The sequence below is a fragment of the Podarcis gaigeae genome, assembly GCF_964106915.1.
Source record: "Podarcis gaigeae genome assembly, chromosome: 8".
NCBI classification, from domain to species: domain Eukaryota; kingdom Metazoa; phylum Chordata; class Lepidosauria; order Squamata; family Lacertidae; genus Podarcis; species Podarcis gaigeae.
Window position 1 is genome coordinate 24,661,739 of NC_139684.1, and position 247,855 is coordinate 24,909,593.

The window sequence follows — 247,855 nt, forward strand, 5'->3', positions numbered from 1 at the left end:
GGTTGTCCAATGTCCATTAATTCCAAATTTTTTAATCATAAATTCCCAGGATATATTATCAAAGGCCTTTTCTTCATCCACAAAAACTAATATCACTTGCTTTTCATTCCAGTCAAATATTCAATTATATTCACGACATTCCTTATATTATCTTTCATCTGTTGGCCAGGAAGAAAGCCTGCTTGGTCCTTGTACTGTCAGAACATTCTTCCTAATATTTAGTCAGAATCTCCTTTCTTGTCACTTGATTCCATTGGTTCAGGTCCTAACCTCCAGAGTAGGAGAAAACAATGTTGGTGGCAGTCATTTAGCTAATTGAAGATGGATATTGTATCTACTCTCGGTCTCCTCTTTTCCAGGCTAAACATGCCTCTTATTTGCAACAGGCCCCAGATCTTCTGCTGCTTTCCTTGCTTTTTTTTTTCCTCATCTGCATTTGCAGATTGAATGCAAATTTGGGCCGTGAGCCTGGGCCACTGAGCCCTTGAAGTAACTATCAGTTCCCAGGTGGACAGGGTTATGACAACTTCATTGCCAAAGCAAGGATCAAGGAGTTAGAGTACACCCACCCCACCATCACATGTATGTCCATGGCCAAGTAAGCCCTACTCAGAGTAGACCCACTGGCCCAAAGGGAGGTGCCTCCTAGAGGCACCATTCGCCTGGGGAGCTTGTAGCCAGGGCTGCTGCAACAAACAGCTGTGTAAGCCTTTGGAGGCAGAGACACGAGAGGCCATCAGAGGAGGGAGGGAAGGAAAGAGGGACAGAGGCCAGTGTTGCCCATGGCACCCCTGACCATCATGCAAGGCACCCCAGGGTGCCACGGCACACTGGTTGAGAACCACTGCTTGAGGCAAAGTGTGCCGATGCAGTTAACTTGACTGATCTCAAGGTCTCCCAAGACACAGTCAACCCCCCCCCCCCGGCTCTTAGGTTTATTCAGCAAGCCCTAAACTACCTGGGCCCAATGTACCTTAATTATTTGCTATTCTACATGCTGCACTTTGATCACTGACATCTTCTGGCGGGGCACTTTCATGGGTCATCCCATGGCCCTGAGATTTGGCAGGCCTCCACCAGGAACCAAGCCTTTGGAGTGCCAGACTGCCCCCTGCAGAACATCCCACCAGTAGAAATCCTGCCAGAATCAGTTCTGCTTTCTTTGAGATATCTTTACAAACCTGTACCTGTTCAGATAGGTCCTTTGGGAGGCTTTTGTTGTTGTTACACAAACCATTCTTAACTGATGATTTGGTAGTATTACATCTTTACGTTTTGCGCCGCCTTGGTTTTGCATATTCTTTACTTAAATGAATACAAAAATAATTCTTTAGGCTGGACTCGAACCAGACGACCTTCTTCAAACAGAGAGACGGTCCTCTCTAAAGGCAAAACACAGAGCCACCCTAATGCAAATAAGGTATGCATTCAAGGTGAACGAAAGTCACCGCGTTCCTGCCAATCCTCTTGCTCTCAGTGCAACTTGCAAACAAACCTTTCTGTGCCCTTGGCTTCAGTAGACCTTTATACACCCTTGGCTTTGAAGGTGTGTACATCACCCGGCGCTCTGGCAAGCACATTACGTACACAAAAGAGGTTGGAGATGCACTGAGCCAGCAGGTTTTGCCTTTGCTTTGTAGAAAATGAGGACACAACCTTCTAAGGTAAGACTGCCAGCCACCTGGTGGTGTGTGTGTTTGTGCGTGTGATAGAAATTACCTGGCCTTTACCTTTAAGTGCTGATGGAGCTGCAAAAACCTACAGCTGACGTGTTTCATGGGATGCAGATAAAGCTTGCCGTTTGCTAATATTTGCAGGTCAAGCCACGGTTGAAAAGCACAGAGACTGGCCACCAAGTTCTCTAAGGAAACCTTGCTCTTTTGTTCATTTGCAACTTATTTGCTCTTTTGTTCATTTGCTCTTTTGTTCATTTGCCTTATACCGAATCAGCTCCACCTAGCTCAGTATTTGTCTCCACGGGCTGGCAGAGGTGTCTCCTGGCCCTACCTGGGGATGCCAAGATTGAACATGGGAACTTATGCTTGAAAAGTGGGTGCTGTGTCCTGATTTGCTTGTACAACAGCCATAGCACAGTGCATCCCCTAGCAGGGGTCCTGAACCTCTTACCATGCTGAAGTCTCTGTTTCCTGCTTGGCAGGGGGTTGGATTCGATGGCCCTTGTGGTCTCTTCCAACTCTATGACTCTAGGTACAGTTCCAGTGACAGGTTGGTCTGCCATAGTCAAAACAAAATAAAAATAAAAATTCCTTCCAGTAGCACCTTAGAGACCAACTAAGTTTGTTATTGGTATGAGCTTTCATGTGCATGCACATGAAAAAATGCTTATTCAGATATAGTTCCACTCCTCCAATGGGAAAGAGAGTTGGAGTTTCTTTTTCTTTTTTTGCTCCTTGTACAAAAGTCAAGTCGCAAGATGGTCCGGCCCAGGATGGGAGCAGGGGAGACAGAATAAAGCAGGTGACAACACTGAATATTCCTACTTAAATTATAAATCAACATAAGCGAACTTTGTGCATGCCTGGAAGAAGCGGACCATTTGGATCCCTTCCAGTCGGGATTCAGGCCTCATCATGGGACTGAAACTGCCTTGGTCGCACTGGTTGATGATCTCCGGCGGGCTAGGGACAAAGGTGAGAGCTGTTTCCTAGTTCTGCTGGATCTCTCAGCGGCGTTTGATACCATCGACCATAACATCCTTCTGGACCGTCTTGAGGGGCTGGGAGCTGGGGGCACTGTCCTACAGTGGTTCCGCTCCTTCCTCCTGGGCCGTGTTCAGAAAGTGGTGGTGGGGGATGAGTGTTCAGACCCCTGGGCTCTCACTTGTGGGGTGCCTCAGGGTTCTGTCCTCTCCCCCATGCTTTTCAACATTTACATGCAGCCGCTGGGAGAGATCATCAGGAGGTTTGGGCTGGGTGTTCATCAGTATGCGGATGATACCCAGCTCTACCTCTCTTTTAAATCAGAACCAGTGAGGGCAGTGAAGGTCCTGTGTGAGTGTCTGGAGGCGGTTGGAGGATGGATGGCGGCTAACAGATTGAGGTTGAATCCTGACAAGACAGAAGTACTGTTTCTGGGGGACAGGAGGCGGGCAGGTGTGGAGGATTCCCTGGTCCTGAATGGGGTAACTGTGCCCCTGAAGGACCAGGTGTGCAGCCTGGGAGTCATTTTGGACTCACAGCTGTCCATGGAGGCACAGGTCAAATCTGTGTCCAGGACAGCTATTTACCAGCTCCATCTGGTACGTAGGCTGAGACCCTATCTGCCTGCGGACTGTCTCGCCAGAGTGGTGCATGCTCTGGTTATCTCCCGCTTGGACTACTGCAATGCACTCTACGTGGGGCTACCTTTGAAGGTGACTCGGAAACTACAACTAATCCAGAATGCGGCAGCTAGACTGGTGACTGGGAGCGGCCGCCGAGACCATATAACACCGGTCTTGAAAGACCTACATTGGCTCCCAGTATGTTTCCGAGCACAATTCAAAGTGTTGGTGCTGACCTTTAAAGCCCTAAACGGCCTCGGTCCAGTATACCTGAAGGAGCGTCTCCACCCCCATCATTCTGCCCGGACGCTGAGGTCCAGCGCCGAGGGCCTTCTGGCGGTTCCTTCATTGCAAGAAGCGAAGCTACAGGGAACCAGGCAGAGGGCCTTCTCAGTAGTGGCGCCCACCCTGTGGAACGCCTTTCCAGCAGATGTCAAAGCGATGTTTATCGCTTTGTTTAACTACCTGACATTCAGAAGACATCTTAAGGCAGCCCTGTTCAGGGAAGTTTTTAACGTGTGATATTTTACTGTATTTTTGGTTTTTATGGAAGCCGCCCAGAGTGGCTGGGGAGGCCCAGCCAGATGGGCGGGGTATAAATAATAAATTATTATTATTATTATTATTATTATTATTATTATTATTATTATGCAAATCTCTGGTTCTCTTTGTTGGTGAAGTGTTAGTGTCCACTCTAAACAGAATCCCCAGCCCCAGATGGGCTACTCATAGTCCTGTTAACTTAGGAAAGTCAGGATCTGCCTTATACCAAGTCAGACCATCGCTTATCCAACTCAGTATTTTCTACACTGATTGGCAGCAACCAGCGTGGTGTAGTGGTTAAGAGCAGTAGACTCGTAATCTGGTGAACCGGGTTCGCGTCTCCGCTCCTCCACATGCAGCTGCTGGGTGACCCTGGGCTAGTCACACTTCTCTGAAGTCTCTCAGCCTCACTCACCTTGCAGAGTGTTTGTTGTGGGGGAGGAAGGGAAAGGAGAATGTTAGCCGCTTTGAGACTCCTTCAGGCAGTGATAAAGCGGGATATCAAATCCAACCCTGTATGATTTCAGAGTAGCATCTGTCCAAGCCCTGCCGGGAGATGCTGGGATTGAACCTGGGAGTGCCTGTGTGCAAAGGCAGCTGCTTACATTTCTGAGGACTAAGCGATTAATTAAATAACTGATTTTCCTACTCCCAAAGTGCAGCTTTCCCCAGCACTGACATCGAGTTAACGGGAAGCTGCATCATTTGAACTGTGGCCTGCAACCAGCTGTCAACAGGAAGCACAGCCAGGAGATGGAGCAGCTGTGTCCTTAATGAATCACGGTGTACCTTTTACACTAATTAGCAAGCTTCGTTTTCTGGGATCTGGATACTTCACACAGGCTGGCTCGACAGTTTTTATTTATAGGAGAAGTGTCACCCTAGCCACCTCTCCCAAACAGCATGTCCTATCGTCTCGTTGCTGCAGGCAGCATGATGCTCCACTTAGAACCCAACAAGATGGTGCTTTGATGATGCTCTTTGTTCTATTTCCCCTCACCTGACTCTGTCACAGCTGCTAAGAAGCCCGAGCTGCGTTTCCCACCAAAGCTGTTATCACCTGGAAGGTGTTAAAAAAGAAAGACTAAGATTAAAACAAACACTGAAATAGCTCGCCAGCTACATGGGAAGATGTCTTTTCTTTTTTTAAAAAAAGAGGATTAGACAATTCCATAGAGGGTAGTGCTAGTAGTGGCTACTAGCCACAGAGTGTTATGGACCATCTGGACGACGAGGAATGGTGGGAGACTGCAGCCAGAAAGCCCTTCAGGGAAGTCTCAGAAGAGGAAGAGGAAGAGCCAGGGGAGTGCTGGTGGGATAAGGAAGATAGGTCAGAGGATGAAGTGAGGGCAGAATGGATGGATGCTGAAAAAGCAACAGGCTAGAGTGAGAGAGAGGAAGAAGAGGCAGAGAGCACTGCAGACACAGGACAGGCAGCTGAGGAGGAGGTGGGGACTGAGATTCACAGGAGCCTGCCAGTCCTACTGTATTCAGCTCCCCTCCTCCTTTGTTTCCAAGGGCACAGAGAGCTTTGCAGAGCAAAGAGCACAGGTCCCCCCTCCCCGATGGAGTTCAAGACTGCTGGGGAAGCAGCCGGACATGAAGGAGACTTAGAGGGAAGAGGGAGGCACAGATGATCAGTTCTGGCTGTAGGTTTCTCTGTATTCTGTTTCCTTGAATAAAGAGTCAACTTTTATAGCTCGTCTCTGAGTCGCTATGCTAACCAGCAGCTGAACCAGTCCTGACCCAGACAGGGGCTGTATTCTACCTCCACTTTCTGAGGCAGCACATGCCCCTGAATATCAGCTGGTGGGCATCACAAACAGAGAGAGGAGTGGTCCAGATATTGGGGAGGGGTGCATTATCCCCATTGCCTGTTTTTAAGTGGTGGTTCTTGCTTTTAATCAATCAGCATATACGTTTTGAAGGAGGGAGGATTGTCATGGTCAGACCAATTCCTGGTGAAACTTGGACTTTGGGGAGTCCTGATCCCTGAAGTCATTGTCTTGAACGCCACAGGAGATGCACATTGTGGGCCATTTCTGGCTGAGATCAGACAGGCCCTGTCCCTGTTGAACTTTTGGTGTGTGGTGAAGACTTTATTTATTTCAGCAGGCATTTTAAGAAAGCTTTTCTAACTTTATTGTTAACTTCAACTGAACTATCTCATTCATATATACATACCCTCCAACATTTCTTCAATGAAAATAGGGATGTCCTAAGGGAAAGCAGGATATTCTAGGGTCTAATCAGAAACAGGGATGGCTTCGGTAAATCTAGGACTGTCCCTGGAAAATAGGGAAACTTGGAGGATATCTCTCTATAATCATTGTGTGCCACTTAGAAACTGTAGCGTTAACCAGTATGAAATTTGTTGAAATGATATAACTTAAGGGTTGTGTCCAATGTTAGTCCTACTCAGAGCAGGGCCATTAAAATAATTTCAGGGAGTCTTCTCTAGGTAAGACTTAGTTGGACACAACCCGAGAGAGAGAGAGAGAGAGAGAGAGAGAGAGAGAGATCCTTTTAGAAAAAGAAAGACATGCTTCTTTTTTGTAGATGGATGGGGCAGATGTTAAACAATCCATGCAGGTGCCTGGTCATGTTTGGTTGCATTACAAATCCTGCACTAACCTGATCTAATGTGCAGCTGTTTCTCTGTGTTTGCCCGATTAACCTATTAAGAATGGAATTTAACCACAGGCATCATTTCTGCATAGCTGCTGGTTAATTTATTGACAAATTAAACACACTGTCCTTTCTCTCCAACCAGCCCACAGCAGGGTGTGCGCTCGTGTTACAGCAGCAATCGCCTTGAAATGTAACTCCAGGACTTTCTGCAGAAATGATTCATATATGAGCTCACCACTGAGGTGTCCCTCAGAGTGACATGGGATGGTTGTAACAGAGAAGGTTGTCATGGAGATGCCTTCAAGCCTGTCTTTGAATTCCCCAGCAACTGAAAGCCTGGCCAGTTCTGATACACACTTCAGGCAAGCGGTGAAGAAGCCCCGTGGCCCTCCAGATGTTGTTGGAAGTAACCAATGCATGAACCAGTAATAGCTCAGTCGGTGGACTATCAGTCTCTTAATCTCAAGGTCGTCGGTTCAAGCCCCATGTTGGGCTAAAAGATTCATGCATTGCAGGGGGTTGGACCAGACCACCCTTGTTGCCCCTTCCAACTCTACAATTCTATGATTCTGAAAAACCAATCGCAACTGGTAGAAGGCTTGTCTAGCTACTGAGTCTCCAGTGACATGGCTGGATCCCAAAGCACTCCCAAAGAAGTCAACCTGCTCCTTCATATGACATTTAAATGTATTTTTAATCTTTGTTGGAAGCCGCCCAGAGTGGCTGAGGAAGCTCAGCCAGATGGGTGGGGTACAGATAATAATAATAATAATAATAATAATAATAATAATAATAATAATAATAATAATAATTTATACCCCGCCGTCCCCAGCCAAGGCCAGGCTCAGGGCGGCTAACAAGCAATAATAAAAACAAGTTGAATGAATACAACTTAAAAACAATATTAAAATACAACATTAAAATATTGGAACATTAAAATATTAAAATGCAGCCTCATCAAAGGAGGAGAAAGAAAAAAGAAAAAAGAAAGAGGGGGAGGGAATCAAATTGGCTCCAAGCCAAAGGCCAGGCAGACCAACTCTGTCTTACAGGCCCTGCAGAAAGAAATCAGATCCTGCAGGGCCCTGGTCTCATGAGGCAGAGTGTTCCACCAGGACAGTGTTGAGAAGGCCCTGGCTCTGGTTGAAGCCAATCTAACTTCCTTAGGGCCCGGGACCACTAAGGTGTTGCTATTTATGGACCTTGAGGCTCTAATTAATTATTAATTTATCATCATCATCATCATCCACTGTAGGCAATGGACCAATTTCTTAGACACAGGAACTACTCACCCACAGTGTTTCTATCATTCCAGGATTCAAGCTGAGATTGGTTTTCCTCCATCTCACCACTGCATCCCTGGTTTAGGACTTTAACGGCTAAAGCAGTGTTTCCCAAACTTGGTTCGCCAGCTGCTTTTGGACTACAACTCCCATCATCCCTAGCTAGCAAGACCAGTGGTCAGGGATGATGGGAATTGTAGTCCCAAAACAGCTGGAGACCCGAGTTTGGGAAACACTGGGCTAAAGCCAGCACCTTGAATTGCACCCAGACACAAACAAAATTTTGATAAATTCACCAAGTTAAACTGGAAGGGCAGGGGAGACTGAATCAGAAGAATGTAAGAATCCACCTTAAACAAAAGCGGATTGGCTCAGTACTGACTGCGATGGCTGGCAGTGGCTTTCTGGGGGTTCCCACAGGAGTCTCTCCCAGCACTACCTGGAAATGCCAGAGACAGAACCTTGGAACTTCTGCATGCATGCAAAGCAGAGAGCCAGTGTGGTGTAGTGGTTAGGAGCAGTAGACTCGTAATCTGGTGAACCGGGTTCGCGTCTCCACTCCTCCACATGCAGCTGCTGGGTGACCTTGGGCCAGTCACACTTCTTTGAAGTCTCTCAGCCCCACTCACCTCACAGAGTGTTTTTTTGTGGGGCAGGAAGGTGAAGGAGAATGTTAGCCGCTTTGAGACTCCTTCGGGTAGTGATAAAGCGGGATATCAAATCCAAACTCTTCTTATTCTTATTCTCTGCCACCAAGCTGTGAACAAGGAATTCGGTGGGGGAATTCCAATATCCCTGTGAAGCATTCTGTCTTTTATACAGCAGCCACAGTGACCAAGGGTACTCAGAGGCAGGAAATGCAATCTCTCCTCACTCTGCACATAGGCAGGTTGCCACCCTGAAAGCCTCAACCCTGCTTCCATTTGAAGCTTCTTCATTTATATATATAATACGCATTTGGGAGTCTGATGCAGCAGGGAGAAGAAACAAATTGAATCAGCTCCCTAAAGCTGCTCATCAAGGAGATTACATGGAGCAAAACAATTACTTTCTGCCTTTAATTTTAATCCAAGGATCAGTAGCCTGGGGAGGGAAGTCACTCTCCCCCGCCCCCCTCGCCTGCTCCACAGTCTATTCCATGAGTCACAGAGTTGGACAATCCTTTTGTCTGACCCATCCTCTGCAGAGATTAAGAATATGATCTGGGAGGCTCAAATGCATGGTACCACCCGATATCATCTGCCTCCACTAAGGAGGGAGAGAAATTCAACTCTCCTTTGCATTTAGATGCTCACTCGACTAATTCACTCTTTCCAAAACGATATGCAAACTGAGACTCAACAATTTTTTACTTCTCAGAATTTTGCAGGGCAGTTCTCCAGCATGTACAAAATGGCATATCAAGGGGTGATATGTCCCCCCCCAAAAAAAAAATGCACATACGAATGAAACTAAAGTATGAAAATTATTTGGGGGCAAATTGCTTTGCAAGAATGACTGCTCCCAGCTTAAAAAGGGGGGTGCCCTTTGTGTGGACGCGGTCAGCCCCTGGATCTGGAGCGGCTCCATCAGCATAGGCTTGGCTTTGCCTTCCCTCAGGAGGGATACCTGGAGGTCTCCGCCTACCTCAGTCAGTTGTCCAATCCCACCTGGGGAAAGTGTTGCCAAGGAGACCAGGCCAGGTAGGGGAGGGATTACCTGCCCACACAATAGAGGGAGGATCTTACCTGGGAATCCTCACTTGGCTCCAAAGCTTCTCCCACCCTACCCACCCTCAGTTAATGTCTTATTTTGCAGGCTAACTTTTCTTCACAGGTTTTGTAGGTTAACTTTTCTTCACAGGTATGTGGGCACTGCTACGTTAAGGTCGCTGTTAAAGGGCCGGAAAGGAATTTCCCTGCATTGGCAGGTTTCGCCTTTCCCGCAGCAAAATGTCACAACTTTGGCGGTATCAGGCCTTGGGCGGAATCCTTTAGTCCATCTTCCTCTTTGTGGTGGCGATACCAGGGTTCCCCGTTAAAGGGGTTTCTGAAGGGAGGCTTTGACCGTACGCCGAAAGGTCGTCATTGCTCTCTCCTGCGGCGGCGGCAGCATAACGGGGGCGGCTATCTCTGCTTGAACATATGTTCTCCAGAGCCGGCCCATCCCCCCACACACACACACACTGGATAACCCTGATGCTCCCTAGGTCCCTGGCTGGGGACTGGGGAGGGAGAACGCCCAATGCCTGAGCCAAGGTCTACCCACATTTGAAATTTAATAAAGTTGTGGCCAATTTAATCCCATAGCACATTGTCTTGAGTCGTTATTCCACATGACGGGGGGGACCGCTCGGGATCTGGGGACTCCGCCTGTCCACGCAATGTGTCTATTGGGCAATAATGCATACACAAATTTTGCACTAAAGGGCTGGCGAATTTTCATAACGACTTGGAACACTCTGGTCTGAAGCAAACGGAGCATTCTGGTCGGGAACAAACAAGGCTCAAAGCTGCTTGCATACTGAGATCCATATGGAGACTGGGATAACAAAAGCCTTGGTGACCCTCGTGGACCAAATGAGAAGGCCTGAAGGACCATAGGATAGGCTGGAGGTCTCCACGTCCCCACTCCCCGGATTTAGGAGGTTTGGAGGAACAAGAAGGCACTGTTTGGGCTGGGGGGAACCACAGATGGGTCCTGCTCCAATTTTTAAAATTGAATTTTAATAACAGCTAGCGAGTCACAGAAAGAAAGGAATGAAAGAAAAAATAGCTTTTCAAAAAAGGACAAGTTGTTGCAATTGCTAGTAAAGAAGTATAGGGTACAGCTATGTAATTTACTGAGTCAATAATAAAAATACCAAGAGGAAATAACCATGGACTGTACTGAATCCAGGCACTCACATAGAGCTGTGGCAACTGACACACCTGAGGCATAGTATCTGTGTATAAATTAGACAAAATGGCAAAGAAGCAATCCCCCCCCCCCGACACTTTTAGCTTAGGTGAGGTTTTTAATTTTAAAAAAACAGAGATTTGCCAGTCTTGGACTGCCAAGTCACAGGTGTTTGAGGGAGAAAGCGTTTGTACCCATATGTGCTCTCAATGACATCATCAGGAGCATAGCATAATCTGAAAAATCTGAGCTATTCTCTGATTTAAAAATAAAATAAAAATTAAGGAAAATGCAATGGAGGAAACAATTCTCATTCCTTGAGAAAGCCCTACACAACAGCTGCTGAATTCTTTCACACATAGCTGATACCAGCACTCAGCAAAGCCAGGCCACTTCCTGCTGTTTAGAGATGGATGCAAGGCTCTATGAAAGGAAGAAAGGTCAATGAAAAAATACAGCAGATCAGGCTCCTAAGAGATCAGGGAGCATTGCAGACTCGACCACTGAGTTTCCCCTCTCTGTGTGCTGGAATCAGTGCTGATTTCCTGAACAAATCTCAGCACGAGAACCCCTTTCTAGTCTAGTTCTGATATGTGGAGGTCGAAGGAGTTATTCAAGGAGACGGAGACATAGCCCTGGGCCTTTTCACAGCTATATTCTAGCTCTGCACTCACAAAACTGTATCTAGGTCATGCTCATTGTTTTGTGCCCCCCCCCCCCTTGCAGCAGGTACAACATTTGCTTGTTTCAGGGAGACAGTGTGAGAGAAGTGAAAACGCTTGCTCAGTACCCCAAAGAATTTGCAGGGACGCGGGTGGCGCTGTGGGTTAAACCACAGAGCCTAGGACTTGCCAATCAGAAGGTCGGCAGTTCAAATCCCCGCAACGGGGTGAGCTCCCGTTGCTTGGTCCCTGCTCCTGCCAACATAGCAATTCGAAAGCACGTCAAAGTGCAAGTAGATAAATAGGTACCACTCTGGCAGAAAGGAAAACAGCATTTCTGTGCACTGCTCTGGTTCGCCAGAAGTGGCTTAGTCATGCTGGCCACATGACCCAGAAGCTGTACGCCGGCTCCCTCAGCCAATAAAGCCAGATGAGCACCGCAACCCCAGAGTCGGCCACGATTGGACCTAATGGTCAGGGGTCCCTTTACCTTTACATTGGCCTTACTTTTCTCAGATTCATTGGGAGATGTCTGGACGTGTGCTTGGGGATGCGTCTGTGAAGAGCTATCTTAAGCATAGGCGGCACCGGGGTGCAAAGATCCACCCGGCGCCCCCCCTCCCCAGATTGCCCAGTCCCAGGCACACAGAAGGGCAGAGCCTGCCAACTGCCTCAGTGTCTCACTGGCTGGCTCGCCCCCAAACTCATGGTACAGAGCCACCCGCAGCAGAAAAGCCTGCCGTGGTGCTCTGACTGACGGGCGGGCTCTTCCACGGACTCAACTCTCGGGCCCCGGACTCTCGGCCTGGCACCCATGAGAGCCTGGCGCCCGGGTGTCCCTCTCCCCTAGCACCTATGGGTAAGACAGCCCTGGGTCTGTGGCTCACCGGTAAAGCACCTGCTTTGCATGCAGAAGGTCTCTGGTCTGATCATTGTTTGGTCTGGGAGGTCGAGCATAGGGTTGCTGCCACCAGATGGAGAGAGAGTGGTTGTTGAAGCTTTTCTCCCTCCCCGATAATTCGGGAACTCAGTTATGTTTCCTATTTAGAAACTGCATGCCATTGAATATCAGGTGATGAGGAGCAGGAGCAATGAATGGTTGTTGCTTCCATATCTTGGTTTAGAGCTTCCCAGATGTAGCCGGTTGTCACACAGGATCCTGGACTAGATAGATCTGTTGTCTGATCCAGCAGGGCTCTTCTTTAGGATTAGAGCTAGGATCAGATAAAACTGAGATGGTGTTTAGTAACTAGTGTGCTGCCAAAAATTTCTGTGGTTGTTACTGGGCAGGAGAGGTTAGTGTATCTGTGTGTTGTAAGTAGCTTAGGGACCTCGGGGTATCAAGCAGCTGTCAAATCTAATAAATAATAAGAATGTTGAAACTTGCAATTTGCACACATGGCATAGTCTTAATAATAATAATAATAATAATAATAATAATAATAATGTGTATTAAAGCTGCTTTTACTTACCTTCCACCTGTTACCTGTAGGGCAGTTAATCCTGGAGATCTGGCAACCTTAGGTGGGAAAGCCTCAAAATCTTTTTTAGCGGGTGAAGTACTTAAGGAATTTGGGTTGATCACAAACAAAAGCGGTTCCCCCTCCCCACAAGGTATAAATTATTATTATTATTATTATTATTATTATTATTATTATTATTAGTGATGTTACTGAGCCTATTTGGGGAAGAGGGCAAAGATTTGCTACATAAAAAATGGGTCATTCGCTCCCCCCCCCCTGAAGATTTCCAAATGAATGACCTTGAATAGCAGTATCACAAGGTGTGGTTCATTACCTCATTAGAGAAACGTATGAACAGAAAGTGAACATTTCCAGGGGACAAAGGACACAGGAAAAGTTTGCAGCTGTGTGACATTGCTTTATTTTTTTATTAACAACTTTTTATTGGGTTTTATAAATAAGGATCATAGGAATAATAAATCATACAAATAAATAGACCGAGTCTTCTCATGTCACAAAAATAGCATAATAAATTTGTAGTAATATCTACAATATATGGTGCATTATTAGTAGTCAGTGTATAGGTTCTTGGTTTGTGAATTAGTTTAATGAAAAACAAAGGAGCAACAGAATAGAACAGAATTATCAGATAACATTCAACATCGCATAGCTAAACGCCCAGTCAAGAGCCCTTGTGGTTGTGCTTGGATTAAGTATCAGTAATATTCATTTTTCCTCCTATGCTACCAATGAAACAGTATAAAATGTTGGTATATTGATGAACAAGGGAGGAAGGGATTCAAAGTGAAGGCAATATTTATGTTTAAATTTAGATTTAGATCAACGAGATTTAACCAAATGCTGATGGGAGGGATTGTTCATTTTCTGGCTTTCTTGTGTACGTTATGAAATTAAACCAGGCTGGGATAAGACTGTCTTTCTTGATCTGTCCTCTTATCAACTGCAGTTTATTTGCTAATCTCTCAAGGAGGGCTGCTTCCCAAACTGTTTTGTACCAATTGTCTATCTCTGTGCCATAAAGGTATTTCCAGTGTTCTTTGGTTATTTTGTGTCTCACCACTTGTAATAAAATGTAAATCCAGATTGTTGTCTTGAAATATATCTAATAATAAAGGGAATTTTAGATCGGCTTCCAAGTGTTATTTAATTGTTTCATTCATTCCTTGGAATATCGAATTCCAAGAAGGCTGGATTTTTGCACATTCCCATGACATGTGGCAATATGTACCCTGTGTAGGGCAGCCCCTTCAGCAACATAGTGAGGTGCCAGGATGGAGCATTTCCAGCTTCATAGGGGTTAGGTGGGGACGCAGGTGGTGCTGTGGGTTAAACCACAGAGCCTAGGACTTGTCAATCAGAAGGTAGGCAGTTCGAATCCCTGCGACGGGGTGAACTCCCGTTGCTCAGTCCCTGCTCCTGCCAACCTAGCAGTTCGAAAGCACGTAAATGTGCAAGTAGATAAATAGGTACCACTCTGGTGGGAAAGTAAACGGCATTTCTGTACGCTGCTCTGGTTCGCCAGAAGTGGCTTAGTCATGCTGGCCACATGACCCGGAAGCTGTATGCCGGCTCCCTCGGCCAATAAAGTGAGATGAGCGCCGCAACCCCAGAGTCACGACTGGACCTAATGGTCAGGGGTCCCTTTATCTTTGCTATTAGGGGTTATGTATTACCTACATATGAGTTTAAAGGTTAATTCTCTATTGCTCAGTGAAAATAAAAACTTAAAAGCCCCCCCCCCCCAAATCTATTCCATTTCCCCTGTGTCAAGTTCATAGCTGAAATAGCCTTCCCATTGATGTTTAATAGGGTCAAGTGAACTCACCAATGCGCTAAGTAGAATTTTATAGATTGTGGATGTTATACATAGGCCTAATCTGGCACCTGCAAGGAATACGCTTCTTAATTCTTAACGCTCAACCATCTATATTATCTGCTCGGTTCTTCCAGTCGATTACATCAACAGTAGATCATTCATTTGTAACCATCCTTGACCCCAAAATTTGTTTTGCACCGAGTGAGATGGTTTGCTTTCATTTACTCCCACCCCACCTGCAGAATTAATAAAAGTTATTATTGTATTTATTTATTTTTTAAAAAACTAAAGAACAACATGGCTTGGGAAAGCTCTGGGAGAGATGAGACCTTCAAAGCTGTCAGAGCCCTTGACTGAGATTTGTACTGATGTCCCTACAAGGCACGCACAGAGAGCATATCATCTGGTTCAAGAGAGCCGTGAATGAATCAACAGCTCCCAGTCCCTAGTCCAGGGGTTTCTGACCCCCAGTTTAAAGGACTGATCTATCCCACCCCACCCCCCATGAAATAAAAAACAACCCACCCCTCCAAGACCCCACTGGTTTGGGTGGCTGCAAAATAAATGAATCAGAAGGAACGTTGCAGTGCTGGAGAAGGCTGAGCCCAGTGACCTGTTGGGGATGTAAATCAACCCTACCCGGCCATCTGATCAATCACTAGGTGAACAGAGAGTGGGTGACAAACCCCCTCTTCAGCTGATGTGCATGGAATAGCTGAGAAGAGCGGACTGTCCGTCTGTGTGTCCTGGGTCCAACTGTCCATGCAAATGTCCATGCAAGAATGTAGGGTGGATGCCTTCTCTCTTGGTCATGGTCATCATTGGCATGTGAGCAATGGAGAGTTGGCCAAGGATGAATGAAGATATATGGCCTAGTCCCACCCACCAACTTATCACATCGCGCTGGCTTAATGACAGAACAATTATATTACACTCATGCATGCATATTCATGCGCACCTAGACCATGCGTGGAGGTGCCCGCCAACATTTCTCAGGTGAAAATAGGGACATCCTTAGGAGAGGGTGGTGGTGGTACGGGAGCAAGCGTATTCTGCAATGTCCTTTCAAAATATGCAGAAACAAGGACCTGGTCCTTTCCTGCATCGTGCAAAACTCACAGAGGATGTATATGTTTTGTACTTGGTTGCCTAGTACTGCATATGCAATATAAAATGTAGTCTGCTCCAGCACCCCCAGACATTTTGGCAATTTCAAAAAATCCGCCCGGACAGATATTTTACCCCTGAAAAAGAGGACATGTCCTGGAAAAAGAGGATGTATGGCAATCCTATAATTCAACAATAATAACAACTTTATTATTTATACCCCGTCCATCTGACTGGGTTGTCCCGGCCACTCTGTGCAGTTTCCAACATATATAAAACCATAACAAAACATTAAATATTTTAAAACTTCTCTATACCAGGCTGCCTGCAGATGTCTTCTAAAGGTTGTATAGTTACCTATCTCCTCAGTTCAGGGGTTGCATAACTCCATACCCACCAACATTTCTCCGATGTAAATAGGGATGTTCTAAGGAAAAGTGGGACATTCCGGGATCGAATCAGAAACTGGGATGGCTTCTGTAAATCTGGGACTGCCCCTGGAAAATAGGGACACTTGGAGGGTCTGCCTGGATAATGAGAACACCCTAAAACAGGGGTGAGGAGCTTTTCTTAGCTCAAGGGCCAGATGAACATCTGGGCAACCTTCTGGGAGCCAAGTGGGAGTTAAGGGTCAAGGCCAGAGGCTAAGGTGAGCAGAGCATCAAATGTTAATTCCACCTTTGTACAGTTAGGCTAGTTTCTACCCTCACTCATATGCCCCTCTCCAACCAGACAAGCAAGAGGCATTTATCAAGGATACATTCCCACCAGGCAAAAACACTCAAGGATTGGTGAGGCTGCAGTATATAGAGGATCCTAAGAGCCAGTTGAAGAAGCTTGAGGGCCACATTAGGCCTATTCTCTCCACTGCTCTATAATGATAACAGTTTTTCTGGGTGATGGTGGTGTGGAGAATGGACTTAACAATAAATGCACACTGGGAGGTTAGTTGCACAATCCTTTGCAGGTTTACTCATAAGTAAGCCCTGCAAAGTTCAATGGGGCAAATTCCTAGGTCAGTGTGCAAGGGGCTGCTGGCCAATTTGCTCCATCCAGGTTTGCATTTTCGGTGCCAGTCCTCTTGTCTGCAATACGAGAACAAATAACACTGAAGACAGTAGAACTGAGCATATAGAAAGTGCTCATCATAGTTTGGAAGGCAAGGCTTCCAGTCGACATGAAGTGGCTTCCATTTCCAAAGACGCCTTCAGCCCCCAAACAAAATTAAACGTAAAGAAATAAGAGATGTATCATGTTGATAACAGATGGCCAAATTTATCATGATCACAATCATAACACACCAGAGAGTCCGTAAATAAAGGAAAAATAGTAAAGCAAAAATTAAAAAGAGAGAGATTTGGCTTTCCAACTCTTCTCTGATTGCCCACCCACCCCCTGTTTTGCAATATATTCTTTTAAGCTACAGATATATAGCATTTTCTAAATTACTAAAAGAATTTCTCCTTTAAAAAAGTGTCCTTGCTGCAGTATTTTTTTTTAAAAAAAACACAAGCAAACAATTACAACTTAATGAAACATAACTTGTAATAAAATCTGTTTCAAAGTATTTCTTCTGTGAACAGAGACATAGATCTCCTGCATGGATGACACACAGTCGAAATTTGTCTCTCTGTATGTGTACCGAGTTTTACTTTATTTTCTGTCGTCATCATCATAGTTTCATTTCTACCTCACTTTTCTTCCAAAGAGCTCAAGGTGACATACACAATTTTCCTCCCTCCGGTGTGATCCTCAGAACAACCCTTTGCAATTAGACTGAGAGGCAGTGAAACCGCCCAGTGGGCTTCATGGTCAAATAAGGATTTGAACCCTGGTCTCCCTGGTCTTGGGGCAACAATCTAACCACTGCATCTTGAGACCTGCTCTCTTTTGTTGGGTGGTTAGTTTGAGATGCTGGACGGCTTCCGCATTTCCTGACAGTGTGACTACTTCACAATGCCTTCTCAGCCAAGAAAACTCACTGGGTTAAGCTCAGGCCAGTTCCTATCCCTCAGCCTAAGCTATCTCTCAGGGTTGTTGTGATGATAAAGTGGGTCAGGGGAGAATGATGCGCCCCTTCTTGAGCTCCTGGGAGGAAAGGTGGGGGCATGAATGCAATCAATCAACAACGTTACAGCAAAGAGCAGGATGGAAACGTTCTAAATAAATATAATAAATTTTCATTTTGAACTGTTGGAGTATCTCATGGAGTTAAGGATTCCATGGCTTGCTCTGCCCTCCTTTCCTCCCCTCCTGAACTCGCATTTAGCTAGAAGAATTCCCTGTTTATGAAACTGAACCATGCACAGTTCTCTTCAGCTTTATACATTACTTATTCACAATGCTATCCAGGGTTGTAAAGACTGCAGAGAGAATAATTGGGTGCACTCTTCCCACCTTAGATCAAATCTATGCTGCCAGGTGCCATAAGAAAGCGGCAGAGATAGCGCAGGATAATACGCACCCCGGAAATGATCTCTTTCAGCTTCTGCCTTCTGGAAGAAGGTATAGAGTTATAAAGGCCAGGACTAGCCGCCTGAGAAACTGTTTCTACGTTAATGCAATTCTGGTTCTAAACGCAGCATAAGGGGTCTCTATAGCAGTGTTTCCCAACCTTGTGCCTCCAGATGTTTTTGGCCTACAACTCCCATCATCCCTGACCACTGGTCTTGCTAGCTAGGGATGATGGGAGTTGTAGGCCAAAAACATCTGGAGGCACAAGGTTGGGAAACACTGCTCTATAGTATAGTGTATTTTTAAAATGGGGTTTCAGAGTTTTTAGGAGTTTTTGAATTTTTTATGTAGTTTTTCAATTTCATTGTTCTGCATGGGACAATGACAAATAAAGATATCATATTGTGTCGTATTGTGTTCATTGACCATATTTTTTTTTAAAAAAATACTAGTCCCTCCCCCCACAAGAAACTATGTTGATGTGACCGTGACCCTTCTCGTGTGGCATTTTACTGAGGCAGACATGCAAACAGATCTCATTGGTGCTGAATGTATAATCATATCAGGGATGCTTTTTCTTTGCTGTGTGTTATCATTAATGATACGCAGGGTATGAAGGATCAGAATACTACGGCAAATGGCACCTGCACAGTGCTATGACTATGATTCAGAAAGAGGAGTTTTTTAAAAAAGCAGAGCAACAGAGGCTCTCGGTGTATTCAGGCCACATTCATGTTAAGCTATCATAGCTCCCTCCAAAGAATTCTGGGAGCTGTAGTTCATTAACTGTGCTGAGGATCATTAGGAAAAGCCTGTTCTCCTCCCAGAGCTGCAATTTCCAGAGTTCCCTGTAAAGAGGGATTGATTTAGTGGGCTTATTCCACACTTCCTCTTCCTCTTGTCCCACTGCATCCCCCTGGGGGGAACAACTCTTTAGTGCTCAATCGGAGCAAACAGCAATTCAGGTTTTCTCTGGATTGACATTTGCTCTGATTGAGCAGTAAAGAGCAGGCTTTCCCTTGGAAAGGAATGGGGCGAGAGGAAAACCACTCAGACCCATGCCCAGAAAGTGTGGTTCAAGCAGAAAAGTACTCGGACCCATGCTTTCTAGGTACAGGACAAGCAGAAGCGTGGACGAGCCCCAAGCCCAGCAATACTTTCTGTTGTTTGTCCAAATGCATCCCAAATGTGATCATGTTGCAAACTAGAGGTCGGGTGCCCCAAAGCCAAGAAAACAGGCTTTTCTTTTCTGTGATTCTGCAGGGTCAGCAGAGCTTAATGTTTCTTCAGACACCAAGGGAAGAAACACTTTGATACACATGTAAACTTTGAAACAGGTGGACAAAATAAACTTCATGAGAACATTGATGCAGGTATCCATAAGAAGGCTTCCTTCCATACCAGGAACACACTGTGATTTACAGTGCAGCTGGGCTAATAATGTTTTACTTCTCTTCCTTGCTGCTCATCTGTTAATCAAAATAACTCTGCTATCTGAAATTGCATCTCACATAATCATAGAATGATAGAAACTCAGAGCTAGAGGATCCTTTCAAGGTCATCAGGGCTAACTGTTTGATGCAGGAAATCCAGAACTGGAACATCTCCAACAGATGGCTGTCTTTATTCCTTTAAAAACATTGTGAAAAAATTCTAAAATAAAGACTATTAAAAAAATAATAGAGAGAGAAAGAGAGAGAGACAGAGAGAGAGAGAGGCCAGAACGAAATCCCAGCCTTCTCCAATATTGGCGATCTCTGATCTTCTTTATTTTCTTCCCTCCTAGTGAATCTATTTTAAGATTAATTTTAAACTCTGGATTGGATCAAGAGACCTAACCAGGAAAGGTTCCATAAAACTTAAAGCATTTCCCAGGGATATATAAATGGGGAAATACCATTGAGACTTTGATAGGAGTACTGAGCCCTTAGACATTTGTTTAGTTGTGATGCACTTTTAAACGGTTGTTGTCTCTTCCTACCCTGGTCTTTGGACTTATTCCGTGACATGCCAAGAGAAGGGGGTTCAGTCATCATCATCTTCATCTTCATCATCATCCTTACTGGGTGCACATCTTTGGAAGCAGTTCACAATCAGCGCCAAAACGAAGCTTGACACGATAGCAGCGATGGAGACGGCGACGCCAGAGAAGATTATGATTATAAGGTCTGTGAGTGACAAACTAAATTTGCAGTCCCTGAAACTGGCCTCTGATAATTCACTGAGAAAGACGGTGATGTCTTCCACAGGGACAGTACACTGGATTTCATCGAGACCTGCACAGAGAGAGAGAGAGAGGGAAGAAGGAGAATTTTTCCCCCAAAAAAGTAGCAATATTATTATTTATCCAGTTATAAATGTGACTCTTCCATACAAAATGAAGCACAGCAGCTCACTCAAGGAAGGCAAAGATTTTTGATGGTAAGATGAAATCCTCCATATAGCAATACAGATATATAACTTTTGTAAGCATACCCAATCCATTTAGCATGTTTGTAAATTGGGTTTTATTTTATTTTGGTTTTTTGGTTTGGGGTTTTTTCAGTCCTGTGTGAAGGCCAAATAATGAGGCAAATCAAGTTGATCTAGGAGACTTCCATACCCCCACCCCCTGAGTTGAAGTGCCGTGACAATACCCCCACAACTGGATCAGTCCCCACCCAAGCCTCCTAGAATCATAGAGTTGGAAGGGACCTTGACGGTCATCTAGTCCAGCCCCATGCAATGCAGGAATAGGCAGCTTTCCCATACAGGGATAGAACCTGCAACCTCGGCATAATGGGTACATCGCTCTAGCCAACTGAGCTATGCAACCTCTAAACCTCCTGCCACTCTTCCACTCTCATTTCCTCCCCTGTAAAGAACAACTCTATAATTTCCTCTCTCTATATATATATATGTTTCTCTAGGACAGTTGTGTCCAAACTTTTTTCAAAGAGGGCCAGATATGATGAAGTGATGGGTCGTGGGGGCCAACCAAAGTTGTTGAGCTTCTTTTAGGATTGAAGTTGAAGTTTTTAAAGGATTTTACCCCAGGAAATAAACTGCCACAGAGGCTGGATTAGACCAACCAACAGGCTGGATTAGGCCCCCGAAACGGACTTTGTGTATGCCTGCTTTAGGAGGTCATACACACTTCTGCTTCTCCCACTACTTTCCCCTGAGAAGACCTGTTGTTTACCACTGAATTGAAACAAACGCCAATCTCTTTTTTAGTTTCCAGGCACTGAAGTGGAAGTGTGGATGATCGCTTAATCCATGGGCTTTGCAAGAAGTGAGAATGTCCAAAGTGTTGCCTGTGGAGCACTGAACAACTCTGGATTATTTTATTTTTAAGGAACAGCAGAAGAGGATTGTGTTGTTGTGGTTAAAGCCTTCAGCGCCCATAGAATATGTTGAATCTCGGATCTTCTTCCCTGCCACCACAAGCTACATATGTCCCAAGGTTTTATTTCTTTTAAGAAGAAGCTGTGTGCTTTAAATACACTTTCAATTTATGGTTTTGGAAGTGACATTAGGGCTCATCTAGACTTCCACATGTCCTGCCCCTTTCTCCAAGGAAAACCTGATCTTTGCTACTGAATCGGAGCAAAAGTCAATAGAGTTTTACACGGATTGGTGCCTATAAAGTGTGTGACAAGCAGAAAACTGCTCAGATTCATGCTTTCTAGGCACAGGAGAAATGGGAGAGTGGGTGAGCCCAAGTAAGTGTGTCTAGGATCACAGACTAAAGCAACCCTTGTATTTAAAAAGACTAGGAGGCACACACACACACACACACACACAGAGAGAGAGAGAGAGAGAGAGAGAGAGAGAGAGAGAGAGAGATGAGCATTTAATTAGAGATTTAACCAGAAGTGAATCATTGCAGCATATTGCAGATTAAAATGAACAGGAAGACCGGAGTTACAGCAGAGAGGAGACGGATCACTCTGAGATTAATCGTAGAACAGGAGACAGGAGGCTTGGAAAAAATCCAGTTCCCTGCAGAGAGGGCAGAAATTCACCCAGATCAGGGAGTGGCAAGCAATCCCCAGGGTCAATGCTCAATCCATGTGCAAGCCTCTCCCCTTGTCAGTGAAGAGACAGATTGGGGGCAAGAGCTACTTTGCAATATGAAATTGCCCAGCTGGTGATGCTCAGCCTTATTCTAAACCCAGTGCTATCCTTCCCCTCTCTGGGTTCTTCTTTAGCATCCATTGCAGCCAAAACCAGAGAAGGACTCCTTGAACCCATCCTGCCCACTTTTCTGGCAGAGGTAGGGTGGTCGTGTGTCATTCTACTATATATTTTGGGAAATGGTTTGTATGTTCTCTCTATGTTTGTCTGCCTCTAGAGATATCGCCACCCAACTTGGCATGAGGATTCCCAAGGTGGGGCAGTGGTCTTTGTTGGTGTTTGGACTCTGGGCACTATTTTCAATGAAGACAGTTGGTACTGGGTCTGTCTGCCATATTCAATGCCCATAATGGGCAGCGAATCACAACAGAATAGCAGTTAGACTCCCAAATTGCAGTTGTGCTCCCCTGACAATGAAGGAGAAAAAACACTTGATAAGAACACTTTGCTTAGGGACCATTCAAACCCTGATGATGATTATAATTACTACTATTATTATGGAGAGCCAGTGTGGTACAGAGGTTAGAGTGTTTCGCTAGGATCTTGGAGACCAGAAGTCCAACTCTCCTCTCAGCCATGAAGCTTGGGGTCAAGTCACTGCCTCTCAGCCTAACCAATCTCACAGATGGGGAGAACCATGGGTACAACCTTGAGCAAATTGGTGGGGAAGTTGGATAGAACGAAATGCATAAAATAGTTATTCCACTTGATGACTAAATAGGATGGTGAGCAATTTAGAAAGTATAAAATATCAGTTACTCAAACATTAAAATATAAGCACTCACAACTGAAAGAAAATGAAAACAACACAGAGGTGTAAACAAGAGAGCCAGGATGGATCCTAATCATAGAATTGTAAGAATTGTAAAGTTGGAAGGGACCCTGGGGGTCATTTAGTCGAACCCCCTGCATTGCAGGAATCATGACTGACAGAAGACCATCCAACCTCTCTCTGCTTGAAAACCTCCAATGAAGGAGAGTCTACCACCTTCTGAGGGAGTCCGCTCCACTGTTGAATAGCTCTCACTGTTGTAAAGTTCTTCCTAATGTTTGGTCCTTTCTTGTGTGAGATCGAGGGGATGCCTCTGTAAACAGGTGTGTCTTCAGAAGCTGGTAGAATTCCAATACCAAGGGGCCTCTTGTTGGGAAACGGTGTACATGCAGCTGTGCACACAGAGTCAATTAAGGTTTGGCAGCCAGCCAGAAGGCAATCTGAAGGAGTAAGCCTGTCTGGTGATAACAGAGACATGGAGACCGCTCCCTGATTGGTCAAGCTCTCTCAAGGGAGGGATAATTAATGGCCTACTAACTGTTAGTTCAGGAGTTCCGTGGATTCTGCGTGTACTCTGCTAGGTCTCGCTAAGTTCCTGCAACCAGTCAGAAAGTTGTGAAACACCAAATAGGTTTTGCCAATACCTCTTATATCTGAGAAGGAAGTGCACCCCATTGCATTGGTGCTACCAGGGGAAAAGCCTGTCTCTGTGTAACCACAAGCTGATGATTATCATTTCATGACAAGACCAACCAGGTTCCCTTTGTCAATCCCAGAGTCCTATCCAAGCAACAGAGGGGAGATCTGCCTTTGTTTAAGGCTTCGAATGTAAGTAACAAGACCTTGATACAGGCTCAGTGTCTTATCAGTCAACCAGTGCAAGTCTCTCAATGTTGCTGTGATATGTGACTGGTACAGACCCTCCAAGGGACAGTCCCAGATTTGCAGAAGCCATCCCAGTTTCTGATTTGATCCCAGAATGTCCCTCTTTTTCTTAGGACATCCCTATTTTCATTGGAGAAATGCTGGAGGGTATGAAGTTATCCAACCCCTAAGCCATCAGAGACATCACCTTACCAACAAAGGTCCGTATAGTTAAAGTTATGGTTTTCCCAGTAGTGATGTATGGAAGTGAGAGTTGGACCATAAAGAAGGCTGATAGCCGAAGAATTGATGCTTTGGAATTATGGTGCTGGAGGAGACTCTTGAGAGTCTCATGGACTGCAAGAAGATCAAACCTATCCATTCTGAAGAAAATCAGTCCTGAGTGCTCACTGGAAGGACAGATCGTGAAGCTGAGGCTCCAATACTTTGGCCACCTCATGAGAAGAGAAGACTCCCTGGAAAAGACCCTGAAGTTGAGAAAGATTGGGGGCACAAGGAGAAGGGGACGACAGAGGACGAGATGGTTGGACAGTGTTCTCGAAGCTACCAGCATGAGTTTGACCAAACTGCGGGAGGCAGTGGAAGACAGGAGTGCCTGGCGTGCTCTGGTCCATGGGGTCATGAAGACATGACCAAATGACTAAACAACAACAAAGCCATCTGAAGGCAGCCTTGTATAGCGAAGTTTTTAAATATTTAATGTTTTTATATATGTTGGAAGCTGCCCAGAGTGGCGAGGGTGACCTAGTCAGATGGGTAGGGTATAAATAATAAAATTGTTGTTGCTGTTGTTGAAGAATAGGACATCCCTATTTTCATCAGAGAAATGTTGGAGTAATATTAGCTGGTAATATTAGCTAGAAAAACCAAGGATTGAATGAGGGATCTTTTGCCTATAGAGCATCTCCTCTGCCACTGATCGCCTTTCCTGGTTGCGCAGAGCATCCTTTGGTAGCAGGAGTGGTGTCAGACCTCATGCTCTTGCCCGATCCCAAGGACAACCAGAGGGATCAGAGGAACATAAGGCAGATGCTGCCTCAGCTTAGCCGCCTGCTTTGCTGACAGATGCTGCTGGAGTTTATTGGGGTTTCAGCTTCGCTCTTCCTATCTGCAGAAATAATCAAATTGGCACATTGCCTCCGGAGGCCCATTGCCCCTGCCATTGACGGGAAGCTAGGGAAAGAGCTTCCTATTGGGTGCATTCCCAGCAGAGGAGCTGACTTGCCCCCTTTATTGAGGGGGCCCAAGTCGTGTGACTTGCTGACGTGGCGCACATGACATTACCACTCAATATGCTCTCCTTACAATGGGGGTGGGGCAAATAGGGGGTGGGGCAAATAGTCTCAGCCCCCCTGGCCCTAGCTGGCATGCCTACTTCCTGACAAACCTTGGGAGTAACAGAATGTGAAGTAATCTGGCATCCATCACCATCAGTGATGATGGTGGGAGATTTGGTTCAGCTTGCACTTGAAGCCAAACTTAGCTAATTCACACTTTCTGATCCAATACGAGAACCACAGCCATCCTTTGAAATTCACACTTCTCCAAATTTTGTAATGCAGTTCTCCAGTCAAGTAATGAATACACTAGGGCAGAGGCGGAGCTAGGTGCTCTGTGAACCCAGGGGCGGGGCGAGCATCCCAGGGGGCGGGAAAAGCATCCCAGGGGGGTGCCACCCGTGGTGAGCATCCCAGGGGGTGAGACGCCCATGGGGGGTGGAGCCAGCAGCTCATGGCAGGCTGTTTCCTGGGTGGAGTGGGGTGAGCCACACTGCTTAGCCAGCAGCCTTCCTCCCTTCCCTCTTCCTTTTGACAGCTTTGGGGAGGCTTCCTCCCCCCACAGGAAGCAGCCCGGAAGCAGGGGGCAATGGCGTGCTGCCCACCTGCGACTCCCAAGACTACCCCGAGCTGTCAAAATGAAGGGGGAAGGGGGGAAGGCCGCCGGCCAGGCAGCGCAGCTCCGCCCCTTCCCCCAGCAGATCAGGGTAGGCTTGGGAGTCGCGGGCGGGCAGTGCGCCAAATGTCACCCCCCTCAGTGAGGGCACCTGGGGCAGACCGCCCCCACCATCGTCCCCCCCTTCCTCCGCTCCTGCACTAGGGTAAAGCATGCATATAAATGCACATGTTTGTGAAAATATAGAAGTCCTCTCCCCCCCCAACAAAAAAAAACCCTATGGCTTTAGAGTGGCCCTGATGCAACCCATATCTAGGCCCCAAATCAATTCGGGGGCCTTGCACAGTGTTTAATTAGTGCTTAATACCCATTTAAAGGTATTAAAGGTATTTTAAGTCCCTTCAACATACATTTAAAGCACATGATTTATTCCAATGAGTGCTGGGATCAGTAGCTTTCCCCCTCACAGAATTACAATTCCCAGCACCCTTAACAGACTACAGATTACAGGATTCTATGGGGTAAGTCATGTGCTTTAAATATGCATCAAATGGGCTTTAATTGCATTGTGCGGATCTTCCCTCTCTAGTTAAACATGTGGTTTGGAAGGGGCCTGTCTCTCTCTCTCTCCCCTTGCCCTCTTGCCTTGCCATCAGACTCATGGGTGTGTGGGTGTGTGTAAAATGAATACTTTTTCAGTGCATTGGTTCAGCTTAAGAAAGAAGCCCAGTTACTCCAAAATCCAGGGGGAGATTCAGCCGAGCATTTCAGAACCATTCCTGGTGGTGGAGGTCACATACTTCTTTCAATTTTTTTTCCAATTAGCTGCATGCATTTGGGTGTCCTACCTTCCGGAATTTTGGCATCACCCCCAGTCCCAGCCTCAAATTTCAAACAGTTGCAGTTTGTATTGCAACTCTAGCAAAGGTCCTGAAAATCTAATTACAAGGAATTTTGGTGCTGGCTAAGTAAAGCATCTGGGACATGACGTTTCAGCCACTGCAGAGACACTGGGATTTGGGAGACCCTTTGAAGTGAAGCCACACTATCCTGGAGTTAATAATGTCATTTCCTGGCCGGACAGATTCGTGAAACATTACATGGGACAGAATGTCTCCCGCTTTCCAAATTGATGGGGGACGGTTCTCCAAGGGCAGAAGCAAAGACTTCCTCTTTCCTTTAGAGCCAACACAAGGGCATAAAGCTAAGGATGGAAACCGCAGGAGGGGAAAGTTTGCCAGGCATCTGCTTGGCCACTGTGAGAACAGGATGCTGGTCCAGATGGGCCTGATCCGGCAGGCTCGTCTTACATTCTTAAGGATGCTTCATTTTCCTCCTCCAAACTGCTATCAGGATTTTAGAGTTGCAAATGCACCAGGATGGTTTCTGAAGTGATTACATTGTTCTGCTTTTCTTTTCTTTTTATTTATTTCTCCAGAGACCCCCAAAATACATTATGAAAACCTGTATTCCCCATAGATGCACCACAAGTTAGTATAAAACTTTGAAACAGGTCTTAAGAATTTGTAAACGAAACGAAGTGCCTGCAGAAACAAAGTCCAGTCTGGAGAGATTCAAAAATCAATCCCAGTGGTACCTTGGGTTACATACGCTTCAGGTTACAGACTCCGCTAACCCAGAAATAGTGCCTCAGGTTAGAACCTAAGTCCTACTCAAAGTAAACTCATTGAATTAACAAACCATATGTGAGGGCTTCTTTAGCTGTGATTCCTGTATAGCAGGGGATTTGATGAACTGCATAATTCTATGATTCTGTCTTTGTGCTTTGTGGGAGAAAGAGGAGGCACAGAGCTGCCCTCTTTCCTCACTCCCTGACCACATGCTCAGCCATGCTTAAACCCAGATTAAACATATGGTACTGGGGTGGGCAGGTCTCACCTCTTTCTCCCTTTCCCCAACAACATGAGCGTGCAAACAATCAGTTATGCTGTTTCCTGCTGCTCTGGGGGTGGGGGGGACCCGAACAAATGGATTCAAATTACGAGAAAGAAGATTGCGAATAATTTTCTGATAGTTAAGAGCTATTGGATAGTGGAACAGACTACAGTGGTACCCTTGGTTCTCAAACTTAATCCATTCCGGAAGTCTGTTCCAAAACCAAAGTGTAGCAAAACCAAGGTGTGCTTTCCCATAGGAAGTTATGCAAAACAGATTAATCTGTTCCAGACTTTCACCGAAACAGCAATTTAACATGAATTTTACTCTCTAACGATACCATTAATCCATAAAATGAAAGCAATAATCAATGTACTGTACCATAAAATAAATAAGACAGTATTGTAGATGATAATTTTTTTTTTTAATTCTTATTTGCACTGATGATAGTCATTGTTTGGATGGGGGGGGGGGGGCTTTTATCCATTTCCACAGTCACACAATCAATCAATCAGTAGCTGAACTGGGTTCCACACAGACACAAAAACAAATTAACCGAAAAAGCCTCAAAAACAAAAACGCAAAATAAATAGCAAAACCAAAAGCGTCAAATACAGTGGTACCTTGGTTCTCAAACTTAATCCGTTCCAGAAGTCTGTTTGACTTCCAAAATGTTTGGAAACCAAGGCGCAGCTTCTGATTTCTAGGCACCCTAGAAACAATAGCCGACAGCCGCATCGGACGTCCGGCTTCCGAAAAACGTTCGAAAACCGGAACACCTACTTCCAGGTTTTCAGTGTTTGAGAACCAAGGTACCACTGTAGCTCAGAAGGTGATGGACTCCCTATCAATGGTTTTCAAACAACAGATGGATTGCCACCTGCCAGGGATTCTCTAGCTGCGATTCTTGCATTGCATGGGGTTGGTCTAGACGACCGTTGGCAGCCCCTTCCAACTCTACAATTCCGTGATTCTATCAATTCAGTGCTCTTATCTAGGTCAGCCCCAGAGTTTGAGGGCCACTCTAGATTGGGGGTACCCATGAAAAGTCCTACCAATGGCCCCAACTGCAGGGAGCCCTGGGGGCCCGGCCCCCACAATCTTTGGTCGCTCCAATTTGCCACTGCTGCCATGTATTCCCACCACCCCTGCCACACGCCATCCCACTGCTACCCTGCTGCTGATAACCCCCCCCCCCTCGCTTTCCACCTCACCATGAAATAGCATCTGCCTTGGGGCCTCTGAGGCCCTGCGGTGGAAGCACAGGTCCCAGAAGCGCAGGCCCAGACCAGTTTTTTTAAAAATGGCACTTGCACTCCCACACACAGCGCAATGTCATGGCATCATGTCACCCACAGTCAAGAATCCAAGTTGGTGCCCCTGAGTCCTTCAGCAACCCCTTGTTTTGCCTCAGGCACACCTTTACCTGGCCCATCCTAAATGGCTCCACGAGCCAAATGGAGAGGCCTAGTGGATCTCATTAGGTCTCCTGTGCCACTAAACACTTTGCAAACAAAATAAATACTGGGGGTGGGGATTTTTGTTTTTTGACTATGTTATATAACTTTGTGTTTTAGTATTGTGAACGGCCCTGTGGTTCTTGGATGAAGAGCGGTATAGAAATTTAATTTTAAAATACGTGCACAAATAAAAATAAACAGCTTGCAGGTCTGTCAGCTTGCTTGCACCCACAAACTCCGCATCACAGATTGTGCACATTGGTGAAAAAAAAGGTCTGTCAGCTTGCTTGCACCCACAAACTCCGCATCACAGATTGTGCACATTGGTGAAAAAAAAGCGCAGGAAAAGCAACCTTCATTTATTTCTCTCTCTTTTTTAAAAAAATGTGAGGGATATATAATCCGCTTTTTGAGGAAGCCCTCTACAAAGAGGCTTTGCGACACATGTTACAAATCCCAGTCCAGCTCACTTAGAAATGCAGCTAACGGTAATGATAAAATCCAAAGCATACAAGAGCGATCGTATTTCACTGCAATAAGCCTCACAAGCAGGGAAACTTTCTTTAGCTCAAGGGCCACATTCCTTTTTGGAAACACCTCCAAGAGCCACATGCCAGTGGTGGGGTTAGGCCAAAGGCCAAAGTGCGTGGAGTGATGCCAACTCGCAGCCTCTTCTCTACCCTCTGTTCAGGCAAGGAAGAGGCCTGTTGAGAGTTCAAGGATGCATTCCACCTATGTAGAAATACTCAACAAGGACGTAAAGCAGGGCCAGTGAGGAGGCAGAGCCTGGGAAGAGAGGGCAGGGCTCCAGAGAGGGTGCTGCCTGGGGACAGTCCCAGTGGCCAGAGAGTGAGGCCTGGAGAACAGCATTTGACACTGGAAAGTACTAGAATCTCCTTCATTGGAGGTCTTTAAACAGAAGTTGCATCACCTCCAACATTTCTCTGGTGAAAATAGGGACATCCTATTACTATCCCCCCTTCCATGAAAGTAGGGACGTCCTACTCTACCCCCTCCAACATTTCTCAGGTGAAAAATAGGGAGGTCCTATTACCATCCCCTCCATTTCTCAGGTGAAAATTGTTGTTGTTGTTTAGTCGTTTAGTCGTGTCCGACTCTTCGTGACCCCATGGACCAGAGCATGCCAGGCACTCCTGTCTTCCGCTGCCTCCCGCAGTTTGGTCAGACTCATGTTTGTAGCTTCGAGAACAGTGTCCAACCATCTCGTCCTCTGTCGTCCCCTTCTCCTTGTGCCCTCAATCCCCTCCAATGAAAATAGGGACACCTTATTCTATCCCCTCCAACATTTCTCCAGCAAAAAGGAGGATGTCCTATTTCATACCCTCCAACATTTCTTCAGTAGAAATAGGGGCATCCAAAAGCAGGAGCTTCCAGAATCAAATCAGAAACCAAGATGGCTTCTGTGATTCTGGGACTGTCCCTAGGAATCAGAACACTTGGGGGGGGGGGTCTGAAGTTGGATGGCCATCTGTCAGGGATTCTTCAGCTGTGATTCCTGCATCCAACTCTACAGTTCTATGATTCTATGATATGAGGAGAATGCACAAATAACACTTCTAAATAGGGCTGGAACAGCTGACTATATGGACCATGATAGCAGGGTCATGTGTGGCCTCACAGAGATGGAAACAATTGACCGCCATCTTGTCCCAGGGCCTCACCAAAGCTTCTACTAGCTCTGCAAGCCATAGAACCACAGCCTTCCAAAAGGTAGTTTTGGAAGCTACACATAGCCCTGCCAACATTGGGTGGGCGACACAGTGTTCAGTGTCCTTCAAACAAGGCCACAAAACAAAAGTGAGGGGAGGAGATTTGCACAGCACAAGCATGTGACTGTGCTCTCTGGGCTGAAATAATTAGATAATGTGCAACCCAGGACCAAAATAACAGAAGTGACCTATCTGTAATGCTCTCACCACTTGTGTGTTCGTTTACAGGAGGGTTTTCTGCACCAAAAAGGCAGCGCCTCAGAAAACCTGGAGGGCACCGACTCAGCTTGAACTTTAATTGGCAACAGCTAAGATTGGAAGTGCAAATTCCTGTCCTATAAAGAACAGGGTTTCTTTAGAAGAAGGAAAAGGGAGAAGGGGCATGGGCAAAGTGCACTTTTTTCACATTCCTGAATTGCCTTTCTAGTGAAACTGAAATTTGTGAGGAATGGAAAGCAGAACAAAGCAAGTGAAAGGAAAGATAAGCATGGAACTGGTGGTGGTGGGAAAGACCATTCATCTCTACTTCTGTGTAAGGGGCAGGAATTGTGTGTGATCTGCTCGCTGAATCTGGCTGAGCCTTCCACAAACTGCTGCCTCCATGAAAACCCCCCATTGACACCTCCTTTCTGCTAAAGACGTTGGAGCCCAGGGAACTGAGAAACATGGGGATTCAGAAGTAGCCTTATACTGAGTCAGACCTTTAATCCATCTTGCTGGCAGCAGCTTTCTGGGGTTTCAAAAAGGGGGCTCTCTCAGCCCTACTTGGAGATGTCAAGGATGGAACCTGGGACCTTCTGAATTCAAATCGGATGCTCTACTCAGAGCAATGATGTTTCCCCTTAAAAATAAAGCAAGGTTTCACTCTTCATTGTTCTAACTGAGGAGCTTTTTAAAAAGAAGCTGAAGAACACGCCTTTTACTGAGTCACCATGCTAGTCTATCCATCTCAGTAATGAACTGAAGATCTCCAGGATCTTCAGGCTAAGGTCCCTTACCTAGCTTGTAGCCAACCCTCTCCTTCATGAAACTTGCCTAATCCTCTTTCAAGCCATCTGCGTTGACGGCCATTGCTGCCTCCTGTGGAAGAGAGTTCTGTAGATTTATATGCTGCATGTTTTAGTATTTTAACTTCTGCATGTTTTAAAGTACAGTGGTACCTCAGCTTAAGTACTTAATTCGTTCTGGAGGTCCGTTCTTAACCTGAAACTGTTCTTAACCTGAAGCACCACTTTAGCTAATGGGGCCTCCTGCTGCCGCTGCACCGCCGGAGCACAATTTCTGTTCTCATCCTGAAGCAAAGTTCTTAACCCGAGGTATTATTTATGGGTTAGCGGAGTATGTAACCTGAAGCGTATATAACCTGAAGCGTATGTAACCCGAGGTACCACTGTACTGTTGTAAAAAATAATAATCTTGGTTTTCTCATTTTATCTTTTTGAAAAACCACTTTGAGGTGTTTTATTTTTTAATCAAGTGGTGTGTTTTCTTTATGAAATAAAGAACAAATTAACCACTATCCTGACTCTTCCAACATTCAGCTTCCTTGGATGAGAGAGAGATAGTTCAGTCGGTTCTGCATGCATCTCTTCATCTCAGGGCTGTGAGTTCAAGCCCCACGCTGGGCAAAAGATTCCTGCATTGCAGGGAGTTGAGGTAGATGACCCTTGTGGTCCCTTCCAACTCTACAATTCTATGATACTATGATTCTATTCTAGGATATCCATGAGCTCTAGTGCTATGAGAAAGGGAGAAGAATATTTCTCTAGCCCCTCTCTCCTTGCATGCATAATTTTATAAACTTCTATCATGTTGCCTCTTAAGGGCTTGTCCACACTATTGCATGTCCCATGTCTGAGCCAGTTCCCCCTTGCACCTCTCCTTTCTCAAAAAAAAACCTGCTCTTGAGTGATAAATCGAGCAAATGCCTATTTGGAAAAATCCCAAATTGCCATCTGTCCTGATTGAGTCCATGAGGAAGTGTGGACAAGCCCTTACTCACGCTCACTAAAAAATCCCAAATGCTTCAACCTTTCTTTCTTCAACCTTGCTCCATCCATTTGATCTGTAGCCATTTCTGGACAAACCCAGGCACCCCTGCTAGCAGTTTACAAATGAAATGCATCTTGCTTAGTGCTTTCATGGCTGTAGTTTTGCCTGCAGTGACTATCTCCTTCCTCCAGCCCCACCATCTGGGATATATTTGGCTATGTAGCAATAAAGACCTGAATTCTTGAGCGGGAGATGAAGCGGCTCTCAAATCCTGCCTGCAGCGACCTGAACAAGGAAACATGGAAAGCACACATCAAAACTAAGTGCCTAACAGAAGACAACCCAGGAACCTGTGCTTTGACAGCTAAATGGAGTAGATGAATGTCTTGGGGAGGGATGACTGTGGTTTTCTCGTCTTTAGTGGGAGTGTTTGAGGTTTGTGCATTTTCAGAATGCAGCTTGAGAGAGTGTGTGTTTATTGAAGGCTGGATTTGGGGGGCTCCCAAATGCCTGAAGGGTTGTCAAGATGGCACCTTCTGGGACCAAGATGGCACCTCCTGGGACCAGTGTGACCACCAGCACTTCCTATGGCGCCTGGGAAAGGTCTTGGTATATATGTCCACTCAAAAACCCACAAAGTTCAAACCTCTGATCATATTCCTCCTGCTCACAGTCCATCCAGCTATAACTGAGGACTGGAAGGATTCCTCGACCTTTACACTGACCGTGTGGTATAAAAAGACTCTGTATATTGTTTCCTTGGAGAAGCTAACTAATGAGCTGAAAGTCACCAAGGGCTTTGCTGCACCGCAAGATTAAGTGGCCATATTTGGCGCGGTGGGGTGGAGATCTTTATTTACGTACAGGAGGTACTCTGAAAGACCACTTTACCATTTTTCCACCTGTTTTCTGCAAGTCGTGTCCTCCATCATGTTGCTGTGAGATCACCGTAAACTGCCTCCCTGTTGTGGGGCGGGACTGCTTGGATGGCCACGAGTCCCCATTGGTTGCCCCTGTGTTGCTGGGGCAGAAATTTGGCTCGTTGGGATGGCTATTGGCTGCTGAGGGGCTATTTAAGCTGCTGCACGTCTCTGGAGAGTTTCTCTTTCTTGCGACATGCAGTGGATCACCTGCCCTCTTCTCCCTTTATTTAGGCTTGTTCTTTTGGCCTTGCTATGCCTGTCTAGGGGTCATCCGTTTTGGAACAAGGGTCCGGTAGGAATTTTGCCATTTGGCTAATTGGCTGGTGCCACTTGGTTTTTGCCTAAAGGTAGAGTAAAGGGACCCCTGACCATTAGGTCCAGTCGTGGCTGACTCTGGGGTTGCGGCGCTCATCTCACTTTATTGGCCGAGGGAGCCGGCGTACAGCTTCCGGGTCATGTGGCTAGCATGACTAAGCCGCTTCTGGCGAACCAGAGCAGCACATGGAAACACTGTTTACCTTCCCACTGGTATGGTACCTATTTATCTTCTTGCACTTTGACGTGTTTTCGAACTGCTAGGTTGGCAGGAGCAGGGACCCAGCAACGGGAGCTCACCCCGTCGCGGGGTTTCGAACTGCCTACCTTCTGACCGGCAAGTTCTAGGCTCTGTGGTTTAACCCAGGCCTACCGTGTAGCAAATTGTCACAACTTTGTAAGGATGGTGGTTAGGCATTTGGTTCAATGTTTTGAGGAGGGGACGTGGTTGGCTGTGCCTGCCCCTCCATTGCTGCTGCTAGGGAATTCTGCTAAAGAATCCAGGGGCTCACCTTGCTTTTGTCTGAACCCTGTCAAGGGGCTAGGGCCACGCCAGAGCCCCTGGGAGCATCTGGGGTGAGCTGTGAGATTAAAGTCAGCTTCTTGCTCCCCCAAGATGCTTTCCCTTACTGACATATGGTGGTGCCCAGTGTCAGTCCTGTTCCTACCACTGTGCAGGTTCAGGTAGTCTGGAACCAATGCCTAAGCAACCACGCACATGCTGTCATCAATAAAGTTGTGGCCAAAATTAATGCCAAAAACCTTAAACTAAAGTCTGTGTCTATTGTGTCTTTACAGTGGTACCTCGGGTTACAGACGCTTCAGGTTACAGATGCTTCAGGTTACAAACTCCACTAACCCAGAAATAGAACCTTGGGTTAAGAACTTTGCTTCAGGATGAGAACAGAAATTGTGTGGCGGCAGGGGGGAGGCCCCATTAGCTAAAGTGGTGCTTCAGGTTAAGAACAGCTTCAGGTTAAGAACGGACCTCTGGAACGAATTAAGTTCCTAACCTGAGGTACCACTGCATTTTGGGGGTGGTTTGGGGGCGTCTTCACATGCAATTGCAATTTCACAGAATTCGAATTTTAATACAATTTGTATTGCAATTTGAAGTTACGATATTGCAATTAAAGTCAAAATGGATACTCAGCGAGACAGGTGCCCCAGCCTCGCATCTTCAGCCACAGACACACAGGCATGTCAGGTCTGTTCTTGTACCCAAGAAATTGCTTTGGCGAGATGCAGATAAATTACCGAGGGCAAGCCCAGCACTTCAGCCCAGCCATATTTATTTAAGTGGTTTGTAGAGGTGACCATTTAAAGCCTTTTATGGGAATGTCTTGAGTCGTCGCAAGAGTGACCTTGTTTACTAATGGCTGATGCATTTTTAACATTACTTTTAATTAGAGTTTAAGTAGTCCTCGAAGTGTGACAGCGGTGTCTCCTTTCCCTCATCCTTGACCTTCTTTCGCTTATCTCTCCCCACCCCCACCACCATCACACCATCCCTGCTGCCTTACAGTACCTTGGGAGACATTTTCTTTCCAGGTAAGGCAAAAAGAGAGAGAGAGCCTCTCTCGTAGCACCACAGTTGAGTCCATCAAATGAAGGCTCTCCTCAGACACTTCGCCAGTGAAGGCCTTGTTTGGATACCATGCTAATGGTTCCTCTGAACCAAAGCCCTTGCTCCACAACACACGAAACACACACAGTGGAGACTAAGGATGGGCAAATCTGTACAGTCTGATTTCACACAGTTCCTCATTTCCCCCATAATCTTGTTCAGTTCCCCGTGTTCACACAACAGTTAGTTTGCGAATTATTATTATCCTTGTGAAAATTCATCAGAATTTCTCCCACTATACATTCTTGTATACGGTGCATATTTGTCTAATATACACAGTTGTGCAAAGCAATTGCCTGTAATATAATGCAATTGTGTATGTTGTTTTCCTGAGTACAGTCGTACCTTGGTTTTCGAACAACTTAGTTCTCGAATGTTCTGACTCCCAAACACCGCAAACCCAGAAGTGACTGTTTCGGTTTGTGAACTATTTTTGGAAGCCGAACATCCAACAGGGCTTCCAACTGGCTGCAGGAGCTTCCTTCAGCCAATCAGAAGCCGCACTTTGGCTTTCCTAACGTTTTAGAAGTCTTCCAAGGTACAACTGTATCTGCATTTTGGAGGGCACATTTACCCTAGTAAATAAATGCAGCTCGTAGGGGATAATGGGTGTATCTACATTCAAACTTTAAACGTTCTTTTTACATTTAAAAGAGCCTAGGGCACCATCACCAAAAGGAAACATCAAAGGAAACATTATTTTGAGTGGGGGCTAATCTTAATAATAAAAATAAAAATAAAAATAATAAAAATAAAATTTATTATTTATACCCCGCCATTCTGGCTGAGTTTTCCTAGCCACTCTGGGTGGCTCCCAATTGGGTATTGAAAACAATACAGCATTAAATATTAAAAACTTCCCTAAACAGGGCTGCCTTCAGATGTCTTTTAAATATAAGATAGTTGCTTATTTCTTTGACATCTGATGGGAGGGCATGTGTGTGTGTGTGTGTGTGTGTGTGTGTGTGTGTGTGTGTGTGTGAGAGAGAGAGAGAGAGAGAGAGAGAGAGAGAGATCCATTATTTTTATAACACTGCCAATGGTCTGGAAAAGCATTTGGGTTGAAATCTTATTCATTATCATTATCCTCTGAAACAGTAAACACATATTTATGGTTCTGAATCTGGCTGGATAAATCCCACTCACAGCTGAATCCTAGTTGGGAGTTCGGACTAGACAAAAAATAATTCCCTGGTTCTATGTTGAGCTGGGGAGTCAATGCATCCCTGCAGGGGGCGGGGAGCCCCCTAGTGTGAACTTCTGTGCAAGAATCACAGCATTTTCCTCTACAGAGCATTGCTTCCCAGCAAACACACAGTTACAACTCCCTGGTTCCGTATGAAGGCTATTGGAAGGCACCCCAGCTCCTGGGCTTGGGGGGGGGGCAGGAAATCCCGTATTAAAACACAATCGAACTAGACCAGATTGCTGGCATTTTTAGTTCTGCCAGACATCCTGCTCTCAGCGGCTGTTCTTCTTTGGGGAACTGAGCACACAGAGGAGCAAATGGTTTCACACTGGAATGGATCTGCATCCCCCTTCAAAACATATTCCAAGAAGTCCTTTTTTTAATAAATAAATAAAAAGGTGTTAGCATCCAGCCAAGGAACCATAATAATCTTATCCCCAAGTGGAATTAAGCTTAGGTATATGTAACTACATTTGCTGTGTCCTTTAAATACCCTCAAATTCGTCCTTTTGTATTCTCAACTACTGTTAAAATTCAAATTGGGAGATCCTCACAGCGGAGTATCAAGGGAATACTGATTCCAGAGAGATTACGGAATCTGATGTTCTTTCTGAGAGGAGAAAGGGCATTGGGGTTCCTGTTTCTGGTGGCATAAGAAAAGACCTGCTGCAGGATCAGGCCAGACGCCTATCTAGTCCAACATCCTGTTCTCTCAGTGGCCAAACTAGATGCCCCAATGGGAATCCCACAGGTCACCACACAAACTTCCTAAGAGCTATTTCCTTAATAAAGAGGAGCTGTGAACATTTAGAAAATGGAAAAACACCTCTGTGTGTTGGTGTGTGTCTGCCGTTTTCAAATATGAGAAGGAACCAAACGTAACCGGGATGTGAATGGTTCTGGGAGTTGTTGTTGTGGTGGTGGTTGTTCTGTCTGTCAAGGGTAAGAATGAGAGGAGACAGACTGATATCTAAGGAGGAAAAATCTAGAACTCGGGGATCAAATACCGTGCTCCAAAATATAATATTCGTTGGGCAACAGGGGTCATTACCAATTGAGACTGCGTCATTACCAGTTGAGACAGTGTTGCTGGAATCATTTAAGCTTGGTCAGATAAACATCATAAGGTTAGATAGATGGTTTAGGTGTCGCAGGCCTGGATAAAGGGGAAAGAGACGGAGTCCAACAGCACCAGATCTCATCTGGCTTGTTCTGTGGACCAAACATGCAGATTCCCAGTGGCTGGTTTTTAGGTGCATAATTCCTCTTGACAATGGAAGGCAGAGCATAGCCATCCTGGCTAGTAGCCATTGATAGCCCTGTGATCTATGATTTTATCTGCCCTGAGCCTTCCAAGCTTAGAAAGTTGAACTGCTGCATTCAGAAGTGTCCATGTGTCTTTCTAAAAATCATTTTTGAAATGTAGACATGGGTGATGGTGCTTATGTAGCCAAACTGGTGGGTGTGATCAGAGGGGAAAAGTGGACAGAGCAGTGGCCGTAACTTAGATTTTTTAGGGTAGGCTATACATTTCAACCATACGAAAGTTGGGGGATTCCACACTCATATACCTCTCTTTATCCTCCATTGATAAAGAGACATTATTCCAGTTCTGGGAGAGAATTCAGGCAGGCAGAAGCACTTGAGAAGGGTGTGGATGAGAGAAGTGACCTGGGATATAAATTTCACCATCATATTTTCCTTCCTTTAAAAGGCCCCATACAGATGTCAGTCCCAGGAGATCCAGTAACTTTCTAATTTGCAAGAAGCAATGAGACACTAGTGAATGTGGAAAGGCATTTCCATCACTTTCCCAGTTTCACTGAAGTCTGGAGAAAGTGTGTCACCAAAAATATAATGATGAGAGATTGCATCTGCTGCATCAGTGGCTGCATCAGTTTTTCACTTTTCCAATTTCAAGTTCATTTCTCCACATTTCCACATCGGTTTGTAATTATTATTATTTTAAAAAAAGAAGTTCTCATGAAAATTCACCAGCATTTCTGCGCAGATTTCTCCCAATATAAATCTTTTTTGCATGCCATTTTGTACACATTTTTGCAAAACAATTTTCCTCCGTATAATTCATTTTTGTATGTTATTTCCACTAATATATGCATTTTATACATAGACACTTTTTAATGTGTTTGTCTTGGAGAGGAGAACTGCATTTCAAAATTCGGAGAAGTGCAAATTCCAAAAGGCAGCTGTGTTGTGGCTTGAATCTTGCTTTAGGAAGTGTGGTAAGTTCACCTTTAAATGTGAACTGAATTGAATTTTTCCTTGATCCCTAACCAGAACCCTCTCACAAGCCACTGTCATTCAACATCTGGGGCAGGCAGGTGACAGTGGGCCTTCCGTCACATCAGCCTGGGTGGATCTACTGCAGGGAGTACCAAACATTTTGGACCAGTGGGCAAAATTAGATTTTTGAGAAAGTGTTGCAGGTGGCAGTAGTAGTAACATTACCCAAAATCGCTACCATTTGGGGGTGGTATGTGACATAGAACAAATTGATTGCCACTTCTAAACAGGCAGAAAAGGAGACAGAGACACAAAATAGTGTGGGCATGGCCATCAGTCGGTGAGGAAAAGGCATCTATATCAGCTGCACCCAGGCACACTCCTAGAGAGAAGCTCTTTGGAGCTTTCATAGGGTTGGTGTCATATCCTCGTATCCAACAAAAAGTGGACATGGAACCCATGCACGTCCAATGTAGGAGAGGCCAAGTCAATCGGAACAGGAACGGGGCAAGAAGAGCAAACAATCGCTTGTGCGTTGTAGATTTTTGAGAACTTTTGAGGAGACCTTTTGCAGGCACCATAGGAGGTGCAGATGGCCACAATGGGCACCATGTCGGTGACCCAGATCTGGTGACATTTAGGCTGCAATCTTATACTCACTGCCATGGAAGTTAACCCCTTCCTTGTGCCTTGTGGTCCTGATCCTGATGATCACCCGACAATGGATGCAATTTAAATTTTAAAAATGAAGCCCATTTCTTGCATTCACATAATTAATTCCCTGTTTAGGGAAGTTTTTAATGACTGGTGCTTTAATGTATTTTTAAACTTCTGTTGGGAGCTGCCCAGAGTGGCTGGGGAAACCCAGCCAGATAGCCAGGGTAGAAATAATAAATTATTATTATTATTATTATTATTATTATTATTATTATTATTATTAGGATTTACTTCTCAGTAGGCCAGCATAGGATTGTACTGCTAAACAGGAGAAGTGTGATCTGCGAGCTTTGGTGATTAGCACAAATTTAATAGGATAGAGGTCCCTGAGTGATTATTATACTGTTAGAAAATCTGTGGAATGCTCTCCCCAGGGAAGTTCACCTGGCGCCTTCACTATACACCTTTAGGCACCAGGCAAAAATGTTCCTTTTCAACCAGGCCTTTGCCTGACTTGATCCATGTCCTATACCCTGTTTAAAAATGCTGGCTCTTTGGGGTTGGGTTTTTTTTTAACTGGGTTGCTGGTTTTGTTTTGATTTTATGCATTTTATATTTTACTATTTTACCCTGAGACCTTCGGGTATAGGGCAGTATAGTAGTAGTAGTAGTAGTAGTAGTAGTAGTAGTAATAATAATAATAATAATAATAATAATAATAATAATAATAGAAGAAGAAGAAGAAAATGAACATGGAAGTCACAACCTGCATCATCTTCCCCAACCTGGTGCCCTCCAGATAACTCTTCTGAATTATGTTGATTGGAGTCATACCCCAACATGTCTGGAAGGCACAAGGTTCAGAAAGGCTGGTCTACAATTAGCCATTGTGTGAGAGAGACAGTGTGTGTGTGTGTGTGCGCGCGCGCGCACGCAATAAGGGCTGCACCCCTGCTTGTTCCACTCACCAACCCCTTGCCATCCCCCACCCTTTACTCTCAGGAGCTTCCCCTCCACACCCCCTGGAATTACTAAGCTTTCCTTGGCCTCTTGAGTTTATAAATCCAGCAAGGCGCTACAAATCCTCCAATGGGGCTGTGATGACAGACTTAACAATTTTCAATGTGTGCAAAAATATATGCAAAGAGGGTCATTGTTTTTTCAGGGCTGAATTTTAAAAGACATCCATGAAATCCTCCCCTAAGGAAAAATGGGGACATGGGATTCTCCTAGGGAGAAGTAGCAGGAATCAGAAACTATCCCTGCTAGAAAAAAGAATATCCCGTAGAATACTATAGAAATACTATAGTATACTATAGAAACAATTGGAGCTTATCACTTTGGGGAATTCTACCTAAAATGGAAACAGAAGCAGAAATTGCCAGTTTTCATTTAATTGTCCCTTGGAAACCAATAATGAACCCAACACCTAGTCACTTTTGTTGCTTCAAGTGTGCAGGTCATATACTATTATGTTCCCCCAATACCATTGTATTTGCATTGCATTTCCTTTGCACTGAAATGTATGGGATGGAATAACATGATGGTATAATTTACATAAGTAATTATGTAAATTACATCACAGCCGATGTTGAAATGAATGGTGCTTTTTGCGGCAAACGAACTGCAGCAGAATGGAAACAGTGCTGCATGGATGAATGCAGGGAAGAATGGAAAATGTTGCCTCCTTACATCTCTAAGGGAACCCAGCACCCATGGAACATTACAGGAGGAATGGGAGTCCATGGCCTAATTGCAGCTCTTAACATACTGAAGCAAGGCGAGTGTCTATATAGGAGCAGGTGCTTCAGAAAGGGGGGGGGGGAGAGATGCAATGCTAGATGCTCTGGCAGTGCTTTGTTAAAAGCTCTCTGATGGCCTCGAGGAGAGGCTGGCTTGCTGTGTCACAAGGCTTTGTCCTCCATCAGCTGATCCAAAGTGGCTGAAAGATCTGGTGTAGTTCTAGAGATGTGGAAACTGCTGAACTACACACACACACGCACACCAATTCTTACAGTTCTTTCACTGGAGCAGCAAAACTGCCTCTGATATCACTTCAGGCAAAAATGCAGTGACAAATCAAGTTATGTGTTTGTTTTTTTCAAACTATCCACACCACTCCAATCCACTTGGAACTTCAGGTTGTCAGGAAATTGTGGTACTTGACCCAGCCTAGCAATTCAGTGGTGCACCCCCTGTTTCTATCAACTCATGGAACCCATCCCCCCACTTACACTTGACTTGGAGAATTAATGTGCCCTTCCCTGACAAACGGGATGCACAATTTCATATTATTATTATTATTATTATTATTATTATTATTATTATTATTATTTATTCAAAATGGATAAATACACAGCAACTATTGAAGTGCCTCTAGACAACTTCACACGATTTGCAAAATCCATGTTATCTACAAAAGCTGGAGTTTGGGGAAGGGGGGTCACAACGAATATGTCGCTTTTTAAATAAATAACCTAAAAGAATCTCCCCTGCTGTTCCATGTGTGAACTGAAGTAGCACAAATAAAGTAGATATTCCCAGCACATTGTCACAAACCATTCAGTATTCAGAGGGCTTATTGCATGTGGCGGCGGCAGTGCTCCTTGTTTATGTATACAACCTCCAAGAGTCTCTATTCTGCGTTATCCTATTTCACAAGGCCCCCTGTCTCCCTATGTAGTTAAAGAGTGTAAGAAGCTCTCATTATTAGGAGTTCTTAATTGCATGCAGGAGGAGTCCCCCGCTCCCTCCTGCCAGTGAAGAAACTCACCATCAACCTGCCTTAGACGGCATAGATTTTGCTCTCACGGAATCAACAGACCCAAGAAAGAGACCATCTGTCCGCGAAGAACAGCCTGTACACAGACAGGAAGACAGACAAAACAAGACAAAGCTGGGTGGCAGGCAGCATGCCCTGGGAAGCTTTGGAAAAGATTTACCTTTCTGGAGCTTGGGTGCATTAGCCTCCAGCCAGCTGAAGAGGCTGGCAAAGTCACAATCGCAAAGCCAAGGGTTGCCCTCCAAGCGGATGGTCCGGAGGTTGGGCAACGCATCAAAGGTGGCCACATTCAACGTCTGCAAGTTGTTGTCGTTCAGCTCCAGAACCTGCAGCTGCTTCAGGCTCTCAAAAGCGGCCTCGTCCACCTCAGCCAGGTTATTGTTCCCCAGGCTCAGCTTGATCAACTTCTCCGCCGACTTGAAGATGCCAGCATCCAGCTGCGTCAAGTTGTTGTAGCTCAGATCCAAGTAGACCAGCTTGCTGGAGCTGCTGAAGGTGCCGTCCTGCAGGGTGGCAATGGAGTTGTTCCTGAAGTCCAGGTAGACCAGGTCACTGTAGAAGATGAAGAAGTCTCCCGGGATCTCCTGGATGTTGTTGTCGGCGATGAGAAGTTTCCGCACGTCCAGCGGGAACGGGCTGGGGACTCGGGGAAGCCCTTGGTCCCGGCAGTCGATGGTGTGGTAGTCCATGCAGCTACAGACAGAGGGGCAGAGGTGCCCCAAGGGTAAGAAGAGCAGGCAGAGAAAGAGCAAAGGAGGTAGGCAGCAGAGCGAAGGACATGGCCACATCGTCAGGCACAAGCCAAGTGGGGGTAAGCTCCTGCTGCTAGGAGAACGGCATTTTTCGTCGCCGCCGCTGTTCAGTAGCAGTACCCGTGTGTTGAAGAGATGGAGCGTGCGTGCGTGGCTTGGAAGTGTGTTGTTTTATCCGAGAGATCACATATCGTAGATCAGATAGCAGCAGGCTAAAGAGGAGGCGGGGAAGAGAGAGAGAGAGGGAGACTAGTGGAGAGGGGGGAGGAGATGAACGAGAGGATTTGTGCAGGCAGGGGAATGAGAGTACCATCGAACGGAGGGGGGAATAAAAGGCGGCAGAGCAAAAGGATGAGCCTCTTAAGGGTTCAGCGCTAAAGGAAATGAGGGTTTTGCTGCCAAAAAAAGGCCTTGTCAGCAGCAACAGGGTTTCCAATAAGGGAGCGGATAATAAAAACGAGGCTGGTTGTGTCTGTCATTGAATGTATTTTTGAACACATTGGCTGACACTGCAAAGGCAGAAGGAGGCAGAGGGCAGGGCCGGACGTGGCGTTATTGCTCCTCAGTGCCTCTTTCTCCCTCTCTGTGTGTTCCACATTGAATGTGGGCTCTTGCAGGGGAGTTTTGTTAAGAGCTCACCTTTGGAAAGGGAAAGCTGCCTCTCCCCACAAAAGCTGATCTGCCCCCCCCCATCAAGAAGGAGATGATGTAGAGCTTAACTTGTGCCTCCATAAATGGCATGCTAGTTCACAGCAAGGCTGCTTTTATGGGGCTGTCCTTGGAGACTCTTCAGAAACCAGTGCGGGAAGTTGTGGCGATGCACCCAGTGAGAGAAGGTCACTGGGAACCACAGTGTCTGCCTATGAGTTGCTGGCAATCACAGATGAGGAGAGCTGCTATCACTCCCACGTCCTCTTTGTGGGCTCTGCCTTGAGACATCAAACTGACCTATGCTCATTCATTCTTTCCCTCTTGAGGTCAGCCAAGCTCCCACTTCCATTCAGTTTTGACAGCAGATGGGGGGGGGGGAATGTTTGTTTTACTGGCCCCAGGGGAGGTGGAAGGCTATCAAAGTGAATGGAGCAGTTGATAAAATAATGTGCCGTCAGCTGGTTTCTACCCACACTGACACACCCCTCTTCGCCCGCCATCTTGTGAAGAAAGAGGCATTATCAGAGTTCAAGGACACATTCCACCCAGGCTAAAATACCCAAGGAGCATATGAAGGAAGAGTAGTGAGGGACATTGCCTGGGGTGAGTCCCAGGGGCCTGATCGGGGGGTGGTGTGTCCTGTTTCACTGCTCGAAGCAAAGCGGGAAGTGCTGCCTCCTGCCACCACGCCACCTCCATGTCTCATCTCGCAAGATCTTGCCAGAAATCAGTGCCGATGCCAGTGGCGGAGCCAGTGGGCTGGATGGGGTGCCCATAGGGGCATAGCCTCAGGACCTTTTGCTGTTTGAGGAAACTGCTTCACCCTGCCTCATGGGTGAGCCGGCCCTTGGCCAGATAGAGAGGCCTAGAAGGCCACATTTAGCCCTGGGTCTGAGGTTCTCTACTCTTACCTTGAAGACCCATTCAGTTTCAGCGGCATACTGAAACATGCATGTTTCACTAGGCCTACGTGGGTGATGGGAGAATATCCTTCCTATTTTATTCTCAGGTGCGAGAAGTCATTTTGTACTGGGTTTTTTATCCACTAGGTTGTGTACTTGGTATTCTCTGTTGTAGAGTATATTGTGCTGAAACTCACCCTGCAAACTTTGGGTGAAGGGCAGGATATAAATACTGCAGACAAACCCAGAGGACATTTGCAAGGCATGCGTTGACTCTCAACTCCTCTCTCGCTATTTACATACAGTATTGTTATCTGCGTTTCCAAATTGCTCCTCATCTGAATTTTGCAGTGGATTTTGGAGTTCTGAATCACCTGGGGAAGGCCAGTGTTAGAAAATCTGCTTTGCATGCAAAAGGTTCCCAGTTTCAATCCCTGGCATCCCCAGGTAGGGTTGGGAGAGAACCCCACCTGGAACCCTGGCAAGCCACTGAATAGAAGTGTGGACAGTGCTGAACTGGATGGATCCATGGTCTAACTCAGCATAATGCAGCTTCCTACATTTCTGTGTTAACAGTTGCTCTCCCACTGTTCCCCATGGGAGACAAAGGTCACTCACTCTGGGCCAGCTCAGGACTTCATGGCTGCCCTGTTGATGACCATGGAGCTCCCACAACATATCATCAACCTAACACATGTGGCATGCCATTCTCTGGGTCTGGTTATCTCAACCAGGCCAGAAGAGGGTGATCTGAGAGTGGGGGGATATTAACATCAGCTACTTTTTTTCATGGTCAGATCACCTCTTGATGAGATTTAGACTTCCAGTGGCTTTTCCCTTCTGCAGAGTTTGGGAAACCTATTAGGATGGTCCACCTATGGTGGCTAATGGGTCCAGGTGGTTTGCTGGGATTTTCCAGCTAATATGAGTCATGCTCCTGTTGAAGCTCTGAAGAATACTTGGATGGACTGGGCTGTTGATACAATGGCCTCTGAGCACCCTCTCCCAATTGATAGGGACTGGCTGGCTCCTTGGTGTGCACCAGAGCTAAGGGTGATGAAAGAAGCTTGGAGATGGCTTGAAAGCAAATAGATGAACACTCCAGGTCCCCCATTCCTGATGCATAGAATCATAGAATCATAGAGTTGGAAGAGACCACAAGGGCCATCGAGTCCAACCCCCTGCCAAGCAGGAAACACCATCAGAGCACTCCTGACATATGGTTGTCAAGCCTCTGCTTAAAGACCTCCAAAGAAGGAGATTCCACCACACTCCTTGGCAGCAAATTCCACTGTCGAACAGCTCTTACTGTCAGGAAGTTCTTCCTAATGTTTAGGTGGAATCTTCTTTCTTGTAGTTTGGATCCACTGCTCCGTGTCTGCTTCTCTGGAGCAGCAGAAAACAACCTTTCTCCCTCCTCTATGTGACATCCTTTTATATATTTGAACATGGCTATCATATCACCCCTTAACCTCCTCTTCTCCAGGCTAAACATGCCCGGCTCCCTTAGCCGTTCCTCATAATGCATCGTTTCCAGGCCTTTGACCATTTTGGTTGCCCTCCTCTGGACACGTTCCAGTTTGTCAGTGTCCTTCTTGAACTGTGGTGCCCAGAACTGGACACAGTACTCCAGGTGAGGTCTGACCAGAGCAGAATACAGTGGCACTATTACTTCCCTTGATCTAGATGCTATACTCCTATTGATGCAGCCCAGAATTGCATTGGCTTTTTTAGCTGCCGCGTCACACTGTTGGCTCATGTCAAGTTTGTGGTCAACCAAGACTCCTAGATCCTCTTCACATGTACTGCTCTCAAGCCAGGTGTCACCCATCTTGTATTTGTGCCTCTCATTTTTTTTGCCCAAGTGCAATACTTTACATTTCTCCCTGTTAAAATTCATCTTGTTTGTTTTGGCTCAGTTCTCTAATCTGTCAAGGTCGTTTTGAAGTGTGATCCTGTCCTCTGGGGTGTTAGCCACCCCTCCCAGTTTGGTGTAATCTGCAAATTTGATCAGGATGCCCTTGAGTCCATCATCCAAGTCGTTGATAAAGATGTTGAATAAGACCGGGCCCAAGACAGAACCCTGTGACACCCCACTAGTCACTCTTCTCCAGGATGAAGAGGAACCATTGATGAGCACCCTTTGGGTTCGGTCAGTCAGCCAGTTACAAATCCACTGCAACAACCTTGCAGAGTGTAAAAGATAAAAGGAAGCTTGTTTTCCATCGTACGTGCACCAAAGGTGCCCATTCTACTTTCCCACCTCGCAAAGGTGTTGGATACAAAAAGATGAGATGTAATTAGTTTCCTGTTGGCTGTTGACATATGGTAGCAGGTAACTTCAGATGCTGGCTAAGTGCAGAGCTAAAGTTTCAAAGGGAATTAAGGTAATGGATAGTCATGGAGGGGGTGCAGCCTGGTTACTCCACGGAAAAGTAAAACCCAGGATCCACTGACTGCAATACTTTTGCCAGGACAGTAGGTAGCACTTCACCATTCCCTCCTGAGCAATTTTCTAGGGACCATGTGCCACTGGTGAGCGAGACCAGAGGGAAAGATGGGTGGAGCAAGGACTGAATGTAAATTTCACCTTTACAGATGCTCTGCCACTAAGTTAGCACTGAGATTCAAGTCCTAGACCAGCAAATTAGGACGGCCTGCTGTAAAAAGCAGGCATAATCAATTTTGCCTCCCCCCTAGTGAAGAATTACAAATGTGACAATGAATTGACTGACTACTCCACCTGTAGTTCCAGCTACTCTTTCAGAAATAATCGTTTCAGAGTGCCGTTTCCCTCCAGAGCAATTACCTTTTTTCAGGTAGTCTGCAATATTACTTTGGCCCATTATTTGAATTGTCGTTGAGTTTCAGACTCAAAATGTTCAGGCCATTAATAAATTGCTTCAAGTATGCTTTTGAGGTCTACACTTGCCTTGGTTCTGAAAAACAGCTGAGATGAACTTCAAAATGTGGACAGCTGCTCATGAGAACAGATTCCTTGAAAGATGCATTTTACTCACACGTTTTTTGAATGCTAAGATTCAGGGCAGCAGTCATCCTTATTTTTCTCACCTGCCACTCTGAATGTAAAGATGGGGGAGAACTTTGATTTGGGTCACATTTCAGTGCAAACTTACATATTTCACAACTTCCTGAAATGATGTACCAACAGAAACATAGCTATCCTTTGAAATTCTCAACTCTCCAGTCCAGAAAAGTGTAAAGAAATAATGTATATCAGGGGTAAACGTGCATAGAAATACACAAACTAATGAACATGATGTACAAATATATATATATATTATTGGGGAAGTTTCTTGCAAAAATGTGCACATTGCAGGAAATGGGCCATAAAATGATGGCAAATATTCGTGAGGACTTTTTTTTTTAAGGCAAAGTGTTGTGGAAATGTGGAGAACTGAACTAGTTTGGTTTTTTGATATTCTGCTGCACACTTCACTTGAGGTCCTGTTAGTTTGAGAATCAAGGTCAGGAGGAAGAAAAGGTAGAGTATATAAAAGGATCCCACTGTGCTCAAAGGAAGCTGCTGGGTACCAAAGCTCACTTTCAAACCTCACATTTTAAAGAATGGTATCTGGACAATTCAAGCTCCCCAGATGTCAATAACTTAGTGCACCGGGTTTTAGTTTTAACAGGAAGGAGACGAACAGACACTTGAATTTACAAGTTCTCTCGGCTCTCCTTCAGGATTCCTTGTTAATGGATGGCAAGACTTATTCTATATGCTTGATTATCTTTAATGAAGCTTTCCACCAATTACCCAGAGTGGATGTGAAGCTCACTGGCCTGTAATATTCTGGATTCTCTCGCCCCCACCACCTCCATTCCCATATAACTTTAAAAAATTCATGTTATGTTAGCCACGTCAGAAACGAGTAGCATGTTTTTGCTTTGAGAGCATGCAGTCCTAACAACATAAGAAGAGCCAAAGGCCAGGGCCAGCCCAATACATTTTGTCACCTGAGGCAAACCATAAAATGGTGTCTCTTTCTCCCCACCAGGAAAGAAGGTGTGAGTGAAGATCTATATCAGGAGCAAGGGGGAAATAAAACAAGGAGCAAGACGGATCTCTTGGCCCCGTGGAACTTGCCAGCTGAGGCAGTCCCCTCACCTTGCTTCATGGATGGGCAAGCCTTGCCGAAGGCCCATCTGGTCCAGCATCCTGTTTTCACAGTGGCCAATCAAATGAAGGCATAGGAAGATTCACAGAGGACCAGGCTATCAACAGCTACTAGACACTGCAGCTTTGTTCTACCTCCACTGCCAGAGTCATTATGCCTCTGAATACCAGTTGCTGGAAACTGAAGATGGACAATGTGCTGTTGTGATTCAGTCCAACTTGTTGGCTTACTAGAGGCATCTGGTTAGCCACAGTGAGAACAGGATTGTGGACCTGATGGGCTAGTGGCCTGATCCAGCAGGCTCACCTTACCTTCTTAGGCTTGTAGCCAACTAAGTCCAACTCAGAGTAGACCCACTGAATTTAATGGACCTATGTTAAGCACGTTCAATGGGTCTATTCTGAGTAGGACTAGCATGCGACACAACCATATATAAATCAAAGGTGTCCACATGCAGCCCCTAGGAGGGGTTTTTAAGGCCCCTGATGGAAAGAGAAGGTCAAATCATCTTAGGAATGCCATCTTGAATCCAGGAACATAGAAACCCTGGAATGCAAGGTCCAGGAGTGACCAGAGCTTGGCTGGGGGATATGCTGGGCACATCTAGTAGGGATTCTGTATACGGCTTGGAAGGGAATCAGCCAGAACATGCAATAAAGGTGAAGAGTGCATTAACATAACTAGAATCTAGAAATTGTAGCCGACTTAGACCTACTCAAAGTAGACCCATTTAAATTAAGGGACCTAAGTTAGTTAGGCCCGTTAACATCAATGGATCTACTGCAAATAGGACTGGCATGGGATAAAACCCCAGCTGTTCACCAAGTGAACCATTGAATCATAGGATTTTAGGGTTGGAAGGGACAAAATGGATCATCTAGTCTAACCTCCTGCAATGCAGAAATAAAGATGCCAGCTGTCTTGAAAATATGTAAGTCCTAGCTAGACCAGAAGCAGAAGAATGCCTGCCTGCCTGGTGGGGGCAGGAGCTATTTGCTGGAACCTGGGATAATAATAGAGCTGCTTCAACCTTATTTCTGCAGCCTTGGCCTGTCTTCTTCAACAAAGCTCCAGAGCACCTGGTCCTAGCCCTCGTGAAGCCAATTCCTATCAGAAGTTCTTTTCCTAAATGTAAACCGTGACATTCATTTGTCCATAGGATGCCAGCTAAAGAGGAAACTGCTGGAAGGACTGATTTTGTGGAAGCTCAAAGGGCATTTTTGATGCTCTCCGACAAGCTGCTAACTTTGCAAGAAAGACGACTGTCAGATCATATGAATCTGCACACAGCATCTCAAAAGGGCACCAGAGGCTTCAAGTCCAGGAAGTGGGTCTAACAGGTAGATCAGGGCAGGCACAGTATCTGCTGCTCTGACAGATATATTGTCTTTTCCAGATTGCCAACCCATAGCGCTGTGATGCTCCTATGAGCGTTCTGGGCTTTTCAGCTTAGGGAAATGACAGGTAAGAGGTGACATGAGAGAAGCTTATAAAATTATGCTTGGCAGGGAGAGAGTGGATAGAGAAAGGTTTTTCTCCCTCACTCATATCCCTAGAATTTGTGGGCATCCAAGGAAGCTGAATATTGGAAGTTTCAGAAGGGAGAAAAATAATAGACGTAGTTAAACTATGAAACTTGCTCCTACAGGAAGCAGTGATAGCCACCAACTTAAAGGGAAAGGTACCCCTGACCATTAGTTCCAGTTGCGGATGACTCTGGGGTTGCGGAGCTCATCTCACTTTACTGGGTGAGGGAGCCGGCGTTTGTCCACAGACAGCTTCCGGGTCATGTGGCCAGCATGACTAAGCCGCTTCTGGAGAACCAGAGCAGCGCATGGAAAAGCAGTTTACCTTCCCGCTGGAGCAGTACCTATTTATCTACTTGCACTTTGATATGCTTTCGAACTGCTAGGTGGGCAGGGGCTGGGACCGAACAAGGGGAGCTCACCCCATTGCGGGGATTCGAACCACCAACCTTCTGATTGGCAAGCCCAAGGCTCTGTGGTTTAGACCACAGCGCCACCCGTGCGCCTGGCCACCAACTTAGATGCCTTTAAAAGAGGATTGGACAAATTCGAGGAGAGGGCTGCCAGCGGCTGTTAGACATGACGGCCGGGCTCTGACTCCACAATCAGAGGCAGTGATGCTCCTGAATGCCAGTTTCTAGAAACTACAGCTCTTGCACTCGGGTCCTGCTTGTCGGTTTCCCACAGACCTCTGGTTTGCCACTGTGAGAACAGAATGCTAGGGTAGATGGGCCATTGACCTCATCAAGCAGAGGGCTCTTCTGGTGTCCTTATAACTGCCAGGATCCCCCTACATTCCAACCCACCACCATGACTTAGATCCAGATTGCCATGTTGCTCTCTTACCTGGCTGTTGGGTCGCTGATACTTCCCAGGAAGGAAGGGAAGGTGACAGAGAGGCAAATGCACCAGGAGGAACATTGGGCGGGTTCTGCCACCACACTTGCACCACACCACCCTCGCTGCTAATGTGCCCCTCCCAATAAGCGACAATGACTCATCTTGCTGGGAAGCTCCCAAAAGACTCCCTTCCACCCAGTGAGTCGCTTCTGCTCGGATCTGTGGGTGGAAATTTGTGGATGGTGCCCAGGGCCAGATTTAGGTTTGATGAGGCCCTAAGCTACTGAAGGTAATGGGGCCCAGCTGTCCTTTGTCAACAACAAATTGTCACTGTTTTTTGTGTTGACTATATGCTATATGGTCATTTATGGACCTAATAGGTATCTACAGGATGCAGGTGACGCTGTGGTCTAAACCACAGAGCCTAGGACTTGCTGATCAGAAGGTCGGCGGTTTGAATCCCTGCGACAGGATGAGCTCCCGTTGCTCAGTCCCAGCTCCTGCCAACTTAGCAGTTCAAAAGCACCTCAAAGTGCAAGTGGATAAATAGGTACCGGTCCGGCGGGAAGGCAAACTGTGTTTCTGAGCACTGCTCTGGTTTCACCAGAAGTGGATTAGTCATGCTGGCCATATGACCCAGAAAAACTGTCTGCGGACAAACATCGGCTCCCTCGGCCAGTAAAGCGAGATGAGCACCGCAACCCCAGAGTCGTCTGCAACTGGACATAACTGTCAGGGGTCCTTTACCTTTTAATAGGTATCTAAGGCCATTTGTAAATGACAAAATATGTATTTTATCAAAGTAATTGTTGAACCTGTATTTTGGAAATGTACATCCAGGTTTTTTTTCTTTAATTTTTTTGGAGGGCCCTAAGCTATAGCTTGATTAGCTTATACGTAAATCCAGCACTGATGGTGCCACAGGCCCCTGCATTAAAAGCATGTTGCCACTTGAGCACATTCCTTTAGTGGTATTCCATCAGCTCTCTTGAATTCGCTTTTGTTAAGAGGTGAGGTGAGCCCCAGCGTTGTTCCATTTTCCACATTCGTTGAAGCCTTTCCTTTTCTTCCAAGCGTTTCTAAACTGGGCTGCAATCCAAAACTCACTTACCTGGGAGTAAGGGTGGGAGAAGAAATTGTTTGCATTTTAAGGAGAAGCTACCTAATTTGCACTTCTCAAAGCAATACATGGGCTGAAACATAGCCATCCTACAACATTCACACTCCTCCAAACTTTGCAGTGCAGTTCTCCGACCAAAACAATGTGCACAAAAAATACATATATTAAGAGAAAGTGTGCATAATGATGAATTAATCAGTGAAAAAACATTAGAAGATGCACTATATTAAGGGGAAATATTTGCAAAAATGTAAGTATTAGTCAATAATTCATGCACAAATGGTTTTATTGGGAGAAATTTGCACTAAATGTTGATGAGCTTTCATGAGGATTAAAAAACAAATAAATGGAAAATAGCTGCAGAAATGTAGAGAACGGAAGTTTAGGCTGTCAAACTGAGAAAAACAAAAATTGACAGATGTGTCCATCCCTACCTGAGATTAAGGCCTATTGAATTCAAAGCGACTTACTTCCAAGAGTATGGGTTGTATTGCAGCTTTAGTCCGTTTTATTTTTGCAGATTTCAATTCCTGATGGATTTTTAATGTTTTAATACTGTTCTGAGGATAAGTATTAGAGCGGTTTATAAATCCTTATGTAAAAATAAGCAAATTTGTGACATAACACTGCATCAAACCACCAAAAAAGGGTAGCCGGGCACTCTGGATTGGATTAAATTATCAGCACTGGAATCTCTGAATAGTCTGTCTGAACTGGTGTGATGACCCATTTACTCTCCCAGCTCCATTGTAAAACAGAGCTCTGTCGTAAACAGAGATAGATGCAAAGGGAGAGAACGCTTGAAGCTGAGAGTCGTGTTGCCTAATTAGGTGAATGGTGCACTAATTGTTGGGGTTGCAAGTTGTTGTTGGGTGTGGGTGAGCACACACATTCTGCCCAGGTGATTACACTTCAGCTAAAACCCAGGGGAAGATGTGATGAGGTATCGTAACTCCTCCGAAGGAGCTTCTGTCGGCAGAGTAGCAGAATTGCAGCTAAGAAGCCCTATCATGTGCAATACTGCCCCTTTCCTTGAAATTAAAACAATGCCCAAACACTTGTTAAAAAATTCCAAAGCTTGCAGAACATATAGCTAATGAAAAATATATGCAGAGTATTTGCATTTGCATGCTTCTCCAAGCATGGCCTTGGTTTTTCTTAGTTGAAGATTACAGCTTCTTCCTTAAACATTCAAACAAGCTGCATCTTTCTCTCTTTCCGGTACTTGCATCCAGCCTTCTCCACATGCACCCAGGCCATGAGGTTCCTTCTTGAAGGTTTCCACTTGTTCCTTCCAACAGACTACTGCTTATTGCCTCTTTGAGAGAACATCAACTTCTGTGCCTCTTTCTGTCACATACACTCACACAGAAACATTAGAACTACTCTCCTCTATTGCATTGAGAGAGAGAGAGTTATCTAACACTGTCTCTTCTTCAGTGTTCATGGAGATGCAGCCATTACAAGTCCCTCACACACAAAACAAAATGGAGGGTGCAATAAAATGCCTCCTATGTGACCAGAGTTAACCTATCACACAAGAGTTCCTGGGGAACATTCCAGAATTGAACACACTGCAATACATTCAAGCACCCCCAATTTCAGTAAATTAAATTATGCCTTCTTCCCACCCTTCAAAGTTCAGGAAGTACAGGCAACTGAAGAGGCTGCACAGAGTCAGAGGAGTATTTAACAAAAAAAAAAGAGAAAATGACAGCGTGCCAAACCTAGCATCATTCTAGAGAAATTCTAAAGCACCCTGAAAAGGAGGTTTTTTAAAAAAATAAATTTGGACATTTCTTTTGCAGGAAAAGGAAACCTATGGGAAATGGGAGGACAGATTTCAGCACTGCACAAGTCCTTATCCAATCAACACTAGATGTCAAATTGATGTTTCTTTGTGGAAATGTACCACTTCCTTCCGCCCTCCCCTCTCCCTTCTGCTGTCCCTGAAGGAATTATTTGAGGGTTAGTTTGCTTGTTTTTGACAGAGAAGCCCATACAAATCGATTCATTAATTCAGTTACAGCTCTCTGGGTTAGCCTGAAATTGATACACTGCCCCGGACTTAGCATGCTGTGCTAATCGATCAAGCAAGTTCAACATGAGGCAACTGTTACTGCTCAGAATGGGTTTCTCTGGCGTGTCAATGTGTAGCATCCTATCCCCACCCCAAATACCCCCCAGGACAAGAATGCAGCCCATTTATGACTTGATGTTTTTTGACATTTCACTTGCCTTGCTAATAAGATGGGTGAGATGTCAGGACGGATTAAATCAGTGTGCACAGCAAATCCCCAAAGGCCAATACTGGGAGAATTGAATGTGGTTTATCTCTCTCTCTCTCTCTCTCTCTCTCTCTCTCTCTCTCTCTGTGTGTGTGTGTGTTTTAAAATAAAACAGAATTCACTACCCAAATCTAACAGCTTGCAATCACAGCGTTTTGAAAGGCTTGGAGAAATCATGCCATTTGGAAAGAAGCTCTGCTTTTGTACAAAACAAAAACCCCGTGTCTCAGTAGAAATGCATTTGGATCTTTGCTTCGGAGAAAGAAAAGTCACTCGGGTGCCAGAGGAAAGAGAGGGAGTGGCCAGTCCTCAGCCTCCTCGAGCTCCTGACGTGATCCAAAAGCTGTAGCTCAGTGGCAGAGGACCTGCTCTTTGTGCCAAAGGTCCACAGGTTCGATCCCCACCATCTCCAGATAGGGAGGGGAAAGTCTCCTATGTGGAAACCCCTGAGAGCTACTGCCAACCTGTGCAGATGACAGGTGGGGAATCTCAGGCCTAGGGTCTGAATGTGGCCTTCATGTTTCTATGCCTGGCCCTTGGGCCACATACACACTGGCTTTGCTTCGCACCACCTTGAGGTGTGTTGGCTGCAATGTGTCCTTCAACATTAGGCCAATATTCTGTCATTATTGTCCAACTCTGCCTAGATCAGGGGTCTGCAACCTGCGGCTCCGGAGCCGCATGTGGCTCTTTTACACCTTTGCTGCGGCTCCGGGGCGGATACTAGCGAGGGGAGGAGGCGCATTGTGCGCCCCAACACTCCCCACTGTGGTGGGCGCTGTACTGGCTGTGACATCGCATGGGGGCCCTGCGTGCGTTAGTCACACACCGTCCCGACGTCACCTGCCCGCCCGCCCGCCCGCTACATTGTAAGCTGGTCACTGCATTGAAAGGGGGCATGTACGCTGGTCACTGTTTTGAAGGGGAGTGAAGAACACACACACAAAAAAAGGTAACTTGTTAATTTAACGTTTATTTCTATGAGGAGGAGTAATTCTGAGGGGTCAAACAAAGAAATAATAATAAAAAGTGACAAAAAAGTTATTTTTATAATGACGAGTTTTGCGGCTCCCAGGTTTTTTTTCCTTCGGAAATGGGTCCAAGTGGCTCTTTTTGTCTTAAAGGTTGCAGACCCCTGGCCTAGATGTACTAAGTATATGAGCTCCTTCTTCCACTCTTAAGTAACTTTTACACTGTTGCCAAGACTGCATTTTCTTGCATTTTCACTTCCTATTCTGTGAAGAAGAAGAAGAAGAGTTTGGATTTGATATCCCGCTTTATCACTACCCGAAGGAGTCTCAAAGTGGCTAATATTCTCCTTTCCTTCCTCCCTCACAACAAACACTCTGTGAGGTGAGTGGGGCTGAGAGACTTCAAAGAAGTGTGACTGGCCCAAGGTCACCCAGCAGCTGCATGTGGAGGAGCGGAGACGTGAACCTGGTTGCCCAGATTATGAGACTACCGCTCTTAACCACTACACCACACTGGCTCTCAGTGAGTGCTCACTGAAAGGACAGATTCTGAAGCTGAGGCTCCAATACTTTGGCCACCACATGAGAAGAGAAGACTCCCTGGAAAAGACCCTGATGTTGGGAAAAGAATGAGGGCACAAGGAAAAGGGGATGACAGAGGATGAGATGGTTGGACAGTATTCTCAAAGCTACCAACATGAGTTTGACCAAACTGCGGGAGGCAGTGGAAGACAGGAGTGCCTCTAGTCTCATTTTGCTGATGGAAATTGTAATCCAACAACATTTTGATGCCACCCGGCTGTGGAAGTGTGGCCTTGTGTTACATAAACTTGCTGTAACAGCAGTTTGTTAACTCTACTTTTGCAGGTCCTTTATGTTTATGAATTGGTTAATAATGGAAATAAGTCACAAGCTAGATCTAAGTGTACTTATTATTACATTTAATAATCACCTTCTAAACCACCATCTCAAGGCAATTTACACATAAGATCATTAAAACAGTTAAAACCACAAAAACAACAAACACCTGTGAAACAAGGCTAAAAGCCTAAAAACATTCCTTCTTTGCAACCAAAACCATTTTGCTTTGTTATGGAGCCACCATAAATGGACAAAGTTTCCAGTCACTGTTCCACATTTTCCAGCCCCGACTTGGTCAAAATCCCAGGAGCAGAGGAGGGATAAAAAGACATTGACTCATCACCACCATTTTTGCTGTACCAAACCCCTCAGAGTCTGTAGCAGCTGCTCCTTGTTTCTTTAGCCTCAGACTGCAATTTGTCTTTTTGACAGACCAGACCTCAGCACAGTGGGAAGAAGATAAACCCCACCCCACCATGTCCTTTAACCCATCTTATGGTGCTCCAAGTTTTGCTAGACCACATCTGCCAACATCTTTGACCTCTGGCCATGTTGGCTGGGTCTGATGGGAATAGAAATCCAACAGAAGGGGGATGGGCACCTTATCCTTGTTTTGGACTTCCTTCAAGAAGCATCCTTAGGTCTCTCCTCTCTCTCTTCCCTGGGATTCCCTTCAAGGCTTATTATAAGCCTTGAGGAGGTGTCTAGAGTAAGGTTACCAGACGTCCCCATTTCCCAGGGACATTCCCCAGATTTACAAATCAGTCCCCTGACAAAATCCACCTACAGTGGTACCTCAGGTTACAGACGCTTCAAGTTACAGACTCCGCTAACCCAGAAATAGTACCTCGGGTTAAGAACTTTGCTTCAGGATGAGAACAGAAATTGTGTGGCAGCGGTGCGGCGGCAGCGGAAGGTCCCATTAGCTAAAGTAGTGCTTCAGGTTAAGAACAGTTTCAGGTTAAGAACGGACCTCCAGAACAAATTAAGTTCTTAACTCGAAGTACCATGGTATTTAGTAGGAAGTTGAAAAGTGTTCCCGGATTCATTGAAAAAAATCTAATAACTTTAGTCTAGAGGCCTGAAACCAACCTTCAGTCCCACTCATACCCACCTGAGCTAATCACTACTCAGGCGACTCATGAGCAGCGGCAGAGCACGTCAATTGGGTGCCTGGGGTGGTGTGCGTGCCCTGCGCCCAGGGGCAGAGCCAGCTGCCCATGGGAGTGGGGCCAGCCACCCGTGGGGTGGGGCAAGCCGGGGCAGGATGCTCCAAGGAGTCTGCCCTCCTCCTCCCACTCAGGCCGCCCTACAGCTGAGGGGGAGGCAGCGGGCAGACCATTTGGTGCAACGCGGAGCCTGCAGTCCCACGGTGAGTGCCGCCCAACATTTTGTCACCCCCCTCAGTGGTGACACCCGGGGCGGACCACCCCACCACACCCCCCCTTCCTCTGCCCCTGCTCATAAGCAATCAGGTAGCCTAGCAGATTCTTCCCCACATTTATTCCCCATCAAAGAAGATCTTGACAGATTTCTGTTCAACTGATCAGGAACTTTATTAAACGAATAGAGCCTCGGCCGTGCCGAAGAAAAAAGGACTTAATCTATTTCTGTTAATCTAAGGTTACCAGACATCCCTGTTTCCCAGGGACGGTCCCCGGATTTACAAATCAGTCCCCATACAAAATCCATTGAAGTTGAAAAGTGTCCTCAGATTCATTGAAAAAAATCTGGTAATCTGGAATCAATTTGGGGGAAATCAAGTAGCAGTGTATGTAAGTCATTACATACTCTCCAACATTTCTCTGATGAAAATAGGGACATCTAACTTCAATTATTATTGTTTCGTTATTGTTATTTTACTATTTATACCCCGCCCATCTGACTGGGTTGCCCCAGCCACTCTGGTCAGTTTCCAACATATATGAAAAAATAAACAGACATTAAACATTTTTAAAAAACCTTTCCTATACAGAGCTGCCTTCAGATGGTGCAGTGATCGGATAATTCCATACCATCCAACATTGATTAAATGAAAATAGGGACCTCCTAAGGAAAAGTGGGACATTCCGGGATCAAATCAGAAACTGGGATGGCTTCTGTAAATCTGGGACTGTCCCTGGAAAATAGGGACACCTGGAGAGTCTGTCTTTATTATTGTTGTTGTTTGTTTGTTAACTGTGTGGATTTTGAATTAAGCTGTGTGATTTGCAAAATCGTGGCTCCCTCTAGTGTCAATTTTGGAAGCTTACTTTCAAGCTCACTTCAACCTTTTCAGGTGCCTAGAAAACTAGATGTGTTTATAATTGCTGCATTTGGCAATGGAAAATAGTTGCTTTTCAAAGGACCTTTGCTTTGAATCTGCATTGCACCGATGTCAAGGATTTAATATATGAGGAGTGCACAAGAGTTACTGCATCTGTTTTTCCTAGAAGAAAGTCTCCAAGGAAATTACTAAAATTCTTAAGGAAAAGATCTGTTTCTAAAGTCTCTTTGAAGGGTACAACTGAATTACAAAATATAGAGAACTGTTCGTTTCTTACCATCTGCACAATTATATACCCAATTCAAGTTGTGTCCCACTGCTTCAAATTGGGCTGCACCTGCTAGCCCTGAATCAAATAGTTGCTGGACCTGAGTTGCCCTGCCCTTGCATGAAGTCTTGGGTTTACAATTTTGGGAGAGGGGAGACTGCGGCACTGGGGAGCAGGCAGCCTGGCAAGGCCCCCTAGATTTAGAGGCCCAAGTTATCCTGTCCTCACATGAAGTCTTGGGTTTGCAATTTGGGGAGAGGGAAGACTGCCCACTGGGGAGCGGGGGGGCTGGCGAGGCCCCCTACATTTAGAGGCCCTAGGCTTCAGCCTACGTAGCCTATACATAAATCCTGCACTGCCCTTTGAAATTCCTACCCTGCATCAGCTGGTTCCCAGACAGCTTACGACAATCTAAAATTCAGCATTGAAAACAGTCAGAACAAATCATAGCCACAGGGTAGTCAAAAACATGCATCTCACATGTCAAAGACTAGGGCAAAGAGATTCACATAGCAAAGCCATGAGATGAACCTCTGTGGAGAAGGGATTCCACATCCTAAGAGCTACCATGAAAATGTCCTCTCCCAAGCTACCACCATCCCAGATGTCTGAGGGTGGTAGAACTACCTTGGTGAACAGCAGCACCAGAGAGGGTCTATAGGGAAGTAGGCAGTCTTTCAGATACTTGGGGCCTACGACATTTAGGGCTTTGAACGCTAACCTTGAATTTGGCCTGGAAGCAAACTGGCAACCAATGCAGCTGTTTTAAAGCAGCTGTTCATTTGAGTTCTAAAGGCAACCCCTGCCAGCAATCTGGTGGGTGCATTTTGGAGCAGTTTCTGAGCTGTCTTCAAGCGTAGCTCCATGTAGAGTTCATTGCAAGAATCCATTCTGGAAGTTACTAGAACACAGAGTACTGTTTCCCTACATATATTTCCCCTAATTTGATTCCCCTAATATGACTCATTTGATATTCCCCCTAATATGATTCATTTTCACATGTTATTCAGTTGTGCAGTTTTATGTCTACATTACCCTAGTTTGTGTAATTCTGCACACACTTCTTGGCTGAAGAACCACACTGAAAAATTCGGAGAAGCTTGGATTTCGAAGGAGGCCGATTTTCAGTTTGAGTCCTCCCCCACAAAAGTGCAAATTAGGAAGGTCCATCTTTAAATGGAAACCAAATCCAGTTACTCCCTCTATCCCTAGTTCCATTACATAAAATTTGTCCCATTGGCTATAAGGGTCTCTTACCAATTACTCAACTGTACCTCCACCCATTGAAATCTTCAGCCTTGATTAATATTGTCATTACAGTAGTCCGGTCAGTAGTTTAGCAGAGGATGCTCTCCGTGGATCAGCTGCAGCTGGAAACGGAGGCTCAAAAGGCAATTGCCGCTGTCCGCTGTACGTGGCGGCAGACATGCACATCACCCATTGAGCCCACGGCAATTCAGCCAAACCCAAATCCACAGCTGTCAGAGGCTGAAAGGAAACGTTTGTGTCTACAGCTGACCCTGAGTTGGTACCGTGCTGTCTTTCAAATTGGCCTCTGTGGAAGGCCAGCAACTAGAAATAAGGAAAACTGAATGAAGAAATGAATGGTTTATCGCCCTTTCGCCAACCAGGCCTATTGCATACACATACAAATGCACACATCACAAGGCAAAGGTAAGCATCAAAATAAGCATATGTCAAAAAAGTGCCTTTAAATACCTCCTAAAGACCCATCTCTTCAGTCATTCCCAGGTTCAAAAGTTCATCGTACTGTTGAGTTTTATTATTCATTTCTATTTAATGGAATGGCTTCTCTGATTTTACAGGTTTATTCCTTTGATTTTTTTCATTTAAATGTTGCATATACATTCTTCTTTCTCTTTGCACAAAACACAGTAAGATAATTTTTAAAAAACTGCTTAGGGAGTTGGCATTTCAGCTGACTTCCTCTAAGTGCCAGTTGAGTCTTTCCTTGCCGTGAAACTGCAGCTTCCAAGAGGCACTTTTGCGGGGATTGTGCAGTGCAGCCTAGTGGATAGAGTGTCATGCTAGGACCTGGGAGAGGAGGGTTCAAGTCTCCATTCAGCCCTGAAGCTCACTGGGTGATCTTGGGACAGTCCCCACCTGCCAGCTTTACCTACCTCACCGGCTTGTTGTGAGCATAAAATGGAGAAGGGAAGAACCACGTACGCCCCTTGGAGCTCCAGCAGAGGAAATGTGGGCTATAAATTAAATAAATACTCTTTGCTCTGTTTTTAGTGGTGCACATATGTCATTCTGCACATAGGCAAAAAACACTGCAAGAAAAGTCATCATGGCGTGAGAGTATGATCAGTTATATTAGGGTGGGGTTTGCATCTGGTAGCACATCAGAAAAACCACTATTCCTCGCTTTATAAGAAATCTTGATGAATTTGCACATGGAATTGATTGAAGTGCAGGTTGTTGTTGTTGTTAGGCAATGTTTGCTGAATACATGCAAGAGCATCATTAACGTATTAAGGGGCAGGAGGAGCTGCAAAGGAAATGAAGAAAAGGAAAGAAAATCCTGCAAACTGCACACACACAGAGAGATTCCATAATCATAGAAATGTAAAACTGGAAGGGACCCCAAACGTCATCTAGTCTAACCGCCTGCAACGCAGGAATTTTATAAATCAATTTTATAAATTCTACTAGTGAAAACCAGAGTTCTGTTTTTGGTCTATAGCCTCAATCCCCAACCCCATGGGGATGATAGGAAGATTGGGAGGAAACAATACCTGGGAAGACATCACCCTCCCTTTTCAGGATCTTCCAGGGTTCACCTAAATTCTTACATGGGTTCATGTAAATCCTCACTATGCCAATGCAGTCACCACCACTCCTGAAATGTAGGAGACTTAGTCTGCCGGATCAGGCAATGGCCTTTTAAGAAAGATGGCTGCTCAGAGAGGGCAAGGTTGACAGAGAGGGTCCAGGTCAACCAACCTTCAGAAGGCCTGACCCTCCTTCTGAGACAACCAGCCAGCACCTGTCACAGAGATCTGTCCAGGGTGCTGACGATGCTTTGCCTTGCCTGATTGTCATCCTGTCCTACTGGGTTTTACTTTGCCTTTCTTGAGAATGGACCTCCAGCAAGGCTCAGGCTGACCACTGAAAGAAGAGTAGAGCGTTGATGTCATTTCAGGGGCACCAAGTGGGGAAGGGGAGGGGCTGCCCCCTCCCCAAAAAATCAGCAATTTCCATGTGCTGATGTCACACAGCCCAGGGCCACTCAATCAGAGGGGAAATGCGGTGTGCATGAGTGACACTGATTGATTGATTGATTGATTGATTGATTGATTATTTTAAATCTGTATACTGCCATTCATCCACAGGGGGCAGTTCACAACACAAAAATACAAAATGAGACCGCAAAATACACAATAAAACAAAAACAAACCAATAACCGCCCTCTCTCACAAACACATCTAAAAGGCCATAGAAAGTTAAGCAGCCAATCGTGGTTGGTTGAGAGTGGTTATAGAGAAATGTTTTGGCCTTGCACCTAAAGATATGCAATGAAGATATAAATATGTGCAGGAGCGGCAGTCGTGTCTTAGTTGTAAGCTTCACCTTCCCTGTAATGTGTTTCTTCAGTTAAACCCACTCCAGAACACCTCCACTCCCATGAGGTGAAGGAAACTGTGGTTGGACTGGGTCTCCTGCAATGGAGACTCCTGAGTTGGAGGGTGGCAGAGTGACATGTTCTGGCTGAAGGGGCTCTGGCACAACAACCTTGTGGGCTTGCTTCTGGGGCGGGTCCTGCATGCAGTCTCCTTTCTGATTCAAAGATGCTGACGTCATCCCCTGAACAGAGGGGATGTGGCCTGGATAGAGATGACTCTGCACATCTCGATGGGACCCTGCCCTTCCGGTAAGTGTGATTGCTGCAACCCAGTCTGCCCTTGAATCTTAAGTCAAGGGAGAGAAGGGCAAATCCGGAAGGACGCAGCAGGGTGAAGCAACAGAGCAATAAAGAAGCGGAAAGGAGGGAGTCCTCCCATCCCTTGACAACACTAGCAACTGCCAAGTGTGAAGGCAAAAGTCTGTTTCCCTGGCATGGCTCTTCTTCACGAGGTCTGTGTGTAATTATTTTAAGGGAGGAGGTGGAAAAGGTCATTGAGTACAAGCCACTCGTTTGTTTTACTTTCATAATCTGTTTTCTCCTCTGAAATGAATTGCCAAGTCTTTCAGCCTCCTAAGAGGCTGGGCAAACTGTGTATTGTGAGAGCAAGTTATTTGTTTGTGTGTGTGTGTGTGTGTGTGTGTGTGTGTGTGAGAGAGAGAGAGAGAGAGAGAGAGAGAGAGAGAGAGAGCGCTCTGATACTTATAAAACATGTAGCCAAACACATCTCAGAGACCAGACATTTTAGGGTGTGGTGAGTTTGAATGTTATTATTGGAAAGCACTGGTTTATAGTATGACTGAGCATCAGCATTCAGACCTCCGTGAATGTAATAAAAGATACCCAAGTTCTTTAACTATCACGCAAACAGTTCTAATAATTTGTTTGCTTGTTTAAAGATCCCACAAGTACATCTCTCGAGAGGATCCTGCATGAAGAAAGCCTTGGAATTTAAATCCAAGAAGAACTTCACAAGTACAAGCCAAACAAGAACTGAAATAACAACAACAACAACAATTCATAGATCTAAAGATCCCACGACAGAAAAATACAAATATACAAACTACATAAAAGCAGAAAAACAGAGAAGAACAAAAATACAAATACATAAAAAGCCATAGTTTCTAGGGAAGGGGAAGAAATTCATCTGGTTGGCAGAGTTGCACTTCCCAAACCAATACATACACCAAAACGCAGGTATCTTTTGAAATTTGCACTTTTCAGAATTTTGCAATGTAAGCTTTCCAATTAAAATGATGTGCACAATAAATACATATATGGGGGGGGGGACAATTTGCACAAAAGTACTTTAAAAAGGAGCAGGATGGTACAAAAATGCATTGTGCTGCAGAAAACTCATAGAATCACAGAATTGCACACACAAATGAATATGTTAGCCAAAATCAAAGGCAAAAGTGCACGCCTTGGGAGCAGGATACATGGAGATGCACACAAATTTGCACACCCAATCTCCATCTGATGTGCATAAATAGTGTGAACTGAATTGAAGATTGGTGTGGGGGGAGATGAAATATCTGAAACAGGCAGCTTCATCCATCAGTACATTAGTTGGGGTTTGGTATCTATATGGACGTGTGCTTAGAGACAGGTTGTCTCCACCCCCATCCCAGTGCGTAGAAAGGATTATGTTAGACCAGTTGTTACTTTTAGTGCAGCTAAGATTCTTCCAAGATTCTCCCCATCCACTTTCTCTCTGATGATTTCAGTTTCCCAAACTCTCTGGTGCAAATCATGCTTTGGGAATTCTCCCACCCCCTTTTTGATTTTTCAATTCCCAACCAACCCATTAACCCTAGAGAATTGTACAGTAGTTTTGTACAAGGCCAATGAATTACCAAGACAAAAAATCAGGTTTTTGGTTTTTTTACATATAACCAATATTCTCCTGTCATCATCACTCTCGCCACTCCACCCCTCTACCCTCCTATCCAATTAAACAACAGCAAAATAATTCTTTTTAAAAATGTGTTAGCAATAATGGAAAATACAGCATGCCCTTGTATGCTCCTCGAACGTAAAGGAGGGTGTTCTGTCTTCACCTCTCTCTCTTTAATCTTTCTTGTGCACATCACTATATATAACTGTCTCTGTAACTTTAAACCTGAGATCTTCTTTTTTTTATGAGTGACCAAACAGATTGCAGAGGGAGGGCCTTCCTTTCAGGACCACTTTGAATGCCTGCTCAGCCTTCCGTTAAAGTAAAAAACACTGATTCTTTTCTCAGTTACTTTCCCGTCGCTCTTGTCAATGCTTCAGAGAAAGCAAAACTTTCAACTTCTTTGGCAGGCGGAGGAGAACTTGAAAACCCAAGCAAACTTTTTTTGCAAAACAAGAAGGCGCTTGATATAACTGGATTGCTCAAGACCAGACTTTTGTTTTAAAGAGTTTATCGAAGATGTTTATCAAGATGCAGCTCCTTCTTTTCCTGATAGGGAGCTTATCATTCCATGTTCTTGCTGAGGAAGGTAAGGAAAGTTTTCTTAGATATGCAGATGTCCAGAAAGGGATATATTCATACTTTCCTTTTTCTCTTTTTGGTGGCTGGCTGTGTTGTGTGTTATCAGTGCAAAGTTTTGCTTAGGCTGCGATCTTAACCCCACTTCTCTGGGAGTAAGCCTCATTGAAGTCCATAGGTTTTACTTCTTAGTAACCATTTTTAGGATTGCACTTAGTTCCCATCCTATCTTGAGATTCTATTGCTGCAGAATTCAGTATGACCGAGGCTGGTAAATTAAAGGTTTTTGGCTTTCGACTTGTTTTCAAAAGTGCACTAAAGAAATTCCTCCTACCTATAAAGTGGTACCTCGGGTTAAGTACTTAATTCGTTCCAGAGGTCCGTTCTTAACCTGAAACTGTTCTTAACTTGAAACACCATTTTAGCTAATGGGGCCTCCCGCTGCCGCTGCGCCGCTGCTGCACGATTTCTGTTCTCTTCCTGAAGCAAAGTTCTTAACGTGAGGTACTATTTCTGGGTTAGCCGAGTCTGTAACCTGAAGCGTATGTAACCCGAGGTACCACTATACAGTGTAGCAGAGAGCAAAAGAAAAATAATGAATTAGTTTGCAGTAAATATATACATCATGGACCGTGGATTCTTTCAGGAAACGAAAATATAGCAGTGCAACCATCCCTGCCTTTTTTCAGGCATTTCTTTAAAAAACTATGCTTTTTATACCATATGAATTTTATTTTTTAACCAACCGGTATCTATTGATGTTTTGTTGATGCTTTGGATTATACTTTTTTTAGGAAGTAATTTAATTATTGTTTGATTTTATACCAATATTATATATTTGATGTTAGCTGCCCTGAGCCCAGTTTTGGCCGGGGAGAGTGGGATACAAATATTATTATTATTATTATTATTATTATTATTATTATTATTATTATTATTATTATTTGCAGATACTGATTGATTTTGTTGTATTTTATGTTGTAAGCCTCCTTGATGTTTTATTAAAGTGCAGGTCATAAATAAAGATAATACATGCCTACTCCAAAGTAAACCTCACAATTTCATTGGGAATGTATCTCCCCCAAGGTAAGGTAGCATAGGACTGCAGCCAAAATCTCCTCTATTTAGTAATAACATTTTACTATTGGGCAATATTTCATATGGGAAACTTTCCAGCCGGACTGCAAATGATGGGGGGGGGGTTATTGGCCCCTGGTTTTCCTAGGTTGCAGACTCAATTCCCGGAATAGCTAGTTCAAGAAGCAGCAGAGATCCAGAAGAGCAGTTGGCAGTGGAGTTGGACTCAGTAGAAGACAGATTTCATGTATATGAGGAACACCACCACCCATAGCTCAGTTGTGGACAACATGCTTGGATGCCAAAGGTCCCATCTCTTGCCAAAGGATGTCAGATTTCAAGCATAGGAAAGATCCCTCTCTTCTCAAGAGCCATGGGAGATTTCTTCAGCCAGAGCAAATAGTATTGGTCTACCTGGTGAAGAAGCCATGCTGATACTTCCTCCTCCTCCTTTTAATTTATTCTTTTTAAAACAAACACACACAAACCCTTAACAACAACAAAAACCCCAAAGCATACAGTGAAAGTCAGTGTTGGAACACACTGCAATCTAAAGCAGTGTTTCCCAACCTTGTGCCTCCAGCTGTTTTTGAACTACAACTCCCATCATCCCTGACTAGCAAGACCAGTGGCAAGGGATGATGGGAATTGTAGTCCAAAAACAGCTGGAGGCACAAGGTTGGGAAACACTGATCTAAAGCATAGAATATTATTTAAATCAGAGTAATCAAAAAAGACTGGATGTCTGCAAAAGTTCAGGGTTCTTCTTCTTCATTAAAAGAATAATTCAGTACCGGTCAGTTGTAAATGAGTCTTTGTGTCTCTGTCCTTTAGCTAGTCATATATATACTTTTAGTCAATTTGGGCCAATGGCCAAACTCTGTTAAGCCAATTCAGTAAGGATGTCCCTTGCAAGTCTTTCCAAAAACGGGTTATATAACAAGTCTAGTGGCTAATAACAGATAATCAGCAATTCTTCCTTCTGTATGGGCTCCCACCCCTTTCTGTTTGGTCTGGTCTAAAACATGAAATAGCACATGCTACAATTGTCCCAATTTGCTAAGAATAGTTCCAGGTTTTTGGTCTTGTCCCTGGTAGGACATAGTTTCTAGTTTTGCCTTTTGATGGTTCCATTTTTAAAATATTGTTGCTTATCAGGATAAAGCTATCAATGGCCACAAGTCATGATGGCTATGTATTTCCTCATCGGAAGCAATATACCTCCGTATCCTAGGCACTGACAATTATGTGTGCTGAAAGTGCTGTTCCGTTCCTGTCCTGCTTATAGGCTTCCGATCGGGCCATCTGGGTGGCAACTGTGAAAACAAGATGGTGGACTACATGGTCCTTTGGCAAAACTCTAGCAAAACTCATTTTATATTCTGATGTTCAGGGATCAGCTCTCCTTGCAGGGTCTCTAAGCCAAGAGTGGGGAACCTGCAACACCCCAATTGTTGATAGACTTCAATGGCCACCATCCCAATAGGCACTGGAGTCCAGCAACACCCCGAGAGCCACATGTTAGCCACCTCTGCTCTGTACAGTAGGCTGTACCCAAGAGCAGACCCATTGAAATAAATGGACATGTCCATTCATGGAGGATCAAGCTATTGGTGGCTACTCATGCTGATGGCTGTGTTCTTTCCTCCACTGTCGGAGGCAGTAGGCTTCTGAATACCAGATGCTGGAAATCACAAGGGGAGAGATCCATTATTTTAATTGGTCTACTCTTTGGAGGCCTTAGTTGGATGCAACCCAGTGACTCTTGGAATGAGAAAGCACATTGGCCATAGCACACAGGCAATGTAAAGACAGCAGAGGAGGCAAATGAGAAACCCATAACAGGAAGGCATACTATTCATTTCAAATGGCTGGTGGACTAAACTCATTCTTGCAAACGTAAAGTAATTGGGGGGGGGGGGGTTTGGTTTGCAAAAGCAAGCCATAGACTGGTGGTTGTTTTTCGCTTGTCATCCTGTAGGCTTCGTGCCAGCTGCATGTTGGCATAGCACAGGCCCCAGAGGGTGCCAGGCCCAGGTGTCAAGAGGCTCAACACCCACAAAGAGGATAGACAACATGTTGCTGAGTCTGTTGGCATTGAGCAGGCTGAATCAGTGTTGCCCAGAATCAAGGCGTTCTCAGCTGGCTGCCTCACAGATTCCTCCTGTTTCCATTTCTTGGCAAGGGGAAAGGAGGAGGAGGCAGAGACAAGGAAGCCAAAATGGAAGGATGCAGATCAATACTGAGGATTGTTGTTTATTTCCAGGATGAGTCCTGGGATGTCTAGCCAAAGATGTCCGTCTCATGACGGACCTGCAGAAATACTTTGTGGAAAGCCTGGTAGACCGGGCCAATGGCCCATCTAGTCCAGCATCCTGTTCTTGCAGTGAACAACTAGATGTACCCACAGTCAGGATTGGTTCAGTGGCAGAGCATCTGCTTTGCATGCAGAAGGTACCAAGTTCAATCCCTGGCACCCCCAGGTTGGGCTTGTAAAGACGACTGCCTGAAACCCTGGAAAGTGGCTGCCATTCCATGTATAAATCCACTTCCTAGGTTTTCTTTCCCGCACACTGTATCAAAAGGAATGTATCTTGCTATGGATGAATTCTTCTCTTCAGAGGTATTTGTGGGTGTAACCTACAACCCACCTGAAAGAAAACATCCAAGATCAAAATTCAGAGTTGCATTCCAGAGAGACTGGAATTCCTTGGTGCGTTCTTAGAGCTTGCAAATTCATCTTCCCGGAACAATCTCACATACTTGGGTCTGAGGCAGCCTCCCGCAACCCGGTGCTCTCCAACTATTTGGGACCATTATTCTTTACCGCTGGCCATGCTGACTGGGGCTGATGAGAGATGTGAACCAAAATATCAGAAGGGAGCCAAGATACAGAAACATTTGCTTAAAAGTGAAGCAACATGCACTCCAACTGCCCCTAATTACTGATGGTAGCTCCCATTTTCTTGTCATACCCCTAGTAAGACATTGTCTCTAGCGCAGCCTTTCTCAACCTGTGGGTCCCCAGATGTTGTTGAACCACACCTCCCATCACCCCTAGCTAGCAAGGCCAGAGCTCAGGGATGATGGGAGTTGTAGTCCAACAATATCTGGGGACCCACAGGTTGAGAAAGGCTGCTCTAGAGCAGTGTTTCCCAACCTTGTGCCTCCAGCTGTTTTTGGACTACAATTCCCATCATCCCTTGCCACTGGTCTTGCTAGTCAGGGATGATGGGAGTTGTAGTTCAAAAACAGCTGGAGGCACAAGGTTGGGAAACACTGCTCTAGAGTATAAGAAGAGGCTGCTGGATCAGGCAGAGTCCAACATCCTGTGCTCAAAGTAGCTGACAGGACGCTTGTGAGAAACCAGCAAGCAGGATTCAAGCACAAGAGCACTCTCACTGTCGGCCAACAGGATGCTGGACTAGATGGGCCATTGACCTAATCCAGTAGGCTCATCTTAAGTTCTTCAGTTATATGTTGATTGGATCACAGATAACAGTCAGATTAAAAGGTAAAGTTAAAGGGACCCCTGACCATTAGGTCCAGTCGTGGCCGACTCTGGGGTTGCGGCGCTCATCTCGCTTTATTGGTCGAGGGAGCCGGTGTACAGCTTCCGGGTCATGTGGCCAGCATGACTAAGCCGCTTCTGGCGAACCAGAGCAGTGCACGGAAACACCACTTACCTTCCTGCCGGAGTGGTACCTATTTATCTACTTGCACTTTGACATGCTTTCGAACTGCTAGGTTGGCAGGAGCAGGGACCGAGCAACAGGAGCTCACCCCGTCGCGGGGATTCGAACCACTGACATTCTGATCAGCAAGTCCTAGGCTTTGTGGTTTAACCCACAGTGCCACCCGCGTCCCACAATCAGTCAGATTGCTCGTCTCCAAATATTGTGATGTAGTTCCAGTTGTTGTTGTTGTTGTTGTTGTTGTTGTTGTTGTTGTTTTAAAGTGCATAGAAGTGAACATTTTGTTGGGTTGTTGTTGACATTCGCCTTTTTTGAGAGTCAGTGGAGTACACCTCTCTGGGTGAAGTTAAACAGCAGCACTGAAATGACTTGGGCAAGCCTGGGCAAGTATGGAGGCCCTGGGCTGCCCAGATGACAAGACCCCCCCTCTCGGTTTCACTGATGTGGTCCAAAGGAAAACAGAGCAATACATTTGGCATCAGCTTGGCTGCAGGAATTGCTAGGAGGCGTACAAGGCACCACCCAACTGCCTTAGGGACTCCACTGCAGATTTGTGTAGGGTTTACTCCTTAGTTTTTTCTTCTCCCAAAGAGTTCCCACAAGGCAGCAGAGATTTAGGACCAGAGTTTTCCTTCTCCTAGATGGGCTACCTTCCCAGGTTGATGAGCCCCATCGTCCCCTAACTTCCCTCTACAGCACGTGCAGAAATAGATTTCTTGACCGTTGGACTCACTAATAGTCTGGAGTCTGTCTTTGCATGCAGGTGAAGTCCCTAACTCACTGAGGGTTTGAGACCCATCAGCTACCCTCACCTGGCTTAGCCGGCCAATCTAAGCCATTCCCAGGATTGTGGCTGCTGTCACATGGTGACAGCTTCTAAGAGCCGCAGGTGAGAGCTGAGTGCAGGGTGGGGACCAAAGGTGGACAAAATGCCCCAGAAGGAGCATGACATGTCCCTCACCAGAGGTACTATTCTACAAGAAAAGAAATTGAAAAGCAATATGTATTTTAGGAAGTGAACAGAGTGCAGAAAATGTCATTTACATGCTTTTGGAGGGGTATGTGTTTCTTAATCTTCAAATTCAAAGAAAATTCAAACTCAAAGAAAAAGGTGGTGGAGGAATGGATCTATGATTGAGCAAGTGGGGGGTCTGACACATAACAGAAATAGAATGATCCCTTCCTCTATGAGACGTCAGAAACATCAGAGACGCAGAACTGGAATGTGCTATATCAGATTTTTGGCACAGCGAAGTGCATTGAGTAATTCACATCTGCACAAGCCTGCATCTGGAAAAACAAGAGAAATTTGGGAAGTGAGCTCATCACAAAGCCCTCAAGAGAAGAACACTGACAGTGAGATGTCTGTATCCGCTGCTAATCCTACTCAGAGTTGACCCATTTAAATCAATGGATACGACTGATTAGGCCCATTCATTTCAGTGGTTCTGCTCTGACTAGGATTTAACTGGATGTAACCCAATGTTACCTCAAGTCTATTTGGACAGTATAGAAGTACCAGCCTCTATAAATTAAAAAGGGGCAGAATCTTTTTTAAAAAAATAAATTATTTGGTTTTTCAGATTACAATTCTGCAATCACATATCCAACATACAACATAAAAGCAAGATTCCAAAACTTTCCTCCTTCCCTTTGTGGGTCCTATTGTTAATCATTCCCTCCTGCATCTTTCATGATAATCCAAATCTTTTACCTCTCCATTGTGTCCAAAATTCACCATTAAACTACAAGTGTTATTCCAATCCTACTAACGATTTTAACTGTTTACAATGGTTTTTAAGATTAATTACAAATTTTCCGCATTCCGTATGAAAATGGTGGTCTTCCTGATTTCTGATTCTTCCGGTCATTTTTGCCATTTCGGCATAATCCATCAACTTGATCTGCCATTCTTCTCTGGTAGGGACTTTATCTTGTTTCCATCTCTGGGCCAATAACTTCTGTGGAGCCGTGGTTGCATACAGAAACAGAATCTAAGTTCAAGTCAGTGTAGTCTAAATTAGCAGTGACCATTTATTGCAATGGGTCTACTCTGAGTACGGCCAACAATTTCCAGGCAGAAGATCCTACGTTCATAAGAACAGAACATGGGCTTGTTAGATCAGGTCAATGGCCCATCTAGTCCACCATCCGGCTCTCACTGTGGTTGACCTGATGTGGGAAGCCTGCAAGTCAGACATGAGAACAGCAGCACTTTGTCCACCTGCAGTTCCCAACAACTGGTACTCAGAGGCATTGCTGCCTCAGATGATGGAGGCAGAACATGGCCATTGTGACTAGCAGCCATTGAGAGCTTTCTCCTCCATGAATTTATTATTATTATTATTATTATTATTATTATTATTATTATTATTATTTTATTTATACCCCGCCCTCTCCAGCCAAGACCGGGCTCAGGGCGGCTAACACCAAGTATAAAAACAATTGATTAAAATACAACATAAAAACAAGATTAAAGTACAACATTAAAATGCAACCTCATTTCAGTAGAAACTCAAATCAAAAACTTTTGGGGGATGAAAGCGTCAAATCTTCACCAAGGCCAACTATCCAGACTGGTCCTAGGTGGGCCAGAAAGAAGCCAGGGAAGTCCCCAAATAGGAGTTCCATCACAGAAGGAGAAAGGAAAAAGGAATGAAGGGGAGGGAATCAAGTTGATTCCAAGCCAAAGGCCAGGTGGAACAACTCTGTCTTACAGGCCCTGAGGAAAGAAATCAGATCCTGCAGGGCCCTGGTCTCATGAGACAGAGCATTCCACCAGGCCGGAGTCAGTGTTGAAAAGGCCCTGGCTCTGGTTGAGGCTAATCTGACTTCCTTAGGGCCTGGGACCTCTAGGGTGTTGCTATTTATGGACCTTAAGGTCCTCCGTGGGGCATTATGTAATCTTTTAAAGCCATCCAAGTTGGCAGCCATCACTGCCTCCTGTAGGAGAGAAGTTCTATGGTTTAATTATGTGCCGCGTCAAGAAATAATCAATCCCTGACATCTCTAGCTAGGGCTAGGAATGTCCCCTGCCTTAAAATCGGTAATGATACATTGGGCTAAAGATATTGGCTATAATATACAGTTAGACGAATGGGAGAGGTTATGAAACTATTAATTTCACTGCTTGCAGTTCGCTTAAAGAAAATGTAATGAAAATTATGTATAGGTGCTATTCAACACCAGTGAAATTGGCTAAAATGTACAGAACAAAAAATGAATGTTGGAAATGTAAGGAAAAAGCGGGTGCTTTTTACCATATGCGGTGGACATGTAAAGAGTTAAAAGCTTTCTGGGAAATGATATATAATGAGTTAAAGAAAATGTTTAAAATGCTTTTGTTAAAAAACCCGAAGCTTTCTTATTGGGTATAGTGGGTAAAGAGATACCAAGACAAGATAAAAAGAAATGTTCTTGTACGCAACAACTGAGGCAAGAATTTTGCTAGCCCCAAAATGAAAACAACATGAAATACTAACAAAAGAACAGTGGTAGATGATGGTCTTTGCAGAACTGGCGAAACTGATTGGAAGAATCCAGAACCAGCAAGACCAAGCATTCCAAAAAGACTGGAATAAATTTATACTATACAGTGGTACCTCAGGTTACATACGCTTCAGGTTACATACGCTTCAGGTTACAGACTCCACTAATCCAGAAATAGTGCTTCAGGTTAAGAACTTTGCTTCAGGATGAGAACAGAAATCGTGCACTGGCGGCGCGGCAGCAGCAGGAGGCCCCATTAGCTAAAGTGGTGCTTCAGGTTAAGAACAGTTTCAGGTTAAGAACAGACCTCCGGAACAAATTAAGTACTTAACCCGAGGTACCACTGTATTTGAAAGACAGCTGTAAGCAACTAACATCACTAGCAGGGTTAGCTGAAGATTTGTAAGATGAAATTGCTACCTATTCAGGTTGAGTAATGGAACTTTTTAGGTAATTACATAATAAAAATAGGAAAGGAAGTGAAATTTAAAGAAGCAAAACCTAAGTTTGTAAACCATTAGGCAGAAGGGATGGAAGTCGTTAGGCTCAGTTGAGCCAAAAAGGTTAAGTAAGAAGATATGATGTTACGTAATGTGATTATATGTAAGACTAATTTAAAAAAAATATAAAATGTCCCCTGCCTGACACCTTCAAAGGCCATTGATAATTCCACACTGAAAATACTGGGCTAGGTAGACCAACGGTCTGATCTGGCAGGTAGCAACTTCCTAGGTTTCTATGTTCCCACATCCTCTCATCAAATAACAAGGAACCAGCAATAAAAGCTGTTGGCCACGGAGACAAGAGTTTTTAATGCATTTCCCTGCTTCAGTATCTAGATTTCCTGTTCAGTGAGTGGATTCCCCCCCCCCCCCGCCTTTAAATATTTGATGCTCAATGCTCAAGGCAAGACTTTTATTAAATATTTGATGTTGAAGTACCACTGCAGGGAGAAGCTGGACTGTACATCATTAGATGTTTTTTCTCCTTCCTTAAAACTTTTGCCAAAATAACTTTTTTTAATGGATTTAAGAGAGAGAGAGAGAACATAATATTCAAACCTCTTAAAAGCCCTTTGGATCTTTGGATGTAGAAACACATGTTAGTGTGCTTTTGCTTTACTGCAAAGAGAAGCCCAGTATAAAAGATGCAAGCAGTCTGGATCTTAATTTATATTTTTGTGCTAGGGACGCTGGTGGAATTTGATTGCATTCTGCCCTGAAATGAGCAGACTGATAGCTCCCCAAGTAATGTCCAGGTTGGAACAAAGGCACTAGTATTTGCCAAGTCCCGTTAGGGTTTACTTTTGAGTAAACACGCACAGATTGGCAGCTAGTTAGCTGGTGGTTGAGTGCTTCCCACATGTTCCAGCCCATTTCTCTGCTCAAAAAGAGAGCAAAATGTGTTTAAAATTGTGTATTTTGCATAGTGTGTAGGAAACTGTCTTATACTAAGTCAGATCGTTGTTCCATCTAGCTCAGTACTGTCTGCACTGGCTGGCAATCGTTCTCCAGAGTTGCAGAAAGAGAGTCTTTCCCCCGTACCTGGAGATGTCAGGGATTGAACCTGAGCCTTTCTGCATGCAAGGCAAATGCTCTAACCACTGAGCTTTGGCACTTATATTTTGATTTTTAAAAACACACTTAGAAATTTGTATTTTTAATATTTAAGTGCATATTCAAAAGCGCATTTAGATGCTTGTTTAAACAGGCATTTAAATATGTGGGGAGGAAGTGAGAGCTGGACCATAAAGAAGGCTGATCGCCGAAGAATTGATGCTTTTGAATTATGGTGCTGGAGGAGACTCTTGAGAGTCCCATGGACTGCAAGAAGATCAAACCTATCCATTCTGAAGGAAATCAGCCCTGAGTGCTCACTGGAAGGACAGATCCTGAAGCTGAGGCTCCAATACTTTTGCCACTTCATGAGAAGAGAAGACTCCCTGGAAAATACCCTGATGTTGGGAAAGATGGAGGGCACAAGGAGAAGGGGACGACAGAGGACGAGATGGTTGGATAGTGTTCTCGAAGCTACCAGCATGAGTTTGACCAAACTGCGAGAGGCAGTGGAAGACAGGAGTGCCTGGCGTGCTCTGGTCCATGGGGTCACGAAGAGTCGGACATGACTAAACGACTAAACAACAACAAAATATGTGAGTAAGGGTGGCAGCTCAGTGGTAGAGCCTCTGCTTTGCATGTAGAAGGTCTCAGGTTCAGTCCTCGGCACCACTATGTAGGCCTAGGAATGTCCTTTATCCAGAACTCTGGAGAGCTGTTGCCAGTCATTGTAGGCAATATTCAAAACTATATTGCAGTCCAAAGACCCACAAAACAATTTTAAAACTAGACCAGACAGACAGATGGAAGAAACCAAGGCAGTCATTTTGTTCTATCTAGGGCATAACGATCTTTGTTTCTTATAACCTCCGAAAGAAACTTTGCCATGGCCAGTGTAACATCATTTGACCTGTCTTTCAGAAGATATTTAATATGGGAGGCTTCGGATTTTCCCGGCTATGCTTCATGTAATCGACGTCCTGATAACATAAACAAAGCCTATTCTGATAGGGGATGCCTCTCAGTCTGCCATTTAGAACTTCCAAGGGAAATACATTTAGTCTGGCTTTGGTAAATAAACACCGATAGGTAGGTACAGATAAATTCCTACGGTATGAAGATATCTGAAAGTCGTACCCGTATTGGATTCCAGCTGCGACCGGGCTACAAATTACATAAGATTGGGATCGCAGGTCGCTATGTGAGATGTCCCAAAGCCTTTGCCTCAGGGATTCAAGGGCAGTGTCATAACCCAGATGATATAAGAGGGATGATGGCAGTGTGTAGGCAATATTGAGGTAGATGGGCCAATGGTCTGACTGAGTATATGACAGAGCCCAATGTTCCTATAGTTCATATATTCAAATACAAAATGTCTGTTTATGAATCACTTCCCATGAACTGTCCCAAAGCCATGTAACAAGTGAAACAAGAAAAAATGTGAAATATATAGACGGTAACCATTTCAAGTTCAATACAGGAAAAGATTGCGATGAAAACAACAGCATCAAAAGGCTTGTTGAAAAGGAAGATCCTTAGCAGGTGCCCAAAAGGAGCACCTTTCTGATACGTAATGAGAGAGCGTTCCAAAGAGAAGGCAACACCATACACCATACAGTGACCTGATTCCTACCCTGAAAGAACCAGGCCTCCTTTCCTGCAGAGCACAATGGTGGGATGAGCATATAAGGGGAGAGCTGATCTTCTGAGTGTCCTAGAAGCAAAGGGCAAGAAAGTCAATTCATTTTGTGCTTAAAGAAGAACGAGGTTAACTCTCACTTTCCAAAACCACGTGTGAATCAAATCCTGCGGAATTTGCACTTCTCTAAATTTCGCAATGCTGTTCTCCAGCCAAGTAACACACAAAAAGAATGCATTCACTGGTGCTAAATGTGCATATATTACAATGTGCAAAAAATGCAAGTCTTTGCGAAAGTGGTATACGTAAATGGATTATAGTAAGGAGAATCGCTTGCAATGATATTATCAGGCAAAATGGTGTGAAGAACCTGTATGTGTTAGGAGAAATTCACACTTAAAATGTGGACTGACAACTTTTTATGAGGGCTGTTTGCAGGTTCCATTTGAGTCCAAACCACCACTACAAGTGGACAATGAAAGGGGCTTCACACAATTACCGATCAGTTGATTGGTGCCGATAACAGGCCCCTTTGAACTTAGATGGGTTGTGGGGTACCACAACTGGGGAGGGTGCACGTGCACTCAGGTCCAGCTTGGAGACTTCCCATCAGGGCATCTGGTTGGCCACTGAGAACAGGATGCTGGACCAGATGAGTCATTGACCTCATCCATCAGGGCTCTTCCTACGTTCTTAGAAGAGTGCTATTTTTGACTGCAGCTCTGTGATGAGTGCAATGCATACTTACACGCCTAGCTCCACACCACATGGGCCTTAAATCTGAGGTATGACTCTCCTCTCTCATCGCACCCTCTTTTATGTGGGAGAACTTCTAATAGTCTGGGAATTCTATTTGCAGCCAGTTATCTGTTGACATATAATAGGAGCTTAGCATCATTTCCTCCTCGGCTTTTCTCTTGTATTTTTGAACCAAAGGTTAACAGACAGAAGTGTCCCATTGCACACCTTTCCTGTCCTGATGGGATGCACAGGGTGATGAGTGATGCATGAATAGTGCTGCATGGTACACTCTTTAAGCCAGGAAACCCAACCGTTCATCGCTCACCATTTACGACAGAGCAAGCACATCCCAACAGCCCATTGCATTGCATTATTTAAAGGGAAGAAACGACTTAAGAGGAGGATGGTTTTAATATTAAACAGCAAATCTGCCCAAGTTAAACCTTGTTTTTTAATGGGTTGACAAAACCTCACTAATTTATTACATGCGGATGCTATGTTCCTGAGGTATGCATGGTGGACCACAATGAGTTGGAGTGGAAGAAGAAGAAGAAGAAGAAGAAGAAGAGTTTGGATTTGATATCCCGCCTTTCACTCCCCTTCAGGAGTCTCAAAGCGGCTAACAACCTCCTTTCCCTTCCTCCCCCACAACAAACACTCTGTGAGGTGAGTGGGGCTGAGAGACTTCACAGAAGTGTGACTGGCCCAAGGTCACCCAGCAGCTGCATGTGGAGGAGCGGAGACACGAACCCGGTTCCCAAGATTATGTGACTGCCGCTCTTAACCACTACACCACACTGGCAATCCTCTTGTCTTCTCAGAAAGTTTGATCGTTTTGCTCTGTTTGTAATTTAGGTCCTTGAATTTCACTGGGTCAACTCCCGGTTGGATACAACCCAACTAAGTTGGCCAACAGAATCTTGATCGTAGCTCAGTGGCAATATGTAGCCAGTAATCTCAAATCTCAGCCGCTTCTCATCTGTTTCATTTAGCAAGTACAGTCTCACTGGAAGATGAAGCACCAACTACTGACAGCAGAGACAGTGACGTTTCTGAATTTCCAACGGTGAGTATCTTTTGTAGGGGGATGTTTCATTCCTGAAGGTTATTGTATGTATGTATGTATGTATGTATGTATGTATGTATGTATGTATGAAAATTGCATATCGCCCTTCATACAAAGATCACATAACAGTTTACAACATAAAAATACAAAATGAGAACACAAAATACGTAATAAAACAAAAACAAATCAATAACCCCCCCTCCCATATATTTTTATTATGATGATCTCAGGCTGTCCACCCAGTTCTAAAGGCCTTCATTTATTATGGCAGACCATGAAGACCAGACCAAAAAGTATCTAGGTTCATTTCAGTGAGGAGTCCAGTGGCCTCATATTGATAAGCTGAAACATGTGCAGAGGTGGGAAACCAAGGTGACCAAGGGTCTGGGAAGCCTTATGAGGAACGGTTGAGGTTGATGGGTGCATTTACCTTGAAGAATAGAGGACTGAGAGGTGACATGCATCTTCAAATAGCTGAAGGGCTGTCACGTGGAAGATGGAGCAAGCTCGTTTTCTGCTGCTGCTCCGGAGAGTAAGAGCTGAACCAACAGTTTCAAGTGAAGAGAGACTCCACCTAAACATCAGGAAGAACTTTCTGGTGGTAAGAGCTGTTCAATAGTGGAACAGACTCCCTTGGAAGATGCTGGACTCTCCTTCATTGGAGGCTTTTAAGCAGAGGTTGGATGGCCATTTCTCATGGATTCTCTACCTGTGATTACAGTGGGGTTTGGCAAATTGCCCCATTAGGGCCCTTCCAACTCTACAATTCTATAATTCTAACATCTTTGTGTTATAGAGTCCACTTCATCAGACAAAGCTGGGTTTCGCTAAGGATTTTTTTTTGCTGGGGATGGGGGGGGGGAAGACTTCAGGGATGGGGGCTGAATGGGCGTTAAGTATTCCCCAGGCCACACCTTCTTCACACACCCTGCTTGAGTGCTTTAGCCTGTCTGAAATGTATCCTTTTGAATTGTGATGATGCCAACAATTTGCCTGCTGGATGAAGGACCAAGTGTGAGTATGCAGAAATCTCCGGCTTTTGCAATTGCCAGAATGAAACTGACTGTGCAAAGGTGAGAGCCCCATCCAGTGTGCCACACATTTTGGCCATTTGCTTACTTAGAAGGTAAAACAGCAGCAAAGTACATACAAAATGCACTAAAATATGCAACACTAAAATATGATTGGACTAGGAGCTGTGCCTTCTCAAGGACTCTGCTCACCAACATGGCTCAGCTGGTTGGAACAGTGGTGCTGATAACACCACGGTTGCAGGTTTTATCCCCATAAGGGACAGCTGCATATTCCTGCTTTGCAGGGGGCTGGACTAGATGACCCTCGGGGTCCCTTCCAGCTCTATGGTTTATTCTATTAAACCAACTGTCATTCCTCTCACATTACTGTTATTGTGATTAATTAAATTTCTAGACTGCTCTTCATCTGAGGATCACGGGGCAATTTCGAATATAGAAACACAAAAATACAGCGGTACCTCGGGTTAAGTACTTAATTCGTTCTAGAGGACCATTCCTGAAACTGTTCTTAACCTGAGGTACCACTTTAGCTAATGGGGCCTCCCGCTGCCGCCGCGTGATTACTGTTCTCATCCTGAAGCAAACTTCTTAACCCGAGGTACTATTTCTGGGTTAACGGAGTCTGTAACCTGAAGCGTATGTAACCTGAAGTACCACTGTACAGTTTGGAAAGGAGGGGCAGGTGTTATGCAGCTGGCTCCCACATCTTTTCTCCAGAGGAGGCTGACAGCACCAAAAGTTTAATGAGTTCTTAACCTGAGGTACTATTTCTGGGTTAGAGGAGTCTGTAACCTGAAGCATCTGTAACCCGTGGTACCACTGTACACAACAAGGTAGCAAACAAAAGTAATACCCTTCACCAACACACACAGTTTAAAAAGCCATAGGTTGTTTAATTAGCCAAAGGCTTGGCAAAAGAGGAGTGTGTTCACCTGGTGCCCAAAGATATGTTATGAAGGTGCCAGGCAAGCCTCCCCGGGGAGCGTATTCCACAAATAGGGAGCCACCGCCGAAAAGGCCCTTCCTTGTGTTGCCACCCTCTGGACCTCTCGCAGAGGAGGCACACGAAGAAGGGTTTCGTATGATGGCTGCAGGGTCCAGGTCAGTTTAGGGCTTCCTCTTCACAACCCAGTCGGCTACTAAGCTTCATTTTCCCTGATCCCAGCTTGCTTTATTTATATATTACATTTATATACTGCTTTGATTTTCCAAGGATTTCAAGGTGATGCACATTTTATCCTCATTTTATCCTCACAACAACGCTGTGAGGTAGGGTAGGCTAAGAAATAGTGAGTGGCCCAAGATACCTAGTAAGCTTCATGGCTGAGTGGGAATTCGAACTCTGCTCTCCCAGGTCCTAGTCCAACACCCTAACCATTACTCCATGCTGGCTCTCAATGTCCTATTCTCTCTTAGGCTGTAATCCTACACAAGCATACCTGGAAGCAAGTCCCATTGAAATCAGCAGAACTTCCTTCTGCAAAGACTTCCATAGGATTATTTTGTTACTGTTTCAAAATAAACAAATAAATACTGGCATTTGTAGCAGAGCTGTATCAAGGTGGATCAGCATTATGCATGTTTTAAGAAGAGAGACATAGAAATGAATGATGCTTGCCTTTGTTTTCCTCTCTTTAAAACACATATATCCCTAAAACTAACAAACATAGTTCCCGGTGACAACAGAAAGCTCTTCCTTGGATGATGTGGTGACCACAGACAGTCCCCTCTCAACCAGTGATGATGCTGAAAACTCAACTGACCCAAGCTTACCAGAATCAGATGGTATGTGGTGTGCATGTTTCTAAAATGTTTCCTATGCAACTTAGGGTCATTTGCAATGGAAGATTTTCTAATGCCCTGGAGAGCTACCTAAATTTAGTGCTTAATAAACAAAACCAAAAACTTTGAAACTCTCAAGCCTGCCTAAGATTGCATTTGCAAATGGTATCTAGTCCTCTCTTTTTGTTAACTTGTTTGCTAATGCACTTAGGAAATGGATTTTTTTCCATGTAAACAAAGTACTGGGGGAAGTCGGAAAAATTTAAAAATGTCCACCTCTTTCTCTCTCACACACATATATGTGAAAGATTATGATTCTTATTATTTATTCAATTAATAAGACACATGCTGCTTGCAAATTTTAAAAGCAATAAAGCATAACGTAAGATCAGAAAAAGAACAGTGTGCTACAGCAATAGCTATTCAATACCAGCAAAACACAAGGAAAATATGTTGCAGAATAGTTTTTTATTTGGCTAGATGGAAGACAGGCAAGGCTATCAAATGCAAACTGGATCCTTAGAGCCATCAACCATTACTGGTTACGACAAAAGTGGACAGGAAAGGTTTTCCTGATACTCACTGCAGTGAAATATGTCACTATACTCACTATACTCACTACAGAGAAGCTATACTGTACTCACAACCCACATAGTTTTCTGCTCCCAGATACATTAAACACTTGAGTGTATTTTTCTTCTCAATGTAATAGGTCTTAATGAAAGGGCGGTGCTTGTTCTAGCAAAACATACCATCCATAGGCAGCAAAAATCAGCACCAAAATCATAGAATTGTACAGTTGGAATGGCCCAAAGGGTTTATCTAGCCCTGCAATGCATCATAGAGACAGAGGTTCTGCAGATGACACCCAGTTTGCATGGGGGTTCCCTCCCCATGCACATTGGCAGAGCGTGCCCTGCAGCATGGCGAATAGACAGGCATGTTGGGAGTTGTTGTATGTGGTGCGATGGCCAGGACTCCCTATTCTCTATACAGACACTATCATTTTGGCTTCTTCTTTTTTAACAAATTACAAAGCGGTTTAAAATAATTTTTAAAAATAAATACATCCCTGCCAGTTTCCACAAAACAAGCTAGTTAGTCTAGCCAGCCATTGGAAGAGTGCTCCACAGGCTGAGATTTCGGTTTCAAGCCAAAGGTGAATTAATAGTTACATAACGATGTATTGGGTAGCATCCCAAATTAGCTATCTGGTCCAAAAGTGTACTGTCATCTCCTTGGCCCATGCCTGGTTCCAGTCCAGGCAGACGACTGAAGCCAAACTTAATCCAAAGAACAGCACTGAGTGATTAGGTTCCTTTCTTAAATTACCTTAATCCGTCTTTGAACCTACAGGCATGCTAATGAGCCTCAGCCCTCTCATGTAATGAATCCGGCAACAGGCCCTCTTTCCTGATGAAGTAGAAACCCTTTTCATGTTCACTGGAAGGCAGCCAGATTCTGATTATTCCAGAGAAATCATTGCTGGCTACTTAGCACCATTGTGACACCTCAATCCCTTGTGCACTGTGGACTGCAGCACAGGAAGGAAGCCTCGAGGACATTAAAACATGAGCATAAAGATTTGCCAATCTGCTTGCACAAAGCTTATGTAGAGGTTCAATTATATTGGTTATTCATTCTGATTTGTTTGATGGGAGATTATATGACAATCGGCATTCACCCTAACCAGCATGCACTTTTCAATGCATTTCCCATCACTGCAAAAATGTCAGTTCCTTTTTTCTAAAGGGAATCTGATGATTCTATGATTCTAAGTGAATTCTACTGCAGGGGGCTGGACTAGAGGACCCTTGGTAATCCCTTCCATTTCCACAGCTTTATGATTCCATAGTTGAACCATGTGCTGTGTGTCCACGAATTCCATGTGCTATGAGAGAGGGAGAGTAGGGTTGCCATATTTCAAACAGCGAAAAATCCAGACAGCTTTTTTCTTTTTGGCCAAAAATGTTGAGCTTTTATTTAGTTTTGCCCAAAGTTGAGTTATTTTGGCAAAATTGCAAAAATGGCACTACACATTTCCGCCGGGACACTGCTGCTGAATGAAGTATTCGGTATATGTCCAGGAAATTCCTGCAACCCTAGGAGAGGAACTTTTCTTTAATCACTATTAATCATCCAGTTATTTTTTGTTCTTGTTTTAATTTACCGTATATGCTGCTCACAGTATACCGTATTTTTTGCTCTATAAGACGCACCAGACCACAAGACCTAGTTTTTGGAGGAGGAAAACAAGGGGGGGGGGGGGATCTGAATCTCAGAGGCCAGAACAGCAAGAGGAATCGCTGCGCAGTGAAAGCAGCAATCCCTCTTGCTGTTCAGGCTTCTGGGATAGCTGTGCAGCTGCATTCGCTCCATAAGACGCACACACATTTCCCCTTACTTTTTAGGAGGGAAAAAGTGAGTCTTATAGAGCACAAAATACGGTATATTGTACCTGGCTCTAACCAAGCACCTTTGCATCTCCTACCAGCTTTAGATGTGAAAAGAGATTTCAGAAGGAAATACTGTAGGGGGCAAACAGCTTCACACTGCCCTCTGTCCCTGGTCCAGACCCCCCCCCCCACTCCCTGGTAGCTAAAAACAGACATCAGGCAATCTGACCATGGATCTCACCAGCCTAGTTTAGCTTAGAAGGCTCTCCTTCCCCACCTCTGCCACAGGCAAGCACTAATAACAAATGTAGTGTGAAATGTTTGCATCAAATTTCCAAATTAGATGCTGTGCCCTGGTTTCACATTCCATCACAAGGTCTGACTTCAGAAGGCTGCACAACTCACGTTGACACTTTATTTCAAAGTCAGCCCCCGAAAAGCTGACGGCTGCGTCTGCGTTGACGCGTGGAGATGTCCTCCTGTGGGTTTTGCACAAAATTTGGAGCGACTCCTGTGTTTTCTTTCGAAGGTCTGGGTTTGTTTATCAGCTGGATACAGAACTGCATGTTCTTAATCCTCCATGTGGCACATGCTTCCACCAGCCACATTCCTCCCACATTCCTCAGGAATGACCTGACCTCGATAAGGTAACAACGCATCAACCAGGAAAGGACTGATCACATCCCGGGCACATACCTATAGAATGACATTTCCAACCTAGCGGTTTCATTTTGCTTTTTGTAACTGTGAATCGTTCCCTCACTTCTCCTACAAAATAAAAAAATAAAAATCTGAGAAATGGCTATAAAAAGGGATCAATGTGCACCTTGAGGCTGAAATCAAGGTTGAGTTGTATGTAAGCTACTCCCCAAATATAAACAAGCTTCTGAGACCTGTCCCCAGGGTGAGTGTGAGACGAGAAAACCTTACAGTAAAACCCAAGCTGGAGAATAATCCATAGGCTGCCATCCTTGACAAAATGCAACACTGGAGAGGCTGAGTTAGTGACCCATATCCTCCTGTTTTGCTCCCGTTACCAAGATCTGAACAGAATCTTCATTAAACACCTCTCACCAAATCTGCCAGGATGATCAGACACATTTTATGCCTTTCTACTCCTCTCAGATCAACGTGCATCTACTACTCTCAGGGTTGCCAAGCAAAATCCACCAGGAACTGACCCCAGGGATGTAGCAATTTTCCTCTTTGGAGTTCGTGGCATGACTGTAACTTTCAAGGTGTCGATGCTGATTTGATGTTGAACTTGGCCATTTGAATTCCCCTCTCTGCAGATGGCCTGGAAACGGCTACACTGGTTGGCATCATCTTTGGAGTCATTGCTGCTATCGCAGTCGCCACAGGGATTATCCTTTTCATTGTGAAGAAAATGGGGAGGTACTCGTAAGTATCGCACAAAGCAGACACTGTGGCAGGGCTTTCCAAACTTTTCACGATGGTGACACACTTTTTAGACATGCATCATTTTGTGACACAGTAATTCAGTTTTGGGACGCGGATGGTACTGTGGGTTAAACCACAGAGCCTAGGACTTGCCGATCAGAAGGCCGGCGGTTCAAATCCCTGAGACGGGATGAGCTCCCATTGCTCGGTCCCTGCTTCTGCCAACCTAGCAGTTCGAAAGCACAGCAAAGTGCAAGTAGATAAATGGGAGGGAAGGTAAACGGTGTTTCCGTGTGCTGCTCTGGTTCACCAGAAGCGGTTTAGTCATGCTGGCCACATGACCCGGAAGCTGTATGCCGTCTCCCTCGGCCAATAAAGTGAGATGAGTGCCGCAAACCCAGTCGGCCACGACTAGACCTAATGGCCAGGGTCCCTTTATATTTACCTAACTCAGTTTTACTAGCAAACCGGGGGTTAAACTAACCCCTTTCTGGCCCCTGGAGGAGCGCAGGGAATGTTCACATGAAAAAACCTATACACTTCAGCCGAAACACTAATCACGACCCAGTTTTGAAAGCTCTGTACTATGGTGCAGAGATGAGGAGAGACTCAGTTCACTTAGACTTCTAATATAAGGTAAAGGTAAAGGTACCCCTGCCCGTACGGGCCAGTCTTGCCAGACTCTGGGGTTGTGCGCCCATCTCACTTAAGAGGCCAGGGGCCAGCGCTGTCCGGAGACACTTCCGGGTCACGTGGCCAGCGTGACAAAGCTGCATCTGGCGAGCCAGAGGCGCACACGGAAACGCCGTTTACCTTCCCGCTGGTAAGCGGTCCCTATTTATCTACTTGCACCCGGAGGTGCTTTCGAACTGCTAGGTTGGCAGGCGCTGGGACCGAGCAGCGGGAGCGCACCCCGCCGCAGGGATTCGAACCACCGACCTTTCAATCGGCAAGTCCTAGGCGCTGAGGCTTTAACCCACAGCGCCACCTGCGTCCCTAGACTTCTAATATAAACCTACCTAATTCACACTTCCCAGAGCACACTTTGTACAATGACATTTTGCCTAATGCTGCTAAGGCAAGCATAGAAACTATATTCTGGCAAAATAACTGCCCTCTCCATCCTTGCTTTTCTTCTTCTTTTTAACAGTCGCTGAAACTCACTGAAGAGAGAAAGAGGAAATACATCAGAAGATTTCTTCCTTTTTTGAGTGAGTCTCCTCCCATGCTAACCATGGAAGATGATCACGGACAAATAGCAATTTGAGGACTTATAAGCCCACGGAGGAGATCTCACGCAATTTCCTGGAGCAAGCTTTTTAAAATACAAATATGCCTTAAAAATTGAGCATTTCTTCACCTAAAATAGATACAAGAGGGGTGAGGTGGGGAAGATTTTGTAGGGAAGATTTTGAAAAGAACAATGCACAAGGCTGTCTCCTAACAGTGCTGTTTACAGGCAATATATAAAAAAGTATGTTGCTAGTAGGAATTCCTGGAAAAAAAATGGTTTCTGCACTTTGTTTTCTATAGGGATGGCAAAATGGTAGGGTTGCCATATTTCAAAAAGTAAAAACCAAGACACCTCAAAAGTTGTAGAGCTTTTTAAATAAAAACCCCAAAATTGTATTTTTAGAAAAAACCATCAGCCCTAAAAATGGTGACCTGAGGGCCCTCCAGATGTGTTTGGACTCCAAATCCCATCAGTCCCAGCAAACATGGTCAATGATGATTGGGAGTTGTAGTCTAGCAATGTCTGGCGGGCCAGAGGCTTGCCAGTCCTGCTATAGGGATAACTTTGGGCTGCAGCCCTAAACCCAAAGAGTAAACTTCATTAAATTAAGTGAGTCATACTTCTGAGCAGTGATTTATCAGGCTGCACTGTTTGCTGTTTTTGGTTTGTTTATCAAGAGACAGATCTCTTTCAAAGTCATTTTTAAATAATAATAATAATTTATTATTATTCTGCTCTCTTTGGGGAGGGAGAGTAAAATAGGGTTGTGATAGATTCTGCACTGGGAAATTTTGAACTTTGGAAACTCGGATTTTACAAACTGCACTGGGAGATTCTGAATGTTTACAATCAGAATAAATTGTGCCAGAAAATGCTTGTTTTATCCTGCTTTCGAGTTTAAAGTCTCCCCAACTGCCTTCAAATAAATTGGAAGGGTCTAGATTAGCTTCCAAGGGACGCAGGTGGCGCTGTGGGTAAAACCTCAGTGCCTAGGACTTGCTAATCGTATGGTCGGCGGTTCGAATCCCCGCGGCAGGGTGAGCTTCCGTCGTTTGGTCCCAGCTCCTGCCCACCTAGCAGTTTGAAAGCACGTCAAAGTGCAAGTAGATAAATAGGTACCGCTTTATAGCGGGAAGGTAAACGCCGTTTCCGTGTGCTGCGCTGGTGCTGGCTCGCCAGCTGCAGCTTCGTCACGCTGGCCACGTGACCCGGAAGTGTTTCTTTGGACAGCGCCGGCTCACAGCCTCTAGAGCGAGATGAGCACGCAACCCTAGAGTCGGACACGACTGGCCCGTACGGGCAGGGGTACCTTTACCTTTAGCTTTAGATTGGCTTCCATGACTGCCTTCTTCCAGTGCTGGATTTAGGGCCATGTGGACATTTCCCCCTGCAGAAGGCACCAAGCTGAGGGGGCGCAAATTGAGAAGATCCATTTGGGGGCACAAAATATTGGCCATGCACAGGGCGCACCATATTACAAAATACTGCTGAAGTCTGCACCTGCCCCTTCTGACCCAGGTGAATTTATTTTATTTTTACTGAATCAAACTTATTTACCACTTGATTGTTGTAAGACCTCTAAGCAGTTTCAAGAAATATTAGAAATTAAAAAACAGTTAAAAACAATTAAGAACATTTAAAATTAACAGCAAAAGACTTTTTTAAAACACACACACACACAAACTGATGTGGAAATGTGGAGAACAAAATTGAAGACTAGAAAAATGAGAGATGCAAATTGAGAGATTTCCCCATCGCAGACTGTGAGTGCCACCAATTTCAGAACTAATTTTAGGCTTTGAGCAGGAGTAGAAGAGAGGGCAGAGCAAAGCCAATCGAGAAATGATACGGGGGAAGCCTCTTTCATTTCTGGATGAGTGGCTCTTTGCAAAGTCGTTGCCTTGCATCATGGCAGCGGGTGGGATGAGCTGATCTCCTGGGTGCAATCCAGCTCTGACATTTGCCACAGCCTACAATATGTCAAGCGCATGGCTTGCTTCCTCTTCCTCTCCTGAGCAACTTCAAGAGAGGAAGGGCAAGTGGGGGTGGTAGCCTCTGTGGAATTTCAACAACAGAGGGCAAGTGCCCGCTATCCCGTTTGTCATGGGCTAAGCCAGACATGACCCAAAATTAGCCATGGAGTTGGCAAGGTTGCACCAATGGAATATTTTATTTTCCAATGCAAAGAGCAATCACAGAGACTTGACTCACAGTGGGAGGGGAAAGGTTAAATCCTTGCTACACACATAAGCACACACAAGGGTCCCAATTGGGATCCTACACACACATATCTGCTTATTTACTTTTAAGTGCATGAATCAGTGGAAGGTGATTTTTCCCAGCCCGGGGGCCACATTCCTTTCAGAAAAGCCTTCCAGGGGCTGTATGCAATGGATGCAACTCTTACCTTTGCTCAGTAGCCTACAGTTCCAGCCACACAATTCCAGCTACACACAAACACTCCATTTTGACATTATCACATTTCAAGGGCACAATCCACCCAGGCAAAAGCCTTCACAGCAGGACCAATAAGAGGTGTGGTTTGGAGAGAGGGGTGTGGCCTGGAAGAGTCCTGAGAGTCCCATAATGAGACCTAGAGCCCCCCAAGCCCAGGGGCACTGGCTCTATGGGACCAAGCTGTCCCCCCCACCGCCTATTTATTGGGAATGTGCTGAGCCCCCTCAATGTTGAGGGGACAGAAGCAGACGAGCATGGAGCCCAGCACAGCGCAACTTCAGTGGCCAGAAGAGGAGCTGCTGGCCATTGCAGACATGCTGGGCTGCGCTGGGCTCTGCACTCTGCATCCTCCCAGCAATGCGTGCCACACACGTCATGTGCATGTTGTTACATGCACAAGCTGTGCATCAGGCCCCTGGTGCCTCTGCCTGAACCAGAGTTTTCCTGCCCCTGGCACAGATGGTGTCTCATTTGGACCTCAAAATGATTGTCTTTATCTCAGATTGTCCCCTGAGGCATCGCACGCCTCTTCAGTCATGCACAGCTGGAGTTTATGAGCCAACTTCAAACTGCACCAATTTGACTCACATGGGCTTTGACCAGCATGTTCAGCAAAGCCAGGGCCGGATTTAGGTTTGATGAGACCCTAAGCTACTGAAGGTAATGGGGCCCTTTATATGTCCAGCTGCCCTTTGTCAACAACAAGTTGTCACTGTTTTTTGTGTTGAATATATGCCATGCACCCAGTCCGTGCAGAATGTAGGCACCCTATATATAGAAATGAGCAAACCAATGATATTTTAGGGAGCAGGCTAGCAGGCGGGGCCCATTACTTACATCATAGGAGCCTAAACAACACAAAACACTGTTGCTGTTTGTAGGTTTTATTTTATTTGTTTTTTTAATCTTATATTTTGGAAATGTACATCCAGTTGTTTTTTTTCCTTTAGTTTTTTTTTGGGGGGGGCAAGAGAGTGGGGCCCTAAGCTATAGCTTGTTTAGCTCATACGTAAATCCGGCACTGAGAAAAGCTCAAGGAAGTTTCCGAAGTTTGTTCTCCAAACATGCAAGCCAAAGATAACTCATCCTTTCCAACATTTTGCTTGGGACACTCCTATTTTTATACAGAGCATCACTGCCCTTTCCCATACCTTACACCTTGGTGAAGGCTCTTTTTATTCCTGCTGTACATCATATTCACTGACTCCCATAATAGTCTGCTCTCTTCTGATTCCCAAGCTGAAGGGCTGTTTGTTCTTTGGGTTAGGGTTAAACGGGGTTGCGGAATCCCCAGTCCTGGGGCCCAAATTCAGCCCACCAGCCCACCGAGCAAAATCTTCTTTTAAAACCATCCAGGTTGGTGGCTATTGCCACCTTCTGTGGGAGTGAGTTCCCCAGTTTAAATCTGCACTGTGTGAAGCTGTGCTTTCTTTCATCTACCCTGAATCGTCCAACATCCAGCTTCCTTGGATATGTTCTAGTAGTGGTGTGTGGTGAATTTGTTTGTATTAATATAACAGATAATGATGTGCTGTCAAGGAAACCTGAAATTTGGGGATTCCTGCATATGCACGATTGTGTTGGGAAATTGTCCTGCACACACACACCCCTGAAGAAGCACAAGATCAGATTGTGCTCACATATTTTGGCAGGCAGCATAGATCAAATGAGGGCAACTCCATGGGTGGAAATTGATGCCCTGTGTTGATGCTGTGGCAGGCTACCTTGGAGCTACAGCCCTGCTTCTGAGGTAATTTTAGGACAAGGCTAAGCTTCTCTTCGACCTGCAGGCACAGCGGTGTGAACCAGAATAAATATTTGATTGGGCCCAAACAGACCAAAATAGCACTGGTTCAGCCAACAACTTAAACTGTGTTTGCTTGTTTTTTAAAAGAGTAAATACAACTGTCTGAATATTTAGGATCTGTTTGCCCAGGGATAATCCTGAAGAAAATGAGGGGAAAATGATGGCATTTAAGGTGAGCTGTTATGAATCAGGACAAAAGTCCATGTAGTCAACATGGTGCTGTTACAGTGGCCAACCAGATGCCCCAGAGAAGGGGTGTCCAATATGTGGCCCTCAATGCCTTTTTTGGCACACCCACACCCACCCCACCATGCTCTTGCTGCCTTCCTAAAGCTGGGTAAGCAAGGCACCATCAACCCCAGGTAGCAGGTTCAGGGATCTTGGGAATTGTAGTCTAACATCATATGGATGGCTTGCCCTGACAGTTCATCACTCATCAGGATACAGTGGTGTGACATGTTCCAACTTCTGGTTTGGACATTATAAGAACATGATGAGTCCTTCTGGATCAGGCCCATCTAATCCAGCATCCTGCTCTTGCAGTGGCCAACCAGATACCCCAGTGGGAAGCCTGAAAGCTGGACTTTTCCCCCCATTGAATTAAAAAATGCTGTAAAATGGCTACATACAAATTCAATAAAACAGAGAATACAGCACAAAGCAATACACAGTATAACAGTAGTTCCAAAGCAGCTCAAAAAGCCAGCCACAATGTGTTGATTAAAACCTGAGAAAATAAAAGTTTTTTTAAACCACCTGCCCATATTGGTTCTCCCTTCTTTTCATGTGTAAGGGAATAAGAAAGTAAAGCTCTCCACCCAGCCTCACAAACCTGTCTGTAGGAGAAACTATATGGACTGCAAGCAGAACTTGAATGCAACAGCTCTCTACCCACCTGTGACTTACCAGCAACTGATATTCAGAGGCATACTGCCTCCCACAGTGGAGGGAGGACATAACCATCGCTAACACAGTTGGAGTTGTCCCTGAAGTGGGGAGGTATCTATTCCTCCAGAATTCCTGATTATTGGCAACAATAATCTGGGCCTCAGGACTACTGCAGAGCAGGAGATCTATGGAGATGCCAAACCAGGACGTTGAAATGGTCTTCTTGAGGAGCAGAGGGAGATGAAGCCACTAGGCTGAAAAAAGTTAGCTGCCCTAGGATTACAGCAAACCAGTGATGGGGAACTTGTGGTTCTCCAGATGTTGGCCTCCAAAGCTCATCAGCCCCAAGCACCAGGGCCAAATGGTCAGGGATGATGATGATGATGGGAGATGGAGTTCCACAAAGTGTGGAGAGCTACAGGATCCCTAAGCCCGCAGGAAACCCACACCAGTGTCACAGCAGCCAAGAGAGGCCAGCTGGATGCTGTCTGATGCGGGCCAGAAGAGAGCAGAAGTGCAGGGCAGTGAAAGGTCAAGTTGCATAAGCAGCCGCCAATTATCCAAAGTGATGGAGGAAGGCAGGGTGTAATCGAAGGCAAGCAGGAGGTAAGTTCCCAAAGTAGCAGCTGACATTCAAGAAGGTCAAGTAGAGGCGGCCAAGGAGGGGCAAGGAGCAAGCACTCAGTTGCTCAGCCAGGCAACGTCCCTTCCAGCGAGACAAGAAGTTAGCATAAGAGCATAAGAAGTGCCTGCTGGATCAAGCCAAAAGCCCATCGAGTCCACACTCTGTTCTCGCAGTGGCCAGTCAGATGTCCTTGGGAAGCTAGTGAGCAGGACCTGAGCGCAACAGAACTACTTGTAAGCATATATAGTAAAAGCAGCATGAGAAATGTGCATGTGCACATGGTATTCCATGGCCTGATAGACTGGACTACTGCAATGCACTCTACATTGGGCTGCCCTTGAAGGTAAGAACCTAAGAGCCCAATGGAACAGGTCAAAGGTCCATCTGTTCCTGAAGTATAACTCCTACCATCCCAGACCACTGGCCATGCTGGCTGGGTGGTGACAGGTGTTAAGAACATAAAAACATATGAGCCTGTTGGATCAGGCTAAAGAGCACCAAGAGCCTTCTGAACGTTTCCTCACTATGAGAAGTGAGGTTACGGGGAACCAGGCAGAGGACCTTCTCAGTAGTCGCACCCACCCTCTGGAATGCCCTCCCATCAGATGTCTATGAAATAAATATTTGACTTGTAGAAGACATCTGAAGGCAGCCCTGTTTAGGGAAGTTTTTAATGTCTGATGTTTTATCGTGTTTTTAGTATTCTGTTGGGAGTCACCCAGAGTGTTTGGGGCAACCCAGTCAGATGAGTGGCATACAAATAATAATAACTGTTATTATTAAATTATTATAAAGGCACATTAAGTCCATCATCCTGCTCTCACAGTGGCCAACCAGAGGCCTGTGGGAAACCTCCAAGCAGGACCTGAGCAAAGGAACACTCTCCCTTCCCGTGGTTTCCAGCAATTGGTACAGTCATACCTCATGTTGCGTTCTGCTCATTACGGACTTTCAGCTTATGAACGCGGCAAACCCAGAAGTGTTTACTTCTGGGTTTGCCACCTGCGCATGCACAGAAGCGATCTGCATGCTTCACGCCCATGCAGAAGCGCTCAATCGCGCCACGCACATGTGCAGAAGAGGTGCTTTAGTTGCAGACTTTTCAGGGTGCAAACGGCACCCCAAAACAGATTAGGTCCGCAACTAGAGGTACCACTGTATTCAGAAGCATTGCTGCCTCTAACTGTCAAGTCAGCGCAAAGCCATCTCCTCCATGAATCTGTCTAATCCTAAGCCATCTAAATTGGTGGCCATCTCTGCCTTGTGTGGTAAGGAGTTGTGGTTGAACAATATCCGGAGAGCATCAGGTTGCACAAGGTTGTCCTTGAAGCACATGGAACTAACCAGGTTAAGTCACTGAAACCTATGCTGGTGAAGCAAACTGGTGATGTCAGAAGCAACGGAACCTTCCCTGATTTAAACTCCAGAGCCCTGCAGAATACCATATGCCAAAGCATCCCCACATTTCCCATATTTGATTACAGGAAGCCATTTCCTCCAACGTGTGATTTATCTGTGTGTCTGCAGTTTGTGTTCCTCTGCAGTGGAGAAAGGGATTGGGGGGAGAGGGCAGGCTGAAGCAATCTGCTCCGTAAGCAACCCTTTTGCAATGCACCTGTTCTTTTGCACCTGCGGCTTGAGTTCCGCAGCTTGGCTGCAAGGCAGGATAGTGGTGCAGGGATAAGATGTGCCACTCGCTAACATGCAGAACCCAAAAATAAGCACAGATGGATTAGACAGCTGTCAATGGAAACATTTCAACAGGAGGGGAGCAAGGACCGCACCAGAGCTCAGCAACACCGATCCTGTTCTGGATTAGGGCTCCAAGGACTGAAAAGCCTCCTTGCCTCTTTTGGAATAGTGACATCATCCCCTTTCTCGACCACTAACAGGGAAGAGTCATGCTTTCCAAATAGCAGAGGCAATGAATATTAGCATCATGCTTCTCTGAACTTTGCATTGTGATTGAGGAAACACTAGAATGGAAAACTTTTAGCTGTCTGGGCAGCTACCCTCATGTGGTGAGCTAGTAGAACTACAACTTAGGACATCAAGCAGGCAAATAAAGCTTTCTCAGATTCTGGGCTGCCGTTCCCTCCAGAATGACATTTGGGCTTTACAGGACATGAAAGAGCTTCCTGTTTCACTTAAACTGAAGAGGACAGGTCTTTTTGCCTTCGGTGCAGTCACTGCCACTTACTTAAAGCTCAGCCCTGACATACAGACCTGTACAAAGGAGGCTGCGGAAGAGACTTATCACAATTGCCCTGTCATTAAACTTTTGGTGCTGTCAGCCTCCTCTGGAAAAAAGATGTGGGAGCCAGCTGCATAACACCTGCCCCTCCTCTCCAAACTGTACAGTGGTACTTCGGGTTACATATGCTTCAGATTACAGACTCTGCTAACCCAGAAATAGTACCTCGGGTTAAGAACTTTGCTTCAGGATGAGAACAGAAATCATGCGGCGGCGATGCGGCAGCAGCAAGAAGCCCCATTAGCTAAAGTGGTGCTTCAGGTTAAGAACAGTTTCAGGTTAAGAATGGACCTCTGGAATGAATTAAGTACTTAACCTGAGGTACCACTGTATTTAAGCCAGGCTCCTTGGAGTGCAGCGAGCAAGACCAGTATCAGAAACTTTATTGTCGGTTAACTCTGGTTTTGCTTTGAATTTATGTACTTCAGTCTAGAATAGATTTTTGTTTTGCGATATTGAATTGATTCTGTGTTTTCTAAACTGCTGTTTTTTGTCATTTTTTAATTTACTGGCACGCTCTGTATTTTGTATATTTGTATTTCCAATGCCCTGCGTTTTGAATGTTTCCTGTAAGCTGCCTGGGGCAGAGCTTAGTGTAGAAGTAAACTCAATCAACCAAACTCAATTATTTGCTATCTGGGGAAATGGCCATGGAAGGGTGAGAGCAGGGCGCTGGTGTCTTGTGGATGCACCTACAAGCATGTACATAAGGCTCAGTTTGCACCAGACCAAACTTTTGAAGATCTCAGGCTGAAAAGGTTCACAGTGTGCATGTGCACACTCTAGCAGAATGTTTCTAAAGGCACCTCCAGGAAGGGCAAATAAACAGTGGCAATGGGTAGCATCCAACTACTCAGAGTAGACCCACTGAAATGAAATTGAAATTAACAGACATAAGTTAAGGGGCAGGCTGTAGCTTGGTGGCAAAGCATCTGCTTTGCATCCAGAAGATACCTGCTTCGATCCACAGAATATCCTAGGACTAGAACAGACCCTTGTCTAAAACTCTAAGAGTAGGGGCAGTGCAGACAATACTGAGAGAGATGGGCCAGTGAGTCATGCCCATTAATTTCAGTAGGTTTACTTGGAGTAAGACCAACATTGGATACAACTCAGTACTTTGAACAGGTGTCAGAAAGCAGGAGTAGCTGAAACAATTGCAAATATGAGAACACGAAACAGCCTCTTCTGTCTTGTCCCTGAAGGGCTTCATGCTTCACTCAGATTAGGAAAACAGGGCTGTTTCCTGTTATCTTCCAGCACGTTCCTCCAGCAGCATTGGGGCTTTTGAAATGCTTGGCATGTTCTTCACATTCCAACCAACAAAGCATTCTTCGGCAATGTCAGAAAGAGGGAAGGCTGCAGTCACATCGGGTTCCACCCATGGAATGGAGCTGTCAGCGATTGTGGTGAGAGAATTTCTCCAGTTCCGTTCCCGTTCCTTTTGTTTGCTCCCCATCTGATGCCCCGCTCTTCCTGGATTCCAGTTTGACTAGAGCAGTTTCTAAAATGGATTCTCAAATTCAAGCATGCCCCCTTTGCTGCAGTTTCATCATTCCCTTTCATCTGCATCTGTCTTGAGTCCAGAGCAGACATCCTGGAGGGGCTGGTTGGGAGTTGCAAGTGCTCAGGTCCAACCCTCCAATTCTAGTTTGCTTGCCCAGTCCGCTCCTATATAATGGGACACAAGGGGGCATGTCACTTGCTGGATCAATGTCTTAGCTTGCTTAGCCATGCACAGTACTGATTTGAGCATTAAAGATTTTGGAAGAAAATGAGTTTGAATTCCTTATCCTCCAGGGAGAGCTAAGACAGCACCATTGCAACCTTCCTGATTTTTCTGTGTACATGTGCACATCAGTAAACACATGAGAACTGATAAAACACTGTTTTATTGAAAAATCTTGCTGCGATTGTATGATGACCGCAACATTATTTGTGTGTGTGTGTTACTGGTCCACAAATATGGTCCTGTGTGTTGGCTGAAAAATATCTCCCCCTGAAAAACTTGATACAATATGTGTGAAGCTTCACCCCAATGTTGCTTAATCAATATGAAAAAAGGACAGGGGGAGTCCCAAATTTGAACAAATAAATAAAAGAAATATCAACAATATAATCCTAGGCAATTATCCTAGGCACCCCTAGAAGTGGGGAATGGGGGTGTTTCTAACTAACGTTTTTCAGGGTGGCAGGACAGAGGGCAGCTAATAACAATGGATGACATATTCCAGGAGTGAGGACCTGAGGGCTGCATTCAAATCTGGGCAAATGTCTGGGGGGCCACATGACAGTGGTGGGCAGGGCCAGATGCAGAAATGGGTGGACCAATGTACAATATTTTCCCGTGTATAAGACTAGGTTTTTCCCCCTAAAAGATAATGTCAAAAATTAAGGGGTGTCTTATACAAAGATACATCTCCCCCCATTTTCTTAAATCTAAGACCCCAAAATAGGGGGCATCTTATACATGGGGCATCTTATAGACGGAAAAATATGGTAACTTTGTTCAGTAGGCTAGTTTCCACACATGCTCATCCTGCTCCCTGTCTGCCCTCCATACAGTCAAGCAAGGCATGTTCAAAGTTCATGGACACATTCCAGCCAGGCAAAAGCTCTCAAGGAGGGTGCAAAATTGTTGAGTCTTCGGGACCAGAGAGACTCCTAGCTAGCACATTTGCAAAGATAAGCAGGGTCTGGTATGGTTTCAAATTGGATAGAGGATTGTTGAGATTCCTGCATTGCATGGGGTTGGATCAGATAAACCTTGGGATAGCCTCCAACTCTACAATTCTATGACTCCTGGAGGGCTGCATTCAGTTCCTGTGCCTGAGGTTCCCCTACCGCAGGCATATTTGGAAAACTCCCTGCTCCATGAGACATCACAGAACAAGTGAGCAACAGGAATTCCTTGGCAGGGCCTCACTATCTCTACCTTCTGCATGATAAGATTTTCTTTATAGAGCAGGATGCTTTATAAATGGCTTTCTAGCACCAGCTAGTGGCAACATTAAGTGAAGACCAGTAAAATAATGATAATATTAATGAAGCAGCAGCAGCATCCTGGCTCCCGCTCAACGAAGAATTCAAACTCAGGTTGCAGCTTCTACCCAACAAAAACAAAACAGAGGAACCAAAATTAGAACCATTTAAAACATTTTAGCCAGTTGCCCCAACCCAAGAGTGCATGCATGAGAAAGTAATGTGGGGGATTTCTAGATCTGAATAACGAATGACCTGAAGAATGACTTCTTCCTAAGGTTTAGTTGTTATCTCCTTTCCTAGTTTGAACCCACTGGTTTGGGTCCTACCCTCTGGAGCAGCAGAAAACAAGTTTGTTCCGTCTTCCATGTGGCAGCCCTTTGGAAACTTGATTTTGGCTCTCATATCACCTTCTCAGTCTTCTCTTCTCTCTGTGATGTGATCCGCACTGCAAAGCCCTTGGGTGCAGGGTCAGTTTGGTGCCACTGCCAGTGGAGGAATGGCTGCAGCTTAGGGTGCATTGCCTAGGGCAGGAGCAGTCAACCAGTGGCTCTGCATATGTTCCTGGACGCCAGATCCCATCATCCCTGATGACTGGCCACACCGGCTGGCACTAACAGGAGCTTTTCCTTTTTCAAAGTTACATTGCTATCTTGCCTTTCTTCTGAAGAGATTAAAGTGCTGTCCATGGTTCTTTCCCCATCCCATTTAGCCTCACAACAACCCTGTGAGGTAGGTTAGGTTGAGAGGCAGTGGCTGGCCAAAGGTCACCCAGCAAGCTAATAGTGCCACTGTATTCTGCTCTGGTCAGACCTCACCTGGAGTACTGTGTCCAGTTCTGGGCACCACAGTTCAAGAAAGACACTGACAAACTGGAACGTGTCCAGAGGAGGGCAACCAAAATGGTCAAAGGCCTGGAAACGATGCCTTATGAGGAACGGCTAAGGGAGCTGGGCATGTTTAGTCTGGAGAAGAGGAGGTTAAGGGGTGATATGATAGCCATGTTCAAATATATAAAAGGATGTCACATAGAGGAGGGAGAAAGGTTGTTTTCTGCTGCTCCAGAGAAGCGGACACGGAGCAATGGATCCAAACTACAAGAAAGAAGATTCCACCTAAACATTAGGAAGAACTTCCTGACAGTAAGAGCTGTTCGACAGTGGAATTTGCTGCCAAGGGGTGTGGTGGAGTCTCCTTCTTTGGAGGTCTTTAAGCAGAGGCTTGACAACCATATGTCAGGAGTGCTCTGATGGTGTTTCCTGCTTGGCAGGGGGTTGGACTCGATGGCCCTTGTGGTCTCTTCCAACTCTATGATTCTATGATTCTAAGCTTCATGGATGAGTGGAGGATTTGAACCCTGGCCTCCCAGTGTAAGCAGTATTGTAAGCACCACAGCAACAACCTGAGGACTTCTCTCATCCTCAGTGAGGGTGAGCTTCTTCCGCAGTCACCAGAACCCCACGTAGCCTCTAGTCTTCATTGAGGACTGGCTGCTTGCTCCCCACATCCCTGGAAGTCGCATAGCGGGTGCTGTGCTCCACATAGTCTCTAGTCCTCATTGAGAACTGGCTGCTTGTTTCCCACATCCCCGCCAAGTTGTCAATAAGGGGGAGATCTGCCTATCCACTCACTTAGGGCCGGATTTAGGTTTGATGAGCCCTAAGCTACTGAAAGTAATGGGGCCCCTTTATAGGTCCAGCTGTCTTTTGTCAACAACAAATTGTCACTGTTTTTTGTGTTGAATATATGCTATTTGGTAATTTATGGACCTAACAGGTATCTAAAGCCATTTGCACATAACGAAATATGTATTTTATCAAAGTAATTGTTGAACTGAAATACAATTAAGAAGTATATTACTAGTGAAATTTTGGAGGGGGTCCCAAGAGAGCTATAGCTTGTTTAGCTTATACGTAAATCCGGCACTGCGTGACTCACTGAAGACTAAGAGCCCCGCATGGAGCGGATTCTGCTGTGTTTTGTCCCTATAGTCCCACAGGACCGGTAGTCCTCCATGACGGCAACCTTCTTGCCTCCCACACAACCCTCTAGTCCTCAGCGAGGGCAGCCTTCTTGCCCGTTCAGCATGCGCTACAACCCCACGGGGCCGCTAGTCCTCAGTGAGGACGGGCTGCTTGCCGGAGCCCCCTCGGAGCGAGAGCGCCTGAGCCCCACACTTCGCTCTAGCCGCCGGGCTGCCTGCTGCGCTCCCACCCTAGAAGCCACCCCCCTCCAATCACCATCCCTCTAGACCTCAGTGAGGACGAGCTTCTCACCCGAGAGCCAGGAAGGCCGTTCCCCGCGCGAGCTCTTATTCCCTCGGGCGCCGCCGGCCGTTGAGTGGTCGCCTCGCGCGCCCTCCTCCCTCCCTCCCTCCCTCCCTCGCACGAGGCCCCCTCCCCTCCCTCTCCCCCTCCCCTCCCGGCCTCTCCGCCGCCGCCGTCACTTCCGAGGCCGGAGACAAAATGGCGTCCGGAGGGGGCCGAGGGGCCCTGTGGGGCCTTTCGGGCTGAGCCGGGGGTCGGCTCTCGAGGAAGGAGGAGGAGGCCGCGGCCACGGCGGCGGGCAGCGCAGGTAAAGGCCGGCTCGGGCGAGGGGGGCGAGGGCAGGGTCAAGGCGGCAGCCACTTGCCCGCCGCTTCTTCCCCTCTCAGCGAAGGGGGCTCGGCGGAGTGGGGAAGGGGATTTCGCCCCAAGGGTGGTTGTGGGGGGGGGGTTGTGGGGGACGATACACACACACACACACACACACCCTCCTCGCCAGCGGCACCCTCTTCCCCCCAAAGAAGCGGAGTGGACATAGGATGGGCATGGGGTGGGATGCGGTGTAGGGGTGAGAGGTGTGAATTGGGGTGAGGTTATCCTAATTGGGGGAGCCACCCCCGCGCATGACCCAAAGTGGACTGGGGGGAGGGAGACGTGGATTGGGGGGGGGGCTGGAGGTGAGGCGTGTATTGATGGGGAGGGGTGTGGTAGAGTGGGGGGGAGTCTCGTTGCAGGGGTTGCCCCATTGGGAGTAAAACTGGGAGGGGGACACACAAACACACCGCTTCCGGGAAACCTCCCACCCCCACCCCGCTTTAGCAAAAATAGAGGGGTGCAAGGGATTTGGGGTGGGGGTAGAGTAAGGATAAGGTGTTGATTCAGGGGTGTTGTTTTTTCATATTGCAGGGTTTTTTTGAGGGGGGGACCCCCCCAAGCCCCCAAAGGGATGGGGCTTTTTCTTGAACAGTGTTAGGCCTGCTTTGATGGGTTGGTGTTTGTGTGTGTGTGTGTTGTATTTTATCTCAGTTGAGGAAGTAGGTCTGTAAAGGGGACCCCAGACCCCACCCCACACGTGTTGTAGTGTATAAGTAGAGTTCCATGTTCATGTGCATGTGTTGTGTTTCACATAGCAGATAGGCGTGGGCCAGGAAAGGGGTCTTCTCCCTCCCTGCTTCCATGTCCGAATTGTGGTGGAATGATGGGATACGTACATGAATGAGTGTGTTGGTGAATATTTTGCTCCCAGTTAGAGGATGGGTGGGAGGACGCCTCCAGAAAGGATTCCTGCCCCCCTGCTAAAAGTGGAGGTGCATAAATGGATAGTAAAGTTCTAATGGGAAGGAGCAGGGTTCTGGAAGTGGGACTCTGTCCCATGCTCACAACTAAGTTTGAAATATGGAGTTGAGTGGTTCTGAAAAGGACCCCCCAACACACACACCCAAAGTTTGGTTGTAGGAGGTTGCATAAAAGTGTGTGCATCTAATTGCCCCTTAGACAGGAGTTTGACTGAAGGAGGGATCCCCCGTCCTCACAGAAGTTAGGTTCTGGATTGGGGGTGCGATTTTAGCATGAATGGGAGTTGTGCTGAAAGCTAGGATGAAAAGATGTATCAATCCTTCCCATTGCATCCCAAAGTCAAAGTGAGTGCCTGGAAATAAAGCCACAAGTAATCTAGAGGTCCTGCTGTTGTACTCTGAATTTTGAGTCACTTGTATAGTGTCCGTAGAAGGAGAAGAGCCAGGAAATGTAATTGTAACAGTAATGAAGAAAAGCATACAATGAAAAAGGATGAAAATGAATATCTTTGAGGCATATATTTGCCTTCAGGCAGAGTTTCCTTATTCTTCCTTATCTCCACCCTGCTTCCACCCCCCACCCCCAAAGCTTGCTGCTCCCACTCACACAACATGCTACCTCCATAGATCTAAAGGGAAATGTGTCTGAATGCTGTTGGCTTCCAAAATTTGAAGCCAATGCCCCTTAATTGGAACTAAGGGAAAGGACTAACTGGGGAAGTTGTTGTGGTTTTATGTTAGAAGAGGAGGGTCTGTGGTGAGTGATGGGGTAGCTGGAGTACAGGGCATGTTTAGCCAGAATATTTGCATTTTTTACACATGATGCTGATGGTGCTTGTAAAGTGCTCTTTCACTTAATTTTAGAGCATCAGTGAATCAAATGTGCATTTTAGCCAATGAGAGCGTTGAAACTGATACATTATCCCCCCCCCTCAAATGAGATTTGCAAATACACTAAACAAAGCAACAGACTAAAATAGATAGTAAAAACAGTCATAAAGGCAAGGAGAATAAAAATACAAGATAAAAAAGCTAAAAAAAAAAAGAATGAATAGCAGTGCCTAATAACACAACTCCACTTCTTAACACAAGAGAAGTGCATTCAGGGATATGTGTGTGTTGTAATAGCCTTTTCATTTCAGCGCTCCCATCCTCTGAAACAAAGCAGAGGTTGGCCTGCTGTTATCACTTTATCTGCTTTGTGTACACACCCAAAGTTAGCTAATGTGAGATAGTCCTTTCAGCCACTCTCTGGTATTCAGAATCAAGATGCATAAAAATCCATCCAACCTGTTTGGTGCATCTCTGATACTCCTTGAGTTTCTGAAGTCAAGGGGCGGTAATTATTACTTAACACAGAATATAGGAGTAAGATCTTGTTTTATTGTATCAGTATTATACTGCAAATGCTAGGCCATACTATGCACTAGCCTCCTGTGGGGCATTAGTCTCTTGCGGGGAAACCACTTCCCGTCAATAGCACATTGTGGTACTGGACAACCATAGTGGTTGATGGGAAAGAATGTGGCATTCTTGAGATGTCACCCCTAAAGATGGTACCTGCAGGATAAAGGACTAAACATGCAGAAGACAGAATCAGGATTCAGTGTAGCCTTATCAGATTTGATAACTGGGTCACAACTAATAAAATGAATTTCAGTAGGGACAAATGTCAGGTTTTGCACTTAGACAGGAAGAACCAGATGCACAGATATAAGATGGAGTACACTTGCATTGCCAGTAGTACATAGGAAAAGGAACATGGGGTCTTAGTAGACCACAAGCTTGCAACAGTGGAATGCTGCAGCGGTGGGGAAAAGCCATTGCTATTCTAGGCTGCATCAGCAGAACTATAGTATCCAGGTCAAGGGAAGTCATAGTCCCGCTCTATTCTGCGTAGGTCAGACCACACCCTTAGTACTGTGTCCAGTTCTGGGCACCACAATTTAAGAAGGATATCGACAAACTGGAACAAGGCGACCAAGATGATCAAGGGTCTGGAACCCAAGCCTTAGGAGGAATGGTTGAGGGAGTTGTGTGTGTTTAGTCTGGAAAAGAGGAAACTGAGAGGAGATAGGATAGCTATCTTCAGTTCTCTCAAGGGCTGTCACATGGTGACCAGAAAGAAGATTCCAACTAAACATCATGAAGAGCTTTCTGACAGTGAAAGCTGTTTGGCAGTGGAACAGACTCTCTTGGGAGGTTGTGGACTCTCCTTCCTTAGAGGTTTTTAACAGAGGATGCTTTAGTGCTTTAGTTGAGATTCCTGCACTGTAGGGGGTTGGACTAGATAATCATTGGGGTCCCTTCCAACTGTACCATTCTATGATTCTATACCATGCAGGTGGTTGGCACCTACAGAGAGAAGTCTTGTTATACGTCTGGTAGAAGTTGTAGGGCGGCTGCATACTTTATTATTGGGATTTGTGTGTTAAGACAGGAAACTGAGATACATGGTACTGTTTGTGTAGTGTTCCATTTTTCTTTTCCCTATGAATGTCAGTCTTTTCTTCCCTGCCTGCTCAGTATAGCTAGCAGATTGGAATGTTTTCAGATGTGGGCTTCTTTCACTCGAAAGTACACAGGGAAATGTGTGAAATGCTCAACTCTGACATTCAAAACAGAGCAATCTAGAGTAGGGATGGGGAACCTATAGCTGTGCAGACATTGTTGGACTTTATCAGCCCCAGACAGTGAGGCCAGTGATTAGGGCTGCAGTTTCCCAATCTCTTATCTTGTGGTATTGCAATTAATGTAAATCAGACAATGCTAATTTTGCATTGTTCAGTTGTTTCGTACTACACCCACCATATAGCTGTACTGGCTGGGAATGATGGGAATTGTAGTCCAAAATATCTGGAGAACACTAGGTTGGGGAAGGATGAGTTGCTGCCTTGCATTTCAAAGTGTATTTTAAGTGTAATGAAGCATCCTTGGTCGTTTTACAACAGTTCATCACATTGTTGAGGTGATTTGTATGTTCAGTCAGTTTCTGTTTGTTCCCACATATTACTTTCTCTACAGGGCATATGCAAAATTCAACTATATCTGATTACAGCAGGGAGGTGATTGGGGATGTTAGCACTGAAATGCTGGCTTAATGCGGCTTATTTCTTTCTGTGCACATTTAAAAACTATTACCTCAATGTCAGCGAGACCACTTGTACTCTTTGTACATCTATAAGAGTTAGAACATCTTGTTCAAATGTGAGTGATTAAAAGTTAAGCCACGCCTTCAAATTCTTGACAGCATTCGGGAGAAACTAGCATCTTATTTCAATTTTTAATGGCTTGAGTATTTTATGGAGCTACAAAATCAAGAGTGAATGGGTCCTTAATGTATCAAACTGTAATGTACACTGTGTGTCAAGGTCAGAATATTTGTCCATCTAGGCTACTTAGTAAGGTCGACTGGCAGCAGCTCTTTAGTCTCAGACAGAGGAGAGGCTTTCAGGCCACTTGCTCCCCGATTCTTTTAGCTATAGAGATGCTGGAGGTTGAACCTGACCTTCTCTTTCTTTTTTTGTTAAATGCACAGTATGGTAAGGCACCACTTGTTAAATTCTTATCTGTATTCATTCTGCCTTAATTTCTCAGAATGTGAGCCTGCTTTCAACTATGAACTGTTCTGTCCCCCGCCTCAGCCCCCTGGCCGCCCCACCAAATCACAGGATGCATGAGTTTCAGTAGAATACCTGTGCTCTAGGAGCAATAATTTCTGTGACTATTTTGCAGCAATATAGCAATGTGACGTGGGTGGCGCTGTGGGTTAAACCACAGAGCCTAGGACTTGCCGATCAGAAGGTTGGCGGTTCGAATCCCCGCGACAGAGTGAGCTCCCATTGTTTGGTCCCTGCTCCTGCCAACCTAGCAGTTCGAAAGCACGTCAAAGTGCAAGTAGATAAATAGGTACCGCTCCGGCGGGAAGGTAAACGGCATTTCCGTGTGCTTCTCTGGTTTGCCAGAAGCGGCTTAGTCATGCTGGCCACATGACCCGGAAGCTCTACGCCGGCTCCCTCGGCCAATAAAGCGAGATGAGCGCCGCAACCCCAGAGTCGGTCACGACTGGACCTAACGGTCAGGGGTCCTCTTTACCCTTTTACCCCTTTGCAGCAATAATGAAACACGCTTTCTAGAGTACAGGTGCACCATGTTCTGCAAGTTCTAGGGTGGTATCCACACTTCCCCATAAGCTGAATAGGAGTAGCTGACATCATTTTCAAATACTGTAATGTCATTTAAATAGGGTGGACACCCCATGTTAAAGATGGTGAGTTGTCTCTAATGTTCTTACTTTTTTTAAAAAAAAAATATTTATTGAGGTTTTGAAAGATTACAAAAATAAAGAAAAAAAAGAACAAAAAAACAGAAGAATAAAAACAATTAAAAAAAGACAAATCAATCCTTCCATAACTTATCTTTCATTTGTTTGTTTCCTTGACCTCCTCACACCTCCCTTTTTTGTATTCTAGTTCAATTAACTATTTCAGCAAATCCTTTCCATCTTTGTTTTTATCCTAGTAATTTATCTTAATATAATGTGACTTTACATTCTCACCAATTAACAATCTATTTTTACTTAATCCTTTATAACATTTCTGCTAAAACCCCGTAACTTCATTCCAACATCCTTCTAACATTCCTTAATTTTACAATGTTTCTGTAAATAAACTTTAAATTTCTTCCAATCTTCTTCCACCGACTCTTCTCCCTGGTCTCGGATTCTGCCAGTCATTTCTGCCACTAATGTTCTTACTTTGAATTCATTGCCTTCAAATATGAGAAGGCAAGACTCCTTGAGGGACTTGCAATGTAGCTTTTACATACATCAATATTTAAATATAATAATATGAAAATTCCTTTAAAATATCAGCTTGATTTTCTTATTTCTTATAGAGCAGGGCTGAAGAATTTCTGGCCCTCCAGATGTTCCTAGACTATAATTCCCATCACCCCTGACCTTGCTGGCTCGGGATGATGGGAAGTGGAGCCCAATAACATTTGGCGAGCCACAGGCTTCCATCTCTACTGTAGGTTCTCCTTAGGTGAAGTAGTGAATCCACCAAATCTCAGCTTCAGTTTCCCATGCCCCTCCCCAGTCTGCAGACCAACTTTATCAGGTTGTTGTGATGCAAGGATGCAAGTAAAGTGCTTAGAGCACTTGAAAGTGCTACATAAATGCTAATTATTACTATAACACACTGAAACATAGCTAGGAAGTTATGCAGCTTAGGTGCCTTTACAGTTATTTATATCTTTTAAAAAAAATGTTGGGTGAAAAATTGTAGTTTTCTAGATTGCTGCTATCCTCCTAACTTGAAGAGGATCAGCTTCAAATCAGTTATAAACCTGAAGGTAGGCACATATGACAACTGTCTGTTTTTCTTTTTAGGGTTCATGTAATCACAGGAGTTACTTTGTTGTATGTATCTTTTCAGAAGGCAACAGGATTTCAGAATGAATCAGGTGAGTTTAAATGCAAGACTTTCTCAAAAATATAATTGCTCAGATGTTAGCATACATATCTACACTTACTTTCTTCTGGTAAAAGTAGTAACCCCAACCGAAATCCAAAATGTAAATCTTCATTATTGCAATGCTAAACATCCTGCTCTCTCCTGCTCTCTCCCTCTTTCTGGTTGGGAAGTTGTGAAGTTCCATTATGTGAAAATTGATTTGTGTTCAGTTAACTAGATTGTAGAATAATTTCACTGGCCCCTTCTTCAAGAGCACTCTTCTCTAAGAAAGCTTTAGTTATTTTGCATGAATAATAATTATATTTAAGCCATTTTTAAAAATCAGAAACTTGAGTTCACTCTTTGTCCCTCCTCCCTTCAATCTTAGCTCCATAATTAATATAATTTACCCCCCAAAAGAGAGAGATATTAAGCAAATATCTTTGCATGCCTTCAACATGAAACCCTGGAACTGATTAAATGGTCCTCTAGCTACGTATTTTTGCATGTTTGAGAGTGTGGTCTTTTATGCTAGCCTTCTTCAGTTTGGTGCTCTCTTGTGTTGTTGGATTCACAGGAAGACCCACACCTAAATATCTAAAACGCCCACTTTCTTTTGAGATGAGCTTATTAGTAAAAAGAGAGGGTGTCCTCGTATCACAACCAGTCCCTTTTACCCAGCCCCCAGGTCATTGGTCATTCATAGTCTGGCCCATCTCCCCTCCAGGTTGCACTTTGGAGAAAGGGAAAATTCCAGTTGTGTCTGCACCCAAACTACAATCTTAATACCTATAGAGAATTTGGTGGCACTTTCCCTTAGAGAGAGTTTTTGTCGCTGTTTCTATTTGCGTTGTATTTGTCATGTTGAATCTTTGTGATGTTCCTATCCTTCTCACTCTGCCAATGGCATTTTGTGAACTTACTGGAAGGAATTTTTTTTGTTTTGACTATGGCAGACCAACACGGCTACCTATCTGTAACTTAAATTAATAAGAGCATCGTTAGCATCAGCATCATTATTAAATAAAATCATTGGAAGCTATATGTTGCACCCTTTTCCTCCTGTTCCAGAGCATGCATCTACTTTAAAAGCAAAGCCAGGGTGACGTGGGATCTGAAAAGCTATTACTTTCCCACTTCCTCTCCCATTCCGTTACAGACAGATGCTGCTGCTGTATTGTTGTTGAAAAGGAACAAGCCTGGGTGATAGGGCACAGCTAAAATGTTGTCGCAGGATACTCAGTGTGGTAGGATTGCCACACAGGAATCCTCCTAGTAGCCATTCTGCTGTGATTTGGACTCTTTCTTCTCATAAGTTGTCCCAACCCCACACCAGCTATGTACTCCACTAGTGGTGGTACTGGTGCAACAAAAGTTGGCAGAAGGACATTGGCAGACTTCACATGTGGATATTGACATTGGCCTACAGTCGGTGCAGTCTTTTTATACCTGTGTGACCTTGATTAAACATGTTTCCTTCTCCCCCTTTGAATTGAAATGGGGGGTTGACTATGATAGTGGACAGATGATGTGGATCTATTTATTTATGTGGATATTACTGGTGTATGTTTATAACCTTTCTCTCCTGCCCTTCCTCCAAGGAGAAAACAGCAATCCCCTGCATGTTTTATCTTCATAGCAACTCTGCTTTGGAGCCAGTACTGGCAGCTCCCACAAGGCAGAACTGATTTACAGGGAAGGCCATAGCTTTGCAGGTGAAAGGTCCCTGGTTCAATTCCCAGCATCTCCTAAGTAGGCATGAAAAGAACCTCTGCCTGAGGTGGGGAACTGCTGCCAGTCAGTGTAGTGATAAAGGGGACCGCTGATTTTGTCAACCTGGTGCCCTCCAGATGTTTTGGACTACAACAAGTTCCAGCCGGCATGGCTGCTGATCTGGTCCAAAACAATGATATCCAACAGTAGTCATGGCAAAGGCTCTATTGGATTTGAAATTGTTTTTATATGTGTAATTGTTTTAACTGTTTTTATAATGTCAGTTGTTACTGTATTTTGAAATTGCTTTGAGATGCTTCATAGGAAGAGATTCATAAATGAAATCATCACCATCATCTGGGGTGCCCTGAATTTTTGATGACAATAATGAGCTAAACTGACCAATGGTGAGACTTCCAATGAAACTTTTTTTTAAGAAAAAGGGAGGTTACATCCGCCAGTAAGAGCACAAGCTGTAGGGGAGAACGATCAATAGAATTTTGGGGCCATAATTACCAACGTGAAGAGACACGGGTGGCACTGTGGTCTAAACCACTGAGCCTAGGGCTTGCCCATCGGAAGGTTGGCAGTTCGAATCCCCGTGACGGTGTGAGCTCCCATTGCTCGGTCCCAGCTCCTGCCCACCTAGCAGTTTGAAAGCATGTCAAAGTGCAAGTAGATAAATAGGTACCACTCTAGTGGGAAGGTAAATGGCGTTTCTGTGTGCTGCTCTGGTTTCGCCAGAAGCGGCTTAGTCATGCTGGCCACATGACCCAGAAAAACTGTCTGTGGACAAACGTCAGCTTCCTTGGCCAGTACAGCAAGATGAGTGCCACAACCCCAGAGTCGTTTGCGACTGGACTTAACTGTCAGGGGTCCTTTACCTTTTTTAAAAATTATCAACATGATGCATAAGTTGACATCTCTGCTTGAAGGTAAAATGTCAGCTGATTACTGGGGAAAGCATGTTAAGATGACATCTAATGACCTCACCATGTTAAAGTTTATTCCCCATGTAGGGTGGTTCTTTTTAGTTGAAAAAGTCTCCTTCGTGGTCACTAGTTGCTATATTGAAAGCTAAGAGTTTGAATTTGAAGTTAATATGTTGTAAAGCAGTTGGAAGGGTGCAATGCCTCTCGAATGACTGGCCATAAATCTCACCTGAAAGGTCCTAGTCTGGTTATTTCAAATAAGCATGCAGCTCCTCACCCATGCAACTGTTGTATTTGTGTATAATACATACATACAACAACCCTTCTGTCAGCAAGCAAAAATCAAGGGGAGAGTTTTAAAAGTTGCAAAATACCAAACAATAAAAGCACTCACAAATTTCTCAAAATAAAAACCAACTAGGTCATGGCCTTACCTAAGGTGGGTCACAAGAGCAACGCTACATCATAGAAACATGTTAACAATTGATAAATGTGTCCTGGAATGTTTGTTTGGGTTAAAGGTGGGTCTGAAAAAGAAGACTGCTGAGCTCAGTGATTGTGCTGAAGTCCCCCAAGGTTGTTGTCTGGCTGTCAAAATAACATCAGGTTTGATGCCAGGCAAACTTTCCTGGGGAGGGTGTTCTACTTGCATCAACAACTGAGAAGACTGTTTTTGAATTCAGAAGTTGGGGTGTACTGAACAAAGGTCTTTGAATAACACATGTACCAATAGGGCAGGCTCATATGGCGGCAGTAGGATTTCAAAGGTTAGAACTAGCACTTAAAATTGGGTTCAGGGCCAGCAGCCCACATACTTGTTGAAGAAATGCCAAGATAGCTGAACTCTGCTAGTATAGAACACAGCTGCTAGGCTGATAACTAGTTTTCCTGAGCAGTCTTCAAAGGCAGGCCCACCTACTACATGTTTAATCTCCACAATCTGGAGGTTTACCATGGCCAGGCTATCTTTGTCCAGGAGGTGTCACTGTTGGTGTGCCGTTCTTAGCTGGAGGAAGCCTCTTTGTGCCTCAGTGTAGTTAATGGTCAGGGGTGATGGGGGTTGCAGTTCATTGATACCTGGAGAGCCAATGGTTACCATTCTGTGCTCTAAGTAAATAAATACCTGCTTGCTGCAAACTTGACTAGCGGGTCTTTATGCACAGATTTATGTAAATATACCGTCTTGTAGTGAAGGGCATCTTGTTTCATACCCCTAGTATTCAGAGGATAGTTGTGTGTTTCATATGCTCCTCTCTCCTGCATGCCAGCATTACATAGATCCTTTCCAGGTGAGATAAATATTTAGAAAGAACTGTTGAAATTAAATAGGTCGGGTCTTGAGCACTGCTTGGGTGAGTGATCACTTGGAGTCATAATTCAGCTTCTCTGAACTCGAGCAAAAGCCACAAGTGTAACATGCATTTCCACTTAGCTGTTCTTTCTGTCAGTAAAACCTTTAGTTCTCTTCTAAGAAGGAATCAACATTTTAAAATAGTTACATTTTGTGCAGATTTTTTATTTGTGACTTGTGAACTCCATTAAAATTACCTGCTTTTGAGTGCATCTCTGTGTGAACGATAAGGAATGTGTTTGCCAGCCAGATGTTCTTAGACTCTGACCTCCATGAGCAGGGTTCGAAATTAGCAGGGCGCCAGGTGCATTTTGCGCTTAAAGATTCTCCATTTGCAAGCTCCTCAACAAGTCTGGGTGCCATTTTTTGCACCTGGCTGACACTCAAGGATTACTGAAACGTATGTGCTTTGAAGCCTCAAAGTATATGTTAAGGATAGACAATATATTAAGGAGTTTAACAATTAAGAGTAGAGTGTTTTGAAAACTGATGTTTGGTACCAATATTTTGATTGTAAACACAAAATTAAACATGCATCAACAATTTCTGCTAAAAATGTGCTATTAACAATGTGCCACTTATGTGGATTGCATATTTATTCATGCTTATCAAAATAATAAAAAGTGTTGCTGACCCCCCCCCCCCCGCCCAAGTGGCAACTAGGCATTCTGTTTAGGTGCCCACAACCCAGGTCCCAGAAGCCATTTGGCTCCTAGCTTTTCTACCCCAGTTTCTAATACTGCCCATGAGCCATAGCTAGCATAACTGATGGCCAGGGATGATGAAAGTTTTAGTCCAGGCACATCAGGAGAGCCCCAGGTTGCCTACCTCTGCTCTTTGGCTCCACTGAACGCACATTTTGTAAACTGAATGTAGGCTGTTGCTGAGAATGATTCTTACAGAATTTTTTAATTTTTTTTTAATCTTCATGCTTATCCAAATGAGCAGGGTCCCACAAATACTGGATTACAACCAGCCTATCTTTGTGCTTTGTGGAGGAAACATTTCAAGGTGTGATGAAAAAGATCCAAACTTTGCTGCTTAGAACAGTCTTAAGATGGAGAGCAGGAGGGGTCAATGCACACTTATAGTGCAATCCTTGCATATTTACTCAGATGGGTTCCTCTGTGTACCAGAAGGGCTTATACCTTGATGAACGTACAAAGGATTGAAATCCAGTCATGTTAAACTGAGCTAGGTGCAAGCACATTTCAAGCAGTACTATGGGTTACTAGGACAGAGAAAGATGGATGTCCTTGCCTTGAAAATTAAACACCAGTGCTAATTTGGATCTGCCTCTACCACTGCTCAGAACACATGGGGCTCTTTGTAGGGTAGAGGGTGGGATGAGGAACAATTATATTGCTTTACTTTGCTTCATAAGCAAAATTCCAGAATGAAGAATGTTGATGAGTTGAAGGCATTGACACACTGATAGAATTGCTGGAGGCCTGGCACGACTCCCAATGACCCCTTCCAGTAACAGTTGCATCGTTCTGTTCTATACAGTCATACCTTGGGTTACAGACGCTTCAGGTTGCACGTTTTTGGGTTACAGAGGCGCCGAAACCCGGAAGTACCAGAATGGGTTACTTCCAGGTTTCAGCACTCGTGCATGTGCAGAAACACCGAATCGCGGCCCGGTCGTGCGGAGACACGGCGCTGCGGGTTGCGAACACTGCGGGTTGCGAACGTGCCTCCCACGCGGATCATGTTCACAACCCGAGCGTCCACTGTATTAGCTACTGCCACAGAATAGTCATCAGGGCCTCTTGTAGGCATAACAGTAGTGTTGCCACAATGCCAAGAGCTGTCATTCTCCTCTTGGAGAGGGAGAATACCTTTGTGGCAAAGTATTTGTTTTGCATGCAGAAGGTCCCACGTTCAATGTCTGTCATCAGTCTAAAGGATCAGGTAGCAGGTGGTGGGGAAGACTTTCTACCTGAGACCCTGGGGAGATACAGCCAGTCACAGTTGACAGCACTGCACTGGTATAAGGCAGCTTTCCATGTTCTGTTGCCCACAGGGGGAAGCTGTTTAGTATCTGAAGTATTAGTTGTTAAACTTATGGCATACTTGGTCTTTCTTTCTATCTATCTATCTATCTATCTATCTATCTATCTATCTCTGTATTTTATAGCTATTTCTTGCTTACTGAAGTGAATTTCACCACTTGCTTCTACATAGGATGCAAATGCACCTCCCCCACCCTCAAGTGTAGTCCTTGTGGGATTTCTGATATACACCATGCTTGGAAGTGGTATTAAGAGACAAACTGATATTTACAGCTTAATCCTGGCCAAGCAACACTGAAGCAAATGGGTTTTGCATATATGGTCTTCCACAGTAACGTTTGATCTGTTATTTATAAGTATTAATGTGATTTTATTAACCACAGTGAAGCTTGTTTTACTTAAACTATGAAGCCCCGGGTTCATGCATTCCACACACCCCTTCTCCATCACTTCTCTGAGTTAGATAATTTCACTTCTGGACTAGATGAACCACAGCTGCTTATGTGCAAGCCCAAGAAACTGCTTAATCTTAAATGTGGTTTGTCTGAAACAAGCCTGCTTCAAACAGTTTTATTTAATCAAGCCATAGTTAGTATTAAGTGCAGTTTAGGGTTCAGATGTTATGCTCTTCTGTGTTTAAATGGAATGAATTCTCATTTCTCACAACCGTATTGGAAGACTTTGAGGAGAGTACATAACCATTGGGCTTACTGAAGTCAGCTTTCATCACACTAAACTATTGTTTAGTGCAGGGTTCACCAGGCTTTTGGGGCCAGTGGGCACATCAGGAATATTGAGAATGTTGTGGGCATCAGTCACAAAATGGCTGTCAAGGGGGCATGGCCTATCACAAAGTAGCTGCCATGGGGACATGTCTTAACACAAAATAGATATTTTCTGAGATATTTTATGGATGCACATACCGTGATGTTCACACACAGCCTATATCTTTGCTTTATTTTACTATACCTTGGTTTGTTGCTTCTGTAATAACTAGAGTAGAAGCTGAGTGAAGCATATATCTTTGACTGAAAGGAAGGTAGCTATATTTGCTATTAAAATAAGTGCTCTGAAAGTAATTTCCTTCACATACCTGTGCCTAGCCTTGTAATCCCTTTTGAATAGCAGTGCTTCAGAGGAATAAGAAAAAGAATTATTCATTGGCAGTGACGCTGATCTTTAGATATACATGCTGGGTGCACAGATAATATCTGCTTAATTTGGTGGGGCATATCAGTACACAGTTGGCTCCCAAAGTCAAGAGCCATCCCACAATACTTGGGGGCAAAGGGGAAGAATATATTCAAATACAGGTAGAGATGCTTAGGCCAGCTGTCTGTAGTAGGTGAGGAACATGGTTTTTAGGGAAAGTTGTGATCCATCACCTAGAATAAAGCCCAGATGTAGACCATCGTAATCTGCTTTGCAGACTCCTTATAAGAAATGGTATTAAGAACCATACAACAAGCAGAACCATATTGGAGACATCCCACCTTCCTTGTTTGTTCTTGCATATTGTGTGTCTGAAAATGAAAGCTGCATTTCTGTTTAGTATGTCTAGTAGCTAGTGATAGCCCTACCCCCTCTAAGTTTAAAAAGTCACATATCCTGCTGGCCGTCACAGCATCTGGTGGATCACTTAGTAGATTATGCATTGCATGAAGGATTTGCAGTTTCTCTTAATATCATCATTTTCAAATGTGCTTGGTAAACTAGTGTTTATGTGAAGTTGAAATGCCAGCAATTGCAACACAGCTTTGTTTATAGATTCTTGTGTTGTGCTGCCAGTTGTAACGCAGGTGGGTTGTCAGATTCTGCCATGTGTTTACCGTTGGGCTGTCCCCTTCCTATTTTTGTTTTGTTTTGTTTTCTTCATAGAACTCAACGGAGCCTTCAGTATCAGTTGAGACTTTGGCCGACGTACCTGAGCACGTGCTTAAAGGACTTCCTGAGGAAGTGAGACTTCTCCCATCTGCTGTTGACAAGACACGGCTTGGTAAATAAATCTAGAAACAAGCTGCGGGCAGACAGGCTGCTTGAACTGAAGACTGTTTAACCTGAGGAGTGTGGGGTGGAATCCTTCTCAGGATTTGCTACGACAGCCCATGGTTTGAAATGTGGTATCCAGTTTAGTGTCATAGGTTGTCTCCTGCACTCTAAAGTCAACAGCACTACCTGGTTTGAGGTGAACTTAGATCAGTAGCACTACTGGCAAATGGCAGCCCAAAGCTGAATGTTTTGTTTTGAGGTTTGGACAAAGGCTTTCCAAGTTATTAAGCCCAGTTGGTGTACGGACATTACTCACACCTCTAAAACCCTGATACTTATCCTTGGCAACCAAACAGTTTGCAGTCCTTGGGGTGGCAAGTTGAAGTGTAGAAGAGGCGTCCCTGAATGAGTAGACTTTACACATATTGCTATCATTGAAATTGCCCCCATGGATACAATAGCAAGCTGCCCACAAAGAGATACATCTGGGTCCCATGAGAGCAGGTTTTGTCTCTTAAGGTCATCCAGGAAACGTGGGTGTATTCAGGATTGTTTCCCAGGGATGGTGGAGATGTAAAGTAGAACACCGAAAGGTGGGACAGGCTGGTTTCTCCCCCCCCCCCACCTCCCACCCCCAAAAAGTGTGCCTGTCTATTTTGCCTTATATCTCAGGTTCTACCAACCTTTCATTTAAAATTGAACACTGGAGATTACCCCTTCAGAGCCTTGATCCAGGTCCCCTCTCCCAGCAGATTGTATCCATTTTTACTGCCCACCTCCCAGTTCCCAGCCCCAGATTATGTAGTAATCAGCATCCTGGCATTTTACTGCTTTTTCTGTTTCGTGTGTTTTGCTATTAGTTGCATTAGTTTGTGATATGCTTGTTCCCCCTCCCCTCTTTTTGGATTCTCTGCCCCCTCCTTTATTTAGCCAGGCAAAGTTACAGTGTATTTATGGAATCGCTTTGTTGTTGTTGTTAAGCAGTGTTGCATGGTTTTGAAGTATGCAATACTGCCAAAGAGTATGATTGTGGTTCCTCATTTGATCTTCAGGTGTCTGGGCAACAAAGCCAATTTTCAGAGGCAGAAAGTTTGGTCCGTTTGCTGGTGACAAGAAGAAACGATCTCAGGTTAAAAGCAATGTGTACATGTGGGAGGTAAGCAGTGACTGATAAGCAATTCCTTTTTTATATAAAATGATTTGAAAGTTCTATAATCCTTTTTAAAAAGTAGCTCATGGTGGCTAACGACATCTCTATCAAACAATAAAGCATGTAAAATAAACTGTAGATAGTTTTTCTCCTGGTTGTAAGGATCACCAAAAGCAAAACAGAAATGTAATTAGATTTTAAATTTAGATGAACTCTCTTGCTATGGTAGCTGTCATTTTTAGACCAAGCCATGGTTTGTCTGCTTTTTAGTTTCTGAGAAGTAGGGGTAAGAGACTATTAAGAGGGACACGATAAATACTTATAAAATCATGACTGATGTATAGAGCGAGTCCTGCCTGGGGACCAGGTGTAACCCTTTGGGTTTCCCTGTTTTCCCCCAGAAGACTCCTTTGGCCATTCCTTGCTGGTCCTGCTCCACATCCTCAAGTGCTGAAATGTGCCAGGAAGGCAAGGATTCTCTTGTAAATTCTCAATAAATACTGTGCAGGACAGTGTCTGCAAAAGTTGCCCTTATTGCTTATCCTGCTTCACTATGCATCCAGCCTTAATCTAATGCAGATGCAGTAGTTAAGACAGATTCCAACGTGAATGATCTTGTTGCTGCACATCCCTTTCTTTGCCACCACCACCAGTGAGTAGTAAAAAATAGGCCTAAAGCCCAAACTTCCCACTCCAGAGAGCAACTTCCTGTCAGCACAGCCATGTGAGTAGGTGGTCTTCAGTCTCCCAGGGATCATCCAGTGGTGCTCCATATGGACCCAGTCATATAAAACGCCCACATTTTGAAACTGAGACGATGGGTGCATGCTCTCGTGATTAATGAGTACTTTTGTTTCTTTCCTCCTCTCTGTCTCCATGCACACATACGTTCAACCTCACAAGGTCTATTACCCAAACTTGGGATGGATGTGTGTTGATGCCACAGATCCAGAGAAGGGGAACTGGCTGCGCTATGTGAACTGGGCTCGCTCAGGAAAGGAGCAGAACCTATTCCCTTTGGAGATCAACAGAACCATCTACTACAAAACTTTAAAGGTAGCAGTGCCTCTGCTTATATCAGTTGCCTTGGTACAAATTTCAATACCCTGTCTTCCCATTGCTGCTGTGCAAAAGTGCAACCTGCTACTACAGGAGATGCAACATAGCTTCGTGGCGGAGTACCCGATTGGCAGCCAGAAGCTCTCAAGTTCAATTCGTGGCATCTTCCACTTTAAAAGTTCTCTGGTAAAAAGCATAGCCTTAGATCTTTGGGGGTGGGGAGCTGTGCTAGGCTAGATGGGCCAGAAGTATGACTTTTTAAAAAGCTGTTCAGCTCTTTCTCAGTGACTTTGGGGGTCTCCCATACATCTCTTTGCAAGATACTGTCGTTCAGTGGTAAGATTGCTTGTTTTGCATATATGGTTTTTTAAAGTTGTGGTCCATCCTTATTGTTTCAAATGCATTTGAAAGGGTGGGGTATAGGTTTTCCAAATAAACTGAATAAGGGCCACGTTAGAAATAGATTGGTGACCACAGTTAAATGTTCCATTTGAGGGATATGTGCAATTGCAGTACATTGCGTCTGATGTTTTATGACATAGGGTTGTATCCAGTGGTTAGTCCTACTCAGATTAAACCCATTAAAATTAATGGGCACGAGTAACTTAGGTCTATTGGTTTCAGTGGGTCTGTTCTTAGAGGGATACAGCCCATAAATCCCTAGTTGGCTGCTTGACCCATCGTTTTGCTTCGTGACATGCAGTCCTTGACCCTTCTGGAGGGAACCCTAACATTGATGTCAAACAGTCCTTTCTACTGCCAGGATCTCGACTCTTCTGTATGTAATGGGGGGAAAGACCCTGTGGCCTTTTCTGACACAGCTCTGACATGCTAGCCATCTTGAAGGCATGCTTTTCCCCCTTTAATGAAGTGTTGCTCCAGTTAAATAGCTGTGTATTCTTGTTTCCTCTTCCACTCCTCTTTCCTTTAGGTGCCCTATCTTTTCTTCTGGTTTGTAAGTCGTTAGCCAAGAATTGTCTCTTTAAAAAAAAAAAAATGGTAAAAGGACCCCGACAGTTAAGTCCAGTGGGGTTTCTGGGGTTTCGGCGCTCATCTCACTTTATTGGCTGAGGGAGCTAATGTTTGTTCGCAGACAGTTTTTCCGGGTCATGTGGCCAGCATGACTAAGCCGCTTCTGGCAAAACCAGAGCAGCGCACAGAAACACCGTTTACCTTCCCGTCGGAGTGGTACCTATTTATCTACTTGCACGTTGACATGCTTTTGAACTGCTAGGTTGGCAGGAGCTGGGACCGAATAACGGGAGCTCTTTCCATCGCGGGATTGGAACCACCGACCTTCCAATCAGAAGCCCTAGGCTCAGTGATTTAGACCACAGCGCCACCCGCATCCCTTAAAAAAAAATATGGTATAGTTCCTAGTAAAAAGTAAAGGACATCTGGACGGTTAAATCCAGTCAAACTTGACTATGGGGTGTGGCTCCCACTTCAGGCCAAGGGATCTGGCATTTGTCCACAGACAGTTTTCCGGGTCATGCAGCCAGCATGACCAAACCTCTTCTGGCTCAACAGGACACCCTGACAAGTGCCTTGGTTATGTTCTGTTGGTCACAGGTCATTTGCCAGAAAACCTTTTCTCCATTGTTTCCAATAAACATTACTGTTTGTTTGACGCTTGGCCATTAAACATTTGCTCTTTATGTATATTGCTGTTGATGCGGGTAGGGGTGGAATTGGTGCATGCTTTTCGAGACAACACTTATCCAAGTTACAGATAAATTCTTGAGGTTGCAAAACTGTTACATTGATAACTTTTTAAGGTGCATTAACAAGAAAACATTTTTACAAGAAAACTACCAGTGGCATCCTTGGTTATTTTTGTAATCACATTCAGAAACAAACAGTTTAATGTTAATAATATTAGCCAAAACACCAGATATTATGAGAAGAAGGTTACAAATGTTGCATTGGTGACTACAGAATTACCTGATACTGTTTCTTCTTCTGTGTTGTTTTATTTGGCTCATTTTGCTGTTGATATTTTGTGATGGTGGTGTTTAATGTTGCTGTTTATCATAGTTGACTTTTAAAAATATTATAAGGTACCTTGGATATTTTTAATTCTATGTCACTGCGCACTTGTGTAGATAATAGCATTACTTGTAGAGTGTGTTTTCCTTTCTCAGTCAGTTCTAAATTTATACTAACCTTCTGCTATAGTCAGAATCTGAACAAAACTTACCTATGTGTGTCAAATTGTAGACTTCAGTGATCTAATCAAATTGTTAATCAATGATAATTGGCCAAACCCATTTTAATGCTAATATGTTTTCCCCAGTAGAGTTATGTATCTTCAGCCTTTTATGTTTTGCTATCTTTCCTATGTAATTAGAATGAGGTTTTTATTAATCCTTGACTATGTCATCTCATCACAATTTCAGAACACCTAGATCCAGGAATTATTAGGAAGGTGTAACAAAATTACTGTATTTTTCACTCTATAAGACACACTTTTTCCCTCCTAAAAAGTAAGGGGGAATGTGTGTGCATCTTATGGAGTGAATGCAGGCTGCGCAGCTATCCCAGAAGCCAGAACAGCAAGAGGGATCGCTGCTTTTGCTGCGCAGAGATCCCTCTTGCTGTTCTGGCTTCTAGGATTCAGAATATTTTTTTCTCTTTTTTCCTCCTCCAAAAACTAGGTGCATCTTATGGTCTGGTGTGTCTTATAGAGTGAAAAATACAGTAAATTATTTCCACTACCTGTTTATTCTTGGAAGGGAGGAGACTTATGGCACTCAGGCTTTTGAGTGTCAGCTGTCAGTTTTTTCAACAGACATGTGATTTGAGATCCTTTATATAGGTGGAAAGCCACCACTAACTTTCCAAGGAAGCAGTGCCAGGAATAACCTGCTGAATACCATTGAGAGCCCCTGGTAGCATGGCTCTGTTAATTGTGCTAAAAATCTGATTTTTAAAAATTATTTTTTTGGTGAACCTCTTTGAGAATCATAACGGTTGAAAAGTGTTCTGAAAATATGGTAAAATTGTGGGGTTTTTTTAGAATTGTGTTTTGATTCAATAAAAGGATTAGTTTTGATCCAATATAAGATGAGTCCTGCTGGATTAGACCAAAGATCTGTGTAGTCCAGCCTCCTGTTCTCACAGTGGCCCACCAGATGCCTGTGGGAAACCCATAAGCAGGACACAAGCACAAGAGTTTTCTCCCCTCCTGTGATTTCCAGCAACTGGTATCCTTCTCCCTCTTTTTCTCCCTGCATATCCTTGAATTCCCCCTGGATCGCTCTTACAAAACTGGTGTTAGATTGGCTACATTCCAGTCCACAGGTATGGATATTGTTCTAAGGGACAAGTTGAATATTTTTCCAGAAGTTCAGCAACTTTACATTTGAGTGTTTTGAAAAAAAACTCTAGTGGATGCTGCCTTGGGCCCAGTGATTCATCTTGCACTTAGGCTGAAATCCTATGTGTGCGTTCCCAGGATTAAGACCCGTTGAAGGCAATGTGATTTACCTCCTAGTAAACATGCTTAGCATTGCACTGTTTAAAGTATTTTAGCTACCTTTTTACAGCTATATTGTTGCAAAACGACATACAGACAAAGGTACAGTATAGTGGAAAAAATAATTGCATCAGAACAATTGTGTGCAAATTCATATGAGAAGCTCCTCTGGACTAGCTGTTCATGCTATTGGTTAAAAGCAGCCTTGACTTCTATTACAGTATCTATGGATGATGGGGAGCATCAGAATATGTCAGCATGACCCAGAATGTTTGTGTACGTGCCTGGTCATGAAATTACTCAGGAGACTTTGGGCAATGTTGTTAACTTTCAGTAAAGAACTGTATGATAGTGAATGTAAAACAGTTGATACTCTTATCAGGTCAGAGTGTTTGCTATTCTGCAGTTCTCTTACATAAGGTAAAACAGGTGGGGAGAGTATTGTTTCATTCTTGTCCTGCTTGCGGTTTTCTGATGGGCATCTTGTTGGTCACTGAGAACAGGAAGCTGGAGTAAATGGGCACCCTTCAGTCTGAACCAGCAGAACTCTTACTATGTTTGTAAAAGTATGTATTCCTTGTTGCATAGTCTCCTGCACCAGGTTTCAGAGTGGGGGCTGCAGAAATCAAAGTTCAGTGCTCAAGTTTTTTATATATATTTTAAAAGTCACAGAGCTTTCAGCTTTTATATATGATCGGTTGTGCCAACTAGGTTTTCCTCAGAGTAGATACATTGAAACCAGTGGCCAGCACCATTCATTTCAGTGAATCTATTCTGAGTAGTACTAGTATCCAATACAACCCAATATATACAATTTCCATACAGTGGTACCTCGGGTTACAGATGCTTCAGGTTACAGATTCCGCTAACCCAGAAATAGTACCTCGGGTTAAGAACTTTGCTTCAGGATGAGAACAGAAATTGCGGGGCGGCAGTGGAAGGCCCCATTAGCTAAAGTGGTACCTCAGGTTAAGAACAGTTTCAGGTTAAGAACGGACCTCCAGAACGAATTAAGTTCTTAACCTGAGGTACCACTGTACAGGGTAAGGAATCAGAGGTAAATGTACTTGGGTATTACATCACATCATTACTGGCTGGAAAAGGTTATTGTATCTGTAGGAGGGAAATTACAACATGTGTTCACTTATATGTTAAGAGGCACTTTAGTAAGAGCTTTTCTACACTTTCATGAGATTGGGCTGAGTGATCTTTTGTGGTCCCTTGCATTCTTTGATTCTGCAATCTACTTTTATATCCCCACCTGAATGTTTATTAATGTTTATTATGTTTATTAATGTTTATTAAAAGGCTAGCGGATATGAATAAAATGCATGTTATTATCAGTGTATAATGATATTATCAGTACAGTCAGTTAACTGGTCTCAAAAGCAAAGACAGTCAAGGTGGGCAGTAAAACTGATACGGCAATCTTCATTTGCTTTAGTGCAGGGAACTGTAGTCTCAAATTCTTGGAGGGCACCAAGTTGTTAAAGGCTGATTTAGGTCTGGTAAGCTAGATACACAAATGTTCTGACAGCTACCTCCAATTGCAGGCGGGGTGGAGGGGGGGCGGGAAATCTTGGGCTTCAAGGCCTACTTGCTGGGTGACCTTGGACCTGTTACTATGTCTCAGCCTAATTTACTGCAAATAATTGTTGTGAGGCTAATCCAAGCAGGGGGAAGAAGCCAAATAAAGGCCTTGCAAAATAGTTTTTATACCCCTCTGTAAAAGCTGGTCTTTGAGATCTGTGAGTGGGTGTGTGTCTATTTTCTGCCCTGCCAGTAGCATGAGAGAGAAAGCCTCATTCCTTTGCGTTCTTTGGCGTTTGGCCTGCTGGGTTGATCAATTTTACTGAACTGACCCTGTGTTTAATTGGGTACTTTTATCTGCTGGGCTTTTTCCTGCACTGTGGATGGGAGGGTGCTGTTGTAGAAGGGAAATAAATATCTCTAATACATGAATGAAGTCTTAAGAGGTTGGGGGAGTAGAATTGATGTGTAAAGAGTTGCCAAGGTCATAGATAATTGTTGGGACTCTTGTTTATGAATCCACCTGAAATTTAAGATCAAAGTGAGAGGGAGGGATGAACTGGAGGGAGGGACATTTTAGTGGTGGTGTCCCATTAGAGGAATGTCCTTTCCCCAATAGATGAGGGGGCTTATTCTGTTTCTTAAGAGAAGACCATTCTGTTGCCGAAGTTTTTAGAATCGTCATCATATTTGTTTTAAATCCCTTCTATGTATGTTGATCATTACGCTTGAGCTGCTTGCTTGTAACAGTAGAAAATATGGGAGGTCAGACGCGAACATCCTAGAGATGTTTAAAATAAAATGTGAAAGATTCTGTTTCCTTTCAAATGCATTGTTCATTTTTCCTCCTCGCCTTTTTGAGAAAAACCTGTTGAAATGAGCCGATGCCATTTGGAGAGGTGTGGGTTTTCTTGCGCCTTTTTTTTTTTTTGCTTGCTTGCTTGCTTCTCTCCCAGTCTGCCATAAAGCAAGCTGGAGTTTCAGTGCAATGTGCAAGTCATGCTAATGTGCTGGATAAATGCAATCCTCCTTCCAGCAGAGGGGTGTGGTGCAACTGGCTCGCTCTTTCTTTCTCTCTCTCTCTCTCTCTCTCTCTCTCTCTCTCTCTCTCTCCTCTCTTCTGTTCCTTCCCTTGTGACGCTGCGCTTGCACAAGCCACCAAGGGTTAAAGAGTCCTTCCTGTTTGGCCAGGCAGGCAGTTAGGAAATCTGTTCTTAGTGCAGAGTACAGCTGTTTGTGATCCGCACAGCAAGCTCCACGCCCTCTGGCCCTGAGCCTGCTTCTCTCTCTGTCTCTCTCTCTCTCTCTCTCCCTCCCCCCCCTCTTTTTTTTTTATTAACAACCTTCCTCTTGATTGGTGTCCTGCTTGTCTCTTCTTATTCCTCCAGCCAATTGAGCCAGGCGAGGAGCTCCTGGTGTGGTACAATGGGGAAGACAACCCAGAGATAGCAGCTGCTATCGAAGAGGAGAGAGCCAGCAATCGCAGCAAGAGGAACTCTCCGAAAACCAAGAAAGGTAAGAAGTTTCGCCTCCCTCTCTCTCCCGTTCTCTCTCCGTGAAGGAAAAATCCAAGGTGGGGTGCGTGGCATGGAGTGGCATGAAAAAAGGCAAACTTTTTTTCTTCTTCTCTTCCTTCCTTACCCCCCCTCCCCCAGTTCCTGCTTGTAGGATTAAGAAACGCTCCTAATACTTTCTCACTGAAGGGAGTGTCATACCAGCAAGTATGTCTGTGTGACCTTTTTCCCCACCAAGCTCTGGTGCTTGCCTCCTCAATTTAAACAGCTTCCAGTTAAAGTTGTGTGTGTGTGTGTGTGTGTGTGTGTGTGTGTGTATATACTCTGCCCTCTACCCCCCTTTCATTCGATCAAAGAGTAGAACGGTCACATCAATTTCCTTGGGGGGGGGGGGATTTGACAGTTCTTTCTCCGCTGTGTCGGTCCTTTTCAAACCAGAAGTTAGTTAAAAATTGAAGGAGAAAAATAACCTGCTGGCAAGCTGAGTTTTTAAGGTTTTCATGTTTTTGCTTTATCAGACGTGTTGGGAAAACGATATGGTTCTCTTTTTTTAACACCATGGAAGTATTTTTAGTTGCCTTTGTTGTTTATTGCACTTTGTGCCAGCAGATGGATTCCGCAAATGATTTCAAAAGATTTAAAAAGCACTGCATTTTTTATTTTATTTTTGGAAGTCTGCAAACATTTTATATTGCCTCCCGATAGTGTTAACTGTCATGAGTTTAGGTAGCAAATGACATTTTGGTGCATGGAGAATTTCAAGTATTGAATTCAGACAGGTTGCATTTAGGGTTTTATTTCAGAGTGGTGTTGAAATTTGGGCGATGACTCATCAAGACACGGCATTTGCATTTATTCCTTCATTATGCCTTTAGTGTTTGCAGCACTGCACTAAAGAAAACTAGGCCTGTAGTTTGTGTTTTTTAATTTTAAATTTCTTATTGCGGGTGGGGCTGCTTTTGAAATTAATGGGAAGGAAAAGATCAGTCTATATTCAGAGAGGGAAACGAAAAACAAGGCCTCCATGTGTGCATATTAAGGACATGTTTCAATTTGTAATGAATCAAACAAGTTATTCTGATAGAAACTATAACAAGACAGGTGAGAAGGAAGGAACTCATTTGGTTTTGGGATTGTAAGCAAATAAAATACTTCAGCATCATTGTGAATGAAAAATACATTGTTGTTGTTGTTTTTAATTTAAATGTGGTTTTAGATAGTGGCTAAAATATAGGTTTTCCTATTGTACCGCCAAACTTCTGTGATAAGATGTAGGTGCCTTTGAGTTATAACTTCTGCACATTTCTGACGGAAGAAACAGAATATTTCTTAATACACTGTCCAGAGTAATTGAGGTTGTATTAAATTAAGTTTTATTTAGAGTAGACCTATTGAAATTAATGAACCTAAGATAGTCATGTCCATTAGCTTAAGAGGGTATGACTCTTGAGAAGGACTAACATAATGTTTATTTATTTTTTTACTCCAGAAAATGTGCTTCTAGGCTTTATATATGTATCCAGTCCTAACAAGAAAGCTGCTGCTACTTTTAATATTAGTAGTAATTAGTATTAGTAGTGGATCCACATTCCAGGAGCGATAATGTTACAGAGTGAGTTGGTGCCTTTATCTACTTCACACTAGTTTGGGGGGAAGGGCAGGGTGAAGCCAGCCCACTTGGCCACTGATTCATAGAAGGATCAAGGATCAGATGTTCATAGAAGGATCAAGGAGTCCAGATGTTCTGGACTCCAGCTCCCATCGTCCCTTGTCATTAGCCATGTTGTCCAAGTCTGATAGGAGTTGGCGTCTACAATATCCTCAGTCTAAGAACAAAAACGGAGGATGTCATCTTATGTTCACTAACTTTGAAACAATCCCATTGATCAGGTGAGCAAATCCCATGTTGGGAATGGCACCAGCCTTATTAGTTGTGAAGTTGCTGGAGCTAATCCAAAGGAAACATAAGAAAAGCCCTGCTTGGATCAGGCAAGAGGTCCAGCATCCTGTTTTCCCAGTGGCCAGTCAGGTGCCTAAATGGGAAACCCACAAGCAGGTCCTGAGTGCAACAGCCCGTTCTACACTTGATAGTCACAACAGCCGGTATTGAGAGGCATAATGCCTCCAACAGGGAAGGTAGAATATAGTCATCGTGGCTAGTAGCCATTGATAGCCTCGTCCTCCAAAGCTTACATAAGACTGTTCCAGGAGGTGGGAAGTGCCAAATCGTCAGGTTCTCTCAACTAATAAAGGAGGGCCTTGCTGTTTGCACTTTGCCTCTGCCCATGCAAACCAGTGGAAGGGGTCATTTTCTGGGGAAGGAGGCACCAAATGGCAGTTAGTCCCAGCTGAGTTGATTCAGCCAGCTTGAATGTCAAAAACTTGAGGGCTGCAATGCTTGGGATCAAAAGTTCAAAACAGTCCCCACTGAGTCCCCTGCCACTGCAGTACTACAGCGTATGCTTCCAGTACTAGTCCTACTTAGAGTAGACCCATTGAAATAAGTAGATGTGACTTACTGCCTCCAACTATGGAGGCAGAGCGTAGCCGTCATGACTGACAGCCATCTATAGCCTTCCTCTCCATGAATTAGTCTAATCTTTCAAAGCCATCATAAGTTGATAGCCATCACAAGTTCCATAGTTTGCTATGCATGAAGAATTGCTTCTTTTCTGCCCCAAATCTTCCAATGTTCAGCTTCAATGGATGTCCATAGGTTATGAGAGCAGGAGCAAAACGTTTTGCTATGCACTTTGTTATGGGATGCATAATTTTATAATCATCGGTTATGTCACCTCTTACTCTCATTTTCTCTAAATTAAAAAGTCCCAGACACTGCAAACTTTCTTAGAAGTGTGTGTTGGGGGAAGAATCTGGGAATAATTATTCATTATGGGGGGGTCCCTTTTGCCACCCCCAACCTTTGCAGACACATCAACCAATATTGGGCTTATAGGACAATAAGTCGGGTGACTTCCCTCTCTACTTTTATTTTGTCTTTACAAAACTGCCGTGTTTTGTCATTTGTTGTTCTGGTTTTTTTTAAAAAAAGAATGCTTTTGAAAACTAGGAATGGCTGCATGTGCAGAATCAATTTGGTTGCTGTTTTGAAGCCTGGGTCTCCAACTGGAATTCAGCTGGAGTTGGGAGCAAAGGAATGACCATATCTGAGTGAATCCACTTAACCTTGGAAAATACATCGGCAGTTTGTTTCCCTGTTCTTTCCCAGAGTAACTAAATTAGAAGCAACTCCCTCAGAAGCTGCTCTGTGTCTCTCTGTCCTGTGTATAATTTCTGTTGCTGATGCAGCTATTAGGAAGTTGGGAAGCTGCCTTGTGCAGAGTCAGACCATTGGTTCAGCATTATCTTCACCGACCTGCAGCGGCTCTTTGGGATTTCACACAGCAGCTCTTTGAGATTTCTTTCCCAGCTCTATCTAGAGATGCCTGGGATTTGACCTGGGACCTCCTGACTGGAAATTAGATGCTCTACCACACAGCTATGGTTCTTCTCCTAAAAACAAAGCAAGACTGGTATTGTCCACACTGACTGGCAGCAGCTCTCCAGGGTTTCAAGCAGGGCATGTAACCTGGGAGCATCAGCATGCAAAGCAAGAGGAATGGTCCTTTCCCAAATTTGCAAGCTGTTTCTCTTTTTAAATTCAAGGTTGGCACTTAAGCGTACCTGGGCTCCTTTGGGAGGAAGGGCAGGATATGAAATAAAATAAAATAAAATCCCCATGAGAAGAGCCCTGCTGGATCAGGCATCCTGTTTTCACACTTTCTAACCAGTTGGCCATGGGAAGCCTGTAAGTAGGTCCTAAATGCAGCAGCGGTCCCTCCATTTGTGATTCCCAGCAACTGGTATTTAGAGGCATAGCACTTCCAACAGAGGAGGGAGAAAATAGTCATAGCCTAATGAGACAGATAAAGTTGACATGTATTTTAATCTGTAATTTTAGTTTATAACGTATATTTGTAACTGTTGGTTTTATTCATTTATTAATTTTTTAAACTTGTTTTTAACTTGTATATTGATTATATAATCTTCTGTAAACATTAAAACGTCTATTTACAACTACAAATTGGCCTAGTAGCCATTCTACTTCTACAGAGGCAGTGATGGCCACCAACTGGGATGGATTTAAAAGAGGACTGGATGAATTTATGGAGGAGTTACCAGTAGCTACTAGACATGATGGCTGTGCTCTGCCTTCCCAGTTGGAAGAAGTATCGCTTCTGAATACCAGTTATTGAAACGCCAGGAGTGGGAGGGTTGCTCTTGTGCTTGAGTTGTGCTTGCAGGCTTCCCATAGGCCTCTGGTTCGCCACTGTGAGAATAGGTTGTCAGCTTGGCTGGGCCATTGGCCTGATCCAGCAGGCCTGTCTTACATTCTTAGTATTGAGAGGCATACTGCCTCACAGTGAAGGTAATACAGAGCACAGCAGCACCTTCTGATGAAAATTTCCATGCCCTTGAATGTATACGTAGCAATAAACCTCTGCCCATTACTACAGATAATAATAATACATGTGCATAAAAATCCCAAGTAGTTGCGGTGCAAGTGTTATCTCAGGCATCCAATACACACACAGCAGCAGATGCTTGTTTTTAAATACAGTGAGCATGTATACTGTTTATTATATAAAGGTGATGGTGATGATGATGTATTATTTATACCCCGCCCATCTGGCTGTGTTTCCCTAGCCCAGGGGTAGGCAACCTAAGGTTCGCTGGCCAAATGTGGCCCAATCACCTTCTAAATCCGGCCCGCAGACAGTCCCGGAATCAGCGTGTTTTTACATGAGTAGAATGTGTCCTTTTATTTAAAATGCATCTCTGGTTTATTTGTGGGGCCTGCCTTGTGTTTTTACATGGGTAGAATATGTGCTTTTATTGAAAATGGATCTCTGGGTTATTTGTGGGGCATAGGAATTCGTTCATTTCCCCCCAAAAAATATAGTCCAGCCCACTACATGGTCTGAGGGACAGTGGACTGGACAGTGGACTGGCCCACGGCTGAAAAAGATTGCTGACCCCTGCCCTAGCCACTCTGGGCTGCTCCCAACAGAATATTAAAAACACAATAAAACATCAAACGTTAAAATCTTCCCTAAACAGGGCTGCCTTCAGATGTCTTCTAAAAGTCAGATAGTTGTTTATTTCCTTGACATCTGATGGGAGGGCGCCACTACCAAGAAGGCCCTCTGCAATTGTATGCAATGGCCTTGTGTGTTAATGTTAGAAACCTTTTGGCCATACACACTTTCCCAAGTTCACATAGAGCAGGCATGCCTAGCTGGAGGTTAAAAAGAAAAGTTTTCAGAAATGAATTAGGTAGGTTTCTAACATTTCACCACTTCACACAACACACAGTAAGATATGCAGAATTTGTGATAACAGCCTCTAGTTCAGCTAGCTTTAAAATGGGATTAGACTAGTTCAGTGATGTGAAGAGGTCTATCAACAAGCTGTTGGTTCATGATGGCTGTTGTAGATCCTCCACATTCCTGGGCAGTGTACCATTGAATCACACGTGAGAGGGCTTTTGCCTTCGGGCTCGGCTGCTGGGAATCCAGGAAGCATCTGGTTGGCTAATGCAGCAAACAGGATGCTGGACTAGATGGGCCTTTGGTTTTTCTGCAGCCCAGACACAGTAAGACAAGAAGGCAGCATGCTGCCTCTGAGCACCAGTTCACACGCAGCACAGATATGGAGAGGCTGTTGCATGAGCTCCTGCTTCTGGGTTTCCCATGGGCATCTATCTGGCTGGCCACTGTGAAAACAGGAAGCTGGGGCAGATAGACCTTTGCATGATCCAGCAGCATTCTTTTTATGTTCTTAGTCTTATGTTTGTCTTACATTCCTAGTCAAGAATGAAACTTGGGTAAGAGAGCTTACCTCTCTTCTGGCCTGTTGTGGTGTGGGGAGATCAATATCGGGACCATAACTTGAATGATAAAGAACATGCAATTTCTTTTGAGGCATTTCCACCAGAATCCTAACATAAATCTTCCAGTTTCTGCTTAGATTCTCCCAGAACAGCTTGCCATGGTTCTGCATGGGGTATTTTCATGGGTCAAGACAGACTCTTAACAAAGTGATCTACAAGTCTGGGGGTAGTTTGATAACAAGCTATCCAAGCATACCGACCGTTCTTCCCCGCTGGAACAACTGCTCCATTGTATTCTGGGGTTTTTGAGGAGGGGGGCATGACTTCGAGGAGAGCCTGGAAAATGACAATTATTCTGCTTTTTTGCTAATAGACATACTAACAGGTGCTGAGGTAAATGTGTCAGGCTCTGAATATACTGTAGCTGGGCTCAAAAGATGTTGAAGGGCTTATGTAATCCTCCTGGAATAGTTCCATAAACTTCCCTCCGGGGCCTTGAAAACTTCGAAGGCTATTCATACCAGCTTCCACAGTTCACTTTACAAAGTGTGACCAGGATCTGAAAAGCTGGTTAGTTTCCTGTGCCAAAGTGGGTTGAGGACTTGTTTCACGTCTGTATAAAAAAATGTGGTTTTTTCCTCTCCAACTAAAGGCGATTTAAAAGTAGTTTGTGATGTGGGGAAGGGTCTGGAATTGCTCTCTAGCTAGGAACAAATGAGACGGTCTTATTCCAAGGCAGTGTAAGAGTCGATCTAGCACAATATTTTATACTCAGTAGATTCTACAGTGACTCCAGGGTTTCAGACAAGTGCTCTTTCCCAGTCATAGCTGGAGAGGTTGGCAGGATTGAATCTGAGTCCTCCTACATGCAGAACAGCTGCTCTGCCATGGATCTGCAGCCTATATTGAACTCAGTATCTTCCAGAACTGAATTTGTTCCTGAAAGTTAACTGGTTTTGGAGGATTCTGTAACCTAATATGATCTACTAGTGTCATACATTTAGTTGAACGCATAATAAATTTTTAGCACTATGAAATGAGTTTACTTTAATTTTTATTTATAAAAGTATGCATGAACTGACAAGTCATGTAAAATATTGAGGTGGTGTGCAAGATATTCAGTAAAATGCAAGATCATTAAAGTGTGGCTAGTCGAGAAAGCTTATTACAGTGGTACCTCAGGTTACAAACGCTTCAGGTTACAGAAGTAGTACCTCAGGTTAAGAACTTTACTTCAGGTTGAGAACAGAAATCGCGCGGCGGCAGCGGGAGGCCCCATTAGCTAAAGTGGTACCTCAGGTTAAGAACAGTTTCAGGTTAAGAACGGACCTCCGGAACGAATTAAGTTCTTAACCAGAGGTACCACTTTATTAAGATTTGAATCAATGTGTGTGCTAAAGGAACTGCCAAGACCGCTGCCAATTTCCAAGTTTTCACAGGGAAAGAGAAGGGAGAGCTGCTGTATTAGATGTATACCCTGCCCTTGTGTTGCAGTAAACCACAAATTGAAAACAATCACGCAAAATGAATACAATATTGTATTAATAATTTTGAGAAACCTTTAGAAAGAGAAAGGAACCGCATGAACTTTACAAACACCACTAGACTTGCATGACTTAAAACCAGCTTCTCCGCTTCTGCCACCTTGGTTCCTTTATGTAGGAACATGTGTGTTTGTGCATTTCGAAACATTTTCTATTTCAATTGATGTGGATGAAGAAGGACTCTAAGGCACACGAGAAGCAAAAGAAGCCTGAGGTTGTGCTGTTCAGGTGCCCTCAGCAGTATATTGTGGGAGCAGTGTGCCCAACAGGCTCCTAAACTACACCAGATGCCTGAGGATATTCTGTATCAACGGTGTTGATCATTGAATAATCCAGTCAAACACACTAGGAATGCTCTCATTACCACCTTTGCATTTTGGCTGTACAAGATTTGCCGAAGCGTGAATTGACTGTAGCAGTATGGTTGAATGTTTCATAAGAGGTTTCCCCCCACAATCCATTTTTACCATTTCAAGCTGTGAGTCCTCATTTTCCTTCCTATTCTCCCCCACCCCATCCCCAATCATTCATCTTGCCTTAATGCTTTCCCACCAAATACCCCAATCTGATGGGCCATCAAAATGTGTGGCAACAATTCAACTCCAAGAATAGGAGTTATAGTGTAGCAACTTCATTCCCCCCCCTTTTTTTGGGAAAAGTAGCAATAATATCTCTCTTATTTTATTGTCCGTTAAAAAACAAAACACATAGGATTAGTTTCAGTCATGCCTTTTTTAAAAATCTTTTGACGGTTCTTTCATTTGTCAGCATCTTTTTTTCCCCATTTGCAGTGTCCACAAATTAATATGGTGGTCCAGGTGGGTTTGCATTAGTTATGTCCCTGAGTCAGGGATGGACTAGATAGCTTACGCTATGGGTGTCATAGCGCTCCCCAACCCAAATGCAGTGATCTCTTGTAGATGCCCCTGTGCCTTGGCTTCCCACTGCTGTAATACTTAATTTGTTTACTTTGCTAAATTTGCCTACACCTTTTCACCTCTTTAAACAAATGGAGTGGGGTTCAAAGCAGCTTGCAGCCAAATAAGAACAAAACAATGCTATCCTTTAAAAGCAACCCAACGCCCCCTGCCCCCCTCCTTGCAGTGAAACATAAGAACCTGAAGCATGCCCAAACAAAACTGTCCTATCCTGCTTCTAGAAATGCCAGCAGGGACAGAACTGAACAGGCAGCCTGTTGGAGAATGTGTCACAGCTCTTGTGCAGCAACTGAGCAGGTTCCTGCTTCTCAAAAGCCAGCCTGGCCTCTGAATGCAGTGTAACTTGAAACAAAGTCTCTTAAACTGGGCAGAAAGTCCTTGCAGGGAGGTTGTGAGAAATGCAGGGAGTGCTCAGATTGAGTGCTTTGGCTCCTTCGCTTAACCTGTTGCATCTGAAGGCAGCCGTAGAAAACAACTTCTGGAGGAAGGCTAGGAAAGAGCCCCTTCTCCTTGACATCTTGTTTCCCCTCTTGTAAGAGCATTTTTTAAATATTTCATGCAGTTCCCACTTGCCGTCTATTGTCTAAGACAGTGTTTCCCAACCTTGTGCCTCCAGCTGTTTTTGGACTACAATTCCCATCATCCCTTGTCACTGGTCTTGCTAGTCAGGGATGATGGGAGTTGTAGTTCAAAAACAGCTGGAGGCACAAGGTTGGGAAACACTGGTCTAAGAGTCCAGGAGCGGTTTTGCCACCTCCCAGGTTGTTATTGTGACTGCATTAAAACCCAATCTGCAACTTCCAAAATTCCACAGAGGTGCATTTGACTGTAACCTCATTCTGACATCCCTGCTCTGGCTGAGTTGTGTCAGCTGCTTACATCTCAGTCACATGCAGTCATCATGGTTGTAGGATGCTGCAAGTAGGACCAAATGAAGTATGTTCCACCTCTTCACTTACTTTTAAATACCCATCTGCTGCTTTCCCACTTAAAATAATAATAATAAGGTGCACTCCAAAAGTTTCTTGCATAAACAGCCCACAAACTAAAGCAAGATAAAACTTATACTACTTTTTTTATTTAAAAAAATGGCAACATGTAGCACACACAGTCGATAAAACAAATGGATAAACAGCAATCAGTAAAACAAACAAATCAATGAGGGTAGAGTTAAGTTAAATGCCATTGAAGTTGCTTTTTGCCACCTATCTAATATTTTGACACAGGGTCACCTGGAGAATAACTGGGGGTGGGATAGTATTAGAGACCACTCATTGTGTGCAAACTGCTGTTTCTACATCATTAAGCCTTTCAGCAGAAGTAAGGTAAAGGGACCACTGACCATTAGGTCCAGTCATGACCGACTCTCATCTCGCTTTACTGGCCGAGGAAGCCAGCGTACATGTGGCCAGCATGACTAAGCCGCTTCTGGTGAACCAGAGCAATGCATGGAAACGCGGTTTACCTTCCCGCTGGAGCAGTACCTATTTATCTACTTGCACTTTGACGTGCTTTCCAACTGCTAGGTTGGCAGGAGCAGGGACCGAGCAACGGGAGCTCACCCCGTCGCGGGGATTTGAACCGCCGACCTTCTGATCGGCAAGTCCTAGGCTCTGTGGTTTAACCCACAGCGCCACCCATGTCCCCTCAGCAGAAGTAGACCACTAGTAATCCCATTTCACAGAGGAGGCAGTTGAAACCATGGGAGCATGCCTTGCTCCAGATTCCACCCAGAGAGACCTGGCTAAGTTTCTATTTCATCCTAGGTCCAGTGGGCTGCACCAACTCCAGACAACATAGGAAGTCGCCTTATACTTGGTCACAACACTGGTCCATCTAACTTAGCCTTGTTGACACTGTATGGTGGCAACTCTCCAAACTCTCTTTCAGGCAGGGTTCCCCCCCCCCGCCTTACCTGGAGATTGAACCTGGTATGCTCTACATCAGGCTTCCTCAGCCTTGGTCCTCCAGATGTTTTTGGCCTACAACTCCCATGATCCCTAGCTAGCAGGACCAGTGGTCAGAGATGATGGGAATTGTAGTCTCAAAACATCTGGAGGGCCAAGGTTGAGGAAGCCTGCTCTACATGGAAAGCTACATCCTATCCCCATCCATGTATCCACAGGCTATATTTAAAAAGAAAGAAAGAGTGAGGGCTGTGCACCAGGTCCAGCCAAATCACAGATCACAGACAGCTTTGGGATGACCTGGGATTCGACCGGATTGGGTTGAGGCAGCTGTGGGTTGGCTCAGGTCCACCCAGAGGGATCTGGGGCTGTTAAAAGAGGGGGTGGTCTGGCAGCAAGGTGGGTTGGGGAGCGCAAGAGCCTGTCTGCATCTCCATCTCCCCCCGCTTTGCTGTTTAATTAGGATTTTTATTTAGGGGCTACTCCGAAGCATGGGCCCCAAAATGGATCTGCGCAGCTTTAGAGAAAACCCTCCACCTTTCCTTGTCTCATCCTTTTAACCTCTTGGCTATTTTCTCTTCCTTTCATGTGGTCTTGTTCTTCTCTGTTTCGACAGAGCATAAACCTGTTTGGTTCTACTTTTTTCTGTTTTCATTTTTTTTTCTTTCTTTCACTGTTCTCATTCCACTTCCCCTGTGGTTTCATTCCTATATCTTTCTTGTTTAGACCAACTGGAGGATCCAGCCGGCGGTAGCGCGGGCATGTAGGACCCTTCGGTAAACCTGATGGTAAGTGCACTCACTCGTGTGCTTCTATCAGGCTCCTAACAGACTTTGGGGCGTAGCAGCCACAAAACATCTGGCAAGTGGGAATTGCTATTCCGTGCACAGGAGGCAACAGCATTGCCTTCTGCAGCTACAACACAGAAGTTTTCAGCCGTGTCGTAGTAACTGGTATAGAATGCCAAGGACCCAAAGTTTCATTAGTCATGAGTTCCCTCTTCAAAGAGGGAGGGAAACTGAAAAACTTGAGTGACTTGTTTTGTCATAACTTGCTTGTGACTCTCCGTGTTAAGCTGAAAAAATATTGCCTCTTTCTAGCTCCTCTGGTAAATACGCAAAGGGGGTTCTCCTCTCCAACTTTCCTATCTGGTGTCAAGATTGCCAAACTAAGGATGTTGATTTGTCTGCCTGTTGTGTCATTTAAATCTTCATTCCCCACCTTTGCCGTCCTCGCCTGTGACATGTGAGAGACAATTTGGTGCGGTTGTTAGAATGTCTGAATGAAACTGGATAGACCAAGGTACAAATAAATCCTCACTCAGCCCTGAAGCTCACTGGGCGAGCTTGGGCCAGTCACACTTTCAGCCTAATCTACTTTGCAGGGCACTTGCGAGGATAAAATTGGGAGTGGGGGAAGCCATGCCTGCCACCTCGAGCTCCTTGGAGGAAAAGTGGGGTATAAAAGTAGTAATAAATGAAAACAACACTTGGAAGTTTGCTGATAGTCAAGAGTTAAAATGAAATGCCAATAAGTAATTAAAATAAATGCTGCACAGCAAGTAAAAATGGCAGCCACGTAGATATGAATACTACCTGCTCCTAAAACATGCTGGAATAGCAGTTTTTACCTGGTGTTCTGAATGCCACCAGAGAGGGGGCAGACACATTTCCAATATAAAGGGAGATTGCCTGGTTGAGAAGACTGTCTTTTTCTTCTTGTTGTTTTACTCAGCTGTAGTTATAACGGGTAGGAAATAAAGTAGGGCCTCTATTGAAAATCTGGCGGGAAACCAGGTAATATTGCCCAGGATGAGATAGTCCTTTAGAGTTTTACTGATTTATTTGTCAGTATTTATACCACCTGTCGATGAATTCCTCTGGTTGGTTTACAGACTCATAACGAATAGAAAATACAATAAGTAGTGTAAACTCAGTAACCCAACTTCATAAACCAGCGCGCGCACACACACACACACACACACACACACACACAAACCAAGCTAGGCCAGCATAAATGCAAGCTGCATTAAAATCAGTACAAAACCAGTGTCAAACCAACAAGTGAGCTGGGGGAGTGCAAGAATTTTACAAAGAACCGAGATAATATAACTAGTATGAACTAAAAGGTCCGGGAGAATAAAGATAACATAGTTTTTGCCAAAGAGGAGGGTGATAAACGTGTAGAAAATACTGCATGGTTTGGAGAAAGGGTTTCTTCCTCATAATCCTAGGAACCTGAGGTCATCCGATGAAGCAGCTCTTCTGCATGCTGTGATTTTATTAATTACTAGGAGAGGTCTAAATGCAGCTGCTGGGAGCCTGCAGTTAAGAGACTCACAGCATAGCTCACGGTCCATTTTCCACAGTTCTTGGCCCTGTCACACTTTTCCAGTAGTTTTGTAAACTCCAGCCGCCTTCCTCCAGACTCTCTAAAGGTTGAAGTAGAAATAATCCAAATTCTGTTAAGTGTAAGTTGCCAAAGCAGAGTACAAAATGTTCTGACTTTTGCAACTTATTTATTTTCTTTAAAAAAATACAATATTTATATATTTCAAAAAAAATACAACACTTTCCAAATTAAAATCAAATAACTTTGGACTCCCTCCCCAGTGGTTTCCTCAATTTTCCAATTAATGCTGCATAGTGTAATTATTCTATGCCTTATTTTCTCCACACTGTTTTCAGATATAAATTTTATTGCTGTTCTTATTCTAAAGCTACTTACCTTTTAACATGTTCACATTTTTTTTAACAATCTGCAAAAAATTTCCAATCCTCCTTAAAAAATTTCCCTCGTCTTGATCTCCTAATTTTGCTAGTTAAACTTGCCATTTCGGCAAATTTCATCAGTCTGACTTGTGCAGTTTCAACGTTTTTATAGTATTGTTGCTTTCAGATCAGATACTTTGGAGAACCTTTTGAGTGCAGTATTTCAGGCTATGAGGGTCCAAAGGGGCACAATCCTAGAGAAATCTGGATATTTTTGGCTGGGAGAAAAAGATTTGGCAGGTCTCACATTACTTCTCTGCGAAACACTGAAAAAGCTTGTGCAAACCAGTTTGAAAAGTGATGGAAGTTGCTGAAGCAGTGGACACTGAAAAGCTTTGGACGTTTCCGTTTGCTCCTAGGACTCTGATCCAGTGGATCTAAAATTACATTTGCTCTCAAGTTGTCATCCTGGCTGTTTTTAGTAAGCGGGAGCAGCTGCACGCTGAATCGCCTCTTCCAGGGTAATTCCGTGTTAAGGTCATTCAGGTCTAATTCCAGAGTGAGTGTTTGCAGCTAGGAGTCTCATTAGGAGACTTTTAGGTGAGCCACTTATCTCTGGTATTGTTTCATTTCCAAGCCTATTTATTACTAGAATTTTTACCCAACTGCTCCTCAAAGGAACTCACAAGTTGCATGTGCCATTTCCCTTCCCACCCTATTATAGCCTTACAACTGTCCTACGAGGTAGGTCTAGCCCAGGGGATGTGGAGAACCAGACGTCGTTGGACTCCAGTTCCCATCAGCCTCAGCCAATATGGCCAGTGGGCAGTGTTGGTGGGTCCAATAACATGAACTCAGCTCCACTCCCAGTCTTCACATTAGATTTCACTACAGTGATTTGTTTGTGAGGCTATTACAGGCAAATCAAATATAGAAAGTTGGGAACACAGACCGGCAGCAAAGTACGGAGTGCAGAATGAACAGTGATGAAGGAAAGTGATCAGTACTATAAAGCAACTTAAGTGATCAGTACTATAAAGCAACTTAAGCCTATGAGAGAGCATCTCGGATGAAGTTCAAGATGGGTTTGTGAGAGTCGCTGAGAAGAGAATCAGACTTCCCATCAGTAAACAGGTAACAGAGTAGCAATTACATGGTGTTAGTTGCATGCCCAGTATTAGCCCACATTTGACCTATGAGAAGTATACAGTCAGAAGGGACAGAGATTATCAAACCTCCTTTTGGTGGCCGAGTCTCAAATTTGTTTTTTGTTGGTCATGGGTAGCTAAATAAAATTGTGCAGTGGACCACCAACCCTGCTCTTTCCAGACATGGGGAAAAGGTGATCTAAGTTCCTCATTTTTCACCGGACCTGAGCTTCCCCATGCCTCCAAAACTCACCACAGTATCTAGGACACAGCCCCCTATCTTCAGGCCCTGAAGAAGGGCAGAGGCTCACCTGCATGTGACACTGGGCATACACACACACAAACACAAAACACAAAGTATTCCATAAATGGGATGCGGGTAGCGCTGTGGGTTAAACCACAGAGCCTAGGACTTGCCGGCCATAAGGTCGGCGGTTCTAATCCCCACGACTGGGTGAGCTCCCGTTGCTTGGTCCCTGCTTCTGCCAACCTAGCAGTTCGAAAGCACATCAAAGTGCAAGTAGATAAATAGGTACCGCTCTGACAGGAAGGTAAACGGCGTTTCCGTGCACTGCTCTGGTTCACCAGAAGTGGCTTAGTCATGCTGGCCACATGACCCGGAAGCTGTACGCCGGCTCCCTCGGCCAATAAAGCAAGATGAGCACCACAACCCCAGAATCGGCCACGACTGGACCTAATAAAAGCAAAAACTGGGGAGATGATTTACCAAGGAAAGGGACCAAAAATAAGTGACGGTCCCTTGTAAACAGAAAGTGTGTGTGTGTGAAATTTACATCGAGTTCATGCCATTAGCTGTGTTGCATCCTAAATTAGTCTTGAAAAATATGGAGTCATTATTATTATTATTTTTAAAAAGATAGGTCAGAATTATAAACAGGCTTATGTCTGCTGCTGATCTTGTTTCAGTTGAACGTGGAAAGATCTATAATAGGAAGGAGCTGAAATTGTAAGGGAAAAACCCCAATAATTTGCATTTCACCTGCGCACAAAATTGTAAATCCTTAAAATAGTTCTGCAAGGTGGGTGATGGTTATTTTCCCAGGTTAGACACTACAAATGTCTGTTCATGCTGAGATCCATGAGTAGTCTGCTGTTGTGCTCCACTTACACTATGCTTTTACAGTGTGTCTTTTCTTTTACACAGTGTCTTATTGTTATGTGTTTGTGTGTGTTAAGCAATATCTCCAGAAATTTGGAAACCAATTTGGTCATCCTAAACATATAATTTATATGAGGTACTTAGCACCATATCTCCTTAAACAAAATTTATAGTAGTAATAGCGCTAGGTGATGGAGGTGCAACCATCATGGCTGACTTTTTAAACAAGTATTGAGGGTGCCCACAGACCAAAGATTTTGGGGGACATTTGTTAAGTTAATCTATTAACAATTTGATCTCATGCTGTGCCCTTGTTATTTTGTTAAGTGATAATAATAGAGAAAGATAAGCCAAGTGGTAGCAAAACAGTGTGCAGCTCATTAACTGTACTGTAGTTGCAATTGGGTGTGAAGAATGTGTGGGTCTTCAGAGCTCCGAGTAAAATACAGTAAGAGGTGTCAAAATTTTGGAAAATGGCAGAAAAGTCAAGGAGGTACAGTGTTACCTCAGGTTACATATGCTTCAGCTTACATACGCTTCAGCTTACAGACTCCACTAACCCAGAAATAGTACCTCGGCTTAAGAACTTTGCTTCAGAATAAGAACAGAAATCGTGCTCCGGCATCGTGGCAGCAGCAGGAGGCCCCATTAGCTAAAGTGGTGCTTCAGGTTAAGAACAGTTTTAGGTTAAGAACGGACCTCCGGAACGAATTAAGTACTTAACCTGAGGTACCACTGTATATGTGTTTAAGAGACATATATAAACTCACTGGCTTTCTTTTATATTTGTGAAGGAAAGATTTAATCTAGAGAGATTTGGGAAGGCTTCTGTGCTAAGAAGAAGTGCGTTATTGGAATAAGATAGTATTCTTAAATGTGGTACTAGTGGAACAATTTCTCTTGCTGCAGCAGAAACAACAAATAATCTTTTGGCACCTTAAATAATAACAAATCTATTAAAAACAGAGCTTTTTGTGATGGTACTCATTGGTACAGAGTAACAACACCTCTTTCTTATGCCCATTAGCAGCCATTTTGTGCTGGCACAGTCAGTGCTTTTATTGAGATGAGTATCAGCACCACATTTTTGCCAAAAAAAAGAAGAACCCCAAACTGAATGCAGCATAATAAATTTTGTGGACAACAGGCCACTTCATCAGGTGCATGATCAAGCATCTGCTGACATGTGTTACACAAAAGCTTATGCCATAATAGATGTGTTAGTCTTGAAGGCTCCCTCTTGTGATTCTGGTAGAATTACTTTCTTGTTCATTTCTGTATGCATGGATACAATATTTCTAACGTACTTGATATTAGTTTCAGAATTAAAAGTAACCAATACTGAAATTAAAAGAATGTTTAAAAAGAGAGGAACATGCAATTGTCCGAAGACCGCAATGCTTTTGCTACATTTGAATGTACTTTCTGTAAACACCAACTTCATTGAGATACCTGTTTGAATGGCATACATAACCAAGATGGATGTATTTATTGTATTTTAAGTTTTAAATGCTTTACAGTATTGTTCATTTTCCATATATCTACAACACATAATTTTCTTCATTTCAATCAGTCCAATAAGAATGTCCATGTTCACAAAAAATGCATACAAGTTCAATTATTTGTTTTCTACACAAACCTATGACTTCCCATCCTCTCCATATTTCTTTTATAATAAGCATCTTACTTTAATTTATCATTATTATTTTGTAAAAATTCTCTTTTCTATTTCGATTTCATTTTATTTCATATACATTATTTACAGAAATAATTCAAAGGCAACTACTGTGCTTAGATTACAACTACTTTTCAAATAAATTATTCTATTCTAAAATGAACTCTTATCCAGGCTTGTCTCTGATTTTTATTTTTATTTTTTGAAAGAGAGGCTAATTCCACGTATTCTGTCAGTCTGAGTAACCATTCAGCTCTAGAAGGAAGTTTGTCATTTTTCCAATATGGAAAGATGGATGTATTTATTGTATTGTGAATTTGAGCTGATGGTTTTGGTTTTGTGCTGTGGTGATTTTGGTCCCGTCCCCCCCCCCCCTTTTTCTTCTCCTGTGCTTTTGTTTTTCTTTATGAAATGTGCAGTGAAAAGAGAGAGAGAGAGATAAACACTGCCTCTCAATTGTTTTTGGAGATGTTGCCTTTAAAAGAAGTCAAAGCAATGAAAACAAATTGTCACATCTTTTTTCTTTTCTTCTCCACCCTCTTTTTTTTTTTAAAGGGAAGAAAAAATCCCAAGAGGCTAAAAACAAAGGAAAGAAAGCAGCCGATAAAAAGCAGAAAACTGTTCTGGATTTAACTTCCGCCGACATGAAGGAACCTAAGGAAGGTAAGAGTGCATCTGTATGTGTGCACATAAAAATGAGAGGTGCTTCCAGATTATCTGTTTATTGAGCATTCATTCCAATTTGCTTGTAGGGAGGTTAGATAACTGTTGCATCAAAGCCACGTATTATTCCACGCTTTCCAGGTCATTTTTCCTCAAAAAGTCCAACCTTTAGGGGAAGTGGGGTTTGTTGCACAAGAGTTCCAAAGCAACTTTAAGGATGCAGCCTGAATTTGCTGGTATTGAATCACACTGAAAAATACCAAAAGCCTGGAAGTGCCCAGAGTTAATTTCAGTCCCTCCTTCTAATAGTAATCCTCTTGTGATTGCCCCTAAGATTGTAGCCAAGTGGGGCCATTTAGAATCAGTAAAGGTAAAGGACCCCTGGACAGTTAAGTCCAGTCAAAGGCGATTATGGGGTTGTGGCGCTCATCTCGCTTTCAGGCCAAGGGAGCCAGTGTTTGTCCATAGACAGCTTTTCAGTTCTTGTGGTCAGCATGACTAAACCGCTTCTGGTGCAACGGAACACACTGATGGAAACCAGAGCGCATGGAAGAGCTGTGTATCTTCCCGCCACAGCGGTACCTATTTACTTGCACTGGTGTGCTTTCGAACTGCTAGGTTGGCAGGAGCTGAAACAGAGCAACAGGAGCTCACCCCATCACACGGATTCGAACTGCCAACCTTCTGATCAGCAAGCCCAAGCCCCACAGAAAACAAAAATCTCTGAAATTCTAAAGGGGCAGGAACAAAACAGCTCAATAAAGACTGAGACTACTCAGTAAACAAATCATGGCTGATAAAATCTAGCAGTAGCGGATTGGCTGGATTGATCCAGGGAGTCATTAGTGCCTTGTTACAGGAGGGAGTTATGCCTGTTTCCTTGAAAGAGATGGTGGTAAGCCCCTCCCCCAAGGACACATTAAACAGAAAGAACCTAAAGGAGCAACTCCCCCAGTATCAACCATCTTTGGCCCTACAATCAGCAGGGGAGGCCCTTTTGATTGTTCCACCTCTGGCTGCTGCCCATGGCAGGGCCTTCTCATTGGGGTTCCCCATTGGTGGAATGCCCTCCCTGTTGAGGTGTGTCTTTCTCCCTTGTTACTGACTTTCAGGGGAAATCTGAAAACACATTGGGTTTATAATTCTTTTTAAAAAAATATTATTGCTGTTGCTATTATTATTATTATTTGCTGCACTCAGCTCCATTGGGAGAAGGGGACGTGATAGAAATTTGATAAATAATAGTAATAGATAATAATAGAAGTGAGTGTGGCAATTGGGCTGAAAAAAAAATTCCCTGCCCATTTTATAGGATGGAACCTATTTTAAAGCCGGACTTGAAAGTCAAAGGAGAAAATAAATTGAAAATGCATTTGGAAAGGTTCTATACATTTTAATTCCTCCTCCCCAATTTTTTTCTTTTATAGGCCATAAACAGGAGGATGAAACTCCCTCTGTTTCAGCAGTGCTATCCCTGGAGCAGACAGCTGTGATCCAGGAGATGGTAAATCAAGACACACTTCCAAACTTGGTTATCCCCAGTCCAGTCAGTGGGCCCCTTCCGGTGCCTGAAGACAAACCGGAAGCAGTAACATGTGGCTCAAATGTTTTAGAGGAGGAGCCAGAAGAGGATGGGGAGGACCCTGAGGAGGATACAGGGGAGGAAGAAGAGGAAGAGGAGGAGGACGACGAAGAGGATGAACCTGAGGAGGAAGAGGAAGATGTCAGCTTCCCTAAAGGAAGTCCTGACATGGAACCCATGCCCATATGTGAAGACAAGCTGGAATCTGTGGAAGAGCAGAGCAGCATATCTGAAGACTCGCCAGAAAGCTCACCCAAGAAAAAGGCTGTGGCGAAATTCCCCAAAGCGAGAGATGAATCTAATGGGAATCACCACGGTACGTTCATGTTTCCATGTCAGCATTGTGAACGGAAATTTACCACAAAGCAGGGTCTCGAACGCCATATGCATATCCACATCTCGGCAATCAGTCACGCTTTCAAATGCCGCTATTGCGGCAAAGCTTTTGGCACCCAGATTAACCGGCGGAGGCACGAGCGGCGCCATGAGGCCGGACCGAAAAGGAAGCCCTTCCCAGTGCTGGCTTCGGCCCAGCTGTCGGAAGGCAGCGCCAAGAACCAAACAATTCCTGAAGATGGTATTAAAGATGAAACGAAGAGCAGGCAGGACTTAGTAGCTGTGGAGACTGAGAAAGTTTCTCTCGAAATGCCAAATCCTGTTCTCTTTGAAGAGAGCAAGGGACCCAAAGAACTGCACCCGTGCAAATATTGCAGGAAGGTTTTTGGCACCCACACCAATATGCGAAGGCACCAGCGAAGGGTCCATGAGCGCCATCTCATCCCTAAAGGTGTCAGGAGAAAACCTGAGGAGCCCCAGTTTCCAGCAGAGAAAACCCAGCAGTCCTCAAATGTGTACGTAGCAAGCACAGACCTCGAAGAGGAGGGAGAAGCAGATGATGTGTACATTATGGATGTTTCCAGCAATATATCTGAAAATCTAAATTACTACATTGATGGGAAGATTCAGTCCAACAGTAGCACAAGCAATTGCGAAGTGATAGAGGTGGAATCCAGCTCGACAGAACTGTATGGAATAAACTGTTTACTTAGTCCAGTGACGGTGGAAATATCCCCAAGTGTAAAGGCTACATCAGTGCACCTAACTGATGTACCGAAAGAGTCACCAGTCAGTGGAAGCACCGAACCCAAAAAGAGGAGGACCGCAAGTCCTCCTCTTCTGCCTAAGATAAAAACCGAAATGGATCCAGAACCAATCACATCATTGTGTTCCTTGACTATTCCTCTTACTATATCAGCAGCCGATAACTTGCCTTTCCCCAAAGAGAAAAATATTTATTTATCATCAAAGCTGAAACAGCTTCTCCAGACACAGGATGGGAGTAAGGTAGCACCGTCTCCCCCATCATCATCATCATCGTCTTCAACCGAAATCCCCAAACTGGGACTCACAGCTACATCTTCGCCTCTTCTGCCCGCCGCCTCCAGCAGGTTCAAACGAAGGACCAGTTCCCCTCCCAGTTCACCGCAACACAGCCCAGCTCTACGAGACTTTGGCAAAGCAGGTGAGGCGAAACCTGTTTGGAATGACGCGACTCTGGGCTCAAAGATTGCCAAGCTAGAGAGTCATAGCAATTCTCCTGTATGGAGTTTGTCTGGGAGAGAAGAAAAAGAGACAATGAGCCCTCTTTGTTTGGAAGAGTATAAAGTATCAAAGGACTGGACGCCAAGTCCTCCATTTGGCAATGTGTGCAACCAGCAGCCTTTGGACTTATCCAGTAGCATGAAGCAAAGGTCCAACTGCAAGAACAGGACTCAGGCTCCCTGGGAATCGGTGTTAGATCTCAGTGTCCATAAAAAGGCATGCAGTGACACTGAAGCCAAGGAGAGTAACTCGGCGCCACCAGCATGTAGTGGTGTCAAGAAGAAGCCAACCACATCCATGCTGCAGAAAGTGCTTATGAATGAATATAACGGGACTGATTCGTCGTCTGAAAACCCTGCAGCTGAAACGAACCCAAGCCTGGGTGCCTGCAAAACAGAAGAGCATCCAGAGCCAGAGTCCAGGGCTAGCCTCCCTGTTCCAGTGGTCGAGTCAAGTTCCCTGTGCCCTTCTCCTGAGACACCTTTACTGCCATCATCTACTGCATCTTCAAGTCAGGTGCCGCCTCTCCTGACTCCAACAAACTCTCCTTCCCCTCCACCTTGCCCTCCTATGTTAAAGGTTCCCACTCCACCACCACCTCTCCTGCCTACTGTTCCGTCTCCGCTCCCAGAGGAGCCCACAAGCATCACTCCAAGTTCATGTCCTTCTCCCTTATCAAATACCACTGCTCAGTCCCCTCTTCCAATCCTTTCCCCTACGGTCTCAACGTCTCCTGTTCCTTCAGTAGGACCTCTTAGTTGTCCTTCCCCTGGACCTCCCAACCTCTCTTCCTCTTCCTCGTCCTTTTCTTCCTCCTCTTCTTCGCCACTGTCATCCTCATCTCCTTCTCCACCTCCACTCTCAGTGGTCTCTTCTGTCCTTTCCCCTGGCGATAACCTAGAAAACTCAGTCCCTATTATCTCTTTTAAGCAAGAAGAGGTGGAGAGTGAGTGTCAAAAGCCAAGGGAAGACCCACACAGTTCCAGCGAAGCTAATACCATCCAGGAGACGTTTAATAAGAGCTTTGTGTGCAATGTTTGTGAGTCCCCTTTTCTTTCCATTAAAGATCTCACCAAACATTCATCTGTTCATGCTGAAGAATGGCCCTTCAAATGTGAGTTCTGTGTCCAACTCTTCCGAGAGAAAACGGATTTGTCAGAACACCGCTTCTTGCTCCATGGCGTTGAGAACATCTTTGTGTGCTCCGTCTGCAAGAAAGAATTTGCTTTTCTATGCAATTTGCAGCAGCACCAGCGGGACCTCCACCCGGACAAAGAGTGCACACACCACGAGTTTGAAAGCGGGACTCTCCGGCCGCAGAACTTCACAGATCCAAATAAGGCTAAGACTGAACACATGCAGCTCCTGCCTGAAGACTCCTCCGAACCTTCTAAGGAGGAGGAAGAAGAGGAAGAGCTGAATGACTCCTCTGAAGAGCTTTATACAACTATCAAAATAATGGCTTCTGGAGTCAAGTCAAAAGATCCAGATGTCCGCATGGGCCTCAATCAGCACTACCCAAGTTTTAAGCCCCCTCCATTCCAGTATCACCACCGCAATCCTAACGGGATTGGAGCCACTGCCACAAATTTCACAACCCACAATATCCCACAGACCTTCACCACTGCCATTCGCTGCACAAAGTGTGGGAAGAGTGTAGACAACATGCCTGAATTGCACAAGCACATCTTGGCTTGCGCTTCCGCCAGTGACAAAAAACGGTATACACCGAAGAAGAACCCCGTGCCGTTAAAACAGACCGTTCGCCCTAAAAATGGTGTCATCCTCCCCAGCCCCACGAGCAACACGTTCAGGCGCGTGGGCCAGCCTAAGAGGCTGAACTTTAGCGTCGAGGTGGGCCGGATGTCCTCTAACAAGCTCAAAATCAGCGCATTAAAGAAGAAAAACCAGCTTGTCCAGAAAGCCATTTTGCAAAAGAAGAAATCTCAGCAGAAGGCAGAGTTGAGGAACAGCACAGCGGAGCCCAGCACTCACATCTGCCCTTATTGCAACCGGGAATTCACCTACATTGGGAGTCTGAACAAGCATGCTTCCTACAGCTGTCCCAAAAAGCCTATTTCCCCTTCCTCTAAGAAGAACTCTAAAAAGAAAAGTGGGGCATCCTCTTCCAGTGGTGATAAAGCTAGCAATCGGCGGCGGACAGCAGACGCCGAGATTAAAATGCAAAGCACTCAGGCTCACCTCGGCAAGACCCGAGCCCGGAGCTCTGGACCCCTGCCACTGCAGCTGCCATCTGCGTCCTTCAAACTGAAACAAAACATCAAATTTGTGCCACCCGTTAAATCCAAAAAGCCGAGCAGCTTGTCAGCAGCAAGGAACGCCAGCCCCGTAAGGATTTCCAAGATGATTCCAGGAGAGGGCAAGAAAGTGAAAGGGGTGGCCAAGAGCAGCTCCCCTGGGCTCTCGAGCAAAGCGTCCCGCAAGTTGCATGTCAGGATACAGAGGAGCAAAGTGGCCTTGGCTAGCAAGTCAGCTGTGGCAAACAAGAAAAAGGCGGACAGATTCAGCATGAAGTCGAGAGAGAGGGTTGGCGGCCCTGTCACCCGGAGTGTGCAGCAGGCAAGCAGCTCCGAAGCCCCAGACAGCAACAAGAGGGAAGAAACCAGCACACGGCAAGAGCTGAAAGATTTCAGGTGAGTTTCTCTGCTGTGGCGGATCTTGCTGTTGTCAAGCACACTTGAGATGGCGTAAACCCCGCTGAATCCAGTGGCGCTTTAAGAAATGCTCTAGATTGCACTATGAAGCAGTCCCTTCGGGCTTTAAAACAGTGTTGGAGACCTCTAGCCCTCTGGCTGTTGTTGGGTTCCAGTTCCCATCAGCTCCAGCCAGTGGGGCCAGGGATTATGGGAGTTGTAGTCTCTAGCAACAGATGAGCTTGGTAGTACTGCAACGTGCTTCACATGGAGCTGGTGCTTTGAAATGCTTTGGGGAAAACTGGCTTGTTATGGGACATAGAATCATAGAATTGTAGAGTTGGAAAGGGACCCTTAGGATCATCTAGTTTAACCCCCTGCAAACTATGCTGCTGTCCCAAACAAGGATCAAACTTGTAGCCTTGGTGTTATCAGCACCACCAGCTGGTTAGAGTGTGGTGTTCTAACTAACACTAACCCCAAACTCTGCCCCTACCACAGAATTCAGCCAAGAGATTACCGAAGATCTTTATCTAGCAAATTGAGAAATAAGAATACACTTTCAACAAGCTAACCACACAAATTTGCTTTCCTACATGACTTTTTAAAGTAGTTTCCAGTGATCCTATTTCTCTCCTTCCATCACCACCACCTGTGTGGGTTTTCTTAACTCTGTCACATTTCAGATCTAGCTAGTTAATATATATATATATATATATATATCCTTCCTCTCCTGTTCCATTTTGTTAATCTTCCTTTCTCCCCACTGTTTCTTGCCACATAGGAACCTCCTGTGACACAACAAAACAGACAACCACAAAGAATCTCTGAATTGTAAATGAAATTTCCTTACCGAAGAGCTTGAGCGGTTGCATGCTCATCTTAAGAGAGGGACGACTGTGGAGGCCCCAATTCTCCAAGCTTGAAAGGTCCAACCTGAGACAACTTTGACCCCCACTGGGTAGACGATTGGCTTGCCAGCGTGCTCACACCGGGGTTGAGAATCGGTATGCACCAACCAGGCTCAAGGAATTATCAGCTGCGAGGAAAGCAGTAGGGTGCATGGTTCTTCCTTGTCTCCCCAGCTTCGGTTTCATTTCAAAAAGGACATGGATCGAACTGAACTGGAGTCAGTCCTGCCACAGAGTCCATAGCTCATGCTTCTACTTCGCTTTTTATCCGATGGAAAAGCATGGAAAAATAAAGGTCGATAATAAGAGGTGGTGCCGCCAAAACTTATGCAAAGCCAGATCCTCACCAGAAGCTCCCCATATATTCAGGGATGACAAAACGTTAACTGCACTCGAAATCCTTTTTGCTTGCACGTCGAGTATCTCAAAGCCTTTGTTTTATATCAGCCAGGATGAAAAAACTTAACGGGGAGAAGGGAGACGCCTTTCCCCTCCTTCTTGGCACCTGCACTCACTTCCCAAGACTTTTCTTTTGTTTCTGAACGGGTGGGCACAGGTTTAGACGTTGATGTTGCTTTCACCAGTCTTCTTTATACATGGGAAGAGGAAAGGAGAGGTATCTCTAGAAGGGGCAAAAGGAAGGCTTTGCCTGTCAAGCCCTACTGGCATCCATACCTGAAATCTCATCCAACGTGGAAGTCACCCAGTTTTATCGTGAATGACTTGTTCGCCATACAAAACTGTATAGCACAACTAAATACACAATTGGCTGACTTATCTGTATCTAATAACAAGAGCTACAAATTTTTCCTAGATGTAAATCAAGATTATTATTATTATTAATTTCCTGGAAATATAGTTTTGTTTTGTTTTTTGTTTTTTTTTCACAACTGGGGGGGGAGGGGAGCAGTTAGCTTTGTTTGTGCACCCCGTTTGTGTTTTTTTTAAAAAAAATCTTATTTGTTCTTGACTTCAAAAGTAATCTACCTCTTAAAATTTGTAGTTTTAATATTGTTTGGTGAAGTTGTGCCACTTTAACGCTTTCTCTTTCACTATCATTCCCTTTTTTGTTGCTACATTTTTTTTCCATTTTATGGGGACTTCTGCATCAAACTATTGTATAAAGAATTTGTAGCAAGTTTGGAAAAAATAAAATATTTAAAATTATTTAAATTCTTTTTTGAACACTTCAGCTGTATTATATGTGATTTATATTTTACATTCATTTTGTTGCAGAGGGAGGAAAGGGTGTTGTTAATCTGGAGACTGTTCCTGTATTAAAGTTTGTTGTTCTGTAGGTTTTTTTTCACTTTTTTTTTTTTTGAAGAGAGATATAAAGGCTATTCTAATGAAAACATTAAAATTTCCAATTTGCCATACAAGAAAAGGGAGGTTGTCATTGCTTTTAAACATGGCATCTTTGGATACATTTAAAATACTTATATTTAAAAGAGAGAACTTTCCAAATGAAATTGAAATCTGTTGCTGTAGCTATTCCATATGTTGTTGGAGTATGCTTTCTTACTAACCCTTCACCATAAGGTCCCGGGATGAATCAAATCAAATCAATGATATAATTTGTATTAATTTGCAAACTCCTGAACAGTTTAATTCCAGCGTACCTTAGGGACTGCCTCAACCCTTCTATCCCGAGTTGATGAGTGAGATCATCTGCAGAGGTGCTTCTGCCTGCTCCCCGAGTTGGTGAGGCTCATTTGACAACAAGAAACCAAGCTTTTAGTATCATTGGCCCAGTATTGTGGAATACTTTGCTGTGGCGGCAGAGATTAATCGAACGCTTTCTATTTCAACTTTCAGTCGTCTGCTGAAAACTCATCTATCTCATTAGGCTCATATGCAGGCAATTAAGAATACACATCTTTCCACAACGGTTAGCTGATTTTAACTTTTTCATGTGGTTTATACTTTTTGGTTTTATTGTTGTAAAATGCTCTACTCTGATTTTTTTTTTTTATGAATAACAGCATATAAATATTTTTTTACAAATAAAAGAAATGGAAATAACCGTGTAGTAATAATAAAAAAAATGAATGAAATGGTGACAATTCTAAAAACAAATGAGACCATTATGAATAATGGAGGTCGCCGAAAGAGGTTGGTCCCGCAAAGCAAAATATCTTCAGCATTGAAAGCCCGGATGAAGGGGTGTACTTTCAGCATACAGCAGAAGACACACAACAAAAAGCTCTCAATGTGGGGAAGGCTCCATAGGGAAGGAGCAGCCACAGAAAAAGCCCTCTTCCAAACCAAAGGTCCCAGCCATGGCCGTTTGGGAACTGTTGGCATCCGTCTGTTTCAAAAGAGAATGGAATACAACTTGGGGGGGGGGTCAAACTGCTGAGTTAGCAGCACCAAAGTGACCTCCCCAGGGTGCAAGTATTGGAGGTCACCGCTCACACACTTCGGCTGCGCTTTTCTGCTTGTGTGGTGGCACCTCGGTAAAACCGCTTCTAAATGTTTGTAGCAGAGTTTTCCCCAGAAGCAGAGGACAAGAACAGGAGTCATACTCAAATTCACAGTCAAGAGCTTCTTTATTGCTTGATCGGTTGCACAAGCATTTCTGTTACTATTATATACAAGCTGTTTACGTTCCTGCTTTATCTCTCCGGCACAGTATAATCTCAGTCCAGTAGTTCTCAAACCTGACACAGCAAAACTCACAGTATCAGCAGCACACATTGTCTTACTTCCAACCTTGTCAGCGTGCGTGCTGACAGCGTGTGCGTGTGCTTTCCTCGTGTGGAAATTACAATCTGCAACTTCCTTTATTTGCACCTCCAGTTGACCCCAATCAAGCCTAGAGTGCCACTAAAGAAAATTCTGGAACCCTCTTTAAAGCTTCCAGGAACTTTTATCTCTTTCTTAAAGAATGTTTTCCTAACAGCAAGCCTGGGCAGTGCGTGTGGAGATCCTGGGCTGCCCAGATGAGAAGACTTCCTTCTCGGCCACCCTAATGTGGTCCAAAGAAAGCAGAGCAATACATTTGGCACCAGCTTAGCTGCAGGAGTTGACGGAAGGAGGCATACAAGACGCCATCTAACTGCCTTAGAGACTCCACTCTGACTTTGTGGTTTGCTCCTTAGCCCTCTCCAGGAAGACACCCCGCAAGGCAGCAGATGTTTCAGATCAGAGGTGTCCTCTTTGATGGGCTACCTTCTCAGGTTGGCAAGCCCCATCTGCCCCTCACTTATGGAGGGCACCGTCTTGACTCCTCCTGCGTGTGCATTTTGTTAGAATCCTTTTTGCAATCATTTGATTACATGCCAGGGATCCCTCAACGATACCTGAATCCTCTAGCATTCTGCAGGAGGTTGTGTGCAAGGCTAGACAGCCACCCAATGCTCCATGAGCCGCAGGTAAGACTAGCTTAGAGGGAGAGCAGGAAGATGATGGGAAGGCATTGCTCTGTTAGAAACAAAGATGCAGGCAGCTCCCTTCTGCCAAGTCATCATTGGTTCATCTTGCCCAGTATTGGCTGGCAGCAGCTCTCCAGGGCTTCAAGGAGCGTTCCTACCCATGCCTATCAGAAGATGCCAAGAATTGACCATCAGATCTGCTTACAAAGCAGATTTTCTATCATGGGGCTCCAGGCCTTCGTCCAATACCGCTTCCTTCGCAAGCATACCACTTCCAAGGGCAGCCAGCCCCAGAGTTTTCCAGTAGCCTGGGGAGGAGGGAGGACTATGAGCAATGTGAGCACGTTCCCCTCTTGTGGTTGATGACAGAAAGGGGAGTACGCCATGGGAATGCCAAGTTACCTACTCTCCAAATGACCTAGCTTTGCAACTGCAGAAAGCATTTTCTCTTCCCGTCTTTTGCAGCAATATTTCCTTAAGCCATAAAAAAACCCACAACTCATTTTCTGCCCAAAAGAAAATTCAGATCTCTGCATGCGGTTCAATAATTAAGGGAGCATCTGGCTTCAGCTTGGAAGACAAATGGATAAAAACCCTCCAAGGTTTTACAGTCTCACTTTCCACCATGCTAGATTTATAAGATAGCTGTTTTCATACATGCAGCAGGCTTATGTTTATTATTTGCAATGTAGATTTAAAGAAATCAAGTGGTTTTCTTGGTAAACTAGATGGATCCTTGCTACTTCCTCTGATCCAGCAGGGCAGCTGGGATGGCTGTGACTGCCTCTCAGCTGAGAGGAGCCATGCAACAGCACCACCTTGTGGGAAATGTATCACACTCCCTTTTTTGTAGCAAACAAAACTCAATTGATGAGAAAACATGTACGTGCATGGTGAATTTTTAGAACTGAAATGGGGGAAGGCACACCTATTTCCACCCCAGAGTTAGACTGACAAGAGGTGTGTAGTCCTGTAATGGAAATGACCTTGCTGAGAGGGGGTGGGAATAATAATCTGCAGGTGCCATTGTCTAAATGGAAAATTTCAAAACTGAAAACTCAGTGCAGACCTCTGGCCAGCAGGGCTGTCCTAAGACCAAGCCCTTTTCAAGGCAAAACTCTCTTCTTCTATGCTCTGCACCTTGGTTGGGTACTTTTGCCTGGCTGGAATGTGCCCTTGAACTGGGGAAATGCTTCTTGTTTGCCTGGAGGGAGAGAGATTGTTTGTGTGTGGTTGGAAAGGTAAGAGTTCCGCCCATTGCTTTGCCCACTATTGCTTGCTGCCTGCATGTAGCTCCTGGAAAGTATCCCTCAAGGGAATGCTCCCCTCTGGCTGAAAAGCACACACAGAGATGCACATGGTCTAAGCTGATCCATGCGCGTGGACACAAAGTGCGTAGGGGGAGAGAGTGCGCCACCCCCAAATGTTTTTTGAAACTTCAAATACCTAGGCTCCCAGGCCTGTGGGCCTAACGTCTGTTCGGGGTAATACAGTGGTACCTTGGGTTAAGCACTTAATTTGTTCCGGAGGTCCATTCTTAACCTGAAGCACCACTTTAGCTGATGGGGCCTCCCACTGCCGCCGCACTGATGCTGCACGATTTCTGTTCTCATCCTGAAGCAAAGTTCTTAACCCGAGGTACTATTTATGGGTTAGCGGAGTCTGTAACCTGAAGCGTCTGTAACCTGAAGCGTATGTAACCCGAGGTACCACTGTACTGATGCAGGCCAACCCTGCGTGTGTCCCGGCCCCTGACTTTTGTGTATAAAACAAAAGCCTTCCTGATCAATGTGATGTGGGAGAATGGGAAAACCTATACGGCATGGAATTTTAATGTATAAGATGTTTCACCATAAGAAAACTTGGGAAGTAAGTTCTATCATTAGCAGAAGTGTGCGCAGGAGCATAGGAAACTTGCCTTATACTGAGTCAGAGCATGGAGGTATTTAAGCAAAGGTTGGATGGCCATCTGTCATCTATGATCTAGTTGAGATTCACACATTTCTGGGGGTTGGACTAGATGACCCTTGGGGTCCCTTTCAACTCTACCATTGTACGATTCCATGATTTGTCCCATCTAGTGCAGTACTGTCAATGCTGAGGCACAGTGCCTCTCTGGAATGTTATTATACTGTAGGAAAAGGCCATAGCTCAGGGGTAGAAAACTCACTTCTGACACAGCATTCTACACATTAATTTTGGATTGCATGAAGAGCTGCTTCTATTGTACAATGGTCTCTGCCTGCATGGAGCTTACGCTTTAAAAATCAGCACAGAGGGAGGGAGATGGCCAGGGTCTAGAATATGCAGTAACATCCATTGGGTGCATAATTTTGTCTGGTTTGTAGAGGCTGGAGATTCCAGCATTGCAGTGGGTTGAACTAGATGACCCTCAGAGGCCCCGTCCAATTCTACAATTCTGTGATCCCCCAATTCTTTAAAAAGCAGGGCTCTATCATTGCCTTGAGGGTTATATTCTAGGGGAGACACATCCTCTGATCCTCTTCATCATCATTTCATCCTTGATGAACACAGAGGTGGGGGGAGGCAGGCGCTTGAAATGGGTCCCTTTCTCTTGAGCCTGCTATTTCCATCTTTTTCCAGGAGAGCTTTCTCTTTTTTTCATTGCCGAGTTGGAGTGGGATGTAAGTGGTGGGGGGGGGTGGAGGAGGAGAAAAGACTGCAGCAGATGCAAAGGCAACACTCAGAAGCTCCTCCTGCTTCTCTGTTTCTGATTGGGAGGGAGGGAGAGGAGATTGAGGCACGAACCACAAACCGATGCCAGGCGGCAGACTGGACTGTGCCGTCAGTGGACACTTGCGTGCTGTCAAGTGGCACAACTGCAGCCGAGGAGGGGGGTGGCAGAGAAGAAGATGAGCTGGTGGGAGCAAAGAGGCAAGCAGCGGTAGTAGCAGTGGCAGTCAGAGAGGTGTGTGTCCAGCAGCTTTGGATCAGGGCCTGCCTCAAATCGCTGGCCACCTTACCGAAATATTTTTGCCTCGTCGACAATTCCCAGAGCATTGGGAGCCTGACAGAGTGATAGATGATCCTGGTTCCTTGCGAGAGCTGGGAAGAGCGTCACCCTCTTCAGAAACCAAAAACCAGAGACTTTAAACAACGGGGGAAAGAGTTGAGATTTGCAAGCTTAGAAGGCTTGGTGCCTCAATGTTTGCTAACATCTTCCTGAGCACATGTATGAAGGGGTGTGCGTGTGTGCGATGGTGCATTTTGGGAAACGTTTGGAATCCTCTGCAAGGAAGCACTTGATTTGACAGGCTTCAAAAGAAGACTTTCTGGAACGGGCTGCGCCAGAGAAGAGAGCGCTTTACCAATTGCAGAAAGTGTCTTTTGAAAAGGAGCCTAGCTCCCTTGGAGTAGCCTCAGAGCCAGATCTTCAGTGCTCAGCCTGCTCCCATCTCACTGCGTCCTTCACTTAACGGGGTGTGATAAAGGAGGAGACAGACTTCCAAGGTTGAAGTGTCTTCCTGCATATGACTAATCCAGGAGACCCTGTCAAAGTTATGGAGACTTCAGCTATGACCTCTGGCCCTGTGGTTTGCCCAGTCACCTTTTCACAAGTCTTTGGGCATCAGTGCCAACTTCTGGAGGCAGGTAAGAGGAGGGCCAAAGCATCTGAAATGGTCGTTTTGGGGTGTGGCAATGTTTTCAGAGCACTGGTGACGTCACTGAGAAATAGCATCCCTTGCGGGACACATCGAGTTAGGTGGCCGCTTGGAGAGGTGGATTGAAGGGGGTGGTTTGAAATCCTGGTGAAGAATGTGAAACCTAATTTTCCCTTCTACTTCTTCTTCTTCTTCTTCTTCTTCTTCTTCTTCTTCATGTTGTAGAACGTTGTAGACACCTGTCAGGGATATGATAGGAAATGCTTCTTTTGCTCATGGCAAAGAGCAAAAAGGTGCCACGACTATATCAAGGCACCTGTAACACTCCAGATATTGCTGGAGTTCTGCATCTGCTTTGCATGCAGAAGGTCCCAGGTCCAATCCCTGCTTTCTCCAGGTAGGGTTGTATAGCCCCATGCCTTAAACATTGGAAAGGCTGGGGCAGCCAATACTGAGCTAAAAACGGACCAAGGGTTTGAATCAGTGCAAGGCAACTTCCTGTCCAGTATGCACAATGATCAGTGACTGTGAGAGTTGTCCTCCAACAATGTATGGAGGCCTCACCCCGAACTACACGGATGTTATCTCATTGCTCTAATATGAGACAACATTAAACAGACATGCTGGTCTCTATTAGGGTGGTTGGGTGGGAATGTCAGTCTGGTTTGGGCTGAGTTGTGCTCCAAAACAAGGAAAAGGCTAACATGTAAGGACTGAGGGACTTGTTTCAGAGAAGAGTGGGATGTGGGGTGGTAGGTCTGCTGACAAAGGCTTCAGAAATGTCAGTGAGGATGGGAAGTTTGGGGAGGGAATATTTAGGCTCTGTGGCGGCTTACCAACTCATTAAGGGATATTAGTAGGTCTGAGGCAGATGATGAAGCACTTTTTGCAAAGCAAAATAAATTTAAGCTGCAGGAGCAAAGAGGGGAAAAGCTCATAGATGCTGCTCTGCCCTAGCTGTGATAAGGACAAATGCCAGAAGACAGCTTATAGTGTGGGTGATAGTGGCTGCAGCAGCCTTCATTTCAGGACCATGGATAGCTCCAATGGTATCTTACTCAACAGAGGCCTTTTCTCCCTTTTGTGTCAGGCCGCCCTTGGCAGGCTCCGCCCCATCCTGAAGAGTGGTGAGGCTTAAAGAGGCAGTCCCCTAGCCTGGCTCCTTCTCTCATTGATCACCCCTTCCCTCCCATTTCCCATTGTTTGTGCTACACTATTCATGCAGAGACTGGGGGAGTGTGAGGCCCTTGGCATAAAGTGGAATAATTCCTTGGGGAGGGGAGGATCTGGCTTGGAGGATGCTCAGCAGGGTCACCCTGGGTGTTATCAGTGCCTAAGCCCAGAACCTCTGGGCCTTGTCTTGCTGGTTTCCCTGACCCAACCAACTCCTGGCTGCTGCCTGGTACACTCCCCTTGGGCAGTGGGGTTGCTATCACCAGGATCATCACCAAAGGAAGTCAACTCTTTGACCTCTCCAGATATGGCTGGGAGATCCCTAGAGAGCTGCTGACAGTCCGTACAGAGATAGATGGACCCCATGGTGTGATTGCATAAGGTTGCTTCAGATGTTCCTTATGCTGTAATGCAGGAGTAGGTAACCTCAGGCTCTTCCCAAACACAGACCCTCCTAGACCAGGCCCCTTTCCCACAAGTAGTCCTCTGGCTTGCTTGGGGAGATCTGTGAAATTTCTGCTTTGGGTGGAATCCCCGCAATATATGAAATGCTATGGTAAGAGACACATACATTGCTCTACCCACTTCTGCCTCTGATCCCACCCACCCCAAGTTTAGTTTCCCATGAGGCAATGCAGCCCTCAGGCTGAATCATTTCCCCACCCCATTGCAATGTGATTCCTAAGGCAAGTCCCCTCCCCCCGGCACCATTGAAGCCTCATTCTGTCCCAATCAGCGTTTCTGTGCATTGCTCAAAAGCATAATGCATTGTGATGATCCAGCCTAGAAGTAACCAAGGCATGTAATTATTATTATTATTATTATTATTATTATTATTATTATTAGTTTATACCCTTCCCATCTGGCTGTGTTTCCTCAGCCACTCTGGGCAGCTCCCAACAGAATATTAATTATAGTAATAATAAAGTGATCAAACATTAAAAATTCCCCTAAACAGGGCTACCTTCAGATGTCTTCAAAAACTCTAATAGTTGTTTATTTCCTTGATGTCTGATGGGAGGGCGTTCCACGGGGTGGGCGCCACTACCGAGAAGGCCCTCTGCCTGCTTCCCTGTAGCTTCACTTCTCACAGTGAGGGAACCACCAGAAGGCCCTCAGAGCTGGACGCTCCGTAGGTATACAGGGCCGAGGCTGTTTAGAAGCTCTGGCCAGCTCAGGAACAGATGCAGTTGGCATACTAGCTTCTCCTGGGAAAGGTTTTCCTGGTTACCACTGCCACCTGTGCACCCTGATATCCTCAAGCTATGAATTTCATTCTTCAGTGGTGCTACTGGGCCATCCAAAAGAGGTTGAATTTCTATCCCAGAGCCTGTTCTCCCTCTTGGACTCCAACATTTCTGAATTAAATCTATTAGTTCTCATGCAACCCTTTCCTGCCTCCAAACGCCAGTTGAGAATCTCAACAACTTATCTAATGGTAGATTATTAGTTTTACCCTCCTCCAAATGTCTGTATTCATCTATTCAGCTGTAGGCTATGCAGAAGCCTGAACCAGGAAGTCTATAAGGATGAGACTAACACCCAGAATGGGGTCTAATTAAACGCACTTCAGGACATAATATGGAATATTGAGAACATGAGGCTTTAATTTTCAAAGCAGTGTGTTTCTAGTCATCAGGATTTAAGAGGAAAGGAAATGCAAATGGGTTTTACAGAATTTAGAAAACTGATAGGATCTGGTGCATATAGTTTGAATGCTGGCTTTTTATGCATCCCCCCACCCAAGAAATCCACACACAAGGAGAAGGGTACAGACCTATGATTGAGTACCAGCAAGACTCAAGTGGGACTAAATTATATGTTCAGCCCATCCCTAGGACAGAGCATGTAGACTTCATGGCTATTTGTTCATTTATATCATTGTTATATCACCTTATATACGGTAATATTAAATCTCTAAATGTTTTACATTAAAAATAAAAGTACAAACAATAGCATTCAATCAAGTTTCCAAAAAACTATGTAGATGCAGGACAAAACAAAATATCTCAGGTAAAACCCAGAGCTCTCTGTGAAGAGGGATTGATGGTTAAACCCCTCTTGGAATTATAGCTCTTTGATGAGAATTTGTTGTTGTTTAGTCGTTTAGTCAGGTCCGACTCTTCATGACCCCATGGACCAGACCACGCCAGGCACTCTTGTCTTCCACTGCCTCCCACAGTTTGGTCAAACTCATGCTGGTAGCTTCAAGAACACTATCCAACCATCTCGTCCTCTGTCGTCCCCTTCTCCTTGTGCCCTCAGTCTTTCCCAACATCAGGGTCTTTTCCAGGGAGTCTTCTCTTCTCATGAGGTGGCCAAAGTATTGAAGCCTCAGCTTCAGGATCTGTCCTTCCAGTGAGTACTCAGGGCTGATTTCCTTCAAAATGGAGAGGTTTGATCTCCTTGCAGTCCATGGGACTCTCAAGAGTCTCCTCCAGCACCATAATTCAAAAGCATCAATTCTCCGGCGATCAGCCTTCTTTATGGTCCAGCTCTCACTTCTATACATCACTACTGGGAAAACCATAGCTTTAACTATACAGACCTTTGTTGGCGAGGTGATGTCTCTGCTGCTTTTTTTTTTTTTTTAAGGAGAATAGGAGACTCCTAACAACTTTCATCACCCTTAACAAACTACAGCTCCCAGGGTTCTTTGGCGGGAAGCCATGACTGCTTAAAGTTAAATGCATCTTGTGAATATGGCCTCTGTCTGGCAGCCATACATTGCTTCCCCCATTCCCTGCCTGCCTTCAAAGTACCAACCCAAACAAATTTGCTTTGCAATGACCAGCCAGTCACTCAGCGCAGCATGATCTGAATGGACGTAATGAAGTGCAGAGTATTTTGGGCTTTCAGAGAGACAGAAAAATCCCCTTGCCTGTGGCAAAGGGTGCTTTGTCTCCTGTCAGCAGTAAGCAGAAAAGAGGTAGCTAACATGCAGAGGCTCCGAAAAGACAAGAGAGCTCTCCAGTAGGCAGTATTAACGTTTCTGAAACCTCTCGTTCCAACTTATCCTGGGATCTCTCTCTCTTTTAAAGTTATTGCAATTATAAGAAAATCAAAAGGGGGGGAAGCAGGACTCAGCTCTCATTAACAGTAAGTATAGTCCATCCACCCAAAGAGATTAAAATAGACTGTCAAAACTAGTTTAAACATATACAGTACATTTCCAAGCTCAATTCAAAGTGTTGGTGCTGACCTTTAAAGCCCTAAACGGCCTTGGTCCTGTATACCTGAAGGAGCATCTCCACCCCCATCTTTCATCCCAGACATGGAGGTCCCGCGCCAAGGGCCTTCTGGTGGTTCCCTCACTACAAGAAGTGAGTTTACAGGGAACCAGACAGAGGGTCTTCTCGGTAGTGGCACCCACCCTGCAGAACGCCCTCTCATCAGATGTCAAGGCAATAAACAACTATTTTACTTTTAAAAGACAACTGAAGGCGGCCCTGTTTAGGGAAGCTTTTAATGTCTGATGCTGTATTGTTTGTAATATTCGGTTGGAAGCCGCCCAGAGTGGCTGGGGAAACCCAGCCAGATGGGTGGGGTATAAATGTAATGGATGTAATGGTGAAAGGACTGACATAACCCGAGACCAGGAAGAAGGGACGTTTGGATAAAAATTAGAGAGGGGGGGGGAAAGTTTATAACAAGAAAAATTTCTTTTTATTTTTGGAATTAGTGTAACACTAATGAAATATCAGGGAATATGCTGGAAAGGAACTAATCAGCTTTAGTAGAAAAGATTTAAGGAGTTATGTATGAATATGGTTTAAATTTTGAAATTTTAAGGTTTTTAAGGTAAGATTAAAGAAATTAAGGTAAATTGAATAACAGAATATAGTAAAAGATGGAAAGGATATGCTGAATTAATAAATAAGGTAGATTGTTAAGATAAATTATTTAAACTAAAATTGAGAAATATGGGAAGAATTTGCTGGAATAATGAATTAAATTAGAATACAAAAAGGGAGGTGCGAGGAGGTCCAAGAAACAAGCAAATGAAAAGATGCAATTTGAGATTTGTATTTTTCTTCTTTTCTGTTTTTTTCTTTTTCTTTTATTTTTTGTTGTATTTTTCTGTTTTTTCTTTTTTCATGTTTGTGTAAACTTTGAATAAATATCATTTAAAATAAAATAAAATAAATAATAAATTATTATTATTATTATTATTATTATTATTATTATTATTATACATTCATATAGAGTAGGACCCGAACTATGGTACATGGACATAAGTGGTCCATCAACTTCATCCAGGTTGTCCAGGGAAGGCAGGTATTGCAGGTATGTGAACAGAGGTTGCTTGGCCGTCTGTCAGAGATTCTTGAGCTGTGGTTCCTGCATTGCAGAGGGTTGGATTATTCGACTCTTAGGGTCCCTTCCAACTCTATGCTTCTGTGATTCTATGTGTTGTGTCTGTGAAGAGTGGCGGAGCCAGCAGCTGCTCCGCCATTTTTAGAACCTGATACTGGAAGTGACTGGGGGAGGCAGTTGCAGAGAGGATTAGCAATGTGAAAGACATTGGAAGAGAGGAAGAAGAGGCAACTTGAAAGGAGTGGAGAGGATTAGCAGTCAGAAACAGAGGAAGGGAGAGGAAGAGGAAAGAGAAGGGGGCGGGGAGAGAGAAAAGATGGGAACAAAGGTGAGAGCGATGGACTTGAAGTGGCCTGAAAAGGCACTTGAATGTTCATATTTAATTGTATTTTTATTGCTTCTTAGTATTTTATGGCATGACAGTTTGAATTGAGGGTGGGGAATGATTTAAAATCATACAACGCCTAGCACAGAGTGTTACTATTGCTAAATCAGGCAGACAAAAACCCCACTAAGTGGACTTCAAAGACCTTCAGCAATTTTCAAGTGGTCTGTGGAGAACAAAGTTTGGGAACTTTGTTGATTATTATGATGTGGAAAGGGCTGTGAGTTCTTCAGACCATTGAGTCTGAGTCTGACTAGTGTTTATCCTTCCAACCTTGAAGCATAAAACTCTTTGCAACCATCAGATTTCACCAGCGCTATTTTTCTAGAAAAAGAGGTGCCCAAACTCACCATGAACGTTGTTCTCTTATAATAGCAATGGTGTCCACCGGAGAGGTGCTTGAACTAAGTTCTGGAGAGTTCTGACTCAAAATAAAAATAAAAAATTGTCAATTTCAGTTCTATTTCTCAATTTTTAAAACTTTTAACTTCAGTTATCTAGCTTTCCATAAGAATTTCAGATTTTTTTTTAACCCTCATGAAAATTAATCAGCATTTTAGTGCAAATTTCTCCCAATAAAAACATTTGTATGCAGTTTTGACTAATACCCATTTTTGCAAGCAGTTTCCCCAATATAATGCATTTTTGTGTCTTATTTTCACTGACATTAGCGTTTTTATGCATATTTTCCCCAGGCATGTATATTTCTGTACACATTGGCTGGTTGGAGAATGGCACTGCAAAATGTGAAGGTGTGGATATTGAAAGATAGCTGTGTTTCAGTTTGCAGATTGGCTCAAGAAGTGCAGATTAAGTGCTATTCCATTAAAATGCAAACAAAAGCAAATTCCTCCCTCATCTCTGGTGCTGTGTTGCTGTTTTCCTCCAATGTTCTCCACCAATTTATAGGAAAAGAAACTGCCCTTGAACATTATCTAAGGAGAGGCAACATTTGGGTTAAATTCTCATGTATAGGATTGCATTTTGTTTCATGTGCTTTCAAGGGTGCTTTCATGTGCTTTCAAGGGAGTTGGTGTGCTGTGGGTGTAAAGGTAAAGGTAAAGGGACCCCTGACCATTAGGTCCAGTCGTGACCAACTCTGGGGTTGCGGCGCTCATCTCGCTTTATTGGCCGAGGGAGCCGGCGTACAGCTTCCGGGTCATGTGGCCAGCATGACTAAGCCATTTCTGGCGAGCCAGAGCAGCGCATGGAAACACCGTTTACCTTCCCGCCGGAGTGGTACCTATTTATCTATTTGCACTTGCCGTTTACCTTCCTGCCGGAGTGGTACCTATTTATCTATTTGCACTTTGACGTCCTTTCAAACAGCTAGATTGGCAGGAACAGGGACTGAGCAACGGGAGCTCACCCCGTCACAGGGATTCGAACTGCCGACCTGCTGATCGGCAAGCCCTAGGCCCTACACCCACCTCCCTTGTTGTGGGTGTAGAATCCATCATTGGCGGCATGCTCAGACCCCACCCCAAAAGACTGGCTCAGCCCTTGCCTAAAGTCAAAGACATTACCCACCACATCTCAAACTGCTTTTCCTAAGTGCCCAAATCACACTGATCATCCCTGCAATTCTTATAACATCATCTACCATGTATATTACAAAACAGGTCTGTTGAAAGCAAACAGAAACATTTAATAAGATAATAAGCCTAGTGGTGGCACTAGTCCCTATGAATATGAATAAACCCAGTGAGGCAGGATGGAAGCCTTCATTTTGCCATGAAAAAGGCTGGGCAAAGAACCCTAGAATTGTAGACTGGAAGTTACCCCAAGGTATCATCTAGTCCATGGGTAGGCAAACTAAGGCCTGCAGGCCGGATTTGGCCCAATCGCCTTCTCGATCTGGCCCACAGACAGTCCAGGAATCAATGTGTTTTTACATGAGTAGAATGTGTCCTTTTATTTAAAATGTCTCTCTGGGTTATTTGTAGGGCCTGCCTGGTGTTTTTACATGAGTAGAATGTGTGTTTTTACTTAAAATGCCTCTCTGGATTATTTGTGGGGCATAGGAATTCATTTATTATTATTATTTTTCCAAAATATAGTCCGGCCCCCCACAAGGTCTGAGGGACAGTGGGCCGACCCCCTGCTGAAAAAGTTGACCCCTGATCTAGTCAAACCCCCTGCAACGCAGGAGAGAGCACAGACAAATTATTTAAGGGGGGGTAAGGAGAAGGGAAGAAAATGTTGGCAGAACAGAAGGTTCCTTGTGGTTTGTTTCTTCTCTCTTTTTTATTTTTCTTTTTAAAATCCGCAAATCAATATTTGTTTACACATCCCAGTTATATTTCCACACAGTTATATTTCCTTGCATGGGATAAACCATTGATTATAAGAGGACTGGCTGTGAGCTGGTGTTATTTATATTCCTTGTGATCTAAATAAGAAAGGTCTTTTGAAGAGAAATTGAACATGTTTTGAACAGAGGTTGGGTGGCCACTGGTCAGGGATTCTTTAGCTGCGATTCCTGCATTTCGGGGGGCTAGAGCAGATGACCCTCTTGGGGTCTCTTCCAGCTCTACTATTCTATGATTCCATTTACATTCCATTGAGATCTTTTGTCAGCATCATAAGAAGGTGCCAGGATGGTGATCTCTGGTATATAACCTGCATACAAGGTAAAGGTAAAGGGACCCTGACCTTTAGGTCCAGTCAAGGACGACTCTGGGGTTGTGGTGCTCATCTCACTTTACTGGCCAAGGGAGCCAGTGCACAGCTTCTGGGTCATGTGGCCAGCATGACTAAGCCACTTCTGGCGAACCAGAGCAGTGCACGGAAACACCGTTTACCTTCCCACCGGAGTGGTACCTATTTATCTATTTGCACTTGACATGCTTTCAAACTGCTAGGTTGGCAGCAGCAGGGACCAGGCAAAGGGAGCTCACCCCATTGCGGGGATTTGAACCACCAACCCTCTCTTCTGCAAGCGCTAGGCTCAGTGGTTTAACCCACAGCACCACCTGCGTCCCATACATACAATTTAAATGCACATTTGGAGAGGGGCATGTCCTTTAAAAAAAAATTAGAATGGACCTGGGCATAACATGGAACATGAATAGGTTGATCTCTAGCATATTTGGATATGAATAAAAAACCCTCCTACCCCAAAGGCAAAACTGGGTCACATTTAGGCATCGATTTTCCAGAGGCAAGTTCCATAACTGGGAAACCTGAGCAGGTAGACCACTTGCTCCTGTTTCCACATTTCCTCTGCTGCAGAAAAAGAAGAAATGAATTAAAACTGAGCTTGCAGGAATCTGTCGAAACAAACCTTTAGTGACAGCTCCCCTTCCCAAATACCCACAGTGACGGAAAGTCATATAAATGGCGGTGTCAGTCTCGATGTGACCCTAGTTGCCCATGCCTGGAAGCTCAATCCTTATTCCTGAGTGTATGAAAGTTTCTCAAGTACATTTGCTCCAATTGTGAATCTTTCGTGATAACAAGTCAGAGAACTGTTGGAGGGTATGGAGTTATCCACCCCCGAGCCAAGGAGATAAGTTACTATACAACCTTTAGATGACATCTGAAGGCAGCCCTGTTTAGGGATTTTTTTAAAAAAATAATTTTTAAATGTTTTATTATGTTTTTATATGCGTCAGAAGCTGCCCAGAGTGTGATGGTGATGGACTAAAGGTAAAGGTAAAGGGTCCCCTGACCATTAGGTCCAGTCGTGACTGACTCTGGGGTTGCGGCCCTCATTTCGCTTTATTGGCCGAGGGAGCCGGCGTACAGCTTCCGGGTCATGTGGCCAGCATGACTAAGCCACTTCTGGCAAACCAGAGCAGCGCACAGAAATGCCATTTACCTTCCAGCCGGAGTGGTACCTATTTATCTACTTGCACTTTGACGTGCTTTCGAACTGCTAGGTTGGCAGGAGCAGGGACCAGGAAACGGGAGTTCACTCCATCGCGGGGATTTGAACTGCTGACCTTCTGATCAGCAAGCCCTAGGCTCTGTGGTTTAACCCACAACGCCACCCGCGTCCCTGGTGATTGACTAGGACATCCCTATTTTCATTAGAGAAATGCTGGAGGATATGCATGTTGATGAGACATTGCCCCGCATAGCAGCTTAGCCAGGTTTCCTCAACCTAGGCCCTCCAGATGTTTTGAGACTACAATTCCCATCATCCCTGACCACTGGTCCTGCTAGCTAGGGATCATGGGAGTTGTAGGCCAGAAACATCTAGAGGGCCGAGGTTGAGGAAACCTGAACTTAGCTGATGCATTTTGTACTAGTTGCAACTTCCACAGCAACCTTAAGGGTAGCTCCCCAAACAACAGGTTGTAGCAATCCAGTCTTGAGGATACCAAAGAAACATCTGCTTGACCACCATAGTAAACAGACTAATGGACCAGATAAGCCTTTGGTCTGATTCAGCAGGGCTCTTTACATTCTCAATACAAATGCCATCTTTCGAACTGTGTGGGATGCATCGCTAGCTACAGTAATGGGGGCCATTTATCTTCCTTTCTGACGGAAGGATTTAATTTGGGCAATTAATGTTCCTGAGTGGTCATCGTCGTTCCTGGAAATTGAAAGCAGGCATTTGATGTTTATGATGCTGCAGAGACAAGCCAAGCATGTGAGGCTGATTAGATTAGTCAAGGACAAGCATGGATCCAATATCCACGCTTAGAAACAGTGGAAGGAATTGCAGCCTGGCCATCTTGCCTCCAATAAATGCACAAAAGCCAACCCCAGAGTACAGGGTCCTCTGAGCAGACTGCCAATTCAGGTGGGGATCACTTGTTAATGAATGACACTTTAATTAGTTTTAGGAACCGAGGAACAGATTCAAGGCCTGATTCTTTGTGGCCAATCAGATGCTCATTTGAAAGCCACTGGGGCTACTAGCCATTGACAACCTTCCCCTCCATGAATCTGTCTAATCTGCTTTAAAAGTCGTCCACATTGGAGGTCATCACCACAGCCCATGGTAGCACATCCTAGAGTTTAACTATGGGCTGAGTGGTTATGGTACCTTCTGTTGCCTATCCTAAATCTTCCAACAGCTTCATTGGTTGACCACAGGCCCTAATAAGCATTTCGTCAAGATGTTGACTCTTATGAGAATAAGCATCTCTATGACTAATCCAGAATGTGGCAACAAGAGTGGTGGCTGGAAGCAGCCACTGGGACCATATTACACCAGTCCATAAAGACCTATATTGGCTCCCAGTACATTTTGAAGCACAATTCAAGTGCTGGTGCTGACCTTTAATGCCCTAAACTGCCTTGGCCCTATATAACTGAAGGAGCATCTCTACTCCCACCATCAACCACTGAGGTCCAGCGCTGAAGGCCTTCTGTATGCGATGACAGCCGCACGGATGCTACTAGCCCAGAGATGGAAAGAAGAAAAGTCCCTACCAGGGAAGAATGGCAAATCTAAGTGTACTATACCGAAATGGCAAAACTGATGGGAAAGCTCAGGAACCAAGAAGACCAAAACTTTAACAAAGAATGGGGGAATTTTTTATAATTTAGCACTGTAAGCAGATGAAAACATTAGCAGGATTGCAATCACTGGTAATGTAGATAATATAGATAATGGATTTATATAAAATATGGATTATTGAAAAAGATGCAGTAGAAACGGTTTAATAATAGGACCCACAGAGGGGAAGGTGGGAAGTCCAGAGATTTGGAGGAATCTTCAAATGTGGATGTGTATAGTTCTACAGTGGTACCTCTGTTTACGAACGCTTCTGGTTATGAACTCTTCAGGTTATGAGCTCCGCTAACCCGGAAGTAGCTGCTCCTGGTTGCGAACTTTGCCCCAGGATACAAACGGAAGTTGTGTGCCAGAGGCGCATGTGCACAGCAGGAGGCCCCAATAGCAAAAGCGCGCCTCAGGATAAGAATGGTTTCAGCTTAAGAACGGACCTCCAGAACGAATTAAGTTCGTAACCAGAGGTACCACTGTATTGTTATAATTTTATACTTTTAAAATCAAATACAGTGGTACCTCGGGTTACAGATGCTTCAGGTTACGCGATTTCGGGTTGCGTACTGCGCTGAACCTGGAAGTACCGAAACGGGTTACTTCTGGGTTTCAGCGCTTGTGCAGAAGTGCTAAATCACACTTTGCACATGCACAGACCCACCGAATTGCGACCCGCACGTGCGCAGACGCGGCACTGGAGGTTGCAAATGGTGCGGGCGGGTTGTGAATGTGCCTCCTGCATGGATCACATACATAACCCGAGGTTCCACTGTAAAAATTATTTCAAAAAGAAGACAAAAGAAACTGATATGGGAGAGACGTATTCTCCTGCAGCTGGGGCCGATGAAGGCATCAGGTTTTGCTAGATGGTGTTTCTTCTCTTTGCACTCCTCCCAGTGGTCATTTCCCCTCTGGTCATGGCTGTGGATATGCAGCCTGACTGTCTCCAGGCACCTGCAAGGGATTCCCACACAGCAGGCTTCCAACATTCATGTCACCTCTGCCGACATCTTTATAAGCGCGGAGATGGTCTGCCAACTGGTTTCTGCAGCCAGCTCATCCTTGGGCAGAAAAGCAAGTAGTGCTGAATAAATTTGACTTGTGCCTATTGAGCAGTTGTCGGGACGTAATCGCTTTCCACTGTGAGACTTCAGAGCGAGGCTTTAAATAATGCCCCAAGACTCTCCGGGATGTTTCCCAAGCAAGTGGCTTCTGTTTGCAGAAGTGACAGCCCGTCTCCAGCAAGAACCTCTTTGCCCGAGTCAATACCAACAGATCGCATTAAGTCATATGCAAGAACAGTGTCAGGAATGGCATTTTTCATGGCTGTTTGCAAATGACGCTTGTCATACGAGGATGACTGTGAACTCATTGAAGCAGCCAGTTTCTCACAGTTGGTTGGTTGCACTTACCTCCACCCTGTGCAGTCTTAGGGCTGGACAACTTCCCCGTGGAATCCCTATTCAGTCTCCTTAAAAGCGACTACTTAATCCTGGGGTTGTGTTACTACTACTACTACTACTACTACTACTACTACTACTATTACTAGGACGCGGGTGGCGCTGTGGGTTAAACCACAGAGCCTAGGACTTGCCAATCAGAAGGTCGGCGGTTTGAATCCTCATGATGGGGTGAGCTCCCATTGTTCAGTCCCTGCTCCTGTCAACCTAGCAGTTCAAAAGCACGTCCAAGTGTAAGTAGATAAATAGGTACCACTCTGGCGGGAAGGTAAACGGCGTTTCCGTGCGCTGCTCTGGTTCGCCAGAAGCGGCTTAGTCATGCTGACCACATGACTCGGAAGCTGTATGCCGGCTCCCTCGGCCAATAACGCAAGATGAGTGCCACAACCCCAGAGTCGGTCACGACAGGACCTAATGGTCAGGGGTCCCTTTACCTTTACCTTTTAATCCTTGGGCTGTATTATTATTATTACTACTACTACTATTACTAATTATTAGTCACTTGACACAACATAGGTCTCTAAGCGCTGCACAAATTTTAGAAGCTTCAAGGATTACTTAAAATCGGAGGGCAGAGGACAATGCATAAAAATGAAAATGATTACAATAATCTTTTTCCCCTTTCAAAAACAAGCAGCAAAACCAACCAATGTTTCTCATTTTTTCAGCTTTAATTTCAGTTCTTTTCATTTCCCCATCAGCTTTCAGCTAAAAAGAAAATGTTGCGAGAAAACCCACATTGTTGGATGCCTGTCTCCTAACATGGGCAGATTTTGTACATGATATATATGGATTTCTGCAAGCAATGGCCCCTAATAATGCATTATTATTTGTACATTATTTTGACTATAGGGAGCATTTTGTGCACATTTCCCCTTAATGTAGACTTTTCTGTGCAGTTTTCCTTTCGGTTGGAGAACTACACTGCAAAATTCAAATGTATGAATTTAAGAAAGAGAGCTGTCATTTGGTTTGTGTATTGGTCCAAGGCAGGCAAAGTAAGTGTGTTGTTGATATTGAAATGTGACTGGACTGAATTTCTCCCTAGCAGAGATTCCCTTAAGCTTCAGTTCCCTGAGCCTACATTCATTAGATGTGTTTCCACATGGTACAGTGGTACCTTGGGTTACATACACTTCAGGTTACATACGCTTCAGGTTACAGACTCCGCGAACCCAGAAATAGTGTTTCAGGTTAAGAACTTTGCTTCAGAATGAGAACAGAAATCGTGCTCCGGTGGCGCGGCAGCAGCAGGAGGCCCCATTAGCTAAAGTGGTGCTTCAGGTTAAGAACAGTTTCAGGTTAAGAACGGACCTCTGGAATGAATTATGTACTGAACCCAAGGTACCACTGTACTTTTAAAAGAGTGGCCTACAGATTTGGAAAAATAACTAAAGCCCTCCTTGTCAGAATTAATTTCTCCCTGGATTTTGGTGTTCAGAATTACCTAGTTTTGGTTTCCAAAACGGAAGCAGTTATGAGTCCCCTGGTGTTCTGCTTACGAATTTTTGTTTAGGTGAGTGATTTACCAACTCTTTCAGGTCCTTCTGTTCACTTCTATCTAATTATGTCCTGGGTCCTTATGGGAGAGGGGAAATGTCATCACAAAGCACTATCATGTTTTGGGGAAGGGTTGTGGCTTAGTAGCACAGCTTCTGCTTTGAGTGCAGAAGGTCTTAGGTTCAATACCCAGCATCTCCAAGTAAGGTAGGGAATTTCCCCCGTCTGAAACCCCATAGAGCTGCTGCCAGTTTGTGTAGACAGTACTGACCTAGATAGACCAATGGTCTGATTCCCTATAAGACAGCAGGAAAACATGCAGCTATACAAAGCCTTAGCTTGGTTGTAAATTTATTTTTTTATTTTTTTATTTTTGTCTCATGCAAACTTATGAGGTACAGTGGTACCTCGGGTTAAGTATTTAATTCGTTCCAGAGGTCCGTACTTAACCTGAAACTGTACTTAACCTGAAGCACCACCTGAAGCAAATACCGGGGGGCACAGGAAACTGGGGTGATGGTAGAGGAACCTGCTGATAGGCAGGAAAAACCAACAAGGAAGCAGCTGGAGCAAATGACTTGTGGTTTCAGTTGTCTCTACAGTGGTACCTCGAGTTAAGTACTTAATTCATTCTGGAGGTCCGTTCTTAACTTGAAACTGTTCTTAACCACTTTAGCTAATGGGGCCTCCCACTGCCACTGTGCCGCCGGAGCACGATTTCTGTTCTCATCCTGAAGCAAAGTTCTTAACTTGAAACACTATTTCTGGGTTAGCAGAGTCTGTAACCTGAAGCGTATGTAACCTGAAGCATATGTAACCCAATGTACCACTGTACTTATACTTTTTGATAATGATAATAAGCACAAAGTTTTCACACTGAGCATTTTTGCATAGCAAATGTGATAGTGACCTCCAGTGGCTGAAACAGATTCATGTGATTTAAAAAAAAAAAGTAGAAGGAAACAAAATACAGTGGTATCTCGGGTTAAGAACTTAATTCATTCTGGAGGTCCATTCTTAACCTGAAACTGTTCTTAACCTGAGGTACCACTTTAGCTAATGGGGCCTCCCGCTGCCTCCACGCGATTTCTGTTCTCATCCTGAAGCAAAGTTCTTAACCTGAGGTACTATTTCTGGGTTAGCAGAGTCTGTAACCTGAAGCGTCTGTAACCCGAGGTACCACTGTAACCATGCAGGAAGAAACAGAAACCAGAAAATATATACAAAAGGGACAAATCTATTCACAGAAGTTCTGGCTGATAAGATTTATCAAAGGGCACAGGACCCCTTCTTCAGGAACCATCTTGAACGTTCATATATTCCATACCGGAACAGAAGCACCTCAGGCGAATGCAGCATGAAGCCAAAATAAACCTCCACAGCTCGTCTCTTTGAGAAGATTCTCCTCCTTGCATTCTTCTGAGAAGAAAAGAGACCTTGGAAGGTTTTGAACCTCAATGTCAGGGAACTGCCATCGGAGCCAGAGGCGGAGGGAAGGCTCCAGAGGGATGCCAGAGAGGGTCCCAGTAGGGAGAGAGGCAGCCCATCTGCTGGGGAAGGAAATCAGCGTAGCACCAGTGGAGAAGGGGGGCAGAAGGGGGAATCGGTGAGGGGGCTCCAGGACTCCTCGCCGGAGACCAGCGGGGAGAGCACGGGTCCTCCACTGCCCACACCCTCCCTGCGCAGAAGACCTCCGCGCAGGGAGAGTAGGAGGTGACTAGGCGTCAAAGAACTTCTTTGCTGGAAGAAGTTCAAGAAACGCCCACTAACGGATTCTGCCAACGATTGAGACAGCCACGGGTGAGAGGCTGTCCAGACAGAAAGGGTTCACCCAGGTAACCTAGCCAGGAGTGGCGACAACTTACGCACGAGCAACCCCTAGAACCATTACACTCAATGAAGTGAATCATTTTGGAAGGCCACCTAATCCCCGTGTCTAGAAAAGCAGTGTTAACATGGCACCCCAATATCTGAGTGGTGAGAGAATCCAAGGTGCTTACTCATGCTCACTTTCCTTGGAATGAAGGCCAGAAGAAGCTCCTGTTCCTTTCATTGCTGCTTCCTCACTTTCCAAGAGACCCCAAACATCACGTCTGGCCCTCAGCACAAAAAGAGTAACTGCTTTGTCAGTCACCCCTTACCTTTCTTCTGTTCTCCAAGATGGCACAGAGAAACCGGTTTGACCTGTATTTTTGACCCTGCTAAATTCTGCACCTGGCACCTTCTCTTCATCATCCAGGTATTTGTTAAATTCTAACATTTGCTGAATCTAAGAATTATGAGGAGGATCTGGCACCCAGGAGTTTTAATAATGATTAATAATAATAATAATAATAATAATAATAATAATTTTTATTTATACCCCGCCCTCCCCAGCCAAGGCCGGGCTCAGGGTGGCTAACAAGCAATAATAAAAACAAGTTGAATGAGTACAACTTAAAAACAAGATTAAAATACAACATTAAAACATTAAAACATTAAAATGCAGCCTCATCACAGGAGGAGAAAGGAAAAAAGAAAGAAGGGGAGGGAATCAAATTGACTCCAAGCCAAAGGCCAGACGGAACAACTCTGTCTTACAGGCCCTGCGGAAAGAAATCAGATCCTGCAGGGCCCTGGTCTCATGAGGCAGAGCGTTCCACAAGGCCGGAGCCAGTGTTGAAAAGCCCTGGCTCTGGTTGAAGCCAATCTAACTTCCTTAGGGCCCGGGACCACTAGGGTGTTGCTATTTATGGACCTTAAGGTCCTCCGTGGGGCATACCCGGAAAGGCGGTCCCATAGGTCCAGTGATAATGTTGACATTGACTGACAGCTGCTTTCCAGATTTTTGGACAAGGGAGATGCCAAGCCCTACCTGAAGATGCTGGGGATTGACTCTGGGAACTTCTTAATGCAAAACGGATGCTCTGCAGTCAGCCACTCTGGCTGTTCCCCAAGCTATGGCACGGATGAATTATCCCCCTCCCTCCAAACTGCCTTTATCTTTAACCACCATGTAGAGAAACAGTTATATCCCCATTCCTGAATGTCAAACTGCGGTCCTGAGTTAGGAGCTTTGACTCTTCCCGCACCCCCATTTCTTTCTGCTCAGGAACATTTTCTATTAAGAAAAGCAGCAGATGAATTCTTTAACATTTTGAAAACCAATTCATGCATATGCATTTCCAAGAAACCCCACTGAAATGGAATGTTTCATTTTTCATTATACTCTCTGTTCCTGAACTATAGAATTTAATGTCACAAGTGGCCGAACAGGGAAGGAGACCTAGGCTGCATTTGTGTGGAAGTGTATTCCGTTTCCCTGACATTTGCCTGATGTTTCCCTTACTGTTAATTTCCACATTACAGCTGAGCTTTCAGGTGACGTAAAAGCCCCTTCTGGAAACCTGGTGGAATCTACTACAAGTTTAGCACTCTATTTCCGTGTTATTTCATTCCAGGAGGGGGCGGGGAACCTGCTTGCAGCTGCCACAAGATATAAAATCACAGACTGTCCCAAACCATTGGCTTTACCTGGTAGCAAGTCAGTAATGCCTAGTCTAATAGTCGGTCCAAAGTCCAGGAAATGTGGTCCAGGGTCAATCCAAATAGCCAAGTTCTGAAGTCCAAACGCCAAAGCACAATCCCATGGAGGTCCAGGAGCATCCAAATCATGGTCCATCAACAGGGACAGTTGAGCAGACAGAGCCCCTCATAGAATCATAGAGTTGGAAGAGACTACAAGGGCCATCGAGTCCAACCCCCTGCCAAGCAGGAAACACCATCAGAGCACTCCTGACATATGGTTGTCAAGCCTCTGCTTAAAGACCTCCAAAGAAGGAGACTCCACCACACTCCTTGGCAGCAAATTCCACTGTCGAACAGCTCTTACTGTCAGGAAGTTCTTCCTAATGTTTAGGTGGAATCTTCTTTCTTGTAGTTTGGATCCATTGCTCCGTGTCCGCTTCTCTGGAGCAGCAGAAAACAACCTTTCTCCCTCCTCTATGTGACATCCTTTTATATATTTGAACATGGCTATCATATCACCCCTTAACCTCCTCTTCTCCAGGCTAAACATGCCCAGCTCCCTTAGCCGTTCCTCATAAGGCATCGTTTCCAGGCCTTTGACCATTTTGGTTGCCCTCCTCTGGACATGTTCCAGTTTGTCAGTGTCCTTCTTGAACTGTGGTGCCCAGAACTGGACACAGTATTCCAGGTGTGGTCTGACCAGAGCAGAATACAGTGGCACTATTACTTCCCTTGATCTAGATGCTATACTCCTATTGATGCAGCCCAGAATTGCATTGGCTTTTTTAGCTGCCGCATCACACTGTTGGCTCATGTCAAGTTTGTGGTCAACCAAGACTCCTAGATCCTTTTCACATGTACTGCTCTCAAGCCAGGTGTCACCCATCTTGTATTTGTGCTTCTCATTTTTTTTTGCCCAAGTGCAATACTTTACATTTCTCCCTGTTAAAATTCATCTTGTTTGTTTTGGCCCAGTTCTCTAATCATCTCTGCTTCCCTTGTGATTGCAGCACCTGGGCTTGATGAGACAGATGACCCTCACCTGTTCCAATCTACTCCAGCTGAGGAATCACACCCCTCCTCCCAGAGCTAGTGAGCCCCACCTGGCCAGCTAGGGAGCTGGGCCCTGGGCCCTTTCCTGCCTTAGCCTCCTAGAGCTTCCCTTCTGCTGTCTTTGTGGAGACAGGGACCCCTCTGGCTCTGGTGATGGGTCCTGCTGCTCTGGTTCCTGTGCATGGCCTTGCCATCCTCCATCACCCTGTGAGTACTTACTTCTCCATCCCCTGCTTGCTCTGGTATTTCCTAGTCCCCGGCTACCCCCCTCATGAGATCCTCTTCCCCGTTGTCCTGCCAGTTCATGGCACGGATGTAAAGTGACAAAATTTAGAGTAGGACAAGGGAATCTCATGCCCTTTTTCATGGGGGAACAGAAAAGTGGGATGGGAGTAATGTTGTCCTATTTATTTATTTCGTAAAATTTATACACTGCTTGACTGTTAAAAAAAAAACCCAAACCAAGAAAAAAAATTAAAGTCATACTTTAAAATATACAAAAGCTGAAATACTAAAACAGATTACAATTGCCTAAGGCAGCGGTTCTCAACTTGTGGGTCCCCAGATGTCGTTGGACTACAACTCCCATCATCCCTGAGCTAGTTAGGGGTGATGGGAGTTGTAGTTCAACACCATCTGGGGACCCACAGGTTGAGAAAGGCTGGCCTAAGGGCTTCTAAATATCTTGGTAAAGGGACCCCTGACCATTAGGTCCAGTTGTGGCCGACTCTGGGGTTGCGGCGCTCATCTCGCTTTATTGGCCAGGTCATGTGGCCAGCATGACTAAGCCACTTCTGGCACACCAGAGCAGCGCACGGAAATGCCATTTACCTTCCTGCCGGAGCGGTACCTATTTATCTACTTGCACTTTGACGTGCTTTTGAACTGCTAGGTTGGCAGGAGCTGGGACCGAGCAACGGGAGCTCACCCTGTCACAGGGATTTGAACCGCTGACCTCGGCGAGTCCTAGGCTCTGTGATTTAACCCACAACGCCACCCACATCCCTTTAAACATCTTGGTAGACTTGTCTAAACAAGAAAGTTTTTAGCAGGGGCCAAAAGGCGTATATATATATATATATATATATATATATATATATATATATATATATATATAAAGATATTTATTGAAGTTTCAAAAATTATACAAAAAATAATAATAAAAACAAAACACAAACACAAAAAATAACAAAATACAAAACTAAAAACTATTTAAAAACAAGTAAAGTTTCATTCCCTTATTTTCTTATAACTTACTTCCTCGACCTCCTCATACCGCCCCTCTTTGTATTCCAATTTCTAATTATTAATTCAACAAATCCTCTCCCTTAATTTTCATTTAATTTTCAACCTTTCTTTTCTTTTTACTTAATCATTACAGCTGAAAACCTCTTAATTTCTAAACCAACCTCATTCTAACATTCATTAACAAAAGGCGTATATTAAGGCACCTGCTTGACAACTGTTGTTGTGTCACACCATGCCGACTGCTGTGGATGCTATTTAGTACGACATGCTGGTCAAAAAGCCATAGTTCCTGCAATGTAAAAGGAACATTAGAAAACAGAACAGCCTGGGGTTTCAGGCAAGAATCTTTCCTCTGCCTAATCTGGACCTCCCAGGTTAAAAACATATGTTCGTGCACTGAGCCAACCCTGCCGCTGTGGTCTAAACCACTGAGCCTCTTGGGCTTGCTGATCAGAAGGTCGGCAGTTCAAATCCCTGCAATGGGGTGAGCTCCTGTTGCTCTGTTCCAGCTCCTGCCAACCTAGCAGTTCAAAAGCACACCCCTGCAAGTAGATAAATAGGTACCACTGAGGCAGGAATGTAAATGGCATTTCCGTACACTCTGGCTTCCATCACAGTGTCCCGTTGTGCCAAAAGCGGTTTAGTCATGCTGGCCACATGACCCGGAAAGCTGCCTGTGGACAAATGCTGGCTCCCTCGGCCTGAAACCAAGATGAGTGCCACGACCCCATAGTCGCCTGTGACTGGACTTAACCGTCCAGGGGTCCTTACCTTTTTACTTTTACCCTGTTATACACCTTGATCACGTTCCATCCTTACTTGCCCTAAGCTGGAAAAGTCCCAATGTTGCAACGTTTCCCTATAAGGGACTGCTTGGTTTTGGATGTCCTTTTCTTCACTTTTTCCAATTCTACAATTTTCCCCTCCTTTAATTTCTGACTTCTCCTCTGACCCAGCAGGGACCCTTGACCCCCTGACCTTTCCCCATCACCATTCCATTTTTATGGTCGAACAAATCCTCATAAAAGATAATTGTGGGGGAGAAGATGATCTGGAACTTTCCATGCAGCCAACGATTCCCCCCACTCAGAATAACAGCCACTCAATCGAACACTCTCTAATTCCTCCCGTGGGACTTTTCATGTCTTGCTCTTCCGAGGGAGTAAATGAGGAATTGACTAATAAAAATCACAATCCTTGCCTTGTTAATAACTCATATTGCCCTTTGCTGTCAGAAGAGGCAGAGAGCCTGCCGCTCTGTTCAAAAGCTCATCAGAACGGGATGACCTTGGTGTCGAGAAAAATGGCTCCATATGGTAATGTAATCACAAAGGAGAAACATTATTCTCCTATAGATTATCCCCTCTAGAAATCTTAATAAGAGAATCATCATGTTGTAAAAAAGAAAAAGGATGGGGGGGGGGAGAGAAAGAGTTGCAATTCCAGGTCATAAATCTGACTTCCTCTTAACCCCTTTCTTTCAAAGGTGGAGCATGCCTCTCTAGTGATTATGCTTGCAGCTACAGTCCTTTTTAAAAGTTCGCTTGGTAAACAGCATGTTTAAATTGCTCTACTTACATCCACATAGACATACTAGGGGCTGTGCTCCTCTCTCACCTCAACAACCCCTTGCCATTTCCTCATGCCAGTGCCCTAGAGCAGGTATAGGCAAACCTGGCCCTCCAGTTGTTTTGGGAATACAACTCCCATCATACCTGACCACGGGTCCTGTTAGCTATGGATGATGGGAGTTGTAGTCCCAAAACATCTGGAGGGCCGAGTTTGCCTATGCCTGGCCTAGAGCTTCACCTTCATGCCTCCTCCTGTTACCCACCCCTTTTCTGTACCCTCTTGTACACAGATCAGCCCCATGGTGACCACCTGCATCTTCTTCCTCCCAAACAGAAACACACGTGTGCAGAAAGGTTGGGGGAGGAGCGATGTCACCCAGTTTATAAAATGTATGGAAAAAATATTTAAAGTGGATTACAAAGAAAATAAAACAATAGAATTTTCAGTAAAAACATTCTAAAGTCAAAATTGGCAATAAACTAAAAAATATATGAAAACATACACTAATGTTCTACATGTCTGAGAAGGCTTCTGTAAGCAAATACTGCTGTTGCTGTTGCTGTTGTTATTTTTATATGTCGCACTTGTAAATGGGTTGCCCCAGCCACTCTGGGCGGCTCCCAACAAAACATTAAAAACACAATAGGACACCAGCCATTCAAACCTTTCCCAAACAAGGCTGCCTTCAAATGTCTTCTAACAGTCAAATAGTTGTTTGACATCTGATGGGAGGGCACTGGAAAGCGTACCGGGGCGGGGGGCACTTGCCTGAAGTCAACAGGCAGGGAGTTCCAAAGTATAGGTGCTGCCACGCTGAAAGATTGATTTCTTACAAAAGCAGAGTAGGTATCATGTGGCACCTTTAACTGTGCAAATTCCATGGATTGAAACAGTCAATATATGGGCATATATGGGGTAAGTCAGAGATAAAACCCTCCCCCAAGCTATTAAGAGCTTTGATTACAATAGTAACAGCTTGAGTCTGGTCTGGTAGCAAATCAGCAAGCAGTGAAGATCTCTGAGCACAGCTGTTACGTGCTGACACGTTCCTCCTTGTGTCACGCCCCGTACACTGCTACAAATTAAAATTTGCCAACATGTCAGTATATCGGCCATAAAGCTGCAGTTCCAGAATGCAACAGGTAGCTCAGTGTGAAAGGAACATTAAGAGTACAATGCTAGCCCTTCTAACACATTATTGCTCATGTACCTAAATCCATCCCTTTCCTTTGCCTCTTGTCATTTCCAACAGGAGCAAAAGCATTAAAGGAGGAGGAGGACTGAAGATGAACCAAAATGCAAAGTCCTTCCTTCTCCATCCTCTCCTCTGCCCTGGTAGCTTGAACCTGGCTGGGCCTTGGATATGGTGGTTGGACTGCCATTACTATCCACCATCTCCAGTTCCTTCACATGGCAGCCGAAATTGCTTCCCATTCTCTTGTGCCTTCCACTCCTGCCCCAGTATTTTAAATATCTCAGATCCATGTCTCATTAATGCTGCAATTCTGAGTAAGAAGAAAGGGATGTGTGGATCTACTACTTCTTAGGTTTTCTACCAAACAGGTTGCTATGGTAACTCACACTCACATATACCCCTAGCTGTTGATGCTGATGAGCCTGCGATCTAAATGCTAGGCTTGTTTCCTTGCCATAAATTAATCACATTTTAAATTAACACATGGCGCTGTGTCATGTTCATTAATTTGTGCATGGAACTAGATATGCTGGCTTTCCTTCGTTTCTTTCCGCTTTCCTTCCATCCCCCACATTGATATTGTAAAGAACTGGATGCCAGTCACTGCTGGAAATAGATATATTTTTACTCCCGTGTTGGAGATCATCCGTGTCCAAACTAATTGCTTCCCCAAAGCCCCTCTTGTCCCTGGATGTTTAAGGCCTAATGAAATAGTGTCTGACTTCTCAAGAATGTGGCCGGCTGAGATTGTACTTGGATGGGTACAGTTCAGATGCCTCTGTCTTTAGCTCATCTTCCACTCAATTGCTATTACACCCTCCTGACTCATAGGTTGTCCTTGGTTAACAAGATGAATGGGAGTAATGCAAGAAGGCATCATTTTCAGTTCCACCCTGAATTTGCCACATGACGTGCTGTTTCCCTTCCTCTGCAATTCGCCTTCTGCCAAAAACAACTGTCCACTGAGGCAAAATTCCAAAAGGTGCCATTGCATTATTCCAACCCATTTACTTCAGTGCAAAAGAAACGCAATGCAAAGGGGCAGGGATGGGAATGCAATAAATTGCGTATCGTTTACAGATTGAAAGTAACAACAGCAGTGAGTGCCGACCCTACATTCCAGACATGGGACAAATAAGCAAACGTTAGGAATTTCCACTTCTGGATCCTGCCTTCGTCTGAATTCCTCTCAAGCAGCGAGAAAACACTTGTGAGGAGCAAAGTCCTTAAGCAGCGCTGGGGAACTTAATGGAAATATGAAAGGACATTGGACTTGTCTTGAATATGAAGAAGATGGAAAGCCAGGTTGTGGACCACAGCAAGCTTTGGAGACTGAGTGATGCACCAGGAAGAGGAAACAAATAGGAAAGGGCAGCTAACAAAGACCTTCAACCATAGGAGTTAAGTCCTGGGTTCTCTGAACCAGAGGACTGGGGTGAACATCTATTTTATGCTTTCTGTTCACTGTTCTGCACCAATTGTGCACCATTTCCTTCCTTATGCACTGAAGTCCTTATGAAAATGGCCTGTACCCAGACCTAAAAGAGGTGGAGAAGGGCTGTAGTGCAGTGATCTGGCATGTGCCTGACATGAAGAAGGTCCCAGTTTTCAAGTCTCTGGGATTTGGAGAACTGAGTCAAAGCTAATGAAATGAATTTCAAAAGGGACAAATGTAAGGTTCTAGAATTAAGAAGGAAGAAACAGCTGCACAAATATAAGATGGGGGGGGGGGGACCTGGGATTGCCTGTAGTACATGTGAAAATGACTGAGAGGTCTTAGTAGACCACAAGATTAACATGAGTCAACAGAGTGATGCAAAAATCCCCACAAATGCTATTGCTATTCTATGCTGCAGGTCCCCCCCATCTTATATTTGTGCAGCTGTTTCTTCCTTCTTAATTCTAGAACCTTACATTTGTCCCTTTTGAAATTAGTGCCCTGATCAAAGGAAGTAATGGTTGCTGCTCCAGCCTTGGTCAGACCACACTTGGCCTACTGTGTTCTGGTTCTACCAGTTCTTGGCACCACAATTTAAAGCTATTGACATGCTGGGATGTGTGCAAAGGAGGGTAACCTAGATGATGATTACCAGACCTCCCCATTTCCCAGGGACAGTCCCCGGATTTACAAATCTGTCCCTGGACAAAATCCGTCCCCAAATGTCCCCAGATTTCATTTAATGTCCTCAGATTTATATTTTAAGTGTTGTAGATTTATTAGTAGGGAATGATTGTTGTGTGATTGGTTCAACAGCACAAGACACATCATTTGGGGAGTTTCAGCGAGGCAAAATGGCGGGCGCCACGGCAGTGAGCAGCTCCTGAAGCCAGCCAGAGCCAACCGCGCTACCAGGCTGGCTCTGGACTGCTGAGACTGCTGCTGCTGCTGCCGAGGGGGAATTGGGGACGCACGGCACATCAACTGGGGGAACCACTGACCCCCCCTCCCACAACCCATATCAAGCTGGGAGCAAGAGTGCCTGGCCACCTGGCCAACTGCCCAGCGGCACTCCAGGGCCAGTAAAAATCCCGGAGCTGACCCAGTGAGGAGGAGAGGAGAATGAGAAGGAAGAGAGAGAAAGAGGAAGGAGAAAAAAGAGGGGAGCCCTGACCTTGCCATGCCACTGCCACTGAGGAGGAGAGGTAGGAGAGCACAGGAGGGCAAGGACACGTGGCCGAGCCCAGGACCGACCCGAGCCTACTCCATGGCAGATAGCGCTCCAAGAGAGCAGGCTGAGGCCCAGAGGAAGGCCGTGCGACAGAGGAGACCACAAAAGAGAAGATATTACTTACTTACTTACTTACTTACTTATTTATTTATTTAAAAAAAAAATTGGAATATTTCCCCCCTCTTTTCAAAAAAAGAAAAAAAGTGTTCCCAGATTCTTTGAAAAAAAAATCTGGTAACCTTAACCTAGATGATAAAGGTTCTGGAAACCAAGTCTCATAAGGAATGGGAGAGGGAGTTTGATATGTTTAGCCTGGAGAAGAGAAGACCGAGAGGTGATATGATAAGTCATCTTCAACTACCTAAAGGGCTGCCACAAGGTGAATGGAGGAGCAAGCTTGTGTTCTCGGGGGGGCGGGGGACTAGGATCCAAACCAATGGATTCAAGTGATGGAAAAAGAGATTATGACTAACCATTAGGAAGAAACAAAAAAATTCCTTCCAGTAGCACCTTAAAGACCAACTTAAAGACCAACTAAGTTAGTTCTTGGTATGAGCTTTCGTGTGCATGCACACTTCTTCAGATACAGTGTATCTGAAGAAGTGTGTATCTGAAGAAGTGTGCATGCACACAAAAGCTCATACCAAGAACTAACTTAGTTAGTCTTTAAGTTGGTCTTTAAGGTGCTACTGGAAGGAATTTTTTTGTTTTGACTATGGCAGACCAACACGGCTACCTATCTGCATCAGGAAGAACTTTCTGAAAGTCAGAGCTGTTCAACAGTGGACCGGACTCCCATGAGAGATGGTGGACTGGAAGTTTCTTAAGCAGACATTGGATGGTCATCTGTCATGTATACTTCAGTTGAGATTCCTGCATTTCAAGGGATTGATCTATCTGACCCTTAGGTTCCCTTCAAACTCTACAATTCTGTGGTTCTGTTATTCTGTTTCTGGAAACAGCTGGGCATTTCTCCTGTCTGAAACTTGGAGAGATAATATTAGTCAGCATAGACAATTATGCACTAGAGGGACAAATGATACACTTCAGTATAAAGCAGCTTCCTAGGTTTCTAGCTATGTAGTTAAAGCACTGTCAAATTTGGTTCCTGGAATTCAAGGGCAGATTTCCCCTGAAACAGCTGAGGGCAAATGTATAATGAAAGCAACATACCATTATGCCCAGATCATAAACCATTTTCCTCTTCTTTTGGAAAATGAGGTGGGGGGGGGGGTGCTGCTCCAATGACAGGAAGATTACAAGGGCAGAAATATTACCTCAGCTCTGAATTTGATTATAGAAGCTTTTTTAAAAAAAAAAAATATCGAGCCTCTGTGTAAGTTTGCCTATTCATAATATTGCATAAATTTGATTAGGATCATAATTATATGTTTGCCTTTCCATATAAACTTGAGGACTCGTCTCCCAGAGGAAGAACTGGCAAAACAACAAGAGCTTCTTATCACCACTGAGAATTCACAGTGAGAGACTGTTAAACACCTGAAATGGCAATCATGCACAAACAGTGGGGATCTGAAATGAAATAGTGACTCCAGTCACCAAGGAAGGGCCACTGTGTGAGAGTTACGCTGCAGTTCACAAAAGGAGAGGGATAGCTGAATCAGAGGGTTCTGCCTCACTAACTTGTACTCTGAATAGCTGTAAGGGAAATGGGTAGCAGAGGAGTACAGTTATTCAAATTCCCACAGGTATTCAAATTCTGGATGATGGTTTGTCAAGAAATGACCAAAATATTCCTCCCCAATTTCACCACAGCTTTGTTTGTTAAATCTGTGGGATGACCAGCTGAAGGGTTCCAGCTCTCAGAGACTCTAGATATGGTTGCCAGAATATCAATTGCCCCAAAGTGAAACACCTTACAGGATTTGTGACTTTTGCTTTGGAATGAAAATATGTGGAGTTTAGCAGGGGTGGGGGTGGGGTTACATGTTGCCAAAGACTTGGAGGAACCTGAAAAATTCTATGGTGTTTGGTGGGATTTTATATACAACAAATACAGACATACAGGACTCCTTCTCTGTGGTACAGTGTGAAATACGACTTTCCCAATTGTCTTTTAAGTACCCTACTTATTTCTATTATTCTTATTGTATTGATTCGTCTGATTTTGCTGCTTCAATAAAATACTATTTTAAGACAGGGCTGTCATACGTCTGGCTTTTTCCAGACGTTACTGAGATTTCAATGGCGGAATTGAAGTCTGGGGAAGAATTTCCAAAAGGCGGCACTTTGTCCTGGATCTTCGGCAATCTTTTGTCCTGGATTTTACTTTTTGAAATATTTCCACCCTATTTAAGGGGGGAAAGGAAGGGAATTGGTGGTCAGGTATGATGGAAGGGCAGTTGGCAAAGGGGGAGGTGGGGTTGAGGAATGGAGAGAACAGAGGTAGCAGCCCTGTGTGTGTGTGTGTGTGTGTGTGAGAGAGAGAGAGAGAGAGAGAGAGAGAGAGAGAGAGAGAGAGATCCAGCAAGCAAATTCCATTGAAGAGAAGCCTCAGCTTGAGGTGCAACCACCCAAAATTTCCTTGATATTGAGAAGTCTTTCGTTCCTGCTTCAATGGCTTTTGTGTTCAGTACAGCACAGGCTTGCTGAAGCACAACCAAGGGCAATGCAGAGTGTCAGAGACATAAAGACAGCATCCTGCTAGGTCACGGTGGCGGCGGCAGCAGTGGCAAAGCAGGGCCTGAAACCAAGTAGAGCATTACCGAGAGGAATAACAGCTATTTCTTGAGGTATAAGTCAAGCTCTGTCCTCTGAAAATGCAAGACTGATCTAAGATCCTTTGCCTTTTAAACTTATTGAAAGGGCAGCTAAAGCAGAGATGGAGGGATTTTCATTTGTTTCATTCTGTTACTTTTTTCTGGCTCATGTAGAAAGGCCAGAGAAATTCAATTTAACTTGTGCGTTTGAGGTTCAGCCTTCCCCATTCACACTTTCTGAATAAGTAAGCAACCCCAAATGCAGCCATCCTTCAAACACCCCGCTTCTCTGAATTTTGCCATGCAGTTCTCCAGGCACGCAATGGGTACAAGAATGTACGTACCTGGTTAAAGCCTGTGCAAAAATTGCAAATGTAAGTATGCAGAAAAGCATTATATTGGGCAAGATTGCATTAAAAAATGTGTATGTGATTTTGTACTAAAATGCTGCTGAATTTTCACAAGGACTGTTTAATAAATAATGCACAAACTGATGTAGTAATGAGGAATGGTGAACCTAAGATTGGAAATATGGGAACCAATGTCTAAAATCATTAAATAACCTGTTCAGATTTAGCCACAACTGTCTTTTCTGAGTATGTGGATGGACAATTTAGAAGCCAGCTGCTCTAATGAGCTTTTGATACGGATGTCAGCTGCAGCTAGGATTCCAATAGCCCAGCAATGGAAAACCTTGAAAACTCTGCATTTCTCCTTGTGATATAGAACATATGGACTCTGACTATTGCAGGAAAAAAATACACGTGAACTACATGTTTCTAAGGGGATGGAGAATCCAGAACATTTATTGCTTCAGACTTAGAGGCACAACATTCACCATAAACACCAGAACATTCACCATAAACACCCATTCCCTGCCATGGGTGCCTTCCTATAATTTCTGTTGCTTTTAATTGCTTATAATTCAAGTTAAGAGAATAGGGCAGGGGGAGGGAGGGAGGGAGAGCTGCCCCATTCTCTTGACTGTCATTTTAAAAAGGCAATAATATTCCAATCGCCACATAAGCTTTGTGCAAGCAAATTAGGACAAATGCTGCATAAAGAAATCTGGGAGACCTGTTGAAGAGAGCCCCAGACACCCCACTGAGTGAGAAGGAAGGACGCAGCAACACTGACAGATTCTCCACGTCCTCCCTCCCAGTAAATTAATTTTGCTGCCCAAGTGGCAGGGAGATAGGAAAAGCTGCTCCAAGTTCATTGCACAAAAGGCCAGATCAACTTTTGCAGAAGGAGAATCTGACAGACTGTGACCTCTGAAGCAGCTTCAATCTATCACCAGCTGAGACATTTTCCTCTCTGGAAGTACAGAGGAAAGCCATATAAATAACTTAAAACGATGGGGGGGGGGAGCAGTGGGGGCAGCAGAGAGAGAGCACTGAAAATCAGCTTGCTTTTCCTCATTTTATTGGGCAGAGTACCTGACTTTATGATTGCTGTTTCTGAAATATCTGACAGCTCTCTGACAGGTGTAGAGGTGTGTGTGTGTGTGTGTGTGTGTGTGTTTTAAGGCAGGCATAGGAAACTTCGGCCCTCCAGATGTTTGGGACTACAATTCCCATCGTCTCCCACCACTGGTCCTATTAGCTAGGGATGATGGGAACTGTAGTCCCAAACATCTGGAGGGCCAGGGTTTGCCTATGCCTGGTTTTAAAGCATCAGTGCTGGATCTCAGAGTGGTCCAATATTAATTTCAAATATATATATTCACAGGGCATCCAATATGTACAGAAAATTTTGCTATGCATTCTTTAACATTCCTGAGTTCTTTCATTAATATTATAGAATCTGTAGCAAAATGGTTATTTATTTATTTATTTATTTATTTATTTATTTATTTATTTGCTTATTTCAAAATATACACTCTGCTTTTTGAGGAGCTACTTTGGCAAAGTGGCTTGCCCTCTCCAATAAAAGCCAACTGTCACTGAAAAGAAAATACAGAAATGCAACATGCAGGACAACTAAATGATAGACCAGAATTAAAAGTGGAATATCTATCTATCATCTATCTATCTATCTATCTATCTATCTATCTATCTATCTATCATCTATCTATCTATATCTATCTATCTATCTATCTATCTATCTATCTATCTATCTATCATCTATCTATACACACACACACACACACACACACACACAATGTAATACAGAGTCAATATATATAATACCTTCCGACTGGGATAGCTCAGTTGGTAGAGCATAAAACTCTTGATCTCAGGGTTGTGGGTTTGAGCCCCATGTTGGGGCTAGATGACCCTCGTGGAGTTAGGGACTGGACTAGATGACCCTTGTGGTTCCTTCCAACTTTATGACTCTATGAGATTGTCAAAACACTTGTAAGACATCAAAAGCGACTGGGATTTCAGACTGCAGAAATAAACCACAGAGCCTAGGGCGGTTCGAATCCTCACGACGGGGTGAGCTCCCATTGTTCAGTCCCAGCTCCTGCCCACCTAGCAGTTTGAAAGCACATCAAAGTGCAAGTAGATAAATAGGTACCACTCTGGCAGGAAGGTAAATGGTGTTTCCGTGTGCTGCTCTGGTTCACCAGAAGCGGCTTAGTCATGCTGGCCACATGACCCAGAAGCTGTCTGTGGACAAAAGCCATTTCCCTCGGGCAGTAAAGCGAGATGAGCACCACAACCCCCAGAGTTGTCCGCGACTGGACCTAACGGTCAGGGGTACCTTTACCTTTGCAGGGTGGAAAGGACAACTTTTCAGCCAATGCAGAAAAACAACAGTGTTGGGACTTGCTTCCCTTCTAAGGAAGGGAAGAGAATTCAATGGGACTAAAAGTAGGAACTGGAAAGGTTGCAACCTAAGAGTCCTCCGGTCTAGAGTTCCAGTGGAGGCAGATGTACCTTAATCCTGGATACTCCATTCCCTCTCCCACCTGCTTTTCCCTCTCTTCTTCCTCCTCCACTACCCCAAGAGTCAATCAGCGTTCAGAGGTTGCTGAGCAACCTCGGTCCTCAATGGGCTGTTTAGGGGAGGGGATCCCCCCCTTTAGTATTCCCCTAACCCCAAATAAGCTTTTACTTCTAAACATCTTGTGGCTTCTCTGACACTGCTAGTACCCCGCTCTAGTGTCGTGTGTTAATGCATATCCTCCAACAACCCACAGAATTGGAACACTCATTTTTGGAACACCCAAAATTGGAACACTCATTTTTTTGTTCCTGAGCTCTCACGAGAGTGAGAGCCCAAAAGACAGGGCATTCTGGGATCCCAGAATGACTTCTGTAATTCTGGGATGTCCTGCTCAAATTGGGATGGTTGATAGGTGTGTGAATGGTGCTGTTTTGGTGACATGAGCAGCAACACTTACCCCTGAACATTGGAAACAGGTGGATTATTTATTATGATTTATTGCTATTTATGAAATTTCTATCCCACCCCTACCTAAGAACATGAAATGAATCTGTTGGATGAGGCCAATGGTTCTTCTGGTCCATCTTCCTGTTCTCGCAGGGGCCAACCAACTGCCCTTGAGAAGCCTGCAAGCTGGACACGAGCACAACATTTCTCTCCCAGTGTGGTATAGTGGTTAAGAGCGGTGGACTCGTAATCTAGTGAACCGGGTTCGCTTCCTTGCTGCTCCACATGCAGCTGCTGGGTGACCTTGGACTAGTCACACTTCTCTGAAGTCTCTCAGCCCCACTCACCTCACAGAGTGTTTGTTGTGGGGGAAGAAGGGAAAGGAGATTGTTAGCCGCTTTGAGACTCCTTAGGGTAGTGATAAAGTGGGATATCAAATCCAAACTCCTCCTCTTCTTTTACTTCTTCTCCTTCTTCTGAGGTCCAGCGCCAAGGGCCTTCTGGTGGTTCCCTCACTGCGAGAAGTCAAGTTATAGGGAACCAGGCAGAGGGCCTTCTTGGTAGTGGCACCCTCCTTGTGGAACACCCTCCCACCAGATGTCAAAGAGAACAACAACTACCAGACTTTTAGAAGACATCTGAAGGCAGCCCTGTTTAGGGAAGCTTTTAATGTTTGATGCATTACGGTATTTTAATATTTTGTTGGAAGCCTCCCAGAGTGGCTGGGGAAGCCCAGCCAGATGGGTGGGGTATAAATAATAAATTATTATTATTATTATTATTATTATTATTATTATTATTATTCTTCCTCTTCTTCTTCTCCCCCACCCGAGGTTCCAAGAAACTTGCAGTGGATGTGGAGCAGTAGTTATTGTGGCTGGTAGCCATGGATAGCCACACCCTTCATGTGTCTAATTCACTTTTAAAGCCATCTAAATTGGTCTCCTTCCTGAGAAGCCCAGAGCGGCAAACACACAAACAGAAAAACAATTCCAGTACCCTTGGCATTTGACACCTGAGATGCAGATTTTTCAGGGCCCACCCTATTCCTGCGACTGTAATCAGTTTTAATTCTGCTTTTAATTCTGAATTCTAAATTGTTGTAACCTGGGACCCGCTGGTAAAAGCTCTCTACAAAAAAGATTGAAACTTGGAGCAGGAGAGAAAGCAAATATAAGTTTGCATTTTCATCTCCCTCAATGCTTATATTTGTGTACAAGAAAAGCTCTTTAAAGTGGGGAGGGAGGGGAAGATAAGCCTCCCACAGCAGCCGTCTTAGGTTGCTTAATCCCTTATTATTTATACATCACAGAGTTTTGTTTTGGTGGTGGAAACTGATGGATATTAGTTGGCAAGCAAAAAAGCTTCTATAAGGAGCAGATGGATTGCCTATGCTTGTCTCTTATCAATGGAGAGTGAGAGTTGACTTGTGGAAAAGCCACATTAACCCCATAATTAATTCTTTCTTTTTTTAAAAAAAAACCTTCCACTTGGGTCCCAAATTAGCAATTCTCACAGAAAATTATGCAAGCCAACAATGTGCAATATTACCGCTGCTAACGACCCTAATGGGCAATTGTTAAAAGCTTCGTTTCTCCAAGAGGGACAGGAGTAATTTTAAGCTGATGCTCCATTAGCAAACTATCGACCGCTGGCTACCCTCTCCTTCCATAGCACAGGCTTTGAGATGAAAGGTGTATAATTCATTTTGAAAGGGAAATGAGTGATAACGTTGTGAAAGCCCAAAGCTTCATATTTTAAATGCATATTTTTCTTTATTATCTGAATGCGGGAAGCACAGTTCCAGCAGGGGTGTTACGCAATGGTAGAGCATCTGCTTTGCATGCAGAAGGTCCCAATCCTTGGCATGTCCAGGTATGGCTGGGAGAGACACCTCCCCGAAGCCCTGGAAATCCACTGCCAGGCAGGGTAGACTGCAGGGAGAAAATATGTGCAAAAATTATGCAAAATGGGGCCAAATATTTTCCTATTCTAATTGTGGGTAGAAAGTATTGCCCTCATTCTAATTTAGCTGTCAGGTGTGGTCACATCAATTCTTGAGGAAATCAGCCCTGAGTGCTCACTGGAAGGACAGATTCTGAAGCTGAGACTCCAATACTTTGGCCACCTCATGAGAAGAGAAGACTCCCTGGAAAAGATCCTGATGTTGGGAAAGATGGAGGGCACAAGGAGAAGGGGATGACAGAGGACGAGATGGTTGGACAGTGTTCTCGAAGCTACCAGCATGAGTTTGACCAAACTGTGGGAGGCCGTGGAAGACAGAAGTGCCTGGCATGCTCTGGTCCATGGGGTCACGAAGAGTCAGAAACGACTAAATGACTAAACAACAACAACAACGTGGTCACGTGTAGCAGAAGATCCTTGTCATCAGCAAACTGCGGTATCATCCCACTGACTATATGAGCTGCTGGGTTGTACTGGCCAAAAGAGAAAAAAAACATTCTTTTTAAACAAAGAAAGGATGAAATTGCATCAAGCCTCCTTTTCCAGAGGGTCAGCAAACAGAAGCAAAATGGAGCAAAGTGTTGCTAGAAGAACCAAGGCAGGGATGTAGGTGTGCTTCAAGCAGCTCCCTGGTACTTCCACGGATGCAGGTGGCGCTGTGGTCTAAACCACTGAGCCACTTGGGCTTGCCAAATCGGAAGGTCAGTGGTTCAAATCCTCTTGATGGTGGTGAGCTCCTGTTGCTCTGTCCCAGCTTCTGCCAACCTAGCAGTTCAAAAGCACACCAGTGCAAGTAGATAAATAGGTACTGCTGTGGCAGGAAGGTAAATGGTGTTTCTGTGAGCTCTGGTTTATGTCACGGTGTCCTGTTGTGCCAGAAGTGGTTTTAGTCATGCTGGCCACATGACCTGGAAAGGTGTCTGTGGGCAAACGCTGGCTCCTTTGGCCTGAAAGCGAGATGAGCGCTTTCATAGTCACCTTTGACTGGAGGTCCTTTACCTTTGTTTAACCTTTACTTCCATGTTGCATGTCCAGAACTCTACCCAACCCACCTCGTTGGGGTCCCATTGACATCATTTTCATCTCCAATGCCAGTCTGGGATGGATTCTGTTATGTATTCAGTGGTCTGTGTTTGCCTGAGCTTGAGTCTGGACTAAGGATTCTGAGCTCCAAATTCCCAGTGGAGGTTTAAAACAGGCACCAACAAATCTGTCCGCTTTGCTTTATCACAATTTCTCACCTTTCTGATCTTGATTTCAGTTCTCTGTGTTTCCGCATAAGTTTCCAGATTGCCATAAAAAATTACCCAGCATTTTAGGACAAATGCACACATTTCTGAATGCAATTTTGCTCAATGTGCATGTTTGGCAATCCATTTTCCCCCTAATACGATGCATTTATATTTAGATTGCATTTATATGCTATGCACACCTTCCCAGAATATGCACATTTGTTTAGAGCACTGTGAAAAGTGTGAATTTCGAAGGATGGCTGCGTTTCAGTCTGAGCTTTGTTTTGGGAAGTGTGAAACCTGAAAGGAGTCAGATTTCTCCCCCATCTCTACATAGAAATGTATATTTAAATATCTGAGCAGAATGCACTTATGACTTGTGAAAATGAGATGAGCTATACATAGACCGATTTGTCCATTCTAAATTCCATGGGGAGTTGACATCATAATTAGACATTGGAAAACAGTATGTGAGAGCCCCTGAGTGCTAGGATATTTGTGGAACATTATTTCCTTGTCCAGATGAGGGCAGGATTCCCTCACATCTTGAGGATATCTCTCAAGTCAGATTTAACATAAAGGGGTTGGCGGGTGCAGGGAGTGTTGATGAAGCAATGCACATAGCATTCATTGGAGGCAGATCTCACTTTTTTTGCATCAGGACCAGATTCCTGCTTGTCAAGGTGCTTTTAGCAGGAAAGTCTTTCTCTCTCAATTTCTCTGTTATCTTCTTGCTGTTGTCCCTCTCTCATCCTGGAGTTCGAGCCACGGGGATGATTGCTGTGACAAATTGTGTTTTTTTAAAAAATGTTTTTTGCCACATTTCCTGTAGCTCTTCACCCTCAGTAAAAGCTGGTGGAATTAATAAGATTGCATAATTGTGCTAAGAGGGGAGGAGAGGGGAAGGGAAGGGAAGGGAGGGAGGGAGGAAGGAAGGAAGGAAAAAAGAAAAAGAGAGAGGCTTTCTCTCTCTCTCTCTCTCTCTCTCTCTCTCCCTTCCTTCCTTCCTTCCTTCCTTCCTTCCTTCCTTCCTTCTTGTCATGCTGAGACATGTATTTCTTATTGGTCAGCAATAGATGCTGCATGTCTTGTAATGTTTTTGTAAAACCTGGATTTGAACTACTCTAGGCTCCAGTGAACTAGGACACACAAAACACTGGCTGTTTCCCCTTAACATTGCAGTGATTGCTATCTGTTTGTGCTAGGGCCACTTATTTTGGGGGTGGGGGAGCTGTTCTTAGCATTTTGGTAAAAGAATAGCAGTGATAGTGTCCAGTGCTAGCACTACTCAGGGTAGCCCCATTGCACCATGCTCATTCATTTCAATGGGTCTACTCTGAGTAGGACTAGCAAGAGACACAACTCAGCAAGTTTATATTTCAGGCTGAAGTTATTGTTGTGGAATCATTAAATACAAACAGAGATTCCTCATGGGGGAGGCAGATGCACTCTGTGCATGCTCAGACGGTATATTTCTCAGGCTCATAATTCCAAATCATGTCTCCCCCTGCTCTATTTAAACCTCTTAGGATGTTTCACTCTTTGATTCAGTAGTATATTACAGAACATTTTCCTTCTTAGTAAGCCAATTGTGTAAATTTTATGAATATTGCCTTAAAATCTTTGAATTTTAATTCCTTTTATTCTTTTAAAGTTCAGTTTCAGATGGACAGAAGTGTTTTCCTTTTTACCACTATAGATACATATATCAATGATGAGAAACAAAAACAAAACAAAAAAATGCTGCTTAGTGATATGATGCCCTCCACAAGTCTGTCTGTTTATTTGTTTTATTCCACTTATGAATCACTTCCCATACAATATCTCAAAGTGATTTCACAGCAAAGCATCAACAATGAAAAACAATTCCATATGGGGGGGGGAGCAGTTCCGTATGTGCAAAAACAATAATAAAAGAAAACAATAATTGGGGGGGAGAGAGAAAATCCATATATTAAAAACAATGAAAAATGTCATATGCAAAAAAATATGCAAATCCAATATGAATGCAGGCTAAGATGAAGCTTGTCAAAAAAAAGGAAGGACTTCAGTAGATATTGAATGGCATTCCTGATAGTAAGTGCCACCATGCTAAAGACCCAATCCCAATATTGCAGGTGTGGGGAGCCTTTGGTCCTCCAGATGTTGCTGAACTCCAACTCCCATCATCCCTTGCTCTTGGCCATATTTGCTGGGGCTGATGGGAGTTGCTGTTCATCGGCATCTGGAGGACCAAAGGTTCCCAACCGCTGCTAAACCATACCAAATGGACCTCTGGATAAGACAACATCTACAGGAGTCCACACACCCATTCTTTTAGTAGGCACTCTCCCAAACAAGAAAAACAACAGAATAGTAGGACAGGGGGGTCACGGAGAGGATACTGGGGTGCAGAGGAAACTGGGGTGGTGGTAGAGGAACCTGCTGATAGGCAGCAAAAACCAACAAGGAACCAGCTGGAGGGAATGAGCTGTGGTTTCAGTTGTCTCTATATCCTAATGAACTGCATCCAATGAAATGTAATCTCAGAGCCGCTGTCTATAATCTTTGAGGGTTCTTGGAGAACAGATGAGGATCCTGTCGACTGGAGGTGGGCAGTCCCCTTCTTCAAAAAAGGCGGGTTGGGGAGACAACCTGGGCCACTACCAACATGTCCAGATGAGGCCCTGGAACAGATAATTAAACAGTTGATCCACCTCCCAACCCATCAATAAAGTAATATTTTCCAGTCTCGTGGTTCTGAACAAAAGGATGGTTTAAATAGATAGCTGCCTATCTATTAGTTAGGCCATCTCACCATCTAACTCAGTATTATTCACAGCAGTGCCTTTCAACCTCAGATAGTTTAGCTACTTTTTGAGTTCATTGTCCCTGATCAGCCACCCCTAGTCTCAAGAGCTCCCCTCTTGTCCTTTCTCCTTAGCTGTGCAGTCGCTACACACCTTGAACGACCAGATCTCAGACTTCATCATGAACAAGGCCAAAGCGCTCAGTGAAGATGACAACACTTTCCTGCCCAACGAGAAAGACACACTGAAGAACTCCATGGCGCTCATGAGACGCCTCTTAATGGACGCGCAGGTACGAAAGCAGTGTGTTGTCCTGCCAATTATTGTTATTGATTTTCCGATATAAACCCAATTACACAAATTAGGTCCAAATTAATACAATTTTGTTAAGAGGCTTCCCACGCACCATTCTTGATGGACCTTTATGATCTAATATTACTGTGTTTCATATTCTTATTTATTTCTATTGCATTCCTTTTTTTCAAAATTATCACATGCACTCTTAATGATTTCTATTCACGTTATATTATTTAACTCCCCCCCCCAAAAAAGGCTTCAAGTGAAGAACCATTGCTTTTTCCTTTTCATCCTGCATCCAAAAGTCAGTTGTTCGCCTTACATGTTTCTCTGATGCTTTCCTTTTTCTTGCCGCATTTGGAGCTATCTCTCAACGTGTTGGGACAGTAGTAGCCTTGCATGCATCATAGATGTAGGGAATGCATTACCTTTTAATGGGCAGTGTCGCTTCCAAGATTGTCACTATTTGCAGGTGGGATTCAATCACAATTCAGGAACCAGACATTTGAGAAACCTCCATATCACCCAGTAGATCAACACCCTGTAGTTCATGGCAGTTTGCAGGAGAGTTTCTCCTGTAAGTTCCAGAGATCTCAGAAGCCCACTCCATAACAACTCAGAACAGAGTTTTTCACGTGGCTGCCCCATTCTGTGGAATAGCATTCCTATTGAGATATGACATTTCTGCTCTGTGGGCTTTCATAACCTGATAAATTGGTGTTTACCATGAGCCTCTACTCAACAAATCTTTATTATGGTCATAGACCAGCATTTGAAATCTAAAAAGCGCTTTAGAAAGCTAAAAGGTATTAAAACACTAGGTGAATATAAAAGTCTGTAAGAATTTAAAAGAAGCTAAAAGAATTCAAAAGGAGGGTTGGGAACATTGGGCTGGTGTGGAAGAGCACAAAAGGTTGATATATAAAGGTTATAACTATCATTTACAGAGCACTCTGATATGTTCATTAAAACTGATTTGTGGCACAAGTCATCCTCCTACGATTCTCGAGTGCTGCTGTGCAGAACCTAGCAACGCTATACGTTGTGGCAGGATCAGTCTCTGAGAGCAGCAGGGAGATGTAAAATTGTCCTGTGCACCCTGGGTACTTTAGAAGCAGTAGAGAAATCAGGCTAGTATGAATGTCTCTGTAATACAGGCATTAGAGAAGGACATGATCTGCTGTTTCTATTTGTCCCGGGTCACATGGGCATTGTCTATCCAGGTAGTCAATCTTCCTGTATCGGCTGAGGTGATGACATGACATTGAGCCAGGGTAAAAGCCCTTTGGTGTTCAGGGACTTCGATGAGTCTCTACTTTCTTTTAGTCTTGCTTTAAATCATGTATGTATTTATTTTTAACTGTTTCTAATTATCTTGTGTTTTAATTGCCTATGGATCAAATTGTAACTGACAAGCCTATAGGCACCGTATCTCTATAGCTGCTAAAACGGATGGTTTTCATTGCATTCTTTCCATTGCATTCTCACTAGCCATCCAAAGAGAGTTGTTGCTAACAACCCATCTCTAAAATTGCCCATGCTGGGGGTATTCATAAAAAGATAAATTTGCCAATCATTTTTCCATGCTAACGAACGCACCCTATGATAAAAGCGGATGTGTGGGAAATTAAAACCACCACCAGATATCAGCAAGTACATTATGTTCAGAGAGAAATGTGTTAAATATGTAGAGACCTCTGGGCACCAACAAAATCACCAATTAGTGTGCAAAGCAGGTGATCTAAAATTGGCCGCTAGTACTATTTCAGATTTTGACAAATTTAACTGCATGCACTGAAATACTACAATTTTTTTTTATTATTAATTCTGGTATAGATGTTTCAAATCTACTAATAAATAATAATAAATCATCAGCATATGAGGCTATTTTAAATCTTACTTGCACATGAACAAAACCATGAATTCCCCCAAGATTCAGGAACCTTTCCAGGAGTTCCAAAAATAAATCAAAGATCAATGGAGGCAGAGGGCTGCCTCCTAGTGTATCAAATACATCCAAACCAAAGACATCCAAAAGAATTCCATTTCTCCCTTTTTTGTTATTTAGAGGAAGAGGCATAAAATTCTTATGAACTTTATAAATTCTTGAAGAAGTTGAAACTTGTCCAAAGTAACAACAGAAATTGCCAATATACTTCATCAAATACCTTCAGCATCCTAAGATTTAAGTGCAGCTGGAGCTATTCTATGTTATTTATGGCCATGGAATTGGATACCAGTCTTAGATGATCCACTCCCTGTCCATGCTGCATAAAATCCACTTGATTTAAAATGTACTACAGTTGATAACGAGTGTCTGAAATCTATTAGTCGAAATGGCTGTTAGCATTTTAACACGGACGTAAATTAAATATATTGCTCTATAGTTTACATAACTAGTATGGCCTTTGCCAGGCCTGGATATAGGAGAAATATAGGCTCCCTAGGTTGACATTGGCAGGCCTATTCCCCACTTTTTCCCGTTTTCCTTAAATAATATGCTTAGGCAGTTAGGGGCAAAAAAAAAATCAAAATATGTCTTATACCAATCTGTAAGAAAACCATCTGGTCTAGTTCTTCATGGACTTCATTTTATGAATAACACTCCTAATTTTTCCAATTTATTATTCTAATTCAGTCAATAGGGTTGGTGTTCTTCCTATATAATTTTAAATAATTCTTAAATTCTAAATTTATTTCTGGAAAGCTCAGAGTGCCAGGCTGGTGGTTGCTGGTGTAAGGTAATGGTAAAGGGACCCCTGACCATTAGGTCCAGTTGTGGCCGACTCTGGGGTTGCGGCGCTCATCTCACTTTATTGGCCGAGGGAGCCGGCATACAGCTTCCTGGTCATGTGGCCAGCATGATTAAGCCGCTTCTGGCGAACCAGAGCAGCACACGGAAACGCCGTTTACCTTCCCACCAGAGTGGTACCTATTTATCTACTTGCACTTTGACGTTATTTTGAACTGCTAGGTTGGCAGGAGCAGGGACCGAGCAACGGGAGCTCACCCCGTCACGGGGATTCGAATCACCGACCTTCTGATCAGCAAGTCCTAGGCTCTGTGGTTTAACGCACAGTGTCACCCACGTCCCTGGTTGCTGGTGTACTAGATGCCAAACATCAGCCAAATTTGAACAGATATATTTTTACCATTAACCTCACCGAAGTCCCAATTTTACAAGGAGGAGCTCTGCTATCTAAAATCAGATAAAGAACCCACCAATGTCCTCTACAATGTCCTGTAGAGTGTAGGTAGGCCACTGTTATTCTCACTCAAAGGGAACACATTGAAATTAATGAACACAGCTATCCTAGGCCTTTTTGATGGACCAAGTGCATAGGACCACTATTGGGAACAAATCATTGATCTGATCTGGTATATAAGGCAACGTTCTGCAATCCCACCTCTGCCTGGCTCCAACATTCGCTGTTCTGTTTACTTTCCAGTCACCAGCTCATCTTCAACTATTTACCACTGCAGGGTGGGCGAGATTGAAAATAGTAACACATACGCCAGCTGTGTGGGCAAGAAACAAGTGGAAATATAGCTGAGTGCTGCTGATGTGCTTTCTTTTCTGAGTTGCAGTAATGAGTGTTCACATTCTGCAGTAGCCAAGCGGACCTCCTCTTAGCCATGGAGACAGTGGCTGTTCTGTAAAGCGAGGCTTTTTAACCTATTCAAAGTCTTCCTCTGTTTGGCAGCCTTGATAGCTACTCCAGCATAGTTCTTGTTTCTACAGCGACAGTTAAATAGCCTGTGAGATGGCCTTGCCACCCAAACCCACTCCGCCCCAGTCTCCAGATATCATTCCCACCATGGACTAACCCAGAGAAATGTATAAAGGCAACCATTCTTGTCTCTCTCTCACTCTCTCTCACTCTGTCTCTCCCCGCACCCAGCTTCTGGGTGATCAAACGAGTTGTTGTCAAAAGGAACGAAATGTTGTGTGACCTTTTGCTGTGTGTTTGTTCTGCAGTGGTGACAAGGACGCCTTTCATGCCCTGGAATGACTCTGGGTGGGAGGCAGAGTTGGAATCGGGGTGGGCAGGAGCAGCTGGTGAGATGACCCAACTTGTTCAGAGGTGGCATTTAGGCCGAGCAATTAAAGTAAAAAGTGATCAAGCCGTGCAATCGTGCAGTTGCTTCCCTTTTCGGCAACGGAAGGGAACGCACGCACAAACGCCCGTCTAAGGATTCCTGCACTCAAAAGAACCGCACAATTATTAAGCAAACTGAATTAATGGCATGTGTTCCATATGGGAGCAAGGGCCATCTCACTTCCCTGGTCCCATTCTAGCCCAATTCATTACATCACATGATTACTGAGAATTTGGGGCCATGTTCCTGGCCTGACCCCTGGTACTGGGCATGCAGAGGTTGCAGCTCGGTGGTACAGTACATATTTGGCATGCTTGCAGGTCCTGGATTCAACCCCATGGAAGACCCAGGAAGAGTCCCTTCCATTGAGTAATGGCAATCCTGAGCTAGACGGATCAATTAGCTGGAAGACCCTTTGGATCCCTTCCAACGCTACAGTTCTGTGTTTCTATGGATAGTATCATCTTGCTCGGCTCATAAATAGCATCCACAGCTCAGTGACCAAACCCCAGTTTTGCATGCAGAAAGTACCAGGTTCAATCCCAGGCATCTCCAGGTGTAACTGGGAACAACTCCTAGATGCAACACCTTGGAGGGATCACATCCAATCGGGATATGCAATGCTGAGCTAGATGGACCAACACAGCTTTCCATGGCATATATACCTATACCAACCTCCACTCAGAGAAGCCCAGGCATGAGCATGTGTAGGCTGCCTTCCTAGGTGCTTTAGGGAAGTCCCCGAGTTCAGTCTCTGACATCTCCAAGAAGAGAACCTTGCCTGCAATCCTGGAGCTCCACTGCCAGTCGATGTACTGAGCTAGATGGAACAATGGTCTAAGGCTGCTTTCTATATGCTAAGTGTTGCTCAGCGATAGGATTCTGTTTGATAAGGGTGCCTGTTTGCACCAGTGTCTTAATTATATGCAGTTGTATCTTCACTAAGCCGGGCTGAAATAAGACACCATGAAATTAGCCGAGCTGAGTTAGCCATGTCCGTTCCTTTTTGTGTGTCTACTCTGAATAGGACTGACATTTGCTGCAACCCAGGGAAGTCTGGGCATCTCTTTAATGAAAAGCTGGACTGCAATTATTATAATTATCATTATATCATTATCATTATAATTATCATCACCATCATCATCATCAAACCCCACCAATCTGGCTGCATTGCCCCAACCACTCTGGACAGCTTCCAACACAAACATAATTAAACATCAAGCACTGAAAACTTCCTGATACAGGGCTGTCTTCAGATGTCTTCAAAAAGTCTGATAGTTGTTTATTTCCTTGACATTTGATGGGAGGGTGTTCCACAGGGTGGGTGCCACTGCCAAGAAGGCCCTCTGCCTGCTTCCCTGTAACCACTTTTCTCAGTGGGGGAATTGCCAGAAGGCCCTCTGTGCTGGATCTCAGTATCTGGGCTGAGGGGCAGGGGTGGAGATGCTCCTTTAGGTATACAGGGCCAAGGCTGGCCTTCAAAGGTTAGCACCAACACTTTCAATTGTGCTCGAAAATGTTAGGAGCCAGCGTAGATCTTTCAGGACTGGTGTTATACGATCCCAGCAGCTGCTCCCAGTCACCAGTCTAGCTGCCGCATTTGGCATGAGTTGTCATTTCTTAGTCACCTTCAAAGGTAGTCCCACATAGAGTGCCTTGCAGTAGTCCAAGCGGGAGATAACCAGAGCATGTACCATTCTAGCAAGACAGTCCACAAACAGGTAGGGTCTCAGCCTGCGTACCAGATGAAGCTGGCAGACAGCTGCCCTGAACACAGAATTGACCTGTGCCTCCATGGACAGCTTTAGTAAATAAATACTCATTGCAAAATATTCTTCTGTCAGTGGGGCGGGGGGAGTGGTGTGCCATTGCTTTAAAATACCCTGTCCTCCCCACAAATAGGATGTCTCTGTGCCTCACGGTGGTTTTAGGTTGCAAGTCTGGCTTGAATACAGTAATCTGTCACATTGCTGAGCAAAACCCACTCTTTTTTGGCATCAGGCAAACGTACAGCCAGTGACATGGATGGGCTAAATAGGTGAAACTGTCAATTTTGATTTCTTTCTCTTTCTCATTTTCCCAGTCATATGTGTAGTTATCCATATTTCCATGTCAGTTTGTGATTAAAAATTAAAAGTCCTCATGAAAATTAATCAGCATTTGGGGCAAATTTTCCCCATTATTATATTTTTGCATGCAATTTCTCCTAACGGAAACATTTTTGAAAAGCATTAGGAAAAGTGCATTTTGAGGATTGTTTTTTTTCTATTCTTTTAGCAATAAAAGTATTCTGTGCCAAAGTGGGGGGGGGATCCCCCTTCCCTAGTGAGGCACATGAGGCACACTCTAAATCTGCCTAGGAACAAGCTGTTAGTTGCCCTCACAGCTCCTTACGGATTCTGCTCCACCCGGAAAGAAGCTTGCCGGAAATTAAAAGCTCCGGAAAGCGTTCCTTGATTCTCTCCAAATGTGGTTTGCTTGAAGAGACGTCTCCATAAAAATCCAGAGATAAGAGTGGGGAGCTAGAGAGAGATAACACATTGTGGCTCTTATCTCTTTCAACCGGGAGCCACAAACTTACTTCCATGTAGCAAGAGTGATAGCGGACTCTGTAGAAATATTTTTTCCTGATTTTTTTAAAGGTGATATATCGGGCTTAGCCTTAGTAGGTGCTAAGTGGGGACCCAGCTACTCTATTGTTATTCTTTTTTAAATAGTGAGAGGGCACATTACTGCTCCTTCCTTCCTTCCTTCCTTCCTTCCTTCCTTCCTTCTTTTCTTATGCAGGAAGCTGGTGTTAAACAGGGCAAACTACCCCATATCTAAACTCCATTCTGGAGCAGTCAGTTCTCCTGACTGAGCCAGCCTAACCAACCCTTTTAGCTGGCTTCATTTACCAGGTCATGTGATAGGTTGCCTGGTCATGTGACTGAGGTGGACAGGCTTAGGGTCCGCCAAAGTCCTCCCTCTCTAGTTCTGCCCCACTCACCCCAAAGGCCCCTTTTCTAGGGCTTACGGTGGTTTAACATATGCTAGTCTTGGCTCAGCTCAACTGGCTGGGTCCATTGGCTTAAGAGAAGATGGGGAGTTAAAGCAGAATAGCCCAGCTGGGTCTGGAACCTCCCACCTCAACTGGAGATCCACTGGATCCCCTTCTCATCGTGATGCATCTTGCTCTAGGATTGCTGTTGTATCAGGACAGTAGTAAAACTTACATAGTAAACTGAGTTGAATAAGTTGTTGTTGTTTTCCACTGTTACTCCCAAAGAAGCCCATGGATGTAAACAACAAAGCAAAATATATTTTACAAACACAACTGAAAATATATTTAAAAAATGAATTATTAGGCACACTGACCTGATTCACACTTCCTGAACTAATTCACCTACAGCACTTCTCTGAATCTGCATTGGTTTTCAGTGCCAAAATGCATATTTTAGCATAAATTGCACACACGGATGCTATTTTGCAGTACATTCAAAAATTCATACTTCTTCAAGATGTGTTTTTTTAAAAAAGAGGTACAATTTTGAATTAGTTTTTTAAAAAAATAAAATAAAAATGCAGAGTGACTGGGAAGTTGGACTTACAAATGTGAACCTGACATAGACTGAGCCCCATCCATTCCTAGTCATGAGAATCCATGAATCAGGTCAATAGTTAAGGGTGATAGGAGTTGTAGTCCAAAACATTCAGACAGCACCTAGGCAGAGAATTTGCTTGGCATGCCAAGGCTGCAGTTTCATCCTCCAACAATTCCAGGTAGGATGCAAATGGACTCCTGCCAAAAAGTCTGGAGAGAGACTTCTGTTCAGCTCACACAAGCCTTCCCCAACCTGATGCTCTCCAAAGGTGACTGGACTCCACCTCCCATCATCCACAGCCAGCATGGGGTGAGGGAGTTGCAGTCTGTAAGAACATAAGAAGAGTTTGCTGGATCTAGACCAGCATCCTGTTCTCACAGTGGCCACCCAGATGCCTGAGGGAAACCCGCAAGCACAAAAGCCTTCTCTCCTCCTGTGCATAGCTGTCAACTCTTACCTTTTCTTGCAAGGAATCCTATTTGGAATAAGGGAATTTCCCTTTAAAAAGGGGGAAAGTTGACAGCTATGCTCCTGTGGCTCCTGTGGTATGTTAGCGCCTGGAGGGCAGAACAATGGCTAATCCAGCTCTAGCTATTCTTATGGCGAGGGATGTTGAATGAACCCTGTTTTTGTTTAATTTCTATATAAACAGCATTGCAGTTGCGCCGAGCAGAGATGCTTCGTTTCCCTTTGCAGGAAAGGCTCCTGCTGTAATCCATGCAGCTGGCCCGGGTTTTTCATCACATACCCAAATCAGACTTTGCAGGATACTGGCTAGGCATGCCTACAGCTGTCGGGATTTGGCAGAGCCGCCAGCCTGGAATTGCATAGCCTGAGCTGCCGCCACAAACTGCCTGTGGGTCACCACCTCTTCTGCTGGAAATGCAAACAGTGTTCCAGCCAGGGAAATTTGGAAGCAGGTTCAGGAACACTCATCCTAGCAATTTCTTGGATAAGGATCTGCCTGTTACTCTTATTCGGATATAATATGATTGAAGGGAACTCAACCAGTTAGCCAGTTCTGTGACTAATATCACAGAGGATGCATCACTCCCCGAAAAGGACTTGCCAAATACAGAGGGCCCAGGGCTGGCTCTCCCATGAAGCAGACTGAGGCAGCCACCTCAGGAGGCATAACCAAAGAGGGTGGGTGCCACCATGGGTGCCCTGCCTGCCAATGACAACAGAGAAGGAAGGAGAAGCGGCTTCGGAGGCAGCTTTTAGCAAGACCTCGCAAGAACCCCCATGAGAACTCTTGGAGTCCTCGCAAGGGAATATTCCTTGCTGGAAGTCTCCACTGCTTCTCCTTGCTTCTCTGCCACCACCATGGGTGTCCTGCCCGCTCCCTGCCACCAGAAAAATGAGGAGAAGTGACTGTGGCTTACCAGGTTCTGGCGATATCTCTCCAGAGATGCTGTCCACCCACTATGCCAACACAACAACTGTTTTGTGACTTTCTCCAAGTTCCAGATGTGTGCACTGGCTTATAAAGTTGGCAACCATTGATTTAATAGATACCATGCATCATTATGAGGGACGTGGGTGGCACTGTGGGTTAAACCACAAAGCTTAGGACTTGCTGATCAGAAGGTTGGCGGTTCGAATCCCTGCAACGAGGTGAGCTCCCATTGCTCAGTCCCTGCTCCTGCCCACCTAGCGGTCTGAAAGCACGTCAAAGTGCAAGTAGATAAATAGGTACCGCTCTGGCGGGAAGGTAAACGGCATTTCTGTGCGCTGCTCTGGTTTGCCAGAAGCGACTTAGTCATGCTGGCCACATGACCCGGAAGCTGTACGCCGGCTCCCTTGGCCAATAAAGCGAGATGAGTGCCGCAACCCCAGAGTCGGCCACGACTGGACCTAATGGTCAGGGGTCCCTTTACCCTTTACCTTCATGCATCATTATAACAATGCGGGGAGGCCCCTGTTTGGTGATGAGAATGGAGAACAGCCACTACTTTCATGTTATGAGAGAGAGAGAGTTTATTCTGTCCTGGTGAATCTTTGCTTTTATTGTCCCTGTCTTGTTAGACATAAACCACTTTGCAGCCTCACACATCACTGCGGACCTCTATGCACAAGAACAAGGGAGTTGGGCATAAGGTCGCTGCTTTAAAAGGTTCTGACATTTATGTGAAACGACAGTGACTTACATTAAAGTTGCCCTTGTCAATTACTTCGCTCTCAGTTGTTCTTTCTATCAGATCCAGATCTTGGCTTCCTTGCCGTTAAAAATAAATCAACCAATCCAGCTTTGTGGGGCAGGCCCCCATCTCTGCAAATGGTCCATAGCCCTACTTTTGGTGGCAAACTCATTAGCCCTCTGATTGAAGATATGCCTTTGAAGAGAGATCAAAAAGTTTAGGCATGGGCTGAAACAGAGATGGTGTCCCAACACACGAATTCCAGTTTTAAGAATCTGTTGGCTTGTAGAGCCACCCTTTAATGCAAGTGATGTGGGTTCTTCTCAGGCTTAGATTTTAACTGGAGCTGGGGCAGGGACCCCATCTTTCCTTCCCCCTTGCTGGTGTATTCCTCTCTTCCACCCTATATATTTTTTTTTTTTAAATATTTTTATTGCTTTTTAGAAATACAGAAAAAAGAATAAAGAGTGGTTATAAGAAGATAGGGTATAGGTAACAAGTTTCCATATTCTTTTTCCTTCTATTCTATAGGACTTCCCCTCATCCTCCGAACCCTGCGTTCTCTGTCTTATAAAGCATCAGCAATTTGTTAACTTACTCTCTTCCACCCTATAGACCTCCTCTTCTCATATATCACATGGGAATTGTAGTTTCCCCTTCTTTTGCACACATTCCTACGAGGTAGGGATAGCCAACTGGGAGCTGTCCAAATATTGCCAGTTGGAACCAGCACAGCCAATGGTCAGGGATGATGGGGTGACATCATTAACATCCCTCCATTGCTTACACACTGCACTCTATTTTCATATCTCCTTGTTTTCCTTGGAGGGCATCATGTTGGCTACCTTTATACTAGGACAAGTGAGGACAAGAGGAAAGGAGGGGAAGGGTTTAAGGAGAGATGTCTGAGGCCGACATTCCTCCTATATAGTTGATGGAGCAGTTGCCAGAGAAGCGCAGGAGGAAAGAAAGGTGGGGAAGAGAGAGCATATGGAAATAAGGAGAGCTGCTGTGTCAGACCAAAGGTGTATCTAGTGGTCATCGAGATGCCAATGGTAAGCCCACAAGTTGAACATAAGGAGATCCCTGATGGATCAAGTCAATGGCCCTTCTAGTCCAGCATCCTAACCTTACAATGGCCACACAGATGCTGTGAGAAACCCGCCAGAGCACTCTCCCCTCACCGCTGTGGTTTCCCATAACTGGTACCCAGAAGCTAATCGCCGCTGATAGCATAGTCCAACTGTGCACTATTGTGCTGGTCCTGGGGGGCTAACCGAGAGGCGAGGTGCGAGTCCAGTCCGAGGTCAATGCTGCGGTGTGGAGGCTGTCCATCAAAGCGGTAGCTGGGTCCAAGGCGGGGAGTCAGGTGGGACCAGGAACTCTGGCAGAAGAGCAGGACAGGGTCAGGTAGGAACAGGCTAGCAGCAACCTGGGACTGGGGCTGACTGGCTTTTATCTGCCCCGAGGCATAGGGCGGCTCTGGTCGCCCTATGCCTCGGGGCAGATAAAAGACTCGCGTCTCCTGGCCTGGAGGCAAGCACTCCTCCTGCAAGAACTTAGTTCCCTCCGCCTTTCTGCCCTGAGCCTCTGCAGCTCAGGAGAGGCTGGAGGGTTACCGGACCCAGAGGCAACCTCCTCCTCCTGACAGGGCTGAGAGTGGAGCACCTGCAGGCAATGGGTCCTCCATCCCCTCAGGGGCCAGAGCAGATTCAGCTGGTGCCTGCATCTGAGGATCCAGCACAGGTGAGGACCCTTCAGGCTCAGGCCCCAGCCCCAGCTCAGCTGGTTCTGGAGGAGGGGACTCCTGTGCAGGCTGGGATTCCTCAGGTTCAGCCTCTGAGTCCAAATCCCAGGCCATCACAACTATGTGAAGAAGTGCTTTCTTTTGTCTCTCCTATTGCAAAATTAAAAGAATCCATTCCAGAATGCCAAGCAATGTGTAAATTAAAACCCAGATCCCCAAAGAACTGGTGACTCCAGCAAGTGTCTCCTGCTACCATCAATAGCCACGCAGACTCCAAGTATAAGTAGGGCCATGTTTGCATTCTGATCACAGTTGCAGTATTTCCACCCATGGATTCCTTCTCACCAGCTTCACAGCCTCTTTCCTCTGCATTTTAGCTCTCCTTCAGGCATCAGTGACCAGGCACTTTCAGCCAAGATGGTGCAATGTAGCTTCTCAATTTCCATTGTCATGCTCAGAGCAACCCCCCACACCCGTTTGTACAGAAATCATGAAAGTCTTGCAAAAGTGTTCAGCCACACGTTGGTGAATGGTTTCTGATGTCATTGATAGCTTGCTCCCTTGGTTTCACATTACTCTCACCATGCCTGACTACTGGCTGGTTGGCTAGTGATGATGGGAGTTGTAGTCCTACGGCACATGAAGGGCAATGAGTTCTCCACAGTTACCCTAAAATAGCCAGATATTGTAAGGCCTTGCCTCTTTTTTGCTTCCAAATTGCACTTTCTTTCTTTTTTAAGGAAAGCATTCCATGATCCTTCCTAAGTCCATTTGAAAAAATTGTGGGAGGTTCTTCTTTTTTAAAAAACAAAAAACCCCAACAATGTGGCAAACTCTGCTGAGAAATTAAACAAGGCAATCACTCTTCAAGTGCTGCGATTTGTTCCAGTGACCTTAATTAAATCCCGGTGGCCAACTGTGAAAATTAGGGCGTATAATTTGCAAGTTACAGTAACTTGCTAGTGTTTATTAACCTTGCAGCTTCAAATGTAAGGTTTCAAGCTGTTGGGCACCTTCTCATAAGACTCTTGTAATAGAAGCTATTAGAATGGCATTTCAAAATGGATATATTCCCCCTCAGTAGAAAGTTGCTGCGAGTGGCTGATTAACCTGTCCAAGTAGGCAGATTTGTGGGGTTTGAGGGTGTGTCTCTTTCCATTTCCCCCAGCCCTTCTCTTGGGTGGTCAAATAAGGACATTGAGCATACCTGGTTTTGTTTCCACTAGTTTGTGGCGAGTTTCTGGGCTCAGTTCATGTTGGGTTGGGTCTTAGCGCATCTAACATTAACACTTTGATAACTGCATTATACAACTGCTCTGGCCGCAGGATCAAAACTGGCAAAGCGCAGTTTGGAGATTGCAGTAATAAGAGAACTATAAATAACAATGATCTTCCTGCATTCAAATCATGGGGTTGTGGCAGTGTGGGGAGAGGGAGGAGAAAGGAGTTGGTCTATATGCCATGTGTAGGCAAACTAAGGCCCGGGGGCCGGATCCGGCCCAATTGCCTTCTAAATCTGGCCCACAGACTGTCCAGGAATCAGCGTGTTTTTACATGAGTAGAATGTGCCCTTTTATTTAAAATGCATCTCTGGATTATTTGTGGGACCTGCCTGGTGTTTTTACATGAGTAGAATATGTGCTTTTATTTTAAATGCATCTTTGGGTTATTTGTGAGGCATAGGAATTCATTCATTATTATTTTTTTTCAAAATATAGTATGGCCCCCCACAAGGTCTGAGGGACAGTGGACCAGCCCCCTGCTGAAAAACTTTGCTGACGCCTGGTCTATGCTCACTGAGAGCTCTAGCTTTGAACCCAGTGATGGTGGTAATGGATTATAGTCGCTGCTATTGCTATTGCTGTTGTTGTTGTTAAAATTTGTATACCACTCTTCATCCAAAAAAACACAGGATGGTTCACAACATAAATTACAAAATAAGAACATAAAATACATATCAAATAAACAAGAGCTACTGGTGAGTAAGCTGGTGCCCACAGGCCTGGCATCAGCAACTGCTACATTAAATTTTTAATTTATATAACATAGTTGATGTTGGCCTTATAGATCATGGGTAGGCAACCAATGAGGAGCCCTGAAAATACTGCCAGTGACCAACCCTCACCAGCCCCAGCCAGCAAGATCAATGATCAGAGACGATGGGAGTTAGAATTTTGGAGCACTAGAGGTTTCTCCATCCCTGAGCTAAAGGAAAAGTCCATGAAACAGCATGCATCATGACATATCCGTGCACCAAGATGCAAATATATGCAAATTTCATTATTGTCCATGATTTATGCTGGGCGCAATTTCCTCGGCACAGAGCAAACATCTCCAGTCCAAGAAAACTGAATTGATTTTCAAAATTGCCAAAGTATGTGGCTTCCCAGTGAGTGAAAAATAAAGACAGATGGCTGTGGATTCATGAGAATGTGTTTTGTTTTAATACAGAGGAATCATTACTGATGTCTCCATTGCACTGGCTTTAATTAGTTTCCAACACTTCAGTCTCCTATAACTTGCTCTTGTGTCATTTAGAGGAAAAACTGCAACCATGGCATTAAAATAGACTTGAACATCAGGAATGACACCCATATTCTTGGAATGAGTTTCTACAATCCTCTGTTCTGCTAATGTGAACCAGTTTGAATCTGATGTTACTTCCTCCAATGGAGCATGACAATTTCAAGTTCTTTTTTGTGGGGTGGGGTGGGGAGGCTGCTGTTAAAATTGGGACAGAGGGGTCCCGGTAACATATCAGGTGTCAGTCAACCAGAATCACTGACAGCTGGTTTTTATTGCAAGCAATGTTCTTCTATTTCACAGATGCCAATATAATATTGATGGGTTTAAACTATAAGCTTCTAGCCCAGATAGCATATTTAGAAGTATCTCCTCATGTTAGAAAGTCATTTCCAAAGCAATTATCCCATCCAAGGAGACCAATGCTTGCAGAATTCTTCATTAAAACAACCCCATGATTTGCTCCGTTAAATGTTGAAACATACTTGGTCCTCCTGAAATCATTTGAACCCAAGGTATGGCTGTACTCCCTTTCCCAGTTTGGCTTCCTCACAACCACAGCAAGTGCTGCCTAAGGGCTGTCGGGTTCCACCACTGGAGGAGGAGGAAGCGGAAGAGGAAGAGGAAGAGGAAGAGGAAGAAGAAGAAGAAGAAGAAGAAGAAGAAGAAGAAGAAGAAGAAGTTTGGATTTGATATCCCGCTTTATCACTACCCTAAGGAGTCTCAAAGCGACTCACAACCTCCTTTCCCTTCCTCCCCCACAACAAGCCCTCTGTGAGGTGAGAGAGGCTGAGAGACTTCAGAGAAGTGTGACTGGCCCAAGGTCACCCAGCAGCTGCATGTGGAGGAGCGGGGAATCAAACCCAGTTCACCAGGTTACGAGTCCACCGCTCTTAACCACTACACCAGTGACCAATGTCATGTGTATTTGTGCACCGCATTATGTAATGTCGTGAATAATTAGTGCCTGGAGTTGCTTGATTTCCTCTTCCCTCCTTAACACTTCAGTCTTGTCTATTTGAGGGGTGTGGTTTTGGGAAAGAGGGTATGGCAAGGAAGGGGGTGCAGCCTAGCAGAAGTCCTTGAGGGACTGCATTTGTCCCCCAGGCCCGAGGTTCCCCCAGCCCTGTTCAAATTAATGCTCTTGCATTTTGAACCAACTGGAACTTCTGGGCCCTCTTCAGAGACCAATACACAAGGAGCATGTGGTTGCAGAAGCATAAGGATAACTTTGAGGGCTGGTCCCCTCCAGAGAATGGAGTAGATTGTGCCCCCAGCAGCATATGCTGTGTGTGTGTGTGTGTTGCTTTTCCCCCCACACACCTTTTTTTCATTCAGTGTTTTACATGAGCAATAAGTGAGTGCAAAACTATATCTGCCAATGTGACAGATAAGAAATAATGCAATTTTTATTATTTTATTTTACAATCGTGCTCTGAATGAAGGCATGCCTTTACTTTTTCCCCCAGACTAAAAAAAGAATATTGCTTAGAAGCCCCAAACTGGAAGACCTACAGCCCAGAACAAATCCACGTTGTGTTGTCATAACAACAAACAATGAATGGAAATGCAAATTCTGCTGCTCCCCCCCCCCTTCATTTTCTGTGATGGGAAGGCTGCAGAAAATGGAGAAATATGCTCTACAGAGATTGGGCTGGTTAGACTAGTGTGGCGATAATAGGCATTGGTGGAATGCCTGGCGGGATAAAGAGGGTGATTTATGGGGCACCTAAAGCAAGAATTACATATGTTTAGAGGAAAAACTACCCAGCTACTACAGTGCACTGGGTGAGCAGCAAGCTGGCTTGCTTTGAAACAGAATTAAGAATGTTTAGGCAAGGTTTCTGTCGCCTGAATTTTTATTTTACTTTTTTTAGTTTAAGCTTCATAGTTTAGTTCAAGCTTCTTTTCCAGGCATTTTTCTATAGTGTCACAAAATCCAGGGCCAGCACAACATATTTTGATGCCCTCACTCCCAAAACACACACAAACAAACAAATAAACATTCCACATATAGTTGATCACATACAGGAGCAGCCAAATCTGACACCACTGAAAACAGATCAGCATTTTCCACCTTGATTGTGTTGGTTTTAGTAATTTGGTTAAAGAATAAAAGGAGAAATCCCTGAGTGCCCAGATCCAGGTTTGTGATAAGTAATCTTTGGTGAGAAAACCCTATCGGGGATTTAAAAATCACAAAACTGCAGCAAAGGAAAGTGTGGAATTGCAGGCTGTTAGACCTTTAAAATACCCCCTTATAAGTTTCTGCCAAAGCTTCCCACTTCTCCTAGTGTAGGAAAAGGCCACAAGTTTTGTAAGCTAAAAATCATTTCTTCACAAGAGATCAGAGTCATGTGATTTCCCACACAATCTAAAGCAAACTGACTTGGTTCCCTGTCCTGGACACAAAACTCCGCCATTAACCAGACTGCACACTTCACGTTTTGCAACTCAGTTTCAGGTATTTTTTTGCATATAATTTACATGCATTTAGTTAAAGCGCAAAACATAAATCTGCAAAGCAAACTAGCGATTGAGCACGTGGCAAACTGACATGGAATGGATACAGATGGCTTTGTCAATCCTTAAGACTGGTTAGTGCCATAGAAACCACAAGTTGCAAAACCTGTCAGAAAAGCCTATTACTGCTGATATACTGAATGCTTTGCTTCCAAGTCTCCCACTTGATCTCGTTTTTTTCTGACTGCAGCTAAGGGCAGGAAGCTATGCAATTTTTTTTTAATGTGCAGTCCCCAGTATACCTTCGGCACTAGCATTAAAATGCTTTCCAATTATGATGACGTGGCAAAGCCTTGATATCTAGGGCAAAAGCTTCATGCTCCTTTTATAATGGTGCCACGTGGTATATTAAATGGGGTGGGGTGGGGAATAGCTATTAGGATGTGAGATATGTTATCACAAGATTGCGTTGATGCACCAGCAGATCATTTTTGTCGGCAATATAAACTTTATAAACATCACTTGCTTAAGTGCTGCCCTCTAATACCACCGTAATGTAATTTGTCGAGGCGGATGTTTGTGGCAAAGCTGGGTTTTGCTGTGATGGCGCTGCCTTTGATATCAAAATCCTGTTGAATGTCGCTGGAGAGCTATGCCTTGATATGGCATCAAATAAAAGTCCAAGGTCCCCCAATAAGGATTTAACAACGAAGTTGAAAACGCGTCTAGTGCTGCTTCAACTTGAAGGATTATACATTTCCTCTCTCTCTCCTTTTTTCTCTCTGTTTTTTCCCCCCCTGGATGCATGTGCATGTATAATTGTGGGGCATCTGAGTCTGTACCGTGGGGCATCCCTGAACCACTCACTGCCTTTTTGGTTGCTTCCTTGCATGGTTTACTCCAACCTTTTTGAGTCCACAGCTCCCTTGACCAACTACCGTGGTACCTCGAGTTACAGCAACTTCAGGTTCCAGACTCAGGTTACACTTGTAGAACATTACATGGCTTGTAACCAATGCTAGCCCTGCTCAGAGCAGACTTGCTGAAGTTAATGGCCAGGACTAACCGGTTTATTAATTTCAGTTGGTCTACTCTGAGTAAATTCTTTTTAGATGCACCACCATCTTAACACACTTGGTTTATGTTAGGATCCAGCACAATGGCAAATTGCATTTCTCTCCCATTCCTGCTTGGAAGTTGGTTCCCATATACTGTAACTCAATTATTTCTGATGGGACCTATACAGTGGTACCTTGGGTTACCGCGTCAGATTACAGACTCTGCTAACCCAGAAATAGTACCTCAGGTTAAGAACTTTGCTTCAGGATGAGAACAGAAATCGTGCAGCGGTGGTGCAGTGGCAGCGGGAGGCCCCATTAGCTAAAGTGGTGTTTCAGGTTAAGAACAGTTTCAGGTTAAGAACGGACCTCCACAACAAATTAAGTTCTTAACCCGAGGTACCACTGTACATTCTTTCTGCGGCACCCCTGTTGGGCTCGGGAGCCCCGTCATGTCACCCCTTGCCTTACCCCTTTTTGAACATCCTCCCTTGTGGTGTTTTCCCTTCACACACCCTCCAACATTTCTCCCATGAATTCATCCCTCATCCCTATGCTAGGTGCACCTCTATGAACCACCCTTGGCTAGCCACACCAACGGTTCGTTATCATTACTCACATATGTGAAGCATTGCTACCGAGAAATCCTCAAGCGTTGTCAGAGCTTCAGAGCTGCAGGTGCATGTTTATTTATTTATTTATATTTTAAAAAATAACAGTTTGGTAAAGCAGTGGCTGAAGGCTTCATCCCTAATCCTTTGTTTGCCCTTGTTCTGTATCAATCACCGCAGCGAGTGGGAAAGCCATTGGTTTGATTAATGTGGAGGCATTCCTGTGAACAAGGTAAAACAATGCAGATGCCTGCCAGATTCTCCAATTGTCACTCCAATTTGATTAATCTGGAAGGGCAGAGGGAGCAAAAGATAAGCTGAGAGCCTGATACTGTACAACAGGGTGAAATGGGGATAGAATCATACAGTTATAGAGTTGAAAGGGACACCAAGAGTCATCTAATTCAACCCCCTGCAATGCAGGAATCTCAAGGAAAGCATCTCAATTTTGCATGCAGTTTAAATATGAGAGCTGCCCACCATCACCTCTCCATACTCCAAAGCATGGCAAAATTAGCTGCAGGCAATGCAAAAGTCATGCAACAAGCTTCTGTTCCAAACATGGGTAGACCAACCTGGTGATATTATTTGGCAGCAGAAGTGATTTCCATTTAAAAAAATAAATCCACTCCTTCCTGCAAGGCACTTCCAGATTGTACTCCAAAACCAAATGAAATTATGGTAGACTAACCATCAAATCCTATATTGGTCCCACCAGAAATAATTGAGTTACAGTATGTGGGAACCAACTTCCAAGCAGGAATGGGAGAGAAGTGCAATTTGCCATTGTGCTGGATCATAGCATAAACCAAGTGTGTTAAGATGGTGGTGCATCTAAAAAGAATTTACTCAGAGTAGACCTACTGAAATTAATAAACCAGTTAGTCCTGTGCATTAACTTCAGCGAGTCTGTTCTGAGTAGGGCTAGCATTGGTTACAAGCCATATAATGTTCTACAAGTGTACACTCTCTGAGTCACTGGGGTGTACAAGCCAACAAATGTACACTCTTTTGCATAAACATTTGTATTTGTGTTCAGTTTAAGGTGTGAACAAGCTTGTTCTTAGGTCTGTTGGAAGACACCCTGAATAACAGTGGAATGGACTATTTCAGAAGGTGGCAGACTCTCCTTCATTGGATGTTTTTCAACAGAGGTTAGATAGCCATCTGTCAGGAATTCTTTAGCTGTGATTCCTGCATTAGATTACCCTTTGGGTCCTTTCCAACTCTAGTTCTATTTTTCTTTCATTGAAAGAAAGGGTCTATATCATGTGTGTTTGCGTGTATCTTGCAGAACTTCAGTATGTGCAATTAAAGAAGCACATCAAAACATCGAAAGATGTAAAGTAAGGGCCCCCTTATGATAAAGGCAGCCTGCATCCTTTCTAAACTGATACCATCCAGGACACCATCTGTACGCCGTCTGGTGCTGCATGCTGTAAACCTGCCTGGTGTCCATGTAATACACCGTCCTGAGAAAAGAAAATGTTGAAACTAGCAGTGTTGTGTTACCACAAGAGAACAGCTGAAACTGGAGATTACAGCCACGTCCAAGAGACATGTTGTTGTTGTCATCCATCTGTCCCAAGAGACAATGGAGTGTGCCACTGGGGTGCAGTCAAGCTGCAGCACTGAAGTGACCTGCCTGGGGCGCAGGAGTGCCAGCTTGGCTCCGCAACTGTGGGTGCACTGCCCGGGGCCGTGAGTGCTACGTAGCTTGCATGGCTGTGGCGCCGAAAATTTTATGTGCTCAGCCCCTTCATGGGGGGTTTTGTGGGCTTGGGGGAGCTGACACCTAAGCTGGGGCACAAGCCTGGGATGTGTGAATGGAAGTCCTGGCATGCCCAAATGACAAGACCTCTCTCTTGGCCTTGCTGGTGTGGTCCAAAGGAAAGCAGAGCAATACGTTTGGCATAAGCTTGGCTGCAGGAGTTGCTGGAAGGGGTATAAAGATGGGTGGGGTATAAATAATAAATTTGTTGTTGTTGTTATCCAACCATCTTAGCAACTCTACTCCAGATTTGTATGGGGTTTGCTCAGCCTTTTCTTCTGCTGAAGATAGCCCACTGAGAGCCAGTGTGGTTTAGTGGTTAAGAGCGGTGGACTCATAATCTGGTGAACCAGGTTCGCTTCCCCGCTCCTCCACATGCAGCTGCTGGGCGACCTTGGGCTAGTCACACTTCTCTGAAGTCTCTCAGCCCCACTCTCCTCACAGAGTGTTTGTTGTGGGGGAGGAAGGGAAAGGAGAATGTCAGCCGCTTTAAGACTCCTTAGGGTAGTGATAAAGTGGGATATCAAATCCAAACTCCTCCTCCTCCACTGGCCAGCAAGGCAGTGGAAGTTTAGGACCAGAGTTGTCCTTCTCCTGGATAAGCTACCTTCCCAGGTTGACAAGCCCCATCTGCCCCTCACTTCCCTCTACATGTACAGAAACCACCTTTTTGACTGTTAGACCCTGTTGGAGCTTGTCTTCACATGCAGAGGCAGCCCCTAGTTCTCTGAGGATTTAAGACCCATCAGCTACCCTCACCAGGTTCAGCTGGCCAGTCAAACCCATTCCTGGTGTGTGGCTGATGCTGCATGCTGACAGTTCCTAGGAGCCACAGGTGAGAACTGAGTGCAGGGTGGAGATCAAAAGTGGACAAATTACCCCCGAAGGAACAAAGGTACTACTCTGCCCCTAACGCCCCATGCTCCCATACGCCAAGGGACATGCTAAAAAGAAAAGACGAAGAAGAAGCGTTTGGATTTGATATCCTGCTTTATCACTACCTGAAGGAGTCTCAAAGCGGCTAACTTTCTCCTTTCCCTTCTTCCCCCACAACAAACACCCTGTGAGGTGAGTGAGGCTGAGAGACTTCAGAGAAGTGGGACTAGCCCAAGGTCACCCAGCAGCTGCATGTGGAGGAGCGGAGACGCGAACCCGGTTCACCAGATTACGAGTCCACCGCTCTTAACCACTACACCACACTGGGGGGAATGAATCCAAAAGTGGAATCTGAAGCAAGGTGTTGCAGTGTGCAGTGCTTCCGATAGCAGCGAAATCTTACACTGAGACAGACAATTTGTCCTTCTAGGTAAGTATTCTACACCGACTGGCAAAGGTCCTCTGGAGTCTCAGTGAGAGAAGCATTGAAACCAGACTGGCCCAGTTGATAAATAACGGCAGGAGGAAGCTGTGCAGAGCTGTTTGAGGCTCAACCTGGGCTTGCTCAGGTGATGGAGTGAGACTCATAACGTAGGTGCTTCCAGGCAGCCTGCCCATGAGGTGTGGTGAGGTGGTTGTCTCGAGATAGCAGGCTTCAGACAGCTCAGAGAGGCGGTATCGTTGTGCACCACTGTAACCATGCACCCTTGTGCCTACCACTGCCCACTTTTCTTTGGGCTCCTTTCACTCCTCAGGCTGCCTCCAGGCAGCAGTGGCGGAGGATGATATGGTGCAGGGAAGCATTTTCAGTTCTGCATTGAGTGGCAAGACAACACGAGCAGGCCCTGGATCAGGAGTCAGCAAACTTTTTCAGCAGGGGGCCAGTCCACCGTCCCTGAGCCAGTGTGGTGTAGTGATTAAGAGTGGTGGACTTGTAATCTGGTGAACCTGGTTTGCGTCCCCGCTCCTCCACATGCAGCTGCTGGGTGACCTTGGGCCTGTCACACTTCTCTGAAGTCTCTCAGCCTCACTTACCTCACAGAGTGTTTGTTGTGGGGGAAGCAGGGAAAAGAGATTGTTAGCCGCTTTGAGACAACTTAGGGCAGTGATAAAGTGGGATATCAAATCCAAACTCTTCTTGTTCTCTTCTTCCCTCAGACTTTGTGGGGGGCCAGACTATATTTTTTTGGGAAGATGAACAAATTCCTATGCCCCACAAATAACCCAGAGATGCATTTTAAATAAAAGTACACATTCTACTCATGTAAAAACAGCTGATTCCCGGACCGTCCATGAGCCAGATTTAGAAGGTGATTGGGCTGGATCCAGCCCTCAGGCCTTAGTTTGCCTACCCATGCCCTGGGTGCTACTTGGAGCTGTCCAAGGTACTGCCTCCCTTGAATGGTTGGGTTTGGGGACCTTGACCTCTGTTCGTTTGACCATATCTGGACCTTCCCTCTCCTTTGTATTAGCTTGACCTGCCCAACCATGTCCTCTGTTTGGACTTAATTTTGCTTCCTTAGACCCTGAATTGGGATGAATGGCATGGGACCTTGCGTCCCTTAGCTTATGCTTGCACTTGAAACAACCCAGAACTGCTGTGAAGGATGGAAATGAATTCACATACCAATAAAGGGACAGAAAGGGTGGAATGAGGAGCATCTCTGGCCTTTGGATGTTTGTGAATATCCGGCGGTATTATAAAAGTATTTTGGGAAGATGTGTGATATACACCCTCCTTCTCCTTCTTTTTTTATTACTATTGACTAAAAAAAATCCTAAGGCTACACAGAAGGGATTCCTGCTTCTTCTGCGGTGCTGCACAGCTCTGTATCACATATTTGATCCAGGACCTTTAATAATTAAAATCCTCAGCCATAGTAGCTGAGGCCCCAGGAGAATGAAACGTTATTTGCTCTTGCCTCCAGCACAATGCAGAAGTTCAAAAACCATATAGTTTACCGAGGACTGTATATAACCCAGATGCAATAAAACCAATCATAAAATTCAAAGCCAGCCTTATTAACTTGCACCTAATAAATTGTGCTATCTGTAAGGTGTGGTGCTTTGGGCTGAACGGCAGAAGGAGATGGTATTCTTTCTTTCCCTTTTCTTGCTTTTGCAAAGGGAGAGTCTTGTTTTTTGTCACAATGGACCCCAATAAGTTGAAGGTGTTTTTGTTTGTTTTAAATAACCTAGGAGTTAAGGATTAATAGAGAGTGATCAGTGGGACCTGCAGGAAAATGTGTTGTGTTGAGTTGTGTGACACCCATAGCTCGCTATGACTCTGTGTCTTAGTTTCCTTCCCTGCCACACTATTCTTATTCCTTCCATCTCTTTCCCCTGGTGTTCTTCTTTTTCCTTTCTCTCTTGTTCCTTTTCTGGTGCTCAGTCTAGCATTTCTCACTGCCTCAAGTGTTTGTCTCTCCCTCCCTTTCCCTCCCCCCCGTCAATAGTAAACATGACTGCATCAAGGCAGCTTTCCCCCCTTTTTTTGAAGTGTGTAGCACTGCTTTTCTGACACACACATGTGGAAAACCACAAAAAAAACCTACTGATAAAATCATACATACAATCTCACCAAGATTGCATATTCTTCTCTTCTCTTGCGGTTCTTTGCCAGTGCAAAACCACACACATGTGCATCAGTAAAAGGCAGCTTCTCAAGAATCACAAGAAAATAATGCATAATGATTCCACCCAGGTTGCTTTGTTGCAGTGTTTTTATCGATATGCACACAAACGCTGGTAACGTTGCCACAGTATGCCAATTTTTTTCTTTTTAAAAAGAAAAGACAAGGAAGATTTGGTCTAAAAAAACCAACAACAAGGCAGCATGACATTTTTCCCTGGTGAAAAAAAATTCATATGAAAGTTTCAGCACTCAGTTCAGTTTCAAACCAGCCAAACACTACTCTAGTTTATCAAAACTAGAATCCAAGGTACATTACAGGGTAATTGACACGGTACTGTATATTCATGAAAAATAAAGAATAAATATAGAAAAAGTTTGTTCATAAACATGCATAAACATGCCACAAGCCCAGCCACACACTTATATATACTCACCCCAACCCTCTTCTAGCAATTAGGTTTCAAAAGTCATCTCCTTCCCCCATCATTTTTGCAGGCCTATTTCCACCCTTTATATCCTTTTTATTGTTTTTCTCATCAACAGTACATTCATAGCATGTGACACGGGATCAGTGGTACGGAATCTGCAGTTGCAATTGAAAAGGTGCATTCACCTTCCCGCCATGGATGTGATCACGTACCCATGCATATGCAAAAATTGAGCTCGTGGGAGAACTTTCCATTGGTGCCCAGCGTAATACTTCTTCCATGCCTAACTGCAGTAGAAGGAGAAGGTGTTGCAGCCTGGGAGAGAAGAGTGATTTCATGGGCTCATAGAATTGCAGCGTTGGAAGGGACCCTAAGGTTCATCTAATCCAACGCCCTGCAATTCAGGAATCTCAACTAGATCATACATGACAGGTGGCCCCCCCAACCTCTACTTTGAAACATCCAAGGAAGGAAGATGGCAGGGAAGGGAACTCGCAGGTACCTCTGTGGCCATGGGCACTGTCCATGGTGGCCAATATTCTAAGCACTCTTTCAAAATTTATTTGCACTGTCCTTTAGAGAAGAGGCGCACGTTCTTTCCTGAGCCCTCCGCTGTGCGAAACCATACAACAGCTGCTCAGCAAAGCAAACCTGGACGAAAACAGACATAAACAGAGACATTGATTTCTATGGAAACGCAAGTGGGGATGAGATGGCAGGGAAGAGAGTGGGCTTTTGTTTTATCTCCTGCAAATGCCTCGAGGAGGTGTCAATATGCTTGGAAGAATCCGGCTTTTTCAGAGAAACACTGTCCCTCCAGTGGAACTTGCACACTGTTGGCTACAGCTCTTAGTTCCTTCAATCCACCTACCTCTTTTCCCCATGTGAAAGAAGAAGAAGAAAGGGTCAGTGGTACGGAAAACAAGTCGTAGGAGCCAGGAAACTGACTTTCCCCAAAATTATTCCAGTGGTCTATCTAGCTCAGTATTGTTTACATTGGCTCTCCTTGGCTCTCCAGGGCCTCAGATGGGAGATATTCCCAGCCCTACCTGGAAGAGGTGCAGGGGATGGACCTTCAGCATGCAAAGTAGATGCTCTACCACTGAATAAGGAAATGATGAAGAAGCGATTAAGCCTTAAGAAGAGGAGATGAAAGAGGAGATCTAGCTCAAATGTCTGAAGCTTTGCCAGATGGGGCAGACAGCTTCTTTAACTTCAGAGAGTAGGACTAGAACTAACAGGTGGAAATTAACAAGAAAGCAGATTTGAGCTAATTATTAAAAGTCTAATCTTGGGTGACTTTCAGGGGGTGGGGGGACCTGTCAAAGATGTTGTTGCTACAGTGTTCTTCCATTGACCAGGAGGCTAAAATGACCTCTAAGGGCCTTTCCAACTCTATAATTCTATGGTATTGCATCACTGATATTCATATGGCCAAACAAGGAATTTCCATGCAACTGATTCTTTTTCCATTGTGTTTTCTCAACACACATGCACATCAGTTACACAAAGGGGAACCGATATGCAAGTGCACTGTGTTTGTGTAAAATGCCAAACACAGTTTTACATGATGCTGTATACAATTGCATCCAAATGGTTTTTCATGTGTGCAGAGGATTTTTTTTTTTTTACAAAACACAATGCACAGGCACCCCTGTAAAGCTCCACACAAAGGCAATATTGATTCCTCAGTAGCAGTTCTACATCTGATTCTACTGCGATGTTTAAAAACAAGAATCACAGCAAACGTTCGTAAAATATGTCGCTGTTTTGCAATTTGAGCTGGAATATACCCAAAGAGCAGACCTTCTGAGTGGACCATGAATTTCCCTGTCCCTTTTGTCAGACTCCACTTAGCAGGTTTCAAAATCCACATGAGATGGGATGAGATCAGGAGTTTAGCTGGACCTATGGCCACCCACTGTGTTTTCCATGTCAGATCAGAGGTTTGGTCCTTGCTGTTTCCCGTATGCCCAGCTCTCTAACCACTTCAGCATGGGCAGGTTTCAGGCCAGTCCGATTTGCTTTGCTGGAATGCTACTAGGGGTGAGGATGAACAGTTGACAGTAGTTGGCCAGCAACACCTCACTTGATATTGCAGCTCCCCTGGGTTGCAGGAGGGCAGATGAGCTCAATCAGCCATCAAACTACCCTTATGTACTTATTTGCAAAAGGAAAACAACCTTCTCAAGCCGGGGTGAATAATGCCACAAGATGGTGCCAACATTTTACTACTAATGGACTCTCAAGTGCCTGAACAGTCAGGGCAAGTCAGGGGCCAGCGTGCGTTTAGCTCCGGGAGACAAAGCTCGGAAATGTTTCTTAATTAACTTAACATCTGCCTGAGACTTTGCCTGTGCATTGTGATGATGCTGGGCCAGGCTATTAAAAAGCCGCCATTGTGGCTGCCTCTTCATAATAGTGTTTCTCAGGTCACCTGGGCCAAGGCGTGCATCCCTTTCCGCACAATCTGGCCAGCTGGTAACTATGCTAATTAAAAGAGTCGCTGCTTGATTGTTGTGGGTAGCATCTTTTGTGAATTCTCTTCTCTTTCTCTCTCTTTCACACACACATATACACACACACAAACAGCCTGTTAGAAAGGCTGCTTGGCTGGGTGCCACCTCTCTCTGAGACATTTGCTTCAGCTGAGTGCCACCTCTTCTGAGATGTGTGGTGGGGTACCTCAGGCCAGGGACCCAAACGCAGCTCTCCAGTCCTCTCTCTACAGCCCTCAGGCTGTCCCTGCTCCACACTCTCTTTCAGTGTGTTTCTTCTAACAGGCTTGTGCTCTCTAAATGTGATGGTGTGCTTCTTGCTTGACAAGATGGAGAGAAGTAGGGATGGTGTGTGGCGTGTGGTGTGGTGTGTGTGTAAACTTCTGGCCTTTGCCTGACTGTTTTTAGTTTTTAGACATTGTCCCTGGTGATGCCTCTGGCCATGGAGGCACAGTAAAACATAGGAGCCAACTCCAGGGGCCATGGGTGCTTGGGCACCCACAATAATATAATTGAAGGGGCTGGGCACCCACAAAACTGCCTCCAAGAGAGAAGCAGTTCAGCTTTGCCCTCAGCCAGTGAGCAAGGCACCCTTTTCTAGGGAGTGGGGCTCGGATGTGGAGGCAGAGTTGTGCTGGCACCCACAATCCTGAGGGTGAGACGGTCCCTTGGAGCAGAGCCATTATGGCCAGTAGTCTTATCCTCCTCTGTGAACTTGTCCAATTCAAGTTGGCCATCGCTGCCTCCTGAAGAAACAAGTTCCCTGGTTGAGCTCTGTGCTGTGTGAAGAAGGGCTTTCTTTTATTAACCTGAGTGCCCACACATCCCTGTTTCATCTCACTCTGCACTGCCATACCACTGAAGAGAGAGAGAATTTTTCCATAGCCTCCCGCCTAGCACAGGTTAAGAAGCCCCCAAGCAGTCTTGCAATTCCTAATAGTAAAGCTAATGGATTCATTTATTCTGGCAACCTCTCTCTCTCTCTTTCTCTCTGCTGGAACATTATGAATCACTCCTTGGGATTGCTGAATGGCACAGAGTCTCTCTCCTCACCCCACCCCCTGCCACCCTCTCTTAATATATGGCTACACAATCAGCCAGTTTTCATTGCCAACGAGACCCTGCTTTTATGGGATTATTTCTCATTTATTCAAAATATTTGCTGCAGATTCAATGACACAATCCCATCGATCTGATAGTTGACATGGTTACATAAGGATGTGTTTTGCAGGAGTGGGAGGGGAACTGTAATGCAAGGAGACCAAAAAGAAAAGGGGGGAAAACTCTCTGTTGTCAGCCACAGTAATTTATTCTGCTGTATACAGAGCTCACATTCTCCACTGTAGTGCAGATCTGCCTTTGGAAAAAAACAAAATAATAAACAAATCAGCTGCAGAGCTTCAGCCCAGACCAGGGCTATTTTGGTGTGCCAGCTGTGGCATCTCCTACACATAGATAGACTATGGCAATTGTTATCCATGCTCCAGTAACATCTAGGATGGGTTTTGACTTGGATTTGTGGTAATATGTCTTGCTGATATTCAGAGTGCTCTGTTGGGTTCTGGTTTGAAGAGCCGACTTAAAACCCTACACGGCTTATAACTGAGATATCTGTTGGCGCTCATCCTTTTGTGAAGTCCCTCCTAACTGAGATAAGGTGGATAAAACCCAGAGAGCTTCCCATTACTGGTGTCTCGTGGGTAGAATTCACTCCTGAGCAAGGCTCCCCTGATATTGTTACCCTTTTAAAATAAGAAAGTAAGAAGAGGCAGCAGGTTTCACAGTCCGGTTCACAGGTGATCGAAGTCCCGGCTGGGGGCAAGATGGCGGGGTGGGAGCAGGAATGGGAGTCCAGAGGTCAGGAGTCAGGAAGCCAAGAGTGTGAGGGTCAGAGAGCAGGGAGTCAAGAAGCCAAGGGTCCGAGGGTCAGGAAGCAAGGAGTCACAAAGTCAAGGATCCAAGGATCAAGAAGCAAGGAGTCAGGGGTCCGAGGATCAAGAAGCAAGGAGCCAAATGCAGCAAGGCAGGAAGCGTGTTGCTGTGGCAAAGAGCCAAAGGGAAATGCTCACCTTATATCACTTCCCAGCTCTTGCCACCAGGTGCTGTGAGTTACCAATCGGCCTCACCTGTGTGGCCGTGCCTTGCCTCTCCAGAACAAACTTAGGAAGGCCCCAATCCTGCAAAGTCCTATTGGTCACAGGGCCTGGCTCCTGCATGCACTCCTGACAGCAGGATCAAGCCAATGGCCCATCTAGTCCAGCCTCCTGTTCTCACAGCGGCCAATCAGATGCCTGTGGGAGCCCAACAAGCAGGACTTGAGGCCAACAGCACCCTCCCCCTCCTGTCCTTTCCAGCTACTGGTATTCAGAATCATTGCTGCCTCCAACCATGGAAGTGGTGCATAGCCATTATGGCTAGTAGCCATTGATAGCCCTCTCCTCCATGAATTTGTCTAGTTCTCTTGTTCTCTTTTCAAGCCATCCACAAGGGTGGCCCTGCTTGCCTCGTGGGTGTGAGTTGCATGCAAGTAGGAATTGGGAGGCTGCTCCAATAGGCAGCATGAAGCCTCCCTTCACAGCTTGGTTGCTGGGGTCAGGGGAGGCAGAGGCAGCCCGGAAGCTGCATCTTAGAGCCCCTGCACCACCATCATATAGGGACTTCTGAGCAGCTCCTGAAGCCAGCCAGAGCCTACTGCTCTGAGCTGCTGAGACTGCCGCTGCTGCTTTTCCTGGGGACATTAGATGAAATCCGGGGACATTCCAGGGATGGAATTTGTCCGGGGACTTTTTCGCAAATCTGGGGACTGTCCCCAGGAAACGGGGACGTCTGGTAACCCTAACGTAGGAGGAGTGACTCCCCATTGGGGCATTTGATTGGTCGCTATGAGATGCTGGGTTAGATCTAGGCCTTTGGCCTAATCCAGCACGGCTCTTCTTGTGTTCTTAATCTGGGAACTACAAAACAGCTTAGTATGCCTAAAAATGCAAGCCAACCTGGAGTCTAGTACAGTATTAACCTAATCCTGCATCTTGCACCACATAAGTCTCAGGTTGGAAAAGGAGAGACAAGCTTTACAATTTTTTTCAGATCTGCCAGTGCTTTGGTGTTGCATTGTCTGCTTGGCAGCCAGATCCATTTCAGATCCAGGTTTTAGTAAAAGCAAAGCCAGTGTGGTGTAGTGGTTAGAGTGTCTGACTTCGACCTGGGAGACCAGGGTTCAAATCCCCACTTAGCCATGAAGCTCACAGGGTCACCTTGGGCCAGTCACTGCCTCTCAGCCTTGGTTGTTGTGGGGATTAAATGATGAGCAGAACCGTGTTTGCTATCTTGAGTCCCTTGGAGGAAAAGGTAGTGTTTTAATGTAATGTAAATACTGCCTTTCTGTAATGTTTTATCCATGTACGTTGGCAACCTCCGAACACAAAGGCAATGCAATATTGAAAAGCTGTGGTGAATTATGCATGTTATAGAAAACTAAGCAATGGTTCGACTGAGCAGTCTTTGGAAACCAGGTACCGTATTTTTTGTTCTCTAAGACTCACTTTTTCCCTCCTAATAAGTAAGGGGAAATGTGTGTGTGTCTTATGAAGCAAATGCAGGCTGCACAGCTATCACAGAAGCCAGAACAGCAAGAGGGATTGCTGCTTTCACAGCGCAGCGATCTCTCTTGCTGTTCTGGCTTCTGAGATTCAGAATATTTTTTTTCTTGTTTTTCTCCTCCAAAAACTAGGTGCGTCTTGTGGTCTGGTGCGTCTTACAGAGCGAAAAATACAGTAATTCTAACATCTGGTAAGAAATTTGGGTGAGGATTTCAGAGGTATCCTGACGTTTAGAAATCTCCATAGCTGGAATAATGTGCTCTCTAGCTTCAGTGCATTCTCCAGAGGGCCACATTGTCTTATGGGCCACCTTCCAGGGGCCACTTTCCATTTGTGAGAAGAACCAGATGCAAAAGTGAATGGGACAATGGATGTAAGAAGGCTCACTTTTGTAAGAAGGCTACATTTTACGTGTGCAGTAGAGGACAATACACACAAACACATTCACCTCTCCATGCTCCAGCCAGCCATTGCCATAATTTGAGGACACGTTCCAGGCAGATAAAAGCATTTGAGCAGAACTTGGGAGATAGATGATAGAGATGATGATAGATAGATAGATAGATAGATAGATAGATAGATAGAGAGAGAGAGAGAGAGAGAGAGAGAGATAGATGATAGATAGAATCCCCGTGGCCAATTAGAGAGATTGGGGAGGGGGCATATTCAGCCTCTAGGCCTGTTAATTCCCCAACCTTGGTTTACAGCAACAGCTCTGCTGTTATTCAGAAGACATCAGTCTGGCTCATTTTATTTTTAATTTTATTTTTGCTTTTGTTTTGAACTAAGACCCAAGTCTGGGGGAAAATCCTTTCTGGGCTAACCACATTATAATTGAAGCTCTGTGGTTCAGGTTTCCCTGCCTCTTTAATGGGTTCTTAAGCATTTTGTGTTTTACTCAAGTAGGTTTCAGGCATAAATTATGAATTTCCTGGTGAACCATTAACTACTCTGCATCTTTTACCAGTCAACATGTTGGCTATTTAAAGAGAATTTCTAATATCATCTATTGTGTAAAACAAGACAAAAACAAAAAAGAAGGTTCTTTGGTAAACATTAGATTGGTTGGTGGTGTAAATATTACAGATTTTAGTTATCCACTCTCTCATGGGTGGTGTTCTCATCTCCCCCCCCCCCCCAATATTGACAAATAATAATTCCGGCAGCAGTTCAGAGACGCTGCATTGATTCCCTGTCCTCTATTAGTACAGTTTAGTTAACATATCTGAATAGTAAAATAGTAGAATTTGTGTGATTTTGAGAGAAAATGCTTCACCCAAAAGCATTTTAAAAAATGCATTCAAGAGCAAACTTTTGTGCCTTTTAAAAAGTGGATTAATGAAGAAGCTGGGCAAAATGGAATGATGATTCTATTTGTACATCCGAAAGTGGCATGTGCTACAAATAGAGTGATCTGTCCATTCCTGTTTCAATCCAACATATTACATACAAAGAGTAGGGAAGGGTGTCATTCCACCAGCACCCCTCCGTACTGGGTTATTAGACTACCAACCCCAAGGCAAAATTCCTTCCAGACCCTAAACCTCACTCTCTGCAGGAGCATGAACTCTCTGCCACTTTAGCGTTGCTGCTCCCGTGCTTGAAAGGAAAAACTCGCAGGTTTCCCGTGCCCCTCAAGTGATGGGGGATAAGGCAGTTGTCAGGGTAACCACAGGTATTTATTTCAAGACGAGCTGCGCAGACAGAAGGGTGAAATTCTGAGTCACGGCACTTGCCTGGAGAGGTAAGATGCAGCTTGAAAGAACCAGTCGCTTGTTATGTGCCAAAGAGGCTCCCTATATGGCATGAAATGGTAAGCTGTGAAAAAGGGGGAAAGAGGGAGCTCTGTCATTTCTACCCAATGGGCTTTTAAAAAAGCTCTGCTGTGCAATCAGTGTCACTCTATTTCAACACATAGGGGAGTCTGGCCTTGAATGCTTCCAAGCAGTGTTAGAAACTGAGATATGAAAGCTAGGAGCTAAATGGCACCTTAAACCTAGGTTATGAGCGCAACAATGGAATGTCTAGGCACACTTTTCTTATAGGAAGAATACAAAGCTGAAAATGAATGAATTGCGGCTAAAATATTATGTTCATTTTTCAAATAATCTAGTCCTTCCCCTGCCCACCCCCCTAATATTCTTCAGAAGGTCTCGTCTCCAGTCTTCAGAGAGTAGCTGAAGGTTGGGAGGCAGAAAAAGGTCCTCCTTTCCTCCCACTCTGCAGTTTTAATCTGAAATCTTAGGCGCGGCACTGCGCCCAGAGCTCAGAAACTGCTCGCGCTAATGAAATTCCCTGTAGCAAAATGCGCCTAGAACAATGGGAGTTTTGAACACTGCTTCCAAGCCCTCAAGGGGTTGGTGTGAATGGTATGTTACTCTGGTGGGATGGTGGGGCAAAGGAAGTATTGGCCCCATGGCATGCTGGACTGGTCAAGAAGGAGTTAAATTAACATAACACATTCCTTCTGACAGCATGGAGAGTTCCAGTACCATAACCTTTTGCAATTATTGCATCATAGAACTATAAGACCTGAGAATTCCATTAGCGCTCACCACATTGTACTGCTGGTCCACGTCTAGTAAAGTCTGTAGATTCTTTACATGTGTGTTGCTGCCTGCCCTGTGTTTGATTGTTCCTACTTACCTGCATACCTTTAGATATCACTCATTTTGTTAATTCTGGCCCATTTCAGCATTCTGTCAAGATCATCTTCAATCCTGCTTCTGTCCTCTCTAAGAGTTTAGCTACCATACCTGAAATGGTGCTATAAATAGGTTAAGCAACACTACGGTGGAACCAATGGATTCAAAATACAAGGCGATTCTGACTAAACATCAGGAAGAAACTTTTTTTTTTTGTTAAATGTTTTATTGAACGTTTTCAACGTAAGATACAATAAAAGCCAAAGTAACCCAAAAAAGAAAAAGATGCAGAAAAGCCAAAATAAGAGGAAAAACAAAAAAATAAAGAGGCAACAGAGGGAAGAAGAAATAGATATAAAAACCCTCTATCACAATTGTATCATATCTTTTATCCATATACAGAAAAGTAGATCTTCTCAGCTCTCAGCTGGGAACTTCTGTTTCTTCCCCCTACCTCCCACTTCTGGAAGAGCTTTCAGATGGGAAGAGCTGTTTGACAGTGGAATGGACGGTTATGGACTCTCCTTTGTTAGGGGCTTTTATACAGAGGACAAGGATGGGTGGTCATCTTTCGGGGATTCTTCAGCTGTGATTCCTGCATTGCAAGGAGCTGATGACCCTTGGAGTTCCTTCCATCTATGACTATGAACCCAGAGGTATCTCATGCCACAGTTCCTTAAGTTCATGGGAAGCCATTGATTAGCACTCTTTGGATAGATTACACCTGACTGGTGCCATCTAGCTAGTATTTTACCAGCATGGCAACAAAAATATAATAGAGAATCTTGTTGAAATTGGGAGCCTTTCCCAGCCCCCCCCCCCCCAGGGATGCCAGCACAGAAAAAGCTTGCCTCCAATTATTTTCTACTCATAGTAGACCCATTAACAGTTATCAATATGACTAATTCAGGTCTGTTAAGGTCGGTGCTCTACTCTTCGTAGAACTTCATTGGATGCAGTTCAAAGCATACGCTCTGCTTTTGAGGTATGGGCCTTAGACTGAGTCAGACTATTGGTTCATCTGGCTCAGTCTTGTCTACATGGACTGGCAGTGACTCTCCTGGGTTCCCGGCTCCCATGCCTCTCCCAGCCCTTCCTGGAGGTGTCTGGGATTGAACGTGGGACGTTCTGCATGCAAATATTACCAGGCTAGGCCCATTTCTCAAAGAGTCCGTCTCTCCTCCAGTTAGACCCCATGAAAACATGGAGGGATAATTAGCTACCTGTGAGGAGCACTGGATGATAGGGGGTGAGGGGAGAGCAGAGGCTGTTGCAAAGACACAACACCTTGTGGGTGCTTTAAGAACCCTTAATTATTTAATTGCTTCTGTTTCGTGTAAGGCTTCTGCAACTCTCTTGCGGCATGCTGGCATCTCCCATGAGAATGACTGCAATATAGAGAGAGAGGGAGACCACTCTGACAGACTTTGAACATGATGACTTGGATATCTTTTGGACACGCTCTAGTTCCAACATCCATTTATCTGTCCTGGTGATTGCATGGAATTTTATGAGCTGTGTTATTTGCGAGGTCTGATAAGGTTAGCACAGCAGCCCTTCGGAGGTCTTCATTTCCTTCCAGGCTGCAAAACTGTATTCCTTACAGTGTTTCTCAACCTGTGGGTCCCCCAGATGTTGGACTACAACTCCCATCATCCCTGAACTCTGGCCTTGCTAGCTGGGGTGATAGGAGTTGTAGTTCAACAACATCTGGGGACCCACAGGTTGAGGAAGGAAGGAAGGAAGGAAGGAAGGAAGGGGAATCCTAGCAGATCCACAACAGGCTGGATTTAAAACACAATTAATTTTAGACACAATTAATTTGCTGATGAGGGCCAATCATCCAACATCTGTCAAATGAAGGTGCAAATATGTTGGCAATGGTATGCACATATAATTTTTGATGTCTGAGCAGAGGCTAGGCATCACTCTGTTGGGGACACTCTAGCTCAGCATTTCCTGCATTAAGCAGTCATGGAACAAGATGACCTTCAAGGCGCGCGCACACACACACACACACACACACACACACACAGCATCTCTATGTTTCTGCCATTTTCTTCTAATCGGCAGCAACTTTAGGTGCTGAAATGTGAAATGAAATACAAAAACTTTTAAAAGGGGGAGGAATTGGAAAGTTCGTAGTTTTGGGGCGGGGTGGGGGGCATACACATCATAAGTATTCTGCAAGGGTCAGTACTGAGTGGTTTGTATATTATTTCCCTTTTCTTTCTGTGTGTGTCATGATCCCATTGCCTAGTACCATTGTTACTCCAAGAAAGCCTTAGGCAACTCACAAATCACCCTGGTCAGGGACGAGACCATTTTATTAGGGATGGGTGAATGTGTTGATTTTGGGGTCACTTTTTCCACTCAGGTTCAGTTCTCCACAGTCCTACATGAGTTTGATGTATCTAATTTAAAACCTCTTACTCAAGGGCATAGCTTGCTATGAAGCAAGATGGATGTGTTGTCTAACTCTGCACTCCCTATAGAGGTTTACATATCTCTAAAAATAGCATTTTATCTCATGGCATGAAAAAACCCATACATGGTTCTTAACTGGGGACATGACAGGGAATGCACTGAGGACAAAGAGGAACCCTAAAGCAGAGGATGTGCTTTCAACAGATGGGAAAGTCTCTCTGACATCCTTAGCAATGATGAAGTAAATCTGGTGCTTGGAGGACCTAAAAGCCATAAGACAGGAAAGTTAACATCTGGCACACAGGACGATGCTGATCTTACAGATCAATTATCACTAATGAGAAAAGCATTCGTAAATGACTCAAATGCTGCTCCTGCCCTATAAACCACTCTTTAAGGGATCTTTACACAGAAGTGAGAGATGGCACCAAAATGGCTAATGAGGCCCTAGATCCCAGCCTAAAACAGCAACCTCGGGTTGATGGAGTAAAATGGCAGTTTGTGACTTAAGAATCCATATGGATGAGCAGGAAAATTAGGCACGGAGGGTGATCATTCACTTTAGAGGGGTCCTTCCCTTAGCAGGAAACCTGGTGAGATTTTAATATGACAGAATAGATAATGATCAGCCCCCCCTCTGATATAGAGTGTGTTTTAAGAGTCCTGGGTCCCAGGACACAAAGTGGCAGGAATAACACATTTCTCATTACCGCCTCAGTAAAAGAAAACATATACATTGCCCTTTGCAACCTCCAGACCATCAGGTATAACAACACTTCTGTCAGGACTTATGTCCAGAAATGTTAGGTAAGGATATGGTTTTATGTCTAGTGGTAGTGGTCAGATTGGAGCTAGCACGACAGAAGGCCCTCAGAGCTGAATCTCGGTGTCTGAGCTGAACGATAAGGGTGGAGATGCTCCTTCAGGTATACTGGGCTGAGGCCATTTAGAGCTTTAAAGGTCAGCACCAACACTTTGAAATGTGCTTGGAATTGTAATAGTAGCCAGTGTAGATCCTTTAGGACGGGTGTTATATGGTCCCAGCAGTCACTCTCAGTCACCAGTCTAACTGCCACTTTCTTGATTAGTTGTAGTAACCAAAGGTTACTACATATAGTTACTACATATACTACCCATATAGAGCACATTGCAGTATTCCAAGCAGGAGATAACCAGAGCATGCACGACTCTGGTGAGACAGTCTGCGGGCAGGTAGGGTCTCAGCCTGCGTAGCAGATGGAGCTGGTAAACAGCTGCCCTGGACACAGAATTAACCTCTGTCTCCATGGACAGCTGTGAGTCCCAAATGACCTCCAGGCTGTGCACCTGTTGTATTCAAAGTGTTTGTGCTGACCTTTAAAGCCCTAAACGGCCTCGGTCCTGTATACCTGAAGGAGTGTCTCCACCCCCATCGTTCAGCCCAGACACTGAGGTCCAGCGCCAAGGTCCTTCTGGCGGTTCCCTCACTGTGAGAAGTGAAGTTACAGGGAACCAGGCAGAGGGCCTTCTCAGTAGTGGCACCCACCCTGTGGAATGCCCTCCCAGCAGGTGTCAAGGCAATAAACAACTATTTTACTTTTAAAAGACAACTGTTTAGGGAAGTTTTTAATATCTGATGCCGTATTGTTTTTAATATTCAGTTGGAAGCCGCCCAGGGTGGCTGGGGAAACGCAGCCAGATGGGGCGGAATATAAATAAATTTATTATTATTATTATTATTATTATTATTATTATTATTATTATTATTCAGTTACCTCATTCAGGACCAGGGAATCCCCCAGACCCGCCTGCCCCCTGTCCCCCCAAAACAGTCAGGATTCAACCTCAATCCGTTAACCACCATCCACCCTCCAGCAATTATGTGCTTACATATTGTAAACTGTATGTGATCCTTGGATAGGAAGGGCAGTACAGTGGTACCTCAGTTTACAAACTTAATCTGTTCCGGAAGTCCGTTCTTAAACCAAAATCATTCTTACACTGAGGGGCACATTCCCTAATGAGGCCTTCTGCTGCCGGTGCCCTGTTCGGCTTCTGTTCTTAGACTGAGGAAGAGTTTGCAAACCGGGACACTACTTCTGGTTTTGCGGAGTTTGTAAACCAAATAGTTCATAAACAGGGCTGTTATTAAACCGAGGTACCACTGTATAGAAATTTAATAAAAGTAAGTGTGTGTGTGTGTGTGTGTGTGTGTGTGTGTGTGTGTGTGACGCAGGTGGTGCTATGGGTTAAACCACAGAGCCTAGGACTTGCCGAGCAGAAGGTCGGCAGTTCAATTCCCCACGACAGGGTGAGCTCCCATTGCTCAGTCCCAGCTCCTGCCAACCTAGCAGTTCGAAAGCACATCAAAGTGCAAGTAGATAAATAGGTACCGCTCCGGCGGGAAGGTAAACAGCGTTTCTGTGCGCTGCTCTGGTTTGCCAGAAGTGGCTTAGTCATGCTGACCACATGACCCGGAAAAACTGCGGACAAAGGCACTCTACGTGGAGCTACCTTTGAAGGTGACTCGGAAACTACAACTAATCCAGAATGCGGCAGCTAGACTGGTGACTGGGAGCGGCCGCCGAGACCATATAACACCAGTCTTGAAAGACCTACATTGACTCCCAGTACGTTTCCGAGCACAATTCAAAGTGTTGGTGCTGATCTTTAAAGCCCTAAACGGCCTCGGTCCAGTATACCTGAAGGAGCGTCTTCACCCCCATCGGTCAGCCCGGATACTGAGGTCCAGCGCCGAGGGCCTTCTGGCGGTTCCCTCATTGTGAGAAGCGAAGCTACAGGGAACCAAGCAGAGGGCCTTCTCAGTAGTGGCGCCCGCCCTGTGGAACGCCCTTCCAGCAGATGTCAAAGCGATAAACAACTACCTGACATTCAGAAGACATCTTAAGGCAGCCCTGTTCAGGGAAGTTTTTAACGTGTGATATTTTACTGTATTTTTGGTTTCTATGGAAGCCGCCCAGAGTTGCTGGGGAGGCCCAGCCAGATGGGCGGGGTATAAATAATAAATTATTATTATTATTATTATTATTATTATTATTATTATTATTATTATCTGGGAACTGCATGAAAGCTTTTCCAAGCCCTGCATTGCAGAGAGCAGCATTGTTTCACCATAAATAAAATAGTCAATTATATACTAAATCAGTTACTTTACCTTTCATCCCTGAGGACACACAAGCAAAATGCCCCCCCCCTAAAAACATGTCCTTAACTATCCACCAAATGTAGAGAAGCTTGCTCTCCCCTGTTGTTTATCTGACAGTACAAGCCAAGCATGTCTACACAGAAGTAATCCCTGTGGAATTCAATAGGCGTTACTCCCAGAACACTCTCCTCTGCCACACACACATACCCCAAACTTGACTGGGCGCCTGTCAATCACTTGTCAATCGCCATAACAATGATATCAATCCATCCATTTTTGCCCCAAAGCCACCAATAATCACACAAACTCTGAACACTGAGGCTGTAATCCTATGCATATTTACCTGGGAGTAAGCCTCTCTGAAAGCAGCAGGCTGTAAATTCCAGAAAACCAGCTTTGATTTTTTTTCTTTCTTTTAAAGTGTGCTTTATATAACAACTAACATTTAATTGCTAACTGAGTCCACCAGTTAAATGGCCTTAATCAGCTAAAATAATAATAATAATGAATCAGCTACCAGCACAAAAGTAGCACTTTTTTTATGAATGGGGGAAAAAAAACATAATTTGTTTTGCTTTAAATCATGCAGCTGTTACCTTCCGAGCCTTTGGATTTTTTACGCATGAGAGGAAAGGTGAATAATACCATACACACAAATGCCCTGAAGCTTTGAATGGTGAATTATGAAGTCATTAACATTTGCAAAATAAACATAATAGGCTTGTACAATCCTTATGACACATTGCACAGGGATGGGAGAGGAACTCAGAATTATTTGAGCAACATTAAAAGAGCTGGATAGAAAAACTGCAACCATAATGGGAAGCAATGGCCGTGCTGTAGCCTCCAGAAACAGGTTCTGACTTTTTCTCATTTTGTGTGCTGTGTCCATTCGAAGCTTTCCAGCTCTCTTGCAAAACAAAGAAACACAAAACACAGATCAGCAGCCTGGGCTTTGCATCCAACTAAGTTTACTTGGAGTAGACCCATTACAATTAATGGACCCAAGTTAGTCATGTCCATTAATTTCAATGTGTCTACTCTGAGTCAGACTAAGGTTGAATGAAACCCATGGAGACTTTCTTATGTCCTCCTCAGAGTAGACCTATTGAAGTTAATGGACATTACTAAGGTAGGTCAATGAGTCTAGGGCCGGATTTAGGTTTGATGAGGCCCTAAGCTACTGAAGGTAATGGGGCCCTTTATATGTCCAGCTGTCCTTTGTCAACAATAAATTGTCACTATTTTTTGTGTTGAATATATGCTATATGGTAATTTATGGACCTAATGGATATCTAAAGTCTTTTGCACATGCAGAATGTAGGCACCCAACATATAGAAATGAGCAAACCAGTGATATTTTAGGGAGCAGGCTAGCAGGAGGGGCCCATTACTTGCATCATAGGAGCCTACACAACACAAAACACTGTTGCTGTATGCAGGTTTTATTTTATTTGTTTTTTATCTTATATTTCGGAAATGTACATCCAGTGAGTTTTTTCCTTTACATTTTTTGGGGGCCCCTAAGAGAGTGGGGCCCTAAGTTATAGCTTGTTTAGCTTATATGTAAATCTGGCACTGAATGAGTCTACTTCTGAAGCGAGATGAGCACCGCACCCCATAGTTGCCTTTGACTGGACTTAACTGTTCAGGGGTCCTTTACTTCTACATACTTCTGAATAGTGCTACTATTGCAGACCATCATTGGTGTGAATTGCTCTGTCATCACCGGAGAAGCTGAATGGAGAGGGGCAGTCTCTGATTGACATCTGACATAAACCTGCCAAGTATGACCCCTAGTCTAGTGTCAGACTAGAACCTGGGAGACCAGGGTTCAAATCCCCACTCAGTCATGAGGCTCGCTGGGTCAGTTATTGCCTCTCAGCCTAGCCTACCCCACAGGATTGTTGTGAGGATTAAATGAGGAGGCGTACCATGTGTGTAAGGGACGTGGGTGGTGCTGTGGGTTAAACCACAGAGCCTAGGACTTGCCGATCAAAAGGTTGGCGGTTCGAATCCCCACGACGGGGTGAGCTCCCGTTGCTCGGTCCCTGCTCCTACCAACCTAGCAGTTCGAAAGCACATCAAAGTGCAAGTAAATAAACAGGTACCGCTCCAGTGGGAAGGTAAATAGCATTTCCGTGCGCTGCTTTGGTTTGCCAGAAGCGGCTTAGTCATGCTGGCCACATGACCCGGAAGCTGTACGCCGGCTCGCTCGGCCAATAAAGCGAGATGAGGGCCGCAACCCCAGAGTCATCTGTGACTGGATATAACGGTCAGGAGACCCTTTACCTTTACCTTACCATGTGTGCCCCCAGGAGCTCCTTGGAGAAAATGATGGGACAGAAATGCAAAGGGGGCGGGAGTGGAAAACAATTTGTCTTTAAACACACTTTACTTCTCTGTTACTCATTGATGCTCATACTAGGGAGGATGAAATCTGTTTCATCTTCTGCCTACTCCCCCCCCCCCCAATTTAAAATTTGGCTCATCACATTTCTGCATCAGCTCCCAGGATCTTTTAAAATATACCTGCATGGCCTAGTATATGCATTGTCTGTGCATTATGTTCACTAATACCTTTTTTTTTTTTTTTTTGGTAAGCTCTTTTCTCCTTATATACACATTTTGGTAGATTATTTTAGCCAGACAACCGCATTGCAAAATTGGAAGGAGTGCCAATTTCTTTGTTTTGGGTTAAGGAACAGCAAATTATCTTCTTTTGCTTTTTGGTACTGTTTTTTTAAAAACCTTTTTAGCTGTTTCGACGGTATGTACTCAAAAGGTGATGTTATGATTGCACAGTTTATGCCTGTTAGCATTAAAGTTAGGACAAAACTACTTTCTCCACCATCCGAAGCTCAAAATGGCCCTCAGTTCTTTGCTGTGGGAGCATCACAAAGATGGGCTTTCCCGTTATTATTTTATTAATAAACAAAATAAACCAAAAATGGGCTTTCAGATTATAATGTGGCAATGATGGGCCTGCATTCCTGCATGATGTTGTTATTCTGTGAACTGCCCTGAGACTTTTGATGAAGGGTGGTATATAAATTTAATTAATTAGTTAATTAGTTAGTTAGTTAATTAATTAATTAATATGTAATTGTCAGGGGTTCAGGAGCAGAGACACAGGAGGGGGAGCAAATGGAGAGCGAGGAGGAGGAATCCGAGTGGGGTGGAGGCAGTGACAGTGGCCAGAGTCATTCCACGAGCCTCTCCAGCGAATCGGAAGATTCACAGAAGGGAGCGCCGATGGCCAGGGCAAGGGGGGCTCCAGGGGGAAAACCCCAGGAGGAAGGGGCCAGCGGGGACTCCCTGAGCAGCAGTTGGAAATCAGGACCAGCTTCCCCACCAGAGCGCAGTAGGGAGGGGGAGTCCCAAGAATCGGGACCAGTGTTCTCACCACCAGCGAGAGGAGATGAGTCAGGTTTGACCACGCCCACATCGGAGAGCGGGGAAACGTTCAGGAGGAAGGTTACCGGCTGGGCGCGCGCGCCAAGTTCAAATGTACAGGCGAGCGGCACAGCAGGGAGCCCGGATAGGGAGCCAGGTCCTAAAGCCCGCTGGAAGGAAGGGCAAGACTCAAGGGGGTCAGCATCAGAAGAGTCCAGGAAGGAGGAAACCCCAGGGGGCAGAAGGACCCAGAGGAGGAAGGAACAGCGCAGGAGGTGGAGCCGGGCTAGGATCTTGAACTGGTGCGGAAGGGATAGTGACTCAGAGGGGACTTCGCCGATCTAGAGTCTAGACGTAGGGCTGCGCGCTCTGGGGTTTGAAATGGAAACTAAACTTCAATAAAGACTTTTGTACATTACATCAACCGGGCGTTGGTCCTCTGTGAGCTGGGACCTAGAGGCAGTCCTGACAGTAATTATAGGCTCTCTTGCTTAGCCGCTTAAAACCATACCTGCTGATCTCTGTGGATCTAGGAATGGATGGATGGCAACTAAACATCTGCTAATCAACAAAAAATGGAATTTTCTGTGCCCACAAAGCCAGATGAGCCAAATTTCCAACAATTGGCAGGCTACACAAAGTTGTGGAGCTCCATTTTCTTTTATAGTTTCCCAGGCAAAGCCAAGGCACAGTAATGCCCTCTAGTGTTGGTTTCAAATCTCTCTCTCTCTCTCTCTCTCTCTCTCTCTCTCTCTCACACACACACACACACACACACACACACTGTATTCTGACTAGTGACTGGCTGGCCACCAGCTAATAATAGCCAGCTGACTGACTGAGCAAGAATGAGCTGTTGACTTGGTGGTGGATTAGCTCAATATAAACATCAAGTCAGTGTGTGGCAGTGATGAACAAGGCAAATTCCGTGTTTGGAATTCCTAGGAAAGGAGTTGGAAATAATCTTGTAAGAATAGCAATGTCCTTGTACAAATCTTTTGTGCTGTCAAATTTGGAATACGGTGTACAATCATTATCACCATACATAGGCGCCGACGGCTAGGGGCTGAGGCAGTTTCAGCCTGGAATTTGTATTTAGGAAAAGAAACATGAATGGTGAGTTTACGAGTTTATCCCTCCCTACAGCATCCAATGGCTTCTTGCTCGATTGCAGCTTGGCTGTTCAGATTTCCAAGGAGATCCTCTGCAAAGGACTCCAGGGGCTTCTAAACTGCTTCCTATTGATTTCCCTACTAAGATAGTTTATCACTCCTTGTTACTTTTAAAAAGCAATGTAATCTGTGTTGTGAACTGAATAGGGTTTATTAGACAAATCCAAGCCCAGCCAGTCTAAAGGTGGCTATATGGCATCACTATTCATGTTTGGTTATTTTCCCCCCTTAAAAAAATAAAATAAAAGCCCTATATTGAAAGTGCCCCTTCCTAGAGAAGAGTTGACACCTTCAGCCAGCATCTCCCAAACTTGGGTCTCCAGCTGTTTTTGGACTACAATTCCCATCATCCCTGATGACTGCTCCTGCTAGGTGGGGATGATGGGAGTTGTAGTCCAAAAACAGCTGGAGAACCAAGTTTGGGAAAACCCGCCTTAAGCTAAAGCAGATCTGGACTGACTGCAGAAGAGTACCAGGTTTCCCCATGGGAAGGCCCAAATGCTAGCAGCATTAAGGGATCTGACATCATTGGATGACATGGCTGCTGTCAGGACCTTGCAATGTGGGAACAGGGACTCTGAGAATGAGGTCCAGGCTCCTTTGCCAGGAGGAGAACAGATGCAAGACACAGGCTTACCACCATCCTCTGATGAGTGCCCTGCATTGCCTGTCTCCCTTTGCCTCACAGAAGTCAACGGCTGCAAAAGAGAGCTCTTTAAGAAGCCAATTGGTTTCTCTGTAGGATGATGGAACCTACCACATTCCAGGTCTGGCCAGCCTGGCTTCAGCTAGCTCTAGCTCCCCACAGGGACAGCATTTCCCTGTAGCTGCCTTAGGAGGAGAACACTCTCTGAGCAGCAGGGCCTTCTTGGGGCTGTCCAAGGTACTGATCCTGTTTGCCTTACCTGTTCCCCCTACAGCAGTGTTTCCCAACCTTTGGTCTCTAGCTGTTTTTGGACTACACTTCCCATCATCCCTGACCACTGGTCTTGCTCACTAAGCATGATGGGAGTTGTAGTCCAAAAACAGCTGGAGACCCAAGGTTGGGAAACACCACCCTACAGCAGGCTTCCTCAACCTTGGCTCTCCTTATGTTTTTGGCCTACAACTCCCATGATCCCTAGCTAGCAGGACCAGTGGTCAGGGATGATGGGAATTGTAGTCTCAAAACATCTGGAGGGCCGAGGTTGAAGAAGCCTGCCCTACAGCTTGACTCTGGTTCCCATCAGCACCTACTGAAGTTCTTTGCTCGGCAGGGTCCTTGCTTCTGAGTTGCTGAGGGAGGGAGGAATCCCAAACTGGCCAAATCCACAGAGGAGAGGGCTGTTCATAGAATTGTAGAGTTGGAAGAAACCAGAAGGGTCATCTAATCCAAGCCCCCCTGTAATGCAGGAATCTTTTGCCCAATGTGGGCCGTGAACCTGAGATGAAGAGTCTCATGCTCTACCAACTGAGCCATGAAGAACTCTAGCCATTGTGGCTACTAGTCACAATGGCTATGTTCTGCCACCACAGCTTGAGGCAACAATGCTTCTGAATACCAGTTGCTGGGAGCCAAAGGAGGGGAGGGTGGTCTTGTGCCCGTATGCTGGTTTCCTGCAGGCATGTGGTTGGCCACTGTGATATGTGGGTGGCCACTGGACTAAATGGGCCATTGGTTTGATCCAGCAGGTTCTCCTTATGTTCTTATGGAAACCAAAAGGAGCACAAGTCATGTTTTCACTACTGCTGTCTTCTCACATGTTAAGGCTGGTCCATAAGTAGGAGTCTTTGATGAACCAGGATTGATGTGACAAGCCAGAAGTCAAGGACAAAGGACAAACCAGGAAGCAGGATGGAGGAGCAAATCAGGAGCCAGGACCAAAGGATGTCACCTTTCACAGGTGTTTCCAGCTATCCTACAACATTCTGAGCTACTTAACTGCAGCTTCCCAGATGTGACGGGCTGCCCACTTCAAGAACTACCATTAGTCATTTTGGCCCATTGCCCCTCTCTTGTCCATACCCAGAACACTTCACACCAATCAGATAGTATTCTCATAACAATAATAAAGGTAAAGGTAAAGGTAAAGGGACCCCTGACCATTAGGTCCAGTCGTGGCCGAGTCTGGGGTTGCGGCGCTCATCTCACTTTATTGGCCGAGGGAGCTGGTGTACAGCTTCCAGGTCATGTGGCCAGCATGACTAAGCCACTTCTGGAGAACTGGAGCAGCGTACGGAAATGCTGTTTACCTTCCTGCCGGAGCAGTACCTATTTATCTACTTGCACTTTGAAGTGCTTTCGAACTGCTAGGTTGGCAGGAGCAGGGACTGAGCAACGGGAGCTCACCCTCTTGTGGGGATTCGAACTGCCGACCTTCTGATCGGCAAGTCCTAGGCTCTGTGGTTTAACCCACAGTGCCACCCATGTCCCATAACAATATTATGACAATAATAATATTATCATATTATCATCATATATTATTGTCATAACATTATGGGGTAATTCTGTTTTCCTAATATGTCTTCATCCAAAAGAATATGTGTCACCTTCTTAGTGTTGGGGAGGATCCTATCTCACTCTGCATTTTTGGAATCATCCTTCTAATTACACACACACACACACACACACACCCCTGACCCATGTGAAAATTGGAACATTGTTCTGTTGATAGAGGCACATAATCAGAACCAGGATCTGGACTGTACTTAGAAGGTAGGCTGTAGGACATGGGAGGCAGATATATATTTTCCCCCCTGTACAATTCTCCAGGATTGAGGCTGCACATTATGAAATACAGTCACTTCTTGGAAGCATTTTAAATTGGGAATTTTTAATTTTCAGAAACAAGGAGCCCTCCAATCACCTCATAAGTACTTTTGCAAACTAACAGAAAGGCAGGAATCACTTTTTTAAGAGAAACAACAGTATGTGTCACAAAGGGATCTGTTACAATCTCACCCATTGAATGAAGTCCTGCCCACAAAATCCTCTTTACGATCTGACCATCTCAAAATCTGCCTATAAACGAGATGAAATTGAGCAAGGTTTGGAGGGGCATTGGGCACTGGGGACATGAAGCTGGCACAGGACAGAAATAATGTGATCCATCCATCATGACACCTTGTTAGTTTGTTTGACACCTTGTTAGTTTGTTTGCCTGTCTATTAATTACTGGAGGACATGCATAGAGTAGAGCCATCAGCAACAGTGCCACCTGCAGGTTTTGGGAGCTAGGGATGAAGGCGGAATCTGTTTTGAATGGATTCATAGACAGAATTTGGCTGTTCTGACCTAATTGAGTATTCTTTTCTATGGACTGCCTCATCTATCAACGGCCTGCTTATGTCTCAGCTGTTTGTGCCTTGTCAGGTTTTCTTTTCTTTTTGAAGTCAGGCTAATGATATGCAACATTATAGACACACAAAATGCATGTTCTGTGTATATCAAATGCTGTTGTACTCCAGATCCAATCAGTCTGAAACAGAATGGCTAATGGTCAAGGATGATGGCAGTTGCAGTTCAGAAGCAGTCAGTGAGCCACAGACACCCCTCCCCTGATTTAGAAGTCAATGCATCCCCTGGGTTCAGCTCCACTGAAAACGAACTGGAATACAATTTGATGTAGGAACAGATGGGGAGCTTGACCCGACTGCTAACTGACTAGTCTCCTAATGAAAATAATGGATTTTTTAAAAAAGGGTTCTACACTCTTTGCAGTGGCTTGGAGGCGCATAGGATTTGGGCAACTAATTCTGTTTAATCCCTTCCAAGAAAGCCCCAAGGCTGTAATATGCAGATGAGGAAACATGGACAATGAAAATCAATGATTCTTCCTCGTTGCTTATTTGCCTTGAGAAAGTTGACACAGCTGAGCACAAATGCACCACCCTAGGCTGGCAACCTCATCCGAAGTCAGATTAATTCCACACCAGCAACAATACACATTTGAAAGCTGCAACATAGGAATCCATCTGGTGTGAGTTCTAGTTCTGTGATGAAAACAAAAATATTATGAAAACCAGTCTATTATATATATGACGCCAACATCATGCACTCTGCTCCATTGAAGTGTATGTATCAGGAACAATTCCCTCTCGGATATCCTTTGCTAAAAGGTGGTTGCTTGAAATTTAATTCCCCAGGCACTCCCAGAATTTCCTAGAAAAGGGATGGCGGACCTGTGGCCCTCCAAACGTTTCTGGCTCCTCAGCTCCCACTATACCTGATAATTGGTCCTGCTGGCTGGGGCTGCTGGAAATTGGGGTTCAGCAACATCTGGAGGACTGCAGGTTCCTCACTCCTGCTCTAAAAGTTAAATCTCTTTGGTGGGTGGATGCACCTTGTCTCTGTCATGCATTTTCCTTCATGCGCGCATGCGAACATTGAGGCACCATGCTAGCTCAAAGGGCCAAATGGCAGGCCATGCAATGGGCATTTCACACCCTGAGGTATGTTTTGTACCATGCTAGTGTTGAGACTTTGAGTAAGAGCAGCTTTCAGAGTAGACAATTAGTGGGTTGGCAATAAGCCAAGTTAAACAGAGTACGTGAGAAAGCCTGCTTGGGGACAAGGAAGCCTAGCAACAGGTGTTGATTGGCTGCGTTCTTCCTTATAAGCAGTATGACACAGCAGTTTTGTTATTGGAGTGTTGAGTTTTGGAAAGGAGTTCGAATCTTGTCTGTGTGTATATAGTAACTTGTACAAAGCTGTGCTTTACTCTGCTGTATATAATAAAGCTAACTAAAAATCAAGTTACTGGTCAGCAAGTTCTCTTCCTGTTCGTTGTCCTGGAATTCACTGATTTGGCAGCTGGTAGCAAGAGTTATGGTTGAGATCCATCAACAGCTAGCATATTGTCAGGCAACTGTTTTATGCTAAAGCCTGATGCTTTCACCCCAACAATTAACAACAACAAAAAATCCATTGGGTTTTAAATTGGTGGGGGATATGCAAGAGTATTGGTACCTTTTTTTTGTTGTTGTTAAAATGTATGGCACTTACTGTAACAACTTCATGGTGAGTACCAAGACCTATTTTTCTAGATGCAAATTTCTCCAAAGAAACTTGTATTTAGAGGGTATGAAGGATTGTTAAGGTTGGTTATTCACATGAAACATAAAATTTCACAACACGGCTGCACAGTCTTCTGGCTCTGCTTGTCAAGGTGCACAAATAACAAGCAAATCCCCCAGAAGTTGCTATAAATAAAGCTCTTTGTACCAGTTCTCTAAAGTAATTGATGAAGCATATTTCCATCCCCATGAAATAACTAGGTGCGCTGCTAGCATCAAATATATGACAAGGGGTTTGCAAACAGTACCAGCCTTAGATAATAAACATAGAGTGAAATTGGATCCCAAGTTATCTCCTGTGATGACATTAATCTCCACAACTGCTTGCTCCAAAAAGTCTTTTACTGCTGGAGAGGTCAACCAGTGATGCCAACAAAATATCTCTTTCATTGCATTTCTGCCAACACAGAGAATTACCATTGCCCTGAATGCAGGCCATTTGAACTGGTGTATAAAACCATTGGTGCATGGTCTTAACAGAGTTCTCTTGGATGTTAGCAGAAATGGAGGTAACAAGCTTCACGTACTGCATTTTACACTAGTGATCTGGCCCCGGGCCCCGGATCTTCCTCCAGATCCATTTCCCATACTGGTATCTGGACTAGATGGGCCATGGGCCTGATCCAGAAAGATATTCTTGTGTTCATACACCTCTGCATCTTTTCTTAGAAATAAGCCCCATTGAGTTAAATGAGACTTGCTCATAAGGAAGTGTTAAATCAGTGCTTTCTCCAAACAGTGGGCTGGGATCCATCAGCTGGCCTTGAACCACTTTCTGGTGGGCCTCAATGCCACAGTCTGCCTAGTGCCTCCCCACTTCCCCAGCCCTGCCCTATAGCCTAGTGCCTTTTGGTTGGACCAACACACCAGGAATTCCTCGCATACTGAGCAAAGGTTTCTGGGAAACAGAGAAACTTGGGATAGAGGAGGAGGAGGAGGAGGAGGAGGAGGAGGTCTCCTTCCTCTGAAAGGAAAGGTCCAGATGAATTGTTAAAGGAAATCAGAAGGTGACATAAACCGGTAAATTCATATCACCATCAAACAAACAACCTGGGGATGGGAAGGAAGGGAATAAGAGAGAGAAACTGTGAGAGGAATGAGTGAATGGGGAAAGTCCCTGACTGAAAAAAATGGCAGTTTGGGGAATAAGGTTCAAATTGTGCTTGAAAGGAGAATGAGAGTAGAAATTACAGGTCATGAGATAAAACAAACAATCTTTGATAGGTCTTTGGGGTGGATAAGAAGGGGACTGAAATATACTCACAGCTGAGAGTGGATTTCATGCTCTTTATTCAGCCCATAGTGGTGAGAAGGAATGGAAGTTCCCCCAGAATGTCTGCTTTATATACATTATTTACACAATGGGCCCCACATGATTGGCTAATTCTGGGATTCACCTGTAGGCCAATCAGGTTGCAGATTCACTTCCACCTGGAGCTGGATTGGGTGGCTCCTGTGGACCAGTCAGACTGCTGCATTCTGAATCCTATTATTCTAGGACCAATCAGACTGCTGCCTTTTGGATCCTATTCAGCTCAGTACATAACAGGGACAATCTAAAATAAAAAACCTTCTCCACTTCGAGCCTGTGGGTCAGCAAATTATGCCTAAAATTGAAATGCTGGAGGTTGCAGTACCTCCAGAGCAGATATCTGCCCTTAGCTTGAGGAAAGCTGAGCTATGGAACACCTTGCCACAAGGAAAACACTGGGGCAAAGAATTTAGCAATCTCCCGAGATGGATTTGCTATCAGTAGAAAAATATTATCATAGTGGCCAATTCATTCTGCCACCATTTTCTGAGTGGTGCTCTCAATCATTTCCAGCTACCTCAAGTGGGTCCTGGAAGTGGGTCCTGTTTTAAGGGATTGCAGCCTTTGGGGGGGAGGACAATTCCAAGTCCTCACCCACAAAAGCTTTCTCATTCTTGGGGGGGGGGAGAAGAGACGCAACCGAGTGCCCTCCCCTTTCCTCCCACCTCTGGGCACTCTTGATTGCAGCCTCTGAGGCTGCTTTCCATTAACAGAGATAAAGAAGCCTGTAGACAGGCAGTGTACATAGTCAAGAGACTGCAGAAGAAGGTGGGTATCCTTGGCTTTAGCAAAAGCTGCCACATTTCCCAAAAGCTCATAGCCTCCCAGCATGCTGCTTCTCATTCCACCCTACAACTGCCAGCAATGACAAAGACTTGCCACAAGGCCACGGAATACTGGCCCACAAAGGAAACAGCTGTATTGATGAGAAACAGAGTCAAGAGTCCTCATCTTAAAAGTCGTGTTTTGTTGCTGTCGATGAGCAGGTGATGGCAGAATAGCGACTCGGATTTGTGCAAGCTCAAAAACTGGTCCCGTTTGGAGAGGTGACAGTTATCTCCTTGCCCTGGGGAAAACTTCCTTCCTGCTGTGCCATTATGATCTCTCCAGAAACTGCCCAGATGAGCCAACACTTTTCAGAAGACATTTCTGAAGGCCAGGAGAACAACAGTAGGTGGAACCTGATCCAGGTGGACAGGCAGAACTACCTGCTGATTGGCTGGAGTAAGAAGATAGGGAGGAGAAGACTTACTGAGAGCAGACTATGGTTGGTGGGTCAGTGCCCCATTTGCTTTAGCGGACTAGCCTTAGCTGCATCCTAGGAAATGTATTGGAAGACACAGGCTGTATGCACACAATATCTTTAAAGCACATTTAAAGCACTTTCCCTCAAATCATTCTGAGCACTGTGGTTTGCCCCTCACAATGTCATAATTCCCAGCAACCTTTAATAAACTACTGGACCCAGAATTCTTTGAGGGAGAGAAGTTGCTTGGAATGTGCTTGACATGTATAGTGTGCCCCAAAATTATATGTATAGGTTTTTACACACACACACACACACACACACACACACACACCTTGAAGACATTATTCCTAGATAAAGGAAGAGGGGAGATTATCTCTCCCACAAAATGGCTCTTCCCTTCCAGAACAGATTCCCTCCATTTCCTCATCATTCACAAACAGTCTACAATTTGTCCCTATGGCAACCTATCACCTTAATTTCTAACTTTAGAAAATGCCCAGCCAGACCTGTCCAACTCTTCGTCTTTTCCTACCACTTTTAACTTTCTCTCTCTCTCTCTCTCTCTCTCTCTCTCTCTCTCATTCTTCTTCTTCTTTTAAAGTCTCTCTCTCATTCTCTCTCTCTCAGTCATAGAACAACAGTGGTGGAAGGGATTCCCCAGAGGTCATTTGGTCAAATCCCATCACAACATTGCCAAGGGTGGGTGGGTGTCATCGAAAGTGAACTTGAAAGAAGCTAAAAGTTGGGTCAGCTTGTATACAGACATCACTTTACAGAATTTGCAAATAAGAAAGACAAAACAGAGAGGCTTTCTAATGCATCAGTTCCACTTGGGAAACGAGAACAGATTGGTTCTCCACAATCCAGGCAGAGAACTAGAATTTTGGAAACAACATACATTTGTTTCAGGGGTGTGACAGAGCCAACGGTTACACGGGTTTCCCACATGATTGGAGAAATCCCAACGGATATGCGTGGACTCCCAGAAGATCTATCCTGATCTTTAAATGGTGCATTCTCTTGGGGGCAACATTCTGATGGCCACATGCCAATAGTGGTCCCTGAGCCACAGGCAAATGTAGTTACGGCTAGAGGCAACGAGTGCCAGAGAAAGAGATGTATTTCTGATTATTTCCTTTGTGCAGAAGGCCATGTTCCAGATGCACATAATTCAGAGGTTTACACATCTCAGTCAAAGCAAGCAAAAGGTATAAACACAGTTCAGGAACACATTACTTCCTCTGGGAATCAGAAGTGGTTAAGAGTGTTTTTGGGCTTGTGTTCAGCTTGAGGGCTTCTTGCAGGCATCTAGTTGGCTACTGTGAGAACAGAATGCTGGATGAGATGGGCCTTTGGCCTGATGGAACTTCCAAGCTCCTATGTTCTCATTCCATCTAGGCAAAAACTGTCAGGAAGAACATGGAACAGGGCTGGTGAGATTGTGGCAGTGGATGTGGCCAGGGTAGAGTCTCGAATGCCAGAAAGAGAAGCAGTGCGGGGGGGGCATGTTTAGGCCCCAGGCCTATGTCCCCACCCCACCCCTGTTTAAATAAATGCTCATAGGGAAGGGAGGGGGCTTGGATTATTTTCAGATATATACAAACAAACCACATGCTGAAGAAATGCCACCAAACTTTCCAGAAGAGACAACTTACATAAGAGTGGATGCACTGTGTTTTGAGATGCACTGTGTTTTGAGATTTCTACCACACCTCCCATTGTGACTGGAGAGTGTTGGGTGAAACTTCAGCCCCGAATTGGAAGCTACTGCTCTCAGAGTCCAGCTCCCCTCCTTCTCTTCTCTCCATCCTGGTGGTCTCCTTAATTTCAAGATGCTATTAATAATTGCATCACTTTGGGGACAGACAGTCTGGCTTTAGAAAGGTTTTTTCAAAAGTTCTGGATTGGTCCATACTGCTGCAGAATGATTTGGGTCCACACAACACATTCTGTAACGGTCTGTTGCTGCATTGACCTTAACCTGGTACAAACAGGCACAAATTGGCCCGGTTTGTTTCATGATTCAGACAAGTAAGTTGCACAGCCCTCGTTTCTGCACCAAAAAAGGATCTCTTCTCCAACTGTATTCTCCTTGTTATAATAGCAACCATGATTAGTGGTGTTGATGCAAAGGGATTAGATTTGCAGCAGCCAACAATAACACAGGCCAGGAAGCCCCTGGTGCAAGCTACATCCACAGATGGTCCCTGCAAGAGGCGAATTTTGATTGCATGAAGCTAGTTGATTCCAACCCACATTCAGGCTTCATGCTGATCCCTTTGGTTTATGCGGATCAATGCGCTTTTAGTCTGAGCATCTTAATAAACTCAGATTTCTGATCAATTTTGTGCCAAAATTCAGCATGTGGAGAAATCAACGCATGTCTTGAGGGGATCAAAATCCATCTTGAACCACCCCAGCTGTCCCATTACCTGAGGGTGTTCTTGAAAGCTGCCTTTTAGGGCATCTCTGTGATATCTGAGGCTGCAGGAGAGTTTCAGATCTTGGATTTTGAAATTCATGCACCCCTGTGTAAGGTTGATGTGTACAACCTGATGGTAAAGCTGGATTGTACTGAAGGCTCCTTTCTGTGGCACAGGAACAGTTTCAAAGCAAGCTTAAGACTTCAATCCTCTACTCACGCACCTGTGAGGAAGCTCCACTGAACTCAATAAACCTTACTTTTGAGTAGGTAAATAGACAGACAGATAGATGATTGCATTGCAAATCACATTATTTCCATGTGAAAGGTATACCTTGGTGTCTTCTGTCCAGGCTGCAATGTGGAACATGCTTAAGAGAGAGTGGGTCTATTCTGAGGGACTAAAGTTGGATTCAACCCAATAAACTCACATTGAACCTGGAGAGACAGACTTCTGGGCAAACTGTCAATTGCACTGTCAATGCCTGATGGTTTGCAGGGCAACATGCCAGAGGTAGGTGGGAGGAAATCCCTTCCCTATAGAGCCAGGGAGGCTAACCTGTGGCCCCTCCAGATTCTGCTGAACTCCAGCTTCCATGATCCCTGGGGCTGATGGGAGCTGTAGTCCATAGCATCTGCATTCCTGCTGCAGAGCTCAACAACAGAGGGGAGGGAGGGAGGATAGAGAAGGGAATGCGAGAACAGCAGGGTTTGTACACAGAAAAGACTTACGCTTCCTATGTGGTGCCCAACCCATGGATAACAGTGATGGAGCTGGTCTTGGGCTTAGTGTGGTGCCTAGCTTTCCCCCAGCTGGACTCATGTGATGGGGAGAAATCTCTGTTCATATTTCAAGGCGGATCTATCAAATCTGCTCGTTCCAAAACAATATGATAAGAGCAACACAGTCATCCTTTGCTATTCATCATGGACCCTCTGGGTCTTTCTTGGGACTGTGAAATATACTCACAGCCGAGAGTGGATTTCATGCTCTTTAATCAGCTCATAGTTGTAAGGAGGAATGGAAGTTCCCCCAGAATGTCTGCTTTCTATACATTATTTACACAATGGGCCCCACGTGATTAGCTAATTTCAGGATTCTCCTGCAGGCCAATCAAGTAGCGGATTCACTTCCACCTGGAGCTGGATTGGGTGGCTCCTGTGAACTAATCAGACTGCTGCATTCTGGATCCTATTGTTCTAGGACCAATCAGACTGCTGCCTTTTGGATCCTATTCAACTCAGTACATAACAGACTGACAGTCACATTCAAGCCGGAACAAAGTTCTGGGGGCCACATGCAAGTGGTGGGAAGGGCCAGAGGTGAAAGCGGGCAGAGCAACAAAACTAACCTTTATCTTTGTATGGTGTTGGCATACCCCCCCCCCCCCGCATACTCCATCCATTCAGGCAAGCAAGAGGCATGGCCAGAGATCAAGGACACAGTCCCACCAGACAAATATCTGAAAGGAGGGTGCAAAGTGTGCCTCTGAGGGGTGTGACCTGGGGATAGGGGCCTGCCTGGGGAGAATCCCGAGGTTTAGAGAGGGCTGCATTTGGCCCCCCAGGTCTGAGGGTCCTCCCCTCTTCTGTAAGAAGCTATCTTGGATCCATAAGATGAATTTATTAGTGGTCTTCAGTTGATGTTACATATGCATCCTCCATTCTCTCTGGGGTTTTTTTCTTTTCTTTAGGAGGGCTGTTTTCTTGTACTTTAATTCATTTGCACCCCATCCTGAGATCATAAGAGGAAGGGTGAGATCAAAGTATACTAAATAAATCCAGTAACAAATAAATATTTAAGGTGCCATGAGATCCTTGTTTTGGCCACCACATGGGCACCCCTCTGCAAATCCTACACATGCCTACTGAGAAGTAAGTCACATTGAGTTCAGTCAGGGTTATTGGGCAATATCCAATGTTTGTCACATTCTAGAGCCACAGAAATCACAGAACTGAAATAACATAGGCTCATTTTTATCTATTTTCCCTTTTTTAAAAACTCATTTTTTATATTTTTACCTTTTGAGGGGGCTTGTTTTATTTGTTTATCTTCCTTAGGCACATTTTTATTTATTTATCTTTAGGGCCATTGACCTGGATTCTGTTCCATATGCGTTGCACATTAAGAACCTGGTTACTCCACTGAAGTACAAATAAAGTTATCCTAGGTTTACTGAATTGTTTGTTTGGCCTTATTTCAATCTATTGGTAACATTTTGCAACAAATCGTATTTTCTTTAAAGATTTCTGTGTTTTGAGAGCTGCTGTTGGCACCGTTTATTTTGGAAAAGGGGGCATGTAAATAAACTAAGCTAAGGCTGAAGTTATAGGAACACTTACCAGGGAGGGAATTCTCCTCCGGAACAGACAGGCACAGGACTGCAATCAAACCTAACAATACCAAAAGCTTTCCACTTTATTTATATAGCACCATCTGCATGGATGTCTATAAAGTTGCTTGCCACAAACGCAAACTATTTTTAATACCATTAGTAATCTCGGCATTTTATTTACCACACTGATGAATTAATAATCAATATTGATGCGGAG

General features: G+C 44.6%; 4 protein-coding genes and 2 long non-coding RNA genes across 9 annotated transcripts; 3 read left to right on the forward strand and 3 right to left on the reverse strand.

Annotated features, from left to right (window-relative positions):
- Positions 1-4,667: 4,667 nt before the first annotated feature.
- On the reverse strand, positions 4,668-6,625 carry LOC310851982. The gene is made up of 2 exons (XR_014567932.1): positions 6,461-6,625; positions 4,668-4,886 (listed from the first exon to the last, which is right to left on the reverse strand). It is a non-coding gene; the product is annotated as an uncharacterized lncRNA (long non-coding RNA).
- Positions 6,626-18,577: 11,952 nt separating this feature from the next.
- On the reverse strand, positions 18,578-44,246 carry LRRC38 (leucine rich repeat containing 38). Its single transcript, XM_083752835.1, has 2 exons — positions 42,785-44,246; positions 18,578-20,416 (listed from the first exon to the last, which is right to left on the reverse strand). The coding sequence occupies exons 1-2, from the start codon at positions 43,410-43,412 to the stop codon at positions 20,166-20,168; spliced, it is 879 nt and encodes a 292-aa protein (XP_083608961.1). The 5' UTR covers positions 43,413-44,246; the 3' UTR covers positions 18,578-20,165.
- A 20,755-nt stretch (positions 44,247-65,001) lies between these two features.
- On the forward strand, positions 65,002-87,318 carry PDPN (podoplanin). Its single transcript, XM_083752906.1, has 5 exons — positions 65,002-65,346; positions 78,526-78,599; positions 81,304-81,418; positions 85,104-85,212; positions 86,363-87,318. Exons 1-5 carry the CDS (start codon positions 65,277-65,279, stop codon positions 86,367-86,369), a joined length of 375 nt encoding a protein of 124 aa, XP_083609032.1. The 5' UTR covers positions 65,002-65,276; the 3' UTR covers positions 86,370-87,318.
- Positions 87,319-88,597: 1,279 nt separating this feature from the next.
- LOC310850906 lies at positions 88,598-99,825 on the reverse strand. Of its 2 annotated transcripts, none has more exons than XR_014567459.1 (2): positions 99,736-99,825; positions 88,598-91,783 (listed from the first exon to the last, which is right to left on the reverse strand). It is a non-coding gene; the product is annotated as an uncharacterized lncRNA (long non-coding RNA). The 2 variants fall into 2 exon arrangements; XR_014567460.1 differs by having other exon boundaries at positions 88,598-91,817.
- Positions 99,826-99,883: 58 nt separating this feature from the next.
- Positions 99,884-148,726, forward strand: PRDM2 (PR/SET domain 2). Of its 3 annotated transcripts, XM_083752384.1 has the most exons (9): positions 99,884-100,033; positions 106,411-106,484; positions 114,364-114,481; positions 115,527-115,630; positions 116,528-116,680; positions 123,080-123,206; positions 140,697-140,804; positions 142,232-146,642; positions 147,427-148,726. In XM_083752384.1, exons 2-9 carry the CDS (start codon positions 106,443-106,445, stop codon positions 147,437-147,439), a joined length of 5,076 nt encoding a protein of 1,691 aa, XP_083608510.1. In that variant the 5' UTR covers positions 99,884-100,033; positions 106,411-106,442; the 3' UTR covers positions 147,440-148,726. The 3 variants fall into 3 exon arrangements, with proteins under 3 accessions (XP_083608510.1, XP_083608512.1, XP_083608511.1); XM_083752386.1 differs by lacking the exons at positions 99,884-100,033; positions 106,411-106,484; positions 114,364-114,481; positions 115,527-115,630; positions 116,528-116,680 and having other exon boundaries at positions 123,087-123,206; positions 140,702-140,804; XM_083752385.1 differs by lacking the exons at positions 99,884-100,033; positions 106,411-106,484; positions 114,364-114,481; ... (1 more) ...; positions 116,528-116,680; positions 123,080-123,206 and adding an exon at positions 134,214-134,275.
- A 4,968-nt stretch (positions 148,727-153,694) lies between these two features.
- LOC310850882 (uncharacterized protein) lies at positions 153,695-237,267 on the forward strand. The gene is made up of 3 exons (XM_083752907.1): positions 153,695-154,542; positions 192,282-192,439; positions 237,013-237,267. The coding sequence occupies exons 1-3, from the start codon at positions 154,422-154,424 to the stop codon at positions 237,022-237,024; spliced, it is 291 nt and encodes a 96-aa protein (XP_083609033.1). The 5' UTR covers positions 153,695-154,421; the 3' UTR covers positions 237,025-237,267.
- The last annotated feature ends 10,588 nt before the right edge of the window (positions 237,268-247,855 follow it).

Bases quoted from the DNA above. Each gene is read 5' to 3' on its own strand.
- PRDM2 (XM_083752384.1), top strand. From the start codon at position 106,443: ATGTATCTTTTCAGAAGGCAACAGGATTTCAGAATGAATCAG. The intron at 114,482-115,526 runs GTAAATAAATCT...TTTGATCTTCAG, and splicing joins TGTTGACAAGACACGGCTTG to GTGTCTGGGCAACAAAGCCA. The intron at 140,805-142,231 runs GTAAGAGTGCAT...TTTCTTTTATAG, and splicing joins CATGAAGGAACCTAAGGAAG to GCCATAAACAGGAGGATGAA.
- LOC310850882 (XM_083752907.1), top strand. From the start codon at position 154,422: ATGACTAATCCAGGAGACCCTGTCAAAGTTATGGAGACTTCAGCTATG. The intron at 154,543-192,281 runs GTAAGAGGAGGG...CTTTCTCCTTAG, and splicing joins GTGCCAACTTCTGGAGGCAG to CTGTGCAGTCGCTACACACC.
- LRRC38 (XM_083752835.1), bottom strand. From the start codon at position 43,412: ATGTGGCCATGTCCTTCGCTCTGCTGCCTACCTCCTTTGCTCTTTCTC. The intron at 20,417-42,784 runs GTAAATCTTTTC...CTCTCTGTGCAG, and splicing joins TGCACCCAAGCTCCAGAAAG to GTCTCGATGAAATCCAGTGT.
- PDPN (XM_083752906.1), top strand. From the start codon at position 65,277: ATGTTTATCAAGATGCAGCTCCTTCTTTTCCTGATAGGGAGCTTATCA. The intron at 65,347-78,525 runs GTAAGGAAAGTT...TGTTTCATTTAG, and splicing joins CCATGTTCTTGCTGAGGAAG to CAAGTACAGTCTCACTGGAA. The intron at 78,600-81,303 runs GTGAGTATCTTT...TAACAAACATAG, and splicing joins ACGTTTCTGAATTTCCAACG to TTCCCGGTGACAACAGAAAG.